The 238298-nt window shown below is 39.4% G+C and overlaps 1 protein-coding gene across 4 annotated transcripts; it reads right to left on the bottom strand.

The window, feature by feature from the left end:
• Positions 1–2408: 2408 nt before the first annotated feature.
• SH3KBP1 (SH3 domain containing kinase binding protein 1) lies at positions 2409–154283 on the bottom strand. Of its 4 annotated transcripts, XM_080612499.1 has the most exons (17): positions 154160–154283; positions 114517–114623; positions 101647–101764; positions 96188–96262; positions 85813–86009; positions 65218–65293; positions 58278–58372; positions 38904–39014; positions 35481–35532; positions 31133–31213; positions 28534–28696; positions 22263–22348; positions 10520–10629; positions 9043–9168; positions 6105–6373; positions 4615–4678; positions 2409–2614 (listed from the first exon to the last, which is right to left on the bottom strand). In XM_080612499.1, exons 1-17 carry the CDS (start codon positions 154266–154268, stop codon positions 2573–2575), a joined length of 1881 nt encoding a protein of 626 aa, XP_080468625.1. In that variant the 5' UTR covers positions 154269–154283; the 3' UTR covers positions 2409–2572. The 4 variants fall into 4 exon arrangements, with proteins under 4 accessions (XP_080468625.1, XP_080468627.1, XP_080468626.1 ...); XM_080612501.1 differs by lacking the exon at positions 9043–9168; XM_080612500.1 differs by lacking the exon at positions 96188–96262.
• Positions 154284–238298: the final 84015 nt, after the last annotated feature.

Here is a 238298-nt window from a genome sequence, read left to right as displayed (position 1 = left end):
AAAATCACTTTGTAGCTCACCAGCATTTTCTAATTTTCTTTAAATATAAACCCAAACATCTTTAAAAGCAGCAGCTTATATCCACAGGTTTAATGCATAATTGATCCTCTTTAAAAAGGGAAAATCGGTATGTTATGTGAAATACTTTCTATTAATATAATGAAAAGCAACAAGAAGAGTTTGTAACTCTACAAACTCTCTTCTCCCAGAATAATCAACTTTCAAAACAAAGATTTTCACAAAACCTTATTTAACCTTCATTTACAAAGCATGATACATTGGACTTCTAACCTTGATTTATAAACTGACAAGTTATCATCTCAACAGGAGAAAAAAAATGTAGTCTGGTATAAGGAAACTCTGACTTTGAAATTTAGACTTTCATTTGCAAAAACCAGAACATTTCTGAAATGTCTCTTATATTTCTGAGGTACAACACCAGAATCAGTACTGTATTTACCACAGATACAACAGTTCATCTCTTTCCAGGGGTGCAATTAGGAAGCTAGAGCTGTTCATTTCTGGATACATGTTGCAAATGTATGACTATAAATCCAAACAGAATTCTTATTCCTTATCTCTCAGTTCCTCCTGTTCTCATAACTGCTACTAACTTCACAAAAACCATGACAAAAACATCTAGGAATCTTTATTTCTGGAAAGCTATGATGGCACCATCATTCCTTGTACAAAAATATTTTAATGCAGTTATTTAGAAATGTTAAATAAGAACATTTCAGTGATAAAATATTTTATTAGTGCTTCTGTTTTTGTACATTAAGCAATGTATTGGGACTTTTAAAAAAGTTCTCAAGTTTCATTATTTGACCTTTCAATCTCCGACATCACTGTTACAACAGAAGTAGATGGTTCAGTAGAGGAAATTACTCCAACAGTGAGGTTCTGTAGTGACAGTTGAGACCCGTAAAGTAAGATTCGTGTATGGTGGAGTATTTTATATATCTATGCATATCAAAAAGATTATGGGAACTCTGCCAACCATGTGTGAATGTGGCAGGCACAGCGTTCAGCTGTGATACAGGATACGCTGGCTGGAGCCAGCTCTAGCATTCGACGACATGACAAATAGATCCTTCGTGTGGGTCTTTTTTGTCCCTCTGAAGCATCACCAATATCACTCATCCATTCAGTCCACATTATGCAAAAATATCCATTATTTAAATGCGTTGTATAAACTCAAAAGAGATTACTGACAAGGTATAAGATACTCCGTGGCTAGCAAGGAACCCATGAAACCATACACAGAAAAAACAGGAGACCTTATTTTGAGAGGATAAAAGCAAACAGAGAAACTGGAAGAAATGTCCATGGCAGGGGAGTTGGAACTAGATGATCTTAAGGTCCTTTCCAACCCTAACTATTCTATGATTCTATGAAGCAAGCACCGGGTTCAATAAAATGATGAAAAGTATGTCCTGCTGCAAAACCAGGACTATAAAGTGTATCAGTCTCTAAGTGTACAACATAAGGTAACAAACAATACCAGGTAAACAGCAAGTGAAACAATGTCACACAACAGAGAACCTTGTGCATGAGATAATACAACTTTTTATTCACGTTTTATAGATTATTTTTATTTATTTTTGCTTTAATAATGCATATTCTGTTCACTCTGTGCAAAATTGGGGACAGAGGCAGGCATTAAAATCATCTAACAAAAATCAAGCGGAGATGAACATTCGAGTTGAGGGAGAGGCCCATCAAAACCAGGAAAGCTAAAAAGCCACAGCTGCTCAAGACAAAGCTGCTTTCAGCTGCACCCTTTTGTCCTGCCACTTTGCACAAATCTGGCTTTCTTGACTGAGCAGTACACTGGGAAGGTGGCCTCCGTTGGACACCAGGGACAGGAGTCTTCGTGGTAGCTACATTAGGGAGACCTGGCTTGTGACCGGCTCCAGTCAGTGTATGGCAAAGAAAGGCACAAATCATTGCAAAGACCAGATTTCTGTTGGTTTGTTTCCTTCTTGTAAATACATTACTATACACAATGTAAGTTTAAACTGTATTGGATTTGGGGACATAAAATTGCATATTTAACAGAACTTAAAACCATAACAAAAAGTAGGCTGTTCTATCTTGAAGCAAAAATAATCCCTCCAGCCCCAACATTAACATTCATTCCTGGCTATATGCAGTAGAAACATTTTAAAATCTGTGACAAAAGACAATTAGAAACCAAAAGTCAAAATCATAAAGCTTGTAAACAGATAATCTGAAATACATTTTATTTATGGAAAAATATCATCAAAATAGTACCACTATGGACTAAACTGCCTGAGTTTTCATTTCATCTAGGATCTTGAAGTAGAGAGCCTTTAGCACAAGAGGATCAATTTCAGTCACAACTAGTGCTGTGCAGCACTGCTTCAGGTGGAAGTTTTGTCCTCATTGTTGGTGGTTTTGTTGTGCTATCAAAAACTGTTGTGCTAATCCTTCAGATAAAGGGATGTTGAGGCAATTCTTAAATCATTTGGCACAAAGTTATTTTGGCTGGGGCATAAATTTGAGTCTCAGTCATGAAGAATAATGCAACATTCCACCTATCAAGCATTCACTTTGATTGAAGAGCTTTCTTTATGTCATTAACTTCCATCTGAAAACAAACAAGTAAAAAAAATTGCTATGAAATTAGATGCCTTTGCAAACTGAGGCACCATTTCTAGGTACCGATAAAAAAGCACATATTCCATCTTGTTCGCAGGTGTTGAGTAGGAGTTTTATACTACTCTTATTTCCACAGATTTTACAAATTGAGGGGACCTTCTCAGCTGTGTAAGATGACCACTCACGGCTTCCTCCCCTCAGATAACACAAGACCTTTCAAGCTCTTTAAATTACAATTTTTACAAGCCACACAGCTCACTCCCAGGAATTACTTGCAGAATGAGCACTGTGTCCTTGCATCAGTTGCAGTACTTACAGCACAAGTAAACTCAACTGCTGACAATGAGCAGCGATAGCTGAGGACCAAAACCTATTGTCTCTCTCCTGTAGAGATGGCAGTTGCCTTCTGCACCCACCAAGCCTGTGTCTAGGCACATTAAAGGCTCTGATGGATGTACAGCCACGTGGTAAAAGGATGTGGCTGAAACCATCATCAGACCTAGCTGTACACTCAGCCTCTCTAACAGACCCTGGAAACCCTGAGGCAGGGGTATTAGATTTATTCAAATACACCTGTGACACTCAACTGTGGCCTATCATCAAGGCAGTTTTCTTTAATACATGGACTGAGAGCACTCTTAAACTAATTTGTGTTTGTTGAACTCTCACTTTCATGTAAAACTAATAATGCCACCTTGGCTAGCATCTGAATGTCTACCAGTATATGCAACATCTGAACTGGAGTAAAAGCATTATAGATCATAATTTTAAAACCATCAGTGCAGGTCTGTTTACAGATGTAAAGCCAACCTTGTAGGCAGACTTTGAATAGTTTGGCCTTTTAGACTAAATCAGTAACTGTTACTAAAAATGTTCATTGATTTTATCTGAATAAATTTCAGTTTTAGCCGAACATGTGTTGTGTGTTCTTAGAAGCCATACTTCTATGTGGCTTCATGCATAAAGCTCTTTAGGCAGCCCCAGAGCACAGATATTGATGGTTCCCAATGCTGTTACTCTTTGGTATATTCCCAAGCACTTTACTGAGTGGAAACAGCCCAGTGAAATTACAGTTCGATTTTCTACCCTGAGAACAAAGAAAAAGTACAGTTGACCTATAGCATAAAAATATAAAATATAATCAATACTAAACCACTTATAAAGAGAATAGAAGAGAACAAAATAGTATAGGACTATTTCAGTTGCCAAGGACCTACAAGGATCTTCTAGTCCAACCGCCTGACCACTTCAGCACTGACCAAGTTAAATCGTGTTATTAAGGGCTTTGTCCAAATCACTCTCCAAAACCCAGAAAAGCAGTTTCATCATCACTCCATATTGAAGCAGCACAGTCAATGACCCTAGCAAAGGCTTGGCTCCGTGACTCTCACACAAGCAGGGCAGCATGCTGCCTGGCAAATGATTAACCCAGCATGACAACATCTAGAGCCAAGGTACAATACAAATGATAGTAGCAATAACTGGGGTCTTAATTAGAGTACCTTCTTTTATATGGTTTAGGATGCTTTCATAAAGACAATCTGAGTACAATCTGTAAAGCAGACATAAAAATCTCGCTATATGAAATAATGTTCCAAGCATATCAACACTAAGACAAGCCTACTAGAAAACAGAAAGCTTTGGGAGAAAGCAAATGATTTAAAGAGACATGATTTCACTTGTGAAAACATCAAACCATTAAAACTGAGACTAAAAAAAAATAATAGCTTGAATCCTATACTGTATTTAATTATTTTTTTTTAATTTCTCTCCTTGTGCTGATGAATTTTTAGATAATTAGGATTTTCAATAAGAACCCAGTACTGCGATATATATGACACCGATTGGCAACACTATGAAGGAACAGGTATGTCCCTTTCAGAAATGTTAGTATCTTTTGATTCACCAGAATCTAGCAGAGTTTTGTTTCCCATACCTGAGGCTAAATCAAAGCTGCCAATACCTTCACAACATTACTAATTTAAGTACCTGCAATCGTAGACGGATCTTCTTTTCTTCATCCAACTCAGATAGCAACTGTTTAATTTCTTTTCTGTTGGAAGAATGCAAAAAAGAAAAAAAAGTTTGGAATGGAAATGATTAAACTAGCAAAATACAAAAGATGACCTCTTAGAGTCGTATTTTCCCTGCTTTACTAGTTACCTTTTTTCTTCTGGACAGCTAGCTAAAGTCAGAACGCTCTTGTATATTATATGCTATACCACAGACTCTATAAAAAGACGCATCCCATACGGCTCATGATTAATACATTTCCTCCCTGCATCCACAGGCTTTGATCTCAACTAGCTGTTACCAACACTGTATCTGCACCCAGTTGTCTTTTTTCCCTACAAAATGTAGACAGATTGGCTGTTGGTGGGTTATTTGGAACTGGTAACACAAATCCTGCCCATGCTATCACATATTTAAGCCACTTAAAAGCTGCTTATGCCAGCAATAAAAATGTAACCTTCAACTTAATTTATAAGACTTAATGATCCCTAATATGGATTTGCTGTCACCTTCTTTGTTCGGAAGGGGAACACAGCTATTTGAAGCAGACATATCATGTTCCCATTGAGTGATCTCACCTTGAACTGAAACCAGTAGGTGGAAGCAGCCCATACAAGAAAGCCTGGGAAGACCAGAGGAGCAAGAGCCAGCATTAGAGGTGAAGCTGTGGGGTTTGCTGGCTCCATTCAGCTTCAACCAGGCCCTCCTGCATCTTTTCCCAAACTTCCCCCACACCTCTGTTCACCACAGTCTGTGCATGCTGCTTTCCCTTTACTTTTTCCTGCCTGGGCTATGCACAACTGACAATGCAAGTGAAGGTTTAGCTTCCAAGATATTTAATATTCTCAGGAATAGGAAAAGCTACATGCCAGCCCCAGTTTCTCCTAAGAAATGAGCAGCTTAGAGAAAATAAAGATGCCCAACGCTAAAATAGTAAGATTCAGGCTCATAAACACAAAGGTCTTCTAATGTCCTAATTTAATTACTTCTTTTGTAATACGAGCTTCCTGGGAAAATGTGTTAACAGTCAAACAACAAATTGATTCAATAATTACAGGAACTTCTTATTATACTAATACTAATATATTATTCTAATTTGCATTACAACAAGAACAAATGCACCTCCTATTAATATCAATGCATATAAGTTTCCAAATAGTTACTGGCAAATAAAACGACATAATAACCTTATTCACTGCTTACCACTTGTAACTTAATTTTTTCAGCACCCCATAAACATCTGCTTATGTCATAACACAAGAAAAAAAAGCTGTTACAGATGGATAGTGCCAGCCTTTTTTCCTGGGATTCTCACTGCTGAATGTGTTCTGTCAGACAAAAATCACCCCCAAACAGCAAGGCAAGCTGTGCAGCATAACATATATGAAGGCAAGCTCAAGAAGAAACTGCCACAATCATGCATCAACAGACGCATCCCACCTACAGCTGTGATTTGCAGTGCTTACTTTTGCTGGTCTTTCATAGTTTCAATGATGGTTCTTAGCTCCTTAATTTGTGTTCTCAGCTCCTCCAGGGTAGTCTGACCTTGGCTTAAGTACTCAGTCTTTGGCTTTCCTTCAGTACCGAACAGGGATGGGGAATTTGGCCTGTGGCTTGTTCCCATAGCAATTGAGTGAAATCCAGGTGACAATGAAGGAGATAGTGATGGTTGTATAATACAGCCAGGAGTCAAAACTCCTGGTTTTGGAGGCAAGGAATTTTTATTATCAGACACCTGCAACAAAAAGAATAACACTTAATGTCTGGAGAAAGCTTTATGAAAATCAGACCACTAGGGAAATATTAAGTGTTTTGCTGCCCTTCAATGATGTTGAAAGTCCATAGTCAAACATGGACAGTTTTGGCCACACAATGATAAATATAACACTTAGTCATTATTTTTGTACATGTACATCAGAAGGGGTATAGTTGGGATGCAGAAGTTCAGGCAGCTTCAGTAAGGCTGTCCACAGTTGCTACAATCAGTCAGTAAAAGCGTTTCCGAGATCTCAGACCTAGCAGAGAAAAGGACCAGGGATGGATGCTCAGAGTTTCCCTCAGACATTTATGAGAACACACCTACATCCATCAATGTCTCCTGCAGAGCTCAAAACTGCATGGCCAAGAATCCAAGTTGTATTTTTTTGCAGATTAAATTCATGATTGTCAACTAACAAATGAAGGTATCTTCAACACCCAATGTTTTATAAAAATTAAAGAATTTGTTACATGTCACTCTTATTGTTATGAAAATACCAAAATACTCTGCAAGCTTGCTTACTGGTATGATATAGAAAGTAAAACAAAATCCCATGACTTCAGAATGATAATATATTAATAAGAAATAAATGTACTGTACTGTCCTCTGTTTACTGAAGCTTCTGTGAATCCTCATACCTACCAATGGCTTTTTGTTCCTCCAAGGACTTAACAGAAAAATGGAGATTTAACCTAGTTACCTTGGAACCAGGTACCTAGCTCATAAGGATCCCCTACTTCTTGAATTGCAATCCAGTGCTCTATTTATTAGACAAGGTACAGAAAAATCTGAAGTCCATGACTTTACCAGACACGATCAGCTACTGCACTGCATGTAGTTTCTTGCTACTCGTGTGGTGAGGGACGGAAGCACTAGTTCCCTCCGAACTAGGGTCAAGACACAGAGCATTCACAGAATGCGGGTCAACAACGATTTATTGTGCAGTTACAATTCCTTATATCTGTTGCCTAAGCACCTCCCCAGAGTCAGCTGGTTCCTGTCCCTCCTAGCAACTTCCCGTCACATCACGTGATCTTCCGTGTGCCAATCCCTACAACTGTATACATAGAACAGTGTAGAAGTGCAGTTATCATAATGGCAAGTAAGATGAATCTTAATTATTTATCATGTTGCTATTTGGCAATGCTAAAGTGTCCATTATATGACAGCTACCAGGAGTATCTGAAAATCTGATTTGGCCAAGAGTAAGAAAAAGCATGGGGTAACCCTCGAGCTCTATCTTGGGCAAAGAGACACTGAAGTTGAGTGGCAAATAAGGTAATCTATCAAGAAAAAATGGTACGGAAATGGAAGGAGACATTATAAGTAAGGACCTGGGGAACGGGGCAGTGGCATTAGCTGGATAAAGTAACTGAAAGAAGAGTAATCGGTCAGATGGAAATTAGGAGAAAGTGTGATGGGAAAGGAAGAACAGGATCCACTAAGCCTGTTTTTTATTTCAAAAAACAGTCTTCTCCACTACAGGAGCATGATTGAGCACAGAACCTGTCCCAGGCAAGCACTGCATAGAAAGGTGTTCTGCAGAAAAGAAGAGTGTGACCACAGAAATGGAAATGGTGTTATAATTACAAGAAAGCCAAATCACTCCAGAGCCTTGAATGCTTGACTTCATGACCTTAATAACGCTCTTTTAACATTTTATATATATGTGTGCACATTTGAGTACATATAAATGGATTGTTCATGGATAATAATCTTTATATCAGTAGATGCAAGTTTCCTTTTCACTGAAAAGAGATGTCAGGCTGAGCTCAAACCCAGAGTAAGTGAGCAAGGCACAACCGGAGTCAGCCACGCTGAACACTTTATTCCAGAGCTTAACTGGTATCAACATTAAAGCCTTAAGCAGCTATTTTCTGATAGCAGTCATCTTGTTTTACAGGAACATCATCTACATCTTTGGAACAAACATACAATTTACAAATGTTGGCCCAAGAGTATTCCTTAATGCAGATGCTCCCAGAAGAGGGAGCTATATAGCAAAACATTATCCTTATAATTTCATCACAGAAGTGCCTTGATTTGAAAGATGACTCCATCTTTCAAACACTTTTGTTATACTATTATAATGTATTGTATTATTAAAGATATCCTTATGTACTAAAAAATAGCTCCAACCTCTAAAGCCTGATATACCCACTCTTCCTGTAATATTCGATTATCCTACAGTTTTCTACCAAAATACAATAAGAATGGCACAAGCCTATAAAATGAATACAATTATATCAGTATAAAAAGTTAACATACTTGCAAATTTCAATTCATGTACTATTAGAGTGGGTCAAAGAATTGTATTTGCTTATAAACTCTTCTAATGTAAACTGAATTTACAGCTGCCCTGAAAGGCCTGTGTTTCTGAAATTTATTTCCCTAGCTTCTCTCATTCTGTGCAATGTATTTACACTAGAAGGGTTTTTTTCGCAGTATGGCTATGGAGACATTTGAACTCTGCAATTCATTCCAGACATAGAACAAACTTTAGTAACCTTTACATTTCAAGCTTCTTTAAAGGCTAGTTACCAGGTGACTCTTGACTTAAAATTTGAAAATAAATATTTTAATACAGTTTTAAAAAATGAATATGCACATAACAAGGTTAAGCAGACACATTCCAATTAACTTACTTGTGATATTGTAACAGTTCTTGATTTCATTGACACTTCAACAGTTTTCTGAGTAATGGAAATATGTTTCTCCTTCTCTTCTTCAGGACTTGGGGAGTCAAAGAAATCAGGGCTTGAAAGGGATGACTAGGTAGACAAACACACACACCACAAGAAAGGGAAAACAAAAAGAAAAAGGCAGGTATTTTCACTGTACAATAATTTGACAAAGGAAGTAGAAGAGCATTACGTGAGGACATTTTTATTTTATTTTTTTTTTAGTTATCATTTTCAAAGTTAAAACCAGGACTCTTTCTCCCCCCACCCCTTCTTTTTTACATCTTATTTGCAAGGCTAGAATGCTTTCAAAGGATTCATGAAATCAGATAGACTTAAGAGTTAAATCCACCATTAATTTACATCTTTGCATTGCACTATGTTGTAAGAAGAAAACACCTTCCTGTCCATAAGAAGAGCATATTTGGCTAGGACACTGAGCACTATGCTGTGGCGATGCCAATTCTGCCACCTGGGCAGCTCTGCCATGGCTTTGCTCAGTGCTGGTCTCACTCTGCTGCTCTTCAAAGGACCCATGCTGCTGCTGCCCATGCACACTGCTGGTGCTGCAGGGCTGCCTTGTTCATGGCCTCTGTAAAGGTACAAACAGAGAAGATTCTTTCCACCCCTTGTTCCTTTCCCTGGAGATTTGACAGGGGAAGAAAAACCTTTTCAGTCATCTTTTGTTCCTATATTTATATGTAGTTAATTTTGAAAGCTTTCTTTTACGCATTCTATCAGATTCACAATAATCCTTTTTGTTTCCCTCCACTTTGTTTTTCTTCAGCAACATGAACACAGGCAACCATCAGTAGCTGCTGTCATTCTGATATTTCAGAATGCAAAAAAGCACAGAAATGAACAAACCCCAAAGAAGATGACACTAAAAAAACTAAGCAGTGGTTTCTCAAGTATGGTTTATGAGATCAATTTGCCCAAAGACACATATTAAAGTGTGAAATTTAAATCACCATTATATGTATGATTGTGAGCTTAATGTGAAGAAACACATGATGGCTCAAGGAGAGCTGTCAAAGGCTGAAATGGTCTGTTTGTGCTCAAAATCTGGTAAATGTCCTAGAGAAACCAAAGGAATTGCTTCTTTTGAGAATCACTTTCAAAATCCTTAATACTTAGAACAAACTAGTTTATTCCACAGATTTTTAAAAAGGATTTTTCTGGCTTCAGTCATGGCTGGCAAGGAATACTTGGCAGCACCCAAATAAGGGGTTACAGATCTTATAAGGGAGGGAATGTTTTAAACATCAGTATTCAGAACACTGACAGCTTTTTGACACTAATTTTCCTGGGCTGCATTTCTCTGCCTCACTGTACATGTGCAGGAATGGCTGTGGAAATGTAAACCACCAGGGAATGCAAATGGGGGAGGGGTGAAAAATCAGAAAAAAATATTTTTAAGAGAAATGGAAAATTAACTTACAGATGTGAGAGACTGGGAGGGTGGTCGCCTGCCAGTAGCTTTTGGTCTAGTTGTAGTTGGATGATTAAGCTTCTCAGCAATTGGTATTACAGAGTCAAAACCTTCCAAGTCTTAAAAATAAAACAGAATTGAATAGGTTTTCTGGAAACTGTCCTCAAAGGGAAAGAATCACAATTTTTTTTTCTAATTTCAAAGAAACCAAATCCCATTTTCCCCACTGTGTGACAGTGTTCTGCACATGTTTAGCCACCTTGATGACACTAAAAACCTGGAAGTGAAAGGTGGCTGTAATTCAGTCACCCTTACTAAGCAAAATTACCCTTCCCTCTCAAACACAATAAAGCAGAGGGAAAATGTGTAGAGGAGCCTTTGGCTTTATTTTCATTGTAGTGAAAGCTAAATGACATGGGTTGTATGGCTTGGAATAAACAGTTTCAAAAATTCCATCTTGCTACTAAAGGGCTTAATAATTTTTTTTCTTGAATAATTGGAGAGGTGAGACGGTGCACACATCTCAAGAACCTTACTGTCAGTGCCGCATCTGCAGCAACTGTTTAGGGGAGCACAGAATGAGAATGAACTAGCTGGAAGTGATCTGTAGGTTCCTGCAGGCAGCATAGTTTCTAGTAGCTATAGGTGAGAAGATTATCTCCCTCCTGTAGTCCAGAGGTTATGGTAAGTAAAAACTGCAACAGGCTCTTGAAGCGGTACAGAGCCCAGGAAAAACAGGTCTTCTCAAATGCAGTATCAACTGTCTTCATAGTTAGTGAAAGGCACTGGGGAACTGTCTACTGAATCCAGTGACGTGGTAGCATGTTTACGTGAAAGAACGATGTGAAGGCTGAAGGAATACCACAGCTTGTGATTATGTGCCTGAATCAAATGGCTTAACACCATTCATCTATTTTTATGGGTTATATCAGTTTCACTCACCTCCATTTCAAAAGACCCTACTGCATATGTTAAGCAGAAATGAGTTAGAAAACCTGCAAGAGGCACTTAAGACAACAGATATAAAAATTCTGTAAAATTACTTTCAGACATTAATCAAATACTGGAATAATATTCATTATTCAGACACTATTTTTCATTGCACGCATGTAGGAAGAAATTACTTTTAATAGTTATATATACTGCGCACTTAACTTTCAGAACTGTTATAGAACAATGAATCTCTGAAGATCCAGCCATATTACAACCATCGCACAAAATTACACAATGGAAAGACGAATTAATTAATAGGCCTGTGCAGTAAGCTATGTGTGCTGAAGGGCACAAGCTGATTCCAAGTACTCATGATTTGGCAGCTAGGAAGCAAAGGGGATCAGAAATTCCTTATTCAGCAATATTCTTCCATTTCTGGGAGATAAAAAAAGAAAGAGACCTCTTTCAATAGCCCTGAAATAGACTAAGGTTATTCACCTCCAAGTACAGCTCTATTTTTGGAGCAACTCTTCTTATATATAACAAGTGACCCCACTGTCCTCTACCAGGTATTTCTCTCATTGCTTTTTTATTGACTGTTGCAACCTACATGCAAAGGTAGGTCGCTCAGTCTGTCAAGGGGAATTTGGCAATGCAAAGCCAAATGTATCAGGTAAGGCTGCAGTGCTTTTAGAGTAAAAATGAGCTAACATTGGCAGACAGCACAAAACCTATCTGGAGTCCAAAAAAATGCAACTGTAAGAGCTAGTTTCCAGTAACATCCAATTTGAAGCTGATGTGTGAGATAGCTAAATGACTTGCTTAAGATAACAAAACAAATCAGTGATGTATTTTAATAGTCTTTATTTTTGCCACTGTGTTACTTTGTAAAGTTGCACAGCAAGAATAAATTGCCACCAAAAATATACATTTGTTTATAAACATATGAAGCTCACATACGTAAATACAAGTGGAGACTGAAGCAATCCTTCCACTTCTCCCAGCCACTCTTTCTTACCTGTTTTTACTACATTTTTTTCCTGAGCTAGTTTTAATCCAGCTCATTTTCCAAAAGCAGGTGTCCAGCCACCAAAACACCCACACTGAAGGAAGAACCAGTATCAGTACCAGAGGAGTGATACGACCTTCTAAAAACTGAGAGGAAGAGCAGACTACTGCTTTGGGGGGCCAGCAAATGGCTGAAGTTATCTTGGAGCCTAGGAAGGCTCCAGTGCATGACTTCCCTCTCTCTGTATTGCCGCTTCTATGGTAAGCACCACTGTCCCTTCCTCTGTTCCTACAAAAGATAAGCATCTATACCAATATGGAAAACAATCAATGAAAAAAATAGTGAAGGCATTAATTCAATGTGTTACTTTGGCTTAAATAAACTAATAATTACCTAGAATTCTATGTTTGATCAGAATAATCAAATATTCATGCATAAATTGTAAAATACATTTATAAACAGAGTGTATGCATTTGTGTCCTTGAGACCCATAAGCACTTGCAGATAAAATTTTATGCTCCACACATTTTATGAATACCATGAAAAATAAGCATTTCTGTGCAAAGTTTCTATTATCAAGAAATACTAGGAATCTTCATTTTTTTCCTAGCTAGAGGAAAAAGATAAAATAGCTAGAAAAATAAACACATGCAGCCTGCACCTGTCCTGAAATAAAAAAAATAAAAAGAGTAGAACAGAGGTCATAAAGGTTCCACAGGTAGAATCTGCTGCCAAACTAGTTAAATCACAGCCATTCAGCTGATCCTATAAATGAAATTCTATGTAAGTGTAAGGGACAACACTTGGTACAATGCTAAAATAGAAAATCCACTTCCAGTACCTCCATACACCCTTTATCCCCCAGTTTGTTCTCATTATTTAGATGTGCTTCTCACTCTCAAATCCACTCTGCAGCTTAGGCTATCACCATCTTCCACTGTCATTCAGGAAAATTACCGTCTAGTAAACTGGTAACTAGTAAAATGAGGCACAAAACCACCCAAAAGACTTCTGCTTTACTCTCATTTATATTCTAGATTCAATAATGAATTCACTCATACAGGTTATTCAATTATTTTTTCCTGATGGAAAGCAAGGTTAGATGGCTGTGACTACATTATACTCCCTGAGGTCAGTAAATGCAGATATCTGATTTTAGCTTGTATTTCTGTAGCTATCAGAAACCAGGAACTTTCATTGGCATACTAAATATAAAACCATCCAGCTTGAGCTGGACCAAATGGAGCCATTAAAAAAAAAATTTTTGGTCTACTGTATTCACAGCCATGCTAATTGCCAGTAATGCAGCAGCAGCACCCAACAGACCTGAACTCGGCCCTAGTCCAGCAGTGTTTACTAGTTGAAAACAGTAGGGAAGGTTCTATTGAACACATAGAATATAGAGGGCACCCATCGGTTAACAATGCTGCTCCCTAAGCAAAAAATAGTTGATTTTCATTGGATTTCTGTATCACTTACTACTTAAGTGGTTTACAAGCAATTGTAGACCGAGTCTTCCAGAGTGTCTTGGAAGGAGCATTTCCTACCCTCCTTTACAGAGAGAATGGAGCATTGGAGAGGATTGGATCCTGGTCCAAAACATGCTGAACACCCACCTCCATGAAAAGCAGAAAGGAGGCTGCTCTGATGGTAATCTGGTCTTGTAGCTAAGTAGGTAAGGCTTGTTTAGTTGGAGAAGCAAAAAGAGGCACAGGAGCCTGGAGAAGTACACGGAGTGGGGAAGGCAGTGTACGCAATAAAGCAGATAGCTATTGGTTAATCCTTGTTATGGGTGGAAACAGGCCCTGCAGTGCATACATGTGGCTGTTGTACAAAACCTGGAAAATATTAATTTAAAAACTGTTGAACATGAAGGGAGATGAGGGGTGGCCATGAAGGGTGGTCGTGAGGGGAGATTATGATGAGAAAAGGGCAGCCACAATGGAAGGGTGGTCATGAGAGAAGATTGTGAGGGGGAAAAAGGGGCAGCCATGAGGGGAGATCATGAGGGGAGACAAGTGGTGGCCATGAGAGACCATGGCAGCCATGAGGAGAGTTTGTGAGGGGAAAGGAGGGGTGGCCATGAGGGGAAATGAGCAGTGGTCATGAGGGAAGATTGTGAAGGGAAAGAAGGGGAGGCCATGAGGGCCGATCATGAGGGGAGACAAGGGGTGGCCACAATAGGTGAGGGGCTGTCGTGAGAGGAGATCATGAGGGGAGAGGAAGGGTGGCCATGAGGGGAAAGTAGGGGCACTCATGAGGGGAGATCAGCAGGGGATAGGAGGGGGGGCTGTGACCAGAGATCATGAGCAGAGAGCAAGGACAGCCATGGGATGTGAGGAGTGGCCATGAGAGGTGAGGGGCAGCCATGAAGGAAGATCATGAGGGAACATCATGAGCAGAGAGCAGAAGCAGCCACGGGGTGTGAGGGGCAGCCATGGGTGGTAGGCGTGGCAACTATACAGTGTGGGCCACTATGGGTGCAGATGAAGGGTGGTGGCGAGTGGAGATCATGAGGGGCAGCCATAAGGGGAGATCTTGAGGGGAGATCAGTTTGACCTTAGTGACATGGTTTAGTGGTGGGCTTGGCAGACCTGGGGTAAAGGTTGGACTTGATGATCTTAAAGGTCTTTTCCAACCTACTTGATTCTATGATACTATAAATAGATACATTCATCATTATTACAGTCTCACTGATCAAGCAGGTAATTAATGAAGTAATTCATGACATGGTAAGAAAGAGTAATTCTAATACAGTAGTGTAGTACACAATAAAATGCCTGACTTACTGAGCAAACATACTTAACAAATATGAAAAATATTATCTGTGCAAGAATTATTCCCTGGTACTCTTCCAAGCCAGTTAAGAATAGGATATTTTTCCCCATTGCTGTGTTCATTTGGAAAGATAGTTACTTGAAGCATGATGATGATGTTTTTAAAAGCATGCCCAGATCCAAGAAAACAATTATTTAAGAAAAACATTCTTGGCTCATTAGACTTGTATCTTCCTGGAAAATAACCTTCAACCTCTCCCTGTCAAGAAAAAAAAACCCGGAGAGTAAAAGTTAAATGGTAATGCTTCCTTCCTTCCCCCTTTTTGCCCCTGCATTTACAATTCTGGCATAAAATGTGACCAAGCCTTCACTTCATCTTACATTTAAGGTTTTTTTTTAAGTCTTTGGGCAGCAAAGTGATTTATACATAATGAAGACAGAAAGTTTTTTGAATTAGTAGAGAGATTTCACGTTGAGAAAACTGAAATGGAAACTGATGGATAACAGAATCAATGCATTCAGAATGCTAACAGTGAGGTTTTCATAGAACAGAAATTCAGCAGGGCTGCAAGCAATGAGGCAAAGGTGTCATTCAATTCATTTAAAGATAATAATGTCACAAAAGCCACAGAGGTAGATTTCATTTCATAATCATCTTCAATACATGCAAAAGATTGACAACAGGCTTGGGAAATAGTGTGTATATATATATATGGTCTAAATCCAATAATCTTGAAAGTGGTCAAATGAGAGAGATACTGCAGATGAAACCTTCTGCATTAATGTCTGTTCAATATATAGCACTAATTAACTATTAACCATGCTGAATATTACTGGAAGCTTTCAGAAGACCACAATTATTTTAACTACTTCAAGCACCCAGATTCTGCTACTCCCTTAATGCTGAATAGCACTGTACCCTTCAAGAAATACAGCCATGCTCCCAGCCAGGGTCAGGTCAGCAGAATCTCATCCATAATGAACTGCGGACTTCTTTTTAACATTTATGTAATGGACTTTCAGTAGGAGAGCTCCCTGGATGCAGGGTTACTGTGTTCAGGAGCATAACAGCAATGTGCCAAGGAGTCCTGCCCACATGGTTCTTTCCCTTGGAAGGGAAACAGCTTAGCTCACCTGGCTTCTCAGGACAATCACTGGACAGCTACCTTTCCTAAAGTACATATACATAATTCCTTTTCAGTCCTAACTTTTATGGCTTTAATAGCTGAATGTAGGAAGCTGCCATAATGAGCTTCGCTAACCACTTGCCAGTGCCCTCATAAGGATTTTATTTTTAACGATTCAGAAGATGCCAAGAAAGAACTGAAAGGTCAAGAAAACTGAGCTAGAAGAAATGGATATGCTGTTTTCATGCACCTCAACTTCCCCCACATGGAGAACGGTTTAAATTTCTGGTTTACTGGCTTTTTCTGGACCCTCTGGGGCAAGAGACCTAATTATTTTATGTAATAAACCATTAACATATCCCTGATATGTTAACAAATCCCAATATCTACAATTCACAACTATGTTTATGGGTAGTTTTGATTTGCTGGCATAAATATTACCACTTAACCCAGTTAGGCAATTCTGTTCCTTTGTTTCACTCTATTAAACTTAGCATAAACAGCAGCATAGAAAGAAATAACTGCTTAAGCAGACTTCAGTCTTCATTATGAAAGTCACATTTTGTCCTCCAACCCTTATACTTACCAGTATTTTCTTTTTTCCAACTTTTATTCTGTGCCTTCAGGCTAAATAATTATAGTGTCTCACACTATAACAGCCTATGATTTAAAGACAAACCTGCTCCATTCTACAGCCTTAAACTGGAAATATTCCCCACCTTTTTCCCTAGTGTGGCCCAAATCTTATCAGATCACTTTTTCTTCCAGAGGTGCAGTGATCATCTCTCTGGACAAACATGAGCATGTTACAGCTCTAGAAGAACTACAAACACAGTTCAAGGAAACAAGATACACTGAAGATTTTTTTAATTTGTTTATTAGATATTTTCAAGTAAGGGATTTTTAGGCACCTTTCCAGGCAAGTTAGCACCAGCCTGAGAAGGAAAGACAAAAAAAGCGTACGACTACTAACGTGGGTTCGGCCAATACTCCACGATCCACCAGCAAATGCTCTGAAGATTAAAGTCTGAAGAAATGCTGAAAAATGGACTCATGTTAACCAGCTTTCAAGGAATCTCCTAAGAAAACTCATACCAACACTATATGTTTAAGCAGGAATCAATGAAGGCATACATGCCTTATGTTAGCACTGATAAAGATTATTAACTGCTTTCATAAATACTATGCAAAATGTGTAAAGAGCCAGGAAAAATATTGAAAAGATGTGTCTGCTTGGCTCTGTGTGGGAAGCGCCTGTGCAGCTCAGTCTTTTTGCAAAGCACTGAAACTGCTTCTCATGTGTATTAACTAAGCATTACCCCAGTAGATTTTCTATTTTTATTTCTTTGTGGCTTATTCTTTAAATCACTCAGCCTACATCCATATGATTTTAAGTGTTAGATGATTCCAAAGCAAGCCTATTTCAGATAGACAAGACTTGTTTCAGCACTGGATTCCAAAGTGTGCATGTATATATATAGTTAAAATCCTCACTTGCAGAAATAACTCAATACCAATAATTAATTGGCATAATTCAGTAATTTTATGGAAGCATTAGTTTCTGATCTAGTAAGCTATTATATGTGCTAGATGTTTCTTTCATTACCCTGGCATTGGTACATGAGATACAGCAACTGGTGCAACTACTAAGATTTAACCATAGCAATAGTGCAGATAAAGTCTTGGGTGACACAACCACGCACTTTCCACTGAAAGCCAGTGAGTGCTCTTCAGATTTCTATGTTTTGTTTTGTTTTATCTCTTTCAGACTAGAGAACCACTCTAGCATGTTACTGAATGTTTTTTTGCTTTGTAACATGTAAGGACATCATAATGAAATATACGCACTAAACTTTGCAATGACATCATCTGTCTGTAAGAACAGGTTAATGAAACCACAGCGTTGACAGTGTGCATGTCACGTCCACCGCTAAAATTTCTTATGGTACAATAATGAATTATACTGATTTCTAATTTCAATGCTATGGTGAAAGATTTTCTGTCACAGTACACTCAGGTTCAACTTTTAATTAAAAAAAAAGCTGTAATAGCCATGTATATAATAAGTGTTCTACAAAATACTTCTTGTATTTGTTTGCTACATATTGTCAACTAAAGCAAAGATAGGACAGAAGAGATATGGAGAAAAAAAGTGCCTTACCCTCATGAAATGAAGAAGAGTTACCCATGGCAAAGAGATGTAAATAGGAAAAGTTGGATGAAAGATGTGTGGAAAGGAAAGTAAAGGCATCACTGAAAACAGGGAAAAAGAAAACAAAAGAAGTGAGGAGGAATGGGGAATGGTTCCTCTTAAATAATGTATTCTGAAGGCTAGTTTTTCAATGCTTTTTGTAAGGATTGTGGAAAGAAGCAAAGGCATGAGCAACAGTGGTAATAACTGGCATCATATCTATAATCAGCAGAGATGTTGCTGAACAGAAATTGCTCTTGTCAGAACAGATTGCAAAATTGTAATCAGTTCTGTATTATCATCAAGAAATTTAAATGTCAAGTCACAACTCTGCAGAACATGCTAGTGAAATCAAGCCATGTGCTAACATCTACATAAAAATAACTTTTCATATATGAATGTTACGTATAGTATTACACATCACCTCAGCATTTGTGACCTTCCTGATTGGTAAAGTTGGGTTAGAACGTTTTTAAAGGTGTTTTTAAAGGTGTGGGGTTTTCTATTTAGACAACACCAATCCACTACTGCAATATTACTTCACAAATAAATAGAAAAATGCCATTTCCGAAACATGCAATGTTTAACACACTGATCTAGAACTGCAGACCTAGACAGAACACAAGTTTTGAACCTGAATTCCCCAATTCACCTCTGCATATTGCTTCTCAATCATTGATGGAATTACTGATTTTGTTGTTGCTGATCACTTGTTTGTTTTTTGGGAGATTGCATATGGAAGGACCCTGTACCTTTTCCTGCCTTATCAGAAACATTTTGGTCTCACCATGATAAAGTACCAACTTAGAAATCCTTAAAAATGGTTTTACAGGATGGCAAAGTGCTCTCCATCCAGCTATTGTACGGTTTGCTTTTATAACCAAAACTCTATGCAGTGCTTTTGTACATCTCTGCTTTGAACAAAAGAACAAGAGCTTTAGACTAGTTATGGAGCTAAGAAAGTGACAACCATTATCCAGCTTCACATCACCAGCGCACGAAAGGCAGGAGAGTTCCGTAGTATTCATTTTCAGTCCATGATTCACCACCAGTAATCGGCATAAGCATGCAAGAGGGCAAGGCAACTTGCAACTGACTGCTGCTTTTTCCTCTGTCCCCCCAAGAGCTCTAAGAGCCCAGGACTGGCATTGGAGCTAATGGCGGAATAAAGAAGATCCCAGTAACCAGAATGGTTGTACAACTGAGCTGCTGCAAAGGCTATTTAACTTCCATTTTCTTCAAAGGCTACTGCTAAGCCCCACCTTGTCTGTCATAGAGGCCCACTCTAATTCCTTGTGTAAATTTGAACTGATGAAAAGACATCAAATGGTAGATTTAATCAGATCCATTTTTCACTAGAAGGATGAATCTCAGAGAAGCTGAGCCTGTCCTACCAAAAGTACACAACACTGGCCAACACCAGTAACATATATCATAGTTAAGTATTATATGGACTCACACTGCCTGATGCATCAGTATTTTGGAATACATTGCACAACTCCACTCACTCATTTATCATTTTTACTAATAACTCATTTTAGCCACATGATTTCTCCAACCCATTGTTCTCTTTGTAAATAAATAATATATCTAACACATTTATCATAAATCTTTCCAATTACTCTGCCCCATAAACTGTCCTGAACTCCAAACCTTCTCTCATAGTAAAAGACATTAATCCACTGTGAATTGTTCTGGCTTATTAAGTTCTTGTTTATTGCTCTACCCTCTTTTAAAAGGCTGTTTATTTTTTTAACAGTATGTTACATGAGCCATCAAAAGCTTCCTGAAAATTTATAACATTTATGATCTTTGGGCTCGTTTTCATTCCAAAATCATAATTTATTTCTTTTTTTCTTTTAATGAGTTGTCTAACAGGCTAGAATGACATGATTTGCCCTTGCAAATGCCATTCTGGTTTGACCCTATCAAGTTATACTTATTTAAGTGTTCACACTATTTCAGCCTTGGGCTCAACAGGTTCCCCTTGTTAGTGGTAAAAGAAGGTCACCAGCTAAACCCTTTGCAACATGTTGTGTGTGTGGTTTGGTTTATGGAGTCTTGTTGGCTCCTATTCCCCATTAAAAAAAAACCAAAACAACCGACACCCCCTAAAGTCTGGAGATTAACAAAACCTATTACAAATCAAATTGCCTACCAAACCTTTTATAAATTGTTAGAAAAATCCAGGAGAGAAAAAAAAAAAAAAACCAACAAAAAACCAAAACCAAAACCAAAAACCCCCCAACAACACAAAACACTGTAAGATTTTATAACGAAAGGGACTCCAAGGAAATGATTTTATTATTCTATGAAATTAGAACAAGAATTAAAAAAGTTTACTTCCACCACACCACTATATCCTGTCCGCAGTTATATCTTTCTCTTTCAAGTAAGCAAAGGCTTACATGCTTTGAAGCAAATTTGTAAACATGGGTAACAAACACTAAATAGTATAATTTGACTGTATTTCCATACCATTCTTTTATATGAATCTCTACAATGAAAATATCCATGCAATTTATCACAAGCTTTTAGTTTTCCATGTTTATCCCAAATGAAAATCTGGGAAAAACATACTACTCGCTTCTCCAGAAGAATGTTACTATCATAAACCATACCAACAGCAGAAGGTCAAAAAAAAAAAGCAGACATATGGATGCTGGAAAGCTTATAAACCTATATGAAATTAATTCAGCAATTGATTTCACTGCAATTACACTCTGTCTATATAGCTCTGCTTTCAAGCCCAAAGAAAAGTCAGGTTTGGCTGTTGCATGTATACTATTTTACAGAGAGATCTTATTAATAAAGCAGTCTGGGTAGAAACCAGCCCCACTGAAATAACATTTAAGGGTACCAGTGAAAGGTAGCAATGCTTACACATTCAGGGTACCCTCGTTCTGCCTTTTACAAAAACAGGTCTCATGGCACAGCTGCGACTGCAGGAGGAGAGTGACAGCAGCAGCTGCTGCTGATGTATTTCTAAGTAGAGGTAGAAGATGGCTGTCGAAGCTTTTGCTTACAGCCCTGGGGCAAGAGTCAGAACACCTTGCTTTCCAAGTGCCATTTACTGCGGCACCCACCCCAGCAAACATCTCTCCTGCACTGCCAACTTGAGAAGGACGGAGGATGAGAGAAGACAGAAAAATAACCTCTTGTTACTCCTGTCCAGGTGATTTCCTGACTAAACTGTTTGTGTTGCAGAAACATAGATCATTATTTTCAAGAGAAATTTAGACTGCTTTTAATTGGTGTTTGCAGTAAAATTTATTCAAATTGGCCTGAACTGGGTCTCTGTTCTTATGTATTGGAAAAGGTAAAGGTTACTAACTGCACCAAACCCACAATCTTTCATAGCATTAAAAGTAGGGCAGCACTAATATTATATCTGTTAAACAAGTATGACTTATTATTGTTGGCCTTCTCACTTTTTTCAGACTTTTAAACAGAAATAACAAAAGCCCTCCTATTCAAAATTGCTCACTATTCTGTATTTCCTTTTTATTTTTTTTATTTAAACACAAAACCCTGATAAAACTTTTTAAGTAAAGCAGAAATGATCCTTTAATCCTGCAATTAAAACATTATATAAATGCACTCACATACATTGCCAAACCCTCAATCTACCTTTCAAATCATAACAAAGTCACTAAAAAGCAGAAATTTGCACCATAAACTTCTTAGGTAAACTTTAAAAAGCACTATAACTTACCGATGTCATTGCTTCTTTCAGAGGAGTCTTTCTCTAGAGTGCCGGATACTGTACTGCCCACTAATTCCACTTTTGGACTATCACTCCTGCATTTGGATCAAGAAGAACAGATATTTTACTGGACTTTTCATGTTACAGTAAATTAATAGCTAACTTGCAATTACTAATGAGAGAGTGAAATATTCCTCCTTTGTAGCACCAGAGTAATAGCAATGTGTCAGACAATCTCCAGTAAGTAGACATGCTGTATAGATTAACCTTATCTCATTTCTCCTTAACACCTGTCAAAATAGCCTATTTTAGACACCGTAGTGTCCTGAATAATTCTTCAGATGTTCACAGCATCTCAGCGTGAAGGAAATCTAAGGGCAAAGGGACATTCTTCAATACGTTATTTAATTTTTTTTCTAATTAATTGGCTTACACAAACTACAGCAATGGACTATCTAGAATAGTGCAGAAAGGGAGAGAATCTGAAGCTAGCACTGTGCGTTTCAATGGTTCCTGGTATTTACTCATAAATGCAACTACTCTTAACACATTTTTGCATGTTGCTCATGAGATTAGACTATTAATACTTTTCCACAGGTCTAAAGAACCAAGATCGTCTACTCTGAAATGTCTTTGGAATGGGCAAGTGTAAAGATTGGTGATACTTTATGCAGAGGAACTATTTTTAAATCAAACAGGAGATCAAACACATGCAATGTGATTACTCTTTCTTCATAGAACTTTCTATCGCACAACTATTTAAGTTTACTAGAATAATGCAACTACTGAAACATTTAATTTCAAAAGGGCAAGTGGCAGGTTAGTAGCTTGGCATTGCACAAGCCACACAGACAAATCCCTGTGACATTTACTGTGATAACAACTGTCCAATTAATGCAATAAATTGTACATAATCATTATCAGGTCACCTAACACATATCGTAGTTTTTCCACAATGACTCTTCCCAGCATAGCACTGTAACAATTATGATGTATGTAAGGCACCTAAATTATGGGTAAAAATATAGATCTGTCCCTGAAACAATCCAGGCAGAAGTGCATTTCTATGAAGAGCAATAATTAGCCATGAAAAGTAAAATATGTAGCGAGTTCCTGAATCTCGTTGATTTTTTCATTTGTCTTTGCTTTTGATGCCATAAGCTGATGACAGATGGCCTGAACCTCAACTCATGGCAGCCATTTACGAGCAAAGCACAAAGTGGCTAGAAAGCCTATTTCAGAATTCAGGAAGTCTGAAAATTTATATTAAAAAATGGAGGAAGTCACAGATTAAGTGAACATATATCCTGTTAGACACTGTGGTAGGGCAATAAGTGTTTTATGAGCTAAAAAAGATAGGCAAGCAGTTTATGACCTGAAAATAAAATATTAGTGCTACACAGCTGTCAATATGGCAGGCAGTCTGTACCAGGAAGGAAACAGTAGAAATATAACACATTCCTAGACACATTTATTAATCGGTGAGATGATCAGGATATTCTCCAAGTGATCCACCTGATAAAATTTTCTTATTTTTTGGCCTTTAATTTATTTTTAAAAATCGCTTATGTGTTTGTAAATCTCTAAGAAGCAACTTAGCTTCTTGGCTGACAGGGCAATGAACATTTGACTACACACTTTGTTTTGCACACATACATTTCCCAGCAAACTGAGAGCACCATGTGAGTTGGAAGTGCTCTAGGAAATGTGTGAGTATGGTTTTGGAGGAGAGTCTTAGGATAGTGTGATTGAAGCCTGAAAGTCACATTTACCATTTGATTACAAAAGATACCAAGATTTGACAACAACCCCTTAAACCCCTCCCCCAACTCTGTTCTCAAAAGAATCAACAGACTTATGCCAAACTATATCGATACTGTAGTGAAAGTAGTGGAGCCAGCTCTTCTTGGTCACAGTATCTCCCTCCCTCCACCGATGCCCATGCAGACAGGCTGTCAGCTTGATCAGACAGATGATCTTTTTTTTTACTTTTTAATTTTTTTATTTTTTTTTTATGCCACACCCAAAGAGTTGTGGTCAATGGCTCACTGTCCGGCTGGAGACCAGTAATGAGTGGTGTCCCTCAGGGATCAGTGTTGGGACTGATCTTGTTCAACATCTTTGTCGGTGACATGGACAGTGGGATTGAGTGCGCCCTCAGCAAGTTTGCCGATGACACCAAGCTGTGTGGTTCAGTTGATACGCCAGAGGGAAGGGATGCCATCCAGAGGGACCTTGACACGCTTGTGAGGTGGGCTGATGCCAACCTGATGAAGTTTAACCATGCCAAGTGCAAGGTCCTACACCTGGGTCGGAGCAATCCCAGGCACGGTTACAGGTTGGACAGAGAAGAGATTCAGAGCAGCCCTGCAGAGAAGGACTTGGGGGTGTTGGTCGATGAGAAAATGAACATGAGCTGGCTTCAGTGTGCGCTTGCAGCCCAGAAAGCCAACCGTATCCTGGGCTGCATCAAAAGGAGCGTGACCAGCAGGTCGAAGGAGGTGATCCTGCCCCTCTACTCTGCTCTCGTGAGACCTCCCTTGGAGTATTGTGTGCAGTCCTGGAGTCCTCAACATAAAAAGGACATGGAACTGTTGGAACAAGTCCAGAGGAGGGCCACGAGGATGATCAGAGGACTGGACCACCTCCCGTATGAAGACAGGCTGAGAAAGTTGAGGCTGTTCAGCCTGGAGAAGAGAAGGCTGCGTGGAGACCTCATAGCAGCCTTCCAGTATCTGAAGGGGGCCTACAAGGATGCTGGGGAGGGACTTTTCATCAGGGACTGTAGTGAGAGGACAAGGGGTAATGGGTTAAAACTTCAACAGGGGAAGTTTAGATTGGATCTAAGGAAGAAATTCTTTACTGAGAGGGTGGTGAGGCACTGGAATGGCTTGCCCAAGGAAGTTGTGAATGCTCCATCCCTGCTGATGTTCAAGGCCAGGTTGGACAAAGCCTTGGGTGACATGGTTTAGTGTGAGGTGTCCCTGCTAATGGCAGGGGGGTTGGAACTTGATGATTTTAAGGTCCTTTCCAACCCTAACTATTCTATGATTCTATGATCAGCTTGAAAGAAACCTCACACTAATAGAAATCCCACTGCAAACTGATTAATTGCCATCTGGAGCAACTCTGACCCATATGGCTGAACGGCTGCACAAATGCTGGTGCTAACATAAGGGAGGCTGCAGGAACAGGCTGCCAGGAGAGGGAACCTGCCACGGTTAGCAGCAGCATGGAGGCAGATTGGTTTAGACTGACTGTAAAAATGTACTTTCTGTACGTCTTTATGGCTTACCTACTCTAGAGAGTTGACTCATCTGTAAGTTGTATAATCACAGGCTAAATAAGTTGAAGCCTTTGGAGGAAATGGACATCTATTCTCTGTCCTACATGGATTTGGTCTTTCCTTTTGCCCTTGAAGCCCTAACCTGCCTCCAAGGAAGAATGATTACATTTAAATGGAACAGCAATCGTTGCCACAAAAAATCAGCGAGATATGTAAGATGCAAGCCACTTACTCAGAACAGAAAAAATAAAACCTCTCTTCTGCTCAGCAGCTGCCACGGAAATCTCACAGAACTCACTTTACAACTACAGCAATTTTTTCTCCTAGGATCATGTACTGGTTTTGGCTGAGATAGAGCTAATTTTCTTTCTAGCAATCTGCACAATGCTGGTTTGGATTTGAGATGAAGTAAGTGTTGATAACATGGGGGGGTGTTTTTGTTATTGCTGAGCTTGACTTACACAGTGTTAAGGCATTCTCTGTTTCTCACACTGCCCTGTCAGTGAGAAGGTGGGGGAGCACGAGAAGCTGGAAGTAACACATCCAGGACAGCTGACCCCAGCTGACCGAAGGGATATCCCATACCGTATGACATTGTGCTCAGCAATAAAAGGTGGGGGAAGAAGGAGGACGAGAAGGATATTCAAAGTTATGGCATTTGTCTTCCCAAATCACTGTTACTATGATGGAGCCCTGCTTTCCTGGGGATGGCTGAACACTTGCCTGCTGATGGGACATGCTGAAAGAAGTCTATTTTGCTTTGCTTGCATGCACAGCTTTTAATTTACCTGTTTAACTGTCTTTATCTCAACCCATGATTTTTCTCACTTCTGCCCTTCTGGTTGTCATCCCCATCCCACTGTCGGGGGATGAGTGAGCAGCAGTGTGGGGCTGAGCTGGGGTTAAACCACGACAGGTGAGCAAATGTTCTGCTGTTTCAATTTTTATTGGAATTGCCTTAGGTTTTTCATATTCTGGAAATGGATACCAGCAGGTCTTAAAAATATCACTATCTTATAAAACTGAACTGATTTAAAACCAAAATGCATTTATTGAAGAGACTGCATCCCTTTGAAATTTCACATTTCTTAATTATTCAAGTAATCTGAAGTCTATTCCATGGATTATTTCATTATGTGAACTTCCTGCTCTCTTCCTCCAAGACACCCTTACAAGTTAGAGCTTACCAGGCAAAAGAGCTATATGAGGTAAATCCATTAATTTGAATTAGCTGGTGAAGAAATTCATTGAGAAACTACTAGCACTGAGATCATCAGCATGCATCATCACCACCCTAAAAATCACCTTCCTCTCTAAGTTTTGATTTAACTACTGTTACAAATAAGAACCTTTCAAATACAACAGGATTAGATAAAAAGCAAAAAACTTTTTTTTTTTTTTTCTGTGCTAGACAGAGAGGAGTTTGGACAATTATAGACCACAACAGGGTTACTGTTTAGATCTGCTTTTTCATTTTGTTAACTTTGAACTTAGAAAAAAGGAAATCAGAAGGGCAATGAAACACCTCTCCATAGCTCTAAATGTTTAAAATATTTACAATGTGTTTAAAATATTCCAGGCAAAGGACAGGACAAAAGAATAGCTACCCCGTTGTATGCCCAGCCCATTGTGCGCCCAGCCAGTGAACTGAACACTAGGATACATATTGGTCTTGCCAAGAAGACATTACTTAGCTATATCTAAAGATCATAGCAAATACTTGCTTTTCCAGGCATGCGCAAGTGACCAGCAGGTGTGGACTATATTTTGGAACAACTACGCAAACATGTTCAAAGCAAAAAAGTCCAAAAGAAACTGACAGTAGCACCTAGGTAGGAAGGGTAAGTTCTCTCCAAGATGCACAGTCAAAGCACTTCAGTAAGATGAAACTGGCAGCATCAGGCAGTCCCCATTTTTTAATTTTATATGTCTCAGATTCCACTCTGAGAGCATTTGTTTGATGTATTATATATGGAGGAATGATGGGAACCAATGACTAGGATTTTATTCCACTCTACCCTATACTCCATATTGGTATTTAATTCACTATCAGTATACTTGAATTCCAGTAGTTCAATGGTAGTTATTTTTTCTAACATAAAATAGTAAAATTATTTCTGTGCCTGTATTCTAGTAGTTCTGCAAGATGTGCAGCTTTTCCATTTTAGGCAACTGCTTTTTTCTGGTTTTCACCTATTTCTATCTACTATGCATAAAGGAAGTCTAGAGTGCACAACCCAGATGCTGATGACTAATGCAGCCATCTAGACTTCATTAGGACTACAGGCAAGGCCTTTAATTTCTGCAACCTCTGCTTTTCCAAGCTCTACAGAGATTAAATGGAATTATGTTGGCAAGACCAACTTCTCAGTGCTCCTCAAAGGCTGTAACCACCTTTGATAAAGAGCATCATGTAACTATAGAATAACAACAACACTAGAACATAAATATTTGACAGCAGCATTCTGCAGTGGCACCAGCTTAAAGAACACTGTATGAAGACACATGTATTTGGCTCAAAATTGATCTAAAACGATGGAAGAAAAAAGACTGAAACCAAAATGACAGTATTTGAAATACGCATTATCTAATGCTGTTCCTCAGTACAATTCAAGCTTTTGCACTGACTTAGTGCCAAGGCTAAACTGAAATAATCTGAGGTAAACTAAGAAAGTCAACACCAGTTTAACTTACTGATGCAGGTATTTCCCACATATTCTGCAGTGGAAACTATGATGTTACAGTAACAGTGTTTTCTTCAGTAGAAATGAATTAGCAATGAACAATCTAAGACTATTATTTTTGAGAAGATAATTATGAATCAGCCAGATGACTAGATGGCTTTTCTTTTTTTTTCTCTTTGTTCTTTAAATACAATTTAAAATAAATTGTGGCATTAACTGTAAAATCTAAATTCTTTAAATGTATGTAAATTCTATGATTCTATGTTTTTTTCACTAAACCCAAAATCAGTGGACAGAGGAAGAACAGTACCTTGTATGAGTCACAGGCACAGCTGGTCTTTCTGGTCGTCTTGGGGGCAAGGTACCAGGTCTATTCACAGAGTTTGCTTTGGGTGGCCGAGGTTTCTTCGGAGGTATAGCAGGAACTGAAGGCTTCTGCAAGTCTAACTGTTTTTGCTCTCTCTCTGATCTTTCTTTAAATCAATTATTTCCAGGAATAAAGAACACAGATATTATTAAATGGAATTCATTAGCACTTGTAAGTCTACAATTAAACAAGAAATCTTCAACTGTACATACATTGTATACAAACAAAAAGCTTATCTCCTTTCCACATCTGTCCTAAATAATACTTTATTTGACATAAGATGTTTACCACAAATCAGTTATCTGCCCCGCCTGACTGTTCTTGTCTGTAATTTCTCTTTGCCAAAATGTGTGTGCAGTGTCTGAATAGGAATGCTGATTTCAGAGTGTAAAAAATAAGAATGGCAAAAAATTACGTACCATGTGCAACAATATCCCATGAGCACAACTTATATCAAATTCTAATATAAAACAATATTAAGTTAGAAGGTCACAAAAATAATTATGATGGATATCCTTAACATCTCTTGAGCAAACAGAGAAATACCATTACTGGGGGGAAAACAAAAGTGTGTTTCAAGTGAACTACATTTAAATGAAAATACAAGTATTAAAATTTAGCAATGTTTGGCAGGATGTAAACCCCTCAGGAAAATCAGACCTTTTATTTAGACTTCTAAGCACAGACTTACATGCTGAAGTTTTCAGCTTACCAGTGAAAAACCAGATCATTCACAGAACTGATTATGCATAGTTGGGAAGTGCCACAATACTAATACCCAATGCCAAACACACAACGCCTGTGAGCATGCGATATACAATATATATGAATAACTCTTGCAAATAATATGCTCTAAACTCATAATACAAAAAAACCATGTAAACACATTTGCCACACCATAGGAAACCTGATTCTTCTTAAAGAAAGGACAAAACTCCCAAAGGGACCAAAGTTTTGTTCTCTGTATCCTACTACGTCAACACCCACTTCCCTTGATAACACTGTCTACGATATGTCGTGAATATTACATCTCTGTATATATGTAAGAGGTCTTGGGAGTGTTCCTCCCAAGGTATTTTTATAAGGGTATTCCTTAATGGGTTCCAGGTTTCAGTCTGAGAGGATCATGAAATAAATCACCAGAAACACAGTCCACATGAGATTTGGAATAGTCCAGTAAGTGACTGTTCACAGGCATACACCCTTTTTCAGTACACTTTCAGTTGATGCAATTTGTTGGGTCCTCTGTAACACTGAAGCTTTTCCAGCGTATTGTGTAATTTTTACACACTTACTCCTATGGCGATTTATACTGCACCAGTGTCCAAGAATACGAACTATGTATGAGGGATGGCCTAGGCAGTGCACCAACACACAGCGTAAAGAACATTCCTGTGCCACCCTTGCTGCCACACCTCACTGAGCAATCCCTGCCACTTCCTGGTACTCCAGAAATGTAGGCGTGACTCCTACAACCTCTTTTCAACATTTAGAAAAGCTACCTATATTTATACCCTTGAACAGTATCATGTTTATACTTCCTCCACCATTTTGACAGCTTTTTTTAAAAATCCAAAATGGAAAGCAAAGGGTTTCATTGCTAAGATAACCATAAGAAGTAGCACACATAACCAGAAATAAACATATGTAGATGAAACTGCTAAAACACCTGTCAGATCACTAAGACATATATCCAGAAATAGATCTTGGGGCAAAGTCTGAATGTTCTGGCACTGAATTGTAACTGCATCTAATGCATTTAGTCATGTGCATATCCGTTCCTTTTAAAAGACTGCAAGGTTGAATACTTAAAAGTTAAGAAATCCCATAAACAAACTTGTCTGTACAATCTAAGAATCTGCTTAAAAGTATGAAACTCGACACCATTGGAGAATCAGTGTAACTATTATCCCCAAACTATTCATAATGCACAATGAATACAATGAAACCATTAAAGGTTTAATTTGCTTGTCACTGCTCTGTGTGGTACTGTGCCCCATTCCTTGCAATATTTAAACCTGGCTTTGAAGACAGAATTTTTTCATTTCTTCACGGGCTTGCCTATGACTTTTGTGACTATGATAAAGGGATGATTCATAAGCATTGATGAATCTAGATCTTCACAAAGCCCCTCTGTGATGCAGGAAAACCACCAACCAAGCTTTTAACTAGAGAACCAAAGCATATAGGTGTTAAGAAAAAAGTAGACACTAATCTGGGGTATTTTACTTGATGAAGGATCTGTGTTTTAGTGAGCACAGAGCTTTAGACAGCATTTTATGTATTGAGAGTGTATTTCCCCTTGACTTCAGGTGAGGCTGCAAGCGCTTACCAGCTCTGGACTGGTACAACTGAATATCCTGAATTTAGTTCTAAGGCAACAACAAGATCCTTTCTAAAATGCACAACATCAAAGATCTATCAGAGTGGGAAATAAACATCCAAACAATACACTTAAAACAGAAACTGAGAAATGAGGATGTACATCAGTTCCATTTCCCTGTCTCTCTGCAGAGAGCAGGCAGGAAAGCACATTTCATACCTCTTTCTTCTGTTCGACTAGGAAGATATTCTGGCCTTTCAGGAGGCACCTTTTTGATTTCATGCTTTCGATCTGTAGTACCTGTCAAAGAAAGGAAAACTTGGAATTCTGAAGAAGTCAACAAACCAGCATATATAGTCACATGCGATTTAATTCTGCAATTTCTTAGGCTTTTTGCATGCTCCAATTTGAAAATGTCTTGCTAAAACTGAACATAAATCTATATTCAAGTATTTGCTTACATCAATATGACAAAAAGGCAATTACATATTTATGTTCTCCCAGATCAGGTTCACAGTTTCCAAAATGTGTATCTCAAAAGAACAGGCACTTTCTGACCATAACATAAAAAAAAAAAAAAAAAAAAAAAATTCAATAACTACAGATTTTTAGAGTGTGAAAAGATCCCTTACCATTGTAGACATACTTTATTGAACAATTCAACAATGTGGAGAATCATTAGGATCAATTAATTAGAATCAATTAATTGGGCATTTCTGCCGAAAGAATAATTAATACAGACAAATACAGGGCTTATTTTACATGGAGTACCCTCCTCTTTTTCAACTCTAGTACTAGCTGTTCACTGCCACATGTTAGAAGGATGAGAACAGTAGTACTGACAGTATTCTGCATGACTGTTTTAATTGACAGCTTATAGCCTGGAGGTGTAAGCCGTTGTTGCCTTCTGCCTCTGTACTGGAGACCCTGACATACTGACTTCTGCTGCTAGTAGGACAGCAACTTGTGGCACCAACAACGGGAAGATTTTGCAAAAAATTCCTGGCACAGGCAAGATGCAATCTTCCAGTCCTTGTATTACACGAAATGCTTTACTGGATATTGGCTTCACTGCATTGGCTAAATACTAGGTGCTAATACCACTTCAACTTAGTAGTGTTGAAAACCGCTTTAGCTAGGACTATCAGTATTCCAGTAAAAATTACAGTAGATGACATCCAAGAAAAGCGAGGAGGCAGGGCAGGGAACACATGCAATTTTTTTCTTCAATCTATTCTATGTTCTTCTAAAATACATTCACATTTTTTCAATGTGCTGTCACAACTCTCTTCTGCAGCTCGTTCCTAGAAATCAGTACTCATCATTGGCCTTTGTTTCTTTACATAACTGTGCTGTTGGACAGGCAGCATTTGCATCACTGATCATGGCAATAAATAATATCGAATTCCATTTTACGGTTGGATTGTATGATCTTAAGGGTTATTCCAGCCTAAATGGTTCAGTTAAAATACTTCACTCCTGAAGTGTTGCTATAAACAAATGAAAGCCTTTCTAAATACAAGTTATGCAAAGCACAAATCAACATATTGATAGTCTTGCACATACTAGTGTGTTCAAGAAAAAGAGACACAAGTCCATATACCTAATTACAGTAAGATTAACAATCATCATTAACACACAGAGGGATATTTTTAGGACATGTCTAAAACAGTGAGCCTACAAACACTGACGAGCTCCCAGGCTCAGGTCTAATCCCTGCCTGCATTGTCACCCCCAAATTAATAAGCACTAGGCAGGCACCATGATCCTGCCTTAGCTGCCATAAGAAGGTCACCTGCAAGGAAGCTCTAGCAAACACTGTACAAGCTCCCAGAGGGACTTGGAAGAGTATTCCTACCCTCCAGACTAGATGCAGGTGTATTGCTTATCCCAGGTACCCAGTGAAATGCCTAATGCTTTTCAAAGGGACTTGTGTGCCTAACTTTGGCTCTCCAGTTTTCACATTACTTTGTATAGTAGCCCAGCACAGATGGCACTGGAAGTCTACTGCTATGCAGATCTGGAAATACAGCCAAACTTCCAGCTATACTATAATACAAACTAGACACCTCCTTCACATACGTGCTGCTTATACTACAAAGACCAGCTCTAATTCTCTGCTCTGATTTTATGCTCTGCATCACAAGATACTGATATTTAATTATTTAGGCTTCAATGGACAGTTCTCAATTTATTCATCACTATGACTGGTTAAATATACAGAAACATCACTAGATGTTGTTACCTATCATCAACAGTAAGGCTTGATGTGGGGATGTGGCAAAATACAATATTATCTCAGTAAAGTGATAATTTGACAAGGTAGGTGATGTCAGGATGGTAATAATAATCCATAATAAACACATAATTTTCACCTTTACATATATATCAGAAAAAACTCCTGACCATAACAAGGACACCCTTGTAAAAAACAAGGGTTTAAACTTAAACAGGGGAAGTTCGGGTTAGATATAAGGAAGAAGTTCTTTACTGTGGGGGTGGTGAGGCATTGGAACAGGTTGCCAAAAGAAGTGGTGAACGCTCCATTCCTGGCAGCGTTCAAGGCCAGGCTGAACAGAGCCTTGGGCAACATGGTCTAGGTGTGAAACATCCCTTTCCATGGCAGGTGGGTTAGAACTGCATGATCTTCATGTCCTTTCCAACCCTAATCATTCTGAGATTCTATGATAACCAGCCAAGCCTTGTCAAAGACTGAGTATGAAAATAAAGAATAGCAATAGCCTTGGCTTTGCTATAGACTTATATGGCCTTAATTGAATTGTCTGCATCCTTTATGCATCCATTTTTCTTTCTGAAAACAGGCATATTATCTTCCTATGGCGACACAACTAATGCATTGCATGCTAACAGGTACAAAAATATTAAAAGTAGTATTCTCTAATTCTAGGCCTATAAATTGAAAGAAATATAAAGCTCTATAAGAGCTTTTCTAAAGTTGCCACTAAGACATATTTAATAAGCAGACACCACTAGATGGCAAAGTTATACTGCTCTCTCTGGATGCTGTTACTGATCTTAAAATCAAATTTATGTTTTTATGAGTCTCAAGACAGAGTGAAGAATAAACCATGGGTGTCAATAAGTAAACTAAATATTTATAGTCATGATTCTGTAGTCGAAAACTGCTTGACAAATTAAAACTATTTAAATTATAGCCTATTGATTCACAGTAAATTGTACACAGGTGTAACTTTTTCTTCTATTAATAGATCAAGACTGCAGGAGAGGGAAATTTACATTTTAAAGCACTGAAAGCTGGAACAGACCATAGTGACAAGTAAAATGATCTGGCTAGATTGAATGTGTTCATTTCGCTTTTTTAATGTGTGCCAACACTGAGGGAAGTGGTAGTGCTGTTGCAGAATTTTAACAAATGGATTGCAGTTAAGGGATTAAAGAATTCCAGCCATAGTTATGTTTCCACCACAACTGCATTACAAATGAAAACTGACAGCATCCCCTGCCTTTTACTGAATGGAACTGGAATTTGGTTTCTGAGGTCGGAACTGCCAAGCGTGTAGATATAACTGTTTCTAAGTTTCATGGAAAAAATAAATCACGCAGGCACTTTTGAAAATTTATATTGAGAGGTCATTTTAAAACTACCAATACAAGTGGTTTCAGCTCTTAGTATTCATACACAATTTAGTTTAACATATTCCAAAGCCAGCTTTGCTAGTACTCATCTGTTTGCAAAATCATCAGCCCCTTAATACATTTGCAAAACCATTATCTACATGAACAGGTTCAGGATAACTCCTTTAAGTTTTATGCTTACGGCTATGAAATATTGAAAATTAGGAATCTAGATATGGCACAGAACCTGGAGACAGACAGCTCCCAGCATTCATGCAGATCTGCAACTCTTTGACTGCAACTCAGATGAGGCCACTGTATTATAGTTCTCTGAAGTTCTCTGAAACTATCTTATAGACATGCTAAAAAGCTCTTTATCTGTAGAATAAACCAGATCTGGAGATGTAAAGTGAATGCAGTTTCCTTTTGCAGGTATTCTCAGACTCCAGCATACTGGGTCTATACTGCAAACACTGGAACAGGCTGCCCAGGGGGGTTGTGGAGTCTCCTTCTCTGGAGACATTCAAAACCTGCCTGGACACATTCCTGTGTAACCTTATCTAGGTGTTCCTGCTCTGGCAGGGGGATTGGACTAGATGATCTTTTGAGGTCCCTTCCAATCTCTAACATACTGTGATACTGTGTGATACTGTGAACTTCAGTCAAGGAACAGAACTGGAGAACTTGTAAAAATTGAAGTATCAACGCTTGCTCAGACTTAACATGTTTAAGGGGTAAAATATGGCATCTAAAAGAGGTGAAGATGGTTGCCTGCAATACATTTAAAAACTGCACCAGCCTTTCAGGGTTATCACCTTTTTGCAACTTGATTCTTATTTATTAGTTGTTTTCTAGACACCTCCTGCTTATCAATTTTGATACAGATAAATTCTATATAAATTTGAGTACTCTTTATTTAGATTGAGATGTGCTCACTGACATGTGCTGTACAACATCAGCTACACCTTACCTGATCCTTGTTTGATGATAGGAGCCGATGGAGGTGGTGGTTTCTTCGGCCTCTAAAATTAAATAACAGAAGAAAACAGATTGTTTTAAAATGCCTGTAAATCTCACTCATACAAAGGTTAACATTAATAGCAATAATACATTGCTTACCACTAATAACTACAAATCTTGACGCTACAGATCTGTCACAAATTTCCCTGAAATAACTTCATTAAAACGAATTTGAAGAGAGAAAATATCATTGACAAATAATATTTTATTTTTTTACTTTTGCAACTGAAATGTTCTGCTGAGAGCGGTAAAAAACTAAAAAAAAAAAAAAAAAAAAAAAAAAAGTCCAGTTCATGTGCCTTAAGGTGAGAGAAGTGCATGATCTTTGATTTACCTAAGAAACCTATTCATTTAAATTTTAGTCTTGTAAATATTCCAACCCATTTTGGAAAAAAAAAGCCAAACACAAAAAACCAGATAGGCACGGCAAAATCTGAAGCATGTTTTTTCAGATGCATAAATGGAGCAAAAATGCAGAACACAGGAAATACTGCAAAGGTTGCATTTTATTCATTCACTATGAGACATCTACAGCTCCAGTTGTGAAAGACAGTTATCAGAGTTTCAGATGTCTGTTGAAATGAAATAAATTATTCCAACTAGTCTGTACTTTTTACTATTATCTTCTTTATTATGACAATTCTCCTAATAGATCTGCAATGGTGCGGCTGAGAAACATGACAACAAAATTAGCACTGGAACCATTTCTCTTCATGTCTAGGCTACGGAAAGAGTGGCTTTTCTTCTGTGTTGATGTGTGTGTATGCATATGCACCATACTGGCATTTACCATATATATCTTGGAATGAATACAAAATCAAATTAGATACCTTAACTCTCACTGTTAAAAAGCCATAAAGTATCGTAATTAAAGAGAATAATGGCAAAGTAAAAATGAATAACTGCTTTCTTCATATGTCTCATTTTTTTCTAGACAAGGACCTTATTTCTTTTGCTACAGATAGATCACAATCACTGTTATCACAGCAATCAACCTTGCTGGGTATGCAATACTGTATTATAGACTTGTGGACCTATCCGTAAAATGATTTTCCAGATACGCATAGCTTTGACCATTTAGGTTCATATTTTCTATCAAACCCTTCCCTATTATTTTCTACACATCTGCCAAAAGGATCACCTACTTTCAAGATCAGCTGTTTTGATTGCTTGCAGTTATTAGTTCAGCCTATGCTCTAGAACTCTAAAGTTTTGGTCTGAACATTAATGAGTGAGTTTGCTGTGAAGGCTGAGCCCTTGTTGTTCACCCTTCCCAGCGATCTCTCTCAAATCTGGCAAATGTATTTAGAAATACATGGTGAAAAAAAATGAATTGGAGATGAACAAGTGAGAGATTCACTACAAATCCCACTCCTGATTAAAACTAAAACACTAATGTACCTTGTACACAAAGGAGAAAGAATCCTACGGTTCGTTAGACAAAGTGGCTTTAACTGGAAGCTGATTAGGGAAATACATTGTTTCAAAAAGGCAGACAAAGATCAGAATGGAGGTAGCATGAAAAAGCCTTAATACTGCTGAGGGAAACATGGAGAAGGCAAGGAAGAATTACAAGGGTCTGTGGCTGAAGGAGATAATCGAGAAGGTGACAGAGGCAGACTAGAAATGAAGCCAACAGAAAAAAAACCAGGACTGGTTGGACAAAAAGAGAACAGAACTACGGAGAAGAGACAAAGAGTGAAAAGGGAGAGGAAAACAAGCCGGAAAAAGAAATTTGGTGTAGAGATAGAAAGTAAATCCAGATGGTGATTCAGACTCAGGTAGTGAGCTCAGGGGGAAATTCTGTAATTGAGACCACCTAAGAGGTGGAGACTGGGGCTAAGCAATGAATAGAAAAGGACTTGGACAAATACCCATGTGTGGAAAAAAATCAGGATTGGAAAATTAGGGACTGAATAATGACATGGGAAAAAATATCAAGCTTTTGTTCAACAAGCAGAAGAGCTAGTGCAAACACATACTTTCAGGCCATCGGATGAAATCCAAGGTTTCTGGATCACATCAGAAAATACCTGACAAAGCCACTGAAAAAGTATCCATTTCCTTCCCTTTTAGCACTGATTCAAGCAGATACTCCATAGTCCTACCAGTTCTTTACTCATGTAGCCAGATCTGTGCCATTTAAAAAATTAATAAAGCTTTATTCTCCACATTTACAGCAAACCTAGCTTCAATTTCTAGTGTCTGAACATTTAATTTATTCTACAAGTCACAGTACTCTGAAAAACACTAAAAGATACAGAGTTTATAAGTTCAAAAAGACTGAATAAATTTCATCACCAAAAAAATTGCATAAAAGATTATTTTATTCTTCTATGATAAACTCACTATGTTTTACAGTTTATGATTTCTGCCTCTTCTGGAAATCACCTTCTTTTATTATTAGGCCTAAAGCCAGGATATCCACTCTGCTATGGAACTGCATTTTCATCTCCCACAGTTTTTGCTGCTCTTCTACCTTCATTTTCAATAATTATCATGTTAGCTTCTGTGAGTTGTTTAATAGTTGCTTTATTAAGCTTTCCAAGTGATTTAATTTTTGCCTCTGGCATCCAATTTTATTGCCAGAGATTGAAGTTGAGTGTCAGTAAGTCCCTGTTTTATCACAGAAGGCTTACACTGTCATTGTGAAATACTCATCAAAAGCCTGATTGCAAGTTTGTAATATCCCACTGATGACTGACAAGGTTCTTAGAAATGGAATAGACTTTTGGGGGAAGTAACCCATTACTTTACTTCAGGAAGCTGCAGGATTTCTAAATATTGTTTGGCAAATAATGCCATTTTTTTCAAATAAATAGAAGCTGAAAAAGCTTCTGCATAGATTTTACACCTTGTTTTTTAATAATTCTGAGAGAGATAAAGAAACATGCCTCTGAGATACCAAAAGCTCACTGTTGTTTTTCAAATCTCACAGCTAAAATTTTCCTCTTCTCATTCCGAAACAGTGTTTGACTGCTGTCAATCATACAGGTGGTTTGTTAACTTTATATTCCATCACAGAAACAATGGAGAAGAGTTAACAGTTCTGGCCATCACTGCTCACCTGACTCAGCAAATTTTCCTGGGACCTCCAGTTCCTCTCTCTTTCATACTTAGGATGCAGGATAGAGGGCTTTCAGAGCAACAGAGTGGAGGCTGACTGACTGGATGGGCCAATCAAACCCTTCAAAGAAACTACATAATATGATTTTGACTGCCACATGTTCTCTTCATGGGTGCTTTCTAACCCAGAATTTAGTTTCCTTTAATGATTTTTTGTTATTAAAACTTTGTCAAAATCACATATCCGAAAGAGAATTTCTTTAACTCCACTTTTATTCTGTATTCTAAAGTGAAAACAGAAGAATACATTGCTTACCTCTTTTTCAAAATCAGAAGGAAGAAGCTTGACAAAGTTATCTGGAAACACACCTCGTCTGCCATTGAGTTCTCCTTCCCACCATCCCACATCAACGCAATCCTACAAAAGAGTAAAATAACATGAAAACCACAATGTACTTGTGTGCTGAAAAGATCTGTGTGCTGAAGTGCTCTTTGCATAATGTCCTGCCTTTTTGCTGGAATATGACAATTTACTGGAGTGCCAGGTTAACAGGATAATCTACCAGATAAAAACTTCAGTAATCGCCCTGCATTACAATATCACATAGAGCAGGTAGAAGATAACAATAAACATGCTGTAAGAGCTCAAGAGCTTGTCAGTGTCTAAAGCAAAACACTATTTCACCATTTGATCTATTAAACCAGAAAGCATTTCCAGCATGTATGATACTACTTCTCTCTGACTTCATTTTACAGAACAACAATAACTTAATTAAACATCATTAATCCCAGGAGGTAAAAAAGCTCCTTTATTTCCCACATTTTCCAGAAAAGCTTGACACATTAGAATTACTACATTTCATCACAGCCCAATTAGGAAGGCACTATACTATTGAACAATATCAAGCATCACCTTTTTCTGCAGCATTTCTGAGCACCACAAATCAGTCTGTGTAGCAAAACAATGCACAGCTAAATGCCTGCAATAAATTAACTACTATGTTAGTGAGTCTAAATGACAAAAAAAATAGTACAGCTATTTTGGTCATGAATAACAACAGTAACAGAAGCCACAACCATTTTAGAAAAGTTTGTCATTGTTCCTTAATTCCTGGATGGCAAGCTTCACGATAACTATTTTTGTGTTTGCTAAACAGAACACTTCTAGTGAAGATTTTCCACATTCTCTGAAAGCTGTAGCTGAACCAATTCAGCTCTATTCCAAAACACATAGGAAAGTCACCCACTGTCTGCACAGTCTTAAAACCTTTTCAGTCAATTTTTAGCAGTTGCCTCAGTCCTTGGCTGGCCAACTTTTCCACCCTCTTGAGCAGTAGCCTTAAATCTTCATGTAGAGCTCAGAGTCATGCAATAAATACTACACACCTCAGGCATGAGGGAAAAGGAAATCCCACAAACAGGGCATGGGTTTAATACGACAAAAACTCACCAAGGATCCCCCCATTCTGTGAGAGCCAGGGCTACACAGGGCTGGGTCATCTGGCAACATCAGCCTTAAGCTATCACTGTGGCACCACTGCTTCCACAGTTACAGAACTGGACTGATCAGGCCATCTGCTCCTGCCAGGTATATCCAGCTGTCCTGAGAGCAGAGTCACATTGTAACTACTCAAGAGTTCAACATAGTGGATGTTAATATTCTAACATTTCTAATCCAACCCTGTGGAAACTCTCCCAGATTTAATGAAGTACTTCAGTTTTTCAAAAAAATCACATTTCACCACTGCTCAGAAAAGAGAAGTTGAAATTTAGGAGCTGTGTTCTCTGAATACTCAGTGGCACAGATGTAGATCTGACCATTCTAGCTTGGGGCATGGTCACTGTTCCAGGTCATCCCACAGTGAGGATTCCCCATCACTCACTGTTGAAGAAACTGAGTGGGTTTTTGCCCTGAAAGGACTTTATATGGGCTATGGAAAAATGCACGATAATATACAACGCTGGCTCGGTACAATCACTTGTTTCTTCTCATTTTTCAGTAAAGTGAGAGAGCTAAAAAGCTGTGCATCTGGTATATCAGAATACAATGACAAGAATATATGGGGGGTATGGATATAATAAAAGTAGCAAGAGTGAGCAGGCAGTTTAGGAAAAAGGGAGAGGCAACGACATACACTAACAGGTTTGCACAGAGAACAAAGCTATGAAAACTCGACAGAGGCAAATGAAATAGACCAAATATTACAAGTCTCATATATGCTATCAGGCAACATCTCTCTGGAAACAGCACTGGATCAAGGTGTTCAGAAACTTAACATTCTCATTGTGTGAGAAAATAGCTTTAAGAACACCAAGTGGAACTGCAAGTCTTAATGCTGTTTATCCACACAATTTGGCTGTGAAGGCATAACTGTCTTGCTGTACATATAAAAGCTCCAGGGTTAAAAATGTCACATGCTCAAATCAGTCATTGTTGTAGCTATGTATATAAGGAAACAGAATGTTAAATACTCATTAAAAGACAGATCTGGTTTGGCTTTGTGTTGTTTTTCAGGAGCAGTATCCAAAATGATTAAGGACTTTAAAATACAGCTACTCTGACTTTCATCTCATCATCTGCCTAAAATTAGTCATATGCCCTCACAATGCTTACAAAACATCCACACACTACAAAAGTACAGAGAGGAAAAAATAAGAGGAAACAAGTATTTCTTTGTCAAGAAGTATACAGTAGTTCAAATAGAGGAGAGGATCCACTGAAAAAAATCTGAATGTGAATGGGCAATAAAAGATTGTACAATAATACATGCATTGCAAACTAGCTTTATTGTTATATTTCTGTGAAATCATTTGTTTCAGCTCCTACAGGGATGACAGAATAATGCAAGTTAACTTCATGAGGTGTACTTAATATGAAGAGAAATTTTAAAATTATTGTTCACAATGCCTGTTCTTGTTGGTATTTTTCTCTAAGTTATAATGCATGAACATAGGATGATATTTGACAGAAAACAGACTAGCATTAAAAGATCACTGCTTTTATGTTCTGGTTGGGTTTTTATGGTTACTTTTCTATTTTAAACTTTTTATTTAGCTTATTTAGTCTACCTCATCTCTTGAGATGGAGTATGTGCTAACTAAATACATGAGCTAAATAGCCTGGTTTTTTGCATGTCTGGTTTGGTGGTTTGTTTCCCCCCTCACCCCTCCACATCTCAATATTTTACTGTGATGTAATCTGTTCCTAATCTACAGATGCAGGCACCGAACAATCCTGCCATTCTTTTTCTGGTTGTTTTCTCTTATGCTCAATCTGTGCATTTCTCCTGTGTTCTCCCTTCTCTTCAGCAGGATGGCCTTTACCAAGGACACTTATCTTTTCTAGACCTTCCTGGGAGTTATATAGCAGGTATTTACTGGTTCTGTTAGACTGTCAGGCCTTTGTTAGTGAACAGGGCTTATTCTGGCTCGCTGACGTTTTCAAAATATCCACTAAGTGAACACAGGGCTCCATGAACGACTGAGATAATCAGCTAGTCATGCATGGCATGGGAAGGCGCTGTGCAGTATATTACTCTCACTGCAGAGCCAGCACCCCTCATTCCTGATGTGAAGGCGCCCTCCCACTTGGCTCTATCTACTTGCACAGCCTAGTAATCAGTGCACTCAACTGTTCTATCACATGGTGTGTTTTATAATGCCCTCCACCCCCTACACCGCTAATCTGAAATCGTCAAAACATTTATGACCCGATTTAGATTTTGAAAAATATCAAGAATAATTCAAGCGTCCATGACATGAAAAGCTTCTGCTTCAGCTGATACCACAGCCTAGTGCTAGCTAATAAACCTGATTAAACAACACACGACATCACATATATTCTTTTTAGGTAGGATTTTTTTATGCTCTTAGGAAACACAAATCTTACTCCTACTTCTTCATTTTATTAATACACATGAATGTCATATTCAATGCTTTGTTTAAAGGTCATTTGTTTTCATGAAGTTGCTGTTTGCGTTACACAGTCATTAATACCAAACAGCTGCAGGTTTGCTTTTTATTCTTCTCCAGCTTGTTGCTCAGGCTTATGCAGCCAATAACCACACCGGATTTTCATAAAGTAAATTTTCAGGCAGTTTCTCTTTAATTTTCTCATTTATTGTATTTGCCAGAGGAGGCTTCTGTGTCACTGAGCAAAAGGATACAGAGATCTCAGAAATCAAAAGCTACAGATGAGATCTGGTGAAGAATCTCAGTGGTGCAGAGTGCCATTTCGCTACCCACAACTGCAGGCTTGGTCTGCCTCAGTAGCCTCTGGAAGCCCATGTATGATGCGGGCAGCAGGTAAGTCTTCATCATGAGACAGCCAGCCATACAAGGATACCTGAGTTACAGCTGCACAAGCTGCCTCAAACACTAACAAATGACAGAGCTATGAAGCACAACCAAGGCAACGTGATTGAAACTATGTGGCTGCCTGTGAACACTGAGCAAAAGCTACTTCAATGCTTCCAGATGCCCATCAGCCACGCAATCCTATTTTCTCTTTTAGTATATCTGCACATGTTCAAGGTCAGCAAAATGGCTGTAATTTCAAAATTCAGGTTTTATAAAAAAAACTGTCAAGCTATTACCATCCATTATCAATATTGCAAAATGTATTAACAAAGTGGATCTCTGCCTTATCTCCATGTTATCCTGGCAGAATTGCAACAGCGTAAACAAAAATCAGATGCTGAAAAATACCAAAAGTTCTATGAAAAAATATATCCCAATTACTGAAAATGCATTTTAGTTTAATATAGGAAAAGGAAAACAAAAGATTTACAAAACTGAAAAGTAAGATGCAGCAAAAAAGTAGAAATCGTGTTTGACAGATATTAGAGTTCATGCAAGTTAGGTGGTAGCTGGGCCAACATTTAGCTACTGTAAAAATCAACTCCTACCAAAGCTTGACTCAGAGACTGTACTCATTGACTCATTGCAGTAACAGTGCAAACAAACACCTTACAGAAATCCACTGCCAGTTCACATTGCCAATTCTATTTTCATTGTTCAGGCAGATTCATGAAACAAAAATCCAGAAGGAAATTTTGGCATTTTGTTCACTGAAACACAAATCTTGGTTTTATCCTCATTTCCAGTGAAGTAGAATCATAGAATCATTTAGGTTGTTAAAGACCTTTAAGATCATTGAGACTAATCATGAACCAGCACTGCCAAGTCCACCAATAAACCATACCCAGAAGTGCCACATCTACGTGTCTTTTAAATACCTCTCCAGGGATGATGACGCCACCACTTCCCTGGGCAGCCTGTTCAATGCTTGACAAACCTTTGAAGGTGAAGAAATTTTTCCTAATGTCCAATCTAAACCTCCCCTGACACAACTTGTGGCCATTTCTTCTCATCCTACCACTTGCTACTTGGGAGAAGAGACTGACAGCCGCCCTGTCACAACCTTCTTTCAGGTAGTTGTAGAAAGCGATAAGGTCTCCCTTGAACCGCCTTTTCTCCAGGCTAAACAATCCCAGTTCCCTCAGCCACTCCAGTAGTGATAGGGTGCAATTCCAGTAGTCTCTGCCTCTTTCAGACTCCCTGATACTTCTCAACCCACCCACCTCCTCCCGGAGCTCAGTCACCAAGCGCAGGAGTTCCTTTACCTGAGCACACCTCCCAGAGGTTGTGCTTACCACTGCCATCCCGTGAAGGCATGAGCACAGAGCACAGCCTGCAGCTGACACCTGGGTCGCAGCATGTTCCCACTGGAGCTCTGCTTGGGCAGCTGTGTCAGTCACAGCGGCTGCAGAGCTTAGAGAGGCCATGGCTTTCTGCTGGGTGGCTAACATTGCTCCCTGGTTGAGCTGGCAGGCCCTTGTGCATGAACTGCCACACAAACTGCCACGCCATACCCTTGCTGCCACACCATGCCCTGTTTGCTGACCCTGCTTGGTGGCACTCCTTGTCACTGGCACTCCCCCTAAGGGCTTCTTTCATATGTGGGGGGAGCTTGGCCACTTTTGCATCTGGCCCTGCCCAGTAGTTTTGCTCCAAAATCTTGTCTATGATTAATTTAATCCAAATGACCTTTTAGAGAATGAAGTAAAGGAAGGGAGAAGAGGCAAAATGAAAGAAGGACTGAAAAGCTCTTCCATGGCAGAATCAACGTCCATTCTAATTCCAAGCTCAGCAGATCCCAAGTAAGTGGTAACAAACTCAATGCACTGGATTTATTAGCAACATTCATTTGTGATAACTATTAGGGTAAAGAATTGGACAAAACATAGTGAGGAGAAAGAGATGTTGAGGAATTTTTGAGGAGGAATTTTTAAACTTTATAGTATTTGTGACAAATATTACACAAAATACAAGGTACTAAAATGTCAACCTGAGCTGGCATTCTTACGTAAGTCAGAAAATTATTGTAAGAGGAGAGTGTAAACATGAGAGAAGTGGCAATTATCAGAAAAACCTAAGAGAAGGCTTTGGGGAGACCTTAGAGCAGCCCTCCAGTGCCTAAAGGGGGCCTACAGGAAATCTGGAGGGGGACTTTGTACAACGGCATGTAGTGACAGGACAAGGAGTAATGGCTTTTAGCTGTCAGAGGGGAGATTTAAGATTAGATATTGGGAAGAAGCTCTTAAATCACTATGAGGGTGATGAGGCACTGGAACAGGCTGACCACAGAATTTGTGGATGCCCCATCCCTGGCAGTGTTCAAAGCCAGGTTGGACAGAGCCTTGGGCGACATGGTCTAGGCATGAGACATCCCTGCCCATGGAACTGGGTGATCCTTAAGGTTACTTCCAACCCAAACCATTCTACAATTCTGTGAAGAATAAGAGTGAGAGACCTATCCCTCATGTAATTAGAAATGAGACACGCAAGTTGCGAGGAAATAATCTGGAGAAAACAGACCTTTCTTTTTTTATTTATTTTTTCCCCTCAGAAAGGAATATTAGAAGAATAGAAAAGAAGAAAACCAAACAAAAACCAAAAACCAATAATAAGATAAGAAAGATAAGGACAAAGCTCCACTCTGAAACCTACATCTGTGGTGACTAAAAGACTAAGAATGGAGTAGAGAAAAGAGAAAGTGATGCATGACTAGGGAGACCATAAAAAAGCCGTGCAAAGACATTTTAACATACAGGCAAAGAAATTTTCCATTTGGAGCACCATAATTTTCATCCTGTTATTGAATGTAAGTGAAATATAGTGAAATACATAAGTAGGGTTGACAGTATAAAGGCCAATTCTTAGTCTCCTGTTGTGGTTTAAGCTCAGCCGTAAATCACGCAGTCGCTTTCTCACTCCCCCGACCCTCCTTTCATTCCCCTGTTCCTGGAGGGATGGGGAGGAGAATCAAAAGAATGTAACTCCCACGAGTTGAGATAAGAACAGTCCAGTAACTAAGGTATAACACAAATCACTACTGCTGCCACCAATAATAATAATGATAAGGGAAATAACAAGGGAAGAGAATACAACCGCTCACCACCCGCCGACCGACAATACCCAGCCTGACCCCGGCAGTGAACTAGCCCTTCCGGGTAACTGCCCCCAGTTTACATCCTGGGCATGACGTGCTGTGGTATGGAATACCCCTTTGGCTAGTTTGGGTCAGGTGTCCTGTCCCTGCTCCCCCTCCTCCCTGGCAGAGCATGAGGCTCAGAAAGTCCTTGGTCAGAGTAAACATTTGAGCAGTAACTAAAATCATCTCTGTTATCAGCGCTGCTCCCAGGCTGAAAGTCAAAACACAGCACTGCACCAGCTACTAAGAAGGAAAAAAAATGACTGCTACTGCTGAACCCAGGACATCTCCTTTCAGCAACTGCAGAGATCCTGTAGCTACTCATACTGGCTAAAAAAAAGCCATAAAACAGTGGAGTCTTGCTTCCTTCTCTTCTGGGTGAAAGAATCATGACACTGTTTGGTCTCTTATTCACACAGTATCTTATGTTTGCTTAGCAGCAAAACTACTGCTCTTGTATTAAAACAAACACCATGCTGTTCCTTCTCTCAGCACTCTCAATCCAACCGTAAAAAAGCAGAAGCTGGTGGAGATTGAACAGAAAGCCCCAGCATACCTTATGTATGTCTTATACTACGTAGTCTTACAAATACTCTGCTCACTGCAGAGAAGCAGCTGTACCTAGACAGACACTACTGACAAGATGCCAGCCCTAGTCATCTCTCCAGCATAGGAGTACAGCTGGTTGCAAGACAAGAACACAAAATTCCCCTTAGTTGAATACCATTGCTGGTTTTCTTTGGTGGCAAAAGAGATGACAACAGAGATTGATAAGGCAGAGCTGTCAGTCCCCCAATAACTTAATCTACTCTTTATTAGCTGATGTCACATTGTTGTGACAATCAGTTGTGAATGCTCCATCCCTGGCAGTGTTCAAGGCCAGACTGGACAGAGCCTTGAGTGACATGGTTTAGCGTGTGTTGTCCCTGCCCATGGCAGGGGGGTTGGAACTAGATGATCTTAAGGTCCTTTCCAACCCTAACTATTCTATGATTCTGTGATTCAAGACCATGAAATTGAAAGATGCAAGTTCATACCCAGCAAGTGGCACGTCTCTCTCACAGTGAGCCCTGTGCCAGCTATGAGCCTGACAGTGACAAATTGCGCTGTCACACAAATACGACTGAACTCTCCCTCCTGGAAACACTCACAGCTTCACAGCCTCTCCTACTGCTCCAAGTAGGCAGGAGTTTCATATTCCCCAAAGACTGAGGGGTTTTGCTTTCATATAATGCTCTCTCTCTTAATAACCAGGCTTGGTTATTACAGAAGATTTATTTCTAGCCCATGCTGTTATTTGCAGTCTAGGCTCAAGCCGTATGAAAGGATTGCAAAGGCAACCAACATTTTCTCTGAAAGTGGAAAGCAGCACTTCTGGTTGTGAATGTATTTATAATAAAAACTCTTATGGATTTTTTTTCCATTATTTTGCTAGGAGTCAATAAAGCATACAAATTACTATAATATTTATATAAGATATACGCCAATCAATTTCTTCCAATTTCTTCCAATTACTACGCACTGGTTTACTTTTCCTCCTTTTTTCTTCCAGCCACTTACAGGAGTTACTGTGTGCTATGAGAATGTTCTTAATCACTTAAATAAAACCCAGCAGCTACTTGTCTCTCTGGCCACTAATTATAATTTTTCTCCTGCCTGTGTTCAGAAGCTGCTGCACTTGTACCTAGACCATTGCTGAAGCCAGCTGCAGTCTTTCCACAATGGATAGCCAACCTCATAATTTAAAGAAAAACAAGCCACCTTCAATGTGAACAAATGTGTCTATAGCAGTTTTCAGGACATCATCCATACACACAGATACATGAAACTGTCCTGGGTTCAGCGCTTAAACCACGACAGTAGTATATAAAGGCTTCTGAATTTGAGGATTAAAGGCCTCATAGAAAGACACATCTGAAGAACAAGCACTCTGCCAGTCAGCTCATACTGCATCAGGTCTACAATAATATAACCTTGTCATTGGTGTGAAACAAGAAAACCATGTTAAAGCCCGGTGAAAAAACCAGTTTGATCATATTTTAAAATGTGGGTTGTTTTTTTTTTTTTAAGATTTCTTGCTAGATTCACTATCACGATGCTGAAACCAAGAAAAGTCAAAACCCAAGACATACCAAAATCCAATTTTATTTTAAAAGCCAGAAAATCCCCTGATTTTAGAATCTCCATAAATTCTCATAAAACTTGGTAAAATACCTGTGAATGAAGGAAACATCTCTCCAGAGGCTTACATTACACCTATCTTGTGCTATCTAAGACTATTCAAAATGATCAAGCTTAGTTACTTATTAAACTCAGTTACTGGGATTGAGACTTCAAAGTATAGTGAAAATTTGTTAAACAGTTAAAAAATAAATGGCTATGATTTAAAGCATCTGGTTAGTGATCAAGAACTCCTCAGCAAAAACATCATTTTAAAATCTGGCAACAAGGAAGAACGAATCTCTCAACAACTACCTAATCCAAGATCATTTAGATAAAAGAAACAGTCCAACAGACAATAAATTAGTTTTCTGAGGCAGTCCTGGAGAATACCCGTTTTCCCTTTACATACACTTTCTTGCAAATACTCATGGATTATGAAATACTGAAAGAAAAGTATGAGAAGAACCCTCCCACTGTGGCTCTATTTGGCTCCTAACCCAGGGATTTATCCCTCAGGTCCTCAGCCTATGAACCAAAAGCCCCATATCCTGCATGGATCATTCCCAGCTCCTGTCAGCTCTCATGCCCAAGCCATTAGGACCTTGCCTCTGATAATAATAGTTGCATCTTTTAAAGCTTAAAAAATCAAATAGGCGAACAGCTATAGTTTTTCTTTATCCATGAGGTCCAAGGCTCTACTAAGAGTTTACTTTGTCAACATTGTACAGAAGGAAATGGGAGAGACCATCAGAAACTAGGTATGATTTCAGCAGTGGTTACACTACTCTTTCCAAGCAGTGTTTTTTACTGGAAGGCAGAATCTCTCCAGAAGACACAGTCTGTTCAAGAATTGGCCCAAGTTATTGGGCCCTGCTAAAAAAAAGAAACTGACTGAGAATAATGAATGACCTGCCCTACACAGGACATTAGAGTAGAGGATGTAGCAGACCAGATATATTTTGTCTGTTAAATCTGTTTCAGGCTAAATCTAACCTTTTGACTTTAGACTCTGTGACTGAACAGTTTCATCAGTAGTGAAGCTGAAATGCTTTGATGAAATATTTGTACAAACAGGAATAATTATGTCGCTCATTGAACAAAACAATCTCTTCTGGGGATTCATTTCACTTGCAATGTTCAGTCAGCAGAATATCATGGAGAAATAAAATGTTCCACATCATAAAACTCTAGCACTCCAATATTCAAATTAAAACTAAATTAGCCAACACAAACACAAAAGGTGCTGCTAGTAATTTATTAGACATAATTTATGCTTCTGATGAGCCAAGATAAAATACTTATGTAATTACATTTGTTATATTTAGAAAGATTATAAAAACAGAACAAAACAATTGAAGGATTATTTAATGCTATTACTACTTAGGGCACAGGCATCTTAAGACCAGGGTCCTAATTGCAATTACTAATTACTTGGCACTATTTGTGCACATTTACTTTCCCTTTAAATAGCTCTTCCTAGCCTGAAACAGTTGGACTTCAGATAATACCATGAAACCAGCAGGTGAATCCAGCATTCAGGATAAAAGAAAGGATGAAGCTAAGCAGTGAGTCTAAAGCCCACATTGTGAGCAATAATCACAGTTTTCCAGATGCCTCAGCATTTCAGTGATAACATTTGTAAGCACAGGGTAGCAAAAATTGTCTTTCTTTTTTTATCTTTAAATGTGTCACCTTTTTAGATTAGCTTGGCTGTGTTAAACATACTTACAAATAAACCTAACTCTTTCCAAACAATGCAAATCTTGAAGCATTGCATGCATGGGGGATCCTGCCAGTTTTCCTACATAGCCTGGCATGAACTTTCATTTGTCAAAATTAAAATTCCTAGGAACAACAGCATCCCTTCCTCTGAAGGCACTGTTACAGCACTGCAATCAGTGATAACAAGAACAGGAAAAAAGAACTTCAGTGCATACCTAAAAAAAAATTAATATTATAAATATACTAACAAGAAGCACATGCGAGTGCCAGCTTCTCCCCTCTCCCCTGTACTAATCTCAGGGCTCACAGCTTATTTAAGTGCTCAGCTCAAACATTAGCATTTCAGTAATGTTTCTGAAGATACCAGTGAAATGTAAGCTGCACATGGTACCTTATTAAACATTATTGTCAGGCTTTATCTCTACACAGACCTTACTTAATGCCCCATTGCTAATCACAGCAGCCAATGCATGCTGCAAGATAGGAGTAAGCATTAAAAATTATTTATAAATATTTAAAAGTCTTGGCTAAGGGCAAGGTTCAGGCAAGAAGAAAAAAGAGAGGACAATTACTCACAGTCTGTTTTCCCTATAACTTACTGACTATATCAAATTATTTTAGAAAATCAACATATTTATTTGATCATCAGTGTCCCCACAAGTTTTATGTAACTGCTTTATATGACTCATATGAGTAAACACTCATACTTACATGCAGTGACACAAGTCTTACCTCATGCACTTGCCACACACATTAGCATGTCAAAAGGATCTCATTCTGCAGGAATTCTGCTACCATCCCATATGGCACAGTGTCTTGAAACCCAAACATGCTCATTCCATTAGGTCAAAACTTTCAGAGGAAAGTTTCAGGTTAGGGAAAAGTGACCCTACCACTAAGCCAGTCTCTTGGCAAAGCTGTTGACTGCAGGAGCAACCCTGCTCCTCGACTCACCCCTTCCTACTCACACGTCCGTGTGTGTGCTGCAGCCAAGGTTGCCAGATGCAAGGCAAAAGGGCAGAAGCAGAACCATCCCTTTCAGCAGCCACCTACCATCAATCACATAAAACTGCACCCTCAGCATGCACACTTCACAAAATAATTTCTTATATGCAATCAGCAACTTTGGTACAAGCAGGTTTCTCAACCAGCTGAGGAGGCAGGCTGTCTTGGGAGAAAAACTAGTGCTGAGCACAGCACAGAGGGCAAGGAACACAGAAAGCAGATAAGGCATGGCTATTAGGTCTGGCTAAAGATGAGTTGAATAATTCATGGTTATCTCAGGAGAGAAAAGGGCATGAACCGAGATCCTTCATGGTATTGTTCTCTTAGAGGGAAATAACTATTTATTTGCAAAGGAAAGCAAGAAGTACTGTTATTGCTTACATGCTATTCTTCAGATGCAAAACATCATGAAAGCTCTCTTAAAGTAGGACATTATTTGATGTTTATTTACTGTATTCCTTTCAGTTTCTGTATGCAGGATTGTTCCAGAAGTTATAAATGCTCAAAATACCTTGTATTAAAACCCAAATAGGGGCATCTGTGTGACCAAATGTCTAGTGTCAACAATATCCACTGTGCTGCTCTGACAGAAAGTCATTTTTGTTTCATTAAACCAGATCATATTTTTCCCTGCATAACCTTTTTTGTATTGTTATATTAGTGAGCTCATTTCCAAAAATGAGATAAAAGCTTTTATCTGTCAATCAATGAAAAAGAAAATTATCTGAATTACAATTATGAAATATGACTAACTTTTTTCCTTCCTTCAAAAGAGACAAATTTAAGCTACCATACTTTAGCTTTGAAAATCTGTTTTCTTGGCCAATTAGGTTTATTTTTAATGACCTCAAATATTACCACTTTCTTTAATTTTTTTTTTATTTACCCATAGAGGAGAAAATACTGCAAATTCCATCTTAATATGGAAAAATGAGTGATACGATCTATCTATTTGCTCCTATAGGAAGAAAAACTGAGAGTCTTCTAATTCTTTCACATAATTCTATAACCAAAGGTTGTAAATATGTGTGTGCTGTTTGTAATTAAAATTGTACAAAAAAAAATCAGCAATGGAAAAAACCCCCATAGGAACAAATGCAGGCAACAGGGAGGTTTCTATCCTAGTCTCACCATAACCTACTGAAACATTCAATTAAGTGACAGATATCATTCTCTATCACACCGTCTGGCTCCTGCTCCTTCTCCTGCTAATGGCCTCAACTCACTGGCAAGACATAGTACCTACTATATTTCATCCCTTTCAGAGCTTCCTGCATCTGTGAAAGCAGCTGTTCTCCTTCACAGCCCTACCCAGCTGCATTTGCCTTGGCAATCACTCCACTAAAGAAAGTGCTCTGGACAGTTACCTCCTGCATCATGATGAGCATTTAAAGATCTTGTAATAAAGAAAGAAAACCAGGAGAATTGTTTTTGTGAAAGGGCCATACTCAGGTAACTGTCTATAAGTGGAAATTAAGTGCCTAATGACTGCTCTAAGATTTGGAAAATATTAAGAGCTCCACATAAGGACAGATTTCATACTCTAACATGGACAGATGCACAGAGCAGTCATTGCAACACTGAAAACATGACATTATGAAAGAAACTATCAACACTGAATCTCATTTAATTGTCTCCTTACATCCTTCTGCTCTCCTGTGCTTAATTGTGTGTCTTACCACTTGATTGCATGTGCTTCAGGGCAGGGACTCACTAAATGCACAGCATTTTGAACCACAAAACTTGTAAATCTACCAGTAAAAGTATATTATTAATAACACCAAAAGCAAAATACTAGCTTTGCAAAAAACTGATGGCCATTATTATGCTTATTTTAGAAACTAGGTTTATGGCTTTTTTTTCCCCAGGATAGAATTAAGCACTACAAATTGGATTGCTATGAAATATCTGGATTGTCACTAAATATCTAGGCTGATAATTTGTCATGTCTTTCAGTAGTGACAGGCATTACACTGTTGTGTCTTTCATGATACCAATGCACCAACTTTCCCAGTACTATCTGAAAAGCATCCGCAAGAGTTTGGGAGGCTATATGTGACTGTTGCTTTGTTTTTCACCCTATTAATCCTTCAGACATTTTTGATGAATTCACAAGGAGGCTGGACACCCTCCATGAAACTTGTCTCCCCATGAAAGCTCCTTTGCAAAATCAGAAAGGACCTCATATCATGTTCATCCATCAGTTCAGTGCAATGCATTTCTACCACTAATGCCACGTATTTGGCTGTTATTCTTTAGCACGAGAAGAAAGGCTTTGCAATTCAGGTAGGTGGAGGCTGAGGGAAAAGCCAGATGGGGTATGCAGATGGAGCATGGCACAAGATTATCATTCCAGCTGATATACTGACATCTATTAATTTCAACATCTTGTAAATTCAGAATTAGCAGAACTGTCATTGATATTGCCCTCTACAACTACTACTCCAACAGTAAGAATTCAGGTGAGGATACTCACAGAATCCCGAGGGTTGGAAGGGACCTCAAAAGATCATCTAGTCCAACCCTCCTTGCAAGAGCAGGGTAACCTAGAGTACATCACACAGGAACTTGTCCAGCCGGGCCTTGAATATCTCCAACGTAGGAGACTCCACAACCCCCCTGGGCAACCTGTTCCAGTGCTGTGTCACTCTCACAGTAAAGAAGTTTTTCCTGATGTTCACATGGAACCTCTTATGCTCCAGTTTACACCCATTACCCCTTGTCCTATCACTGGACATCACTGAGAAAAACCTAGCTCCATCATCCTGACACTCACCCTTTACATATTTGTAAACATTGATGAGGTCACCCCTCAGTCTCCTCTTCTCCAAGCTAAAGAGACCCAGCTCCCTCAGCCTCTCCTCATAAGGGAGATGTTCCACTCCCTTAATCATCTTTGTGGCTCTGCGCTATTACTGTCAACTTTTCCAATTTAAAATTATTTTTGAAGTACTTAATTTTATTTATCCAGACCATTTCCATTCCTGGCAGCAAAGTGATCTTTACTGCCTAGAGCTCAGGTACACTGATGAATGAAATCAGCTCAACGAAATCTTCCCACTCTTGCAAGTAAAACTGCTCTCAAATAAGTGCACAGCTGCCAGTGTGTGCCTGATGTATTTGCTTTGAAATTATTTAGCTATTATTATCAATTCCTCACACAGGTAATTTCCTGTATGCCAGTGAAATCTCCAGATTCCTATGCACTTTTCAGAATTTATTAGAGTTACTAAGATATTTGTAGGTTTTGCATGAAAAGTCTTTATTAACACTGGGAAGTAGCCTACAGTTAGCTATGTCTAAAAGTGCTGGAAAGAAAAATACTAAGATTTCAAGATGACAGTTGAAAACGTCACATGAATCTTCTATTGCTTTAAAGAAACTTTATCTGTTACAAATATGATCTCCAAAATCAGTATTTGAACATGATAAAAGATCTGTTTGCCACTCCCTGCACAGCGCAGCCACTAGCAGTGTTCTTGTCCTTATCCAAATGCTGTCAGGAACATTTTGAAGACAGTAAAAAAATTACCTAAGGAACACAACTGCTTGACATTACAAAGAATAACCTATGGGGTCAATCTCACAGCCTGTTGCCATTCATGTCTTTTCAGCTTATGAACATATTTTATCATCAAATTGCACAACAATCACCTTAACTGAACAAGTAAAATCACTGTATTTTGCTTTTTCTTCCTTCCAAAGGTGTATTTTTCTTAGATTCCTTTTTGCAAAGCAAAGGTACCAAGTTTCTTTGTTTATTGCCTTGAAGATGAAGCTTTTACCTTCTTTTACAATTCTGAGCAATATTTTCTGGTCTTTTATCTTTAAATATTTTGCGTGAAGAAATTAAGGGGCTACCATTTGTCCACTTTAATTTTTCAGTAATAAATAAATAAAACCTTTTCTATGTATGTACACGGGTATCTGCTTCACTGAGGAAAAGGAGGACAGAAAAACCTTTTCCAGAAATTTTGGAATACATTTATGTGAACTTAATTTCTGCTTTTTATCTAGTCTTTTAGGTAGATACGGACCAGTTCTGACCAGTAAATGATCAGCCCTCACTGATTCACTTCAGTGTTTAAAAAAACCTCATTAGCACATTCTCCAAGTGACCAGGGAAGTCAATTGTGATTCAGCAAATTTATTCAAAGTATCCTTTGGCTATTTCATAAAAGCCTCAGATATTCAAATTCCCTTATCAGAGAAGTCTATAAGAAACATCTGATCAGCTTTTGATTCAAGATCTCAACATCCACCAAAAGAGAGTGAGAACTTGAAACAGATTCTGCGAAGGCCATGACAAAAAAATATTGGTTTGTTCTTTATATTAGGTATGTATTTGATAGTCATGACAAAGCGACTTTTATAACTAATTTAGCTGGAAAAGACAGAAATCTGATATAATGTTATCCCTTTTACCTGCAGGGGCATGGTTAAAACGGTGGTTTTGAATTCTGCATTTACTGAGACTACTCCTTAGCAATTCTTTCCACAAAATAAAGGTTTAGCATTTTATGATGAATACCAGACTAACAGCTTCCTCACACACAAATTCTCACATGTGCATGCACAAATACACAGGCCTTCCTAGTAACTTATCATTTAGCTCATTTAAGTCATTCCCCTTCCTCATAGCACCTACCAAGTGCTGTTTCATCTTCATTTTAAGATTATTTTTATGACATTCCTCTCCCATTCTTGTTTTACCCATTCATATACTTCAGCCACTTCCATATATTCTCACTAATGTAAATTTAGTTCAAGTTAAAATTGTGAGTCTTCAACATTCCTATAGACCCAACTGTACGAAAATAATCAGCATAGTGAGGGACTTTTCATACTGACAATTTATATACTTTCTGATTTTAGCGATTCCAACAGAATACATATATGATAAGGCATCTGTGGTTGTGGAAAGTACTTCGACATCCATTACTTTCTTTAAAAGCAATGGGTCTAGGTAACTGGGAAGAATAAATTCTGTCTAATGCTCTCCAGCATGGAAAGCAAGCCCTGCAAAACAATTTCCTGCAAATCGATTAAAAGACACTCTGTAATCTGATAACAAAGCAAAACCATGGTAATAGCTTCTGAAGTACTCCGTAGATTTCTATTTAATTCCTCTCAGTCGGTATGGATCACTGGTCATGGAAAGGAGACTGTAAGCACGGTGTTTTCAGTTCCAGGTAAAAGTTAACTCTCTAGCAGAAGCCACTGGTGGGCAGAAAGGCAAGGCTGACCTTGTTATTTCTGACTAAAAGAAAGACATCAACAGACACCTAATTTGGAAGATCAGGACTCAAATAAAGTTACTACATTGCGTGGTAGAGCATGGAGGAGACTCCACTGTTTTGAGAACTATACATCAAGGACCTTGATTCCACATCACTTGAATTTTATTTTTTAAACTATGTATTAAAAACAGACGAAAAAACCCACAAGTCTGACTGCAATGAGGTCACAAAACCACAAAAGGAACTGAAAAGTGCCTCCTTGTTAAGCACTATTTATTCAGTATCTCAGATTAGTTCAGACACAGCATAAAAAAACATCCATGGAGAAATGTCAAGCCCTCTTTTTGTTGAGATCCCCCACTCTAGAGGCATGGTTTTATGTAATTGTTCATAGACATGTGACATACCAGAGGAAAAAAAAAGAAGAAAACTGAATAAGATATCTGCAGTGGCTTGCTACCATCAGGCCGGAGAACAGAAGGACAAGAGGATATACTAGAAACTATACTGACAAACTTCTCCTGCATGATTGCGAGATCTGATCAATTCAGTCAAATCATCAGCTCAGTTATTATAAAAGACAAATACCTTTTCATTGTGCAGCACAGCAGCAGGAAGAAGAAAATGGGAAAAATCAAGCACATGAAATCTCATATCAAAACCTCAGTAAAGTCATGGTCTCTTTGTCTGCCTATATTGAAGAACACACCTCCATCTGGAGAGCAGCTGTCTCAAAGAGTTAAATCAACCTGGTCAATATAGCGTAAAGTGGACAGGAACAATGTCTTAAGTTCCACTTCCATGATCAGAGACACTGTTTAATACTCACACAAGAATATTCTAAATCAGGCAAAGCCAAACCGTTTTCAAGACAAGCTAAAGAAAAAATCATGGAGGGCAAGTTATTGTAGGATATTCAATGTACACAATTTATTTATAAAATCTGCAGTTCCTCTTCCTGCCAAACATCTGGCAACTTTTCCTTCGTTAGATGTATATTCTTCAGGACAAAGATATCCTCTAGGATTGCAAATGGCTTAGCATATAGCAAACACTGCCCCAGACGTACTTCTCCAGGTTTTGGGGGTTCCTGCCCAGGTGACAAAATGCTCAGTCAAATAACAATTTCTTATGAAACTTATCAACTTTAGAATTAATTCTTTTACTTTTATATAAGCACAAACAACAGCAGCACTACTGTGCACATCATTACAATTCATCTTCATAATGCAAAAGCCATGGCCTTTTCTAGTTTGTAGCGCTTTTTTTTTCCCAAATACTTATGTCCAGCACTCAAAAACATTCAAGCAAACTACAAAGTCTTTGAACAAGAGCAGGAAATAAGCTGCATCTAAACTATAATCTGTTCTTTGTAACATGGTGCACAGATCTTCTAAAAAGAAAGCCAACTGTTTACTCACCACCTACTGTATAGTTTTTGGAGATTTAATATAAATCCTGGGACTGGTGTTTCATTTCTAATCTTAAATAATTTCAAGTATTTTTAAAGAAAAGAACACAGATCTAAAATTATTTATCATCTTTTTCTGTTTTACCATAGCGTTATGGTGGCTACATTTTAAATAAATGTTTAGCTCATCAAGCTAATATAGGCACATTATCTCCATCTAACCCAAAAAACCTAATTCACAATTCCTACAAGAAAGATAACACACACACCTAACAGAGATGTTCAAAGCTCCTGCTTTCATGAGCCTTCCAGTTAATTTTCTAGCTTTTATGTCTGATACAGGGATCAATTTACAATTTATGTACGCAGATCTGTCAGCAGATTCAAATTAAAATTAGTTGTATGAACATGTAAACTCAAGAGTACATGTCTACTGTTCTTCACTTAACATCATCAAGGTAAGGCTTTAAAGGACACAAAGAAGGGAGATATAGGCTCTGAAGTCTATGTAGTGTTTCAGTGTCAAACCAACATTGTTTTAGATAGGACACTGTCAAAGGCACAAACAGGGATTTTATAGCAATTGAATGATCCTGATTTTAAAAACTGGATCCCTTCTCATAGGAAAAAAAATATTGCTTTTACCTTACTGATAAGTGTGACGACATCACCTTCTCGGATTGTGAGTTCATCATCATTCTGTGCTTCATATGGAAATATCACTTTGCAATACTCCTTGGCTGAAAGGAAGAACATCCAATGTGATAAATTATCACCTTTTAACAATTGCTTATCCAAGGGTGAAAATCTTCCTAAAATATTCCACAAGTGCCTCCTGCTGCTGCTTTATTTTCTTGCCATCTTTCTCTGTGTGTTTTAGACCTTCATAAATATATGAAATATTTAAAAACCTCACACTGATGAGCATTCCTCCACACGTCATCCAGAGAGTTGGCTCTGTAGCCCCGAGAACCATTATCTCAAATGAAATTGCTCCAGACAGCAACCTGCCAGAAACCATTTCCCTTAGAGCAAGCCTGCATGTGACACTTGCTTCAATAGTTCTACTGGTATGGCCTTCCACCAGATCACAAAAACCGGAAGCATAAAAGACCCAGCATGCTGACACAGGTTATCTATCCCCTGATGTGCAGGAAAGCAGGTATTTCTGAATTTATAAAGATGGTAAAATAATAAATCATACATTAATAAAGTTAAAGGCATTCATAACTAAATCTTCTGTACACTCAGCATAAAAGAAGAGGTTTGAATATTAGTCTAAAGTTTCCTCTTCCCTTTTCCCTTTACTGTCTATAAATAAAGGCATCATCTCACCTTTCATCTGGAAAATACAGGAGCCAGCACTCCTACTTAGAAATCATAAAAAGCAGTTGTCATGAAAAGCAGTTACTTACAACATGTTGCTGTGCAACAGACAAGTATGTCAATGTGCCTTACAAATAAAAAGGGAATATGTATTCCAGCTGTTAAATAATGTATAAAAATATATGATACTCTAAGACAGCAGGTTTAAAAGACCAAAGAAACACACAGATATTCTTGGACCCTTTGTAGAAGGGCATGTGACTATGTAGAAGTGTTCTCCTCACTTCAAATGCCTCAGTTCTGATGACCTCCATATCTAGTCAACTCATGTTTGATGCAGAGAAATAGCTACTTGCAGGCCACAGAAATATAAATTAAATTGAAACAACAGGACCTATTTCTTTACACTTACTATATAGAAAACCTGCATTATAACACTTCGGGTATTTGAGGCTCCACCAGGGCTGTGAGGATACAATGACAGATACAGTGCACAATCTATGGAAGAGCCAGGTCCCTCTGGAGTGCAATTTGCACTGACATACACTAAGTCAAAACATTCCTCTGCCTAACAAGAACCGTGTGGATCACGCTGCAACAGAGCTGGGTCTGGAACAGTATAAGTGACTGGACAAAGTCAGCTTCAAAATTCTCCTAAGAGAATGATAGACCAACACAATTAAAGTATGTAAAACCAAAGCTAATAGAACTCAAAGTAATATGAACCTTTAAAATCAAATTAATAAAAGCAGAGGTTAATAGGTTATGTCACTTTGGTACTAAAATTGTCCTTAATCAACACAGCACAATACCACAAGAGGATGTAGAAGACCCTAATTTCAGCAGTTATATTTAGATAGGAAGGAGGAAAAGATAAAAGGAAATATTAATTTCATACACAGCACTGCAAAGACCACACTGGAACTTGTTGAACTTTGGGGTTTTCCAAGTAAATGAAAGAAAATCCCAACAAAAACAAACACCATCAAAAACCTAAAGATCAAAACAATATATCCTATTACAAGCCTGGCAAATAGACTTAAGTCATGGAATCACAGAATCATGGAGTCATAGAATCGTTTGTGTCGGACAGGACCTTAAAGACCATCTAGCTCCAACCCTCCTGCCATAGGCAGTGACATCTTCCACTAGACCAGGTTGCTCCAAGCCCCATCCATCCTGGCCTTGAACACTGTCAGGTATGCGGCAGCCACAACTTCTCTGGGCAGCCTGTTCTAGTGTCTCACCACCCTGACAGTAAAGATTTTCTTCCTAATATCTAATGTAAATCTACCCTATTTCAGCTTAAAGTCCCTGTCCTGTCCCTACCTGCCGTTGTAAAAAGTCCCTCTCCAGCTTTCTTGTAGGCCTCTTTTAGGTACTGGAAGGTTTCCTCAAAGCCTCTTCTCCAGGCTAAACAAATCAAATTAAAGCTTCAAATAAGATACCAATATGAAGCATCCTTTAACTATAGACGATAAAACTTATTTTTACATTTGACATCCAAGGCTGGGTTTATACATCAAAGATGGCTCAAGAAGCCTCTTTCTCTCTTTGACCTGAAGACATCTTAAAACATATACCTGTTAATAAACCCCCAACAGCAGACAACTTTGAAACATTAAGGATGGAGAAAAGACAATACTCATGAGCTGTTCCATCCGCATTTATTAATTCAACAATATTTTATTTGGGCAGACCACAGAGTCTATCCCTGCAAACTCACAGCTCCCCCAAAGCAAAGGAGAACAACCTGCCATAGGCAACAGGCATTGCTCAGGGAACTGAGTGAGCAGACAAACCTTACAAAGTATCTTACAACTTAAACAGGCTAGATCTAATGTAGGATATTCAGCTTCTGGCCCAGCATACTCTGAACTGAGAGGGCTTGGGCTACGTATAATCCCATTTGAAAATACGTACCCTTGGTTACATTATGTGATTTTGAACTGTACTGTTCCAACTAGACTAGGTACAAAGATGACACAACAATAAGCATCTTCTCTGCCTGTGTCCCTCCTAGTCCTGTCCTTTGGAAGAACAAAGCCATTGCTAGCTTCTCTAACGGACCCCAAGGGCCCAGGGTGACATGCAATTGCCCTTCCTAGCACCATCCTTGTAGCTCAGAAGTTGGAAGAAAAAGCTAGAACTAGGTATTTATTACAAGTGATGTGTCACTGCCCACACTTTGTTGAGGGAAAAGTGTCAGAACCATCCTAAACACTATAAATGGGCTATCTATCCTGTAAAAAGAACTGGATATTTTATGACTGTAGTTAACATGCATCTTTTTCTGTTCAGCACCTTACATCCCACAGTCTGTCCCAAGTTCAAAATGCAGTGTATTTTATACAGTCTCAAGCACCTCTCCCCCCATTCATTACCTCAGAGGGGGAACGGCAGCAGGAGATAGCCTTCCTACAGAATACAGCTACTTCTCTACCTAGGCCATTGCAAGCACTGTATGTCATCCACAGAATTCGATATACATGCACAATTGCAGTGTAAAACACTGCTGTCAATGTAGAGACCGTCTATATGAATTGGGGTCCAGCAATACTATAGCAGGTAAATTCATCTGACTGTATTTTGAGAGACTGGTTAAATATTATACCACGCAAACCAGAACTGAGCAAACTCCATTTACTGTATCGGTGGACCGTATTTCACTTTAAAAGCATGTCTCTTGTATTTGTCCTCCTGCCAGACCCTTAGGATGAGCTGTGACTTTCAAGACAGCAGTCCACAGACAAACATACCTTCAAGCTTAAATTTCACAGGGGATAGTGAGTCTGGAATTTGCTTTTCCTCTTAGGCCAGGATGACACAATTTCCTTTTAACTCTGCTGCTGTTGCTTCCTTCTTGTTAGGCAAGAACTATTCCACTCCATGCCAAGATTTCCTCCATCTCAGGTAAGCTAACCACTGAGCTGGATTCACTCTTTTAAGTTTTCAGAAACTGAATTTTTTTTTTCTTTAATGAAACAAACAACAGCGTGTAGCTGATTTTTGAAGATTAAATATTTCCCCCTTGATGAAGTCTAAATCATACACCAATCAATATAGACACAAACAGTAAGACTACGTAAGAAAACAAGCAGCACGAAAATGGTGTTCCTTGAGCTTAAACTTCCTCTTTTTAACGATCACTAATAGAATGTTTCTGAAATGGAATAAAATGTACAAAATCTAGTGAAAAACTGTGTAATTGTTACCAAAAATACCAACCAGATGAAAAAAATCCAAACACTTATTTCAGCAGATTTTGGTTTTACTACTAACTGCTACACTCAAGACTCATAAATGGGTTACACTGATCAATATTTTCAGAGAACTTCATGAGATGCAAACTGTAAAAAAACCCCAAACTCATTAAGACAAAAAGCAGAAACAGAAGTAACTAGGGCCCCACTAATCCAGATTCAGCTACTTCTTATACCTTCTGCCATCAAGCAAGATGGTTAAGTTGCTTGCTAGGATTTTTGCATTCTATGACTGACTGCCTTTGCTGTTTTGTTATCTGTTTATTTTTCCTCCATTTTTCTGCAATCTCAGTAATCTGCAGTAGCTCTCTCAATCATTGTGGATGGTTTTGCTCTGCTGAATTTTAGAATCCAAATATAAAAATGTATATATATTTTCTACAATACAGCCCTTATACCACAAGCCACTTAAACTAGAAGCAGGCTACTTCATAGAAAACCCAATATATATCACACCAGAAACAGAATTATAAACACATATGCATGCATATGCCATCCCAGCTATGCGAGAGAGACAGAAATGTAGCAGCAGAATAATTCCCCTATAAGTTTAGGCACCCACAAATCTAAACCAAACAGCTCTCCACTCTTCAAAGATGCATTCTTTCATTCCTGAAATGTTAGTGCTGTTTTCCAAGGGACTACTTAAGCTCTTTAAGGATTTGTACTTTCACTGTGCTCTCCCATTGAGCTGAAAGCCCTCTTTGGCCCTGAAGAGTCACCTGCTCATCTCCCAAAATCTTAAGCCCACTTTTTAAGGGAGATTTACATAGCATATTGTTGGGAGATGCACCTATCGAACATACTGCTCTGACTCTTGCACTGCCGAGCTCATCCCATTGGAGAGCTTAGGCCACCTTGCATGTACTAAGAGCAAACGGCAAGCACATCTAGTGCCTTGCTGCAACTCACTGCCTATCGCATCAGAAAAGGTACAGGAAAAAAGCAGACTCAAATCAACATGTGGGAAGCATCAGAAACTATCACTCCATACTGAAGCTCCTGTGGGCAGAGACAGAAGATGTTACTGCTCCCTGTTTCCTCTCTCAGCAGGCTCTTCAACAGTACAACTGCATTTTTTATCCAGTTGAGACTAAGGAATAACAACATCATTCACGGAAATAAACAGGTGGAAGGTGAAAACCTACCAACATAATTCCTCTCTTTCTTGCAGCATACATCTCCAGTAGTAAACTGGAGGAATAAGTAAGGGAATCTAAATCACATTATTATATCTAAACTACATGATATTGGACCTTCCCATACATGTGCTTCTCTTTCCCAAGCAAGAACAGAGATACCAAATATTCTACTGAGGCCCCAGAGAATCCAGGAAAGGTAAAATATCCTAAATAATAAAGTTTAGGTAAAATTCACAGGACATGTAGAAGATACTGTAAAAGTAAGTAGCCCACCCTTCTCACTAGTTCTGGCAAAAGGAATATTGAATGATATTTGCGCACAACCATGGTGGAAATAGTGGGCAAAAAGAGGAATTTTCTGACCAAAATGGCACATCTGAGGGAAATAAAAAGGTGAAGCAAGAACCAATCAGAGCCCATATGTGTTGATGGAGAACTGCCTCTGTTCAGCTAGAGTTCAGTGTGTCACTGTAGAAGATACATTTCTCTAAATATCATTCAGAAGATTTCCACTTTAGTTTTTAAGCAGGGAAAGAATGAAACCCTAGTGCCCTGGGATATGATTCAGTGAGCATCTTCAGCTGTCAGAAGTACAAACTGCTGTGGAAAGAGGCAGCTGTCTCCCAGTCTGGCTTACTACACAAGCCTGGATGGTGCTGCAGGTGGGAAACCCCATGGGACCACCCCTTCTGATGACACCTCCACTCTGGCTAGCTTAACCTGCTCAAGCTGCAGGTTGGGAAAGGTAATTCTAAAACACATCAGTTCAGGAGCCCTGCCCTACACTACCAGTTCACACATTTTTCAGTATTCCAAGTTCTCACTTCCTCAAGGCAATTAAGTCCCATTAACAGCCTGATGTCACAAGGGGAACAAGAAAAAAGGATGCAGCGGGTCAATTAGTGTTGCGCAGCTAATGGACAACAGCTCACTAAAAGCTGTTTTAAACCGCTTTTGCAAGTCTGAGCTGAAAACATGTGGTAAACCAGGTCATAACCATACGCTTCTCACAGACACTGGCTGGTCTGTCCTCCAAACGCTTGCCTTCTTATGTCTTTGTGTGTTTTAGTTCTGAGACAAAGTGTTATCTGCTAAATATCTAAAATGATAAACACATCAGGGAAGGAGGACTGCGCATGACTTAAGAACTCAACATTTTACATTATACTCAGTTTCTTTTCTAAGGTATGGCTAAATTCTCTTCCTTATTCTTTTCTGCCAGAATCCATTACATTTAGTTGTAACTTTGTATAAATAAAATCAAATGATGGGAAATATAAACTTAGGTTATTTGGTAAGCTAGTTACATATGCCTCCCTAGAACAGCACTGAAACCTGCCTAGAAGATTTATTTATTGCTTTTTCTCTACTAAGCATTGAAATGACATAACCAGAACTGAAGTTCTTGGACACTGTCCATTTCCCATACAAACTATATCACCCACACAGATGATTTCTGCTACATAATGAAAGAAATAAAGAGCAAAAAAGCAAGGGCACTCACACCAGGGATATTTTTTCTGTGACCTACCTACAAGTTACAGCCTGAAGTCGTATCTTCAACTCTGATTAATTCCGATGTACTCTCTAGGCTGAAGGCTGATCATGTAATTTAATTTGATTTTTGGTGGTAGAAAATTCAAGGTAGGATTACCAGAGCAAAAACAATTCAGAGAATTCTGTGAAACAAAGCATTCTGTCTCTGTACTGCCTGTTCAAAGTTTATCCTAAATATATCTATCTGTATCCTCGCTTTTCATATCTAGAGGAGAGTCTTTTAGAAAAATGTCCAACTTGCTTTTAAGAGGCTTAATAGCACAAAGTGCAATGAAGGAAAAAAACTATGAAACCTACTTTTTGTTCTGCTGTCCACTTCTATTTTTGTTGGCTCCTGAGTTGCTGTGGCTGGAGGTAATTTCTTCCCAACACTCTGAAAAAAAATAATTATGCTCCTTTAAAACTTGCAGTTTTAGTTAAAAGTTGGACAACATAAAAAGTTGTAACAGAAATACAAAATATAGGAGTAAAAAAAGGACAGTAAAGAAACAGAGGTAAACTGTACTTAGGTTGGGGTGGTGGTGGTGGTGTTAGTTTTTGGGGATTTTCTAAATGATAAATAATTCATTATAATGTGATTCTCAAATTTTCCTTTAAAAAATTTTTACTAACATTTTTAAACAATAACCCTTTAACACAGTTTCAGGGAAGACTCACAGAAGTTTAAGTAGTGGACTGAATATAGGATGAAATTACTTAAGTAAAGGTGCTATTCAGTACCAAAAGTGAAGCAGGAAGAAGGGCATATAGGGGAAAAGCCCTTGACTTCAGTCCATACAAGGAGTATTCATTCCATTCATTCTAGATTGAGTGTGATTTTCAAGTTGACAGCATCTCTTTAAATGGCTTGAATTTTTATTTATTTTGAGAAAAAACAACTGATTTACAGAGGACTCCTACAACAAGCAATAATCAACCTCAGACAGGTAAACTGAAAGAACAGTAAAGAAACAAAAATAAAACAACAAAATAAAAGAGACAAAATGCCCGCAACAAGATAAAATTGGTGATATTCATTCTTATATATCTTCATCAATTACTATATTCATGCTACGGTCTCTTCCACTCAGCTTTTCTGCCTAGCAAGAAAGCTGTCAAGCAGCACACTTCCCTCTGCCTTGTGTATCTCTAGTCTTGTGCTTCAGAGATACTCTTAAAGAGTACTGTTTCAGTTTCCCTCTATCCTCCTCCAATATGCTGATTACCACAAATCTAATTTCCAGATGGTGGCAGTCAGTCAGGCACCCAGCACACAACAGAACATATCAACAAAACAGGCCAAATCTTGATCCCACTATTTCTGCAAGGTGAGTATAATTAGATTATTTAGCTGTTAGACACAACCCTCCCTAACTGCCTGACAAGTGAATCCTAAAGGTGAAAGAGAATGAAGTGCCCTCTTAATACAGAAACAGCTGATAAAAGCATTGAATAATGACCATGATTTGGTGTACAGATATTCAGAGGGATGAGGCAGATTTAGCAGTAACATGCAAGTATTAATGCTTGGGTTTATGAAGTCAAGGGAAGGATAGTCTAGCATTAAATAACAGCTTCTATTAGCAGAAGAGGCCTTGATTGGCAGTTTGGTACACTGTAAATCCCTATCACTGCAGACCAGTTTCCTCTGATACTGAATTAACAGTGATTACAGAAGTGGTTGAGGTGGCACACAAAGTCACATGGATGGGGTCACAGTACAATCTAAACAGTCTCACTTCCTTTCATTTATGTATTTTGGCTCAACTGCAGTCTCTAACAACACAGAACAACATATGAGAAGCACAGCAAGTAATGGGCAGTATACTAATGAGTTTTTCTCACTTGAGGGCATTACGGCCCTTCCCTACAACTATTCAACCTTCAGAAGAGGAATAAAAATAGACCTGTGATCAGGTTTCCTCCTTCGGGGATATTTTAAAATTGTATTTCAGGATTTTCTGTTGTTGTTTAGTCTTGCGTCTCTAGAAGACTTCATCTGACAATTCCAACTGAATTGTCACTTGTGCACCAGCTAGGTTCATACAGAAGATTTTGTAATACTTCTTTGCACTAAAGGAACGTGCTCATCCTCTGACTCTCCTTTACAAATATAGGCTTCTCAAAGCAACAGCTTATTTACTCAGAAATAAGAAAAAAAAATTTACTTGGCATCAGCATTTATTCTGCAAAGTGTACTGAGCTCTTTATCCTAGGTAAAATATTTTGGCACTGCTACTTGAAATATAACTCCTGGAGAAGAGAAGGCTGCATGGAGACCTCATAGCAGCCTGCCAGTAACTGAAGGGGGCCTACAAGGATGCTGGGGAGGGACTATTCATTAGGGATTGTAGTGATAGGACAAGTGGTAATGGGTTCAAACTGAAACAGGGGAAGTTTGGATTGGATATAAGGAGGAAATGCATTACTGTTAGGGTGGTGAGGCACTGGAATGGGTTGCCCAAGGATGTTGTGAATGCTCCATCCCTGGAGGCGTTCAAGGCCAGGTTGGATGAGGCCTTGGGTGATATGGTTTAGTGGGAGGTGTCCCTGCCCATGGCAGGGGGGTTGGAGCTAGGTGATCTTAAGGTCCTTTCCAACCCTAACTATTCTATGATTCTAAGATATTCTTAAGGAATACATCAGACATTAAATAATTCATAAAAATGGGCTGTATGAGCTGAAAACACTAATGTTTTTAAGCTTAACATTGTCAGTGTGAATAGTGAAAATATAACAATATGCACTGATGTTTATACAGGAGAGGAAAAGGCAGTTATGTACCTTGAGAACTTGCAGAATTTCAGAAAACCTCAATGAGGTCAGGGGAAAAAATATGCCATGTTTCTTTGATCAAAATACTTCCTTTTAACATTCAACTAGTATTTTTGAATGCTATTTATATGCATGAGAAATTTTTTCCCCGTAGGTTTACATTCAAATCCAAGGCCACTATTAGTGGCGATATAAAAGCTATATTCTTCAATGCATTTTTGAGAGTCCATTTTGTAAATGAGAACATTTTTTCACAAAGAAGTATAAATGGTCACTAGATCCACCGGTCATCCAAATCTGGATGACCAACAGCATAAACAGTCTTCTCACTGACTATGTATAATGATGCTGTTGTGAGGGGGAAACCAAAATTTATTTTGTTTTTCTAATATGCTTCAAGTGCCTAAAGAACATCAGTAAGTCCTTAATGCATCCTATCTAGTCTACCTTAAATTCAAAAAAATCTAAAAAGCCCAAATATATAAGCACCAAAAACTTCCAGATGTCAAAATGCCCTTATTCTGTCAAAGACAAAATAAGAGAAATGTTCAGGATTTCAGTTTTTCCCATGATATTAACATTCAACTCCACATAAAGTACTTTCTCTGACAACATGATCAGCTATTGCTATCCTGGGGTTTCCCAAAAGGACAGAGTTAACACTTTTCCTAAAGGGTCACCATAGGGCACTTCAAGGAGGGTAATGGGAATTTTAAGAAATCTTTATAAAGAAAACAAAAATTCTTTAGGGAAAGTGTCTGCCTGCATATTCAATTGTCTCAGTCGTCTCAAATAGCTTCTTCCTCTGTATCTACTTTCTACCCACCTGTGCTTTGGTAGAAATACCATTCATATGCTCCTGAACGACAATTATTATTATTTTTTAATACCAACTAGATAGGTACATCTGCCCAATGCATGCCTGGCTAATATAGAGAGCTCCAGTTGCCCAAGCTACATACATTTCTACTGACATCATCTGGGAGGACATTCCCGCCACAGCGCAGGGTAATTTCCTTAAAACTAGGTTAGGTTAATGAATGGGACAGGAAACAAGTGTTCATCAAGCCCTCAATTACAACCAGACTGTTGCGAGCATAGGCAAGCAAAATCCTTCTTATTTTCCTGCTCCTAGTTTACTCTGAGTATGAGCACAGAGACAGGATGTCTCATAATTGGTGTCTCATGAGTGTCTCTAATTCACTTGCTGTGAGCAAGAGAGAGGGAACAGCACGATCATTGCCCAGGCCCACCCACCAAAGGTGGCCACATCCCCACAAAGCCACTCTTGGCCATGGATTCTTGCCACCATTCCTCCCCTGCGCCACGACAAAAGTGCATCTGCAAGGGAGTGGAGGGAAGTGATCCATGTTAAAAGGTAATGAAGGAGGGAAGGAAGAACAAAAGAGAGTTTTAGAGTTATCTGCCTCACTAAACAGCTGCACAAACATTTGGGCAGAACTGAGGCAGGAAAATTTATGGTTGTAGGGCTTAGGTGCAACTGTAGGTTGCAGTGCTCATTTATACCAGCTTAAGTTCATTGGGAAAGCATGGTGAGCATGTCACAGTGTGCTTTAATAATTCCTGGTGCCAGCATGTCACATTTTGACCCTTCTCAGGGCAAGGCTGCAGTAGTGCTGGCCTTTATATCATTCAAAAGATGAAATATGACCAACACTCAAGTACTCAGCTCTACATACCAGATGATACTTCCATAAAGAATGGGCACTCTGACCACAGGATCAGATGTGGCACACACCCACAGAACTTTTGTAATGGGATGTTTATGTGGCAAATATTTCACAGAATGCAGAGAACAAAGCAATTAAAATATTTTTAAATCTCATCTTAAAGTTCCTTTGCACATAGTTGAGCTATATTACTTTCTACTGGACAATCTGAAAATAACACATTTTCACATTTAGTCCATATACCAGCAGACTTACATGTAGTTTTTCCAACTAATGTCTATACTAGCTGACTTTTGACTTGGATGAACACAGGCTTTCTGAATTACAGCATATCTTAGCAAACAAATATTTTTTACTTTTGAAAAAGGTTTTACCTGTGAAAGATTTCACCCTTGCACAGTAAGATTGCAAAACCCCGTACTTAGGTGCTGTGAAAGGCATATGAACACTGGCCAACAAAATCAACAGATCTCTAAATAAAAGACGTCCCTCCAAATAACATCCTGCTCTTAGAAAGCAAAAGAGCAAAACCTTCATCCTGTTCGAGCTCCTTGAAAAGTGACATAATTTCAGCCATCAGCATGATTCTGACCACAGTTATCAACTTTGGACAAAGGAGACAAGTTTTCTGAAGTGAACAGTGAAGAGGTGGAGGCTCTGTAACTGTTCGTGAACATCAGTCCTCCAGGAACTGGCTACTGTGCCAGTATTGCCTTAGAGGAAAGTAACATTCAACTAGTCAAGAAGTATATTCTGTTTGCATGTTAAAAGCTTTTGAATTAGAATGCATATGCAGAAAAACTACAGATATCTGGGGGAAGAAGGTTTTCTAGTGTTCACAAAGAAATGGATAAAATTTTACCAAATACAAAAGTTACTTCTTAAATGCAGAAGAAAAAATAAAAGGGGAACAAAAATAGCATGTCACTCTAACTCCTACTACAATACTCTAATTCTCATTCCAGAGAATAGTAAACATGTTGTGATCACATTACACCACACTCAGTTCACTTGGTGCCCTAGAAATAGAGTACTGAGTGTCAAGAACATCTTACAACTACTGTATCTATCATCCACTGTCATGGCACTGGAATCCAAGCAGGCAGGCAAGCCAGCAAGTAAACAAAGTAAAGTAAATAGCACAGAAGTTCTCAAACAAGGGAAATCTTAGAACAAAACATGATTTTGATAGGACTTTGTTTTCTGATTCATCACCAATGATCATTCTTCTGATGTTTTTACAGTTAATAAAACCTGCAAAACTACCTCTTCTCATTAGTTAAACTGCTTAGACTATATCAAGCCTAAGAACAAATGTTTTGAATACTTAAGAAACAGTCACATTTGCTTTAATTAAAAACTATTTTATTTTTAAAAATAACTGTAACTTCTGAAATATTTAATGATGTTACTAGTGCTTCACTTAACTATACCAAAAAGTATTCGGAAATGAAAGAAAATCACTTACCAGTCTAGACAAGGAATGTTTTATGGGGTTCTGAATGTTCATGGCAAAATAAAGACAAAATGCCAAGCCTGGAGTACCTCTGGCATACTTCTATCTATCTATCTATCTATCTATCTATCTATCTATCTATCTATCTCTATAGATCTACCAATAAATTTATCTAATCCATACCTGCTGGTGTTAGAGCAATACAATGCTGTCTCTATGCCAATCCAGTATGTCTTCTTCTATTTTTCATGGCCAATTCACAGCAATTTTCATTAAAAGACACAAACAAAAAAGTTGCTGGCCCCGGCTCCTTAAGAAGACTGAAATTGTCACCTGAGCGCACACTAACATCTAAACATGAGATTAAAAAGAGTTTATTGATCATCTTTTTATAGAAAACATTGACTTGGTAAGTAACTGATTAAAATACAGGAAACAAAAGATAGGATTTCATTGAGGTGACCAGTGGCGTCCCTCAGGGATCTTGAAAAAAACTCTTGTTTTCTACACATTCAGAGATAATCCAGAAAAGGGGAAAGACAGCAACTCAGTTCAGATAAAAGTAAAATTACACAGTTGGAGAAAAAACACTATCTTTAGACAGAAATTATGGGCTTTGAAACATACTTTGGAAAGCAATAGAGAGCAATGGAAAGCACTATCAAAATGGTTTATAAATACATTCAACATGTAGATCATTGTGTGCGGTCCTCACCTCCTTTCCCCCTCACACATAACCCACCTCAGTCCCTAAAGGAACTGGAAAAGACAGAAAGGCACCAAGAATGATCAGACCTATGGAACAGATTTCTCACTCTGGAAAGATAAGATTCACACAGGTGATTTAACAGAAATCTATAAAAACCAGGAGAGGCTCTGAGAAGGTAGTTAGGGAGGACTCATTATCTCCTCCTGTAATAAAAATTAAAGGCTAACAGATGAAATTAGCAGGTACCATATTCAAAACAAAGGGAGGTTAACTCCTTCCCACAATGTGTGATCCCACTGAGTGGAACATTTTCACAAGAGTTACAGATGCTAACGTGTTACATGCAGTGGAAATGTGACTACTTGATGAGGAAAATCCGTTATGGTTATTAAACACGAAGTTCAAAATTACTAGAGGCTGTGAAGACCCAATGCAGAAATTTCTCTGTATGTTTACCCTGTTCCCACACTCTTCCAGTAATGACCTCTGTTTGCAAGCACTGTACCAGCTCAGACACAGTTCTGATCTGAGTTACAGATGTCTCGGGATCTTTCCAGTTTCCTGGAAATCTCATTCTTTTAACACATGGAAATGGAATATTAGACATAGAACACTTTGCAAAGTACATTTAAATAAACCAAGGTGATATAAACTCAAAGTGTTAACACAAGGGAAACTTCAAAGGATTACTCCAATTCCTTTTTCCTCCCAAACATTATCAAACAAACCAAGTTTTTCAGTTACAAAGAAAGCAAAACCATAGGGAGAACAAAAATACACAGAGAAGATAATAGGAAAAGTCTTCAAAATTATAAAGCACTAAGTCTTACAGGTTAATTTAAATCCTCTGATTTGTAGGCCACTACAGAAATTTTCATGGAGAAATTTCAGAGCTAAAAATATTTTATGGCATACACAAGTCTGCTTTCCTGGGCCATCTTCTGTAGCTCCCAAGGAAGCAGAGAAAACCACAATAAGTCTATAAGATTATAAAAAGCAAACAGTGGATTGACAGTCAGCTATTGCAATGAAAAAGACAAATCTACAGTACAGAAAGATATATTTGCATTTCCTGTCCAGACATCGCAAGCGTTTTCTGACCTGTGAGGTGGACTATATCTACCACAACACTATCAGTGAAGTTCTCATAACAACTTACCAACCTCCTGAATAAATTCAACTCTGTTAAGCAGTCTGAAAAGGCTTAACTGTCTCTGCCTTTCTCTGAAAAAGTGCTACAGATTTAAGATGTCTTCAGATGCACAATATTTCAGTATTTCAGTGTATGAATACACACTGCGCCCTCAGTGATGATATTGATATTTATGCTGAGCTGCAACTGTTTATATCCTCCACATTCATGTAATTTATATTTTTGCATTAAAAGGAGAATCTCAAATCTTCGTAGTGGGCAAAACATCTAATTAGAGAGACTTTTTCACAGATTCCTAACTTCCCATTTACAACAATAAAACATCTCTTCAGCGATTTCAGAAGGGCTTAAATGGAAAATTACTTTAGTTCTTGTTTCCAGCTGTTGAGCTCCATTAGAAATGACCTGAGCCAGCATCAAATGTCCCATTCAGCTATCCAAGCACTAAAACTACCAGGTGTTTAGCAGACCACCAGCAGTCTACAAACCACAGATGAAGAATATCTTTATTAGCATTATGTAAGTCATCAGAGAAATATGTACTATCTCAAATAACATTCAAAGAAATAAGTAGATAAAATATGCAATGCAAAGTCTTGGTTTTAACTTTGTGGCTGGAAAAAGGGATAGGAACAAAAGCATGAACAGAGAAACATCATTTTCATTGAAACTCTAGGTAGCTTGGAAAGCAGAATAGTGCACATTTTGCCTTCTACATCACTGTTCTCCACAGTTAAATGTGTTTTACCAGCAGGTGACTTCAGACTCTAAAGCTGTTGTGAATTTATATTTTGACAAGTTCTTAATATTTCAATTTATGGGCAGGGAGGGGAGTGGAGAGGCTTTTTTCTATCAATACATTGTGGGAGACAGGAGAGAAACCTGTGTGGCTTAACTTGCACACTTTATAACATCTGTATTTCTGTAAAATTTGGAATCCTGACATTTGATGCTGTTGGGGTGTCAATTTCAAACCATTAATGAACTAAAAATCTGCCTTCCTAAAAGGTTAATTGTGATAAAGTGAATGTAAGACTTTAGATTTGGTAGATGCTGCGGAAACATATCAGAGCAAGACATATAAGAATTGCTGATGAGTAAAAACACTTTACCAAATGAAATTAACAAAAAAAACACAAAGAAGCAAATACAGAATGAAACTCACACAGCACACTCCCAACTGCCTCATCTCGAAGCACTGAATGCACGCACATCAAAATAAGCTGTATTAACCAGCTCATTTTCTTTCCTCCTCAAGCTGCACTTTCACAATGCTAGCAGGTACTTTTGTAACGACAGTAAACATTTTTTTTTGAGCCGATTAGTCTCCTTATTTGCTGCTGCATTTGTTTTCCATGTTCCTGTTTTACTGACTGTGGCTCACACAAATGGAAAGGATCGTGTCACCTTACACCCCTCACCAGAAATTTTGTCATTTGGAGGTTGCAATTCAGAATTAATTTCTGTCTCCTCCAGGAGAAATCCTGCAGTCAGTCTGCACTGAGTGAATGAAATTCCTTCTTACTCTCCCAGAACTGTGCCTATCTAGATTGTTGTTGGTAACTAGCATGATCCAGCTTGTATCATCCAGCTTAGAAAATGCTCTTATGAAACCTCCTTCCTCTACAAAAATTAATGAATGAATAACTCATAATATTATTCAAATGTTCAAAATAATAACTAAGAAACAACTGCTACACGGATCTTCAGGTCCTTCTGCAGCAGTAAGGAAAGCAGTGAAGCTACTTTCATTTCCCTTTCAAACAAACAAACAAACAAACAATCTAGGAAAACAATTAGCAGGGAATCCTTTTTAAAGTGACAACACCACTTCTTTGCTCTTTTGTGAAAGTTATGCTGACAACAAACTGCAAAGTAGCTGTTCAATTATCTTTTTCAAATTCAATGATTAAAACAAATACTGCATGATACTATACTATCATGCAGATAATCTCAGACTTAGTGCAAATATTTCTTCCCTTTTGGCACTGTATTTCTTCTCTCCTCATATTATCTTTAATTTTCATTTTTAGTGTTCCACCCTCCAAGGGAAAACTGCAGAGCAACAAGTGACAAAGCAAAATGCATTAGCATCTCCATCCACTTCTCTTTCAACTGACTGGAATCTCATCTCTTTCCCTTTGAATGAAGCTCCAAAATTCAAAACACAAATGGAAAATGACTAATATTATGTATTTCAGCTTTTCTTTTCAGTGAGTGCTTCAGGTACAGAGACTGCTGCAAAGGACACTGTCAACTGTACAAATGGAGGTCTACTGCTCTCTGCGTGGCCAGTGTGTGGCTAATAGCCCAGTGCCCAACAGAAAGCTGTCATCAGGAGCCCCTACTTGGGTACCTGTTGCTGTTGCATCAGGACTTCCTCCCCAGGAGCTGAGTCTGCTCTCCCTGCTCCTTGGATTTTATTGGGAAGTTTTTACAACACACTTAGTCAACTAACTGTAATAATATATGCTCATGTCCCTAGTATTTAAGAACTATTTTAGAAATAAGAAATGCCACTGACCTTCCATAAAAACACAAATAACAAGGAGTCAATCAGGCATCTTAGAAATTGGCCTACAGAGGTTTTTATCCCACTGACTGCCTGGCTGGTCTATGATCCTCTTTCTTTTCTTCCTTCCTTTTTTCTTTCCTTTTTTTTAAGGCAGAAAAATAGAAAGACACATGGCACATTTTAAGAGAAAAAGCAACTAAGAAAATTTGTAGATTCATTTCTTCACACATCTTACTGACTTTTGCTGTGAAAAGACAGAGTTGAAAGAAGTTTATATTTTTCTACTAAAAGACCCTGAAGTATCTCCAAAACATTAAACAGTTTACTTGGTATCTCTCCATTCAGCTCTCTATAAAATTTTACAAGTATCAGTTGACTCCAGTTTTCCTTGCTTTTTCTTGAAGGAAATGATAATATCTACTTAGATTTTACTATCCTACTACAATTTTCTCCAAAACCCATTTGTATCAATTTTCCTCATTTATACAAAAGAATCCACATGTCACTTCACACAAAAGAGGAACTAGTAAAGCTCCTCCTCTTTTTTCTGCCAAAAAGAGAAGTGCAGTTTTATTTATGCATTTTGGGAAGGAAAAAAAGGAGGGGGGTGTGGTGTGTGAATTTTTGTTTATTAAGCAAACATTTGAAAGAGCAACACATCCTAAATACTGTACAACTAGTCTTGCTTAACTGCAAAGTTATAGTATTCTTTGGAATAAGAAATTAGAAATAAAATCATATAGAAATAACATCTGTGCAAGTTTAATGGCCAAACAGTCTGAAAGGAAAAAAAGCTAAACACAGCCAGGACAGAATATGCTTTCACACAAAAGTAACCCCCATTCTAACACAGTCCTCTACAGCAGAAATGGACTTCAGGACCCCCAGCACTCTCCTTCTTCTCTTTTTACCTACCCAGTGTCTACAAAGTGTGCAGAAGAACCAAAGAACCCTGCAGTTGAATCCTGCACTCTGCAGAATACATGTTACAATACAGTTTCAAACAGCCACAACAAAAAACCCCAGCTAATTGTAAAAGAAATACCTCCTCTGCCATTGCGAAGCCAAGCTGCCTTCCAGCAGCTCAAAGTGTCCAAGACGAGCCCTGGAGTCCTGCCCCTTCCTTGCAATGAGCTCAGCTCAACGAGAGCAGGAGCCCAGCCCTGACACTGACTCACGTTCCAGGCCATCCCTGGGAAACAAAGGTTCCATTTGTTTATTTCACAGGAAATCTGGAGCTTTTCCTACCTCTGCTCACTCGCAGTGTGGAGTTTCCTCTCCCTTCCCAAGCCAGCCTAATCTCTCCTGGCTTCTTGAGACCAGCAGCTATGAAAGGCAATGTGACTGAGGATGTACAGATTTTTTGTGAACAGCCCAGGCATAAAAATTATAGGAAAATGAGCTTTTGACAAATTCTGAGTGCATTGGTCTGTCTGCTAATAAAAATTAAAAAAAGCCAAAATGTCATGCCATTTATGCTTTTGTTTCAGATTTTCTTTTTAAAGAAGGATGATCAAAGAAACTGAACACCATTAAGATGAATGCTCTCTTCCATGAAACTCTTTATAAATTCTTAATACTGCCTCCTCATAAACATTCAACTTTAAAATGACTGAAAAAGGGCAGGGGAGGGAAACACACCATGGGCATCTCAGATAATGGGGAAGAAATTAAAGATTTATATTTAAGCAAGCCACAAGGTACTATACATTCTCACTCCCATTTGACCTTATATACTATTCAGTAAGCATTTACACACAAACACATCTACTGTGGACATACTTATGTGCACTCAACACACTCCCAGTACACGCGCAGCTCATTCTCTACAGAGGCATTCTCATAGGAATGCCAACGCAATTATGGGACAAGAAAAAAGCCTCTAAACACATACATTAAAAGGTAAAATAAACAAACAGTTGGTCCTGTCTGGTTTTAAGAACCAGTGTAAGGAAGGACATGATAAACTTCGCATGTAGATTTTAAAGGGGAGGACAATAAATTGTTCAACGTGGTTCCTACCAAAAATAAAATAAACAAGAAAAAAGTTATTTTGCAGAGCCAGGGTATTAAAATAAATTTTCTGCTGCAACAGTGAAATATGAGAACATAGGGAGGATACACAACTTTCTTTACTGGATGCTTTTTTAAAAACCACCCACCACCTGAGGATTATTTGTATATATTTGGTCCTAATCCAGTTAAGAGGCTTGGATTAGATATCTGTGAGCTCCCTTTCGGCCTTATACTGAAGGCAAATCAAAACTGATCTGAGTAGGACTATCACTGCAAGTACAATCTCCAGAAAAATATACCCAGATACTTTTAAAGAATGGAAATCAGCAAGAGATGATGGCTCACAGAAAAGGCTATATCCCTTGCAAGCAACACTCCTTGTCCCTGTGCCATGCTGCAGAACAGGTTCAGGAGTGATTCAGAACAGTGTCTCACGGCCTACTGAGACTGCAATCTCCTTCCTGAAGAATTCTGTTTACCAATCAGAAATTATTTTAAAGTTATAATACAATATGCCATTAGTTTCAGTTAGAGAAAACACACAATCCCTGGTATTTGTTTTAAAAAAAAAGAATAATCTGTAGCAATTCATGAGTATATAGAAGTATTACAATCAGGCATGACTTTTTAAAAATAGTCCTCAACTAGGGAAAATTTTAAAAAGGAAAAAGTCCACAAACTAATGAACCTAAACAGACAGCAAAAGATGAGTGTATAAATTTTACTTTGCACGTCATACTCATTTTGGTTTACATTCATCAATTTTTTAAAAGTTATTTATGTAGTTTCCAAAGTTGTGTTTTTTTTGTAGAACTGTATTTGTTCTTTTAATTTTCAAAGTTCATCTGTGCTAAGAATATAAAATGTCATTTCATTAGAATTTTTATAAAATTTTCAAAGTTAAAAAAACTAACAACTCAGATGCAGCAACTGAAAATCAGTTACATTATCCAACAAAATCCAAGTGGAGTAAGAAAAAAGAAACACTAAGAACAGTTTATAAAACTGTTTATTCCCAAAGCCTTGATCACATTAATTTAAATGTTTTATATCAATTTGTACCAATTATATTTTATTTAGCTAGATTTTATTGCTATTATTAGACATACTGTATCAATTTAATTTGGGAACCACTACTCTTGAAGCTTATCATATGGAAAAAAAAAGCTATCTCGCATGTCAATACTCTAACTTTCTGAAGCGTTTTCTCTGTAGAGATGTTGAAGTAGGAGACAAATCTTTCCTAGAAATTCAGTTTATGCCTCCATCAACTACTCTGGAACTCAGAAAATCAGCTTTATGTTAAACTATTAAAGCACAGCATTTGAGGTTTTTTAACCATTCTTTTAAAATGCTTGTTTGGGTATAAGTTTTGGTACTGGTATAGAGTCAACTGAAATTCAGAGATGTGCTATGATTAGCAAGCTACTGATCATAAGCTGATCCAGAGCAACTCAACATGGACACTTTTATTGTCTCCCTATTATGAAATAAAATTGCCTTAGCTTAAACCTACACCTGCTTTTCAGACTGAAGCATCCCAAGATTTCCTAATGAAAACCATGACTGAAAACCCAGGAGTATTCCCTTCCAGAGAGCACTCCTCCAGGAGAACCCATTCTGGCAAAAGCCCAGTGCTCTGCCCCAGGAGAACCAACCAGATTTTCCACATTGCTTTAAGGAGTAATTCCTGGTACTAAAAATACTTTTTACATTACTCTGCTTCTATTTTTAGATGTTCTTCAAGCAGCTCAAATCAGGAACATAAGTTGAAAATGTTTTCATGCACGTGCTTGATATATTTCTTTCACAAGGACAAATATTTTCTAGAGACCAACAATATGCAGATATTTGGGGTCTCCAACACAAGAGTGACATGGACCTACTTGAGTGAGTCCAGAGGACAGCTACAAAGATGATCAGAGGGCTGGAGCCCCTGTCCTTTGAAGACAGATTGAAAGAGTTGGGCTGGTTCAGCCTGGAGAAGGGAAGGCTCAGGGAAAACCTTAAAGCAGCTTCCAGTACCTAAAGGGGGCCTACAAGAAATCTGGAGGGGAATTTTTTACAAGGGCACCCAGGGATAGGACAAGGGGAGATTTAGATTAGACATTAGGAAGAAATTCTTTACAGTGAGGGTGGTGAGACATTGGAACAGGCTGACTGGAGAGGCTTGGATGCCCCATACCTGGCAGTGTTCAAGGCCAGGCTGGATGTGGGTTTGAGCAACCTGGTCTAGTGGAAGGTGAGGTTGGAACTAGATGGTCTTTAAGGTCCCTTCCAACCCAAACCATTCTATGATTCCATGAAAGTCTTGCGGCATGGACATTTATTAAAAATAAAAGCCTAAAAAAATGCCATGAGCAGCACAAACCACTGTGTGGTAACCTCCTTCACCAAAAACTGCTAATGCACACTGATGTGAAAGCTGAACCATGTCACCAATACCTGGACAACTCTGTTCAGGCGGCTTGAACATTTTACAAACCAAACTGAGAAAACATGAAAGCACAGATATCTAATAGCATAGCAGGGAAGGGCAGGAAGTATACAGGATATCAGGCCTTGCTCTTCGCTCATGTAGTGCAGTTAAGTGACTCAGCAGAGACTGATTTCTAGCCAAGGTTATTGAATTTGTTCCTCTCTTTAAGCTTAATTTTGCATTTCCCGCTCCATTCCCTTGGTACCAAGTCCTACTTTTGAGTCAGCCACCCCAAAAGGAGCATGCTGCTTTTCAGTTGTCTCTCATTTCATAACCTCACTATATTTCCACTACCCTCCCATCTTGTTCCTGTGAATTAGCTACTCCAGAAAGGGTAACAATCTTCCAAAGAATTTATTTATAATGTCTACACTGCCTCATATGCATCAGTCACCATTTGCAAACATGTGCTTTTTTTTTTGTATAATGAAAAAACCACATAAATCCTGCTTACCCACTCAACGAATGGAAAGTTAAACCAGTGAAGGAGCAAGCCCCCACTGCAGGCAGCTTTGCTGTCACATCAACTGCAGAGGGGGTCAGGGTCCTTCTTCCTCTGTAGCTTTTCTCACAAGATGGCACTAGAATAAATGGTGAGGGCAGGGATGCCAGACTCTGACAGATAGCACCTTCAAAACAAAACACAAATGCTGCTTGAACAGCAGAGTGCTTCCCCCTGTTCCTACATAGAATCTGACACACTGATGCTTGCCACGACTGCTGCTGCCATCACTGATGGCTGTCTCTGAATAAATGAATGCCAGAAATGTGTGCTTTCAAGTGCAAAGGGCTAAACACACTTGAAATATCGCATGATCTCTGCTGTGGCAGGCATTTTTAGTAGTGTTTGTATTCAGTGCCAGGTGGTTTTGCTCACATCCATTTTTTCGTTATCTCAGTATTCTGAACAGTGGCTCCAACAGTTCTGTTATAGCAGCAAGCACCTCCAAAGGCATCAGAGGAAAAGAGTAGCAGTGAGCCAGGAAACATAGAGGCAAGCACAGACTGATGCGTGGAGCCCCCCTACCCAGTGCTGGCCATGCACCATGGGTGCCGCTGGGCAGTGCTGGCAGAGCTTGGGCACATCATTAGCCAGAAGAAGCCTCCAACTTCCATCTCTCAAAAATTTCTTTTTAAATGACAATTGAAAATTCAGGGGGAAAATTGTTTTCTACAAGCAACCAGGCAGGAACTGACAGAACAGGTGTAGCAAAGATGTGACTGTCAGCACAACACATTTACCATGGTTTCTGGGTCCCTAGCTCACCAGCTTAAAATAGAAACTCAGACCTTGTGGGCACTCAGAGTTTACAGATTTCTATCTTATTACAAAGGACAGGTAGACTTAATAATTGACATGAGCTTCTAGCCTCTATAGCTCTTGTGTCTACTTCCATTATTTCTTCTCCATTTCTTCTCCCATGCATACAAAATATATACAGAAATAAATTTTTCTGTATAAAATCAATGTTTTGCAGTGAGAAGGATCCCTAAACACCAGTTACCTAGACCTTACATATTGCTGGATCTAGAGCAATGAGCCTCCCCCCCTTTATATTAAATCATTACAATGGCTGCAATATTCCCCAGTTTGATGGTTGAGTATATAATTTTCATTAAGTTCTGGCAAACACTAATGTGACCTCATCAAAGGCTGTTAATGAAATGTAGCTCTGCTCAGATTCACCCCTGCTAGCCAACTATGAAAGTCTTGCCTGAAGAAAACTACAAATAATACCTCAAATTGAAAATGTACAAAATACAATAGTCTCTTCCGAAGTAAGGGCAGTCTTCAGAAAGATAAAAATGGCTTTTCAAGACTATTTTATTTTATATTCACCAATTATGGTTGTTAGCATTTCCGGCTGAAGCCTCAATTCAGGGACCAACCCCATAGAGTTAACTCAGAAGGAATGTATGAGTTGAATTAATTTTCCTTTATTTTTTGAGGTTTATTTTTAGATACAGGAGAGGAAAAAGTGATCACTTGTTAAAACAGTGGAAGCATATACAGATCATATTGGAAGGAAGTCCAGCCTAGAAACAGAGGTTTTAGATAAGCTACTACAAAATGAAGAAGTAAAAAAGAAATAAGCATAAACACCTTTTTAAATGTCTTGAAGCTGCATGAGCAGGAGGACATGTGAAACAGGCATTTCTATTTGACCATAAAACTTGTGCTACTTTAAACAGTGTTACACTGAATTTTCTCAGGAGAGACAACACATCTATACACATACTGTTTTCTTCTAAAAATTCATCTGTCAGCAAGCTATGTCTTCAGTCATGTGCAGCATTGCAAATTAGATCACTTACACCTATCATTAATGGGAACTTGACAGAGCCAAGCCTCACGAATCTGATTCTAGTTACACATGGCCAGTGGTTGATTGATCAATGCAGACAGGCAAAGAAAAGGACTACAGAGTGTATTTGTTTCTCCTATTTTTTTAACAAAACACAGCTCTAATGGCACTGCTCATATTAAACTACTGCAACTGCATCATTAATTTCCCTAGGATAATATGCTTCTGTGATTTTTAGAAGAAAGAACAGCGAAGCAATGACTTCTGCATGCCAATAAAACCAATGGGGTTTCACACAATTCCTCAGCTTTGTCTTTAGTTAGAGAGTTTATTGATCACCTTAGAATACAAGGGCCGCTATATCCTCCACCGGTCTAACAATCAACAATCTAGCACATCAAACTGCGTGGTGATTTACAGGAGAGCTAATGGCACCTGCTTCTGCTCAACCGGCATCAATCCTTTCTGCCCTCATACTCCTGTCAATATTTGTGTAAAAGCCTTCTTAACTTAACACCCAAATAATTCGTATCACCTTTGCGTGAAATACAATCTAAACTTCTGATTCATAAAATTGAAAACACGTTAGTACACAAAGTGAGACCCTGTTGATTCTTCTGTAAATGGGACTGACATTTTCCACATTAATTATCTTCTTATAAATAATCCCACATTATAAAATCGTCACAGTGATTTATTGATGCTTTACAAAAACAATAGTTGTTAGAAAATATTTTAAATCAAAAAGGCCACAGAATTATTAGAGTAATATATAAAATGTTTCATCAATAACTGTATGAAGAAGAAGCAAGTTTTAGGGTCTCCAAAATTCAGAAAGAATTGTGCCTCTTCAAAAGATTACAAGCTACTGAAAAACTGAGGCTACTTGAAAAGGAGAAAGGCACACACCAGGGCAAAGATCCTTTTAAAAACTAATTGAGAAAAATCTGTACCCGTTTGGCATTCTGCGTAATATACTGCAACACTTCTGATCCAGTATACAGAGCTCTCAAACTAAATATGACCTTGCTTGGAACAGCAAAGTTAATGCAGGATTCTCTCACTCTCAGACAGCATTAAATGGGAACATGGCAATGATGAGGGAAGAATTTCTTGCAGGCAGGAGAGAAGTATCTGGGAACATTAATGTTTTGCCATTGTAAATGAATGTTGTGTCAATGAATCATGTCTTGGTGCTGTGAACAGGAAAAGACCACAGTGCTGAAAGCCTCTGAACGGCACTGCTCAAAGGTTAACCATTCTGACCCTAGACAGGAAAAAAGCAACAACAGCAAAGAAGTGTTCCCTTTAGTTATCTCCATACTGGAAACACAAATAATGAATTTTGTTTACAAAAATGAAGCCATTATTTACTAGCAACCATGTCAACTTCAGAAAAATCTGAAGACATAGTCCATGGGTAAGACAGAAAATTCTAGAAGTTTTTTGAAAATTCTGTATTCAATTTTTGGCTGAGTAGCAAAACTATTGACTTACACTGCACAAATATTTTGTTCTTAGTGAAAAACAAAGTTTAGACTTGCCATTATTATAAAGTGGAGTAGGAGTTCCCATCACGGAATGAAGGCCACTTTATCAGCACTTTGCAAGCGCTTCATATTGAAACAAGGGACTCCAGAGTTCAAGGGATATGCAGTTTATTTTAATTAGCTCCCATTTACAAACACTACTGTAGCGATAGATACAGTTATAGTAAACTTGCAGACACAAGAAATCCTTCATGTGGAAGGGACTTCTAATTTGTAAATTGTAATTTTCCTCTATCAGACTCGAGAGAACTGAATTTCATGCAATGCTTGAATTCTGGGCAGTGCCTACATATACATCACCTTACAAGTGAACACTTATGTTACACACCAATTATAAAAAGAAGTTTAAGCACAGCCATGCATGAGTTTAAGTCTGCCTGCTATCAGGTGCTTCCCATATACAGAGCAATTTTCCTTACACATGACTTGCAAAGAAAGACTTGTAAGTACAAGATCGCAGGTAACCATCAAATTGTAAAACCAAACATCCTCTGAAATGGTGTTAAAAAAAAATAAAAATAACCCATTTATTAAACAAGTTCACGTTCTGGTAAAATTCTTTTTTATCATACTTATAAAACTTCCCTAAAGCCCAATCTCACCTTAATACTGGCAGGTTGTGAGGGTCACAAATAAACTATGCTGCAGAAACACACCATGACAGCTCCATGCAAAGCTAACTTCACCATTCTGTACCCCATTCCCTGAATTTGGCAGGAGGAAGGTTCGTTATCTAACAGTGAACACGACCAAGGCCTGACCTGTCCCTGTTTTGTATCCTGGAGGGGGCTTCTTTGATGAGGCGGCACTGGAATACAGCTCAGATGCTCCTGTCCCTGCACAGTAACAAAGCTCCATATGTGAGTTAATAAGCCCACTCAGAAACAAGAGGCAAGCAGGGTACCATGCAGGTTTTGAAGAAGTCAGTAATGGTCAAGGAGTAATACAATCTAGGTTTTTCCTTTATTAGATTATCACAGCTTTTCACTATCTTCCTTCTAGAGAATGCGAATTGTGATCTCCTGCAAGATATTAAGCAAATGTCCCTCAACATAACTAACTTAAGAAGTTCCCACCATGCCCCTACAGGATCTCCCCCCCTCCTTTTCTACCAAGATTCAGGGTGGATGAGCACGAAGGTGCTGTGCCAGGTCACTGAAATGATCTCGGTTAAAAAGCAAAAGCCATGTGGGCCAAAATACGTAATTCCTGTAGTGCCTGGTTCTACAGACAACTGTACAAATGCAACTCAAAAGGCAAGAAGCTGCCACACCAGGGAGCAGCTGCCAAGAAGTGCCTTAAAATCACTGTGGAGCCAAAGAAAATGCATTACATAACAATGCCCTTAGCAGAACTCCAGGTTGAAGAAGCCTCCTAACGCTTCCCAGTGTATCAGTAGCCCTATGCAAATCTAACTGTTCACTTAAAGGAAGGATTTTACGCATTTTTCTTTAGTTGTTACTTCATTAGGAAACAATACACTTTTCTGTTTGTTTCCCTAATGAACATACCTTAGAGTGATCAATCCCCCTTTTTTTTCTTTTTAAAGTTTACCTCCTCCTGTTTATTAGAAACATCTCATTTGGTTTTCTAGTCTCTATTTCTAACATACTTAATGATAGGTTTTGGAGCCTTTGGAGCAAAGAACAGAGATGGTCTGCTTCAACTTGGCAGAATGTTATTCTTTTCCCCAGCTGTTAATCTCAAGACTTTCTTCTTATGTCACGTAGAACAAATCCAGAAAAAATATACTTTATCTTTTACTAACCCCTTTAAACAAAGCTAGGTAATTTTGAAAGCATCCTTTAAATCAACAAGTCCAGTACTAAGATGAGGTATTTTGGTATTTGCCAAAGCTGCTTTTTTTTTTTCTTTAAGCACAGTGACAGTATCTCCCTCTTAGTTTAGATGAGAATTACCAATTTATTTTTTTTTTTACCATAACATGGGTGACTGAAAACCTGAAAAGCCTCTCCAGTCTTGTTCTCTAAAGTAGTATTTTCTAAGGAAAAAAAGGCCAATTAAACAGATGGAGATACGAAGAGAGGAGTAAATCTCCAAGCAAAGTGACAGTTCTTGCAGGCAGTTAACCTCATTGGAATTCACTTTCTGGCATATGGCAAGGTTACAAAAAAAGCAGAATCTTGCCCACAGAAAGATTAGGAAATCATGACCATAAAGCTTCAAGTTTTGGCCAGTGCAAGATTTGAAACTTCAGGATGAAAACTAAAACACTAAGAGAAAATTAAGAAATGACACGTACCTTATCTACTGGGAGAAAGTCATTTTCAACTTCTATTGACCTTGGTCGTAGCTTTATAGGTTTGTCTTTGAAGATATCTCCAAAGCCAACACCCTTGACCTTTTTGGGTTGGATTGTTGTGCCTCCATTGGCTCCTTCTGATTTTGTGCTGCTAGAGTCACCACCATCACTCTCAGAGCCCGCAGCATCTTTTAGGCCTATGAAATGGAGGGATGAAAGAAGGAATCTTAGGTGTGAAGCTCATTATTTTCAAAACGGATTGTGACTGGAAGATTCTCCCTCCCACCATCCCCTATAAAGGAAAACAAAAGCAGAAGAAACAGGTAGAGAAGATGCTCTCTGTGCCATGTGCTCATTTTTGAGTTTAAAAAATAACTTAATTTCACCCCATTGGTGTACCACTTAGAACTTACACCAATCCACAAAACATGCATCCTCCAGCATCAAAACTTCATGGCCATTCCTTGAGTACCAAGAAAATCCTTCTTCCTCAGACAAAAATTATTTGGAAGAGAACTGAATAAATGAAAGAGTTAAGTTCAGTTGTAGAGCAGCTATTGTATAAAGCCACTTCAAGCTAACAAGCAATCAGACCAGGCGCACTGTACCTTAAATCTGTGACTCATATCAAGCCAATTATGGAATTAGTATCTAAAGCTACATTACCTACCTGAGAAATATAAAGCTGAAAGCTGTTCAAAGAAATTTGCAATCAAATAAGCTGCATAATGTGTTCCCTGCTGAAAATTAAATCTCTCTGCAGCATAGACAGCCCCATAAGCACCCATGCACGCTATCCATTAGGAATATAATAAATCAAAACTGACATTCTGATTTGCATTACTTCTTTCAGTGAATAGGAAAATTTATCTGCACTTATCTGAAAATATCTGCTGTTTGAATAGCAGAGGTCACGTATGTAATATGGTGATGCTTCAGCCATCTTACAGAATGGTGCAGAATTAGGCCAAACAGTCACTGGCAGCAAAAGTGACCGACTGAAGTTTGTTTCAACTGAAACAGACCCTCAGTTCATTTAAATTTTCTTTCCTAGGTTACATATTGACTTAATTATGTTTCCAGGAAACCCACAGCAATTGCTGTTACTACAGCACTAATTCTACCTAGTAATAGCAAATTCAAATCCTCACATTGCCCTCATAAGCATTTGTGAATCTTACAAGTCAAAGAAAGAAAAATCTCAAATCAGCTTATCTTCTGAATTATTTTTATATCAGATCCACAAAATTATAGCAATGAACTTTCATCAGAAAAGGCTGCTACCATAGACAATTCTTATCTAAAATCTAGACACTTAAAATCAAGTAGAGATAGATTGTATACAAATCTCTTTGTCTTGTTCCTTTGTTAAACAAAGTAATGTTACTGATTTTAAACAAACTAATGTTATTGTATTTCTGACAAAAGAAATGATACTAAGATGGACAAAGTCTGCTGGATCCCTACAGAAGAACTGCAACTTAAGGAGCATGTGGGAAGTTTGATAAAATCTTCATAATGCCTCAGTTTTTACAATTCTCTGAAGTAAAATTCTGATGTAGCAACAGAAACAGAATGAAACTGTTCCTGAGCTGAAAGCATCTGAACATAATTTCCAGCCTACAGTAGAACAACCCGTCAAAACCAAACAGAGCAATTAAACTGAAGAAAAAGTATTTTGAAATTGATGAAAATCTTTATGGATAGAATTTTAATATTAACAGTTGAGTCCTTTGCTTTTGCCTCCTTGACTCAAGTGATACCTTTGGTTTTAACAGTTTCCATCCAAAAACTTTCTGCCATGCTTGTAAGCAGCGACTTGTTCAGGGGGGGACTTCTTGTCTTCCTGGCAATTAACTGTTTAGAAACACGACTACCCAGTAAAACACAGCAGCTTCTTCAAGGGCTATTTTAAGCTTCTTCAACGAACCACAGAAACCAATGTAAATCCTAAGGCCTACAGGCACAACTTCAAGATGTAGGATGCAAAGGGCTCATCTGTTAAATTGGTTTCAACACCAGGGTGTTGCTAGGAAATGAAATCAGGAATTATGTACCAAGCCAGGATATTTGGCAAAACTGTTAAGCAGAAAAGTCATTATCTGCTGCTCTGAGATCTTCTGTATCTGAAACATGAAAGGAGTATAAGATTGGAATTAGAGAAAGTTCCCAATTAGAAACAAAAAAACGACTAAAGACTAAGGAAAATGATTACACTCTCTGGCCTCCTCAGTGGCTGCCACATCTACCTATTGAACATAAGTAACATATACAGTGGTCTTGATCTCTTTACTTGGCCTTTTTATTTTTCGAAGAAGGGCCATGAGAAGAAACTTCAAATATGGTTTCACCTGTTTATTATGGTAGTTAGAACGGTAGTATTCCTACCACCAGTGAAGTAAATTCTGTGTGCTGCTTCTTTTCCAGACCTCATGAAAACAATAATCAGGAAATTCAAGCATTCAGTACAATCCTCATCTGTGCTGTGGATGGCAGCAGGAGAGTGATTAACTGTAGCGAAGCCATTCCACAGTGCAGAGGCACTCAAAGTAAATAAAGTAAGCCAAGAAGGTATAAATCTTTTCAGGCAACACAGCAAAGGCACTGCCTCTTTCTTATTCCTACACCTTGTTGGGACTTAGGCAGTAACAGAAGCTGCAAGTTCTACAAAACTGGATCCTCCCCAGCTTTGCAAAATATCAGTTACTAGGGCCCTGGCCAAGACAGACGTTAGAACCTATTTTATTTACTACTTCTAAATGCACAGAGAATGGTCACCAATCAACTACATGGACTTACTAATAACATTTCTCAGTTTAAAACAAACACACCTCAAACCCAAATCACAGTTACCATTGTGTCTTTGCTGAACAAAAGATCTTGATATGGGATGGGAAAATTACCCTCTGGCAAAGGTTCCTTCTTTCATCCTTGCCAAAATCTCCTCGAACTACTCTGTGATGGAGCGAAAAAGCAGTGCAGAAACCTTTCTCCACAAGTAACTGGATTTCTACTGATAAGAGTCCATGACTGCTCTTAGCCTCTCCATGAAATGAACAGAAAAGCTATCTTTAAAACAAGGAATTAAAATAAGATTTTCTGCATCACTAATTGTGAGAGAAGAGGACCTAGACCTTGGCTAGTGGATGGAAGTAATTGTGGGAATTACTTATGAGTTCTCACATGGACTTCCAGATCTTTGAAGCCTTCATGAAAGGAGCTCAGAAACCTCAAGCGGCTTCAGTAATAATTAAGCTTTTGTTTCTGGGTCATCACTCGTTTTTCATTATTGCATCTTCATCTTTTATTGACCATTCTTCTGTGATGAGACATCACACCTTGTACCAGAAACCCGACCTCAGGCTTACAACAGATTTCCCTAGCATCACTCATCTGTGCTTGATATAATCCAAAAGTAATTTGTCTCTATGCTGCCACAAAGCTTAGTCTCAGTACACAACCCTCATAATGAAAGCAACATAGGAAATAACTGCTGCTTTTTCTTTTTTTTTTTTTTTTTAATTACTTTTTAATTAGGACAGAATGGACTGAAGTGATGCCTGTCCAAATTAAACTGCTTTTTAGTGGCTGGATACAGAGGCCAGCCTTACAAAGCCCTTTCAAACTTAAAAGAATTCTTCCTATCAACTGGGAAAATGACATAATTTATTACTTTTCGACTGACACAAACTGAGGAGCCCTCTGGACTTAAATAGGTAAGTAAAAGCTCTAGCTTTCCAAGACCTAGTCTGCCCCTGCTCTTATCATTTCATGGCTGAGGGCAAGAAGCAAAGGTGACAGAAGAGGAGGACTATATGCAGTGGAAACTAAGAACAAATTAGATAGAATTAAGATCTGTATTAAGATTAAGAAACACTAATGCAGAACGAAACAGTCTCTAGGCCTGCCTACACAAGGAAGTGATGGCTGACAGCTGAAGTCAGAAAAATGTCTCTCTTCCAACACCCTTCTTTTTTTTTTTTTTTTTTTTTTTTTTTTTTTTTTAACCCCCCTTCAGCTTTTCATGGCTTTTTTTTGCCAATACTGCAAACACCTTAATAGGAGAACACAGCTGGTTGGATAGTTTCCCTAAAAGCCCAAGGATACAGCTGAGAACTAGGTAGGAACCTGAGTGACTCAGACTGTCAGATTATGAATTTTAAACATGAAATTTTCTTCAAGAAAACCTACAGTTAGCAGGGAGGTCAGGTTGCTAAATGGGCATTAAAACCTGAAAAGTGTTTCAGTTGACACAGTGATGTGCTGCTGCTGCCCAATACACCCACATAGTCTGAAACAGCTGTGGCAGATCCATGAACATGAGCTCTAAGGTAAGGTTTGCAGCTCAGCAAACCGCTATTCTCAGAAGCACTGAGCACATCTTGCTTTTATTTTAAGTCTAGTTATTTAATACTTCAAATATAGGCAGGATAGGATAAAAGCTACAGTAGTCAGGCCTTGGTTTTGTTGTTTGGTTTGGTTTTTTTTTTAACATCAACTTTTCTAGAATCAGTCTGTCAGCATTTGGAAAGCTGACAAGCTAAGAACATAACATCAACCAGGTGCTCACTAACATGCCCGCTATCGCACCAGTCACAATAGTACAAAAATTTTTCAGATTCTTAAAATTTCTTTCGGAAGTACCATTTTCCATTTCCGGCTCTATTATCAAAGGCATCATTCTTCACCTAGATTTATTGCTGCTGAATTATCTATAGCACCACAAGGTAGAGCTCAAATCTGAGCATTGGTTGCACTTTTATAGTAAGCTCCTTGAAGTCTGAACAAGGGCAGCATAAGGAAGAAGAAACTAAAATTCCCAGGAGCTGACCATTCCCAACTTTTGGCTGGGACAAGATATGGGACTACTGACACACAGCTATTTTAAAACAGAGCTCTAAGATGCCCAGTTGCTTCATGCTCCTTAGAAAAGCAAGCTAATTTAGTATTCATGAAGATAAATGCTCACCACACTGTCTGAAGGAATTTCACACTTCACACACAGTTTTTTCCTCTATAGGTATATAACAGAGATTAGTTTTCTCGAGACATTTCAAACACACCACGCTCCTGCTATGCCAGTTACAGGTCTTTTGAGAGCAACATTCTGAAATGTACCGAAACAGATTAGCTCAAACAGGGATTAGAAAGAGACCCGCAACATCAGACTTAATTCATCAACAGCCCAGAGCTGCACTGGCATCAAATCAAGATTCTAAATCAGAAAGATATTTAGGGATGATAAAGAGCTGTGTAAACTAAAGCTGTTGAAACAAAAATAAACAGTTGTGATAAAATTAACTCCATTCAAAGCAGGAAATAAATTGTTTCTAAAGAGCTTAAAATGGCAGGAAAAACAGGCAATACATTGTGAGGTTTACAGAGCTTTCTATTTTGAGCTGTTATTTAGTAATTTGATTTTTGTTCTTTATTCTAGATTATTCTGTCTGCAGGCAATTTATGGCACTGGGCAAAAGACGTACCACTCTGACAATGTATAAGCAAATGAGGCTCTGGCCCTCTAAGCATTTCTCAGGCTTAAGTGATGTAAAGGTCGGCTGTTCAGAGATGCACACCTGAGACAGTGCAAAGGACCTCTTTATTTGGTCCGGCAGCCAGAGAGAAACACTGTCAACTGTTAAATAGAGCAAAGAACTGTGTAAATGAAGCTTATTGGGACTTTTTCCTTTTAAGGAAAGTCTTTTTGCCTTTCCTTATGTTTTCCACAAGGGAAGCAAGGGAAATATGTCCTTCTTCTATTTAGAGAATGACAGCATGGAACACCAGAATGACTGATCTGAATGACAAAGAAGGTGAAATTAGACATAGTAATTGCAGTAGATGAGACAGGAACTGTCCTTTTGCCTTTTCCTCACATACTGGTGAAGACAAAACAAATACCCATAGCCTATCAAGTGTTTATCTTGGGCTTGCTTTTTACCAAAATCCTGTATTTTGTTGAAGCCATCCCCAGCAACATTCCATAGTGTCATAAAAAAAATCAAAACCAGAAAAGGAAGTTTGATTTTAAATATTACTGCAGAACAAAGCCATGCTGATTCTTCATAGTTTAAAGGTTAATAAATTCATGCTTTCAGAAAACAAATTTATGCTTCTTTACCAAGAGTGGTTATACATGTACAAATGGCTGAAGCAGACTATTTCAATATTAGTCATTATTTGTTATTCTCAGTTATATTCCTTGAAGAAATGTAACCATGTAATCTAAACATTTTGTCATTTCCTTTCAACATGTTCGTTTTACTTAGCACAACAGTTTTTGCCACATAAGAAACAGCACCAAGATTTTTACGTATGCACAAGAAATCATGCAGGGAAAAGGGGAGCAGTATCCAGCACCACACAGCAGCATGCATGAAGGGCAACACAGCACAAGCATCCCCTACAGCATGAACACAGAGCCATCAATACTGAAATTGGTGGCTTCACCTTATCCCCAGCCATTTCCCCGAATACTGTGAGAGCAAATAGAAACAAACATTCATTCAGGAGCTCTACAACTGTACCATGGTCATCTTCATTTTGGAACTCTTTTTTCACCACCCTTGTTCTCACCAAGTACAGGAACAGATTACTACACATGAAAGGATGAGTAAGCAACCAAAAGGGTTCTTTACTTGCTACTCACATAAAACAGGTCTTTGGTGAGACTCACAGAAAACCACTTGGTAACTGGAGTCCAAATCAATGGAATGATTTAACGTGTTTCACCCCACTCAATGTAATTCTTCCACCCACCACCCTCAACCCCTTGCCATTTGTACATCTGTTCTTCAGAAAACAGGATGCTTATTTTAATCATAAAAATTCCCCTCACCTAATTTTAGCATTGTTCTTTCTCAAATGTTATTTTTCATTGTAGCAGCTGTGTATTTAATAGATGTTCTTCTTTGTAAGCAAGTTATATGAAGTTCAGGTGAAATAAAAAAATAGCAACTGTCCCCTCTTCAGAACTGTTAAACATTTGGGTTTCTCACTTCATTTCACTCACATTCAGTCATTCTTAAATGAGGTTAGTAATGTCATAAATACATCAACCATATTGATTTCTTGGAACTCTGCCCAGCCATAGTTCCTCAAGGATTAGGGAGAGGGTAAAAAAAAAAAAAAGAAAAAAAAAAAGGTGGTGAAACAGTACAAGACACAAGGTTACTCACGAATATTTCTGTTTCAACGATCCTGTCTCATCTTCTTCCATTATATCTAATATCTATTACTGACAGCATTGTGGATCCACATATAAGGAGAGGCAAAATTTGTCAAATCAAGCATTTTACATGCCCTGATCCTCAGTTATAGCATCTTTGAAGAAAGTGGAGGAAGAAAGAGAGATTAAACCAGTAAAAATAAAAATATTAGAAATCCAAGAAGCACTTTTTTTGTGGAGGTACAGGAAAGTTGCAGGATGAGAAAAGAGAAGGCTGTGATCAATAAACGACAAGTAACTAGTTGTTTGCCACAGCATATGCAGTAGCAAAGATTTTTTGACAGCAGGTGGATGAGCAGAATGCCAGAGGAGTTGAAATTATCACTGAGCGGAGCCTGGCAGACCTAATGACCGAAAAAGCCATGTCAGTGTATGAAGGCAAGGCTGAGTGTTTATGCAGGAGACAGTCTTGCATATTTCAGTGGAAGGTATCTCTAGAAGCAGCTACACTAATTCAACAGCATTTAGCTATTACAGGCCTTGGTTAAGTAAGAGAATGTCTTTTAAACACAGCAGTTGAAAATGGCTTTCAAAACAAAATTATTTAGCACTAAGCATATGTTTGTAAGGTAAAAGCTCTAAGCTTGCTACAAAAATTGAGCAATGCTACATGCAATGTGATACAGGTGAATCCAAGCACTCTTTGAGCATAACTAATCTAAAGCTATGAACTGACTTGAGCTTGATTTATAGAGAAACCAGAAAGCTGAAATCAGAGTAGCTGTGGGTTGTTCTCAAGAGACATCCCTATACAAAAACAATTCAGTAGAATGTCTCCAAATTATTTTCATTGGAGTCCTAAGCACATGGTTATTTGTCTAAAAATAAGGACTACAGATCAGATATGAAATGGAAGTAGCTGGCCACACCTTTAGTAGGCCTGCCTGGGAAGAACATGAGGATGCAGGAAGTCAGCTGCCAATAGATGGAACAGGAAGAATAACGAACCCACTTTTTTGTATGTTAGTTTAGAAGATAACATCTCTGATAGTATCAACAATACCAACCTTCATTTTATTTAAAACTTTCCCGGGTGATCTGATTTTGCGTACCGCCCAGTTCAGTCCTAGTTCCAACCCAGTAAGCAACAAATAAGCCACAAATGTAGCTGGACATGTAGCCTTCTGAGATGCAGTTTTACATAGAAAGCAAAATACCTTTGCAGCATGAAAAAACATGCAAATCTCAACCAAATGCCAAGGGAAATAGTATTAATCAAGACAGCATTTGTCAGCTTTAAAAAAAAAGTATAGATGGGTGGTTTGCTCAGAGAAACGTGCAACTATCTACTGTGAATTAAGCTGTTTTCTTGCAGCTTGTTATCAAGCATACAGGTAGGTACCCATCCAATCCTGTACTCTATGAAATTAGTTTGATAAAATCTATTTTCTGTGACATGGCACAACCACATGCCAGTATTATTAACAAGGAGAACTAAATGCAGAGCTCTAGCACAGCCTAAAGGTAACATAATTCTTCCTGACTTCACTTAGGCTCACCCAAAATGACTTGAGAAAAGGGGAAAAAGCCATTTAACTCTTAATGAAAAATGGGCTGGACATGGAGACCAGGTTCCTGGAAAATTTTTAAAAGTAATGTTAGGGCAACACTGCCCAGCAAGATTAATGTGAAATTAAAGGTTCCAAGGGCAGACCTTACATCTGATTTGAAGCTAGATCCTGAAGCCAGAAGTCAAGCATTCTGGAGATTTACTTCATAAATACTTATTACGCCTATCGGATTAGGTGGATTTGAGGACATGATGGTCCAGGAACTCTGCAAGAAGCATGGAATTTGAGTGATGCGTAAGCAGTCATGAAGTCTGTAAGGGGAGAAGCAGCAGAAAAATGTGAAGACCACCAGTCACATGGTCTGCTCCAGGCAGAGCAAGAGCTTGGTTGGAAGCTTGAGAAGAGCTGCAGAAAAGAGAAGAATCTGAGAGATAATTCTCAGTGAGGAAATACTCAGAGCTGCACACATTCACACAGATTTTCATTTTAAAAATCAGTGTGAGGTTTGTTTTTTTTCTTTTAAAAGAAGGTGTAATTGCAAGTATCAGAATAAAAACTACTACTTCAACTGCTTCATCCTTTGCTGTGAACATGCATAAGACAGAAGTCCTCAGAGGTAGGACAGCAAACATGCCCACCCAGAAAGGAGGAAGAAGGGCAGCACAGCTTGGATCTTCTCAGGAGAAAGCTGTCTGGGATGAAAGCAGATGCCAAAGTTAGCACAACATCCTGTTCACCGGAGGACAGGACTGAACGCTTTGTATTTAGTCACACTGAATATGACTCAGTAGGATCTCTTTCTGCTACATTTCTCAATGAGGAAGCAGGTGGTAAGACAGATTTCTGTCTTCCTTGCTTTGTCTGTCTTTCAACTTACACAACCATCCTGTCTACTTCTGTATTAACACGGTAGTAAAAGCATGCGAAAAGCAGCATGTTCTCTGCTTCCAAACTGCAAAAGGCAAAAACCTGACCATGAAATGAAAGTAGCTTTGTAACTTTTTCCCTCCTTGGCAGAAAAAATGTTATCAGCCAAAATGCTGTGAGTAATAGCTGTCAAAATCAGAATGCCAAATGAAGAGCATGCAGTAAATTAAAACCAAAACAAAAACCCAACAAAACAACACAAAACTAAACAAAACCACCAAAATAACCTCAACCAAACCACCCCTAACAAAACAATACCCACAATGTTCTTTAAGCAAAGTGAAGCATATTTTATGAATTCAGCAACTGCAATGGTGTCTTTATTTTTAGAGCAGAAGGACTTTAAATTCAAAGATTTGTGGCTTTTAATCTACAGTCTTCATGTTTCAGATGGCAAAAATGATGGGACTAGATGGTCTTAATGTCAATCCATAGCTGAGATCCAAACATCAACTTAATTCATAATTAATTGCGGGCTTACACACTTATATTATATGGACATATAACATACACATGCACAGAAGGAATGGGTGCATTCTCATTGCATTAAGGCAGTTCATCAGCAGCAAACTGACTTTAGCTTACAGACAGATATATGCATGTAGAGTAGCCATAAGTGAGTAGCTGTGGCACATTTTTTTACAAGTGTAAATAAATCAAACAAGTACAGAGGACTAAAGCCATTGCTTGTTGATTTTGAAACACTCACTGTTATAACGTCTGTAGCTGTCAATCTTTGCCGGTGCCACTCTGTACAGAATTGTCCCTTGAAAGGCAGATTTTCCTGACAGCAAGCAAGAGAAGGAAAGACAAAAAAAAAAAGAGAAGGGGCAGGGTGGGGGTGAAGAGATCGAATGATGGCAAAAAGAAGGGAAAGGAAGAGGTTTTAATCTGTATTTTCAGTCACTAACATTTTTAAAGCCTCATTAGCAAAACAACGAGAACATTGACAAAAATATCTGATTGTACATGAAGTTAAAATATTCTTACTACATGTATGTCAGATAAAAGAATCTCATGATTTTGCTAAAGCTGTTTTATGCAATGTCCAACAGAATGCATTTTTCTTAGGTTTTGTCTGTTGTCCATCAGGTTCTGAGACTTGCAAATGAAATTGTCTTACTCAGACTCCTTACAGAGTGCAGGAGAAGCCTGAAAAAGAATTATTGCTGCAATGATGTACCCACAGCAACTCAACACTCCTGATGCAGATGTAGTGCACTTGAACAAGCACAGCTGACATCTAAGCAGGGCAATGAAATACTCACATTTCTTTAATACACGAGGATCCTGTGAGCATCAGAAAGACTCCATCTTTCCAAGATGACTTATTAGAAGTGTTTTGGACAGGGAAACTGGTCTTAAACAATACTTACTTAAAGGATAGGACACTAAAACCTGAATAAATCAGTTTTTCAGCCAATAGCTTAATCAGGTGTTTGACTTGGTACACCTTAACAAAACCAAAATAGTAAATTGAAAAAGAAAACATCCAAACAAAAAAAAGAAAAAAAACCAAACAAAATGTACTTCCCACCTCAAATCTTTAAGATACCATTTTTATTATCAAGACCATTAACTTCTTAGGTTTTTTTCTCTGATAGCAAGGTAACTCATGCTCTAACATCTATGATATGCAATTCAAGTGAAGGTAAAGGCATGAGCAGCTGAAGTGTTTTGTGTATTGGATTTGGTTTTTTTTAAACTTCAGGTACCCAGGCAAGCCCAAGAATATGCCAATGTCAGCTTGTTGCCAATCTCACCTATGTATACCATAATAAAAATTAATGTCTTCAGTAAAATTTTATAACAAAATAGCCAGTACATATGAATTGTCCCAACACGGATACCACCCATTTTGGTACCAAATGTGTACCTTTTTCCCCTGCGTATCATTCTGTTGGACTTTCAGAAAACAAAAAAAAACAAAAATAAAAAAATTACGATACACTCATTTGTGTGTCGTAAAAAGCTGTTTCTTTGTTCTTGCAGTTGAATTAATAACCAAAGTTTTTCCTTGCCTTATTTTTATAGAATGAGGAAGTAAAAAGTCACAGATCCATTTCTCCACCCTTGTTTTTACAAAATACCACTAAAAAATGCTTTAAAGCGGTCAAACACAATTAAGATATAGCTCAGAGAAAGATGTATCAAGGTTCATGACATTAAGGAGAGCGAGAGAGACATTAATGGACATCTGAAGCTTTAAGAACTCAAAATACAGGAGGTTGCCTGACTAAACCATTAGCTGATGAGTCTACCATCAGTTCTAACTCCAGCAGTCATGACTTCTCTGTGGTCACCACTAACAGGTTCTAAAAATAGTTGATACGTACCATATGGCCCACCATTTCCTAAACAGACACGTAAAAGAGCACCAAGATATAAAAGGCCATCTTTAAATGCTGTCATGACATTGCCATGAACATACTAAAATGCTTTTGAAATCACCTCTTTAATATTAACTTGTGATTTCTCTCATATGGTTTATTTGACTACATGACAACTCTTTGCTTCTTGACAGGCTGTAGTAACAGGATGTGGCAGTAAAATACTCTTAAAACTAAAATATATCTGAGAAATCTAGAAAATAATCTTATAATTTATGCATCCATTCAATAGGGTAATAAAATTATAATGTATACTTCATGAACATGTTGTAACACTAGGTCAAAGAAAAGCAATGTTTTAATTTAAGAGGATGCTTTAAAGAACAAAGAACTGTTGCTTACTCTAAGGGTATCTGATCCTGTCCTTACTTACATTCTGAAATGTGCCTTTGAAGACAAAAAACTTGGCAGTCACCTTACACCTAGGACAAATACTTTAAAAACAAACAAACAAAGCCCCAAACCCACAATCTTTTGATCTTCTAAAGGTCTCACTTTCCAATCTGTTGAGCACCCACCATCTGAGAAGCATAGGTTCCCAATCCTTAAAAGTTAAGGGCTAAGTCCCACTGTCAATATTCAGAAATACTTAGGCACCATCAAAACTAGCCCCAAACATTTTCAAGAAAGGGGCTTTTTGTTCTGACAAAACTTCTGAGATTACACTATGGCAGTGCATGGCAAGAAAAAAATACCTTTGGGGCATTTACTCTGATCTGCCATGAAAGATACATAGACACAACAAACCCAATCAAATCAGACAGCACCTTGCTCCCTTTTGGGCCTGTGTAGGTCATAACAGAAGGACAGAAAAATATGCATTTTTATCAACCTTATTCATAAAAAGTCAAAAGATACCATTTTTCTCTTCTGTAGTTCTTCCACTTTGAGTTCAACAAAAATTACATTTGCCCCTGCAAAAAGGCTCTCTTTAGAGAGGGTCAGTAAAATGTGATTGAAAGATTAAATATAACTACGTTTAACCAAAGCATTAAATTTAACTCTTAATGAAAAAATACTCTTGTGTTTGCTCAGTGCCCTTCCCCAAAGATCCTGTGCTACTTTCCCAAGTTGCACAGTAAACCTGCAGAGTATTACCTTATCCATTTTACAGGCTGGGCTGAAGAATTCAAGGTTGATGCTCATGATTGCAGAGCCATACTTCAACCCTCTCTAGGCCTCTCTAGAAGTTGTGTAGAACCTCAGAGACTGCCTAAGTTTCAATGTGCAGGTACAGCCCCTCATACCTGAGTGCTAACTTAATAATCTAACATTTGTACACCACGTTTCTCCCTTACAAAAAAATCCTGTGATACAGAAATATTTAAACATATTTTGTTTCCAGAGAAACAAAAATGAGTTATTTCAGATTTGAAGTGCTGTCATGTCTTGACATCCACAGAGGAAGGAGTTGATCTGGAGGCATTAATGTAAATACCCTTTTGAGATATTTCCCAAAGCATTTAAACAGTAATGCTAGCCTGATGTCCAAATCTTCCAGGATCTACTTAAATGGTTTTTATTTTCTGTGTTTTAAGACTAAGTGCAGCTACTTGGAATAAGATTATCTTTCCTAGTCAATTGTATAAACTTGCTGAAATTCTTGCAGTCTCTTTATTCTCAAATCCATATAGTCAGTGTACCTGAATAGAGCCTTATAAAGCCTCATGTGTTGGAGTAACACCTGTAATAATTACATAAAACATACAGAAAGGGCATATTTCCCATAATTCTGCTAAGGGAATGCAGTTCTTAAATTCATGGTTTTACTTGAAGAAAAATAAAAATAAAAATAAAGCATTAAACCCCACATGAGAATCTCAACATTCTTTGCATCTCTGTCTCTCTGTGAGGAGGCTTACAGTGTTCATATGTTTTATAGGTATTTTGATATTTTAAAAATAGCTTCTAATAACACATCATCTTGGCTAGCCACAAAGCACCTCCAAAGAGCTGAATTTCATATGAGAAAAAAGAAAAACAATCTTTCTTATATAATTACCTTCAATTTAGTTAAAGAGACAAAACCAGTATCTGTGTAACCGATATTTTCTCAATACAAGTTATCACAGCTTTGGTGTTCCACTGACGGTCAGAACCAGCACACAAAACTGAGTTTGAACTAAGCATGTGCCTTTATGGATGTCAACTAAACAAGGTAGTGCTTTGTGGCTGCTTTCACACACTCAATTGTGTGGTTTTATTAAAAGATACTTTTAGGATGTTTATTATAAAGTAAATATTACCAAATTACCTAGGGAAGAAATATTCATTCATTCCTACAATAAAATTGGGGTATTCCATCCTGAACAGTATCACTTACCTTGTTCATTTATAAAGTACAAAACACTACAGAATCCAGAGCTGAATCTACATCTATATAATTAGTTCATCCAAGATTCGCTGTGTTTATAATAAACAAAATACATGATAGCATATACAGGTTATAGAAAGCAGTTTGCAATTTCACTGAAACGTGTAACATCACTTAATGCCCTTTCTTTTTCCCTGTCATGCTAAAATTGTCAACTTCCTTAAAAATATTTTCATACCAGTCTGAAGGAATGTCACCTGTAAATATCTTTACCAGCACTGACCACAAGACTAGGTCACCAGTGCCACTACACATGAATAGGTACTCCATTACTAAAACAATATAAAATTTTTTCATTATTGCAGAAGTCAGGTTTTTTAGGATCTTATTTCTGTGAGATGGAATAAAGATGACAGATTTGCTTTAAATGGAAATATGGAGAAAAAGGAAGAAAAAGAAGTATTATAACTTTCTACCTCTTACTGACAGAGTGAGCTATAAAGGCTTTGGTACATTTCAGCTGAAATAAGCTTACAAAGACCTCAGGAGTCCTTTCACTTTTTCTTGTTCAGAGATTCAGAATACTACTGCACAGCAATGAATAGCATTGTAGCAGTGCTACATAGCAGTGCTGAAAACAGGAAGACCTTGGCAGATATGGTGGAATTCGCCTGAAATATGGAAATACAATTGACTTTTTTTCTTTCCACTAAAGAACTGACTGCAGATTAAGAAATAGAATATCTGTTTGAAGAACAGAAAAAACATAAAGACAAGTGTCCAGTTTATATAAAAGCATACTTTTGGTTCAGGTTATTCTCCAAGGAAAGTTATAAATATGACAACCCACTACCATGCTCATACTATTGCAAACTTAGTTACCAAACATGCTTTTCACCTGCAGCAGTACTGGCACACTGTAAGTGAGAGAACAAAGTCCATGTCCCAGTTCTGGCCTTTTTCCCTTTGACTGCTGGGGCAGTGAGTGACGGAGGTAATAGTAACATGCTCAGCACCTGGAGGGAAAAAGTGCCGCATGTCCCACACCAATAATTATGAATCCTTAAATCTACTGGAGTCATTATAGAAGGCATGGCACTTTAATCCCTCATTTAAATAAGCACAGCCACTATGTAGATGTTTGGTTACTTTGCTCAGTTTCCACATCTAAAGAAAAAAAAAATCTTGTAATTCATTTTGAAATACAAATTATCATTGCCTTCTCTCTTCTTGGTCTGCTGCAGCTTTGCAATTCTTAACACAGCTCACAGAGCATTGCCAATACTACAACTCAGGTAGCATTGCAAGTACACACTTATCATCATCTGACCCTTTCACAGCAGAAATTAAGAATATGTCATTCAAAAACACTTTCAAGCAAGAGATAAGAATGTGCTACCCTATCAACACGGTAGGGGGTAAAGACACAGGCATACATACAGAACATCAATATTTTTTCCTTACTTGGCTTTACTTGCTCTTCTATTCCAGCATCTTCAGAATCAGACAGCTCTTTTATGAAGTTGGAAGGAAACATTCCAGTCTTTCCATTGAGTATACCTTCCCACCATCCCTCTTCCACCTGCACCAAAACAAAAACAAAAAAACAGCGAGGTTAGTATAACGAACACTTTACAGAGTTAAATTGTGTATATGATTTTCAATAACAATGACAGTAATAATTTTGAGTAGTTTGTATTTATTTCAGGTATAAGGAGCACATGACATAGGCTCCAAGCCAGAAAATACCTTTTTTTTATTCTTTTTTTTTTTTTTTTAAGTAAAATCAAGAAAGATGCATGCATTCACCTGCAAATGGCAGCTGTGCTGACAGCAGTAAGAAGCATGGATGAGCATTAAATAAAAGGATAAAAAAACCCAAAACATAAACAACTAGAGAGCACACGGTGTCTCTACATTGGATTTTTTATCAGTTCAATCACTAAATTTGCTGCGCACACTGTACTCTTACTCATCTTCTTGATGCATGTGATTTGCAGATTATAAGAGTTTAAATTCCTTAAGCAACCAATGGCAAAAGAGAAATGCCTGCAAATGGCTATTCAGAAAATCTAAATTAGGTATCTTAATATATATCGTGAATATTCTTGCCTTCCCCATCAAAATCAGAAATTCTTTATTTTGAAAATTAAGAATGTTGCTATATCATTAATGTGCTAATGTAAGAAATCTATGGAGAACAAAGAACAGCACTAATGCATATTTGACTCTAGAGCTTTAAAAAATGCTATTGAAATACATAACAATGATACGGTCAGGAGGAGGAGAGACACTTCCTAGGCCAATCCCAAGAGAAAATACCACTTAAAATTTACAAACTCCATCCTGTATAATCCATTCAGGGTTGAATGGTGGTGTCAGGCAGTGAAATGACAGCCCTCAGAAACCAGATGCCTTTAGGTTATAATGAGACAGGAAGAAATTACTTATATGCATCAGCCAAACACACCCTTGACATATAAATAATTTTCATCTGTCAGTCACTGTCTATTCACAAAAAAAATGACAGGGAAGGACAGTTTCAGTCTGTGACACACCAATCAGTCTCCAATAATGTTTGACCCTCCTCTGTTTGCCCCGACAAAAAAAGATGAAAATAGAATTTTGACTTTACAAATTGAGGATATTCACATCTACTGTCAAAAAAAACAACCCCACATCTTAGATGATGTTATAGAAAAAAATATTCCAACCTGTTTTGTATCATTTATCTGTGAACATCTTAACTCCTTCGAAAACAAATTTATTAATACAAACAAATATTTCCTCAAACTATAGAGGAATGGCTGGGTTGTTGGGGTTTTTTCCCAACTTAGCTACATGTACTATTTTACTACAAAGAAAACTGTTGTTACTTCAGGAGTGTTTCTTGTGCTTTTTCTTCAACCATTTTAGCACATTTCTTGTTTTCTTGGTTTCATCTGCTTTTTTTTGGTTTGAAAGCAGTTCAGACCAACACAGCTACATTCATTTAATCTCAGTACCTGCCCATAACAAAATTACCCTCTTCTTCCTTCCTGCCAAATGCATCAGCAATATTAGTGAGCTCAGGAACAACTCTGGGAATAACGGCTATTTTCTTCCTTCTACTTCAGAGGACAGAATACATACAAATCACTCACTCCAGTAGACTGCAGTTTTTCCACATTATAATATCAAAGTCTCTAAAAGGCAATATTTGCTTTTCTTCTCTCCAGACAAATTAAAAAACATTTGGAAAACTGAAACTGCATGACACACAACACTTAGTAGGCTCTACAAATTATATCTCTAAATACCTATATATGCGATGTTGTTCTATAGAAAATACACAACATAGCCAAGACTCTCCAAGCTATAACATATTTCCATTTTTCTAATGCAGTATACCCAGATGGCTCTATTGATTTGAACTAAACATTAAACCATAACTGCATTAGCTGATTGACCAGAAGATTAATCACAGGGGAATTACACAGATCTCAAGATCCCTGGTTTTTGCAAGATGCTGAGATTACTTGACAGAAAGAAGGTGAACAATATGATCAGTTCCATCTTTCTCTCAAGTAATTTTCCTCTGCTTACTTCTTCCAGGGTAACACTTCGCAGTTTTCTTACAACTAACATTAGCATTCTTTGTGTAGCATGTTTATGTATGGGTCTTTATGTAGGTGTATAGAAATCCACATAGACAAAGGCAAATCTAAATTGGATGTGAACATACTTACAGCATTCACTAGCTTATTGTAAGTTTTCCAGCTGATACAAGAATGAATTCTCTGAAAACACAATGTCATATTCAGTAATTTTACAAATTCAGAAAAACCTAAAGGAAAACCCAGCTTTTTTCCACAAGAAAATGTGGAATCATGTTAGCAAGACATTAGAGGTTGAGGTCAAACGGCCTCCCACAGATCTATTAGGAAATTTTCGTCAAAAGCATCAAAAGCTTTAAGTATTTTTAAACACTATATCTACATGCTACATAACTTTAAGCCTTAAAACACTAGCTAGAGATTAATCCATACACTAAAGAAACATTAAAATACCCCTGGGGTTTAGTTATCCTAAACTGTGGCAATACGTTACCATATGGTTTGAAATGTTGCAATAATTCCCAGCCAATAAAACCTCACAAAGGAAAACCAATTGTTCATGGGGGTAATCCATATGGAGGTACAAGCACTCAATAAAATTTGTTACTATACTATTATAACAAAGAGTTTTCAGGATTTATACATCTAGGTCTTGATTCATGCCCAGAATTTATATGCCAGACCAAACAACCTAAAACGAGGAGAATTTCATTCAGTAGTCCATGTCCCTATGCTAGAAAAGAAGTTCTACTATTCATAGTAGAACATACAAACATATACACATATAATTTGTTAAGTTCAGCCTGAAAATGAAGATACTGTTTTTAAGTTAGAAAAAAAATTGCTCCAATCTGGAAGAGGTTGCCCAGAGAGGTGGTAGATACCCCACCCCTCAACATATTAAAGGTCAGGTTGTAAGGGGCTCTGAGCAATCTGGTCTACTTGAAGAAGTCCCTGCAAACTATTCTGTAATTCTGTCAAATGTAAGTGGCCACAGCTAGAGACATTTTCAAGACATGTTTTCAGTGCGTTATATCTGTTCACTGCCCTTCAGAGAGACATGGCACATTCTCATCTTGCCAGGCCTCTAGACTGCCAATACTCTACTGTCACACCACATTTGAAGAGCAACAACACAGAGGAAAGTGACTGAAGATAATTCATTGCTCCATTTCATGCATTTAGGGAGGTGACAGCTCACGCACCCAACTGCAACTCAGTGCCATGCATGGAGCAGGAACAAATGCAATAAAAGATAGCTATATGTGGTCCAGTGCCTGGATTTGATTGAACAAGATACAGATGACAGTATCACCATAGAATGGTGCATCATCTCTAGAGAAATGCAACTCATTAAGAAGCCTTGCCTCTGGATTTACAAGGAAATTTTATCTATACAATAATTATGCAACATTCAAGTATTCTTCCGATATCATTGGGCTTTGGGTTTTTTTACATTTTCAATGAAGAAAAAATACTTGTTTTTTGGTTTTAATTGAGTTAATCAATAGTTTTTTATGCAAATGAGGGGTTAGAAACTATAAACCAAATGCAGATTAAAATAAAGCAAAATGTATTCATATAATTTGTTAGGGAGTATTTAATGAAATTGGTAGATCCCTGTACACAATGACAACCCAGACTAGACAGACACTAAGAGGTTGTAATAGTAAATTTTACTTACAAATAATGATATAAGTAAGAAACGATAATGAAGTGCTCAAAATAGATACAGTGGAAGTGGACACGCAGGACAATAACACAGGGAATTATATGTGTGAGACATTCAGACACATAAAGAAGTTCTCAAGGGGGTATAGAGATGCAATGACATTGAGCTGCTTAGAAATCAACAAAAATGTATTGAATTCAGCCTATTTCCATGTTTAAAGAACAACTAAAAAGAAAAAAAAAAAAAGAAAGAAAAAAAGACAGTGTCGTGGTTTAAGCCCAGGCCGTAAATCAGAACCACGCAGTCTACTTCCCCCCTCCCACCTTTCTTCCCTTCGCTTCTGGAAGGACAGGGAGGAGAATCAAAAGAATGCAGCTCCCATGGGTTGAGATAAGAACAGTTTAATAACTAAGGCATAACACAAATCACTACTGCTACCACTAATAGTAATAATGATAAAGGAAATAACAAGGAAGAGAATACAACCGCTCACCAACCGGTACCTCGCCCCCACCCCGCAAGTGATCTAGCCCTTCTGGGAACTCTCAGTTCTACCTCCTGGGCATGACGTGCTGTGGTATGGAATACCTCTTTGGCTAGTTTGGGTCAGGTGTCCTGTCCCTGCTTCCTCCCAGCTTCTCCTCCTCCCTGGCAGAGCATGAGACTCACAAAGTCCTTGGTCAGTCTAAACATCAGTGTTATCAGCTTTGTTCCCAGGCTGAAAGTCAAAAACACAGTGCTGCAGCAGCTACTAAGAAGGAGGAAAAATGACTGCTACTGCTGAACCCAGGAGAGTATCCACCCCTTATTCCATACCATTCACGTCATGCTCAGATCCCGCATTTTCAATATACCATCACTTTCATCTCAGTGCACTCTTATCTTAGTGCACGGACCAATCCCTATAAAGCTGCTGAGTCCATTCAGTCCATGATGTTGGGCTCCATCTGTTGTAACAGTCTTTCAGAGCAGGAGAGGCCCATTGCAAAGTCCACCCCTCGATCATGAGTCCATCTCTATGTTGCATCTCTGCCCTGATGGCCTGAAGTGTCATGGGCCCATCAAGCTCAAAACAATTCACCCTCTCCTGCAGCAGTCTCTGCAACTTGTCGTTGGGGACTCCATACAGCTGCCTTCCATCTCCGATGCTTCCAAAGCACTGGAGGGGCCCAGTGGATTAGATACTCGCCCATACTGTCCCACACACCATGACACTCATGACTGTCCAGCCTTGGGGAAAACCTCTCGGTCCCCCTGTATTGTCTAAACCCAGACAAGACCCAAACCTGACTCTGCTTAACTCTCGGGATCAGACAAAATGGCCGTGGGTAAAACACACTCTGTGTGTGTGCCAACATGGTGATCCCCATCAGAATCAGCAGGCAGGTTCCAAGGGTACCCAAAGGCCATTCAAAACCTTCAGAACTCTCAAATGATGCTGCTATGCTTGCCGGCTCTCTCACCACCAGCTTCTCTTCTTCTGAGTCCAGATCTTCCTCCTCTGTCTTGCTGGGAAGTGCTGTGGGGTCTCCTGCATCCTCCTGAGGCTCAGGCTCACGGGGCTCGGTGGGCTGCTGCTGGGGGATGCTCTCGGCCGCCATGAGGCTGGGCTCGGCCGCGGGGCTCGGCTCCTCCGCCGCCTCCTTCCCCTCCTCGGCAGCCGCCTCCTTCCCCTCCTCGACCGCCCCCACTTCTTCCACCGGCAGCCGCTCCCTGCCGGCCTCCGGCCCCGCTCCCGCCACCGCTTGGTCCCCGGGGCCGCTCTCCCGGGCCGCTTCGGCTGCTGCCGGCTCCCGGGGCCGCTCCCCCTCAGCTCCCCGCAGCCTCACAAAGACGGAGGCGAGGACGAGGGCGGTGAAAAGCAGCGGGACAGCCAGGTACAAGTCCACGGCCACGTTCATCCCGCCCTGCTGCCGGAGCCCGCCCGTATTACAAGCCATTACCATGAAGTACAGTGAAACAAGAACCTTAGCCCAAGGCCCACACTTGATAAACACTAACACAGCAAATACCGGCTCTAAGTAAGCAACGACATACAGAAACTGTGATATCAAAAAGAACAACTTTGAGAGCCCATAAATCAGCATTGTGCCTTGGTCAGATCTGTTGTTATCTCAACGCTTCGTGCCCCACGTTGGGCACCAAAAAATAACTGTCGTGGTTTAAGCCCAGGCCGTAAATCAGAACCACGCAGTCTACTTCCCCCCCCACCTTTTTTCCCTCCGCTTCTGGAAGGACAGGGAGGAGAATCAAAAGAATGCAGCTCCCATGGGTTGAGATAAGAACAGTTTAATAACTAAGGCATAACACAAATCACTACTGCTACCACTAATAGTAATAATGATAAAGGAAATAACAAGGAAGAGAATACAATCGCTCACCAACCGGTACCTCACCCCCACCCTGCAGCATTCTAGCCCTTCCAGGAACTCTCAGTTCTACCTCCTGGGCATGACGTGCCGTGGAATGGAATACCTCTTTGGCTAGTTTGGGTCAGGTGTCCTGTCCCTGCTTCCTCCCACCTTCTCCTCCTCCCTGGCAGAGCATGAGACTCACAAAGTCCTTGGTCAGTCTAAACATCGGTGTTATCAGCTTTGTTCCCAGGCTGAAAGTCAAAAACACAGTGCTGCAACAGCTACTAAGAAGGAGGAAAAATGGCTGCTACTGCTGAACCCAGGACAGACAGAAAAAGGAAAATAATATAACAGTAGTTAAAGCATTCAGGAAAACATTATAGTTATACTTTAGACCAGGAATGCAGTTTTATTCTGCAACTGTAAAGGAACCAAAGAAAACATAATCACTTTAGTAGGCCACTAGGTATACAAGATTAAGATCTTCTAAAAGTGCAGAAATGTTACTTTTTATGTTATTTAGGTTTTCTCTTCATGTCCAATACAATCTGCAACATCCCCCTTTAAATAAATAAATGTCAGAGAGAGCATCAGACTGAGCTGGAGTGCAACAAATGTTGTTGCTATAAGCCTAGAAACCCCTTCCTTTGAGGGAACTGGATGGCCATCCCTGTACCTTCAGGATGGGATACCCAAAAAGAGCAGAAAATGCTGAGGCCAACTACCAGCGGTTGCTCGCCAGAATACTTAGGTCTGACACAGCTTCTTGCTTACACCTTGCTATATAATTAATAGGCCAAAGTTGTTAAAAGATAAAAATCTGCAGCTATTTGGAATCACTGGCATTAACTAAACTGGCCTTTAGTTTCCAATAAATTCCTGTATCTGCCTGTTTCACAAGCTTTTCTACAACCTGTAGCTTTGCCTATTAGGCTGGTAGACTACTTGCTGCTCACAAAGGGAAGCTTTGAGTCAGGAAAGGTTTCAGGTGGAATAAAGTCTCCCTGGATCAAACACAAGTCTTTCTGGGCTGTTAAAACTAAAACACAGTCCCAGGAATAAAAGCAATGCCACAGGCAGGCAACAGGAAGGACAGAAGCCCAAGGTCAAGCTTAGAGAGAACTACAGCACACAAAGCAAAGGAAAAAAAAAATTATAAATTTTAATGGAAGATCTTGAGTCTGGGAAACTAAAAACATAGATTCCCAAGAGGTAAAATAAACACATTACATTTACTGCCAATGGGAAAAGAAATTTTGGAAACAAGACCTCCAGAGAAAATGGTGCCTACAGTGCCACTTGATGGCTTATTCTGGGAGTGCATTCTGAGAGAGCCATATCCATGAGATGTCAACCAGCCCTTGGGCTTCTGCTACAGCACATCTGGAAGCTGATTGATAACTCTGGTGCAGAAGGGAAGAAAAAACTGCACAAGCACCTTGTATTAAGGGATCTTTTCAGCTTCAGAGGTCTTTATTTTACAATGTCAGAATGTGCTTTGGGTGTTTTTTTTTGTTTAAGGTTTTTTTGAGGGTTTTTTGTAGTTTGTGTTTTTGTTGGCTTTTTAAAACATGATCTTCTATGTAAGAAACTGAGAAACAGAGAAGGCAATCACAAAGAACTGGAATGACCCTATAAAGAGTTCAAAGGTATTTATACCCTGATTTCCACAAAAAAAGCCTCATACCACATGAACTATCCAAGCAGCAGTCATAGAAGTCCTTGTGAACCACCTGTTGGAAGAGGAGCAGGAAAAACGCCTTACCACAGCTTTTCACAGAAAAGTAACTGGGAGACATGGAACTGCAGAATCCATTCCCAGCTGTTTTCTTGAGCGTTGTATGGTTCTGTACTTGTGACACAGATCATCCCCTTTCCACTATTAAATATTCCCCTTTCAACTCTACAGCTGTCAAAATAAGTTACTGTAAGGGAAGTCCAGCTCAATCCCCAGTGCTTATCCTGTTCTTGGAAATGGGTTGAACCACTTTATCTCATAACAACAATATCACCCCACCAACCTTGCCCAAAAGGAGCAACAGATTTGTAAAAGCACAGACTGAATTTTTATAATTTCAAATGAATTACCTATAGTATTGGATCACATAATATATGACCTATCAAGTAAAAGCCAAAGAATAAGCTCAGTGGTACTACAGCATGCCTCAAACTTAGTTGTGAGCTTAAATCCCTGCACCTCACATTGCCAAAAAGCTGACTTCTCAGCAGGAGGATGTAACAAGCTACACAGCAGCATGACAACAGAGTAACCTAACCCTCTGTCGTGGTTTAAGCCCAGGCCGTAAATTAGAATCACGTAGTTTCTACTCCCCTCCCCCCCCTCTCCCGAGGGATGGGGAGGAGAATCAAAAGAATGTAACTCCCACGGGTTGAGATAAAAACGGTCCAGTAACTAAGGTATAACACAAATCACTACTGCTGCCACCAATAATAATAATGATAAGGGAAATAACAAGGGAAGAGAATATGATACCACCCGCCGGAAAAGAGCCCGACAGAAAAGAGGACGTGCCCTTCCGGGTAACTCCCAGTTACATCCCCGGGCATGACGTGCTGTGGTATGGAATACCTCTTTGGCTAGTTTGGGTCAGGTGTCCTGTCCCTGCTTCCTCCCAGCTTCTCCTCCTTCCTGGCAGAGCATGAAACTCACAAAGTCCTTGGTCAGGGTAAACATTCTGACCAGTAACTGAAAACATCGGCTTTATCAGTATTATTCCCAGGCTGAAAGTAAAAACCACAGCGCTGCACCAGCTACTAAGAAGGAGAAAAACTGACTGCTGCTGCTGAACCCAGGACACCCTCAATGAAAGGAGGCTCAAAACTGTTGAATGACATGCCAAGTGTCCTTACTCTGATGCTATAGGTTAATTATCTGCCTCCCATGAAAGTCTAAGGATGAAACATAATTGGAATTCAGATATCTGCATTTAATAAGACGATTAGTTACAGCTGCATTTTGGGACAACTGTAATTAGAGTTACAGCTAATGAGCTGGGAAAATGACAAGCAAAAATCTATCAATCACACAATAAACATGAGCATAAACAATGATGAAAATGCTTCTCTTGTTAGTTTCAAATGTACTTTTAATTTAAGTATGCTAATTAATGTCTCATGGGTATCAGTGTCTGTGTAGTTATGGAAACCTGTAGTTTAACAGCAAGCATTTTATCTGTTGGGATGAATGCTTGATCTTATTATAATTAATTTCTAACTAGTTAGAACAAATAGGAAGGAACTATGAATTCTGAACATACACAGTCTCCAAGGATATCTATGTGGAGACAAGCCTAGCATCTCAGAACTCACACTTACTGCAGCTGGTGTTTCAGTCCACTCACTGTACAGCCCCAAACCACTTCTACCACAACAGGAATTCCCAAGAGTATCTAACCATTACCACAGACATATAAATCCTTTCAAAAGTATCTTATCCAACCTGTTGGCACCAGGAAGAAGGATGTGAGGCTACTACACCTCAGAGGTTGGTTAGCACCCTGAAGGAGAGGTGGGAGAATGGAAGACATCTTCGTCCTCAGCATGTCACCATGTGGTATCAGTGTAACCCGTTTTCACTGGGGATCTGGGGAAACATATGTGGGCACTGATGGAGGCAGCTGGAAAGACTTCACTTCCCTTATGCTAACGCTTTGCTGGAGGCAGTGAGCTTCCAGGGGCTCAAGGAGGAACAGAACCCATTTCTTTAAGGATGAAGCCAAATAAGCACAGTACATCAGGAACCTGCTTTTCTTTGCAACAAGAAAAGTTTAATGAGTTGTCAACAATAAGTGATATTTTTGACACATTTTTTGATAAATATACACACAAAGCTATATAGGCAGTATTTTGATCTAAACAATATCCATTTTAGTCTGCTGTAAGTCATTAGAAATCAATTTATTTTCAATTAAACACAAATCCACAGATATTTGAAAATATTAATCTAAGTCAATTTAAAACAAATTAATTCAACTGATGCATTTTTTTTTTAGGAGGACACAATTAAAATATTACCTGTGGGAATCTGAGACCTTCTACTTGTTAATAAAAAGATGGGGTAAGAGAAAGGAGCAACTGGAAATGGAAAGTGCATGACTGTTAATGTTCTAATTACCCACTGAACCACTGTAAATAATGCTGAAGATGCCATCACTGAGTAATGATAAACAAAATAGATATTTTGCAAGAACTCCCCCCAACTGTTGCCTATGTGGGAGGGGTTTTTTTTGCTGTTGTTTCAGGTATTTTTGTACAGTAACACATTATGATTCTGGCCCTTGCAAAGAAATCTCTATTTTCACAACTGAGGAAGCCAGGTTTTTTAAATAATAAGGCACTCACATCAAACATTTATCATTTGAAATAAGGAGCATCATATAATGACATAAACACTGTGAATCCTATTTCAATGTAATGACTCTCTGTGCAACATCACCTATAAGCACAAATCAGTACACTAGCTGGTACAGCTTTCTACATCAAATAAAATTCCTGTTTCAAAAGAAAAATTCTGCCCTAGTTTTTCAAGGAATTAACGCTAGTACGGTAAGGGCAGAAGAGGAAGTAATAACAACAGGTATTCAAAATCAACTGCTTGGTATCAACCATGATGGAAAATAAAGTTCACACAAAATCACTTCCTGAGTTGATGATCATTTTTTCTCTTTTCACCTTCTTTCACCAGCTGATCTAGTTCCACCCAGAAGAGCCAGACAATGTCCTGGATCGCATAAATGTACCAGATGGTGCCTGAGGCAGAGCTTACATTTCAGTAGGTGACAGAATAGGGTACTTCATAAGGTCAAAGTGGACATAGCCTCACCTGTGTCAGCTATTCTTCAGCATTTAATTATGGCCAGCAGCTCAAGCTAGCTATGAGCAATCCCCTTCAACAGTACAATAAAACTAATTCCAGTGTGATATTCTTTAGGACTGTCAATCAAAAAAAAGGCAGCCCTAGACTATTTATTTTCTTAAACCTTAGAATCAGCAAGTCGTCAGTGCTTTCTTCAGTAGTGGTAATTCAAGGTACAATTATGAGTTTAAGACTATGAAGTCTGTAATCAGCAATCCAAGCAAGTTTCAAAAAGACATACCCTTAACTATAAGCACACACATGCATGTACAGGAATGTTTCATAGTTCTTCTACAGCTTTCAATTTTAATACCAACATTTTTAGTCTCATTTGGATTTAAATAAATCTGTTATTTATAATTAAGTTGTTTATATTTATAAGATGACAAGAGATGCATTTCATAAGAGAAGTCTAGTGTCTCCTCTAAATTATTTAATCATACAACTCATTTGGTAGAGCTAATTCGCTGGCTGGCTACTAGTAAGGGATTTTATTCCATCACTTTACTCTTGAAAGACACAGACTTAAAAGTTTTAAGTAGGCCGGCTGATGGAAGATATTTGTGTGTCCATGTAAGTTCAAATGTACTTCAAATTGTGCAATGAAAACAGCTTATGCTGCCATGAAACTTGTTATAATATTGGGTTTACGTTGTCTTTTAAATATGCTCTTAAATATCTTACAGCCTTGACATTCCTCATTACAATTCTGCTCACAGACTGAATAAGGTTAGTTAAGTGACATATCATGTCTGATTCCAGGAAGAATGAAGTGCAAAGCTGGTATATGTAGCTAGGTTAAATGAAAACCAGTGACTACTAAGCTTCTTACATTCAGATCTGAGAATTAAATCTCTCATAAGAAAATGCTGGGTGTCATATACATTGCAGCAGAATTTATATTCTTTTGGAACTGATTTTTTAAGTGACAGATACAGGAAAAAGAAAATTAATCATATATCCTTGACAAGAAAATAAATGTTGACTTATGAGCTGCTGAGTCACAGAGGAAAAAAGTCCTACAAATAAATGATACAAGTTGAAACACACATTTTATTGGCTGCTTGTGCAGACTAAAGGCTTAGATCTTTTTAAATCTACATAAATAATGACTAAATGAGTTTGAATGCATTCTACTTAAAGGATTCATATTAACATGCTGACTTTTGGTCCTTATGCTATTAAGCTAAAGAAGGTATTTCTAAAATCTCTAATGGAACAAAACTAAGGTATTGGGAGCAAATACCATTCCGTGATCCTACAACCAGGATGGGGAGGGTGATTCTTTTTATTTGTTTGGGGTTTTTTACTGTTTTGCTTGTTGGTTAGCTTGCTTTTGGTTTGGTTTTGTTACTGATTAAACTAAAATGAAATAGTTTAAATTTGCAGGCATAGATGACAAAAGGTGCTCAACATTAAGTTCACATCTGAACTTCAGAGGTCTTCAAGTAAATTTCTTAAATGTCTTTAACTCCATAAAGATAATTCTTCCCTACAGCTGGCTTACTAAAAGTCGGAAAAGCTTTTTCTGCTATAATCTTGGTTCTTTGGAAATACAACCTCAATAGCCCCTTAGCACAAACTAAGCTTTTCCCTGAGCAGAGCTCAAAAGCATCAACTGATCAAGTAAAACCTACAGGGAAAAAAAACCTCATGAAATCTATACAATCACATCCCCTCAACCCCAACAATAACCCAAACCAGACACATCCATATAGCAGAGAAGAAAAATGTCTGGTTTAAATTATGTCTTAAAACACACTGTATCTAAGAGCTTAACATGCATAAGACATGTTAGAACTGCATGTGTGCATATTCCATTAAAGATCTGCTCACCTCTCCCACAACTTCAATGATGTCACCAACTTTTAATTCCAGTTCATCTTCATTTTGAGGCATGTAACTGAAAGCCACCTGACATCTTCTTCTTCTGTTTCTCTCTCCTGGTGGAAACAAAGAAAACAGGGGAATTGTAAAACGAAAACAAAATTCCATGCCAAACACAAGCCAAGAGAAACAATTAAAGATTATTCTTTGAGCACTGTTAAAATAACTGGGATGTTTGAAATGCTTAGTATATCTGATTAGAATTAATTTACAAACAGAGTGTGGAGAAAAGATTTCTGGTGCATATTATTTCTTTCAATTATTTTTATAATTCAGTGAAATTAATAAATGACAATAAATTGTGGGGATTTTTTCCTTTCTGCAATATTACTCACGAGCCAAAATTTAACTAATAGATTGTGCTTCCTAGTGACAGGATGGGCAAACTTTACCCAGAGGATCTTTACAAACGTATCTGCTACAAGTTCTCTTCTATGCTAACGCTCCATATACATGGTATAGGCAAATCCTGACAATGAAGGCATGGGAAAGGGATCCAAAAGGAATCCAAAACCTTGTGGATTTTGCTCACTCAACTCTCAACTGATTACTTTATCCTGTATCTTTTTCTTTATAATTCATTCACAGGTGTACAAATAACACCTTTTTTTTTTAATATGTATTCTTTTACATATACATGTATACACACATAAAGTTATATATAGATGTATATGTATACACACATATTTGTAAGGTGCGTATTTATGCACTAATATCAGATTAAAGAAAACCCATCCCAAAGGACCCCCAATGCTAGGTATGTCATTGGGTGAGTGTGGTTAAGACAGACTAATTTTGATAATCAACCAGGTACTGGAAATTATGCTACCAGCCATCTTTTTTTTTTAATTTGTCCAGGATGGACATGACCTTGGATACATGACTGAAGAGAGGCTTGAATTCATAGCTCTGAATAAGAGTAAACCCTCTTACTTGACCCTTCTGACATCACAGTTTTAAGACAGACAGGTAAATGAAAAGATTCAGTTCCAGAACTGTTTGCCACATCTGCTGGCTTACTTGTATATGATTTGTAGCAGAGCGGATGAGAGAACTTCCCTAAATTAAGTTGTCAAGGCTTGCTGCTCAGCCTCTATTAGCTGAAGGACAACTTACTGACATGAATCATTACCATGTGGGAATGTGTTGGAGGACAAAGTAGGAAAATAGAACACAGGATTCACTGATTATTCCCCCTTCTCTAGAAGATGTGCAACGTATAGACCATTCTGTTCCATATATTTACAAACAGGTATCCCCAACAAACATATACACACAGTCTACACAAATAACTCTACTTTCTCTTATGCTCTTTCTCTTAACTGCTAAACATGCTCAATACACATCCAAATCAGTTATATAAACACTGTGCAAGAATGGCCTTAATTTGACATTAAATCACAGAAATGTGTCTTACGGTCAGTCTATTACTTCCCCTGCAACGTTTCTTGATAATCCTTCTCTAGGATGAACAGGAATAAAAAATTACAGAACTTCCTTTTTATCTATTCTATTAATTGAAACTAGAGAAAGGAGAAGCCATTGAATTTGGCTTTCCGACAGTATTTTTCACATCCACTGCAATCCTGCATAAGTGGTAGCTTACTGAATCCTGAAATTCGTACCTTAATGCCATATAACCAAACTCGCTCAAATTGGCTCTTTTTCCCACCTACAAATGACTCTTCACTGTTCACCATCTAAATTAAAATGGTCCTAAACTGACAACTTTATACAGCTGCATTCAGAATAATTTAAATATAACAAATACCTTCCTATTTGGTGCTTCTTTCATTGTGCAAAAGAGGCTGGCTATTTTACCTGAAGATAACATCCCCACTATGATTTCTAACATCAAGTAGCAACCTATGTGCTGATGTTGCCTGATGTGACAGATGTCAGTTGCCACCCCATTTAATAATCAATATTGTGTGACTCTTGGGAGAATATTTTTGAGATTGCTAAAAGAATAAGTAAATACAATTCTTTATGTCAGTAATAGAACAATATGAATCCTTCCCCCTCCCACCCCAGAAAGTTTATTACTGTATATAAAATTTAGTGAAAGTCTGCATTTATCTCCATTAGTCTCATGGCTGTCTCACTACCTCCCTCTCCTCCTGATGCTTACCAATGTAAACGACAGGCTTTGCTAATCCAACTCCTTTTGGTGTTTATCCTAGGATTCACCTATCTAATTGTAGGAGTCCCTGAATCAAATGTCTAAATCTGAGCCTATCACTCAGGAGTGAAGAGAACCTCATACATCCTGAGGGTATTTAGTGTCACTGTAAAATAGACAACTAATATACATCAGATGAATGACTGGAGGTGCCTTTTTCTACTGGTGGGGCTAGATCAGATCTCAGCATCTAACTTTAAAAGGTCTAAAGTTAGGTCAAATGGGAAAAGGAATGAACATATATTCAGAAACTAGAAACAACCAAATCTTTGAGGGTATAAATCTAATTTGTTTCAAAGTGATGTCTGATCAGATTCTAAAAATGGTGTGGTTGCCTGTGACAGCAGGAGGCCCTAGAAGAGCTTCCTGCAGCTGTACACATGTAAGAGAGAGCATGATTTCCAGACACTTAAACACCCTTCTGGTATTAGCGATGAAGAAAAAAGAAGGAGGTAATGACAACGCTTTGGCATACGAGACTTACCTTTGTAAGGGTCACCAAAAGCTGAGGCAACATTACACAGGAGGTCACACTGGTACTTACATGCTGCTGTCAGACCCATGAAAGGTCACAAACTGACAACGCAGGATTAGATGAAAAGTGCAGCAGCAGCAGAATAGATAGGAAGCAAACTATTTCAAAATGAACTGAAATTTTCCAAGCCAAACTATTTTTTTTAAACTTAAAACCTCCCTCATGAAACAGATGTTTATATAAATGAGTGTCTGATTATATGGTGGTTTTTATAGAGCCTACTTTTCACTGATGCCAATGTCCTTACAGCCTGTCCTGTCAGTGAAAACCATATTGTTAACTTCACTAACAAAATGTCCATCAACTTTACATACTAATCCACATTTTTTTTCCCCACCACAAGATAACAGTACAGCAATCTGCTTCATAACACAAGTATCCTATAGAGTAAAAAAACTATATTCAACAAAAAGTTCAGAGACAGACCCATGGAGCAAATGTCTGTTTCTCTTCCTTCTGATAATATGTAGATCTAAATGGCTGACAATCTCTTCAAAACTAGGCCTCACAGTTTTGTACTTGGATCCTGTTTATATCATGCATATCATTTATATTTGTATCAATATCACTGTGGTAAAGACACTTCTCCCACATCTAAAAAAATTTCAAATGCACTAAAGCACGTAGCTCCTGCAGACCCATGGACTTCCCTCTAGTGCAGACTTGCTGAGCAGGCTCAGGTGAACTATGGAAGAAAACTGAGATCCACTGAGCACCATTCAAGCAGATGCAAAGTGACTGAACTCAGTAAAACCATACAGCAAAGAAGCCCCTTTCAGGCAAGTCTATTAGGAGGAAAATGACAAGTTGGAGGAAAAGTTTCCTGTCTTCTATTTCAGATTTTCCTGCACGCGGCACCATCTGCCTTCAGTCTCAGTTGCAGTTCCCATCCTTCCAGCTCCCAAAGCTGTATCTGTAGCTGGGGGAGAACTGGTTCAGTGCACAGTGTCTCCTTGTTAGACAAGCTGGGCTGTGATATGACTCAGCTAGAAACCAGTTCTAAATTTAATGTGCCAGAAGACAAAAGGCAACTATTGTTCAACTAAGAGGTGATGTATACGCTTTTAGGTTGCACACTACTGATTTTAACGGTACTGATGGAGTTCTGGTACAGCTGTTTTGGACTGCCAGCCCAGATGGTTATTGTACCATCTTTTATTATAAATCATTGAATTGTGTGTATTAAAATGCAAAAGCTTAAGCTACAAGCTTACTTCTGAGAAAAATTCTTAAAGCCACTACCCTCCATAGATGCTTTTGAGAAACAGAAGTCACCTAATTAAGAGCAAACAGATAGCATTAAAACTCTATCTTTTTAAATTGCCTTTTTTAAAGTATAATGAAGATAAGTGTTAAAAGACTCCAGATAAAGTCTTAGTCATATTCAATTCTAACGTAGATTCTGTCACTACCTTCTATAACACAAGGACTCCACCATCTTATAGCCACCCACTAGGAGAAATACAATTCTGATTTTAAAAAGCACCAGAAGTGTCAATTTCCAATTTCCTTCTTTTCCTGGGGGATTTTGGAAATATTTCTCTGACTTGGGACATGACATGACAATTCCAACTCTCTCATTACCGACATGCTGTTCAAAGGGTGAATGCTTTCAGACGGGTGACAAAAAAAAAAAACCCCCGAACCTGCTGAGGTCTGTTTATTCCCTGTCTAGCAGAAAACAGAAGTAAGCTGGGTGCAAATATTTTAAGGGTGGAGGGGGGGTGGGGGAGAGAGGAAGAAGGAAGGGGGAACACGACACACACGCTGTTTGGTTTGGGTCTTTTGTGGTAGTTTGGGGTTTTAGGGGGGATTTGTTGGGGGTTTTTGTTTGTTGTTTTTTGTTTTGAATCTGTGACATTAAAATACCAGAGAAGAGAAAGAAACTGCAAGGAGGATTGAGGGGAGACAGAATATCTGAGGTGCTTCCAGTACACTACCAAATTGCTTATATAAAGCTGCCGCATTTTCCCACAAGCAGATGAACTGGGAAGTGTCCTGATTTGACATGTGCAGCTGAATCACGAAGATTGCAGGACTCCATTAAGCACAATTAAGCCAAAATGCAATATACCATTGCTGCTAGTAATATAATACTCCAAGTGTGTAATGTTCTACTATTACCAAGGAGTAGGTTTTCTTTTGCTAGACTCCACAGAAACACTTCCAGGCTTTAGCCATCTGGCTGCTGCTTTGGATTTTATGACCAAGGTTTGTCCGTGAGGAACCTGAAAGCCTGGAAGATACAGTTTTGTTACACTCTCATGTCATAACATATGCACCATCAGAATATCAGCAAACCTCATATTATTCAATGAATTAATTCTTTTCTTAAAAACATGCAGCAATATTCAGGCGTTTTAGCATGTATGAGTCTTTTGCACAACAGGAGTAATTACTGGAAACAACTTACAGCAACAATGTCGTACAGCAGTCATATGCTTTTAGAAGAAAGCCATTAACTAACTAAGGAGTGGAGCTCTTCTGTATGCCACAGCAGGAGCCAGGCTTGTGCATTTGACAGACACAACTGAAGTACTAGTGAAGCCCAGATCATTACTTAAGTCTAACTCAACGAAGAAGGAAATACTAGAAAAGTAACTGTAAACAAACTCAAAAGACACTTGCACAGTTTAACCACACACCACCAATTTCTTTTTTTTTTCTAAGTCTGATAGTTTTAAAATGTAATGAAAGGAGTAGAAACTTCTGCAAGTGCAACATTAAGAATGCAGTCGAACCACCACCAGCAAATTAGACAAAGCAAGTCCAAACTCCAACAGCAACACTTGGCCTTGCCATACAGGCTGCATATTTTATATCTTTCAGTGGCAAAGTGTAAAACACACTATTAAACTACACATTAACTCAACCACATGCAGAACTGAAAATGCATATGCTCATCAAAGCTACTAGTTCTAGTACCTGTATCTTTTAAACTTCATAGTATGAATTATTACTTTGGATTAGTGTTATAGGTGAAACACTCCATCACAAGACATAAACTGGAACTTGGTGACAGGGTTTCAAACACACTTTTTAGACTGCACTTTAAAAGCAGCTACACAGTCTCAGTAAGGACTGGACAAGCTCATTCAGCTTTGCACCTGATTCCAGAGATGCAAAAATATTCCTCAGCATCAAGTGGTGCCTTTACACCAGCTTTGGCCAAATGACCCATTGTCTAGCCTGTTCTCAACAATAACAGTTTGCTGCTCTCATCTAGTGATTTTCACAAGCAGCACATTCCAAGGAGCAGCAAATGCTTCTGTCCTCACTGTAATTCTGGGCAAGCCAAGGCATATTTCAACAGGGTGGCTTGCTCCAGTCATCTGTAACTTCGGGACTTAACTGCCATATGCACTAGGTCCCACTGCCTGGCACTGGAGTTCCCCACCCTCCCTTATGCAATTAGCACCTGGTGCCATGAGGGAGCCTATTACCCAACACAAGATCTTGCACTTGCCTGTGCCTTTGGTTTCTTTTCTCAGAAGATGACTGGCAAAGATATATCACAAAAAGAGCTTGTTACACTGGCTAGCACACAATTCATCCAAAATGACTGTATAAGGAGCTTTAAGAAATATTGCAGGCAATAGATAGATGTAGCAATAAATTATCTTTTCTAAAGAACAAGAATAGATACACAAACTTGTAATACTCTTTCTTGGATGGCAGATGAAGTTTCAAAATGCAAGAACAAAAACACAACAAGATTTGTGAATGTCCCATAAAAGGCCTTTTCTCCTATTCGCATTGCATACATCTCATGTTGTCATCGAATAATCCCAAAATATTACTCCCTTAGCTAGCCTTTGAGACAGTGTTTGACTATTTTGCTCCTTGCTGGCTTTTTGCATTGATCTCTAGAGAAGGCATTTGAATAAACCAAAACTAAACATGAATTGCTGTTACATCTTTCCCACTTCTCTTATGTTCTATCACACAATTCACACCCCTTAAATTGCTTATGCACTGTAGCACTTCACAACATACAGTAAATGAAAGCAAATAGCTCAAATTTGTGGAACCACTGTGCACATTCAGCTTAATTTGTTTCTTCCTTTCTATAAAGGATCCACATGGATTCCCACAGAGTAATCCCTAAAAGTATTACCTTTGTATTACCAGATTGCTGTCTTGAAGCTGACTTCTGTCCAATTTAACTCAAAAAAATAAAAAAACAGAACATCTTTAAAATGTATGCCTTTTTCTTAAAGCACACTAACAACGGAGCTACTTCATTTTTAGATACCAGAGCATCAGTGCTTTTTGACAGGTTCTCAATCTCTGTAATGACATTGCAGGTCTTACTCTGACCTCGAGAGATTAGTTTCAAGTAATTCTCTCTTCTCAGGAAACAACCAACCAAACCAACCAATCAACCCAAACCAAACTAAACCAAAAACCAAAACGTTGTCAAGATTTTATTTTCACTCCAACAGGTAACAACATACATGAAACAAATGCCTCAAGAAATCTTGGAAAGATGTAAAAATACGACAACCAATTTTCTGGTTGCTGCATTCATGAGAGCTATTACACAAAGAACACATGCAACAAATCAACAACACTTAACAAAACCCGAAACTTTTATACTGGGCTTTTAGGACATCAGTCAGATTTAACCTTGAATCTTGTTTTCCTCTAGAGTATCTATACAATTTAAATATTCATTTGAAGCCATTAAAGGCAACTAAGTTAAATAAAAAATACTAACACAAACAGAGCAGAAACTTCACTTTCCTGTTTAGCATTGTTCCTAAAACTCGGAATCTACATTAAATTTGCCTTGGAACACAAGCTTAGACACATCCTAAATTCACTCATAACATGAAGCTGGGAGATGCCCTGGTAAACAGAAAATTCCTCACCCAGTCTGGTGTAATGGGCCTGATTCTGCAACACTTACACAGAGATGGATAGTCACTTGGGCAGAAACACTCAGGCACGTGTCTCCCATGGCAATTAAGCCATGACATTTTTAAAGCCTTGCAGAGAACAGACCTGCGGCAGGGCTGCTCGCTGGGCTGCTGACACGCATAAGCTCAGCGTGCGAGGTTATACAACTACCAGTCTTTCAGCTCTGCTAAAAGGAAATCACACCAGGAGGAATCCTCAATTGCACTGCTCATGTTAAGATTTGTTATTTTCCTCCGCTACCATTGTGAAAATGCTATAATGCCAAACAACCTGCCATTTTAAAGGGCATGTTATGCTATACTTTGTTATTTGAGGGTTGTACACGGGCCCAGGAATAAATGTTCAGAAAAGTAACAAATAAATATGATAAATTGAAATAAATCAATTATTCTTGCTGCTGCTGCTGGCCCTCTGGAGCCCCAGGCACCATTAGCTCTACAATAGCTGAGCAGAAGGTAAGTTTCCCAAAAGGTATCTCAGTACTGAAAGTGAAAATTAACATTCACTGTTCTACTTCCTCAAAAATGAACAGTGCCACAGTATCCACATAGAATAGTTCATTCTACAAGCACAGGACAAATATTCCTGTTACCAGGCAGGTACATATCACATTCCTCCAAAGCTGAGCAACAAATGGGAAAAAGAAACAAACCAAAAGGCTACTTCTTTTGGCAAGTCACCAGCCTACATATACAGTGCAGGGGTAGAACAAGTTGCCCCAGGCAATGTTTGAAAAGAGGGGGAAGAAAAATTCTGCAATGGCTGCATCTAGCCAGGCCTGCAGCATCTCTAGCTGGTGGTGCTAAGAAACTCTGAATGCCACAGAAATTTCACTGTATTTTCTTAGTTGTTCTCATAAGTTAAACAAGCCTCTGTGGTATTTATAAGAATTCATTTTTACTAAATTGAACTGAAAAACTTTTAAGAGTGATGGCTTACGGTAAGAAGGTTGCCAGCAATTCAGTTCTTTAATATAGAGCAATTTTGAAAAGATAACACACACACGTTCTTTTGGTCTTGCTGTAATTTATCAAGAGGATTTTTAATAAAAAAAACCAACCAAAAGTTATAATGTTCAATTCCCTCCCTACTGCCTCACTCCTTTAGTTCTCATGGAAAGCAGGCTTTATACCTCAAAATCCTCTGCTAGTAAGCACATCCAAAGGTTTATAGCCCTGTGGGTAAGGGATTTGCTTCACTGTGATCATTAATGCTAGACTGACAACACATATCAACAGTAACAAATCAAATTGCCCATGCTGAGCAACACATTCTTTTTTTCAGTGCTGGAAAAAGGGGAACATGGCACTTGGCTTGGCAAACCACAGAACAAAATTCCACCTCTTGAAGCTAGTTTAAGCATTGAACATCAAGTTGTTGCATCTCAGAGCATTTATCCAAATATAAATGCATTCCTAAAGATCTGTAGAACTCTTCAGTAAGACCTGCATCAAACAAAATTAACTACCATTAAATAATTACTATGCCACCCCCAATGGCACATTGCCAATAAAACTGTAAGCAAGTGATGTAGAAACTCAAAAAACGTGCTCATTAGGGTATCTGATTGCACCTTGTACCTCTCTGGCAACCTCAGACACATGTACTTCACTAGATAGTCCAGACAGACAGAAGCCAGACATACTTCCATGTCCTTTTAAGGCAGAACTTTTAAATTATACTATGGCCACTGATTTATGTTCCAGATACTGGCATGTCCACAGCACTTTTCTCCCTTATGACTACACCTTCATTTCATTTTATTTCATTTCATTTCATTTTATTTCATTTCATTTCACATGCATTTGCATGTCATTTCATTGCTGAAAAACACCTAGAATGGGTCAGGATTGTTGGCAGAATAGTTAAATTGATCAAAAGGCTTGTTGCCAAAAGACAAATGTATTTTTTATATACAGAATACTCAGAGCACTTAAATAGTAGTTAGAGTCTCTTCCAATAGCTTGTTAGTCACTACTTGATCTCCCTTGCTGCATTCATCACAAATGACTAACCTCTAGTTCAAGTACTGAAATTCCCATTTGTCTACCCCACAAGCCTAATTTTGTCATAATAACCAACACAATTAAAAGGTAGTAACATGGGAAAGATTTGCAAGTATACTAAGGTATTTAGGCACCTAAGGTTACGTTCACTCTAAAAGACCCCTGCTTCTACATCTTTCCAACACTTTGTACAAGCTCTTCCAGGGTTAAATTTTTAGCATAGCACTAGTTGTTATTGCAAATAAGTATCCAAGGCAAACAGCAACAAACTACATGATGGAATAGCTTATAATCCTCAGATGCATTAAAAAAAAAATTAAAAAAGGAAAAAAAGACAGGAAAAAGAGAAACTGCTCAACATTAAGCAAGAGACAAAAAGGGCCTGCAAATCCTTGCCTTCTGAGAAGCAAACAGGAAAAGCCACTCAAAGTTAAGCCTGACTCAGTCAGAAAAGCAAGGAACACGAGCTGTTCCAGCATAAATGGAAAACCAAGAACATGGAACACCTTATAAACTCAAGAAAAGATTCCAGTACAAAGTAATAAAATAATTGGCCCATATGTGCTCAACCCAAACACTGTTGCTCCAAATTATATAATACCTTATTTACCAAACTTTTTCTCATGACTCTTTTGTTACTCCGTTTCCCTGCATGACCAAAAAAATAAACCATCCTGAAATCCTGCAGGGATTCATTTTTGTCTTTGAAATAAAGCAATTTAAAAAACCAAGGACACTTGGATGTGTTTTGTGGATACACTTTATGAGGGCAGAAAAATTATGGGACAGAGTCTATGTAATTAATGCATCAATCATGCTGCTTAAAAATATCAATACAATAAAACATTATTCTGTAACTCCTTCTTTATAACTATTAAAGTGTGCAAAAATAAATACACACAACATTACATGACACTCTCCTGGCACTCCATTACCTACAAGATTTACAATTACTAAATAACTTTGCAGCAACATATTTCCTGTTCTATATTCCTTAAATAGAATCACAGAATCATAGAATAGTTAGGGTTGGAAAGGACCTTGAGATCATCTAGTCCCAACCCCCCTGCCATGGGCAGGGACACCCCACACTAAACCATGTCACCCAAGGCCTCATCCAACCTGGCCTTGAACACCGCCAAGGATGGAGCATTCACAACCTCCCTGGGCAACCCATTCCAGTGCCTCAGCACCCTCTCAGTAAAGAATTTCTTCCTTAGATCCAATCTAAACTTCCCCTTTTGAAGTTTGAACCCGTTACCCCTTGTCCTGTCACTACAGTCCCTGATGAAGAGTCCCTCCCCAGCATCCTTGTAGGCCCCCTTCAGATACTGGAAGGCTGCTATGAGGTCTCCACGCAGCCTTCTCTCCTCCAGGCTGAATAGCCCCAACTTTCTCAGCCTGTCTCCATACGGGATGTGCTCCAGTCCCCTGATCATCCTCATGGCCCTCCTCTGGACTTGTTCCAACAGTTCCATGTCCTTTTAATGTTGAGGACATCAGAACTGCACACAATACTCCAAGCAGAGTAGAGAGGCAGGATCACCTCCTTCGACCTGCTGGTCACACTCCTCTTGATGCAGCCCAGGATACGGTTGGCTTTCTGGGCTGCGAGTGCACACTGAAGCCGGCTCATGTTCATTTTCTCATTGACCAACACCCCCAAGTCCTTCTCTGCAGGGCTGCTCTGAATCTCTTCTCTGTCCAACCTGTAGCTGTGCCTGGGATTGCTCCGACCCAGGTGTAGGACCTTGCACTTGGCATGGTTAAACTTCATCAGGTTGGCATCAGCCCACCTCACAAGTGCGTTGAGGTCCCTCTGGATGGCATCCCTTCCCTCCGGTGTATCAACCGAACCACACAGCTTGGTGTCATCGGCAAACTTGCTGAGGGCGCACTCAATCCCACTGTCCATGTCACCGACAAAGATGTTGAACAAGACCAGTCCCAACACCGATCCCTGAGGGACACCACTCGTTACCAGTCTCCAGCCGGACACTGAGCCATTGACCACAACTCTTTGCGTGCGGCCATCCAGCCAGTTCTTTATCCACCGAGTGGTCCACCCATCAAATTGATGTCTCTCCAATTTAGAGACAAGGATGTCATGTGGGACAGTGTAGAACGCTTTGCACAAGTCCAGGTAGATGACGTCAACTTCTCTGCCCCTGTCCATCAGTTCCGTAGCCCCATCATAGAAGGCCACCAAATTGGTCAGGCAGGATTTCCCCCTAGTGAAGCCATGCTGGCTGTCACCAACCACCTCCTTGTTTGTCATGTGCCTTAGCATGCCTTCCAGGAGAATCTGCTCCAAGAGTTTGCCAGGCACAGAGGTGAGACTGACTGGTCTGTAATTCCTCGGGTCATCCATTCTCCCCTTCTTGAAAATGGGGGTTATATTTCCCTTTTTCCAGTCATCGGGAACTTCACCTGACTGCCATGATTTTTCAAATATGATGGCCAGTGGCTTAGCAACTTCATTCGCCAGCTCCTTCAGGACCCGCGGATGGATTTCGTCAGGTCCCATGGACTTGTGTACATTTAGGTTTTTAAGATGGTCTCGAACCAGATCCTCTCCTACAGTGGGCCTAGGGTCCTCATTCTCACAGTCCCTGCATTCGCCTTCCAAGACTTGGGTGGTGTGGTCAGAGACTTTGCCAGTGAGAACTGAGGCAAAGAAGTCATTAAGAACCTCAGCCTTCTCCAAATCCCGGGTAGCCAGTTCTCCTGATATCTTCCGAAGGGGGCCTGCGTTGTCCCTAGTCTGTCTTTTACTCGCTACGTACCTATAGAATCACTTCCTATTATCCTTAACATCCCTAGCCAAGTTCAATTCTAACTGGGCCTTAAGCCTTCCTCACCTGGTCCCTAGCTTCCCGGACAGCATCTATTAATATTATTAATACTATTCAATATACAGATAAAGAAAGTAGGATAAAAAGGTCATAGGTTTAACCTTATATTCCAGCTGTGCACATGGTCACAGTTATACATAATGGGTCTACAATTACCTTCCATCAGTTTTGAAGTACCTGTATAAAAATGCTTCTCCTTTAAGTACTATGCAAACGTAAGCCTCTGAAAACCTCCCTGACATCTCAGCTCACTGTTCATTCATGACTTCACCTTTACTTTCACATATACTACACAAAATGCAGTTATCTAATATTTTAATTTTCATCAGTCACCAGAAGACTGCAATGTCTCAACATGGTATTTGCATTTGTTTAGAGATGCTCAAGTGCCACTGCATACCTCTTCTAATGTTGAAGCTATGATACTGCAAGGTTGGTCTTACCCAAGGGAGCTTATTGACATAGAGTAGAAAGGAACACAAGCACACAACCATAGAAGCAATTGAAACAAGGGAAGACAGCTGTCAATGACTCCTTCAGTACTAAGGGTTCAACACTTTTGAAAACCCTTTTATTATGTGCTGTACCTGACTACTTCAGGTACAAACATCAGCTAAAATCTTGCTTTAAGAGCAGCTTTTTCTAGTTAATTTTTAATGCTGCTTGGAGAAGAGGAACAGGAAGATTATGTAGCTTCCACAGGCAGTCTTTGCATGACCAAGGAATTTCAGTGTATTTCCTCCAGCAGCCTCTCAGTCATGCCTTGTGTTCATACGTAGCCCCACAGCACAGCGGCAGCCACATACAACTTCCACTTCCAGACTAATGCTCGTATTTGTCCTCAGGGCTAAAATTTTTTTGCGTGTTATAAAAACATAGAGCCACTCTGAGCTACACTATACCTGATACAGTCACCTATAAATATTAAATCATCCACTAATACCAGTCTAAATATCTTCACAAAATGCAGCACACGAGAACAAATATGAACCCTGGCTGTTCCACGAAGTGTGTGCTGCTTGCATTACTGAAAACCAGAGAGTAAGGAAATTCAGTAATATAGAAAGTAATATTCAGTAGCATAGAAGAAATCTCTACCAATACCTAAGATGGGGGAAAAAAAAAAAAAGGCAAATCTAGGACTTTGTATCTCAGACAAAATTTTAAATCAAGCACCACATAAAAGATACTTGGTATCTTTGTGCTGCAAGGAAAGATTAACATAAATATATGTAAAGCTTTGCATAATTCACTATCTTTTGCCTTTGAGGACAGATGCTGAAGCATGCAAAATATCTAATAACTTACTTGCCTCTGAGGTAATTCATACCTTTTTTATTTACAGAAATATCGCTGTTACTTATTACTTGTCAGTCTTTTTTTTTTTTTTTTTTTTGGTAAATTACATTTCTTTGTCTGCTCTTAGATCCTGATCTTGTGATTTTATTATTTTGCTGTGTTCACAGATGTTCATATCTTAAAACCCAGTACGAGAGGTGAGGCCTGCACTGAAACTCCAAAAAGGTTTACAACCTTTTGTAAAGACAAAGAGAGCATTTATACTTCGAAAAGAGTGTGGCACGGTAGGGATGATGACTCAGTAGCAACAGGCAAAAGCAAACACAGAACTGTTTTAACTCCTCTCTCAACAGATCAAGTTTAACCTGAAGCTGGGATGACAACAAATCTGATGACCATTTGGCCTTCACTGTGAGACTAAACATGCTCTTGCAAATCAATTTGCAATGGATATGTATGCATGTAAAAGACCTTTGAACTACAAATAGCTTAGTGAACAAAGCCAAATTTGTATGTGGAAATAGAGAAAGACAGAGTCACAGGGTCTATTTAACTGAAGACCACCTTTCCAGTACAGAACATAGCACTCCATGGCAACATGTTTCCTTGCAGATAAACCCAGAGTGACTATGCAAACACGGTCCCTTCTTTTACAGTACACAGTATTGGCAGTTGCTCCAGAACTGTCAGTCCTTCCACTTTCACTTCAGTCAGCACAGAGAGACGCATGAATGACAAAATACCAACGTATCTAGCCTTTTACTTATAGTGGGAGCAAATAAATAACCCCTTTCTGAGACAGAGCAATTAGTTCACATCTTATTTGGTTTCCAGTATTTTCTATGCAGTGTGTTCTCAATGTACAAACCCACAAAGAATACACTGTTGTGTTTGGTTTGTGTTGCAGAAGTTTTACTGTAACAAATCTCAGGTTATTCTTTGGCATCTTCAGTACAGTCCTGGGTAGTGGAAGATAGTGATCCCTGAAGAGATTAGAATATTAATGCAAGAATCTCACCTAGTGAATGGTGACTGCAGAGAAACAGTCCTCTACTGAAGCTGAAAATACAGGCTGTTCTGAATTAACTTCAAAAGATTTCATACAGTGTCCTTCGAAATCTCTTCTCACCAATAATCCCAGAGTTCTGAAAATAGCACTATATTTGAAGTATAACAAAACAGACAATCAGTCTTCATGTTTCCCCATGCCCAGCTGACTTGCCTGTAACCAAAGGCTGAGTCACAATGAACAGAAAGATTATAGTTCAAATACAGGAGAACTGCTTCTCCTCATTGAAATCCTCACTGAACCAAAACGTTTGTGAGCAAAGCGATTTGTTAATATAAGAGCTTTGCTAGATTTCGAGAAGCGACAGGTGATAAAATGTAAGAAATGAAATTTTTAGACTACAAGAATACTGCTTTGGCTGCCCATTGTCTTCCGTTATTTTCCTATGAATTCATAATCTTTAAGACATCTGTTACCTCCAGCTGACAAAGAAAAGAATCTCAAGGAGGAGGCAAGCAAATGAATCATTTATCATCTGCCCTCTCTCCTCCTGACTGCTTCTCTGCTGATTTCAAGTGATACAGGAACAGTTTATTCTAAAAAGGCACCATCAATATCTTCTAATTTTGAACATACATTAACCAATTGTTTTCTTCTACTCATGCCACCTGCCCTGGTTTCCTGTGCTGTATTTAGCGTGGGAGCTATGTGGTTTTAAAAGAAATACTTGTAAGACTCCAGAAGCTTCTCTGTTTAAAACTACCAGTTAAATGATGCAATGCACTACTGGAACCACCTAACCACATGACAGTTACCTGTGCTAGAGATGCTGCTCTAATAGGAGAGCACTGGCAAGAGGCAGACACACTTGAGCAGTGCTTGACGCTGCATTATGACACTAACTCTTTGATCTTTTAGTCTTTCAGCATTGGCTAATGGACTCTATGGCCAGCATTTACTTGTGTTTGCTTTTTCAACTGTGCTCCATTCTATCCACATCACATTCTCCTCAGCCTTTCCTGGTATCTTTTTATCTTGTCCACGTTCACCTTTTTCTTTCATGTTACAGTGACACTTTATAGAGCACTCCACTCCAAAAAGCCTTTGTAAATATAGAGTAGTAAGTTTGCATTTTAAGAAACTAGCTTGAGACATGGGTTAGGGGTGGCTTCATTCTGTGATAGTTTATGACTTGTGTCTTGAGCATTCAAGACTACAATCTCCTGTCTGTACAGCATCTTGCTGTTTGGCCAGCAACCAGAAAATTAGAAAAGCAGGAGTTCCACCGGACCAGGATCTCTAGTTTTTAATGGAATATAACTAATGCTTTTCTTACTTTTTTTGTTTTGTTTTTAATATATATTTATACTGGGTGGGTGATAAAACACTGGCACAGGCTGCCCAGAGAGATTGTGGAGTCTCCATCCTTGGAGATATTAAAAATCCAACTGGACATGATCCTGGGCAACTGGCTCTAGCTCACCCTAGAGCAGGGGCTTGACCTAAACCATCGTCAGAGGTGCTTCCAGCCTCAGCTATGCTCTCACTCTATTTTAAGGCTATGCCCCATGATTCTATATCACTTCTCTGTTACTAATCTTCCTTGTCTACAGCTTGACTTTTAAAATCCAACCAAGCTGCTCTGAGGCACTCTTTTTCCTGTGAGTCAGCCTCTGACATGCAAAGATGCTCAGAGCAAAGCATATTATTGAAACTAGGTGTGAGCTGTCGGCAAACCTGCAGAAACTCAATTTCATATATTTCCTGCCTTTCCTTGTTTATAAATCTCATGTTAGTACAACCTATCCTCTAGCTCACCAGGCTGAACTCCCGTAGGATCGTATCTGCAGTAAATGCCACCTGGGATCAGACAGCAAATACCAGAACTGCAGACTATGAGCATTGGCATTTTACTAGGGAGCTGCAGACAGTCTCTTTTCCCGTCTTGCTTCTTAACCAGTAAGACTTCCATCTAGGTAACTGAAATACAAGGGGAAGTGAAACCTTGATAATTTATTCCAAAAACATTGCAGAGCTACTGTTTAGTTTTATTATTAAACTCAAACAGAAATGAGGAAGATAAACTTCCACAGTTTCGCTCCTCTTTGTATTTAGATGAAGGTGGCATAAGTTGAGTGAAAAAAAAAAAAAAAAAGTTTTGTGTGCTTAGAAAAATGTTAAACTTTTATGTACATATGCATAGTATTAAATTATTTCATCTTTGTATGAGGAACAAGGCATCCAAAAGCCTCTGAAAGTTCTTTCATAAGCAGCAGAATTAATGAAACTTAAAGAACTATGGATTTGCACCCATTGCCTTCTAATCACCTCAACCTCTACCTGCCCCTACTGTCCCTGACCCCAGATTGTCACAAGATGACACTCTCCCGGCAATATGAGTGACTGTCTTCCCTCATATGCAAACAAGTATTTGAGCCCAGCTCCTTTGCACTAAACTAAGAAAGGGGGTTAGGGCATATGACAGTCACTTGCTGCAGATGGCTTCCTGGAGCAGTACTTGGGATAGTAATGTGAGGGTGATGTATCCCATCTTCCTGAATGCTGTCTGCTTCCTGGGGCTGCAGTTACCCCCTTCATCAAGCATGGACAGCTTGAAGGGGGAAGTAAATTTCTTATCTCTTTCTTCCTTTACATGGGCATGTAGGGCAAATAGCAATCTTAGAACACAAGGATGTTAGCAGAACCAATTTTACACTTTTTTAATAAATCTGATTCAGAAAATTACATCAGTGCCTTCATATTCTGAAATGAGTTTTATAGTAGGTTTCCTATAGGATTTGAAAAAGGAGGTTTCATGATATCATGACAAATTTGTCTTTTACTCTCCAAGGACTCAGTTATATTTTTATTTCAAAAGCAGTTCTATCCACCACACTGTATGATTACGTTTATGGTTTAAGAACTAGAAAAGAATAGTAAGGAAGAAAATAAAATCCTCATAGGTTTCTGTATTGCGTGCAAACCAGTTGTCTGCTTTCCCTGAATTTATTTCAAAAAATATTCTTCAGTGTACTGTTAGTTTCCTTACGTTAGGTCCAGTATTTATACTGAAAAGCTTAGGTGGAAATCTAATCTAATCTTTAATACCTTACATCATGAGATAGCTCCTGAAGAGCATCCTCCTTTACTCTGGAGACTGCAAAGGCCAGAAGTTGTCCACTCCGACATTAAAAATCCTTTGGTCCCAAAGATGTTGTGGTTTGCATTATGTTTCTAAATAAATGAAATAACCACTTGAGCAGTGTGCCATTCTTGCATTAAGCAATGAATTTCACAACACAAATGGTGAGGAAGTGCCAGAACAGAGCAAAGGCAGATAGTTGAGACAAACTTACTCACTGGAATGTAATCACTCTGCCCCCTTCTAGGCATCATCAGTTCACAACTGAATCCACAGGTTTGTGGCACAGAACTTCCTACAACCTGACTGCAGAACATGTGCTTGTTGGATTTTGTGTCCTTACACTAAAAGCTTGCCTGCCTTTTAATTTTCGTAATTCTATTTTTTACATGTGGCATGGTAACTGCCCATATAAATTTCAGGATGGTGATTAACAAATTAAACATTCTGTGTCCTAGTCAAGGGATCTATTGACAACCACCTTTCAAATGATCTTCACTCACCTTGTATTTCAGCTTTCTGCTAGTTTTCAGTGGGTTTTAGACACTGAAAGATTTTTATACTGAAATAACTCAGTCTTACTACATTGTATCAAACACCAACTTTTAAGCTGTACATAACTTCCCATCAGAAACCTCTGTTGCTTTGCCTGCCCAAAGTCCTTCATCCAGTAGTTCACCCAGATTTTCCCCCTCCATGACATCTGGGCATGTCATACTTGCATGACTCTACACCCTAATGCCCTTCGGCTTTGCCTCTGAGGTCACAACCATTTCTGCTTCTAACAATGTGCTGTGAGTAGTGATGACTTCATGTCAGCTCTGATCTGTGTAAAGATGAAACTTCCTGTCAAATAAACCAATTCCTGGAATCCAGTTGCACAGCTCTCCTAACACCATCCAGATCCCCTACTGAACCTGCCACCAGACTTTTCTTTGACACTTACCTTTTTTTCCCCACAGCAGCATTTGCACAGACTACTTCTATCCCCGTGTCTTGGCACAAACTTTTCATCAGGAGGCTGCCTAGGACTCCTTAATGTCATGTTAATCAATGTGCTAGAGCTCTCCATGTTGAACGGAGTGATTTCTAATAGATTACTTTCTTTGTTTGTTCTGTTTCCTTAAACAAGAGTCTTTCAGACTTCTGTGTTAGGCAACGCAAGTACTCTGGTTTCATAACTCACCATCTTGATAGCCTTTTTGATGGCATCTGTACACCCATGTCTGCTCACCCTATCCTTTGGATCTTACAGTCTATTACAAAACTATTGTGTCACCTGTTATGCTAACATATTTGGGCAATAATACTACTTTTATTTGTGAAAGTATTACTTGTATTTGTAAAAATAAAAATAATTTAAAAGTGCTTAAAATGCACTCTGTGCTTTTGAAGGCATTTTATCAGGTTTGCTATTTTTCCTGGCATTATCAGTTTCTATTTTTTAGTGGGTTTTTCATACAATGCATAGGAGAATATAAATTTCCATAGAAATACAAAGGTAAGTGGAGGACTACTCAAGCAGACAGGCAACTGATGTACACATTAAAAGAAATTCCTGCATCTTAAAATAATTTTAAAAAATCTGTCTAGGATTTAAGTTTGCAATGTCTCAACGTCTCTTTTTAGTTTTGCTGGGATAATCACTCTTTTCCTAAAAATAGCTTTCAAGTTCCTCTTGTCTTTTCCATTACACTTGCTACATGACTAAAAAGTTACTTCCTGAAAGTTAAAAGCAGTGAATAAACAGGCCTCTGGCTCAAGTCAGCTGTGCCTGTAATGAAATCCACCTCCATAACAATCCTATGATTTACAAGATGACGAATGGGGAGAGGAGAAGGGTTCTGTATGAGAAATACTCTGTATACAACTGTAGTGGTGTTTCTCTGGGACACTAACCAAGCCATATACCTCCCCAACACAAGAAAAAAGCGAAGAGCAACAATGACAGTTCAAACTGACAAGAAGGTATGTCTCGTTTTGATAGAAGTTGATTTAATTGACTGACCATGAAAAAGTTTGACAAACCATCACTCCTAGCATTTTTAGGATTATTTTAATCTGCAACCAAATAAAGGCAGCAGTGCCGCTTCCTTTGCTTCTCCCAGCTCCTGCAACACTCCTTGCCATCCTGTCAGATCAAGTGTTCTTGCAGCAGTGTAAGGAGGCAGACAGTGAACTGGCTGGCTATTAAAAACAACCTCCGCATTTTTCTTTCTAGTTTAATGTCAACCTTGGTCATTCTCCCTGTCTGGCCCACCATGCAGTCAAATGGATAACACTCTGCTGAGCCAGCAGTCTAACAGAGTGTCGTGGTTTAAGCCCAGGCCGTAAATTAGAACCACGCAGTCTACTTCCCCCCCCCCACTCCCCAGAGGGATGGGGAGGAGAATCGAAAGAATGTAACTCCCACGGGTTGAGATAAGAACAGTCCAGTAACTCAGGTATAACACAAATCACTACTGCTGCCACCAATAATAATAATGATAAGAGAAATAACAAGGGAAGAAAATATGATACCGCTCGCCGGAAAAGAGCCCGACCGAAAAGAGGACGTGCCCTTCCGGGTAGCTCCCAGTTACATCCCCGGGCATGACGTGCTGTGGTATGGAATACCTCTTTGGCTAGTTTGGGTCAGGCGTCCTGTCCCTGCTTCCTCCCGGCCCCTCCTCCTCCCTGGCAGAGCATGAGACTCACAAAGTCTTTGGTCAGTCTAAACATCACTGTTATCAGCTTTGTTCCGAGGCTGAAAGTCAAAAACACAGTGCTGCAACAGCTACTAAAAAGGAGAAAAACTGACTGCTACTGCTGAACCCAGGACAGTATCCACCCCTTATTCCATACCATTCACGTCATGCTCAGATCCCACATTTTCCATATACCCTCACTCTCATTTCAGTGCACTGTTATCTTAGTGCACGGACCAATTCCTATAAAGCTACTGAGTCCGTTCGGTTCATGATGTTGGGCTCCATCTCTTGTAACAGTCTTTCAGGGCAGGAGAGGCTGTGTGCAGTGTTGGATCGTTGTCTGCTGATGCTGATCGTTCCTTCACTGTAGAACTCATCCGGTTCTATCAAAGTTCATTCTCTGTTGGGATGATGGTCGGAGGGAAGTCAGGGCCAGTCGCTGGTGCCCTGCAGACTTCTAGTTGATGGCTATAGCAGGCAACAGCATACAATTGAGTTCATTGTCTGTTTTCCCCTAAAATCAAATCCCCTTGAGGTACGCATCGGACTTCCCCATCTTCCTGCATTACCCACCAAGTATATCCAGGTCCCTGAGCAAAAGCAATCCCACAAGTGGGTTTGCCTTTACCTGAAGCAGGAATAACCCAGACTGTCTTCCCCAGCAAATTCTTCACGTGCACCACAGGAACTTTGTCCCCCTCTACAATATGTAAAAGTTCCGACTGGGCTGGGCCAGCCCTGTTGGCAGATCCTCTGGTGTTGACCAACCAGGTGGCCTTTGGTAAGTGTGTATCCCAATGCTTGAAAGTTCCCCCACCCATTGCTCTCAGTGTAGTTTTTAACAGCCCATTATACCGTTCGATTTTCCCAGAGGCTGGTGCATGGTAGGGGATGTGATATACCCACTCAATGCCATGCTCTTTGGCCCAAGTGCCTATAAGGTTATTCCGGAAATGAGTCCCATTGTCTGATTCAATTCTTTCTGGGGTGCCATGTCGCCACAAAATCTGGTTCTCAAGGCCCAGGATAGTGTTCCGGGCAGTGGCATGGGGCACAGCGTATGTTTCCAGCCATCCGGTGGTTGCTTCCACCATGGTAAGCACATGGCGCTTGCCTTGGCGGGTTGGTGGGAGTGTGATATAATCAATCTGCCAGGCCTCCCCATATTTGTACTTCAGCCATCGTCCTCCATACCAAAGAGGCTTTAACCGTTTGGCTTGTTTAATTGCAGCACATGTTTCACACTCATGAATAACCTGGGCAATAGTGTCCATTGTTAAGTCCACCCCTCGATCACGGGCCCATCTGTATGTTGCATCTCTGCCCTGATGGCCTGAAGTGTCATGGGCCCACCGAGCCAAAAATAATTCACCTTTATGTTGCCAATCTAAGTCCATCTGAGCCACTTCAATCTTAGCAGCTTTATCCACTTGTTGGTTGTTCTGGTGTTCCTCAGTGGCCCGACTCTTGGGTACATGGGCGTCTACATGGCGTACCTTCACCACCAGGTTCTGCACCCGGGCAGCGATATCTTGCCACAGTGCAGCAGCCCAGATGGGTTTACCTCTGCGTTGCCAGTTGCTCTGCTTCCATTGCTGCAACCACCCCCACAGGGCATTTGCCACCATCCATGAGTCAGTATAGAGATAAAGTACTGGCCACTTTTCTCGTTCAGCAATGTCCAGGGCCAGCTGGATGGCTTTCACCTCGGCAAACTGACTCGATTCACCCTCCCCTTCAGCAGTTTCTGCAACTTGTCTTTGAGGACTCCATACAGCTGCCTTCCATCTCCGATGCTTTCCCACAATACGGCAGGACCCATCAGTAAACAAGGCATACTGCTTTTCACTTTCTGACAGTTTATTATATGGTGGGGCCTCTTCAGCACGCATCACCTCCTCCTCTGGTGACATTCCAAAATCTTTGCCCTCTGGCCAGTCCATGATGACTTCTAGAATGCCTGGACGACTGGGATTTCCTATTCGAGCTCGTTGTGTAATTAGTGCAGCCCATTTACTCCATGTCGCATCGGTTGCATGATGTGTAGAGGAGACCCTGCCTTTGAACATCCAGCCCAGAACGGGCAACCGGGGTGCCAGGAGGAGCTGTGCTTCAGTGCCAATCACCTCCGAAGCAGCTCGAACCCCTTCATAGGCTGCCAGTATCTCTTTCTCAGTTGGGGTATAGCTGGCCTCAGATCCTTTGTATCCCCAACTCCAAAAGCCGAGGGGTCGACCTCGAGTCTCCCCTGGAGCTTTCTGCCAGAGGCTCCAGGTAGGACCATTCTCCCCGGCTGCGGTGTACAGTACATTTTTTACATCTGGCCCTTTCCGGACTGGTCCAAGGGCTACTGCATGAACTATCTCACGTTTAATTTGCTCAAAGGCTTGTTGTTGCTCAGGGCCCCATTTAAAATCGTTCTTCTTCCGGGTCACATGATAGAGAGGGCTTACAATCGAACTGTAATTTGGGATGTGCATTCTCCAGAACCCCACAGCACCCAAGAAAGCTTGTGTTTCTTTCTTATTAGTTGGTGGAGACATTGCTGTTATTTTGTTGATCACATCTGTAGGGATCTGGCGACGTCCATCTTGCCATTTTATTCCCAAAAACTGAATCTCCTGTGCAGGTCCCTTGACCTTACTCCGTTTTATGGCAAAACCAGCTTTCAGCAGGATTTGGATTATTTCCCTCCCTTTCTCAAAGACTTCTTCCGCTGTATCACCCCACACAATAATGTCATCAATGTATTGCAGGTGTTCTGGAGCTTGCCCCTGTTCCAGTGCATTCTGGATCAGTCCATGGCAAATGGTAGGGCTGTGTTTCCACCCCTGGGGCAGTCGGTTCCAAGTGTACTGGACGCCCCTCCAAGTAAAAGCAAACTGTGGCCTACACTCTGCTGCCAAAGGAATTGAGAAGAATGCATTGGCAATATCAATCGTGGCATACCACTTGGCTGCCTTTGACTCCAGTTCATACTGAAGGTCTAGCATGTCCGGTACAGCAGCACTCAATGGTGGTGTGACTTCATTCAGGCCACGATAGTCTACTGTTAGTCTCCACTCTCCGTTAGACTTTCGCACTGGCCATATGGGGCTATTAAAGGGTGAGCGGGTCCTGCTGATCACTCCCTGACTCTCCAGACTGCGGATCAGCTTATGGATGGGAATCAGGGAGTCTCGATTGGTGCGATATTGCCGCCGGTGCACTGTTGCGGTCGCGATTGGCACTTGTTGTTCTTCGACCTTCAGCAACCCCACAACAGAAGGATCCTCTGAGAGACCAGGCAAGGTGGACAGCTGCTCATTTTCCTCAGTCTCCAAAGCAGCAATACCAAAAGCCCATCGGTACCCTTTTGGGTCTTTGAAGTACCCTCTCCTGAGGTAATCTATGCCGAGGATGCATGGAGCCTCTGGACCAGTCACAATGGGGTGCTTTTGCCATTTCCTTCCAGTCAGGCTGATCTCAGCCTCCAGTACAGTCAACTCTTGGGAACCTCCTGTCACTCCAGAGATATAGATGGGTTCCACCCCTTGACAGCTTGACGGCATCAGGGTACACTGTGCACCGGTATCTACGAGAGCTTTATACTTCTGTGGGACTGATGTGCCAGGCCATCTGACCCACACAGTCCAGTAAATCCGATTATCCCCTACCTCCACCTGGCTGGAGGCAGGGTCCCTCTAACAGTCATCACAACGTTGGACACCTAAGTCGTATTGAAAGGGATTATTCTTCGTTATCATAGGAGCTGGAGTAAAAACAGCTCTTCCACTCCATCTGGGAACCTGCTCACCAGAGACTGAAGCCGCAGCTCTCATGGGATGATTAGTCTTGACCCTTGTTCCTATTTTCAATTCATGCACCCGTTCCTCCAAAGCTGAAGTAGGTTTTCCATCCCACTTCGTCATGTCTTCTCCATGATCCCGCAGGTAAAACCATAGGGTGGCCCGTGGTGTTTGCCTTCTATATCTTCTGTCTCGAACAATAGGACGTCTTTTGTTAACAGCTGAGACCTGTGTTGGTACACGTGAGGAGCTGGATAAATCAGATAGACCGTCCCTCAATTGTTTGACATCCTGGGACAGTTTTTCCACAGCTGAGATGATGGAAGGGGTGAGATTGTCTTCGAACTCTCGGAGTTTATGAATCATTTCATCCACTGTTGGTGTTACTATGTCACCCCAGGTTACTGTTGCCAATGAATGGGCATATGATGACGGTGCATTCCGTGTAAGTTTTCGCCACATGGGTCGTGTACATTCGACTTCATCTGGGTCTATGGGTATATCTCCGTTATTCGGTTTGATGTGATAAATCATCTCTACGATGGCTGATTCCCTCAGAGACTGGATGCCTTTGTCTAAAGTAGTCCACTTGGCCGAACGACTCGTAACATCGTCCTTGTATGGAAACCTTTCTTTCACAGCTGCCAAGAGCCGCCTCCAAAGACTGAGGGACTTTTTCTCTCTTGCAATTGCTTTGTCAATTCCCCCTTCTCTAGCAAGCGATCCCAGCTGCTTGGCTTCCGTACCTCCTAGTTCGTGACCATCGGCCCCATTGTCCCAGCATCGCAGCAACCAGGTGATGATGTGCTCCCCTGGTTGACGGGTAAAATCTTTTCGCATATTCCGTAGCTCGGTTGAGGTCCGAGGTCGAGAAGTCACCTCTTCTTCTTCTTCGTCATGTGATGATGACTCCTGACCAGATGCTGTCCTGAGTGGTGAATACATTGTTTCTTCATCTCGCTTCACCCTTCTTGCCTCTTTTTTGCTTTTTCTCTTGCGTAGAGGGGCAATCGATATTGGTACGAATTGGTCCTCTGGTTTAGCTGCAGTCATCACTGTGGTTTGAGTAGCAACAGTACTTGTTGCTGGGGGTGGTGTAGCTGCTGTGGTTGGAGCTGGGGTAGCTTCGCTGTCTGTTGCAGTTGAAGTTTGAGTAGCGGCTGTACTTGTCGCTGGGGGTGGTGTAGCTGCTGTGTTTGGAGCTGGGGTAGCTGCACTGTCTGTTGCAGTCGAAGTTTGAGTAGTGGCTGTACTTGTCGCTGGGGGTGGTGTAGCTGCTGTGCTCGGAGCTGGAGTAGCTGCGCTGTCTGTTGCTTCGCCCTCAGATCCAGGGACATTTTTTCCCTTTTGAAGGTGCTGGATAGTGTTGAACAAGGCCCGGTAAGCATAGGCCAAGCCCCAGCACGTTGACATGATTTGTCCCTCTCTGGTATGACCAGGATGACAGCACACCTCATTTAAGTGTTTTACTAATTCTTCTGGATTTTGCAGTTGTTCGGTGGTGAAATTCCAAAACACTGGAGGGGCCCACTGACCTAGGTACTTGCCCATACTATCCCACACACCCTGCCACTCATGGCTGTCCAGCCTCGGGGAAAATCTCTCGGTCCCCCTATTTTGTCGTCTAACCCCAGACAAGACCCAAACCCGACTCTGCTTAACTCTTGAGATCAGACGTAATGGTTGTGAACAAAACACACTCTGTATGCGTGCCAACATGGTGACCCCCATCACAATCAGCAAACAGGTCTCAACAATATTAAAAGGCCACTCAAAAACTTCAAAACTCTCAAACGATGCTGTAAACGGTCTGGAAGGGGCACTGGGAGGGTAAAAGAATGTCTCCTTCATAGGTTGACCACCCAGGAAGGAGAAAAAAGATGTATAGTTGCTAAGCATTTGTATTATATACCTCCCAAAGTATAAAGGTGGTGACCACACTGGGAACACAAGCCAGATCAGTTTCATGATCAATCCTTCTATTGTATTACAAGTCATTGCTACAAAATACAACGAGACAACAACCTTAGCCCAAGCCCCACACTTGAAAAACACCAACACAGCAAATACCGGCTCTAAGTAACCTACGGCATATTGAGACTGTGAGATCAAAAACAACAACTTTGAGAGCCAATAAATCAGCATTGTGACGAGTGACTATTAATCTAAAACACTGAATGCTTATCACAAATACGATTAGACACACTCCGGTCAGATCTGTCGTTATCTCAACCCTTCGTGCCCCACGTTGGGCGCCAAAAAGAACTGTCGTGGTTTAAGCCCAGGCCATAAATTAGAACCACGCAGTCTACTTCCCCCCCCCCACTCCCCAGAGGGATGGGGAGGAGAATCGAAAGAATGTAACTCCCACGGGTTGAGATAAGAACAGTCCAGTAACTCAGGTATAACACAAATCACTACTGCTGCCACCAATAATAATAATGATAAGAGAAATAACAAGGGAAGAAAATATGATACCGCTCGCCGGAAAAGAGCCCGACCGAAAAGAGGACGTGCCCTTCCGGGTAGCTCCCAGTTACATCCCCGGGCATGACGTGCTGTGGTATGGAATACCTCTTTGGCTAGTTTGGGTCAGGCGTCCTGTCCCTGCTTCCTCCCGGCCCCTCCTCCTCCCTGGCAGAGCATGAGACTCACAAAGTCTTTGGTCAGTCTAAACATCACTGTTATCAGCTTTGTTCCGAGGCTGAAAGTCAAAAACACAGTGCTGCAACAGCTACTAAAAAGGAGAAAAACTGACTGCTACTGCTGAACCCAGGACACAGAGAATTCCTAGGCCTGAAAAAAATACCAAGTCTTATGATTGTAGTTGCAAAATTAAGCAATAATGGCTGACATTGCATCTTGCAGCTTTTGCAGAGCTAGATACAACACTATATAGATCAGGGACATCTGGAATCTGGCACGAGTCTACACAGAAGTCTACACAAGGTACACATGGTATTAAAAGAGGTAGGGACATACAAAAATACAGCATTTAAAGTTATTTAAAATGAAAGGAATATCTGGTGTTAATGACTGAAACTTGTGTGAGGGTACTTTAGCTGGTTAGTTTACCCATTGAAATATCCCCAACGAATCATACAATGGTTTGGGTTAGAAGGGACCTTAAAGATCATACAGTTCCAATCTCCCTGACATGGGCTAGAACATTTTCCACTAGGCCCGTGTCCTGGGTTCAGCAGCAGCAGTCATTTTTTCTTCTTCTTAGTAGCTGGTGCTGCGCTGTGTTTTTGACTTTTGGCCTGGGAACAGCGCTGATAACACTGATGTTTTTAGCTGCTGGTCAGAACGTTTAGCCTGACTTTGTGAGTCTCATGCTGTGCCAGGGAGGAGGGGAAGCCGGCAGGAAGCAGAGACAGGACACCTGACCCAAACTGACCAAAGAGGTATTCCATACCACAGCACATCATGCCCAGGATGTAACTGGGAGTTACCCGGAAGGGCTGGATCACTGCTGGGTGAGGGCGAGGTATCGGTTGGTGCTCGGTCAGGCTGGGTGTTATCGGTCAGCAGGTGGTATTGTATTCTCTTCCCTTGTTATTTCTTTTATCATGATTATTATTGATGGTAGCAGTAGTGATTTGTGTTATACCTTAGTCACTAAACTGTTCTTATCTCAACCCGTGGGAGTTACATTCTTATCCATTCTCCTCCCCATCCCTCTAGGAGAGGGGGGAGGAAAAAAGGGGGGGGGGAGTGAGAGTAGACTGTGTGGTTCTGATTTATGGCCTGGGCTTAAACCACGACACTTATCCACTGAGTGGTCGATTTGTCAAATGCCTCTCCAGTTTAGAGACAAGGATGTTATGCAGTACAATGTTAAATACTTTGCACAAGTCCAGTTAGATAATGTTAGTTGCTTTTCCCTTATCCACCAGCATTGTAACCCTGTCACAGAAAGCCACCAGACCTGTTAAATGTGATATACCCTTAGTGAAGCCATGTTGGTTGTCATCAACCACCTCTATATTTTCCATGTGCCCTAGCACAGTTTCCGGAGGATCTGCTCCACAATCCTGCCAGGCACAACGTGACACTGACCAGCCTGTAGTTTCCTGGGTCTTCCTTCTTGCCTTAAAAATGAAGGTTATGTTTCTCCTTTTCCAGTCAGTGGGAACTTCACCGCACTGCCACAGCTTCTCAAATATAATGGATAGTACTTAGCCACTTCATACACCAGTTCTCTCAAAATCTGTGTATCCAACTTCTCAGGTTCCATGGACTTGTGCACCTTCAGATTACTTGGATGATCTTGAACCTTATTTTCTCCTACAGTGGGTGGCTATTCATTCTCCCATGAATGAATGCGAGAAAAGGCCCATGCCTCTTCCTTTAGTGACATGGGCAGTGAGGCTGGAGCTCTTGCTGATGAAGACGAGGACAAAAAAGACATTAAGAACCTTGGCCTTCTCCATGTCCTGGGTAACCAGGTCTCCTGTTTCCTTTCAGAGAGGGTCCACATTTTCCCTAGTCTTCCTTTTATGACAGACATACCTATAGAAACCTTTTTTTGTTGCCCTTGATGTCCTTGGCTGGATTTTATTCTATCAGGGCTTTACCTTTCCTAACCTGACCCCTGGCTGTTCAGACCATTTCTCTCTATTCCTCCCAGGCTACCCATCCTTGCTTCCACCCTGAGTAGGCTTCCTTTTTTGTGTTTCAGTTTGCCCAGAAGCTCCTTGTTCATCCATGCAGACCTCCTGGCATTTTTAATCAACTTTCAGGATATACCACTCCTGAGCTTGGAGGAGGTGATGCTTGAATATTAACTAGCTTTCTTGGGCCCCTCTTCCCTCCAGGGTTTTATCCCATGGTACTCTACCAAGCAGATCCCCAAAAAGGCCAAAGTGTGTTCTCCTGAAGTCCAGGAATGCATGGAAATTACATAACCTAGTATAAAAAAAAAAAAGAGCTGCTTGAATGCGTATAATTTACATTCAAGGTACTGGGCAGCTGGGATGCTACTGTACTTTGGTCACTAAACACAGCGCTGTCCCTGTCATCTACTGTAGGGCACTACTCAAGAAATCTGAGCAATGAATACAGTGCCAGACTGACCACTGTACAAGTACAATGCTGATGAAATTTGCTCCCTAGAGAAAATGGTATCAGAAACAGATTCTGGAGCAGCAAAGTATTTTTGGGGGAAGCAGATGTATCTTAGGCTGTCATGGTGGCCAGGGATGCTTGCAGGTGCCAGTGCTCTCTGGAGTAGTCTGTGGAGCAGAGTGGCAGATTTATGAAGATGCAATCACAACAGATGCTATAGTAACATATATAACAGCTAAAACCATGAAGGACTTCACTGCGATGATGCAGCCCAAGCAGAGGACCATACAAGTGGCACTACATTCTGGCTGACTTCAACACTCATTCCCAGCTAATTTGGGCATCTGCAGGGAGCTACTTCTCACCATGAGGACCTCTGCTTCAGTTTCTAAATTAAGTCAGTGCTGAAGTTAGGAAATAATGCCCTTGCTGTGTGACAGATAATAACAGCAATCTTTCATATTGTAATCTCGTGCTTGGGGCCAAGAATCAGCAATCAGCCTCTTGTCAGCACTTCCACGTTTCACTCCCTTGTCAAGCACAACCACCCTACCAATGAGCTTGGACATCAGCAGCATGCTTTGAATTTTTAAAGAGGATGATAGTACAAATTAACACCAAGCAAGAAACAGGCACAAACATGTATTTATAAATTCAAAAATGAATGCAAAAAGATACAGAATAGGAACTACTGCAAATTATTGGTGCATCTTAACTGTGAAACACTAGAAAGCAGCAAGAGAATAAAAATTCATGGTAAACAGTACAACACATAGCAACACAGCACTAACAAAAGCACAACTTCCCATGTTATAAAGCACCTTGAAAATGGTGGAATAGACTGTAAAGGAGGAAATTTTGAAATAAGACAAAACATGTATGAAGTATTCAATGAATAAAATGTTGGGAAACTTCATGCCAGTGGAAATAAGAATTATATCTTTGTAGGTATAGTGTCTTGTCACACAAGTCACTGCACCTACATAACATAGGAATCTGAAAATGAAAGCCTACATAGCTAACAATGCCACCCTACTCAGAATAATCCAAGCCATGCATTATGAACACTCCCTGATACCTCCATGTGGTTTTCCAATCTACTTAGAGCCAAGCAAACATCCCTAACTTCAGGGGCTTTTAACCAGATGAGTCAAAGTATTTCATACTGGATGTGAAAAATAACTAAAATTAATGCAGTGACAAGTGCATTCCAGGCATGTCACTTTATCAGAAGAAAGTTTTTAAAGCCTGTATCAATTCCTGGAAGTAGAATGTTTCATAGAATCTGTCACAGATCATAAACCAGCACAAACAACTGCTTTATGGACAAATCTTTCACAGTTTCTTGTCACTTGCAGCAAACAGCAAAGCTTTGCTTAAAGCACTGTAAATGCTGCATATGTGCACATGGGAAAGGGAGTAGTAAGGCAGTAAGGCAAAAGAACAGGTGAAAAATACCTGTGCAAAGTGCATTCAGAGTTATGTCTCCTCCATGGACACACTCCTAACCAAACCTCAGACTGGAAGCTGGTTCACAGAGGTCACTCCCACAGCATGCTTCTAAGCAAAACTCTCTGCTAAGCTTTCCTAAACCACCAAGGCAGTGACAATTCTTCCTTTGGTGCATACATTCTTGCCACTGTCTGCAGAAGTTTATCTCAACGTGGTTTTATAAATACCATTCTGTCAGAAGAGGAAGCTCTTGAATAATGACTGTAGTCTCCTTCTGGTCCAAGGAGACAGAAGTCAAAAAGTTTCCTGCACTGAAATGATTCAACAGCAGCAGAACAAGTCACTATCCCAATCCAGAGAGCACAAGTATGGAGCTGTTTTAAAAAAATGCAATCATAGAAGAGTATAAAGGCGTATGTTCACATTAAACTGCCACTTACATCCAAAAAAATATTCTTTACAGAGGGGTTCTTTTACTGAGTTAAGAACAAGCTTTCAGACAAATAATTTAGGTCTTCATGTCACATGACACTGCAATTTGAAGGAGACCACAAGGAGCTGTTGACAGCTCCTGCTTCTTACCTACAACACCAGAAGTCATTTAAAGGTTTTATGGTTGTCACAGGAGCCAGAAATCTCTAACTGCCTCAGCATGCTGATTAAAGCCCTAACTTAGCATAGCATGGCTCACTCTTATCACTACCTACAGGCAATGGGGGAAAGATGACAACACCTACACAGCCCTGATTCCAGCCCAGCAGGGAAGGCTAACACCAGATCCCTGTCCATATTTAGCAAGAGAGCACTATCCCACCTACCATCTAAGCAAGCAAAGGCAAAGCATCACTGAACTAAGGATCTGTCCACTTAAATGGACATGCTTAACTTAGCTGTTACAAATTCATCAAGATTAACTCCAGGAATGACAAGGCAAGCATTCCTGACCCAGTTTAAAGTGCACTGGCAAAGTTTCAGAGGTCACAGAAAAGATGTTAGTTTACACAAAGTATACTCTTTCGACCTCAAATTTTCATTCCAGATAGGGTTATGTTTTCTATTCCACAGCAGTGTCCCTGCATTGCTCCTTTGCTTTCATTGTCTCTATCACAGAATTAGGAAGTCTGTCTCTTCTACCAGAGCTGCCACATACAAGGTGTAGATACCCCAGGCTAAAGCACTGGCAAACGTACAGAGACCCCCAATAACTCGTTTCGATGCTCTGTTTCAAGTAAGCCACCCTGCTCGTCTTCTGACATTCCTTAACCACAGAAAGTTGTGAGAAGGGTTAGGGGAGAAAGGTTGGTCTGCTAATTTTCAAATCAAGTTAGTCATGCTGTTCTCGAAAATCCCACACCACCCAAATGAAAGGCCACAGGAGACAGACACAGCTACAGTCAGGAGGCAGAAGGTCAGCCTTAAAGGCAGCTAGGCCTTACTAGGTGCCAAGTAACTTATCCTATGGCAGTGAGAAGGAGGGAACTGCTGGCAGCAAGAAGACATTTCTCTGCAGAACCTTGTGGAAAAATAAACAGTTTCTTTCGTGATAGGGAAATTAGTTTTAAGATGAGGAAATTACAAACTCATTGCTGTTGCTACTTTAAAAGAATTCATTTAAAAGAATTTCATTTAGTATTCAGGCACCTATCAGTGCCTGTTAAATTTTAAAGGCAGTGTTATCACAGTTTTCTCCATACTGCCCTCCCAATTTTCAAATGCAGAGCCAGATTTAGCCTGATAGCAATCATCCAAATAATGCATGTTCCCTTGTATTCTTTTTTTTTCTGTTGTTCTCTCATACATATATGTATTCACACAGGTGTATATATAGTTAGCTCCTTGATGTAGTGGCTTTATTTTTGTTCAGTGTTTTTACAGCATGATCCATAAATAGGGATCCTAGAGCTAAACATATGACACACAAGAAGACAGTCACCCAGACAAACAGATGATGATGAAACCAGGACATACCCAGATACAACGGACTTGGAATTACAATTCAAATTAAGAGGGATTTCTACAACCAACTTCTACAGGCTGCTCCTGCACAGAGCCTCACAATACTCACTAGGATCCCACACCAGTGACTGGATCCAACTATGCAAAATTACAGCAGCTACATCAGAGCTCAGCACTTATGCATTCTGCAGAATACCTGGAAGAAGTAATTGAAAAGGGCAGACACTTAGGATAAAAAGAAGATGGAGGGCACTGCACAGTAAACGACAGGAAAATAAATTTTCTCACTGGAATAAGCTACTGAGATCTGGATAGATAATGAAACCTTAACTGAAAACAGGGCAGCAAATGACCATAACATAGAAAAAAGTCGAGAGTTAAAATATCTTATGTCATTATTTAGATAGGACTCATAAAAAAGATCTGCTTTGAAAAGAATAAGCCCCCATTCCACTGTTGCCAAGAAGACAGCACTGACAGATTTCTTCCAGCCAAAAAAAAAAAAAAAAAAAGTAGTCATGTCAATGGTCAACAGACTAATCTCAAATTTAGAACAATGGTACCACCTATCTCTGTATTCCTGTTCTATAGAATAAGCCTATTTTAGGTAGATTTCACAGTATAGTTACAACTACAAGAAAAAAACCCAAAGAACTAAACTCATTTTATGGCATCAGGCAGGTAAGGCAATAATTTTGAATTGCACTGTTTTATAATTTCCCTTACTGTATAACTGTATTTATATGACAGGATACTGAATCCAAAAGCATGGTCACATGATGCAAGGAAGGATGTTCACAGATTAGAGAATTACTCCTGTTCTGAACATATCTTACTCTTCAGCTCTCTAATCAGCTGTATGACATGCACCTTAAGTGTCCCCTCATCACACTTCTGAGAATCATTTTTCATCAGAAAAACTATGAAACTAAAATGCTAGAGTATCATTTTTCCACGTATCCTCTACTGCATGCATTAAATACTATACAGTTTTGAATAATCAAGAGGGAACTTTACAAAGAGATCTTTCCTCTAGCATGGGAAAAATGATTCCTTCTTGTCTGCCTCCAGAAAAAAAATTGTTAAACCACTACAAATCACACACACATACACAAGTTTCTTTCTGGCTGCCATCCACATGTACAGCACAAACCAGTGCCTTTTCCTGCCCTCTGAACTGAAAGCAGTGCCTTTCAGTGCAGTGTAGCTTACCTGAGGGTAAAAATCATCCAAGCATTTATTTTCAAGAAACAGTACTTTTAAAGGAAATGTATCTGGGACACTACTTATGCATATGAAGATATGGTGTTTAAACTCAAAGAATAAATATTTTGCTGCATTCGAGTTTCCTGTGCCATTAGTTCTTTATGTCTCATTTTGGGTTTGTGTCATATGTTGTAAGCACATTTTAACCTTAATAGGCTGAGAAGTATGTTCTTGTGCATATTTGTGTAAACTGTATACTGATTATACACCAATTAGCTGATCTTAAAAATGAAAAGGATTTTTTTTCATGCTAGCTATAATTTCTCTGAAGTTGGCAGCATTTGAAATACCAAAGCCTGTCTGTGGAGATGGCCCAAATGTACAAACAGCAGAAAGATAATCCAACCCAAAGGCAGATCAATGCCTCCAAACTTCCTGTGTTTGAAAGATAAACCAAAGCTGACCATACTGAGGGTCAGACACCTCATCAAACACGAATGGCACATGACTAAAGCAGTCATTTGCACTAGGTTTATAATAAAAGATTTTATGAAGGAAATTTTGAGGTTTGCCTTTCTGTTGAAAAATGTGACCAGGATCATAGCTTACATACATCGCTTAATATAAAGCTCAGAGTTGACACAACTCATACACTGAGTCGCCATCTCTCATCCCAGATCATCACAAAGCTACTCAACAATGCATCACTTTTCCTGTAAAATGCTTTTACTATTTCTCTAATTTACAAAAATAGACTTAAATCTCAGGTTTGTATATACTACACTTGTTAATTATTCATAACATAAACCTATTATATCATTAAATCTACTTTCACAAACCTTTCCCTTTTAGGGTAGGATGCAAGTTCTTTTCATTATTTAAATGTAGTGTGAAAGGTAAAATAAATAATTCTCAAGAGAACTAGAAAAAAAATTTCTTTGCTTTCCTTCAGTGTTTGGCTCTGATTAAGAACATGTAACACACAATGAGCTGTTCAGATTTGCTGGCCTGAACAACCTCAATGCAGACTGCATTTACAGTTTATATAAAATAAATACATCTGGCAATGCAATATATCTTTTCCTCAAATATGTTTACTTGTATAATGATTGTTGTTAGTTTACTTATAAAATACAGCCTGTCAACTCCAGTTTTGCAATTTGGCCTTTGCAAGTGGGCTCCTATTCCCAGACACATAAAATAGCACAATGAATAGGATATTTTAAAATAGGATACTCAAAATTCAGAGAAAAAATATCCTAAAATAAGCCATGGCCATTTAACAGCTAAGCTCTTTGCATGCGATTTCTTTATACCTGATGAAGATTGTACTGAATTTTTGACAGATAGGGAACAGTTGCAGAAGTTCGGATCTGGTTTTAGATTTTGAAGTTAACTTGGAAAAAATGGAATTTCACCATGTTGGAAAAACATTTATGAAAATAAAAAAATATGTATCTTACAGTGTTTTCCTGTTCCGAGACTCAATTAATTTTCCAACGTTTCTTAAAGAATAGTAACAATAGCAATAATTTTGTTGGTTTTTTTTTTTCAAACAGCCTGAAAATGTTTTCAGGGAAGAAAAGGCTTCCCCAACCTTTTACTACTAGGGTGCAACAATGCCAACTGTAAATAAAAAAAAGAAATTTTACTTTTTTTTTTTAAGTCAGCTTTCAGAAGTTTTAGAACAACAGTTTTATATGACAACTAAAAATTCTGGAACAGTGAAAAGATACACTAGAAGACCTACACCTGGCATTGAAAGATTTTTTCTTAGCATATCAACTGTAGGAAGAAGCAAAAGAATGATCCCTCCCAGATTCTGTCAATAGAAATGCAAGCCAACCATAGCTGACATTCACACAGCTTCAGACAGGTCATTCAGTGCCACAGCCTTTTTCCCTAGACAGGGGCTGATAATGCAGCACCTCAAGCATCCATTAGAGCCTAGGCTATTGCTGCTGCAAGCCCTGGGAACTGTTGGGGAACACATAAGGACTTTACACGCCCTTAACCCCACCTCTGCACTCAAGCAAATGGTACTTTTTTGAGCCTCTTGGAGATGAAGCATGAACTCACTAGAATGCTATAATAAAATGCTGAGTTTCCTTGATGTTAATTGCCATGGCTACCATGCTATAACAGATCTCATCATCTTTATGAGGCAGGTATAAACCCAGGTTTTGCCAATAAGCAGTCTCATGCAGACACACCTGAAATACCTGGAGGTTATGAATAAATTTGGATATGCCACAGCAATAAACCAGGAAAAAAAAAAAATCCCTCTGCCTATCTGAAAAATCAATACGTACTAAGATACCTGATCTTGGAAATTAAAGTGTGGTAATTTGGCCAACAGTTTAAGTGATTTAGCAGGAGTTACACAGAAACTTTGTGGCAGACCTAGAAAATAAACCCATTATTTCTTAGGTGTAGCCCTAACTTCTAGATCATATTTTCTACCCTGTAAAGAGAGGAAATACCTACAAATACTAACTCTCGCAAATACATCAAGGCCAAGTGTAAAAGTATCCTAAATTATGCCCACCACAGCAGTCATTTCTACCATTTGTTTCCACTAGGTCACTAGTATTTGTAGTCAGTAAGAAATATTAAAGGATTGGAAATGTTCCATTTTTACTGCCCCCAGTGAAAAGCTGACAGAAGTCAAATCCTTCCATTTTCTCCTGGTCTTTCTAACAAAAACCTGAATGATTCACAGATGGGGACCTACAGCAATTAATACCACAATCAGTGGCCACCCCTCACTATGCAATGGCAGCACTAACCCAGGTATGCTACTACCAGTGGCATTACACCACTGGTGTAATTTAATTTGTTCCTATGTTACATCTGTAATCCAAAGTAGTAATATTCATTACTTGTTTGATGAAATAAGCTTCCACAGAAGGCATTTCAATTTACACTGATTTTATTATAAGAACCCCAAAAAAGTTATATGAAGCTGGATCCTAAATACCTCTTTTTTTCAGAAATCCATTCTTTTCCTCTTAGCTACTTAGATGTTTCTTATGAATAATTTAGCTATTTTCCTTGAATACCACTTCTGGACACTTGTCAATATTCCTGAAGGAAAAACACTCTACAAGCCAGAAGCCCAAGAGGCCAAGATTCTTCTGCTCAAAATGTGAATGCCTGCTAAAATGCTGTCACTTAAATTAGGCCAACCAAGTTAAGTAGTAAAACTATGCAACATAACACCACAGCAGTAGAAAAACACTTGTCATCATCTCAGTGATAGAAACAATGCACCAGCACAGAATGCTTCAATCCCACATCACTGAACCTGCTCTGAAGTTCCAAGCAGCAACATTACATTGCCCAAGCAAATAAATATTGCTGCCTACTATTTTTACTACTGAATAGTGGTAAAAAAAAACCAAACCACCCAAAGACCTTTAGATGCATCCCATTCCTTCTCACCTCCTAACAATGAGGAAAAAAAAAAAAAAGTACCATCTTTCAGGACAGGTCACATTCTATGATCAGTCAAGAGACTGAGGGAGGGTTTAATAAAAATCGTAGCACAAGAACACTTGAGGAAAATACTCTCTGTGGCAGTTAGGACTCCCTCTTCAGTAAAATATTGCAATACTTTCCAGAAGGAGAGTTGAAACATAGAGCTTAGAAAACTATTACTGCACACAACAGTAACTACTCACTTAGATGTCCTTACTTAAGCAAGGCTACTTGGCATCATGCTCAAACTGACCCCAGAAAAGAAAAGAGAGAAAGCTCTCTCGGCCTTGTTATGCTCTATGTATCCTTAGCTACACTGCTGAAGTATGGCACGTTGCAACTGCTTGCTCTGCAGTAATGGAAACAGCTGTGTAGAAGCAGCCAAAATGAGAAATTTACTAACCCTGACACTTTGTACAGGTAGCCATGAGATATTCAATCCCCACCAATGACATACAATGCAATAACATACTAATAAGAAATTTTGCTACTTCAAAACCTAACCCAGTTCCTCAAGCTACAGATCTTCCCGTCAGTCTTTGCTTTGCTCCCTTCAATAAATACGAAGTTTTGTATACTCCAGATACAGACAAAAAAATCTTCTTTATCTCCTGAATCCTTTAAAGCTTTTGAGCCAGAGGGAAGAAGAGAAAGCCTGTGCTCCAAGTATATTAGGAGTGTTATCCCCTTGTGACTGAACCAAATCTCCGCATCTGCTGCAGCGATTAGCCTTCTCCAAATAGCAGCTGAAGCAATACGGAACAGACTCGGTCCCTAGATAATTTCCCAACTACTCATATGGTTCTGTATAGCAGCCATGAAAAAAAGAGTACTTCTTGGTAATTTAATTCTGCTGTTTCTTCGAAAATCTATGACCCAAAGCAGAAATGTTGGACGTTACCTCCAGATTCAAGATGACATTGCAAAGTCAAAAGACAAAGTTTTCTGAGATTTATTTCCAATTTTTCTTTCAGAGGACATCAATCCTTGCAAAAGAGGTGGAGATTACTCCCCCTTGCCTTTTAAAGAAAGGCATACATTTTGCAGAAATTATTAAATCTTCTCTACTTGCAGTTGCAAACCTTAGGTTTAAGACCTCTGGTCAAGCTGCAGCTCAAATGCAATATTCACTGATAATACAGAAGATGAAATTTCCATATGCATAGTCCTAACAGTATAGAAGACATGCCAAAGTTGAAATCACATTACAGCAATGATTAATGACAACAGATTATTCTGTAAAAGGCAGCAAGTGAGAAACTGTCCAGTGAATTCTCCAGGAAAAAACACAGTCCCTCTCTTGCACATAGCCAATTGTCCTCCCACAAACCAATGGGAATATAAACATAATCTAAAGAAAATCCAGCTTTTTTTTGCCAATTTTTTGTTTTGTTCTAATGTTTCTGAGAGCTAGGGAAAGAGACAGAAGATCTGAGGCTCTCATTTCCCCTACATAGGAATCTGCATTGGGAATCAAGCCAGATATGAAGAGCACACATTCCAGTCTGAAACAGAAGACAGTGACACTCCCCAGGAAACTAATGCATTAAGCTTTATGATTTCAGAATTTTTTTGTGTTTTTGTTTTTTTTTTTTTTTTTTTTTAAATTCTCTGTCAGTAACCAGTCTCTGTCCCGGACAGAACATGAATACGTGAACGTGGACTGACATCACTGTACAGAAACCTCCTCAGATGCAAGCTGCCAGTTCCTTACTTTAAAAAGCTTTAGTAATCCCCTCATACAGCTTTTCTTAATTAAATGTATCTAGGAATGACTTCTTCTAGAAGAAAGGAGTGTCTGTGCAAATTCATGTGGAAATAGTAGACATAATGCATGTAGCCATATGCCAGTTTAAAAGGACAATGAGCTTATTTTTATTACTATTCCTGCTATGCCTTTACAGTTAAATAGACTATAGCTTTATTTCTAGAAAACAAGATTTACATATTGTTCTTTTACAGGTCTGCAGATCTGCATTAAAGCTTCCATACACTATACCTTTTTTGTTGGTTCTAATAATTGTCTCAGACAGTGGTAAAGAGCTTCCATTGGAAACTTCATTTATAGGCTTCTCTGGTGGTTTGTTGGAAGTATTTTCTTTCTTCATGTCCTTCTTTATTTCCTGCAGAAGAAAAAGTAGGTGGAGAGGGAGAAGAAAAAGAAGAAACAGTTAAAAAAAGGGTATTACAGAATATTCTAACTCTCAAGATCCCAAGATTTCTTAAAACTTCTGCCTCTCCTAACGCTACCTCCAAGACTCTTTATAAGTTAAAATGCCACAAAATGGCCAGGTTGGACAGAGCCTTGGGTGGCATGGTTTAGTGGGAGGTGTCCCTGGCCATGGCAGGGGAGTTGGAACTAGATGATCTTAAGGTCCTTTCCAACCCTAACTATTCTATGATTCTAAAATGAAAGTAATTTTTAGTAACTCTTCCAATGGATACTTTTTTTTTTTTTTTTTTAAAGAGGTTAATTTCGTATTTATGCTTGAAAATTAAAGGACAGCTCTGCAAACCTTTTACTAAAGATCACTGAAGCTCGGGGGGAGAGAGGGTTCCCAGTTTAACCATCATTTAGCTGCACATTTGACGCACATGGCAGAACTGAGTACAGTATTCTTGATGTAAAGGCAGCTAAGTTTGCTTCCCCTCTGTCAAGAAGCCCACAGAAACAACCACCACAGCAGGAAGACAAATATTAACTAGGAAAATATGACAAATGTTACCATAATTGGCAGAAGCATATAGAGAGCCTGCTGTCAGAACCACTGCTAACACTAACACATTTTGCAGCTGACTGCCTTTTAAGGTGATCAATTTCTTTGGCATCTTGAAACACCACTGAGGTAAACAAGTAGGCATTACCTCCATTTTACAGACAGGTAACTGACATACTGAAGAGGCTAAAGGATTTACATATAATCCTATACGGAAAAATAAGTTCCGTTTTGGCTCCAAGCTTTGTCTTAGGTCAGGCTGCAGAGCCACTTGAGCTGGGAAGGAGCTCAGCAGTTCTCTACTCCAATCTCCAGCTCAAAGCAGGGCCACCTCTGGGGTCAGAGAAGGTTGTTCAAAGCTGTTTGCCCAGTTGGATCCTGAAAACCTCAAAGGCAGAGACCACATAAGCTCATGAACGATCTGCTCCATTGCTTGACTGCCCTAGCAACAAAAAATTTCCTTATAACCAGCCTGAAACGTTCTTTTCAAGTCCCATCTACTCTCCCCTGTCCTCCCCACCAAGCATCACTGTGAAGGACCTGGCTCTGTCTTCTTGGTAACATCCTTGTACGTATTAGAAGGCTCTCCTCCCCACGCAATTTCTTCTCCAGGCTGAACAAGCCCACCTCCCTGAGTATCTCCTCACAGAGCATGTGCTCCAGTTCCTTCAGCCACAGAACCTGCTCCAATTTATCAATGTATTTCTTTTACACACAATTCACATCCGGTCCACAAAATGGGATGCTGTATTCTTGGGGTGGCCTAATTGGTGCTAGGTAAAAGAGCGTTATCATTCCCTCAATCTGCAAGCTATTTAATGCAGCCTAGGATCGCTGTTGACTGTGTTTGATGCCAGAGTACAAAACTAGCTTATGTTTAGCTTTGCTGCCCACCAGGACCCACAAGTTCTCTTCAGCAGAGCTGCTCCCACACCCATTAAGCCCCAGACTGTGTGTCTGCCAGCAATTCCTCATTCCAAGGGACAGAACTGGTATTTGCCCTTGCTGGTTTTCATAAGGTTCTTGCCTGGATCCCTCTGAACAGCTGCCCTGCCTTCAAGTATGTCAACTGCTTCCCCGATTTGGTGTCATCTGCAGATTTGATGAGATTGTCTAAATTGGGATTCGCATCAGGGACAGGCGATGGCTTTGGACAGTCTCTTGCCCTTGCAAAAACCTCTACCTCTCCTCCTCTCTTTTAACACATTCACTGCCCTCTTCTACATGCCAGTGCAGTAGCAACCTCCGCCATCCCACAGCACTGTACCATACACAGGTAGTACTGTACATCTTAGGTTTCCAGCATATCAGACATGAGCACTAAACCACAGAAAGTGAATTCCTATTTGAAGTTTCTGAGGTTATCTGAGAACAGCACCAACCAAAACAGGAATTTCCAAGTCACTCTCTAAAAGATGCACTTTAAACCTGAATGTCATAAATTTCCCTAGTCCAATTGATATTCCAAAGCTGAACTATTAGCCACACTACATTACTAGTGTCTTTTGTATCTGCACAAGTCCTTTACTGTGTATCAGCATTCCATTAGCAGGGATAAAAGTTTTATAAACTGCTGCCCACCAAGGTTACAATTAATTACAATTAATTTTCTATCTAGTGCCATCACACAGGTAAAAGAGTATCTAAAATCCAACTCATCACAGTAACCATCATAACTGAAATAACAAATGTGAATGAATAAGTGTATGAAAGGTGAATGTATGTATATGATAGATGCTGCTGTTCTTAGAAGAAATACTGCACACAGTTCTTGTATAAAAGTGAACCATGTGATAATTTAAGAACACTGCATGCATTTATAATAAAATGCTATATTACTTTCTAAAAAGTGGACTAATACCTACTAATGAATACATTATTCCATGGGCTTCTTTTCAGTCTTAAAAATTAAAATACATAACGAGTCCTCTCAAAGCTTGTTGTATTAAAGCTTTAAATTTACCTTGTAGCAAGGTGACAAACTCATGGTATATTAAAAAAATCTAAAATTTAAAAAGAATTTGTGAATCAAATAGCACTCTTGCGAACAGGACCACAAGACCATAGCCAAAGAAGACCCCACCTTGTCAGAACTTGCTTCCTGTATGTCATTAGCATGTTATTTTCCATTCTTTATGCCAGAATGCAATTAAAACTTCAACACACCAATGCTGAAACAACGGTACAATAATTTTATATTTAAAGCCTATTTCCAACTTCAAAAGTGGCAGAAAAAATTGTCTGCTATAACAGAACACAGCACCGTATCCTCAAGTCTCCAAAGGAATGATACTGGTGTCTTTGCTGCTCTTGACAGCTTTTTGAAGAAGCCTTGTTCGGCTCCTGAAAACAAGCACAAATGACTTTGGCTACAAAGGAATACCAAGTCAGCTCACTTTATTTCACCACAAAAAATACACTGAATTTCACTACCTTGCATATTTGCTAAATAATGCAATTATAATGGCCTTAAAAGCCTAGTGCTCCACCAGTTATAATTATAGAAATCTCTGAACATAACCCACTCATTCTAGATTTGCATGGAGCAGAAGCCTACCACGTGAGGAAAGAGTAGGCAAATAACCTTCCAAACCCACGTATACTAAAGATGGCTTTTGGGAACTTTCCCCAGCATATGACAAAATTCATTATGGTTCTGGTTTCAAGTTGAAGTATGCAGGTATTACTTCTAAAGAAGAAATTCCAAATACAGAAAGAAGTAGAAGGCAAACTTTCACTCAGGACAGGAAATCCCCGATCCGCCATGAGTAGTTCAAGAACAGCTGAATTTAAGTGCTAAAGGAATATGAACAGAAACTAATAATCCAGTTGTAAGCTCATATTTTATATATTACATACAGCAAATACACTCACACCCTGGTTAGATACAAACACCACTCACTGTAGACCAATCTATCCCTGAGTAGGACAAGGGGGACTGAACAGGTACTGTGGGACATCTACAGCACGCTGAGTCTCCACACAATGACAGTGTGAGCACTTTCACTAGGAATCTCTGTGGTAATGCTAAGTTGGTCCAGACTCAGTGACCTAGAGAGCCCTTTCCAAAACCCAGTTCACAAGAGTGTCCGTAGAGAGCCCCACACATAGCTTTAGGAGAAGGGGCAAAAAGGGATCCCCTGAGTGCAGTGCTTAGCTCTTCACCCCACCACTCCTCCAGTACTGAGATGTTTCTGCAGAATGAGCAGCTGTCTCACTCGCATAGCCTACCTGGAAAGAGGCAGGCTTCCACAGTGCTAACAGCTTCAGAAGTATCTCTAAACCTCATTTTTGGTACTATATGATACTTGATTTTGGGGCAGTGCCTGGTATAAATTTCATGGGTCAAAATGATGCATTTTTTCCTAGCCCACACAAAGATAATTGCAGGTTATTAGCAGATTGTTTTCAAGGGGCTATGCCTCAGGAACCCAGCCCTTAAATAAATAACCTCACATTTCAACCACTGAATCTAAACCAGGCCCTTTTGACGCCACAAACTTTAAGGCACCTTCCACCTCTTGTGTATGTGTTTCAGAGTGATCCCAGTATTATAAGCAGTTCCTATTGGGAAGAGGCATCCTCCATCTGAGAAATTCTGAAAAGCCACTGTGAACTTTAAAAATCCTGATTTTTACATCAGGCTTTAAGCCTGATTTGATGAAATATTATGATTTCAAAGATATTATAGGGTGCAAACATGTTTTAGAGTACTCAGAAGGCCCTTACACTTTGTATACTCTTTCATCATCTAAAAAAATACTGTTTTTTTTTAATGAGGCTTTAACCATACTGCATAGATGTCAACCGCCAAATCACCATGAAAAGATTACTTTCTTTTAGCAAACTTTGAAATAGTGTTTCTCCAAAGAAACACAAAATCCTAAACAATACTTCAGTTTGTTTTATTTGGATCTTCTCTAATCCAATCCTACACCAGTATGAGCCAGAAAATTATAAGACTTTTTCTGCATGCTTGTGAGCTTTACAATGTGACAAAATACTAACTAACAAGTTATATAGCGCAATGAAACTCCATTGCATAGCAAAATATGACATATTCAAGGGTACCTATGCCTTATTAAATGGCTATTTCAACATATAAAATCTAGAAATTTAGCATCTTTCATTTTTTTAAGTCAAAACCTGTTACTCATTGACATGACACATGCCTTGTCAAGCTGGAAAGAGATAGAAAGAGTGGTTAATGATTACCAAAAAAAAAAGTCTTTGGCTCATCTGCCATTTTCCTACCACTGCTTGCAAGACCTAGCTTTGTTTTCAGAATTTCATCATTTCAAAGAAAGCCTATTCTATCAGACTACATGCTGAAGTTTCTGCTCATCTATCAAAAAGCTTCCTTTAATTTATAGCGAATGCTTGAATTAGGTCAGACACAAAAGTTACAGTTAGTATCTGTTACCAAGTCTGAAGGAAAGTAAAAGAACTTCTGCCATTTTCAGTACACCAAAGCGTCAAGATTTTTTCACTCTAGCAGTTCTGACCTTTTCAGGAAACTCAGCTGAAAACATCTGAGGAAATTGCTGCAACCCCTTCTATGACTATAAATGCAATTAAATACTATTCTGCGTTGCTGCACATATGAAATGCTCCAGTCAACACTTCATTCCTTGTAGTTGTTGGGAGCCATGAAAAATCATGAGAAAAATCACTGTCAGAGTACAAGGTGATTTATCTATGGCTTCCATGCGCAAAAGGAAAAACACAGTTAAAAGCTAAGAAATAATGAGGTTTTCACTATTAAAAATTCTATATCCTGTACATTGCTTGAAGCTTAATATGGAAACAGGGATAAGAACACAGAATCATATGGAGCTGGGGGGGTGAGAGGGAGCCTGGATGAGCCAACCCTGCAACACATGCGAACTATCCAAAGATGACAGTGAACTACATAAGGAGAGCTTTGACCACTCTGAAACACAGAATACTTTTCCTTTAATCTCTTTTCTCAAAAACATACTTTACCTTTCAAGAGACAGCTACCATCATGATTTCCTGCAAATGATGTCTGCAACTCCAAATAATATATGAATTCAATTACTCATTTATATTAAAACCTCAAAATGTAACTCTGCTGCAGAGTGCCTCAATGCAATATTTAGTCCTCCTGAGTCATTTCCTGTGACATTTTCACTCAAACTAGTTAAGAGTTATTGAATAATGATAAGTATGTTTAGATATAAACGCAACTCTCATATTGTTAAGACTCCTGTAGTTCTGCTGTGAAATAAACAATGTATCTGGCAGTGAGGCTGGAACAAACCTTCCAGCAACTGAACTAGCATCAGTGTGAAAATTATTTTCAACCTGAAAGATGGTGGCAACACCAAAATCCAGTATGCCTTCACAGCACTAGCCTTAAACTCCATAAAAAGGGAAATAATGTTTCAGAGACAATAGAGAAACCACCTAGCTTTTATTTTCCTGGCTTCTGCATCATTTGAGATTCACTAGTGTTTGGCTTCTCCTTTTTAGGGCAATACCAGCTCCAAGACACGGAGGCAGAACGTGGGACCTTCAAGTACCATGATCAAGAGTGAGAGCTTTCCATGAGCTGGTCACAAGAGACAACCACTGGCTGTCAGCAAGTAGAGAGGGAAGGACAGCTTGGAGAGTGTGCTTCCCCAGAAGTGACAAAGTGATCCCTCAGTTTCTAACAGCTACATGGCTCCCATACTGCTACTGCACACATCATCGGAGCTCATGACAAAGTTAAGCTCTTGTTTCACAACTGCAAGATTCTACATCCTCTCTCATCTTTCATTGTCTTGATTATCCTAAGTTTATAGGAACCATGTTCCCAGCTGCCTGTCAGGCATGTGACATAATCACTGAAAAAAAAACAAACAAAAAAAAAACCAATAGGGTTACCTCCTGGTTTGTGCTAGTACTATCTAGTTCTGGGGTTATTTTTAAAGCAGAGCCTCCTAAGCCTCTCTCTAAGAGTTCTTTGGTTTCTGTCTCTAGCCTTCGAAATCATGTTTATTTCTGTGGCTCACATGACTTCTATCTGATTTACAGCTTGATAGAGAAAAGCACTGTTTGTTCACCGAGTTTTACATGCTGAACAGCATATCTATTCCAGCAGTAACAGCAGGAGTATGCAGAAGAAAGCACGTGAAGGATGAAGGCTCCAGTGTGCCTTACCCTTATTTTTTTTCTTGTTGTGTTACACAAAACAGATGCAATCTTCTGTTTTGCTCTCTCCCACTGCAAATAAACTCTTGAATGCCACCCAGATAGAGTGAGAAGTGCTGCTTGCATGGCTGCTCAGGTAAGCTGCAGTGCTGCCTTTGCGTCTCATATGGAAGGCCTTACAAAACACTGTAAAGCTTCCTGTCAGGATGTTGCTCAGCTATTTATCATATGCATCTCAACTTAGCCTGTACAATCAGAAACTCATTACATAGCCATAAAAAAAAAAGGCTTCTACAGCCTATCTGTCCTGTGCATTTTTCTTGCAGCATTTAAATATTATTTTTATTACTGATTTTATTTATAAACTTTATTTAATGTAGAGGCAACACCTCAAATATTTGGGGCAATACAGGGGGTCACATGAAAACATCCATGTGAAAACTGAGTAGTTTGGAATTATTGCAAACAATTTGCAACAAACAAAATGACTATGAAATGACAAAACAGCAGTTGCTCTGAAAGAAAATTAACACCTACATCCAGTGTATTCTACATTAACTGCAAAAATACTGTGCCACCAGAGTCACGGTGAACCAGCTCCTGCTTAAACTGCTGGCAACTACTCTGTGAGATCCACGTCTAAGCACTCCTCGCGTACACCAGCCTGAGATGCCCATGCTATGAAGCTCTCCTTACCATAGCTCTAAGGAAGCCACACTGCCACACCTGAATACCTTTGTTCCACTCCTACACACCAACACCCAGTATGCTACAGTAAACTGAAGCTCCTCTTTTAAAGAATCTCCACATTCTTCCTTTTTTGATACAGCTTTGTTTTATCTTGTACCTTTTCTATATCCTTCTGATAATAAAAGATCTTCTGATAGGACACGCACTCTTGTGTATGGCGAAAGCTTTGTGCTTTTAGAAGGCTGAGTGCATGGATTATAATAAAATTAACATAACTCAGATTTCTTAAGTCTATGGAATCTTTCAGCTTTGTTTTTATACGAAAATGAGCGTGTTTCCTGCATCTATTCAGATCAAGAAAACCTCCTTGTTCTGTGTCCTTAGCAATCAAATTTCATTCTTCAGTTCAAAAGGAGACATATTTAACTACACCATTTAGGATTTTTTTAAAAATTGCCAAAAATAAAGCAATAAAAGAAAGGGTAAAGAAAAAAGAGAGACTATGAGAAACAGCAAGCAATACAACAGTGAGAAAAATGGGAAGCACATTTAAAAAAAGGTGTACCACATATATAACACCAATTGTCTCAGAGAAAGTCAGGAGGAAAAAAAGAATACACTCTCTGCTCATTGTGGTTTTGAGATGTGCTTGGCTACAGCAGCAATTAGCTTTGCTGCCACCAGGACAAGCAACTCATTACATCTTAATGCACTTAATGGACCAAAGCTGAAAATTATAATTAGAGCAATAAAAAAAGACAAATAAGAAAAAGATGCCGGGCTGGGTGCAAGATGCCATTCCCAACCACTTATTCACACTGACCCCAACATTGGCACACTGAGAACTGTAGTCCAGGCCTGACGCTCTCTGTTCCTGATCACCTAACAAGTACTCTAACAGCATCGACATACGGATCCCACCCCATGGTGGCAGAGAAAAAAGTAACAGTACCTCTCCCTGAGATGTTACAATCTAGGTGTAAAAAATAGTAAAACTGATTAACAGAAACAGCAGATGTCAGGAAGCATGAAGAAGCAGAAGTGATAAGCATGGGCCAGGTACATAAGCACTTATCAGCATTTTGTAAGTGCTGTAAGACACTTTTAAGGAAGCCTTTGAAAGATGGCAAGTAAATTTGTGGATCTTTAGGCGCAGTTTTCCCAAGTAGGTGAGAAGTACAGAAACAGAAGCATGCTATAAATTTATTCAAGAGGTAAGAAAAATAGAATTTGTCCCCTTGGCACCAGAACAGTGACACAGAGCCTCACCCCCTTCATGCACAAAGCACTTGCAAGATGATGACCTAGAGACTCTGGAAACTGAAGTGTACAAATTGCAGTGCTGATATGGGCTCTGCATTTCTGAAACCTTACAGAGAATCACACTGTATGGCTGCAGCAGATTTTGTAACCTGCAGGTGAACTGGAAGTGACCTCTTTATTCTATTCTGTCATCAAATTGTCTGCTATCACCTGCCTGCAAACCCCTGCAGCACACACTCCTTTCTAGCTTTAATCTGGGGCTGAGAATCTGTTCTGCTTTACATATCTAGCAATGTATGCAAACAGCAGGGTTCAGGGCATTAGGCAGGGATTGCCATGGGGAAGATGACTGGCAACTAGCATCTTTAACTGCTGTCCTCCTCCTCCTCTCTCACCTCCATAACCTTCATGACAATGGATGGCCACCCAGGCTTTCATCAGCTGGATCTCCTGCCTTTCACCTGTCCTTGACAACAGTACAGTACAATCCGCATAGGTTTTAGTTGCCCAACAGTCTCAACACATGTGTACATATCTGTGTGGGTGCTTAGAAACACATACATGCTCCTCCCTGCATCTGTAAGTACTGTGGCAAGGTGCTGCAGGGAGGCACAAAAGCTGCTTCTTTGCCAGCTTCCCCTCAGTCCAGATCCAGCAGAGTGAAACTATTTAAACTATTTAATTTTTTAATAGAACGAAGTTTCTTCTCACAAAGGCTCCATTTTCATCCAACTATTAGAAGCATTATTGCTCTACTTGAAAGTGCAGTATCATTCCTCATTTCTTTAAACAGAGAGTGGGATATGCCAGAGCTTTCCCCCACAGGCACCTGGCCATATTAAAAAAGCCCAATGTAACAGGCTACATTTTCAGAGATAATTTTTTAGGTGATAAATGGATATTTCATGTAGTAGAAATATTTCTGCTGTCAATATAAAAAGCCTTGTGCATATTACTATGTAAAGCAAAGTAGATAAGATATACAAGAAACTACTTGAATTCATGAATTTTCAGGTTTGCATCTTCTCACAACAATACAATTTGAAGTAGATGAGCAATACAGAAAGAGAAAACACACATTCTTAGGAAAAAAGCAATGGGAGACATTATCACAAATTGTAATGTGCTAGATAACAAGACAAACTATCTCTATGACACAGGTTCAGACAGAGACAAATCCTATCACACACCAGATGATCCTTAACAGCAGGATTTTCTAATGAAAACATTAACTGAACCATTCAGTGCTTTTCATTCTCTGTTTAAAATCATATGGAAGAATTTATTAAACAACTTATCTTCTCTAAATGATATGCTGTATAGCGAAAAAGAAACAAAACAAAAAGCTGAAAGTCACTGTGCTACATAAAACATACAAACTACAGAAAACAGAGCTGCACAGAATTCCAAAATTTTATTTCAAACACATCTACAAAAACCCTGGTGATTGTCCCAACAGACATCTTTCTTCTCAATTAGCAAATCGGGGAAAATTATAACAATTCCTATAGAAGTCTTTAATCACATAATTCTACATTACAGAATGAAGAACTGTGCTGTAAAAAAGTTTGGGCAAATGACAGAAATTTCTGTTGCTCTTCGATAGGCCTGTCTTCAAATATATGCTCTCTATTGTATCAACCCAATTACTCAATCCTCTGCAGCATACAGTTATAAAGGTTATGCAGAGAAGTCCACTGAACCACTGCAGGCAGGGCAAGTGTTGTGTAATTTCACTGCATGTAAAATTAATATTGAGATTCCTGAGGATGCATCAGTATTTTAAAAGAATCCTCCCAAACAAGCTAATACTTTTTCAGGAACAAAAAAGTGCTCATGAAAATATTTACCTGGAAAGATGGTTACGGTTTTACAGGATTTTTAGAGTTTTGCTTTTTTGTGTAACAAATTGTATGAAAGCTAGCAGGCATTAATGAACTAAGATCCTGGATTAAATCAGGGTTAATGAGATCAGGAGGAGACACATCATTATTCAAATCACATACCATGTGAATAGGAAGTGCTGCCAGACTTGTAAATCAGAGATTAGAATTTAACACTCATCCTTCTGCAGTCTGACAGTTTAGGGCTAGCGATCTCTTCATAAATATTGCTGGCATCCACCTGCCACAGCTTCACAAGAAAATGTATTATGATTCCAGTTTTTCCTGGTGCTAAGCATCAACAATTTCAAGAGGGAGCTGATGGCAGAGGCAGTTCCTCAGCACTTCTGACAGCCACATTCCTCAAGTCTTACAACCTTTGCAGCTGTCAAGCAAAATTTGTTATTTAATTTTCTTCTTAATCGGACCTTGCTTCCAGTAAACATTACAACATGTACAGGTTAATTCATGGAAGTTTGGAATGGGGCCATACACCTTATGGATTCCTTTTTGTCTAGTACAGCCTTCTGAGTTCTAGCATGTTGCTGATACGTTCATCTGCAGTGGTAGTTCTCCTTCTAGTATGCCTGGTATGGAAAAGTTTGCTCCCAAGGTTGAAGACATCATTTTTCAGGAGGGGAAAAACAAACAAAACAAACAAACAAACAAACAAAAACCAACCAAACAAAAAAACCAAACCAAAACAAAACAAAAACACAATGAAACAAAACAAACCAAACAAAGAAACCTGAAAAGATTCAGAACAAGAATTTTAAAAATACCCATTAAAAGATGTCCCAGAACCATGCATAAATATCCCTTTATAAAAAGTAGGTCACATGTTTCTTTGGAGGCATTAGACTTAATCCTAAAGACTCAATATTTAGAAAAGACAGCCCTATTCATAAAGTCTTAAAAGAGCTGGGAAAATTGACCTCAACCTTAAACAAGGGGGTCTCAAAAACTCCCTGGCTGACATACAGTAATGCAGTGGCTGTCCTCTATACTTCAGGCCACTGTTTTAGTAGTGTGGAAGTCTGTGGACAAAGTTTTTCACAGTAGAACCTCTAGACCTTTTGGATGTTCCGTCTGCTCTTTAACAGCTGTGAAAAAGGAACAAGCAGGCAAAAGGAGATGGATGGGTCAATCTATTCAAGCAGAACAATCTTTGTCACTTTGGTCTTATTCAGGAGAAAAGAGACATCAAGAATGCAAACGACGATGCTCAACACCAATCCAGAACAGCAAAGAGCGTTGCTCAAGACTAAAAAATGGTGTGATGAGTGCTACAACTGCCTGAGAGAGTTCGCAGGAGAGGCGAAGCCTAACATCGTAGATATGAGAAGATCTGGTGACCACAATCCCCACCTCAAATTACTCAATCCCATAATTACTCAATGATTGCAAAAGAGATTGGCATGTTACCTTTGAAGTTACACATACTGAAACTACATTTGCAGTTTCCCAACCTAGTGTTTATTCAGCCAGCATGAAACTTTACACAAACATTCATGGATATCAGACTCACTGGCTTGTATTAAAGAGAAAAAAAAAAAACATAGTAGAGGACATACTATGGTCAAGTCCACATGATAAAAACTGATGTGTATCTGCCTAGCACACTCAGTAGGACTTCTGTTTATAGATAAGAAAGATAGCATGAGTTGCATGAGAAAGTATAATCTTTTTTTGGATGTCTCCTTCCAAGCAGAGGCAGCCATTTTATGGTGTTTCCCAACATGACATGTGGTACCAGTATGCATGAGGCTCACTGCTATTAAAACTCTAACTTTGTAAATAAGTGGGAGGGAAAAGAAAAATACTAATTATATAGTTCTGCTGAGAGGAAAGGAAAGTTTGAAGATAAATGTGTGTGTGTGCAGAACACAAATCAGAAAAAATAAGCCATCAGAAAAAATAAGCCATCAGAAAAAATAAGCCATCAGAAAAATCACTGGATAATGAATATAAATACAAACATCTCTTGAAAAAAATAGGGGAGGAATCTCATTTAGCAGAAGGGAGTATCTTTTCACTTGTGACAAAGGTTGAAATGAAGAACTTGCAGACAAAGCCGAGTAGGTTTTTTTTCCAGGCAATTCACAAGAGGGTTCTCTATCCATCCTGTCCCCAAACTGTGTTTCTTATTGAAAAGGCAAGAACCAACACTCCTCCTCCTAGATACTGACAGCTTCTAGAAATTACAGGATATCCTGGATGCAATTGGATTTAGACTTCTTTACTGAAAGTATCTTCAAGTTCAGGTGTAGGGTGGATTATTTACCTTTACAATATTAACTTTGACACCTCAGAGCAGAAACCACATGGTTCCTTTTTTTTTTTTTTATCTTCATTGGGAGCCCTTCTTGACATGTTCACTCCAGGTGAAGAAGTACGCTTTACACACAGGTAGTCCTACTGATTTTAACAGGCATCATCATATAGTAAAATTTTTAAGCATTTGAAGTGAGGATAACTTCCTCTGCCCCTTGGAAATAACACAAAACCTTGTAACACTCAAGTTGTATGTTACATCATAATAATTGATGAGGAATGAAGTGGCTGGCTGTCTACAAGCAATAGGAAAAATCATCCAATCACACTACATAAAGATTAATGAAAATACAGAATCACTGGCATTGTAAGATGTAACTGTTAAATGTCATGAAACCACCTTCCTTACTGTTCCCCTCTTCTAACTGTACCTGGAGAGAACTGGCAGATCCTACAAACTTGTATTAGAATTTATTGTACTTTCAAGCACCTGAAAGAAGTGCAAAACCAACTTAATTTTGATAGTTTATTAAAACTTGTTTGATTATTAAAAAAAAGTAGGAAGGAGCAAATATTTATGCCACAAGTGCTGCAATAGCCACTTCAAATTACAATTCACATTCAGTGTATCACTCATAAGTGAGTGGCATTGTTCCAATTGTTCTTATATGGGAAACTATAAAGAAAAGGAAAATCTCATTTATTTGTGGAAGACGGCCCTAAAAGGTCATCATCAGTAAAAGAAACCTAACATATTGTGGTTTAAGAAATGTGTAGTGAATGAGATGTATCTAAAAATCCCATTCCTCAGGAAAAACAAGACCCAAAACCTGTCAGCACTTCTCACACAGCAAATGCACTGTTCCTCTCCCTCTATGATCCAGGCTAAATGGGGGAATATTGAAACATACAAAGGTTATCTAGGAGAACAAGCACAACAGTAGTTAAAATAACCCCAAAAAACCCACAGGTGTGCTCTACTTTGTTAACAGTATACTTATAAGCACAAATCAACTAACAGACTACTTCAGAAAAGTCATTAACCACTCTAGACAAGGCCTATGCTGGACATTTCCCAGAATTCACAGGAGTGGTGAACTTGGTACAGAGATCTCTGAAAAGGAAACAGGGATAAATGCATATCATACTACACTGAAAGCATAAAAGGAGAAGTGATTCCTTTTACTTCCAATATATGACTTTACAAGGCCTATTGAGGATGTTCCACAAAAGAAAGAGGAATATGAATGCAGAGCAAGCAAGCAGTAACCATCAGATCTAAGGGCCTGGTAAGAAGCTTCCACAGCTGAAAGGAAATCCCAAACAGAACTGGGGAGGTGGACAGGCAATCATAAGCTGGTGCTACGCAAACTAGTTTGGATGTGTCTTGCACTGTAACATGAAACATACATGTAATGTGCTTGGGTGCAAAGATGACATTCACTACCCTGTAAGCTGTGGTAAATGTAAAGATCTGAGAGGCAGGCAGTATCCCAGTAGAACAACAGACCTGCTAGTCATAAAAACAAATTCAGGCATGCTATGGCCAGTACCCGTTTAAGGAGATGAAACTGATACATGCCTATAACAATATCTCCATCTAGCATTCAGTCCTTTAAAGAGAATTGGCTGATCCTACATTTTGCTTCTGGCCACTTTTCATATGTCTTCTGTCTCTCCACCATGTGAGTTCTGCAGTCAGTGACTGTTTCACTGAATTTGTAAGTATTCACAGGTAGTTTCAGACCTAGGCATTTTCAACACATATTTCATTATCTGCCATCTATGCAATCCCTAAATTTTAGTTGGCAAAGACTACAGGGCATGAGGAAAGAGTTTGTTTGCTTTGGACTCCATTTCTTCTGGAGTACTGAACAGGGTGTGAACAGTGACAACAGTCACATGAGCCCACTAAACAGCGACGAGAGTCACATGAGCCCACTGAACAGCTGAAGTGCTGGGACAAGAACCATCTATGAAGAAGGGAGAGAAGTAACTGGTATGATCAAACATGTTTGGTAATTACTAGTCAATCTGCTAAGGCTTGCAATTCTATCAGCTACAAGAATCTCCCAAACCAACAATTATAAAGTACATTAAATGCTTAAAAATCACGTTTATCCTTATTACTTAATAATGCTTTTTAAAAAGTCCTGCACTTCCTCAGCTAGACAAGCTTTATCTTGCATTCACTGTGCCTAGACCCACTCAAATGCGCAATAATAACTGGAGGAAGCCATAAAAAAAAAGGCAAAAAAATCCAAGCTTGAGTATAAGGGCTATACTGGCCAAGTACTGGTCAATTCCACCCTTCCTGAATTCTTAAGTATTTATTAAATACACAAATCCTTAAACAGAACCAAGCACCCCTTAACATTAACACCATTGACAGTTTAATAGGAAGTCATTCACCATTTGGGAAAAAAAGGCCGAAGACACAGGTAATAAAATCCAGTATAGCAGCTTCTCCCTTCTCCCTTTTTATCATATGGCACAGGATTTTATTCTTCTCTCAGGCTCTAGTGTACCTCCTAACACTGTCTTCAGCATGACAGCTTCACTGATCAGAGGTGAAATATAAAGCAGTTTAGTTTTCAATAACATGAAATTCCCTCTGTCTTTTTATTCAAATCAATTTAAAAGATACATATATGCAATTCTCAAGAACTCCTATGTATCTACATATTTGTCTTATTTATCTCTAATGTTCTTCTTATTGAGAATTTTTATTTCAAATGTTATTTTCTATACAAAGATGATTATACAGCCAGAAAATAAGACTGACTTTCATTTAGTTACTCATGTTTCCTGGTAGATCAGCAGCACCTCAAAATATTTGTCCAGATTTCTGAAACTGGAAAAACATACTATTCCTTTTCCACAAAATCAGAAACTCTGTCCTTGTCTTTGGTCACTTATTTCCATTCACTCAAAATGTGTGGCAGTTGGCCACAGATCATACTTTTCAAATAAGCATTGTAAAATCATCACTAAACCCGTTTTCAGTAAGAATCTTTGTTCAAATACTTTTACAAGCTCTTCAAAAATTCTAGCACATTTTTAAAACAAGGGAGAAAATGCTATTAAATCACAAGAATTATCGTAACTATGTGTCTTGCATTCTTAATTAACACACAGATGCACATACCTCATATGCAACAAGGTTAACTGAATAAAACTGCAGAAAATTAGAATTAGTCCTCACAGCACATTTCTAAACATCAGCAATTTTTAAAGTGACCTCTGGAGAGCACAGCTAAATTTTACCACCAATCACTTCTCACATCTCATTTTTTGAACTTTTTTCCCTATTTTGACAACATGAAATTTCTAATAGTAAAGATGGCTGAAGACTGTTTTGATACAAAATATTTTCCAGACTCCACGGTACTGCAGTGAATAGTGTCTTTGGAAATTATTTTGCATAAATGAACACCAAAACTGTGTAACTGCTCAGTGTATTAAATAACAAAAAATCTAAATTGCCATATTATATGCAAAGTCCTTTTGAGTATAAGGCAAGACAACTGAAACTCATTTATACTCCATTTCATTTTGCAAGCTTTATTTAATAAATCTAATCTTTCTCAATTAAGTGGATGCTTCAATTATTTAAACAAGAACACTCTGATTCTTTCAATCCTATTCCCCAGTCACTGCTTGAATGGATATCTGTTGGATACATTAAAAAATCATCATCATCTGAAAGTGACCAGTAGAAATACTGTCCAAATTCATCATAAGACAAACTGGGAAATCCAGCTGGGTCACGAAACTTGTGAAAGCTGCCCAGATTTTCTCACGTATTTTTCTTGAAAAAGCTATTCCATTTCAATGCTACAAAATATGGAAATGATTATGTAGATTTTAGCATGTTGAACTTAATTCCACACTTGTGTGTGATCTACTCTGAAGCAGAAGTAGCAATGCTGACATCACCAGCATCGCCTGTAACTACAACCAAGCAGTGCCTGGCTGAAGAAGCTGAGCAGGGCAAAAAGCAGTGATACAACAGGGTTTAACAGTAACAAAAAAAAAAAAAACCCTGCTTGGTAGTTCTCATCCTGTCACTTTACATATATAAAGTTAGCTTTATGTATTTGTAAGGACTTACATAGCAGAAAAGCGTATTAGACATGTCTTTCTGTTATTCAGAGGAAGTAAATCCAGAGTTACACTATACAGATGTCAGAGAAAACAACAAAACAAAATCCAAGAGCATGTGCACCTCACCACAGCCAGATGACACTTTTGCTTGCTGCAGTAATAATGAAAACCTCCGAGATTCAAGTCTAGTAGAGAGGGAACAAAGCCTCCAAACACTGTAATATACAAGGTACTACCTACCTTGTATCCAATGGAGACCACTTAGTATTTTCCATGGCATGTTGAGGTACTCGTTTGTAAATTCACAGCTAGAGTAACTGCAAGAAAGCTTCCAGATAAGCGGGCAATTGGAACAGGATGCAAACTAGCCTTTCTGAGTTTCCTTAGACAACAGCAGAGTCCTATAGACATCCTTATAGAATCACAGAATCGTTTCAGTTGGAAAAGACCTTTAAGATCATCAGATCCAACTATAAACCCAAGACTGCCAAGTCCAACACTAAACCATGTCCCTAAGGGCTACACGTAAACATCTTTTAAATACCTCCAGGGACGGGGACTCAACCACTCCTCTGGGCAGCCTGTTCCAATGCTTGACAACTTTTTCAGTGAAGAATTTTTCCTAGTGCCCAATCCAAACCACCCCTGGAAAAATGTGAGACCATTTCCTCTCATCCTATTGCTTGTTACTTGGCAGATGAGACTAAAACCTCCTTTCAGGTAGTTGTAGAGAATGCCAAGGTCTCCCCTGAGCCTCCTTTTTTCCAGGCTGAACACCCTCAGTTCCCTCAGCTCCTCCTAAGACTTGTCCTCTAAACTCTTCACCAGCTTCACTGCCCTTCTCTGAACACACTCCAGCATCTCAGTGTGAGGGGCCCAAAACTGAACACAGGATTTGAGATGTGGCCCCACCAGTGCCCAGTAGAGAGGGACAATCACTTCCCTAGTCTTGCTGCCCACACTAGTTCTAACAGAAGCCAGGATACTGTTGGCCTTCTTGGCCACCTGGACACAAGCTGGCTCATATTCAACTGGCTGTTTACCAACACCCCACATCCTTTTCCGCCAAGCAGCTTTCCAGCCAATCTTCCCAAGCCTGCAAAGTTGCATGGGGTTGTTGTGAACTGAGTGCAGGACCCAGCACTAAGCCTCGGCCCATAGATCCAGCCTGTCCAGATCCTCCGTGTAGAGCCTTCCTGTCCTCCAGCAGATCAACATTCCTGTCCAACTTGGTGCCACCTGCAAACTTACCGAGGGTGCACTCGATCTCCTCATCCAGATCGTGGTTAAAAATGTTAAACAACACTAGCCTCAGTACAGAGCCCCAGGGAACACCACTTGTGACTGGCTGCCAACTGGATTTAACTCCATTCCCCACCACTCTTTGGGCTCAGCCATCCAGACAGTTCTTAACCCAGTGTACACTTCTCCAAGCCACAAGCAACCAGTTTCTCAAGGGGAATGCCATGGGAAACTGTGCCATAAGCTGTACTAAAATGTAGGCAGACAACATCCACAGCCCTTCCTTCATCCACTAAGTTCATCACCTTCTCATAGAAGGAGATCAGGTTAGTCAAGCAGGACCTGCCTTTCATAACACCATGCTGACTGAGCCTAATGGACTGGTTGCTCTATATGTGCCATATGATAGCACTCAAGATGATCTGCTATGTAACTATCCCCAGCACTGAGGAGAGCCTGACAGGCTCCAGATCTGCTTTCTGGCCCTTCCTGTAAACGGTGTCACATTTGCTAACCTCCAAGCAACTGGGGCTTTCCCAGCTAGCCAGAACTGCTGACACATGGCTGAAAGTGACTTGGTGAGCACTTCTTCCAGCTCCGTCAGTACACTTGGGTGGATCCCATCCAGCCCCAGAGCCCTGTGTGTGCCTAAGTGGTGTAGCAGGTCACTGACCATTTCCCCTTGCATTATGGGGGCTTCATTCTGCTCCCTGTACCTATATGCCAGCTCAGGGCAGTGGGTGCCTGGAAAACAATTGGTCTTACTATTCAAGACTGAGGCAAAGAAGGCATTAAGTAAATCAGCCTTTTCCTCATCCTTTGTCACACAGCCACTTTCCAGCCAGTAAGTATGCATTATGACAATAGGAGGCTGTGCTGTTGAAAGGGAAAGAAATAGGAATCCTACAATAAGCAGGCATGTCTACAATGGTCCTGCTAACAAGTTGCACCTAATTACATGTGGTACTTGAGAAGAAAAAGTGAAAGAGTTTGTAACAGAAACTCACTATTCCCATAATAAATAAGACTAAAGAGGAACGGAAGCGGGGAAAACAACTCAAGTAATGAAATTAACTAGATGCTTTGAAATGGGGATTAACAATCCAGGAGGTTGGGCATCAGCTCCAGCCAAAGACCTGGCTGTGGAAAAGGAAACTCCTTCCCTCTTTCCCTTGAAAATTCAGTCAGTCCATAGTTTAGGTTGCTAAATACAAAACATGTTCAAACAAAGCCAGAAGTCAGGCAAACCAAGCTTTGGGTCTAGAACAACAGGAACACAGGAGTCAGCAGGCACTGGTAGACTAAAACCCATTGCATTATTGACAATTGTTTGATGAACTCAGAGTTTTGAGGGAGAAGGGAACAAATTTGAAAATTACTTATTTTGATACACAGATGGATAAAATATATATTAAAATGACATAAAGGATACAAATTGCTAAGGACAAATTATAAATCTCCATCATCTTTACCAAGTCTTGGGAAACGGGAGAGGTGCCTGAGGACTGGAGGAAAGCAAATGTCACTCCAGTCTTCAAAAAGGGCAAGAAGGAGGACCCGGGTAACTATAGACCGGTCAGCCTCACCTCCATCCCTGGGAAAGTGATGGAACACCTTATCCTTGGTGCCATCTTAAGGCATGTCAAGGATAAGAGGGTTATGAGGGGCAGTCAACATGGCTTTACCAAGGGGAAGTCATGCTTGACCAACCTCATAGCCTTTTATGAGGAAATAACATTGTGGATGGATGATGGCAGAGCGGTGGATGTGGTCTACCTTGACTTCAGCAAAGCATTTGACACAGTCTCCCACAGCATCCTCATAGCTAAATTGAGGAAGTGTGGCCTGGATGATCAGGTAGTGAGGTGGACTGCGAACTGGCTGAAGGACAGAAGCCAGAGAGTTGTAGTCTATGGGGCGGAGTCCAGTTGGAGGCCTGTATCTAGTGGAGTGCCTCAAGGGTCAGTATTGGGACCAGTATTATTTAATATACTCATCAATGATTTAGATGAGGGAATTGAGTGTACTGTCAGCAAGTTTGCTGATGACACTAAGCTGGGAGGAGTGGCTGACACGCCAGAAGGCTGTGCTGCCATCCAGCGAGACCTGGACAGGCTGGAGAGTTGGGCAGGGAATAACTTGATGAAATATAACAAGGGAAAGTGTAGAGTCCTGCATCTGGGCAGGAACAACCCCAGGTTCCAGTATAGGTTGGGGAACGACCTGTTAGAGAGTAGTGTAGGGGAGAGGGACCTGGGGGTCCTAGTGGATGGCAGGATGACCATGAGCCAACACTGTGCCCTTGTGGCCAAGAAGGCCAATGGCATCCTGGGGTGTATTAGAAGGAGGGTGGTCAATAGGTCGAGAGAGGTCCTCCTTCCCCTCTACTCTGCCCTGGTGAGACCGCATCTGGAATATTGTGTCCAGTTCTGGGCCCCTCAGTTCAAGAAGGACAGGGACCTGCTGGAGAGAGTCCAGCGCAAGGCAACTAAGATGATTAAGGGAGTGGAACATCTCCCTTATGAGGAAAGGCTGAGGGAGCTGGGTCTCTATAGTTTGGAGAAGAGGAGACTGAGGGGGGACCTTATTAGTGTATATAAATATATAAAGGGGGAGTGTCATGAGGATGGAGCCAGGCTCTTCTCAGTGGCAAACAATGATAGGACAAGGGGTAATGGGTATAAACTGGAACACAAGAGGTTCCACTTAAACTTGATAAGAAACTTCTTCTCAGTGAGGGTGACAGAACACTGGAACAGGCTGCCCAGGGAGGTTGTGGAGTCTCCTTCTCTGGAGACATTCAAAACCCGCCTGGACACATTCCTGTGTAACCTTATCTAGGTGTTCCTGCTCTGGCAGGGGGATTGGACTAGATGATCTTTTGAGGTCCCTTCCAATCTCTAACATACTGTGATACTGTGTGATACTGTGATAAACCATTCCACCTCTACCTCTGCACAGCCACTTTTCTGAGACACCGAGTCCCTTCTCCTGAAGGACAGCAGTTACAGCACAGTGTGACAGCAGCAAGTTAAAATTAGCACCTATGTTTTATTGCAAAAAATAGTTAGCAGCTGCAAATTTGTACATCTGGATTCTGAGTGCTAAATTCAGGAAAGCTCAACTCCATTACAGCCCAGTACTGTAATGGGCAAGAGAGGCATATTCACACCATTTCTCTCCTAGGATTACATATACAGTATTATCTAAGCTGAGGTATAGATAATTTCTGTAATCAATCACTTGATTGAAAGAAGGAAGATTGAAGGAGAAGAAAAAGAAAGGTACAGAGAGTTAAGAAGGCTTCTAGCAGGCCAAGTAGTGTTAAAGAACTGGCATTACCAATTCAGCATTTTTTTTTTACTTCAATCTGTACATTTCTTCTATCAGCATATACACACACTTAGTCACAAATAGTTAACTCTCTTGGGAAAACTAATGCTAACATATTATTACATTTCAAAATAGTATCACTGATGCAATGTCTTCCTTTCTATCGGACTTTTTCCCTTCAACAACAGAAATGCAGCAGCTCTTCTGAACAGATTTGTAAAATGGTACCTACAAACTGTAATATGCATCTAACCCCCTGTTCCACGGCTCCAGAAAAAAACTGACCATCCAAATTACATGATTTTAGAAGTTCATGTTACTAAAAAGTAGGTTGTGGGCAATATCAGCTCAGTGATTACCATATGATGTAATCAAAAAGGCAGACATGATATTATCCTGTCCTTCTCCTGTACCCTATTGATTGTAGCAGCCAACCATCACTATAATTTTGGTTTGTCCTAAAGGTTTTCAAGGTAATAAAACTAAATGCAATTCAGCATTCAATAAATCCACCTCCTTCGTCATATTTAAATTATAAGTGACAGTCAGCTTAGCTGGAAGACCCAATTTAACAAAGAAAACAGGCAATTTGAATAAAGCAGAGGAGCTTAGACTTTCCTTTAAAAATTCACAAAGATTTTTCCTGAGCTAAAGAGATGAAGCAAGGAGCCAACGAGATTAGATCACAACCCAATTTTCATACAAATAAATGGAAAGGATGATGTGTATCTACTCAGCCAATGCAATTACAGCTTATAACAAAGAGCAAGATGGGCACTGGAAGCAGATAGACTAAGCACTTCTTCAGTATTCAAAGCAACAAGCCCAGAACCGGCAGGATATACAGCATCATATATAAAACAGAAAAATAAAATGGTTTAAAGGCAGTTTCACACTCCCATTTTGAGAGGTAACAAGAAACACTCCAGTGACAGATTAATTCAGAAGAGTCTACTGACTGTTCTCTCAACTATCCATTACTGCTGAGTGCTGAAAATAGGACACTAGACAAAACAGAGTACCGCTACAGAAACTCCTTCATTTTAAAGAAACCTTGGTCTCCATACAGGGATAATGGTACTTACCACCTACATGCACTGATTTGAAGCGAGTAGCCTGTACTTTTTTTGGTTACCTACAAAAGACCAAGTCCATTGCATTGGCAGTCCTATTACTACCTTGTTAATGCAAGCCTTATGAGAAAATAAAATTGTTATCTGAGTACTTTCAGTTCTTGTGCACAGCCATTTAAAAGCCAGAGCAGCCTTCTGCTTTTCAAAATGAGCTTAAAAGAAGTGAGAACTAAGATCATTGTGCTAAATGGAAGCGATACAATCCCTTCTATTACACATACCAAGGGACCTTGATTAGCATAAGAAAGGAAAATAAATATGTATTTTTAACCAGAGATTTTGCAGTTAGATTTAATTGCTGTTGCCTTCTCCAACTGCTTAAGCAACACAACAGATGAAATGTAAGCCCTAAACCAGGACATACATTTTTAAGCTTCCTTTCAAAACATGCAGAGTAATTTTTTATTCCACCATGCCAAAGCTCTTCAAACATACATGTAGCAGGCAAAAGGGAAGTTGTGCCCTTCCCTCCTCCATAATGTACTAATTGGGTCTCTCTAAGACCAAAATGAGCCATTGTCTGTGAAGTAGGAGTCTCCATATTTTACAGGTAAGGCTGTAGTATGGAGGAAGCAATACTCCAAAGATTCTTCTGCTACTCTTCAAGGTATCCATAACACACAACTAGTCATGCAACAAGTTTTGGGCTAGGTTTTGATACGCAGTGTCAGGGTGCGCTTTTTTAAACCTTTATTACTAGGTAAGAAGGTTCAGATTCCACACAGAAAAAAAAAAAAAAAAAAAAAACAAAACCAACAAAAAACAAAACCCCAAATCCACTAGGAAGTGCACTCTAAGCTGTCCTACTAGGAATGGAGCTCTGAGGACAATCAAACTGCTAACACAGACCCAGGAACCCAATCCTACAGCTTAAAAAATGTGCTGAATTGGTGAAAGGCTGCCAGACACCCAGGATCATTGTTAGCTGCTATGGTTACTAACTGAGTTTTAACCCTGCAGGCCATAAACACCACCACCTATAGAACCAGCTATGGAGTTAATTACTTACAGAGAAAGGAAAAACTTGTGGTGCAGGCAGAAGAGGAAGCTCACACGGACAATAACCTGCAGCTTAACTGTATGGACCTGCCAGTACCCTTCCAAAATAAGCACAGAAGATACCAAGGTTATGGACACTCCTTTCAGGCTGTTCTTAAGATATATTTCAGGATATTACCTCCAGTTTCTCCCCACTTCCCCATTACTCTTCTTTGAATAATCTCTGAGGCACAACAGGGGACATCTCACTGCTTGTGCTTCACAACCCCGACAGCACTTCTCCATCTGACAAATGTGAAAAAAGAAGGGGAGAAGGAGAGCTAAAACTAAAATCGGGTGAAGGTGGAGTGAAACAAAGTGAAGTAAGATAATGGCATATTTTCAAGGAAAGCTCATTTAAAAATAACACTAGAAAGACTATCAAATATTTTAAAAGGTCAACCAACAGAAAATGCATGTCATCACTTGTGTTCTTCACTATTAACTCATCACAGCTTTGACAGATCCTGCTCAACTACATCACTCCCAAGACCTCTGCAGTTAACACTAGGGTGCTTCGGGTAGGCCTCCTCCTCTTCAATTATTTTCAGAAATACCATGCAGTATGCCTAATAGGTGAATCATGGATTCTTTATGTATTATCTCAAAGAAAGTCAAATTAGTTTTCCTCAGAGTAATGAATCTTAGTTAAGTAAACAGACAACTTAAAATTTTTAGAAATACGTAATTTTGATAAAGTTATAAAAATACTTTTTTTTAAGACTGGATAAGATATCCATATGCAAATTTCATTACTACAGTTTTCTTCAATAATAGAGCAACCTTTTCTTCAAAATTTCAAACGTTTTTGGTTTTGGTTGTTTTTTTAAAAAAGTGATACAAATGTGTTATGTTGTGGTACATGATAAAAAGTTAAGGAAAAATCATGCAGCTTAAACAGTGTATCTCCCCCTCTTCATTCCCTACTACATATTCTGCACTGTCATAGCTTTCATACGACCACAGCTACAAATACTACCTTCATTCAAAGTCTAGTAGAACAAAAAACATACTGCAATCACGCCTGAACCATTTTAATATGCCTAGCACATAAATCTAGATGAGTGACGCAGTTTTCACATGTGCCATCAAGCCTAAGTACGCACTCAGGATCTTTGAAGAAAGCCTCCTGCAGTCGCAGTTTTGCAGTTGGTACTCGGACAAGCTGCAGCAGCAGGAAGGGGAATGCAAGCACAGGGCAGAAATGATTTTGTGAAACACCAACTCCACAGAGGCACCAGCCTCCAAGTGAGCCTGCTACCAAACTGGTTTCTGGCCAAATAAACTATTCTTCTGCTTTTTACACTGCAACTCCTTCCTAAATAACAGCGAGAGTACAACTAAAGTTTCAAGGAAGGTGACTTGTGTGTGAATACCTAACACATTAGCAACTTATTTCTTCGTACTAGCTTCGGCTTTGCCACATGAATCACAAAATATCAGAAAAGAAGAGGCTCATATGTCCTTAACAGCATCGTGAGAGTCCACAGGATGAGAATTAAATTGGGCCCAGAGAACGCTGTAATTCTTTTGGTTACATGCACATTACATAATAACACTTTATATTGGTATTTTGCAACTTACATAGGTTATAGGTCATTGCTCGGGTTTTTTTTTAATACACAGTAAATGTCCCTGTAGATAGAAACATACAATAGGATTTACAGGTCATAACATCAGCCTGTTCTACTCAAAAAAAAAAAAAAAGGAGTGCTGACATAGGTATCCTGGGTTGTTTGGGGTTTCTTTCCAATTAACTGGTAAGCCAAGATTCCACATGAATGCAAAGGATTTCTGCTTTCAGTCTCCCTAGTTACTAAGATGCTTCATTAGATAATACCTCAGCTCTCAGATGGGCTACAGCGAGAGCAACTCCTCTCCTGCCAGATCCAGATTTTTCTTTCCCTATTTTGGGCCTTCTGTGGAGGATTTTACATACTCGGTATTAAATGGCAAAGATGGTGACAGAGGCCACTGAAGAAGACCTAATAAACTGGGGGGGGGGGGGAGGGAGCTAGTACCTCTTATGCTTCAGAACTAAAAAGAACGAATAAAAAAAAAAAAACAAACCACAGTGCAGGAGATGACAAATGCATTCCCAGACTCCTGAGAAATCGTAAGAACATGGAAACAACAATAATGTCTATTTTGATGTGCAGTGAGAGAGCAACCACAGATTATGAAACAACCCTGAAGCACTTTATTATGGTGATTCAGATGCATTCATCACCACCTCAAGGGAAAAACCTATCACCTCCTATCACCACCACCAAAAAGGCAGTCAGTTCCCACCTCCTCACCCCAAATAGTTTGCACCATTTTGTTCTAATAAACATGCAGAGGCTTTCATCGGGATCTCACTCCAAGTCCAACTGAAGGACCCAGTATTAACAATGCCAGTTAAATGAAGACAGAGTTCAGGACCTTGTATTGCTAGGTCGGACAGCATGTCAGCTGGAGTGGAAAAGAACATTAGAAATAAAAATATGCCTTCAATTCCCAAAGGGGAAGTCCCTCATAAAGAAGAGGCTTAGAGCGATCCCTAAGTCCCCTGTCTGTAGCACTCCTTTGTGATGCCCAAGCAAATTGATGAATCCCTACATTAGTCTCCAAGATGATAAGAAACCAAAAAATGATTCACAATACTGCCAAAAGTAGAAAGACTTCATCTATGCAAGCATGTTTACATTTTTGCTTGTTTACCTTTAACGCTAACAAATTTGTTCATTTGAAATTAAAGAGGTTCAGTTTCATAATAGAGAGGCACTTACAAAGCACGTAAAAAATCCTAATTTGAGCTTTCATCACTTTTTTTTTTTTTTAATTTGTGACATCTTTAAACTGTTTGCATCAAGGAGTAAATTGAAGCAGGATACTGTAATGCCATTACTTCCTTCATAACAGTTATATGCTTCTAAACCTATGTAGTGGGCTCTGAAACAGTACAGATTTGTTAAGGGTGGCTCAGTATTATCTCTGCCAAGCAGTGAGCAGATATTAGATATTTCAGTCAATATTATGTCTATTTGTTGCCTCAGGAGATTTTGGGGGGTTTGTGGCATACGAAAAAACACATTTTGCTGTTTTGTCATTCTTTTTCCTTCCAGAAAACAAACAAACAAAACCCTACAGAAAAACCCAAAACAAACAAAAAACCAACAACACTAACTTCATTTACATTTCAAGCTGGACCCCTAGTACTCAAGAGCTAACAGTTTAATATCTACATGATGCTGCACAAATTGAGGAAAAAACCTACATCATGAGCACAACAAGTACTACTTTAAGGAAATAAAATCTTACCTAAATCACAAAATCACAGCAGCCAACAGTATAAATATAATACAGAAGAATCAAATGTAAAGCAAATAGTTATTAACCAAATATATAGCACTGTCTGGCATATGGACACAGATCATACCCAGAGGTAATTATGCCTGTCACTACTGATAAGCTTAATAACAGATCAATAAAACCTACAGCTGAAAATCTAATTTACCTTTAAATGTTTGTTGGTATTTTGTACTTGGAACCTATTATTTTTTTATTTCAATTTATTTCATTTTATGCATAATAGATTAAAACAAAGCTACATAATTTGGCTGATGTAGTAGTGAAAATTTTATGGGTTTTTAATAGCTTGCTAGAATTAAAAATAGGGAAACATTAATTTTGCACAAATACTTATTTTCCTTGGTTCTTATTTGTTTTAAACTATGTTTTGAGTGGACAAGTTCAACAACAAAACTGACCTGATTCTGTCCTTTCGAAAATGTAACTTATTCTTGTGCAAATTGCTCAGTATCTCCATAGTACTCTTACGGCAAATTATTTCCTATTGTAAAATCTACATTTATCTAATTATCCTGACAAATATTTTTAAATATATGCATATAACAAAATGAGATTTTAAAAGAGAAATTTTAAAATCTTCCTTTTTTTATATTTCTGACAAGAACCTACTTCTATAAAAAAAGCTTAGGATAAAGTAGTTCTAGCTATCCTAAAATCCTAAATCTTTGAAAAACACACACTTAGAGACAAGTCTTAATATGTCATGGGTAATATTTATACAAGGAACATGCTTTCGTATCCAAGTTAAAAAAAACAACAAATACAGTAAAAAAATAATTTGAAAATAAAGCAAGCACACAATAGACAGATTTAGGAATAACTGCTAAGATCTCCACATATTCTATCCTCACTAACTAAGCTAGAGCCTCTATCCAATCTTAAAGCAAACCACACTACACACACTAAGATGCTCAAGTGCATTTACCACAAGGCTGCAAGGAGGAGGGCAGAACTTCCCTCTCATGACAGCTCTCAGTTGTGCCAAATTGAACTGAAGCTTCCAGTGGCCCCTGTTAGTACCACAGCAGCAGGAAATCATCAAAGATCAAGCTGGAGGAACAAAAGAACTGAGGGAGGAAAATCATATATATTGAAATAAAGATCTGGATCAAAAACTTGTCGGGGAAGGAAACAAGGGGCAGAGTGGAGGGTGAAGCAGAGCAAATTCAGAGTCTTAACCTGGTATGGAAGGAGGGAGAGAAGGAAAAGAAACACAGAGCCAGGGTCAAAAAGGAGGAGGCACGGCCTGGCTGAAAACAGGTGACAAGTTTAAGAAGCCCTACAGGTGGGAGGGAGGAAGAGGCAGTCATACCTTACAAGGAAGGGAACATCAGGGCCAGGCTGAAGCTCAAAAGTAGAAAAAGCCAGGAGGAAGGGAAGGAAAGCAACTGAAACAAGATAAGGAGCCTGAACTAAAAAAAAAAAAAAAATAAAAAAAAATAAAAAGGCTGGAGTAAGACAGAATCCTTGTAGAAAAACAGTCTGTTACCATGTAAATCAAAAAAATAAAGAAATATTAGGTCCTAGGTAAGATGGCCTTTCCTGAAGTGCTGCATACAATTCTGCTGCAAAGAAAGGAGTAATCACACTTACAGAGGTAAAGCAAAGGTCTGGGAGGCCCAGTGGAAGGGAGAAGATGGTTGAAAGGGAAAATCAGAAGAGCTTGGCCTGTTTGCTAGGTTGAAAATATATACGATTGCTCTCTAAAAATACATCAGAGAGGAAAGAATAGTAAAATAACAGGAAGGGAAGGAACTATCTAATCAGAAATATAAATCATGAGAATAAATTAGCCAAGATCTGCCAGGAATAATTTTATGCTAAACAAGGAGGAAGTTTTTTTGTTACTAAGATTTTTTTGGTGGTTGTCTTTTTTTGCTTGGGGGTGGTGGTGTGGTACTTTTTAAATCATAAGATCAATATCTTGAATAACATCTGAAGAGAAGCAAAGAGGATTTTATTTTATTTTTTTTTAATGCACAAAAAGCCCAAAGCTCTGTCAAGCTAACAAGCCAAAACTTTCCCTTTAAAATACCCCTCAACCACCACCTTTAAATCTTTTAGAGCAGAACCTGCTGAGCTGATAAGAAGCACTCTCAGAGGTAAGCAGAAGCAGCAAGCAGGCCCCTCACCTGGAGGCACAGCCCAAACAGGACCTTATGCTGGGGCTGCCTTTCTTCTCCCTCTCCTGACAGCATGGGAGCCAGTAACACGCTCCAGACAAAAAGCTCATGTGGTTCTTGGCCAGTTTTGCTTTTAGCATCTTAATTTCCAATGGCTACAGCTGGGACCATCAAACCATGGTTTACTGAGACCAGCACAAAAAGCCATCCTTTTGTTGTTTGGGGATTTTTTTAAGCTCTGTGCTTTGTCTGACTTTGAAACTTCTGTAATGCTTTTCTCTCATCTCTGTACACAAGTCCACAGTCAAAGGAAAGCAGCATTAGCTGAATGATTTTTGTAATAGTATAGAAATATATTTTATTGGAGGACCTGTAAACTGAAATAACAAGAGTTCTGGATCTGTTCTAGGAACCAGGGTAAGTCAAAAGTAACATACATGCACATTTATCTACTTTGACAAGAGGCTTTGTTCTGTTCTTAACTGCTGTTTAATCACCATCCTACTCACATTTAAAGTAGATCTACTACATATTGAGGTCATATTCAAGGGTGAAGTCCTGTTTCCACCGAATTAAATAGGAATTATAGTGTCATACTGAGTGGAGACCAGGACTTTATCCCAGACAAAAGATTTACCTTGGAACTACAGAATGCAGTATTGGTCAATTTTTCCATTCAGGAGAAAAGCTGGTACAATATGCCGCAACTGAAAAAATTCCATTTTTATTTGACTAAAGTGGTTCCAAAGCAACTAGACTTCCCTTCAAGCAAAACAATCTAGAAATTAACCACAAATAGTTCATCATTTGTTCGCTATGAGGAAGGACACACCGGTCTCCACAACACAGAACTTCCCAAAACAACTGGTTAATTGTATGATTAATTCAGTAGTTACTGGGCACATTTCTAGTGAAAAAAGGCAGAAAGCCATTCCACTGTTAAGTAAGCATGTCATTTTGTGGGTAGTATCATAATGAAAGCTTTTAGTTTGCATAATTATTTTCAAAAGACTTCTTTATAGGACCTCAAATACTTAAACAGGAGTAAACACTCCAGCTAATGCCTGTTCCAACAGGGGCAGTCTGCAGCCCACCCAGATATCTATCATCCTTTTTGCCCAAACTCAGGACATTTTGTTATTTATGTGTAAAATAAAAATACTTTCAGTTAAGGGCACACTGTTTACAGATTCTCTGCAACCCCAAACACAGGGCTTCAGCTCTGATCACACTCACATCTCAGGTTTTGTTTAAAACTAATCATTCCTTTATTTCTCCTGCAAAGAGAATTTTGAAAGCATGACCCCATCTTAACTAGTTGTCTTTCCAACCTACATATACAAACACAGTGACAAAGGCTACTCCAAAATCATACATCTTTGCCGTTGGTTAATATTAACTTCCACTGATCTCAAAGCCTTTCCAATACATAGCTTCCAAAAAGACTGAGGGTGGAAGAATACACAAGACCAACAGCACTCAGAAAGATACCCTCCTTCACAGGACAGCTTCTACCTTTTGCATGAGCACACTGAAATCGGATTAGCACAGTAAGAACAAAGGAAGTGAATAAGAATAGCTGACAATAATAGTGAAGGAACTGCTTAAATTGAGTCCTCCATACATTCCCAATGAGATCAAATCCTTTAAAATGCGCCACAAGGTCCTATGCCCTAGGAAGAATGCTTTGGCATCTACTGTTTATCCTCACTTTGCTTAAAACATTCCTACACTAAAAGACTAGGCTGACTAACATCACCCTCAGTGGCTGGGTTGCTGGCATCCCCCATGTCTCCCCTCTCCCCAGCCCCCTTTGTTTGTTTGTTGGTTTTTTTTAATCAATACTTCTCAGTTGCTTCAGTGCAGCACTGACCAGGCTTTAGTGGAGCTTCTTATCTTCAGAAAACGTAAAAAAAAAAAATAAAAGTTGGAATTCAGATGTTCAAATGTTCCAACAGGACCTTCTTGCCTGGTAAACAATGACAATTATGTAAACTCAAAACTTATTAGCAAGACAAACTCCTAAACATCAATGAATTACTTTGATTTGTCCATGATATGATCAGAAAAGACTAGAAAATATGCTTTCCTAAAAAGCACAGTTCATTTTAAAACAGACGAAATCTCCAAACCTAACTGCAGATTTACCACTGTCTGCATCACTATTAACTCTTAACTGCTGCACTTTTTAATAAAAAATATGAAAAAGCGTATCAAGTAAGTAAATTTAAAAAAAATAATAAGAAAATTGAAAACTACAACGATATTCCCATTCTGTGGGAACCAGTGTTCCCTCTTATACAGATATCTGATATAACACAAAGCAGCATCCAAATGTTCCACCTCTTCTGTGATAAACATAAGAGTGTATTTTCATTTTCTTACTGCAAGTTTGACTCAAACTGTTCCGCATTTACAGCTGACTGACAGCCCAAGCTGAGCACAAGCTAGCTAGAGGTAACCACTCTGAGCTGGTTTCAAACAGTTGCCAAATGGAGTGGTTTCTTTAGAGCAGAAGACAAGAAAGAAGTGAGAAGGGGAAGAAGCAAAGATGAGGAGGACCTCTCATCCGTTGCAATTGTGAAGATAACACTCCCAGGGAGTTTCTACAAACTTCCAAACCAATCTTTAGAAACTTTACCATACCCCAAAGTACTACATTGAAAGGTTAAGTAAACACAGCAGTCACTATTCACCAACATCACACAACAATCACTGTAAAGCAAAGCCCCAGAAGCCATAAGGCCTGGGTCGCAACTTCAAGCAAAGAGGAACAGGAAGATGAAAGGCTCCAGGCACGCCGTTTTCTGCCCACCACCACAGTCACAGCACTGTCGTTTCAGGAACACTGACCTGGATACATAGATGCAGGCAGGCAGAGTGTAAGGCTGGCAGGATCCAAGCAGTTTCTATTTAAATACTAAAGTCCAAGTAAAATTTCCTGTGGCACCACCCAGACATGCTTGTCTGAGCCTCCTGGAACACCGCGGACACTCAAATCACCCCATAGCAATTAGATCCCTATCCTGTCAATCTAAAATTTATATTATTTCTCTAACTGCAAGGGAGAAAACATATTCCTCTTGCAAAAGCCACATTCTTTAGCTGTAAATTACAGTGGTTACAAAAGGCTAGCCAAGGACAGTCATTTATACCAACCATACATAGCACACATGACGTTTTACAAAGATGCTTGTACAGCTTATATCGTTATGTTTACTTTTAGTATGTGAAGTGGTTAGAATGCAGCAGCAATAAAACCAGGCAAAGGCATTTCTTACAGTAAATTCTACCCCAAAGACCAGCTGTCACAAGTATGGTTGTGAAATAGTTATTAGATGTCAGATTCTTTGAGGATTGAAACATCTACAGATAACCTTTCTCTTTCCTCTTCTGTCTTGCTTCCACCATGGCAGATGTTAGACAGAACTGGCATTCAAAGTCAGCAAACAGGCAAGATCATGTTTATTTCTACTTTTATCTTCCATGTGTTCGTCATTTACTTGAATCTTTACTCACGTATATTTTGAAATATTTGGAATTTGTTTGATTTGCATTTAGAGAAAAACAGTGAATAATAATAAGGAAAAAAATTATAATCTCTTGGCTTCTTTCACACTAAAGGATGAGGTCACAGGGCTCTTAACAATTATTTTAAAACAATCAACCATTCATTGAGTTATGCGATCATGTATATTCACACGGCTTGATGAAATACGCGTTTGCTGCTATCTAGAGCCTCAGGATTGCAGCCATGATATCAAATAGCAGTTTCCAGACCTAGAAACATTTTTCTAAGAATTTCACAGTCCAAAGAGAGATCCTATCTTCCTTCATACTTAATGCCCAAACGTGAAACATTATTTCATAGCCCTTCAGTGCTCTAAAAATGTGGCTTTTAACAGCAGACATATTAAAAAATGTCATTTTTCCTAAAGCATTTTCATTGATCGTAAACTTAAGTACTCCAATCAGTTCTAAAAGACAGCCTTTCCAGCTGCCTCCTATTACTCCTTATTCTCAGGAGCTCAGCCATCAGCCACAAGTAACTTTCTGCAGCACTGCAGAGGGAGAATGACTCATCTGTGCCTCTTCCTCTATCTCTGAAGAATAATTTCAGCTTGAACATAAGCAAAAGAACAGTAATTTTAAAAACAAGAAACCTACAACTCCAGCTCCTTCAGATGCTAGTCAGGTGCTAAAAAGAAGTAGCAGATGAACAAACAACCGCTTGAGTTCCCTGAACACAGATTAAAGCAGCCAGACTGGGGGAGAAATTGTGCCAAAATTATTTGAAGTGTCCAAGACCCTGGAAGGGCATGTCTACCTAAGTACAGTTAATAACACATCTTACACCTAAATTTCATCACAGGTACATCCTGTGAAAGGAAGGTTTATGAGTAACTGAGGACTTGCAGATGTTTGCCACTTCCATGCAACCCAAACAGTTCAAAAGAAGGAAGAGGCAAACAGGTGGTTTCCAGGGTTTGTGACATTTTATAGTTAGTCAAGTGCAAATCAAACTATGGAAGTTAACAAAGTCTCCATAACTATTCATTTCAAGATGTTTTTTTCACAGCTGAACTTGACTTGAGGCACTACACAAGAAGGAGTCCTATGAAGGGCTCAGACAGACTCCTAGGCAGTCAGAAAAACTCCCCATGTCCTGATTCTAGGAGGGTGGTCAGTAAACGGACTATGAGTGAGGTTGCTACATCTGCTTTTGGAGCAGATTCCCAGTCACCCTCTGAAGCACATTCAAACCCAAGAAAGTGCAAGAATAACTGCTTCCATTCTGCAATATGGATGTATTTCATAAAAACTAACATAGAATCATAGATTATGTAGGGTTGGAAAGGACCTTAAGATCATCTAGTTCCAGCCACCTCCCACAGGCAGGGCACCTCGCACTAGACTATGTCGCCCAAGGCTCTATCCAACCTGGCCTTGAACACTACCAGGGATGGAATATTCACAACTCGGGCAGCCTGATCTGGTGCCTCACCACTCCCATAGTAAAGAATTTCTTCCTTATATCCAATCTAGATCTCCTCTGTTTCAGTTTTAACCCATTGCCTCTTGTCCTATTGCTACAGTCACTGATGAATAGCCCCTCTATGACATCCTTGTAGGCCCCCTTCAGATACTCAAAGTCTGCTATGAGGTCTCCACGCAGCCTTCTCCTGGCTGAACAGCCCCAACTTTCTCAGCCTGTCTTCATATGGGAGGTGCTCTAGCACGTAGTCATTTTTCTCACAACAACTAAAAAATTTGAGTTCATTCTGTTAAAAACAACACAAAACCAGACCCCTGCTTTGTATCCATGCTATGTTTCTGCTAATACAGACACAGACACATCCTCTGAAAACAAAAAAACTGTTCTGGTACCTAGGAACGATTTTGTTCAAGAATTGTAATAAAACCCTAATATCCCTGCAAAGATTCAAAAGCCCTTTCTAAAAAGGGCAAAAAGAGATAAATATGGAGATAATGAGCCACAGTTATATGCTTAAAGATTCTAATATAATTTCAGGAATTAATGAAGAACGTTTCCCTAACACTTCCTCTCATTCTTTAACATCAGTAAGATAAACCTATGCAGCATAAGACTTTATAAATCCACTGAGACAAATATTCCCTGAGGTATGCACTGCATAATAGCTGTGGTGTAAGCTATGCCAGCAACTAATTAAACTTATGCCTCAGGCGTTAGTGATGTCAATTCATCTATTCCAGATTTATTCTGATTTTTAAAAGCATGTAGATAATTTTCTTCACAAACTCTGTCATTAAAAAGAAGAAAAAATTGATCACTTAACTAAAGATCTTTTAAAGTAGAAATACACTGTGGAGAAAATGCGTTTGATATGACAGACTATCCTATTTGAATAAACATAATAAAGTTTCATGCTCTTATGAGTCAGCTGGTCATCCCACTTGAGTAGGCAGGAACTCCTTTTTTCCTTACAAGAAATGAAGGAGTATGAAAAAGAGCTTTGTTCTTGACTAAAGGTAGCTTCTAAGAATTTCTACAGAAAATTAGATGCTCAAGAGTTACCAGGTTTCATTGCATTGTGCTGTGTTCTTTGAGCTGTAAAAGTTCTCTGGGTTAGGTTATCTGTGACTGTAAACTACAGCAAGTTACTCTTCCGATTTCAGGAGAATGGCTATAAAACTGACGTAGTTTTTGCAATAAACCGCTGCAACTTTTACCTCACCCTTGCTGCTTTTGTCAGCATCTTCTCAAGAAAAGAGGACAGTCACATTTCCTTCCACAGTTCTTGTTGCAAGAGTTACACAAAGGCAGCAAAATGATGACAGTACCTCTTCTTTTTAACTGCAGCAGAATTCAGCAAGACAATCTCTTCCTACCTGTTGGTCATTCCAATTGTTCCAATTCTTTAAAGGGTAAAATAATTTTCATATTATATAGCATTTTCTTCTTTACCAAAAGCTCGTGATTCACTCGCAGTCTCCATAAACCTAACAGAGTAGATCCTCTGATCACACTACTTGTGTGATCATTTTAGGGACACTGTATTCACACAAACAAGTTGTTGTTTGAATCATTCATGCATTACCAAAAATAAAGAAATCAAATATATTGTGAATAACTGGCTTTGCTTTTGGCATGCTACTCTGAAAACAGACAACTAGATGTTATTTCTCCTTTCATCAGAGGAGTGCTTGAATTCATGCAAACACTGTGAAAGCAGTCCAAGTTCACAAAGAATGAAACTGCTGTTTACCATCTGCACTGATAGTGTTGCACTGCAGAACATTAAGCTTTATTTAGCACCTTTTATGCTCAAAGTGTCACCAAATAGTATTAAGTGGACTGGCTAAATGCTGGTTTCAGAGACCACTAGAGCAGCCATTAAATAGTTAGCAAAAGCTCAGAGTGAATGTCCTTGAATGTTCAGATCTACTTTACTGTAAGCAATTATTAGAGGTATCCTTAAACATTTAGAGACAAATTTACATAAATGCATGAACAATTTTAAATAATGCAGTCATCAAGTAGATATTAACCAGCTATTCAGGAGAAAGAAGGTTAGATTAATGCAGATGTTCACTTCTTAACATGCAGAGTACTTGGAACCCTAAGGCCTGAAGCATTTACATCAGCTGTGGAACAAAGGCATGCTGAGTGCTCTAGCACAGAGATTCATCAGCTTGCACAAGAAGTTTTTCCAGTAGATTCCGAGGGTACTGTTGCAAAGATGTCTATCTAAAACAGTAGTTGCAACTAAAACTGATCTTTAGAAACGACCAAGAAAGATGATCTTAATACCGCTGTTGTCACAGAGAGGGAAAGAGAATTCAGAATGAAACTCAGTCTCTGCAAAGGTAACTGATGCAAGAGTTACATTCTGCTACTCCACCTTAAGGTGATTTTACTGATTCGACTTTAAAAGTTTCATCCTTAGACTATTATAATTAATGTCATTTGAAAGAGTGAGGTTTCAAGAAAGAAAAAGACAATAAACAAACCCCATAGATATGTCATTTCAAGTTGCAACATTGGTCCATGGAGTTTGCTGTGTTTTCTGTTCCTCCTCAGAGACTGCAAGAAAACTCTAAGTGTAGTCTGGAGACAGATAAGAGAAACACACATGTACAGAGCCATATATCAAAATGTTTAAGCAAAAGCATAACTTGAAGAACCTATACTTTACTATTGGCAACAGGCAGTGCAATCCAAAGGGAGCCATTTAGTAGACTGCATGAGCTTTGTATCAAACCCATGAAGCTAATACTACAAACCATCAACAATAAAAGATTCCATAAAACAGAGCTATGCAAAATAACTGTTGCAAGAAGCCATGAGTATCTATCAAAAGTGAAACCCCAAAAGCCAAAACAAAATCAGATGAACTGATTTTGATTACAGCATTGACTGCAGTTTAGAAGGAGGCTAACTGGGGGAACAGCTGTGTCTTTGCCAGTAGACACTGCCACAGAATACAACTCTTTAAATAAAGGATCTCTTCACTGCTTGTATTAAACCTTCATATCTTCTGTACAAATACACAGACAGCCCTACTGGGTGGCTCCTAAAAGCCATTCAGTTTAACCTCAGTTCTTGACTTCCCAGGTGTCCCCTCAACTTTCACTCACCTTGCCCCTCTGTCTTACTACTAAACCCCTGTGAAACAGGTGGAGGAGACATGGTTGACAGATGCTGTTTATGGTTTGCAGAGGAAGTCACAGGGGTATGCTTATTAACAGGGGTCATAACTGAGGGAGAGGATGAAAAAAAACCCCAATAAAAAAATAAAAAACCTCAAACAAACAACAACAACAAAAAAATCAAACCCTCCCCCCGCAAAAAACAAACAAACAAAAACAGAAAAAGACCCCACACCCCCCTTCCAAAAAGAAAAAAACAAAAGAAAACAAAAAATAAGCACAGCAGAGATTATGTTGGGTTTGAACATTACTCTCATTTCCTCCAGTCCCCTTTCATCTTACTGCTGATTTTTTTTCACAGCAGTTATATTTTTCAGCATATCACCCTGAGCTATGGTGCTCCATCAAAACCTTTTAACCCCAACCCATGGCTTCACCCCCTTTCAATCACCCTTCTCAAATTCAACCTTTGTTAGTAATTCAACAGAAATCTTAAAACTGCATGCTGTTCTTTTTCATCCTTTTTTTTTACTATTATTATTTCTACCTATTCCAACAGTGGTCATCAGTTTCAACTCTCTAGAACAGTAAGCATGCCTCAGTCATTACAATATTCTTCCTCAACTTCTCTATTATAATTGCACTGTTCCTCTGTTTTCCTGACTGAAATCTACTACCAAACTAATTCCAGTTTCTCACAAGTCTGTCCTAGGTATACAAATCTGAGAGGCAAATACTCCACTTCCAAATGTAATCTAGGTAATTTTCTGCCTTGGCCTGGCTTCTGCCAAGTGTCTTTGAACTCAAGGACAAAATTCTACTGCAAGATTTTTTGCTTTCTGTACTTCCCTCACACAGGTACATTTAGAATATGGCTGCTGAAAATAAATTTTACTTCAAGATGGAACAGGCTGTTCAAACACTCTAATCTGAAAAGATCTTGCTCATAAAAAGGTTCTATCTTGGCAGAGCCCTCCATGAATGACAAAAGAGGAGCATGATTCATTTGGCAGCCAAATTATTTTAATCGTTCCACAAAGGCATATAAAGCCCTATACACATCACAACTTTTGTCTTCCACAATCATTTTTCTTTTCCCTTTCACTCACTCATTTTCCTCTAAATTATTAAAACATTCTTTCCTCTTGCTACAGTTTGGGAATTCTCTGACTGTATGAACTCATAAAAGAAAATTATAATTAGAAGTAAAAAAAGAGGGTTGTACAGAAAAGATGGCTCTTTGGGAACTGTGAAATGGAAGCTATTTCAGGTAACCAAAAACCCTCATGCTCACTTCAGTGTATGACTTCTTTAACAAAACTCATCCCACTCTGAATCCTGCTTATCAGACAGTTCACTGGTAACTCCACAAATTAACACACACAGGCACGCATCAAGCCAGTAAAAAGCAGTTTTATCTAAAAGACCAAACTATACGTCTCGTAGCTAATGAGACAAGAACAGTCTTGCTGGCATGAACAAATCCAAAATAATCATTAATGTACAGCTCTAAAAAAACAACCTCGTAATGAGATGAGTTTCAGAGAAAGTTATAGCTGGGCAGACTAGCTAGAAAAAGATACTAAAAATTACTGTGTTTTTCAAAGCAACATGCAGATTTTGCTTCTCACAGCTTTGAGTCTGTCTGACAAATAAAAGTCCATGAACTAATTTACAGGTTTTTGAAAATGAGAGGTAATTATTTAATGGATAACAGATGAGTCAAAGTCAATACACAATGCAATACTGAGGCTTTATCTGGAATACTGTGTACCGTTCTTTATCACATCATGTCTGTTTCAGAACGTGAACATGTGCTTTAGAAAATACTGAGAAGTACTGCTAGTATGCTCAAGAGAATGAGAGCCTACCTTACATCATTATCTCAAGGAAAGTATCTCAATAGCTGTTCAAGAACAAAGAGCAAACTGGATTGATGAAACACTATGGGGAAAAAAAAAAATAACAAAAAGCCATCTTAGCTCACAAGAGGAGTGCTTGCACAACAGCGAGAAAAACTGGCGGTTAATAAATTTAGGATAAAGCGTAAAGGAAAGTTTCTAATCACAAAAACAAAGACAGTCTCAAGCAGCATCTGCTGGGCATGGCAACAAAATAATAAAACTTCATAAATGAGAAATATGGGGCTGTAAGAGTAAGGGGACTAGAACTGTGAACTTAGACATGTTTTCCAAACTCATCTCATGCTCTTGCTCTCTCATTCATAAATAAATCCATTCTTACACACACATCTCTACATTTAAGCAGACACATCTTTTTCCCCCCGAGTGATTTGAAGCTACTCAAAGCAACATCTTGCCTCTTGTGTTTGATTAATATTCTGATATTTGTACTTTCTTGTACACAACTTTTTCCAGCAGTTGCCTCCAAGCACTCTCATCCCTTGATGCTTTTACGTAAGTCAAACCTTTAATTCATACTGCTGTCTTTCACAGAATGTGGCTACTCTCTGTAGCTGCCTACTTTCACGAAAGGTTACTTATCACTTGTAATTAGTTAACAACTTACCTCTTCACAGTGAAAGGTCACTTCAGAAGTTGTGCAATATGGGCAAAAAGGAAGATGGAGGAAAAGACATAAAAGCATGGTGCATAGAAAGCTTCTTTTAAGGGATTTAAAAAAAAAAGTATATAAACTAAATGCACTGGAGTTCTCTCAGCCTATTCAAGTACTTCAAGAATCACAGTTTCATAATGTTGTTAAAGCCTCCTCCTTCTTGGCATAAGTGTACGTGTGTGTAAGCAGTGGGAAAGGCATCATATTTTTATTGGAGTGTGAAAAATGCTGCTCATTGAAAGAAATAATATGTAATTAAAATTCTAAGTGGAAACTAAACCACAAGATACACACAATATTCACAAGATACAGCCCATAGGTGGGCCAGAGTTGTATCCTCCATACTTCAACAAACATTTCTGTTTACTACTCCATATGGAGTGATCCCTATAGAGCTGAAGTATTGTGATCAAACTAATTGTTTTTACAGGCTTACAGAGTTGCTAAAGCAGGAAGGCAGTGCAGGAGATCACCTAGTCCAAGACCCTGGCTCAGAGAAGGGTCTGTAAGAGAAGGATACTCAAGGCTGAGTTCAGCTGGCTTTTAATTACATCCAAAAATGAAGGCTCCACAACATTTCTGGATAACCTTACACTTAAACGGATTTTCCAGTATTTCAATTCATGCCCGTTGCCTCTCCCCCTTTCAGTGTCTACTGCCAAGAGGAATCTGGCTTCACTTTCTTTACTCCACCACATCACATATTCAGAAACATCAATAACATCACCCTGAGCATTCTCTTCCCCAGCTTAAGCAGTCCCATCTCCCTCTGATTCTCCTCAGATCTCAGATGTCCCAATCTCCCAGCCATCTTCATGGCCCTTCACTGGACTTGCTCCAGTGTTTCCATCTCTCTTTCGTACAGGAGAACCCAGAACTGGACACAGCACTCCAGATGTGCCTCACAAGCAAGGAGAAGAGGAGAAGGACCACTTCCTTCCACCTGCTCAAAATCCTCTGCCCACAAAACTACGAGATGCCTTTGCCACAAGCGTATATTACTGCCTCACGCTCTACTTGATGTCCACCTGGATCCCTGTGTCCTTCTCTCCAAAGCTGCTTTCCAGCCACTCAGCCCCAGCCTGTACTGGTTATTCCCCTCCAGGTGCAGCACTTGGCATTTCCCTCTGTTCAGGAGGATCCTGTCAGCCCACTTCTCCAGCCTGCGGAGGCCTCTATCAATGGCACTGCAACCCTCTGGGCAGTCAAACTTCTCCCAGTTCTGCACCATCTACCAGCTTGCTGAGAGTGCACTCTGCCCCAGCACCCAGGCCATTAGTGAAGATGCTGAGCAACATCAGCCCCATCATCCACCCCTGGTGCACACCGTCAGGGACCAGCCTTCCACTGGACCTCACACCAGTGATCACAGCCCTTTGAGCCTGGCACCTCACTGTCCATTGACCCGGGCTGCAGTTTATCAGTTTGTCAATGAGGATGATAAAGGAGACAGTGTCAAATGCTTTACCGAAACCAAAACAAACAGCATCCACTACCCTCGGATCCTTCCACCACATCTGTGATCTCATCGTGGAAGGGTAAGAGATTGGTCAGACATGACTACTCCTTCATAAACCTATGCTGACTACTCCCAACCAGTCCTTCCTATTTGTGAAAATTGCTTCCAGGTCAATATGAGGTTCCAGTCCCCCAAATTTTCTTTCTTTTCCATGTTCAAAACAAGAACTACTTTTGCTTTCTGCTATTCTCCGGGAGCTTCTCCCAATGTTCCTTCTGAGAAAAACTGATTTTCCTTCTGGAATAATCTCTGAGATTTTCTTCTGGGTTAGGCATTATAGCAGATCTATCTACCTTTATGACATATGAACTAAACTAACACTTGTTTTTCAGATATCAGGTTGGGTTGCAGCAACAATGGAGAGAAGGGAGAATGTGTCATAATGTGGAAGTAAGTATGACCTGGAGTTACTGAATTACATCTGACAGAATAAAACAGGTCTCCCTTTTCTTTTGCAGTCAATCATAACATAGATCAAGAAGAAATGAAACCATGTTAGACATAAATACTCAAGCAATTCCAACACTCAGACAGCCATGACTAACTAAACTACCACCTTTCAGATTGAAAATGTGTCCTTTAGAACATATATACATCCTATCAGCTACAATAAAATAGAAGTGACCATATATTGCATATACGTAAGAGGATCCAACCTTCTTGTGGGGAGCTATGCTGTAACAGTGTTTGGCAAAACCTGCAGTCTGGTCACATTAACCTTTAACACAACGCATCATGGCAGAATTGATACCTGAGAAGTTACTTTTCGTAAACGCACGTACAGAAGTTATGCTGAACAACTTTTGAGAATAGTTTCCGAGAGGTCAAGTTAGAAACAGCAAAATGAAGGAAACTGTACGGGCTAGGAAGAGGGTGTGAACAAGGTTCTACTGAAGCTCCCATGTAATCCACCATGTAGTTTGAAGGTATTAGAGCAATGCTTTTTCCCATACTGTTAGAGAGCCTGAATTTACATGGTTTGTCTTGTGCCCATTTCTGCCATGTCTTTTCTTGTTTATTCTGCTTCTGTCCTGACCAAACTTGTGCTTCCTCAAGCTTTGCTTAGTCACACCATCCTTACTATTTGCATGAAAGCAATCTAACAGTACAAGCTGCACAGCTGTTCTCTTTGCACATAAGTGCACTCAGCAGAGAGGAGCTGCAAGGCAACACACCACTGAACACAATTTCAGTTTAGTGCTGGCACAGCTATGGTTTCTGCAGTGCACGGAAATGCTTCATTAACATTTTAAACAATACCATTTGGTGCCCCAGCTACATTTCCTGTGATGGTCTGTGTAGCATTGTTAGCTTACTATGTGTTCATCTTAAAGAAGCTTTTTCAAATACCCTTAAGGTATCACTTTCACTTAAAAAACATTAAAGAAACTGTTCAATCACTTCTTTCTAGTTGTCTCACATGCTAACAGTTGAATCCAGAAACAGTTAATACTAGTATTGTATGACAAAGTAATAGTTATTTGGATCTTAAATACTTTCATAGTATCTTGCACAATTTACACATCTGCCATTATTCTAGCTCTTGCTCAAGAATAAAATCTGGATACTAACTAGCTTCTATTTCTTCCACTCACAGAATTAAAATCTTAACCTTTTCTGTCTTCCAAGACTGCAGAAAAACCATCAGGTAGAAAGTAAGACAGCTAACAACTATATCGACAAGCAGCTACATTTAACTAAGAGGCATAGCTGTAGAAGGATACAAAAGGAGAAGAAAAAAAAAAAAGGAAGAGGCTACATTGCAACAATGTGCTATATATTAAAAAAAACAAAGTGGAATCCCCTAAAAAGTACCTTCCTGCAGACTTTTGCTAGCATAGCTGGAGCAGGAAGACTGGTAAGTGTGATTTGTAAATTAAGCAGCAGAAGCCCCTATCACTGAATTAAACTAGCTAACCTGGTTTAACTGATTGACCTTTTATTGGTATAGCCCATTTGCTTGCTGCACAGGGTTTTACTACACAGCTCGGAAGCAAAGCTTCACTTGCACAGCTGCTTCACAGCAGAAGCAATTTGGCAGTACGTTATATTAACACTCTTACAACCATGAGAGAACAACAGTACAAAGCAAGCAAAAGAGATGCAAGTTCCTATTAGGAGTGAGGCTGCTCATCCATAATGTTTACAAAGAACAATTTGGTTTTGTATTATCTTATGCTATGTATTTTTGCAGCAGATAATATTTACATTCCAGTGTGTCCTCACTGAAAGGCACAGACATTTAGAGAAAAAGAAAAAATATTTTAAGTGGCCACTGTTAGCAACTCAAAAATTAAGGAGCTCTGTTGGTGGCACTGAATGATCATTACTGCACAATTACTACTACATTGATGTTTTGGGGTTTTTTTGCACACCTAGAAAAGCACTTGTAATTCATAGAATCATAGAATAGTTAGGGTTGGAAAGGACCTTAAGATCATCTAGTTCCAACCCCCCTGCCATGGGCAGGGACACCCCACACTAAACCATGCCACCCAAGGCTCTGTCCAACCTGGCCTTGAACACTGCCAAGGATGGAGCATTCACAACCTCCCTGGGCAACCCATTCCAGTGCCTCAGCACCCTCTCAGTAAAGAATTTCTTCCTTATATCCAATCTAAACTTCCCCTGTTGAAGTTTGAATCCGTTACCCCTTGTCCTCTCACTACAGTCCCTGATGAAGAGTCCCTCCCCAGCATCCTTGTAGGCCCCCTTCAGATACTGGAAGGCTGCTATGAGGTCTCCACGCAGCCTTCTCTTCTCCAGGCTGAACAGCCCCAACTTTCTCAGCCTGTCTTCATGCGGGAGGTGCTCCAGTCCCCTGATCATCCTCGTGGCCCTCCTCTGCACTTGTTCCAACAGTTCCATGTCCTTTTTATGTTGAGGACACCAGAACTGCACACAATACTCCAAGTGAGGTCTCATGAGAGCAGAGTAGAGAGGCAGGATCACCTCCTTCGACCTATATTTTCACTGAATCATTATGTATGACACATTTTCACAAGCCCTGTTATATGCATTTCCCTGAGAGTAGCAGGAATGTAAAAACTTGCTACTTTGAGGTGAAGTTCAATAAAATGATGGTTATCAGTATAATGGCAACACAGTAGTAATAATGCTGTTTCAAATTCAGGTCTCCTCCTTCTACTATGTATCATGCTTCAGTGATGCAAGACTGCCTTTTCTCTCAAGCAGTCTAACCAGCCAATATTACTTGGCCTTAACCAAAAATAATTGCCCATAGCAAGTATTTATCTTTAATTTTGTTGCTTGATGTCAGATCTGATGAGGGGACACTGACTCTGGGAGCCTAGTCAATTTTTCCAACAACATAATCAAGTAAGATGCAGTAATTCAGCCTCTCCCTGTAAATCTTGTTTTCACTTTCCGAAACACAACATCAGTAGGAAACAAATACATCTGTTAGCACTCATTAGCAAATGCTGGGGGTGTTGGTTGTTAAAAATCAAACCCCATCTTCCTGTCTGTCCCTCCACAGACATTCTTCAATAGTAGGAGTTAAGTACCTCATTTTAGCCCAGACAGGCTCACAGGTATGACCAAGAAAGCTTCCATTAATATAACCAGTGTTCAAATAAAAACCACTCTCTAACACATCTATGCTAAGTATTTCTCTTGTTCTTTGAAGTGCTTAGCGTCATGGAGCTGCAATTTTGACAGTAGGACATGATACAGAAACTGGAGAGACAGGCTACCAACACACTACAAGTAACTCCAGGAATAAGCAAGGAAGCCCTGAAGGAGATCTTCAACTCTGTAACTTGTATGCCTAGTTTCAGCTTCATGAGAAAATAAAACCTCCACAGAAGCTGCTGGGTGGGAGAGTGGGAAGAGAAGGGCAGCTTCTAATAGAAACACATGAACCTTATAAAAATAAACTTCTGGGGAGTACAGGATACACACTTTGAAGAAAACAAAAATTACCCTTTTCTAAATACTGAATGCCCGCTAAGGAAAGAAAGAAGAGGTGAAAATCCCAGAACAAAGAAATGGGGTCAGTATTACAGAGTGTCACTGCAAGAGTCACCAAGGTTTGGAAAGGAGAGCAACACATATTCTACTTCCTTTTTAAGAATTCTGCTTCAGATACAAAAGATGAGCATTGCACAATTGTTTAGTGGAGTACAAAAGGTTGAATTAATGAATGAGAACAGAGAATACATTTCCTTTCTTTCTATTTTGCAAAATAAAAGTCCCTTTAAAAGTAATTTCTTATGCCTTAACATGTGTGTTCCGGATTTAGATCTAGTGTTTATTTCTGTGTACCACACGCACACATTCTGCATGTCTTTTACACACACGTTTGCATTGCTGAAAATATTTTGAAAGGGGTTATATGAAGAAAAAGAAAGAAACAAAAAGCTTCTATTTTAGAGTTTAATGAAGTGTTCCTCTCCCTCCACTTACTCAGAATTTTCCTCTGATGTCCACCAGACACTTTGACTAGATTCTCTACAAAATATTCACAGTGTCAGAAAGGCTGCAGAAGTTCACATGACCCACTAAAACCATGTGGGCTGACAATACAGAATCTGGGAAGTTTTCCACACAGAACCACAGTCAAGGACTATGAAACGCAGTCCTCAGTCCCACAAGAACTGGTGCAGGTAAGCAGTTTGTCGTGGTTTAAGCCCAGGCCATAAATCAGAAGCACGCAGTCCACTTCCCTCCCCCACCTTTCTTCCCCCCACTCCTGGAGGGACGGGGAGGAGAATCAAGAGAATGCAACTCCCACGGGTTGAGATAAGAACAGTTTAATAACTAAGGTATAACACAAATCACTACTGCTACCACCAATAGTAATAATGATAAAGGAAATAACAAGGAAGAGAATACAACCGCTCACCAACCAGTACCTCGCCCCCCACCCCGCAGCATTCCAGCCCTTCCGGGAACTCTCCGTTCTACATCCTGGGCATGACGTGCTGTGGTATGGAATACCTCTTTGGCTAGTTTGGGTCAGGTGTCCTGTCCCTGCTTCCTCCCAGCTTCTCCTCCTCCCTGGCAGAGCATGAGACTCACAAAGTCCTTGGTCAGGGTAAACATTCTGACCAGCAACTGAAAACATCAGCTTTATCAGTATTATTCCCAGGACAAAAGTCAAAACACAGCACTGCACCAGTAGAAAAAATGACTGCTACTGCTAAACCAGGACACAGTTGTATCCTCCTAGTCATTTCATAAGCTTCAGAGAACTACCTTGTACATGGAATTTATTTCTGTACAATAGTTTTTAAAGGACCTGCCCTCAACTGTTCAGTTAAGGGGGGTTCAAAGCACATATGATCTTTCCTTCTGCAGGGAAAAATACTGGCAATAACTCACAGCAAGGTCACACAAACCCTATTTCCTTCCAAGACTTCAGTTTATCTTTAGCATTCTGTACATTTACAAAACATGAGTAGCAAATGAGTGTTTGGTTTTAAATTAACCATCATTATTTGTGACCACCTGTTCATGAGAGGTGCCTTCAGTTTGAAAGTACAGATCCCACAGAGTCAAAGAAAGGTAAATAGATAAAAGAACACCACAAAGCATTACGAATCGACTGAGGGTCACAAAATGAAGAAGCTGTGTGGGAACAGAGTTAAAAAACCAAGCATATGCCCTTTTGTACATGCACAACAGTACTTTTTTCCATGAAATAAATTGTATCGAAAATATTTAACTAAATTTTAGAAGTAGACTCCTGTAAAATAAAAGTGAACAATTAAATAATTTGCTGAAAGCTACATCGACATACGTATGCAGCTTTCCAGTGAGTGAATTTTATACATTTTTTTATTCAAGATAGTTAACGTGGTACTTCTGAATTGCAGGCCTTTTTCCATCTATGTTTCTCTAACTGAGCCCCGGAAGGGGAATATCTCAGGTCATCTTAGAGGAGCTTTTAAAAGAAGAACAGGTTAAGTTTTGTATTTGTGCTTGATAATACAATAAAATTGAGACACAGGACATTAGGAAAGGATAAAGAAAATGCTAAGACTTCCATCTTACCCTCTTCTATCTACAGATATTAGGCGTTCACTGGGCCAGTGATAAGGCAACAGCTGACTAGCGTATGAACTCTAAAGCGCCATGGTTACATAATGCAGACAACATGACAGCAACGTGCAGTAAGATAGGCAGTCTGCTCACATGCTGGCAAGGTCCTGACAGCAAAATAAAGAGGAAGCTTAGGGCAAGGGAACCAAGAAAATCCTTCATGCAACCAAAAGCTGATAAACACAGGTGACAGAAGGAAAGCTGGATGATACAGTGCTCTTGCTCCAAGTAAGAATGATTTTCAACCAAAAAGATAAAAAGGAGTTCCATTTGCTTTGTGCTATCCATTAATAAATAAACACTGATAGATATACCAGAACACCTGAACTCACTTAAGCATGTCTAAAAGGGAAACCAAGGTTTTAGCTAAGCTGGTTATCATGAAAGCTACAGAAGAATTTCCTGGTTTAGAGATGGTTTCTCTTGAAAGGGAGTTTTTAATCAGTGGTTTTGAAAAAGGCTGACAGCCTCTGGGAAGGCAAATATAAGTTCTCTAGAAGAAAGAGAACTAAATTAATCTTTCAAAGGGGGTAGTGAGTCTCCATGCAGTGGGAATGGAGAAATCAAGGTTTTGTGAAGCAGCACATAGACACACTCAACACCTTGCAGTTTTGAATAACCTGTGTTGCATTCATTTCTCTCAATATTCCCAGTGAAAAATAAATTAAAAAAAAAATAAATAAAAGAGAAGTCATTGCCACCTAAAGATAACAAGTTTGCCTTGTTTCTGTCCCCTGGGTGGGAGGTATCAATGTTACGTTTAAAAATGCATGCTGTACTTATTTCTTCTCTTCGACCCCTCACCACCTCTCATCACAACCATCACCACTAAGGATCCATCACTAAAGAAGGAGTCTGAAGTCAGATTGAGTAATCAACTCATTCTATTACATCATGGTAGTTTACTTGCACCTTTGTCTTTTCCAAGGGTAACTGGATGACTACAGTGTCTATATATAAACAATAATCTATTTCATATGGCTGTAACAGGGCCAAAAAACGAGGATTAAGAGACTCACATATCCTCGTCTCTCTCCAGTTCTGAAGAGAACAATATGTGCTGACCATAAACCTAAACAGCTCCAATATACTCTGTCATATTAAAATTTTACTAACAGTGCCAGTGAAATTCTAGCAGAGTAAATAATTAGGTGATGGCAGGAAATGAAGGAACCTTTAAGGACTCACCACTATCAGCCTCCCAAATAGTTCCCAAAAGATACTAGGAGGGAATTGTAGCACTCACAGACACTGAATACAAAGATACCTAATTAGTCATACAATTCTTCCAATAGAAAATAATGCAAATAGTTTGCCAGTCCAGCTGATAGGCACTTTATAAAAGCATGAAAGCTGTCACATGAAAGCTGTTAAGTGGTCTATACATGATACATCAGAAAAAAACCAGCACTTTTGTACACAGAAGTGAAACCCCAAAACAACAAAGAAAACCCAAACAAATTAAAAAAAATCAAGATCACTAAACAACATATTGTTAATGAATTACAGTGTTAGATCACGTCAGGAATATTCGGAAATAATCAATATCATTAAGTCATGACATCAGCAGTTAGAACAACTAGTCTTATGATGCCTGATAGCTTTCTTTTTTCATCATGTGTCCCTCTTGCTCTCACCTTCATGCTTACTTATTGTTAATGTCACTTAGCATTTAAGTAATACAAACTGAAAGACAACAGGTAGATGTAGTCCGGATACAGGCTGGATTGCTCTAATGGAGCAAATGGAATACTTGGCAGACTAAGTTTGAATGCAAGTACAACCCTTCACATTACAATTATTAAATGCTGTAAATATAACACATGCATCCAGAATACTGTTTCTATTATACCATTTTGCAAACAAACATTAAAAACATCAAAATCAGACAATGTCTCCTAAAGATTACGAAGTACATCTCAAAGCAATGTAATTAAATTGCAAGAAAGATGGAAATACCAACAAGCATTCTCATGTTACATGGGCACGTAGAGACAGGACAAGGGAGAATGACTTTAAACGAAAGAGAGGAGATTTCGACTAGACATTAGAAAGAAATTCTTTACTGTGAGGCTGGTGAGGCACTGGAACAGGTTGCCCAGAGGAGGCTGGCCCATCCCTGGCAGTGTTCTAGGCCAGGTTGGATGGGACTTTGAGCAACCTGGACTAGTGGACGGTGTTCCTGTCTGTGGCAAGGTGTTGGAACTAGGTAATCTTTAAGGTCCCTTCCAATCCAAACCATTCTGCAATTCTATGATTCCATGTCAGCTTTGAAAGAGCAATGGGACTGAACTTCACTGTCTAGGAGCTTATGCTTTTTGTGACTGTGTTTTAAGAATTGTAATGAGGTTTTCAGTTCTATTAGTAAAAATCAGATACACAGCTGTACTCTCTGTAAATCCAAAACTGTAGAAGTGTGTTTTGCAAGACATTTGCATACAAATGCTGCTAAACACCTCTACAGATTTTACCTAAGCAGAAGAGTTTCTCATAGCAGCCCGCTTCAACAGTAAAATAATTGCCAGAATAAGTGTAAAAATTAATCAGGCCAAAATACATCTATTATTAACATGCCCACCCACACATAAACAAGCTACAGAGAAAACAAAAACATCCGGAGCTTGGAAAGTTGGCAGAGGGGTTTTAAGAATAAAAAAAAAAATAAATCTTATTTTCTTCAGAGAAGAGAAGGTATGAGGTCAGGACACCTTATCTTTGCCTTACAGGCTTTTAGGACTACATTGAAAAATAGCCCTCAATCAGCTAATCCTGCAAATTCTATGAATCCTGACAGAAACTACCGTAAGAGGCTACTGCCAACACCACATTGACTTCCCTGTGTAAGACACAATCCCAAATAATAATATATAAATAATTTCTCAGGAAATTAAAGCTGCTTTAAAGAGCATGATATTACAGCTCCAAAGAAGTTACATCTTCGAAAATACAACTTCTAGATAGCACATTTCAATCTCTGATTATGTTCTCCTCCACATGGCTTGAAGCTTCAGGAAGGGAAAAAAACCCAACTGTTTAATTTCCTTTTTAAGATAGTTATTTTTGTTGTTTACAATATAACAACATCATATTTTAAACAAAAATACTCTGAGTTTCTTAAGAATATAAAAGACAAACCCAAGCAAAAAGAAGAAACAACTGAGTCTCCTTAGTATATCAATTTATACTACCTACACTGAACTCTCAGTGAAGCAGTATTATGTATATTTAAATAAGAATATTTTTTTAAGCATCAGCAATTACAATGCATATTGAAGAATGAAAAGCAATACATTTTGTTTTCAAACTCGTAAATTTTCAGCAGTTCTATCAATATACAATTACAATTAAGCCACCACCTTTTCAGAAGGTTACTTTTTACCAATAACTCTTTGCAATATAAAGTACTAGTCACTAAAATCTAATAAAAACCTTAACACTGAAGATTCACATTACCATGTGTCCACTGCATGACTGATGCACTTATTTAAAACCCTCTCACTTTTGCATAATTCATAAAATGTTCACATGCTGGTTCCCACAAAAAAAATTCAACAGCTGACAGCCCCAACCAGCAACCCTGCTTTCCTCTTTCATCCTACAACCCCGTAAGTAATCCCCTTCTTAAAGGCCGGCATCAAAACATATCCAACAAATTGATCACCACAGGACAGCTAACACCACATACAGACATACAAGATCCATTCTGCTGACAGCAACAAGCACAGCACCCTGCCCATTTGGCTGGGAGTATCACCAGTTCCCTGCAACAGGGAATGGGATGAGCTTCTGTTGCTGCCAAGGAGTCTCATATCTCTTCCAGGCCAAACACCCAGGGCAGCTGCCTCATTGGAAGCTCCCCCACCTCCCCTGAAGCCAGACAAACAGGTTGAGGCATGACATTATTTGTAGTCATACCTTGGGCATTCAGGACAACCAGCACACTGCTGCTGCTCTGTGCTGAATTCCCCTAGAAGACTGAACACTGCTAAGTCAAGACTGGTACAAGACCATCTTGTTTGTTTGTGCGGCAGATGTGCTGAGAGAGGGTGAAAGATTTTGACTAGTTTTGCTTTCATCATTGTAAAAGTAATAACAGTGGCAATAATAAATAATAACACATCAGTCATGCTATGTTTCTTCCCACAAAATCTTAATTGCTGTTGACAGAAACAAAAGCTCAAAGAGACAACATTTTCACATGATGGAAACTATCTGAAAGTTTCTTTCACCAATGTTATTCTCTTGTTATTTCACCATAAGGATAACAAGCTTAATGGCCATACTCAGATCTTGCAATAAGAAACTAGTAGTACTCCTGGCTCTCATTCCCAAGACAATGTAACAGTTAGGATGCCACAATCTAAAACATTTTCTAAGAACAAATACATAGACAGCATTCTAGCAAGATTTCCAGCAAAAAAAGCTCAGTAATTGGATTGCAAATTCCTGCCCCGTAATAATTCAGTGACCCAAAAAGCAAGTTATCTTTTCAGGTACACACAGAAATGACACTGCTTTCCCTAGCCTGCATATATCCTCAGTGGACGCCACAACTTTCACAAACGGCTACTTAGGCAAAGCTGACCCAGATGTCACTTAATTACCAGCATTCAGAGTACTTAGGAGAGCAGGGAAGGAGATAACAACCTACAAGCCCCGAAGCAAAGGCGGGCACAGCAGAGAGCAAATTGGCAAAGCAAGAGGGAAGGACAACTGGAGTTGGTCAGTTCTATGACCTGACAGGTAGGACAGAGGGCTAGGGAAGCAGAAAGTACTGCAGGAATTTCCAGCACATGGAAATTCCGGTACTTTTCCCTCCCAGGAGCCAAACTACAGCTGTAAAGGGCCCTTGCATGTACAGAGACCCAGTCTTCTGAAAGGTTTCAGAACAGCACTAACAGGGTCTCTGTTAGCCTCTGTTAGCCTCTGTAGGGGTCTGTGTGGTGTACAACAAGCACAAGGGTCTCAGCAAGAAGAGCCTGCAGTTCACTCACTTCCCTGCAACCTCTGGCTGGTCATGAAAATTGAAAACAAACCAACCAAATATACAGAGAAGAAAATTAAATGACAAGCAACAGATAACAATCTCTCCCATGTACCCATGATTCAGCATGAACATCCCTGACATCCTACTAGTTTGCACTGAAGATTGTATTCTGCTTGTACAAGAAATCCAGGTTGCTGTTCTGACCTGAGGCAGTAGTTAAACAAAGCCCCTGTGTCCTGTTTCATTGGTTCTAAAATCCATGCTACACACCACAATTTCATAAATAACTACCACTACACCTCTTGCTCTTTTTAAAATTAACTTACCTCCCCAATTCTGCTAGCAATATTGGCAAGTCCTCTGAGTACAGACAAGCCTTGAGTTGTCACATGTGGCAAATTCAGTTTACCAGTATAACGCCACCCAATCCCACACAGAATTGGCTTTGTAAAACAAAACGAGCAAACATGGCTCTGCACCACAGTTTCCTGCTTTCTACATCTTCATCTGCTATCAGCAGAATCTGTCTCAGTTTTACCCTGCAGATCACAGAATTCAAGTTTTCAAGCTAGAAAGATATTGAAAACTAACTTTACACCATGAATGAACAACAAATGCAAATAAACAACACTGTAATCACACCTGCTATCTCCTCTTTTTCAAACTTGTAACTGAGGAGTAAGACAACTAGGAACAGTACATAATTCTCCACTCATACTTCTATTTCTCTATCTGAAAAATTGAAAGAGAACAGAAAAAGATGACAACCAGATCCACTTTCATACATTTCTTATAATAAATTCAGCATCCGCACGTCTAACAGAAGTAGATATCTACAAAGGCTGACAGTTTTAGATCTTAAAGAGGGTCCAAAGAATCTTCTCATGTTTAGACAAACCTCTCCCAGAAAACCTTCCAAGTGACCATAGCTGCAGTTTAAGAGACAGTGAAAACAGAAAGAGAAAGAAATTTCAAATACCTTCTCTGTTACACCTTGCATATTGAATTGCAGAGCATAAGAAAGGTATGAACCTCTGGCTTTTTGTGTCTGTATGTGTAAAATATATAAAATTCAAAGGAGTTGTTTTGTAGATTCAAGAACAGGAAGCAACTCTGATATAACTTCACAGTGAAAGTCCCCTGAAAAAAATAACTGCACATGTATTGCATATGTATCGTTGCTACCTCCCTTTCCGCTTTCATACCTCTGTCTTCAGACAACTCCTCTTCAAATACTAATTTGCATTTATGCCTGAAGTTTAAAACCACTTTTGCTTAAGCAAAACATTCACCTAGTACTCCCTTGAAAAATTTTTTATTATCTTAACACTTTGCATTAATGTCTTTTCATAAACATTTCAATATATTGCATTTCCCCAACCTTTCCATTTCTGATTTGTACATCTTTTCTTCCAAACAATTTTCTCTTCAAAATGCACTTCCAGAATCTGTGCACAAACACTAACAGAGACCACTCAGGATTCTTTGCTGTGTTAATTCAGTAGTTTTAATTCAGCCCAAACATTGAATTCTTGCAAAGCCCAACAGTTTCTTTGGAATGTCATCATGAATTTATTCAAAAGACAATCAGACCACAAGAAGGAAAAGGTCTTTTTTTCCATAGGAAATTATTCCCTCTACTTGAAGGTAGAATGCAAAGTACCTCAAGAATTTCATGAGTGATTTTCACCTCTGAATAACTTTCTTATTAACTAACTACTCTCACAACCAATTCTGATAAGCAATGGGATTTTGGAGTTGCATTCAACTCCAGGACTCATTTGTAGCATCTCTTTTTGCCTGCCTCTCAGTTACCTTGCTGACACAACAGCATAGCAATGAGGTATGAACTGATTGCTGGTGAGCTCAACTCTGCATGCACTTGTTACAAAATTTTCAGTAACTGAAAGTTTACAATTCCTTAGAATCTTAGTGGACAGAATGATAACTCTCAACAAGCTTTCTAATGGGACCGCTGTTACATTTTAACTATAGCTCTCCAGATACAAGGAGGAGATTTACGAAAGAAAAACTGAAGAAAAAGAAAGATTTTCACTCAAGATATTCACAAAATAACTACACTTTGAAGAAGTTTGTATCTTCCTCTCCACGTTATCCAATTTAGAGAGGGAATGAAAAAGATATTTGATTTTGTGTTCAAGCTGAAAATGAGGAAGTATTTAACGTATGTTTTAGTTCTTTAGAAAGCAGTCCCAGATGCTGATTTAATTTAAAGAAAAAGAAGAAAAAAAAAAATAAAAAGGGGGTGGGGAGCAGAAAGGATAAGAAGCACAGAGCATGTAGTGATATTTTATGAGAACACAAAATCAAAATCATTTATTGTTGGTTTAGAACTTTCTACTGAGGAAAAGCTATTTACTTCTAATTTTAATTATGTGTCAGGATGCCACAGTTTGTAGTAATTTTGGAAAGCAGAAGCCTTAAAAATGAGGTACAAAGGCAGAGAACTTGCAAATCTTCATAATGAGATTATGATATTCTCATAACAGAAATTCATAGGCTGCATTTATTTAGAACACTAAATCCAACACCTCCTAAAATCAGCGGCAAATTTAAAATACAAGCCTTCATAGAGCCTAGAGGAAGTCTTCTTTAGCCCCACAGAACTTCACAGTTCATTAGAGTTCAAGAAGAAAAATAATACCAACATACAAGGAGTCCCAAAATAGCTTCTTCACTCTACCCTAAACTGTGGATTTTCAAAGGTTAAGAAGAAACAGGGTATCCATTTTCATCCTCCACTCCCCTTCATCTCACTGAGGCTGTTACTTCCTCCTAATCATCACTGCCTGACAAAAACAGAGCTGTTCCTTGTACTTGGCAATGACAAGAACAAGGATTAGGATGGGAGTACATTTGTCCCCACAGGAACACTTGAGGCTCCTGTGTCCCCAACCCAATTATGGGCTCAGCAAGTTTGTCACCAAACCACTTCACCAAATCACCTTCACATATGCAGCGCTACTGAACCAAAATGAAATTACTTTGTTGTGTGCGTATGTCTAAACACACAACAAGCTCACACAGAAGCGAAAAAAGGGGGAAAAAAAAAAAAAAAAAAAAAAAAAAAAGAAGGAAAGAAGATATATATCCTTGGAAAGGTTAAAGTCCCAAAGATCCTCTGAAACTGTAGTAACAGATTAACACAAAACCTATTTATGTAATTTATTGTACTTCTTGCTCTCTTTTCCATAGTGGAGAGCCAAGTTTATGGAGGGTTATAGAATCTAACAGCCTAGGTCTGCAATGACAAATCAAGGAGGCCCAGAGGTACTAATAGCTAGTCTCATCTGTGCAGACATATGCGTGTACACACACAGGTGCCCAGTAAAAAAGATATATATTTCTAAAACTCGGAATGGCTTTCCTAAAACCAGTATTGCTGCAAGTTATTTGGTACATTACATGAAATCCAAAGTAATGACTTTTTTTCTTTTTTTTTTTTTTTTTCCTTTAAGTTTTTGTAGACAATTGTTTGGAAAAATCCACTTTATTCTCAACTAGTTTAGCCAGGACTAAGTATTTGCAAAAAGCTTCTATAAAACATAAGAAAGCACTCTAGAGAAGAAGTTACAGAGAAGCAGCTACAAAGAAGAGAAAATATTGCAAATGCCATGATATATAAGTTATTCTAGAACAATCACTTTGTTCCCAGAACACACAAACATAATCACTGAAGAGAACAGAAATGTAAGGGTAGCTTTATTTTCAGGATATCAAAACTACATTGTCTTTGCAAAGAAAGATTACTTTCTTTGCAGCATAGCCGCAGCAGAACATTGCATTGCAATGTATTATGGGTTTGGATGTAAGAAATATGACATAAAGGCTGATATTTAGCCTGAACAGCACAGTACACAAAATGTAAACATACAACACAAGAACAGTTCCACTTTGTACTCACTCTTACAAAGTTGTCAGGGAACAAACCTCTTCTGCCTTTGAGCTGTCCTTCCCACCAGCCTCCATCATCTTTCTTGATATTGGTGATTATGTCACCTACAGTGATCGTCAGCTCATCATCATGTTGAGCTTTGTAGTCAAACTCCACGATCGCCTCCACTAAAAAAGAAACACACATACGCATAATTATTGACTACTTTTAAGTTTCCACAGCTTTAAAAGTAATAAGAAAACACCAATCTTGTTATATATTCTCAGTGAAAGTAATATATTCAGCTTAACCAAGACAGCATATCAAATAGGCAACATGTAATGCTAACATTTTGAGAGACCAAAGAAAAAAAAACACATAGGAATGTCCATCATGCTTAAGTCAACGAATTGCACATATTTTTCTTCACTGTTTATAGGAAATCAGTTCGCAATGCTTCAGCAGTATCTCTGGCAGCATTACAAAGTTTATTTTTATTTCTTGGACAACATTTTAGCATTTGTTCAAGGGACTTCTAAAGCATTTTATTTCTGGAAAGGTTCTCAAATTCGTAAGTATCCCAAGCTTTACCTACTTTGCTAAATACATCACTAAAGAGTATTTAACAAAAATTCTTCACAACATGCTGAGTTTCACTGTTGGTTATTCACAAACGCAAAGCTTTGCCACATGAACATGCTTTCTCAGGGTTTCAACAAACAGAGACAAATTTACTTTCACTTACGATTATGCATCAGATGATCTGAAGATTAAATATTTCTACTCCTCTGAAAGTCTGTTATCAGATAGAGGTGCATTACAAACTTGCTACCATTATCTTTGTCTTTTCCTGGGAGGACTCCCCATCCCTTGAAACCAAACACACAACAAAGTCTCTATAGAGAATTAAGGAAGCCATAAAGACAGAAATATTCCTTTAGAGAACCAAAAATAATAGACTAAGGGTATTCAAATATGGAAGCCATAGTTACATTTAGTGGGTCATCAAATATCTGCTAGGAGGAGCCAAATTAGCAAGGCCAAAGATAGCCATATTTGTAAAGCCTTACTCCTTTTACTTCAGTGAAAAACCATGCCCCAAGATGTTCCACCAAACATTTAGCACTTCAACCATCAAAACGGAAAAATGAGGGCTTTTCTGCACAAATGACCCTGCAAGATCTGGGCTGCAAACAGGCAATACAACTCACAAAACAAAGCTAACCATTACACCACACACAGCAAAAAAGTTCTACCTAAGTATCAAGCCCTGCAGACTAAATTGAATTAAGCTGCTAGGAAAGCAGAGTTATTCCTCTCCACCCCAAAAATGTCACACAGTCACGATGCTGAACATCTCCCCCCCTCCTCCAGAGCCTGCAAGGCACAGCTAAAGAGTGTTCTGACTTTCGGATACATCTCAGACACAGGGCTATGGCTGGTAATACTAATCTATTGCTGATCTTCTGTGAAGTCCAAAACATTATAAAACCAGCCCACCAGAGGCCTGCTAAATTACATCATGAACAGCAAAAGAGTGGCACCACACATAGCAAGCTGACATGCAAACAGAACTTGATAAATTTACCACTGAAACTTAACTGAAAAATCAGTCACTCAGGCTGGAAGGGACCTGAGGTCTCTAGTTTAGCTTCCTGTCTAAAGCAGGACCAGCTCTGAGGTCAAACCAGGTTGCTCAGGGCTCTGTCCACATGGGTCTTGAAAACCTCCAAGGATATAGGAAGGGTACGCAGGGCAACCTACTCCACTGCTTGAGAGGGGAAAAAAAAGTTTTATCTCTAGAGTACATTGGAACATTTCCTGTTTCAATTTACATACATTAACCTTGTTATCTCACCATGCACTGCTGTGAGGAGCCTGACTCCACTTCCTTGCAGGTAGCATAACGCTGCTATTAGGACCTCCTGCTTTTTCTTCTCCAAGCCAGACAAGTGGAGTTCCCCTAGCTTCAGGTCCCCCCACTATTTAGCACATGAACTGTTCCTCCAATTTGGTATCAACCACAGACCTGAAGACAGTGCACTTGACTGCCTCCTCCAGTAATTGATAAAGATGTCAAGCAGAAAGGTCCAAGGACAGCCCCTGGCCGTACTCTATTTATTAACAGCTTGCAAGCAGAGTGCTACTCAAACAATACAACATTTGAAGTTGGAAAGCACCTCAGTAGATCAAAACCCATTATTAAAAGAAGAGACAGCTAAACTATAGATTGCTCGGGGCATTGTGCAACCAAGTTTTGATATCACAAAGGATGGCAAGTGCAGTGTTTGATCACCCTTAAGATTAAAAAACTTTCCTTACGTTTAAATGAATTTTCCTCTATTTCAACTCATGCTGATTTCCTCTCCCCCTTTCAGTGTCTACTGCCAAGAGGAATCTGGCTTCACTTTCTTTACTCCACCACATCACATATTCAGAAACATCAATAACATCACCCTGAGCATTCTCTTCCCCAGCTTAAGCAGTCCCATCTCCCTCTGATTCTCCTCAGATCTCAGATGTCCCAATCTCCCAGCCATCTTCATGGCCCTTCACTGGACTTGCTCCAGTGTTTCCATCTCTCTTTCGTACAGGAGAACCCAGAACTGGACACAGCACTCCAGATGTGCCTCACAAGCAAGGAGAAGAGGAGAAGGACCACTTCCTTCCACCTGCTCAAAATCCTCTGCCCACAAAACTACGAGATGCCTTTGCCACAAGCGTATATTACTGCCTCACGCTCTACTTGATGTCCACCTGGATCCCTGTGTCCTTCTCTCCAAAGCTGCTTTCCAGCCACTCAGCCCCAGCCTGTACTGGTTATTCCCCTCCAGGTGCAGCACTTGGCATTTCCCTCTGTTCAGGAGGATCCTGTCAGCCCACTTCTCCAGCCTGCGGAGGCCTCTATCAATGGCACTGCAACCCTCTGGGCAGTCAAACTTCTCCCAGTTCTGCACCATCTACCAGCTTGCTGACAGTGCACTCTGCCCCAGCACCCAGGCCATTAGTGAAGATGCTGAGCAACATCAGCCCCATCATCCACCCCTGGTGCACACCGTCAGGGACCAGCCTTCCACTGGACCTCACACCAGTGATCACAGCCCTTTGAGCCTGGCACCTCACTGTCCATTGACCCGGGCTGCAGTTTATCAGTTTGTCAATGAGGATGATAAAGGAGACAGTGTCAAATGCTTTACCGAAACCAAAACAAACAGCATCCACTACCCTCGGATCCTTCCACCACATCTGTGATCTCATCGTGGAAGGGTAAGAGATTGGTCAGACATGACTACTCCTTCATAAACCTATGCTGACTACTCCCAGCCAGCTTCTTGTCCTTCCTATTTGTTTAAATGGCCTCCAGGATTATTTGTTCCTTCGAAGGGATCAACCTGAGGCTGACCAGCCTTTAGTTCTCACCAAAACAATCAAGGATTTACGCTTGCTTTATTCCTGTCTTAAGGAACTACTCCCAGTCACAATGACCCCTCAAAGACTTTATCAAGAGTGGCCTCTCGATATCAGTTAGCTCCCTCAGCACATACCCTACCTGGGCCATGGCCTTGCACATGTCCAGTTTGTTTAAGTATTCCCTAACTTGATTGCTCTTCACTGAGGGTAGATCCAACCTTGTCCTGGACTTTCCCACTGATTTCAGGGGCCTGGGATTGCTGAAAACCAGTATTACTATTAAAGACTGAGGCAAGTAAGGTATGAAGTACCCCTGTGACAAGGCCCTCATCCCCATTTAGCAGCAGGCCTATACTTTTTCTAATCTTCCTGTGGCTGCTCATGTACCCATAGAAGCCTTTCTTATGGTCTTTCACATCTGTACTTGTTTTGCCTTGATTAGAGGTGATTTTCTTCACAGCAGCTCAGTTGGTGCTATGTTTCGGATTTGTGACCAAAACAGTGTTGATAACACAGATGTTTTAGCTATTGCTGAACGGTGTTTACACAGCCTGAAGGCCTTCCCACTGCCCTGAGAACGAGTAGGTTGAGAGTGCTCTAGAAGCTGGGAGGGGACACAGCTGGGACAGCTGACCCCAACTGATTAAAGGGATATTCCAGACCATACAATGTTGTGTGCAACAATAAATGCTGGGGGGGGAAGAAGGAGGAAGAGGGTACATTTGGAGTTACGGCATTTGTCTTCCCAAGTCTCCATTACATTTGATGAAGCCCTGCTTTTCCTGGCTTCATTTAATAAAGAACGAATTCCTTATTTTGCTTTGCTTGCACATGCAGCGCTTGCCTTACCTGTTAAACTGTCCTTGCCTCAACCCACGAGGTTTCTCACATTTATCCTTTCATTTTACTTCCCATCCCTCTGTGGGGGACTGAGCAAGCAGCTGTCTGGGGCTGAGCTGCCCACAGTAACATCCCTCACCACATTCAACTCCAGGTGGGCATTCTCTCTACCTTTGTCCCAAGTTAATTCTCCCTTCTTTCATCTCCTGTACTCTTTCTGGTTTATTTTTGTCAGGAGCTCCTTGTTCACCCATGAAGGCATCCTACTACCTCTGTTTTCCTGCTCGTCAGCATGGAACAATATTGAGGTTGGAGAAGGGGATCTCTGAAAACCAACCAGCTCACTCTTCTCCACAACTGTCTCCAGTGGGGTTCTTCCAAGCAGAGCCTTAAACAGGCCAAAATATTCCCTCTTCAAGTCCAGGGTTACAATCCTGCTTTTTGCTTCCCTCCCCCACCTCACTTTGGATCCCAAACTTTGCAATTTCATGGTCAGAGCAGCTAAGGCTGCCCTCAGCCTTCAGATCCTCAGACAATTCCTCCTGGTTTGCAAATATGAGATCCAGCAGTCAACACAGCCCGTAAACGACCTGGATTGCTCACATCCAGGCCATAAGCAAACTATTCTATCCTTCAAGATATCAGGGTGATTGAAATCCTCCATGAGGGCCAGGTCCTGCCAACATGAGCCTTATTCCAGTTGTCTGAAGAAGGCCTCATCAACTACTTCTTTCTAAATAGTTGATTCTTCAAGATACCCACCACAACATTGTCCATATTGGTCTGCCTTCTCACCCTAACCCACAAACTCCCAGGTGGTTCACAGGACTTCAGCTGGTCTGCTGCACAAAAAGCAACTCCCCTTCCTAGCCCATCCTTCCCAAATAACCTGTATCCAACTATTGCAGCACTCCAGTCATGTGTGCTATCCTAGCATATCTTCATGATCCCAATAAAATCGTAACTTTGCAACTGCATGCAGACACACAGTTCTTCTTCTCTGAACCCATGCTGTATGCATGAGAGCACAGGCATTTCAGGGAGGCAACCAGCCATGCTGATATCGCAGAAGGAGTACAAGAGTTTTCCCTGTAGTTCTGAAAGACACTCCTTGTTTATACACATGTGCTTGGAAAGGGCACCCTTCAGTTGTGTTGTTTTGTTTGGGGGGGGGTTATACATAGATTTTTTTTTTTTTTTAATTACAAGGTCCCCACTGTTTGCATCACCCCACACATTTTGTTTGCCAATGTGGTTCATCACTTCCTCATAAGATTATTGGTCACTCTCTCCCTCCCTCTCATTACTATTTCAAAGCCCTCCTCACCAGGTTGGTCAGCCTGCTAGCAAAGATACCTTTACCCTACTTGGGTGGATTCCATCTTTTCCAAGCAATCCACAACGAGGGTCTCATGATCATAAAACTAAAATGCTATGGCTGACACCTGCTGTGCAACTAGCTGTTACCTCCAGGATCTGTCCACTCATCCTCACACCCTTCCCTTTCACCAAAAGGATCTAGGAGAAAAATGCCCATGTCCATGACAGTCACCCCAGACCCAGACAGTCACAACTGATACTTTCCAGATCACTCCTGCCAATATCATTGAAGCCTATATGGAAGAGCAGCAACAGGTAGTAGTATGATGGCCAGACAAGCCTTTTATTTGTCTTTCCACAGTTTTCCAGATCCAAGTCTCTGGCAAGCAACAAGCCTCCCTAAATGACAGATTGACAGATGGGAGTCTCTGTGCCCCACAGCAGGAAATCTCCCTACCGTTATCACTGGCCACCTTCTTCTCGGTGCTCCTGCATGGCTCAGATTTAGCCAGCTTGGGTGTTTCACTGGATGGAACATCCAGACCCACATCGCCTACAAGTGCACTGAATCTGTTCCGTAATAGATCTTGAGGTGGAGCAAGAGTCTTCCTCCTGGTGCCAGAAGTTATGAACTTCAGGCTTCCAGACTTGCCATTCCGGGAGTATCCAATCCCACCCCAAGAGACACAAGTTCTGCCCTTCAATTCATGAAAGTTGGGGTTTGGGCTCTTGGAGGTTCAGGGACTTAGAGAAGAACTGGAAAGCCCAACCTTTTGAGCTCAACCCACTGATTTTTAAACACTCCTAGGCGCCTTGCAGCATACCACCACAACTACTAAGCTGTTCCATACTACCTGTGGCAAAGTCTCTGAACCCTTTATGTGCCAACTGCTACACAAACTAGAGAATCTGTTGAACTTGAACTAACCATTCCATTTAGAGAAAATAAGAAAAAAAAAAAAGAGAGATATTTCTAAAATACAAAATAAAGTCTTTAAAAATAGCACTGAAATTATCCATATATGCATATGTTATCCCAGAGCAACCAAAAAATTGTTTCTGAAGTTGTATTTACACAATAGCTTTCCAGAAACTACTGGATTCAGACAGCAGCACCAAGGTACAAACAGTACTTTAAGTCTTATACCAGTGAAAATTTGTATCTCCACAGAACACAACAGCACTCAGGCTCAAAAAAGACAAAATTCAGACTATTCAGCAGGATGCTTCCAATTTGCTTGAACCTCAGGGAAGATCTTTTAAGAACAAGGCCCTGTATCCCTGTATTCATTTTTAAGCAGGCTATTAAGATACACTTGCTTTATGGACTCAAACCTTAGACATCGCTTTTTGTATATACAAAGTCCTTTCTCCTCTCTACTTAGGAAGCTTTTCAATCCTATTCACATCTTACTGTGGATGAAATTACATACTACTTTGCTCTGAGTTCTCCATAAGCAACCAGGAGATGGTTAGAGAGCTGCAAGGGAGAGACGGCAACGGAGCAGGGATTCAAGCTGGCTCCAACTACTGATTCTTCAAACACTCCTCAACATTCAGACTGCAGCAAAACATACTGAGGGCAGGCAAACAACACTCCCATTCTCTAAGCCCAATGTTTTAGAAGAGTTCTAAGCGCATGCTGCTGTGCTTGCAGTTTTCCCCGAAAAAGGCTGTAAAACTGATATGACTCTTGACAGGTTTTTCTTATTAATTATGTTCTCTCATAAGAGAGACGAAAAGGCAGGACAGGGCCACTGAGATGACTCCACAGCTGATTGGGTAGACGCTGGAGTAACCTCCCCGAAATCTGTCTGCCTTGCAACTAATTCTTATACAGACACCTGGCAGTGGTTCAGCCACTTTTGTTTTACTTGCAGTTTAAACAAACAAACAAACCTTTTGCTGTGCAGGCTCTTCTCTGTCTATAAAGTTTCCACTTATTAAAAACCACATATAAATATTTTTAAAAGCTATCTCCTCTCACAGAATTTGATTACTGGTAACATAAGTGTGTGTAAGCTGTCAGAGACATATGAGTCACCAAAAACGGACCACACAATCAAGATGTTTATAAACTCTTCAAAGGAAACGAAGAGTACAGTTTGAAAAGAGGAATAAGAGCACATCTAACAAATGTGCAGATTGTGACAAACTGATGGGAAGGTACTTCTGAGATCACTCAAAATTCTCATTTATCACACTACTGAAGCTGTAGAGCGTATGACAGCCTACAAGTGCTTTATAATTTATAGGTCCATGCAGTTGCAGTTTTTAAATCAACCTCATTTTCTAAAGCATATTAAACCACACCACCTTCTTCAACAGTGTTTTCAAGAATTCATTCTCCCAGTCAAACAATCTTTTCTGTTTCTTTGAAGGTGAAATTTTGCCTTCATGTAAGCTGGATGGATGCTGGAGACAACACTGACCTAGATACACTAAGAAAAAAAAGCAGATTTGAGTTTTGCTCCACGTCCAAGTACAACTGGACTGAAACAGCATCCCAGTTTGCACAATTCATGATATGAGAAAACACTCCATGGACAGTGAGACCAAACTAATTTTATCTGTTAACCAACAGATGCTTGTCTTAGGCTCAGCTCTGCCAAGGTAAACAGCTTGTTACATTAACAGCCAAAACCCACATCCCTTTTAAGCCAAAAGCAAAATAAAACTGCAAAATTGGGGCATACAAATCTGGCTTCTCTTTTTGGTGCATTTTTCTTCAAAATATTGTACTCCATGATGTCCGGAAGTCAAACCTGCCCCAGTTTGCAAACTCTAGCTTTTAGACTCTTTCTGTTGGAAGAAGCTATTTTTCACCTGAAATGAAATACAATAGCAAAAGCTATTCAAATTATTTTGATCTAAAGGGGAATGTTAATCGTTGTGCCAACACAATCAGCTATTCCCAGCCTTCTATTACCATCAATCTAAATTGTAACATAAAAACTCATGAAACTGAATCAAAGCTAGTTATTCTCACCCCTGACAGAGACTGGCACAGTACAACTCTTTACTGCAATGGCAGGGACAAAAATATTTTTAATTTAATGCTTAATGGTTTGGGTTTAAAATACAAAATTTGAAATGTTAATGCTATGAACCAGCAATCAAAATGTAACCTCTCAGCTATGTTTAAAAGAAGCATATCTAGGGGGAAAAAAAAAAGTTTATTAAAAATTTTAAAAGCTTAACTATTCCCACCTTTTATTCCCCAACTTAGTCTTACATATACACATGAAATTATTTTGTTGACAATTACAAACATTTTTCCTATTGATAAGTTTGTTTCCTTGCCTCATATTAAATGACAAGTAAAATCTAATCTCTTAAAACTGACCTAATCAAAATAAGCACTTTTTTAACAAAGTCACCAGTATTTCAAGGTGGAAGCGTTTCACTTTATGCTGTTTTCAGTTATAGAAAAGTGTCTTTTCAAGCAAGAAATTAACCAAGAAAAGAAATTTGCTACAGGTGTAACAAAAACTGTAGTATCGTATCAGCTTTTAGTGGCATTCAAAGTATGTAGGCACAATGGAAATATCATTAACGTCTTCAGCACTATTCCACCCAAGTAACAGCATCCATATGGCAACACCACCTTCCACAGCAGTATGATTTCACAGCTAAATGCAGACGTTAAAGCTAATGTATAGTTAGACATATCAGTCAAAGAGTTAAAAGCTTCTCTACTGTAAGTTTTACATTTGCATTTTTTTTTAGTCACTCAGCTTTATGTGAATGATAAACACATGCATTGCACTGGCTTGCCCAAAAAAACAGAACTGAAACTAGACAAACTGCCTTCAAATATTCTACACTAAAGCTTTAAATTAAAGTTCAAATTACATTTCCTCAGAAGACAGTGCAACAGAACTTTTCTCTTTTACATAAAGATAACGTTTTGTAACAGGTTAACAATTTGGCCATTGAATTCTATCTGCCTCAAAACTTGCTAGACAAGGTCTTACTTCAGATATGCTGTTCTGTTTGACAGAACTAGGTACAAACTGGTGAACATACTATGCTTTTAGTGCTTGTAGGTATAGTTTAAAAAAATAAATCAAATCAATATTTTTGCTATACTACAGGTTGCAATAAAACTTTTCATAAAACATTAGGAGCCACTGGGGATGGGGGGGGCAATCAATACTTTTTAATAGACCAAATGGCAAAGCATGACTTACATTCTGATCTCAAACGAAAAAAAAACCAAACCAAACAAACAAAAAAAAACCCAACCCCAAACAATAAAACAAAAACCCCAAACCCAAACTAAGTTGCATTCAATAGTGCTTGTTTCCAACCTAGACCTGGAGGGCCACAAGGCCTGAAGACCAAATATGACCTACAAAGCCACTGTTTTCTGGATTCTAGGAACACTGAGCAGCTAGCAGGCCAATCACACGTGGGATGCTGTGGTACAAATATGTTTGAGAGAAGAGGAGGAAGACAGATTCATATAAGGTCTGGTAAGTCTATTCTACCAGAAAACAAAATAATCTGTAGGTTGTAAAGATTCAACTCTCTCAATATCATTATATTTTATAATTCTATGTGAAGGAGCCACTGAAAAGCCCTTTGAGGCATCACTCAAAAATGTGCAAAATTGAAATGCACATTGCCATGTGCTACCTCTGAAAAGCCCACAAGAAAAAAAGAATTAAGCAATCATAATGATATACCATTAACTTTACAGTTCAAATGTAGACTGCAACTGGGATTTTTAAGAAAGCTTGAGCTCTTAGTTTTGTAGCACATTTGTGGCAGAAAAAAATAACAAACATTTTCTATCCATGTGGTAGCAAGCAATTGCTGAAGAACCATTATTTTCTTGGAAAAATAATTAAAAATTTTGTTAATGTTTTATCATTCTTAATTTTGCAACACTGACTACTGGGAATAATACTCTCTGCTAGAAGTATTTGCAAGGATACAGCTTCATGAAAAAGAAAAGCTTGGGAGGTAGTTAAAAAACAGTATCAGAAGGAAAACTCATACTACTAAATCTTCAAGAGGTTAAATCCATGCTACATAATAAACAGCAACTCCTCTGCTAAGACAACAGCTTTCAGTTTATATTATATTTTTGCTATTTCCCTTTCTAAAACAAGGGGGAGGGGGGGAAGCTAAATGTCATAGTCCTAAAATAATACCTTCACTGAATCAAGCTATCGAAGAGCAGAGCAGTCACAGAAGTGGCCACCTGAGTCATACTGCACATGGACCTTTTGATGTTATAATCTCAATCCCATCCCACAGGCCATAGATGCTCTTCACTCAGTCTGTACACTCATTGGAAACACAGTAGGCAGCCATGGAGCACTTAGGATAGATGGGAAGCAGCTGAGAGGAAGACCCGTTGTGTGCAATTCACACATATACACGCACAGAAACAGAGAAACTCTAGAGAAGACTCCAACCCAAACCTAATTTGGAGAACAGAGTGCACATCTGGCCTAGGGCTGTCCTGATGTGACTCTCTCGGTGGCAGCAGAGCTGAAGCCGCTCCAGCTGACATAAAGCCCAAGTTGTTTTCCAGGAAAAGAGGGGAGCAAGTCTTCTGGGTTTTTAAGAGGTATGCTTAGTTCCAGCTTTTAAAAAAACACAAGCACCATGTTATTCTAGTGGAAATCACACAGCAGGACAAGAAATATTTTGTATTCCAGCTAAGGTATTTGGTATGACCACAATTCATTGCAAAAATCTTGCATTTGCAATCAGGTAAAGAACAACAGTAAGTCAGTGCATTTGTATTTCTGTATATACATGGAGCATTTGCATATAAAATATGCATCTCATTAATTCAGTGGTAAACAACTTCAGGCAGGTACTTCTAATAAACATTATGAATTTGTTAAGCTTTTCTTAGGCCTATCACAGTAATTGCCTCTCACCAAATTTATTATATCACACTCACATCTTCAATACAAATTTTTTAAACAACATGCCAAGGCACATCTGATCATCAGAGATGTTCATGCGCATGCAACTATGGAGTAAACAAGGAAATAATAGATTGTTGTGGTAGTTCTAAATGGCAGCAGTTGCATTTGCATACCCAAAGGCTTCCTTATATAGCACTCTGGTCCTAACAATACATGTTAGATTTTATTGGGCTAAGTCTCCTTAACCCTTTTGAAAGAGCAAGATTGTATTAATAATCTTTGGCATTCATCTGGCTGCCAGTCTGAGAAGCACTTGTATTCTGCAAATTAATACTTTTTTTTTTTTTGTGCAGGGCAAAGCTGTCCTTCTGCATCAGAAAAAAATGGCTAGAATTCGACTATTGCTACCGAGATTAATTTTACTGTAACTCACTTGTTCTATAAACCAGAGTACCTCTCCACTACAGCAGATGCTCCCAGTATTCAGCATTCACAAACTTACTTTTCATTCATATTGCCATCACATTCATAAACTATGTGCATTGTGTTAACTTGTAACTGAAGTAATGCAGTGCCTCTTAGAGGCAAAACTGTCCTGAGAGTTGGTTCACGTTTTAACATTATTCTTCCCCTCAGACACTAATGCACACAAGAAACCATCCAGAAGAAATGGCCTTCAATATCCATAAAAATCATTCAAAGTTCTGAAAAGTACAAAGGATTACACCCATTGCTTGGATAAATAAAGGAGAAGAAGACTGTAATTTAAGCTAAGCAAAGACAAATAATCCTCATTTGACAAACTACATATTCATAAAAACTTTTTAGCAATGCTACTCTTGTGGTTTTTAAATCACATTCTCAAGACAATTGAGAAGCTAGGAAGGATATTAGTTACTTCTTCAGAACAAAAAAAAGAAATACTACTCACAGCTAAATACAGCTAGAACTATGCATAAAATTGTAATCTGGCTAAATTCATGAGAATCACTACCGAATGCCCGTATCAACATAAAAAGGAAGCAGACTAGAAAAGCAGATGCCATGAAAATAACTTCTGGTTAAGATTACTCAGAAGCAGTAGTTCAGCACATGATTTTAAAAATTGTCTTGATAACATCTGTAGATGCTGATAGGTGGAGAGTCAAATTAAAAAAACAAAACAAAACAAAAACAAACCACGGAAGCCCAGGGAACAATTACCTTTTCAGTGATATGGTGTAGCATCATCTAACTCCCAGGAATACGAGAAGAGGCTGCGATCAACAATTTGCACACCTTCTCCATACTGTGCCCTGCACAGTGTTAAACTGCTAAAACTTCAGAGCTTCTAGAACAGTAACATTCACCTAGTCTCATTAAAATTAGACTAGAAGCAGGACTGTAATTATGAATATGATCTCAGATGAGGTTGGAGGATTCCACTGTAGATGCCAAAGCTGTTACTATCACCACTCGTCTTTGCCAAAAGTAGCAGCCCTTTTGCACGGGAGGAGGATGGGGAGGATACAACACACTCCTCTGCATCTTAGCCACATTTGCCTGAAGTACTGGTAAAAATGGATTTACATTTAGTAACTAGACTGAAAAGTGGTGCACAGCTACATCCTGTTGTGTTATTCCTGCTGTTGGCAGTGACAATTTCTGCAAGAAGAGATTGCTGGCAGAAATAGCTTGACACAGCCAAAATCCTTGGATTGCATAATTGTGTAATTGTGGATTACTGTAAATGTGGATTGGCCCTTAACTGTATAATGCCAGCTACAGACAAACATGGTATCTTATAATAATTTCAAAGATAAATCATTTTCCCTCAGTTTCACGGAATTCTATTATTTTTAAGACAGCAGTTACAAGATATTTACCCCAACAGCAGGTCTTCTGATTGGACCTGTCATATATTACGACTATAAACCAGCACCATGTTATAACTGATGCATTATAAATTGTCCGGAAGAGATGTGTTGTACACCAGTGAGAACCTAAACTTGATGTAGAACAGATAATCAGCTTTTTAATTATTTTTTTTCTTCTACCCCCTTTTTTTTTTTACATAAATGCAAGCATTTCAACCTACAAAACTTCACATTCAGGGGAAAGTCAAGCCCGGTATGGAACTCTAAAACAGTTTCATAATTTATAAGCCAAATGAAAGGACATGAACTATCATGCTTCCACATACAACAGATTGTCAGGCATTACAGGAGCTATAAAAGCTATGTGTGCAGCGGGGCTCATGGCTCTAAGTAAAAGAGCTCAGACCACAGGTAATTTGCATTTCATCACTATGGCCCAATACAAAATTTACATGCCAGCATTAAACCATCTTCACTAACCTTTAGAACACACTGAAAAACAGCCAAAAACCACTTGAGGTGTAAAAAAAAACCCTAACTTGCTCAATTATGCAAGCAACTATGAAGGAGTATTTGGAGGAAGGGCACACTTGATTATAGTAACACCTTTACCACCCACGACTATCATGGTTTTTCCTGATTAATAATGAAGTCTAATAAGACTGCTTCTCATAATCCTTAGCAACTTGTCTTTTTACATCAGGTTTTTTTATTCTCCTTCAAACTGCACTAAGACCAATAATGCTAAAAAATTCAGTAATTTCTGAAATAGAAATGCTTCAGAAACAGAAATTACTGCATATAAAGATTCACAAGTTCCAGACGATCTTTGGGCAAATAAACTTAACTATGATATCAGATAACATGCGTTGACTCTGTGTATTAAAAAGCTTTCAAATTTCAATTTCAGAATTCAGGATGCAATTCTAGTGAAATAAGTTGTAAATAGTGTCTTTAATGTCTCAGTTTTCTCACCTCAAATTAGTTTCTAAAGGTAATTTATTCCAGATGTTGCAATAAATGGAACTAACAAACTAGAATACTTTCTTTTGCTCTTATGAACAAAAACGTTCCCACAACACAGCCATTAGCTTCTTTGTCCCGCTTTAAAGGTGCTTTTCCAAATTCCCATGTGTCAGCTAGGTCTGGGCAAGAAGGAAGTTCCATTAACCTTTGTTTATTTTCATTTTCTCAAGAGAAATTCTCTGGATTTTGAACAAGGCAACGTCTTTCAGAAAGCAGAGCTTATGCTGAAGCAGAAGATACTGTTCCTCTAACTGGTATCACCAGTAGCAGGTTAAAGGACTCAAAAAGTCTCTTCCACCCAAGAAACACTCACTCTCACTTCTAAGAGATCTTTAAAGCTTACAACTGGAATAAGCCTTCAAAAAGAAGATACTACACAGAGCTCCTCCTTAGAAGAACAATCCTGAAAGCAAAAACTTACGCAAACCAAACAGGTGCATCTGAAAGCTTGTTACTGACTTTTACTGCGAGGAAGAACAGCTTGTGACCTGATGACAGCATTGTTCCAATAGGGAATTGGAGCCACTGTGTGCTGGTTGAATGTGAATGCTCAACAGAGCTGCATATAGAATGAAAGCACAAACAACAATCAGCATTTAGACAGAAGAGCCCATTGCTGTATTGAGGATATGGGAGAAAGGAGAGGAAGAAGGGTGGAACTATGTAGAACTCAAGTAAACATAAATGGAGGCAGTGAACCCTGTTGTTTTATAAGTAATTATTCCTCTGACAACCTCCTCCTCCCATCCCTCCCCCAGTTACCAACACCGGTACAGTCTAGACCAGAACAAAGCGTGTGGACAAAGAAGCAACAAGATGACAGGTTCTACTTGAGAGAAGTATGATCTTCCTTTGGCTTCCAGGAGGCAGTGTGCAGGTTAAAACCATACAACCAAGAGAACCAGAGAGGAAAAAGTTAATGCTGTAACTGAATGTTATCTACATTGACCACTTCTTCCAAGGCTAAGCAGAAAGCTCTAGCTCTCCCTCATGTAAGAAAAAGGTTCCTGGGCTCCATACATTTGAAATCTTCTCATGACCTTCCCCAGTTTCCACTGATACAAGCTCCTGAAGCTAACGAAACCAGAAGCCAAAACTAATCCTACATTTCAAAGCGTCTACAGATTTTGCACTTAAGAACTCTGCTTTATAAGATTGCATTTACATTAGCTCCTTGATTTTGGTTCTTGAGAAAGACACTGACAGACTTGAACAGACAGCAACTGAAATTCTACCTAAAATAGCAACATCCTGCCTTTAAGTTCTCCAAATTAAAGAAAAAAACATTGGAACTTAAATATTTAGCTTTACTGACTTCCACAACCTGTTCTCTACACACCAAAGGCACCACTCTTCCACCAGAAAATACCAAAAAGTGGCTGGCAAAACACAATGTGCAATGCACACCTCTGCATTTACCTTCCAGGGTACTAATTCCAAATCTGAAAAAACTCAGCAGACTAAAGCAACAATCCCTAAAAGACAGCCAGTGCCTCTCCTTCCTGACATGGTATTTATGGGAAACCAGTTGAAGGTTTCTTATTTCCCTAATTCTGAAACAAAATTCATAAAGGACCACTTGCAATTTTTCTGTGTTCCACACCAGACTGCCTTCAGAATTCTGTATATCTTTGCATCATAGGGAATTTTGAGACTATGTAAGTGAAGCATACAGGTAAGTTTCCTAAAAAGAGAAACAGTGCACTTGAAACACAGGTGAAAGATAAGAAAAGCTGAATACATGCAATTCTATAACTGACAGGAAGAGGAGCAACTCCTTTCTGACAGAATGAGGCGAAGGAATGAGAAACACAGGAACAAACAAGACTGTTCTCTGCTCAACTGTGAACAAACTATCAAATATATTGTGCAGGAATATATATTAAAAGATCCCTCATGACTCTTGGAACCAGTGCAGACAACTTCAAATTGTCAGACCACAGTTCATCATGAACCAGATGGCATCTTATCTCAATCTTCCATGAACCACAGTCAGATAACTGAAATGGCAGATAATCAAAAGCACTATTTATAGGTGCTTCACACACACAAAAAAGTGTAGTCTTTAAAATAAGTAGCATGCAAATCAAAGCAAGCAATTCTGAAAGGCAGTATGAGGTGACAGAACAAAGACCATTCAAGCTGACCTCAGTGGTCAAACTGACAAGCGTATTTCAACTAGTTTTAAATACAGTTAAATAAAGGTATTTGATAAATGAAATGACCAGCAGATACCAGAGACTTTAATATAAAGTTTCAAAGAAAATAAAGATCTTTCCCATTTTAGAAGAGATTATAGGACCGAGGAACCAGCAGCCAGCTGTCCAGGCAGATGAACATTAAAACCACTTATAACAAAAGATGACAGCAACAGTAGCAGTAAGATTTCTCTCCCAGTTGAAAGACTCTCTTGCAACAGGAAGAGAAAATGTTACTTGTACAAATTAGTTGCCTGTTCCAAAGTGCATTTTTTTTCATAACACAGGACACCCAATTTAAGCCTATAGTAGTTCTCAGGCAAGCAAGGATAAAGTTACATAGAAGGTGCTTTTTTTCTGCTGTATTGAGATGTACCTTCCATCAATAAAATGGCAGTTAACTGAACTGCATTGACTAAACTGGATTAACTACTCACAGAAATCCCTCTATTAAATACATGCCACCTCTATAAAATTGGAGCAGTTTTATGCAGATAGCTAAACTTGGCGATGTCCAATAAACCCATAAACTGCTACAAAAAAAAAAGAAGCAGTTGAGAAACTGGTCAAATGTGTAAGCTAAGCTTATATATAACCTGTATAAGTCACCAGAAAATTCAACTATGTTGTTAAAGTTACTAACAAAAATAGCTACAAAGAACACATTGCCAACACTGAGAATACAGAATATAACAATTAAATCAAGAAAAAAAATATCCAGTGGTATCAGACTGAGATTAATGACTGAACTAGTTACATGATCAGCTCAATGCAGCAAATGGCTTAGGATCTTGAGATCAAACTTAAATGTTACCTGGTCGATTTCATGAAGCACAAACACACAAAAAGGAGAGAACTGTATCAAAAGCATTCAAATCTACTAGTTGGAGGAAGTTTACACCATTTGACTTAATATCAAACTATTTAAGTCTGAACCAACTCTAGATTTAAAGATTGCATAGCAATTAATTTTTTTTTTTCCCCACAAGCAATCTAAAAATACAGATATAAAAAAAGCAGAGTTTGTAAGCTACCAAGCCAGTGCTCTCAACAACTGTTGGCAGGTTGAGGTTTCCTAGAACAAAAACTGAAACTGAAGAATAAAGCATGGCACATGCCATTAAGGAAAAAAATCTTCAATATCATGAGGGCCAATAAATCTGCAGACATCTTTCATACACTTTTGGAACTAGAATTTAAATTTCCATTATATCAGCAAGTGAAGTTCCACACATTTCTTGCTACCAGGCCCGCCTTTACATGATGCAATTTTATTTTCCCAGTGAGGTGGACCATACCCAGCCTGGAAGTACTGGTGTACACTCTCAGATGTTCAGAAATATGCATTGTCACAAGCTGCTTGGTCATGCACTCAAGGCAAGACTTCTCAGGCTTAACCTTGACTACAGGACTTTCCTCTCTGCACCTGTTTCTCCTTTCCTTCCCTTTGCCCAGTCATTTAAAAGATGATGGGAACAAAGCTAGGTTCTTCTGGGGTTTGGGGTTTTTGGTAGGAGTTGTTAGAGGGGGTGTGTCTGGTTTGTGTGTTTATTTTTAAAATCTAACAATTTAAGCAGAAACTCACTATGAGGGTGGTGAGACACTGGAACAGGTTGCCCCAGAAGTTGTGAATGCCCCATCCCTCTAAGTGCTTGATGGGGGTTGGAACCAGACAATCTTTAAGGTCCCTTTCAAGCCAAACCATTCTGATTCTATGATTCTAGAAGTTGGATATTTGTATTCAAAGCAGCAGTTCTGCAGTCTCACTGAAATACAGTACTCAGACTACTTCACAGGAAATTAAGACAGTCTTGCCCAAAGTGAAAGGTCTTGATATGATATTTTTTCATAAAGCTCTTGATGACAATAAGGACACATTCATAAGAAACAGCTGATAAAAAAGAAAAATACCTAGAAAATCAATCTCATTCATGAAACATTCAAATGTTGTTTATAAATAAGCATCACCACTCTTCCAAAGCAGGTCATTAATCCTTACATTCGGAAACAGAAGGCCAAAGCTAAAACACTTTAACATACATTCTGAATTTGACAGTAAAAAAGTTTTATAAACTTTGTCATAATGAAACCCCAGAATAAACGTATCTTTTTCTGGACACACTGCAGTTTCTGGTGTGTCCTTTTACAGTGGGAAATAAACAGAAAAGCATTAACAGCCCAGTAAGAGCTCAGTGAGACCTCACAGAAAGAACAGCAGGAATGAGAAAAACACTGAAAAATTAAGCTGAGGTCTTGCTGCTTTGCTGCTTGCCAGTTTTATATCTGCCACATGGATATAAAATTTTCAATGCTGCACAAGACTATCACAGGAAAAAAAAATCCACTCTGCCAAGTTACCAGACTACTCCAAACGTTTCTTGCCAGTGGTAAGGATGAATCAGCAACCACAGATAGAGGACATACTCGATGTAAACCTGCCTGGTTTTATCTGGAATAGAGTTAATTTTCTTCCTAGAAGCTGGTACAGAGCTGTGTTTGGGCTTTAGTCTGAGAATAATGTTGGTAACACACAAATGTTTTAGTTGTTGCTAAGTAGTACTTACCCTGATCGGAGCTTTTCCTCCAGTGAGGAGGGGCACAAGAAGCCAGGAGGGAGCAGAGACAGGACACCTGAACAAAACTAGCCAACAGGAGATGAGAGTTTTCAAATAATGGTTTTATATTTGGCTCAAAAATGAGAAGTTCTGCACATGTACATACATACTCTGTTACCTTTTAACTATTTGCTGGGGTTTTGGCTGTGTTGGGGTGATGGGTTTGGCTGGTTTCTTGGTTAGTTGGGGAGGTTTTAAGGCAGGTCACAAATTCACTTATTACAAACTACTTGTGGGACACAAAACTCCTAAATTTTAACTATGAGCAGTGTGACCATTGAAAGCTAATTAAATATTTATAGATCATTTTGAATGGCTTGGGTTGCAAGGGACCTTTAAAGATCATCTAGTCCAACTCCCTTGCTGTGGGATCAAGCTGGGCCTTGACTTGCAACACATGCAACAAATCTACACTGACATTTTCGAAAAAGCATTAGTTCCCTGAGGAGTTGGGCACCAGTGCTGACTTTGGTCTTCAAATAAATGAACAGACTTACACTGGATTTGGTGTGAGCTTATTTCAATTGTCAGAAGTGATTTAGCTGCACAGTAGGAAAGAATGAGAAGGAAATAAAAATAAACATTTTCCGTCCATACAATACTTCTAATAAAATTCAAAGCTAGAGTTCAAAAGGCACTTTTTTATACTGACACTACAGATTAATTAGAATTTGGGGAGATTTTTTTCCTCATACAACTGCTCAGCTTTCTGTACTACATTATCCTTGCTGTTAAAGAGAATTGTTTCAGCACAGACATAATTTCTGATCTCCAACTATAGACAATTCTTCATCCTAAACCAGAAACACAAATTCTCAACAACACCCCCAGTGGAATGAGAACAAAGACATCCTTTCCTCTTCCAGCACTCATGATCCAGGATGCTCCTTTCTCTAAGGCAAAGTTATGTTAGGAACAAAGCATAGCTGAGACACAATAGTCATCTTGCCACACAGCTTTTAAGCGGACATTACCACTGCATTCTCAAGAGCTGTTTTCTACTGATGCTTCTCAATTATCAATAATAAAAAGCAGGGGGGCAGGGAGAAGTCAACTCCATTTGCTAATAAAATCCATGACTACTGAGCTACAGCACTGCATATTCTCCCAAATACAAGGACTCAAAGCTTTTATTGTTTCCTCTCTGTGTGAAGCAGACTGCCAGCAATTACTTTTACATTAGCTGAATTACTGAATCTTGATACTCACCTCCTTTCTAGATCTCCTCCCCTAATATATTCTTTCATCATTCCGCAGTGTACAGAACACAGATATGCCCTTAAGCTAGTTCATGCTTTTATATCTAGGGAAAACATCCACTCCCTGGGTCCAGGATTTAGTATTCTGTGATTTAAAAAAAAAAAAAAAACCAAAACAAACCAGCCACAGATAGGAACCATACAAAATCCATCATCATTCTTTACAAGCTTGCTCTGTAGCAGCAGTATCAGAGCAAAACAACAGTTACCATCTCTGTGGCTGTTTTCTCTCCTTTGATCCCATCAGGACTAACCTGCCCTTCAGCACTTCAGTGACCTCTAATATTTCAGACCTGAAATTTCAGCTACTCATTTCACAATACCAAGGTCTCCCTTTTCTCCTCCTAACACATGCATCTCTTTCCTTTCAGGTGGGGAAGGAATCAACACATTATCTACAAGGTCAATACTGATTTGCTATATGAATTTTTATACACTGCTGGTAGAATGATTACCAGCAGTATTCTCAAAAAAGAAAGAAATCTCTAACATCCAGTGAATAACAATTACCAAAGAAGAAATCTGAATAACATTACAGACTAATTGTACCAATTGCATTAGTAGCAATTTAAACAGAAATATGTATGTGCTTTGCATTAATATCACAATAAAACCGTTTCTCAAGAAAGCGTTTAAATTATTACATATAATTCTTCAAAACTAAGTAGGTTAAAAACACCAAAACCAAAACAAATGAACAAACAAACCCCCACAACTTTTCTAGCAGCTCTACCATAATTTTCTACAGATGAATCCTTGATTAGCACAGAGAGGAGCAAAAATTCTGTGGCTTTAAGAAACCTTCTATTTTAAGTATCTCTTCTTTATCACACTTTCTGACCCAAAAGCAACAATTAATATTAAAAAAACAACTGTAATGTAGACACTGAGAAAGGAGCAAACAGAAGAGATACCAACATACAAACAGACTGCAAAATCAGAAATTATTTTCAAATTTTTTTACATATACACACATTTATATAATATATAATTATTTTTTGATTGCTAGGGAAAAATAGCTTCATGCCAGATTTTTTGGTATGGTATCTTATATCCGTTACTGAAAATATTTTATTACAGTTTATGAAAACTCCACTCAAATTCGAATCATGAAGACATTCACAGGCTATATAATATTGTCACCAAACAACTGGAAATGAGATCTTGAACAGCTCCAATGCAACCGCTTTGTTGTGAGAAACAAATCTACCAATGACAACAAAAGAATTAAAATGAATAAAACCCCATATGAGGAGGAGAACAAAGACTTTATGCAGGTTGGGGAGGATTTTTACACAACATTTCCTCTATAAAGCCACTTTACAGCTGCTTAAAACCGTATTTAGAAAAAGAAAAAGAAAAATGAAAAAAAAAATCATGCTAATAATTTTTCTTATGATTTTTCCTTATTCAGCCGAAAATGTTCAACTGTTTTCAATGATGACAAGAACGACACATGCTATTCCTATTTAAAAACATCTCACAGCTATGCTGCTGAAAGGATCCAAAATCGCCACCATTTTGGGCAGAAAACTTCAAATTTGTTAGTGAGGAACCACAAACACACCTACCACCTGTGATTTATAAAACTTCTTCTAAGCTTAAGCCTCAAAAATGCTTCATTTTACGCAAGAGTGTAATGTTACTAGAGTCTACCAGATAAACTCCCCAGGGCTCCTGTTCCACTGAGTGCTCTTCAACTCACCCCTCAGGACCAAGCAGAAGGTTTGATGCAAGCACAGCTCCTGCTTGCTGGAGGTCAGTGTGGACCCACATGCAGGAAATGTGCTCAGAGTGCTCCCTCTGTTGATGTTTCCGTAAGAGAGAGGGAGAAAGGAACTGACATGTCTGAAGCGTGTAAAGAGAAGGGGAAAGATAAAAAGGTAGGGTTTATGAGGGAAGCAGAGCAGAAGCTGAGGGCAGGGGGCAGAGGAGAATATGGAAAGGGAAAAAATAAAGATAACTAACAAAGAGGGAAAATGGAAAAAGGGATATCAACTGGAACAGAACAGACCAGCCTCACACACAGATTCTTTTGATTGCATTACTTCTTGGTGTAACATTCCTTTGGTGTGTACAAACTAGCTGTGGTATTTCACAGCAAAGCATCTTTCTCAATCACTAAAGTAAAACTGTGCAGACAATAGTTGCCTGCCAGTATCAGTAATCTGACTGGCTGAAAGGGCACAAGACTAGCTGGAGCCAAACTCTTAACTATGGCAACAACAGAGATGATCAATGTAATTTCATGTAAACAAAAGCAGTGTGTCCTCTCTTCCCCTTCCCCAACAGAAAAGCTTTAACATTACCTTGAAAAATACTAAGATAAAAAAATATTCATGATTCAAGGGCTTATTTATAACCCAGTATTTACAAGCACTATGATGGTGGCTTCAATTGCTTAGCTTCATAGTGGTATTATTATACAGATGCATACCTCCTTTAATGCACTGAACTGTGCTCTGAAGGTAAGCAAAGACTGCACTGCAGGAAGAGGCTCTTCTTTCATCTACAGCAGAAGTTGGAAGGTGTGTCTCGACTGACACAAGTAGCTACACAACATCAGTTGTTTTGTGATGATGGCAGCTAAACACTGCTCTCTAGACTCTCTAGACTTGTACTCTTGTGTTTTCCAAATTTGATAAGCAGTACATTGCAAACCAGTTTTTCCCCAAGTAGTCACCATGCCTTCTTCTTACTTTACTTTCTGGACCTCCAACTTCAGGAGAACAGTCTGATTTGTGGGCTTTAAAAGCTCTTGCAATTGGGACTGAGGAGTTCTCCTACCATGTGCAATTCTAAGTAGTCTTAAAAAAAGAGAGAACAAATCAAACCTAAAAGCAACAACAAACAGACAACCCACACACACATACAAGCCCCCGCAAAACACCACCCTTTCATTTCTCAGACATTTAAGGAGAGGGACCAAGCTTGTTCCACTGCATTCACAGTTACCTTTAAGATATTTGCCTTGCCCTCATTTTATGTTTAGAGAACTACCACCATTATTTCACAAGTCCATTCAAAGTGTAAATTAATTCACTTTAAGATACTTTACCTATAATGTCATAGAATAACTCGTAAAGCATCACAATAAAGCTGTATTTCTTGTAAGGCTTTGGGTACATACTGTGAAAAGGCTTTAATGAAAAGCTGAACTTTAATATACACAGATGTGCAAAATACACATGCACAGGGCTGGACAAATAGCAATACGCTGCTCCATACAGAAAATACAAATGGTTGAAATGGAAGGCATACAAGTAATTTAAAAATAAAACATCAGAAAACTTAAGAGTGTGTACACAAAGAACTCATTCTCTTCTGCATCTGAAATATCTTTCAAAAATGCTAACAACGTTAAAAATGTTTTTTTTTTTAATAAAACTCTGGTTTGATTTGGTATCTCCTATAAAGATCTGCCTTTCATACTACTCCTAGCTTCACTTCCTTGCACAATCTCTCTGTTTGTTTTTAAACTACAAGAATCACTTACCATGTAAACATATAAACAAAAATTAAACCCTATCTACCTTCCTTCCACTCCCATTTTTCAAAAAGAAGTCTGACTGAATCACAACAATTTGGGAAAGTCATTATCCAAATGAGTTTTAAAGAAGACAGATGTGTATGATCATGGCCAGCCCAGGAGAGAGACGGGTGGGTAAGAGAAAAAGATGGCCTTCACTACTAAGTTACAGTATTCAAAATCCTTCCTAGAGCTTAATCAAAGTAAGTTACCTCACTGGTCCTTTGCTTTCCTTAATCTTTTGTACCATGAAGCTAAAAAAGTGTAATATTTGGAGTATGGATTAAGCAGAAATCAGAAAAGTCTTAGCGTATCACAATACAAAGTTGATACGAAATAAATGAAATATGAGAGGATAAGAAAACAATACTAATAATTAAAAAAAAATAATAATTCATCCCAGTGACATGCCTTACTGAAGACAGATTTTGCTCAGCTCAGCAGTTACAAATCCTACTTCTCATTAAAGCAGCTATGTTAAAAATCTTATCTGTTGCTACAGAAGACCGAAGTTGGGAGAGCTGTGTTAACCAACACAGGCAAACCAACCCTAACAGAGTCTTCTACAATGCTCTCTACAATTAAGTGTGGCAGTTTGGGCTGCTGGGCTACTGTCAGCAGTATCAGAGTTCACCCAGATCAATATAGCTGAATGACCTGCATAGGGATGAATACATTTCAGCCTGAACTGGAGAACTAACTGAAAGTCAATATTGGAAAGCTAGTACTTAATCTTGTAACATGCAGGTACAGGAGCTGCACAGTATCTCCCAAAGTAACCTCTCACAGAACAAAGGGACAATTTCTTCCCTACTGTATTCCCAATGACAGTGTATTACAACAAATGTGTAAAATGTCTGCCACGTAAGGCATTACATTTAGTCGTTTTAGTGATACTGCTCCCAGGGTCTCCCACAGTCCAACAGCATTTCTGCTACCGTGAATACAGCGGGCAGCCGAGGACATCTGAACGCCGGTATTTTGAAGCACCGTTCCCCACTGCCTTCACAAGCCGGCCAGTGGGTACACCCGGGGTTGCTTACCGACAGCAGGCGGGTTCTTTTGTTCCCTCAGAGACATTTTCCGCCGGGCACAGGGCTGGGCAGAGGTAGCCGAGGGCCAGCGACGCCCCGGGGCGCATCGCTCAGCCAGCCCGCGCCTGGCACTGCCGCCGCCTCACCCCGCATAATGGGACAATTCATCCCCGTCATCACCCCTCCCGCTGGCCAAGACCCCACCCCGCACAGGTAGCGGACGCTGCCCACCCCGGGCTGGGCAAGCGGGCGCTGCCTCTTCCCGAAGTCCGCGGGAGCCACCTCACGGGCAGAGACTGCCGACCGCAATCGCCCCCCGCGCAACGGCCCCACCTGCCGCCCCCTTCTGGCGGGGCGGTACAGTACGTCCCAACGGCCGCCCCGCGGTCCCCCTCAGCGGACGGAGCACAACCTGCGCGCCCGGGGCGGAGGTCCCCCCTCACTCTATGCCCGCCCGGCCCCACCACACCCCAGGCTGCCAGGGGTGGCTGTGCCCGGCGGGAAGAGAGGCTCGCAACCCCATCAGCCCCGCTCGGGATCGCCCACCGCGGCAGCCTCGAGGGGCGCGCGGCCCTCGCTCCGCCGCCGCAAACCCCGACCTCTCCGGCTGTCACATGAAAACAATTACTGACTCTGCCGGGGGAGGGGAGAAGAAGTTAAAAGCCGTGAGGCGGAGGAACGAAGGCTGACGGCGAGCAGCTCCCTCCCCGCCGCCACCCCGTCGCGGCAGCGGTATGCACCCCACCCGCTGAGCAGCTTCCATAGTACCGGCAACTCGGAGCCGGCGATTTGAACTCACCCATTTATGTCGAGCTGGGCTTTGCCTGCCGGCGGAAACAGGCTGAAAGTTTGAGGCGGGTTGCCACGGCGAAGGGGGCGAGAGACAGCCCGAGCCGAGCAGCCGCCGCGGGAAGAAGAGGCTGCTGACAGAGCCGCTCCCTCCTCCGGCGGCCGCCGCTCTCAACAGCCAATGTAGCCGGGCTGCATTCCGTGTCCTGTTAGCAGCAGCACCTCAGCTTCCCCCGGCATAAGTATCGTGTGTATTAAAAACAGAAAACAGGAAACGAAGGGAGAGAGAGGGCTCAGCTTTCAGCTCCTGCCAGCCACCTGGGTCCCCGCTGCCGCCGGGCACGGCAGCCCCCGAGAGAACGCGGCCGAGCTCGGGCGCCCGGAGGAGCAGGCTGCCGAGCCGCGGGGCCGGCCGGTGCACTCGGCACGGCGAGGGTGCGAGAAGCGAGCAGCCAGATCCCTCCACGCCTCGGGCGGCTGCTGCTGCCGGCGGAGCGAGCGGAGCCGAACAGAGCGCGGCGACTCGGCTCAGGCGCTGCGGGAAGTGTCGCGAGACTGCGCCAGAGCCGCTGCGCCGCCTCGGACCGCCGGGAGCGGCGGCAGGGGAGGGAGGGCGGAGAGGAAGGAAGCGAGCAGCGGTACCCAGCGGGGGCTGGGGTGGGCCGGGGGAGAGGGGTGTCGTGGCGCCACGGGTGGGGGAAAGGGGCGGCTCCCTCCGTCTGCGGCCAAGAGTCGGAAGGGGGGCACGGGGAGGCACCGGGAGCTCGGGTGGGGCACGGGAGGGGAAGGGGCTCCCATTATTTCGATGCTGGGGAGGAGGAAGGACGCTGTAAGCTCCGGGCACTGTCTCTGGGAGTGGGCGGCCTCTCCCGCGCAGCAGGACAGGCGGGTACTTCAGGGTCCTGTGCCCGTGAGCCGCTACTTGCTGCAGACCGTGCCTTGTCATGCCTCGGGGCTCTGCCTTCGGAGGAGCTGGGAAATGCGGCGGCCGCTCCCGCAGGTGCCCCTCACCGCGGCTCTCTGGCACTGGCCGTGTGGAAAGAACCCCCCCACCCGTTTACACGCTTGGCTCTAGAGGGCGGGAGGGAAGGAGGAAAAACGAGGTGAAGAGCGGAGTTTTGGTGGTAGTGTTCCAAAAAAAAAATAAAATTAAAAGGCGAAGTCGCACATGAGCAGCTGACTGTTCTTTTCGGTATTGCAGGAAGATGGGAAACTCGTGCCGCAATAAAACAGAAAAAGAGCCGCTAACATAGATCAGTAACCTTTCTGGATAGAAAAGCACCTGATGAGGCCAGGGAGTATTCTTCAGAGGCAAGTCTTCACACAGATGAAAACCACTGGAATAAAAAAACTACACTAGTAGCAGAGTGGAAGAACATAGGAGAAACTGTAACCTGGTATAAAAGATAAAGTATAGGTAACATCTGCAGCACAAGCACCTTCCAGATTAATGAAAGGTTGAGCAGAAAAGCCTGGCTGAATCTCAGGTAGGTGATTTGGGTATGAAGACACAAAACTGGCATTATCCACCATTCCTCACTGCATAAAGGCATTTGACCTCTATTACCTGGAAAAATTACAGGATTAATTCTAGGAAATGACCTGAAGTACCAGCTTTTACTTCAGCATTATGACAAACTAGCTGAAATTGTGAAGTCAGTTTGACATTTTATTCTGATTAAGTAGAATTGATGCAACCAGGCTGTTAGCATGGTAATTTTAGATGAAGCTTGGCTTTCCAGTGCTCCAGTTTCACAGCTTAAGATGGAGTAAGTGGTATAACTGAATAAGTTAACCTGGTACATACCAATAGCACTATTTCTGTAAGAACTCTTCAAGGCTGGTAGTAAAAGTGATAAGGAGTAACACAATGT

The sequence above is a fragment of the Psittacula echo genome, assembly GCF_963264785.1.
Source record: "Psittacula echo genome assembly, chromosome: 3".
Taxonomy (NCBI): domain Eukaryota; kingdom Metazoa; phylum Chordata; class Aves; order Psittaciformes; family Psittacidae; genus Psittacula; species Psittacula echo.
The sequence above is the reverse complement of the archived record's forward strand: the minus strand, read 5'-3'. Positions and strand labels throughout refer to the sequence as shown.

Bases quoted from the DNA above. Each gene is read 5' to 3' on its own strand.
- SH3KBP1 (XM_080612499.1), bottom strand. From the start codon at position 154,268: ATGAAGAAAGAAAATACTTCCAACAAACCACCAGAGAAGCCTATAAAT. The intron at 114,624-154,159 runs GTATAGTGTATG...TGTTTCCACCAG, and splicing joins TATTAGAACCAACAAAAAAG to GAGAGAGAAACAGAAGAAGA. The intron at 65,294-85,812 runs GTACGTGTCATT...ATTTTTTTTCAG, and splicing joins ACTTTCTCCCAGTAGATAAG to AGTGTTGGGAAGAAATTACC.